This window comes from Camelina sativa, chromosome 19 (assembly GCF_030686135.1).
Source record: "Camelina sativa cultivar CO46 ecotype springtype chromosome 19, ASM3068613v1".
NCBI classification, from domain to species: Eukaryota; Viridiplantae; Streptophyta; class Magnoliopsida; order Brassicales; family Brassicaceae; genus Camelina; species Camelina sativa.
The window spans coordinates 11,998,373-12,262,849 of NC_141898.1; the positions used below are offsets into that span (position 1 = coordinate 11,998,373).

Genomic DNA, 264,477 nt, shown 5'->3' on the forward strand with positions numbered 1-264,477 from the left:
TTTGTTTGGTAAAATTCCTAAATATTTCCTAAAGTATCTCTTTGATTCATTACAATATTTAATGCTAACAATAAAAATGTATCTGCAAATCCCAAATTAATTTTTATGTCAATACATATTTGTCCATTTTATCTGCAAAAAAAAAAATTTATCATATTTCATAACTTATTTTTGAATCATATGTAAACAATTCTAAAATTAAGATATTTATATATAACAAATTAAAACCTATCAATTTGTACAGGTTCAGTTTCATTATAGATTCAGTTTTGAATCGGTTATTTGGTTCGGATATATTTAGTTGGATAAAACACATCTACTCAGAATCTTGCTCATACCTCCGAAATGTTGTCTTGTTCTGTAATCGAGCACTCCCCTCTGCAGATGAAAGACATAACCTAAAGCACAAACCGATCTATATAAGTACCCATAAGACAATGTGTAATCTCTTAACATTATCAGACACAACAAGGACTTCTTGTTTTTGTGCACATTCATGCAAAGAGTCAGGATATAAGGTAAACGTGTTAAGTAATACCATAACAGCACGACTCCTGGAATTTGGGAGCTCTCGAACAAACTTCTCAAATGTAAATGTAAAAACTTTCCAAAAAATATTTTTGAGCAAAAACTGCTGCAAAAATACTAGTATAGATTTAAATTTATATATGTTTAGTTTACTTAGTGCGAACGTGTTATAATTTATAAATGATAACAATTATTGAGATCAACTAGGTTTTACCATGTGGTACACCACAAGTCTATTATTTTATTGATATAATATTGTAATGGTTTAGTGGTGATTATAGTCGATGGTAAATTGCATATATATATATATATATCTATATATTATTAACTGTTGTAGATAGGTTTTGTAGAAACTTTTGATTCATATGTTGAGAATATACATTTTATTATTTGGTTAGTTATGATTTAGGAATAAATGATATGACATATTCTTATTTTGATTCTCAATTGATATTATTGGATTAATCGTGTGCATTTAAAGCTAATAAAAACTTATCAAATAAGTAATCGTTTATTAAACGCAAATTAGATATTTTCTAAGATGAATTGGTTGCTATATTATAGGGATGTGATTACAGAATTTGTGTTATCAATTTTTTTTTGTCAAACTCAGCCCTAAAAATTCTGCATGCAAATTAGATATTTCCTAAAATACAATGGGCATTAATTGACATTACTTTGATGTAAATAAGTACGCTATGGATTAAAAATCGGCCTAAAATATTCGGTAATTTAAGGAGGATCCGGATAATTGAATCGGTTATAATTTTAGTTAAAAATCTGACTCAAAGTTGGCAAAAGGTCAAAAAGTGATGGCACCCTATTGTACTCCAAAAATGTTTTCTAGTTCTATATGTGGATATACTTGTTTGGTTACACATATCCTAAGACAATTTTTAAAATATATATCAGTTTATAAAAATTCAAATCACATCATATGCTGAAAAAAATCTAAAATTTTATTAACTTTATGTACTGAATAGTAATTAAAATAATTAAATATACGATTGAATAAAAATGCAAGGATAATTATATTTTAATCTAACATATTGATTTAAATTAGGTAGATAGTTTTTAGGAAATTAATATTATCAAATAAGGAAATGATTGTGTTTGGTTGTAAGGATTGTAGAGAATTTAGTTGTGACTTGTTTGGATATAAAAATAAGAAAGGATGTCATAAAAATGTACTTCAAAAATGTTAAGATAGATTTTGTAGTAAAATCACATGACATATAATCGTATTTTGAATTTAAAATAAAATAAGTAAAATCAAGCATTTAAATCCCTAAATTGCGAATTGCGATAATGCTTAGCCAACATTTCTTAGCCTATAAATAGATGGTAGTGAATCAAATTAAATCATTCACATACCACATAAATCTAGCATGCATTTTTCAAAACTTAATGATTTCACTGCATTTTGATATCTCTAAAGCTTCCAACCTTCTCGACGCCGGTGGTGTTACTGCTCGCCGGCGTCGGGCTCTCATCGTTCCTACTTCTGCTTGGCTCTGATCTATCTCTCTTAGTGTCCCCTTTTGCAACTTTTTCCCCTTTGTTTTTCTTTGTTTAACCTTTCTCGATCTCTTTTGTCCCCAGCCTCCAAACCAGACCCTGACCATTGTCCGCTCCCGCTGGCTGCTATTCCACCGGAGATGCTCTCTACTCGACAAAAATTTCTACAAAACTCCGGCAGCCGTCACAATCTTAACCCACCTTGGCAGTTGATTAATAAACTAGGATTTTCTCCAGTGGACCTACGCTCTAAAAATGATTCTCTTCACGGCCACTGTCTGGTCCCAATGATCTTTCACGGACTAGAGATGCTTTATGCACCACAAATCTCTCCATCAAATTCGGGTAGACATCTCACTTCGTCCTCAACTTGGCAAGCGGTTGTGACACTAGGATTTTACCCAGTGGACTTAGTCCAACCTAGAATCAAGCCACAACCACCGGCTATTACCGACGCTCTTCCACTCATCGGAGAGGCTCCTTGCTCCGCAAAGATCTCTGCAAATATCGGTCAGCCGTCACACCAAACTTTCTCCTTTAACTCAGATTGTGAAACTAGGGGTTTCCCTAGTGGACCTAGTTTCATGTCCCGGCCCATTCAACCCCAACAAGCCCAAGTCCATAAGCTTATATCAAGATTTTAAACCGACGATTTCTTGGTCCAGGAGCTCTCTGTCTATGCCCTGCCAAAATTATGCTATGTGTCGATCTCCTCTTCTCTATGGCCGAAGACTCTATGGGAGAAAGGTATCATCAAAGCTTTTTTGGTTATTCATAGATGATGAAAGAACCCTTAATTTAGTTGATGTTAGGGACTTGCGAGTTGTGTATTTTAGCCTGCCAAATTATGGTCTACTTATCTCGAATTGGTATAACCAAAGTGGTGATCAGGGTCTTGAACTTGATATGTTTGATGACGGTTACTTCTCAAGCTGCCCTTATGATGATGTCAAGCATCTTTATTCACTCCCTCCCTTCTACCGGATCCCATACCTACAAGATTATAATGCGGTTTATCACAGAGATTCACTCCTTATGCTTCGGGCTTCAAAGCAACCTTTCAACAACTACAACACCTTAGTCACCTGGATCGTGCATCTCACTCCGACGAGAATCAAAGCATCGACTCCCTTCTCAACGTCACCATGTCTTATGAAAATGATCAATCACTCATCCTTCGAAGCTTTCGAAGATGACCTTTCGGTTCACAATAATTTCACATGTGCCCTTTGGGCTTCCAAGCCTTTGGTTCATAGTTCTTTTGGATTTGCAATCGATGAAATTTATAAAGTAAAATGTAAAGTCAAGCTATTTTTTTTTTAAGAAAAGAGCTCGACCATAATACATAGGCCTTGAATGGAGAAAGGATGTAATGCAGAGCAGATCAAGTGGTTCAAGCAGACCAAACAGAATAAAAGTAAATCAAAAATTTGGCAGTTTAAATGCAGATCAAAGGTGAACAGCATCAAAAAAGCTCTAGACCAGATCTGCATGTATTTCTCATGCATTTTCCACAAAAGACAAAAAAATATGAACTGCACACAGTTCATCTGCATTTATTTTTTAAAGCAAAAAATTTCTTGAATAGTAACTTAGTGATAGGAGGACTGCATTAAAGGGTAATCTGCTATTTTTCTGTCCTCCCATTCAAAGCAATAGAGAAGTAAAACCACTATAAATTAATAAGGTCGAGACCATGAAATTTTATTAATTTACAGATGTTTTAATTTATCGATAAATTAATAATTATTAATTTATCGATAAATTAATATTTAATTAATTTATGAAGAAATTTTCTCATTTTCATATAAAAAACTTTCTATTACAAAATAAGATATTTTTGTTATCATTCACATTTTTAAATAATTTTCTTAATTATAATCTTGGTTATCGTAATATGATGAATGTCAATTGTTTAAGAGAGTATTTAAAAAGAGAAATGTTAGACGTTTAGAGTTTAGAAAAATTGTTATTATCCTTCGTGGTAATGATGGAGTCGCAAAAGATATTGTGGTACATTTAAAACTAATTACTAAAGAAGCAATTATCGCATCTATGATTTTTCACAATTTATAGATGCGATTTGATAATACAACAATAAAAAAGTTAGAGATGAACTCCAACAAGAATGCAAATTCAAGAATAGACAAACAACAATAGAGTCATATTTCATTAGTTTTTATTATAAGTATATATATATATATATTAGTTTATATGATGGGAATTTAATCTAAAGTGCCACATTCTCTTAACAACTTTTCAATTCTACCACATTGAAAAACATATTTTCTGTTATACCACAAGGATTATTGAAAAGTCAAAAATACCCTTGAACTTATAAGTAAGAATTTAGAATTAATTATACTGTCTTTTTCTGCCACATCATGCACATAGAATGACAATATATCTGCTACTGACAACATTGACATTTCATATATATTTGATTTTTTTACAACAGAAATAAACATTAATTATTTGTACTATAGAGACAAGTGAGACTCGTAATGGACAAGATTTATGTGATTAAATCATGTCTATTAGCTGGAACTTGTCCATTTGGTAAGCATGTTGACTAGTAGACAAATTATAAAAGAAATATTTCAAATTAAGAGAAGTTGTTGTGGACCAATAAATAATATCTTTTAATCATAAGTTGTCTATAAAATATCAGTATACATTTGTAATATTTTTAATTAACAAAAAGATAAATGTTGACAATTTTTATTATTGTAGACAATATATATATTTTCGTGGACAAGATTCCAAATGGTGGACAACATTATAACGGTGGACAACAAATACGGTGGACCAAAAACATAATGTTGTGGACCAAAATAACATTGAGGACAAAAAAAATAATTCAAAAGATAAGTTTAGACTTGTCCACAATCGAATCTAATAGAATATAAAATCTGAAGACAAATATAATTGAGAAAGTTTTTGTCTCCTTCTCATACTCATCTTCTTCACTTAGAATTTAAAAGCAGAAGCAACACCCAAAAACTTAGGGAAAAGTTTTTCTTTTGAAAAGATTTACACCAACTCATTCACATCAAACTGAGTTTCTTCTTTTTCCAACGTTTTACTTAGTTGATTTGTTAAAATTTAAAACTAGTATTTCTTTTTTTCTTAGATTTTGTTTAATAGAGTGATTATAAACATTAAAAAAAAGACAAAAGAGAAAGAAAGAAACGAGAGAGAGAGAGTAAGAGAGAGAAATAAAATTGAAGAAAAAGAGATATATTTTATATTCTTATTATTTCTGTTTCTAAAAGATACATGTGAGTTTAGTTGGAGGGTATTATGGTTATTTGAAACAAATATGTGGTAGAATGAAAAAGAGTATTAAAATGTGGTAGAAGAGAAAAGAATTGTTTTATAAAGTGGTATTTTTCTTAATTTTCTCTTATATGATTATTAATTTATGATATTGATGGGACCATATTTTAACATAGGATTTCCAAAAAAAATATTATTTTATTATTTTATCGAAATATGTCATTTTTTACACCTGTCCAACTCGAGACCGAAAGAATTTATTAATTTATAGCGAATATTAATTTAAAGAGTATTAAGTTATAAAGGTTTTACTGTATGTGGTATATCTCTTCTTTTTTTCCTCTAAATGTTTTTTTTTCGTTCACTAATAAGATTTGTTTCTCCTTATAAGTTGCAACAATGCCGTGAGGACCAAAGCCAAGTCTTATACATGCCGGTAGACGGTAGGTTTGGTAATGAATTAAAATTTATACATTCATTAGTTTCTGATAGGATGACAAAAGGTTTGGTCAGCATTTTATATATATATATATATATAGTCTATAATTAATCACTCAAATTTGATCAAATGATTTATTAATAGTCATTGAACAAAGGAATTGAAACAATAAACCATATTAAGACTGTCTGTACGATTCGATAATAGCAATAAGTGATTACTAACATATGGAATGATTTAATAAAAGAGAATATAGTACTCTAGCACACGTTTTCTACATTTAATATCACTATGATACACTTCGTGATCACGAGGAAACTTTCTTATAGTAAATTGACATATACACCCTTGACAAACATCGGGAAAACGACCAATTTTCCTCTGAACTATATTACTTTATCGCGTGCATACACGAAACTTTGGTATGTGCATATTTCTCCATTAACTACGACAAAATTTGAATATCTTATATGAACTATATAAATCCGGTTAAAAACCACAAGTCATGAGACGATGTTACTGTGCCGTTAACAATGATGACTAAGATGCCACGTAGAGCTACTGAACGACGTCGTTTTGTTTTCTGAAAAGAAAAAAGTTAAAAATATGAGGTTAAATACTACAAAATCAAGACTTGAACACAAGACCTCTGATGCCCACAAGCGAATCAAAACCAGCTGAACCACTTTAATATTCGTTACTCACTTAGACGAATATACAGATATATATATTCAGGACAGACGCACAAATTAAGAAAAGTAGGGTTTCTGTTCTTGCTTCCTCTTTTCCGATAACATATGACTGATCATGGCTTCTTAATCATTCTTTATGAATTTCAAAAAATTGGGAATTCTTCGGTGGATTAGATCGAATTCGCTTTAAATTGAGATTTCTTCGGTGGATTTCTTCGTTACTCATTCTTTAATAGCTCAACTTGATTTTGTTAAAGGGAAAGGGAAATCAACATAAAGTTGAGATTGAAATTGAATTGGGTGATAAATATCTCAGTTAAAATTAATCTCTGCAGTTAGGGCTGGAGACGCAGCAGAATGAGTGAGTCAAGGAGAAAAGGAAGATCGGAGAAGAAGAAAGAAAATAAGGGTGTATATTTCTTTGTTTTTTAAAGGTTTATATTCATATATTCGTTTGTACCTACAATAAATAATACAGTAGTTCAGTTGGTTAATGACTATCTCTTTGAACTACAGGTACACGGTTCGTTTCCTGGTTTTGTTATTTTTAAATAAAATGTGGTTCATTTTAAAATATGAAAACGACGTCCTTATGTAGCTAGTGGCATTCTAGTCATCATTTGTTAACGGCACAGTAATACCGTCTCACGATTTATGGGTTTTAACCAGATTTGTATAGTTTATGTAGGATATTCAAATTTTGTCGTAGTTAATGGGAGAATAGGCACAGACGAAAGTTTCGTGTATGCACGCGATAAAGTAACATAGTTCAGGGGGAATTGACCGTTTTTCCGACAAACATCTAACCAAACTCTTTACTTTTGTTTCACTATCTCAAATCATAATAACCAGAAAAATCATTGTCAAAAAAAAAAATAACCAGAAAAATCAAAAGGGGCAGAGGTAGGTACCCAAATCATCTTCCACCATACCGCCGTTCTCACCCGCCACCGTATCGCCGTCGTACCGCCATCCGAAATCCGACGCTGCCGTACCATTCAGATCTCTCCACCTTTGTATCTCTTATTTCTAATCACACTCCAAAAACCATCAACATCACGTTCAAGTATTTGTATGATTAGGCATACAACCTGCATCAACATCACGCTCAAGTATTTGTATGCTTCTTTCAATTTTCCTTCTATCTTTCAAGTATTTGAATACCGTCTCCACATATATCCTCGTTGTGATTGTCACTGTATACCGTCTTACTGGTTATGTCAAGTCTATGTCATTGATTCACGTCATTTGGATAGTGGAAGAGGAAGAAGAGTGTAAAATGGGCGTCATGGTCGAACAGGAATTGACTATATATGGTTTTTGAAAGTTATAATAGCAAACACCAAAAAATATGGTTTCGTTAAACACTCTATCTAGCTATGTCTTCCTGTTGTAGCTTTTACGTTGGTTTATTTAAGATTGCAGATAATGCAGCCAAACTCCAAAAGTAAGTTAATTTACGTTGGTTTGTTTTTGTATGCGTCAGTGTTTCCAATGGTTCTTTGGTTTGTTCATCAACTTTGAAGCTCTCGTTTGATTCTTAAAGTTGTGTCTATGTTTGATGCCTTTTTTAAGATATAATTAAAGTTTAGGTTTCATTTTAGTTCTACAGCAAACACTCTATAAAATTACAAATATTGTTTTTTTAATTTTTTTATTTGTACTTTTCTCCCCCGTGATTCTTCTTAAAGTTAATTAGCCTATAGGTAACAAGATAAGTAGATAACCATATGGACTGCACTTTTTGGACAACCAATTTCTTTTTTCCAAAAATGTGTTTAAGCGAATGATAAGATATCATTCCTTAAGCATAGCTAGATAAGATAACGTTCATCGATAAATATACCTCAAGTTGCAACAAACCTGTTCACCGGACGAATAATATGGAAGCCAGTTGTTCACCGGATATAATATGGAAGCTAAATGCATAAATGGTAAACAAAATACTACGTCCATTTGGATATGTTTGCCTAAACTTTGATAGATACATAGACACGAAACAAAGACGGGAAATGGCAAATATAATCGGACTAGGGCACAAGGAGACACCATCTTTATGTTTGATAAGTCTCGGAGACACCATCTCCTTGATTTCATCTCTTTGTTGTCTCATCCCCGACGATGACTTCAAGTGAGAAGATTTGTTTTTTTAGGTATGAAGGAATGGCGAGATAAATGATTCGTATCCAATTAGAGATACAGCATGTGCTTTGAATTTCTTAACAATTACCCACAGGGCTGGTGTAAATATCCCAAAAATTATTATGGTCCTTAATTACATATAAATTTTCTTGAATTTTTTTTTAAATTTTAAAATACACTATTTTTTATGTTAATTTAAAGTGGTTCCACTACAAATGCACACATTACACTCTCCTAACGCCGGCCCTAAATTACCCACAAAGATTGATAAGAGTAATACCATCTACATCCCAGCAACGTTCTTCGGTTGCTCAGGATAATATTTTTTAATTATTTCTTTTTAATATTATTATATATTTAAATAATAAAATTAGAAAAAACAAGTTAACTTATCAGACACATGTGTAAGAATCGATGCTACCTGAGAGAAAGACTGTTTCTCAATTTTTTTGTTTCTTTATTATTATTTTTTAATTTTTAATTGAAAGAACTCCTAAGAGTAACTGCCACTAAAAATGTTCTAAAAATGTAACTATGCAAAATCAAAACTCTTATTATTTGTTTTTAGATCTAATAAGAAAAGAGAACAAAGGATGAAGGTCATAATAGATAATTATGGACATGCTTTTTCGGATAGGCTGGCTATCGTGGATATAACAAACAAAACTTCTTTCTCAGTCTCTCCATAGTTTGAGTTAGATTAGTAAGACTAGTTGTTGCTCAACACAAAGTAATGATGAGGTAAAAGAGTTCACCAAACTAATGGCATCGATCGCCAACTCTATTCAACTTACATCTAATCATTTTCTGAAACTTTGTGACACAATAAACTTTGTCTTATGTTTAGTGACAGATTAGACATAAAATGTTTGGATTTAGTTAATACAAATACAAATTACAGGTGGGGATATACATTGTCCCATACTATAAGTTAATGGATGAGACTTATATGTGGCCCATTTGTATTAATGGGCCTGTAAATTAGGAAACCAACTTACGCGTGGTCTCCTCTCAACGACGACGGACAGTGTTGTCTTCTCCGACGCTTCGTTGATCCTCAAGCAAGTGGAAATTGGAGGAGTCTGCTTTCCGAAGTTGTTCCATTTAGAGCTTCTAGTTTCGTCTTTCAGGTTACAGCTTTTAATTTTGCCAAACCAAAATTTTCAGTAGATTCAGTGTTAGGGTTTGTGAAGAAGAACGATGATATTATAACGTTTTGGAAATACAAACTGGTGTAAGCTTGGTGGTAAAATCAATGTTGGTTTGATGGTTAATGAAAAGTTGGAAACTTTGTGATTCTTCTTTATTGTAGAGTTTTAATTTCTATAATTGCATGCAAAGTGTTTGTTAAAATGTCTGAAAGAAAACTTCAAGTTGATCATTTTGGTAGCTTGTTGTCTGTAGAATGCAAAACCTTCAAATCAGAATGTGATTTGACTATTTCTGATTTTTTTGGAAATGTCACAGTTTCAGGCTGTGAAGAAAAAATGTTCATCAAAGTCAAATTGCCATGGGACGTTTTGGTTCCAGCTGAAGATATGGACACTAGCCTCATGCTCAAGAGAGCTATTGTAGTTCGTCTACTCGATGCCTTTGTTAGCAAGAAGGCAACGAAAAAACTTGGATACTTCATAACGCCCACAATTCTTGAAACAGTCGGCGAGGGTAAGATCAAGGAACAGACTGGTGAAGCTGTGTTTCCCGTGGTTTTCAACGGAATATGCTTTAAGATGTTTAAAGGAGAGGTTCTTCATGGTGTGGTTCACAAGGTGCACAAGCTCGGTGTCTTTCTGAGATCTGGTTCTTATGAAACCATTTACCTATCACACTTGAAAATGTCTGGTTATGAGTTCATTCCAGGAGAGAACTCTATTTTCATGGATGAGAACATGTCCAGGATTGAGATTGGTACCAGAGTTCGTTTCGTCGTGTTGGATACTGAGTGGAGAGAGGCAGAGAGAGACTTCATAGCTTTGGCTAGCATCGATGAAGACAATCTTGGCCCGTTCTAAAAGATTGTAATCTGAGTTTTTTCTCTATAAATATGCTATGTAAAAACGCTTTTCTATGTTATTGATAAATCTTTATTTCAAATCTATTAAACATATTAAATGAAAAAAAAAACAAATCAATGCTTCATAATGTAAGATCAAATTAAGAGCCTCTTTCATGACCTCTTCTTCCATTTCAGGTAGCTAAAGAAGTGTTTCTCTGGAACAGGAACAGACTTCACCAACCATCCAATAGGCCATGATGCAGCTGCAATTGCAATGCAAACTCCCCATTGACCCCAGTTCAACCTCTCAGTATCAGCAAATCGCTTGAGAAACTCAACCATCACCACTTGCAAAACCACAGTCACAACTATAATACCAATGAAGAGCCTGTTCTTGTGTAAACCCTTGAACACGTTCTTCTTCTCCAAGCTCCTCGCGTTAAACTCGTTGAACACCTGACAAAGCACAAAGGTATTGAAGATCAAAGTGTTCTTCACCTTCTCTGTCACATCGAAGATTGATCTTCCTCTAAACTGAAGCACCAAGAGCACAGAGATCTGATATAACGCTTGAGCCAAAAGATTCCTCCACATGATGTTTGTGATCAATGGTGCAACTCTCCCTATAGGTCTCTTCTTCATCAAATCATTTGTTGGTTTCTCTGTAGCTAAAGCCAATGCACCGAGTGTGTCCATGATCAGATTCACCCACAGTAACTGAACCGCCGTCAAAGGAACTTGTCCAGCTGAAACCGCTGCCACGAAGTTGATCACAAGAGCTGCTACATTGACAGTGAGCTGAAACTGAATAAACTTCTGAATATTGTTGTACACGCATCTTCCCCATTTCAAAACCGTTGCAACAGAAGCAAAGTTATCGTCCAAGATCACAATATCAGAGCTCTCTTTCGCAACTTCTGTGCCTTGAATCCCCATAGAAAGTCCGATATCAGCTTCTTTCAACGCCGGTGCATCATTAGTACCGTCTCCAGTAACTGCCACAACATGGCCTAGCTCCTTGAGGCATTTCACCATTAGTAGCTTATCAAAAGGTGAAGATCTCGCCATTACTTTGATTCTTTCCACTTTTGCTAACCTTTCTTCTTGACTGTAGTTTCTAAACTCCTCTCCTTCTACCACTGCTTCACTGTTAACCTCATCTTCAGGTGTCAAGATCCCACACTCTACAGCGATTGCTCTAGCCGTGAAAATGTTATCTCCAGTGATCATTTTGATGTTTACACCAGCGAATTGACAATCCTCTACTGCTTTCTTCACTCCAGGTCTACATGGATCTTTGATTCCAACAATCCCAAGTAAGCTCAACTTCTCTTCTTTCAACTTCTTGACGTCTTCATTGTCTTCTGAATACGCAAAGGCTATGCAACGGAGAGACTTAGCTGCCATAGATTGGATAATCTTCTCGAACTGAATCATATCATCTTCTTTAATCTCTCTCACAACTCCAGAACCATCGTAGAACGTTGAACACATAGCTAGAATCTTCTCAGCAGCTCCTTTCCAATGAACAACATTAACTTCTCCATTCTTCTTCTTCATTAACACACCACTTCTCTTCTTCTCTGAATTGAAAGCTTCCACATGAACAACGTTATGTTCTTCAGTCACTTCCTCCATATCCATCTTCAACTTCTCAACCGCCCAGCTCAGAATCGCTTTCTCCGTTGGACTACCGGAGAACTCATACTCTGTTCCTGATTTAGCCTTAAACACACTCCCTGTAGTATTCATCCCAACTCCTTGATGAAACAGTTCAACCAATTTCTGAGACACAGAAGAAGCTTTTCCTGACTCGAGACCGAACCAGAAATCAGTTACCTTCATTTGGTTAAGCGTCAGAGTACCGGTTTTGTCAGTACAGATAACCGTTGCAGAGCCCATTGTCTCACAAGCAGAGAGCTTCCTCACCATAGCTTGATCTTTCATCATTCTCTTCATCGAATACGCCAATGTTAATGTCACAGCTAATGGTAATCCTTCTGGTATCGCAACCACAATGATTGTAACCGCTGCTGCAACCATCTTAACCACAGCGTTCACTATCTCATCGCTTTTCGTCTGCTTCCCATTATACTCACGGTTTCCACTCTCGTCTTTCGTTGTTCCAGTGAAGTAACGGACTAACAGAACCAAAAGAACCAAGAAAGCTACAAGTAAACCAACTTTACCTATGGAAGAAGTAAGCTTGTCGAGACGAGACTGCAATGGAGTTTGCTCGTTCGTGTCACGAGAGATGTGACTCATCATTTGTCCCCAAGCTGTGTTCATTCCGACAGAAGTAACCGCCATTTTACCAAACCCATCAGCTATTTTAGTCCCGGAGAACAAGAATGTGTTTCCGGTTAAGCTAACCTCGACGTGATCGCTTTCTCCAGTCATGCTGGATTCGTCAACGTGCAACGAGTGTCCTTCAACGAACACACCATCCGCTGGAACTTGATCTCCAATGTTCAAACAAACGATATCTCCAACGACAATGTCAAAGATCGAAATCTCTTGACGACGTCCGTTTCTAACAACATTGATCTTGATGTTGCTACTTACTTTAGAGAGCTTATCGAACTGTCTGTTCTGTCTGAAGTTACTGACCGCAGAGACAGCTACCACCAAGAAAACAGCTACGAATATACTTCCTCCATCGTACCATCCTTCTTTCACTCCGTGCTCTTTGATACCGAACCCGAGAGATAACGTTGCACAACCGAGAAGGATGAGTATCGTGAGGTCCTTGAACGCTTCCACCACGAAATAGAAGAGACTCTTGGATGGTTGTCTCGTGTAAGTATTAGACCCGAACGTCAAACGCCTACGTTCAATCTCATCAGCTTCTTCGTTGATACCGACACGTGTGTTAGTCTTCAGAGCCGAGACTAAACCGTTAGGACCACCAAGAGACTCAATTTTGTCTTGGTTCTTGTTCTTGACGAGATCGTTTAAGGTCTCAGTATCCATCATGAAGTGATCTCCATGATGATCATCTTTTTGATGGTGGTCAAGATCAATGGCGGTGTACGAAAGGGAACGAGGGAACAACAAACCGGGTTTTCGGATAGCGTGTTTGGCGCAGTTGAGGAGAGTTCTCGAACAATAGATCTTGATGAACGCTAATTGCCATTTCTTGTTTGGTTTGCTTAGGGTTTTGGGAAGTTCCAGAAGAACCTCAACGCCTACCACCTTGTTCTTCTTCTTCTCTGCATGATCAGGAACGTTTCTTCTCATTGTTTCTTGGTATTTGCTAAACCGGAATTTACTAAACCGAGAAGAAGAAAAAAAAAGAACCAGGAAATTGTAAAAATCTTTTGTTTTGTGAAGGCGATGATGTTGTAAAGCCAATACGAGAGAATTGCAAAATAAGAGAGCTGATGAAAAAAAAAAATGAAAGTTTCAATTGGTTTTATATTTAGTTCATTAGTCGGTCATTACGTATCATCTACGAAGTTTCGTAGCAATGACAACGAAAGTCATGTTCACCAGAATCTACCGCATTAAAAGCGAAGCAGTTACAATAAAATGGATATTAATACTTTTTAATTGAACGTATCAAATTTTAAATCAAGTTATACACAATAATATAAATGAAAACGAGTGAAAAGATATACAATTGAATACAAACTTCCTCTCCAAAACTTACCTATAAAAAAATCAAGCCACATTAGGTAAAGTATCTAAGTAACCAAAAAAAAAAAAGTAAGTTAATATTTTCTTAGATTTTTTAAATTAATATCCTTACACTAGGGGAATTAGTTTAATTGTTTATGTTTAAAACTTGCATATTTTTTAATGTAATTTATATGATTAAAGAAAGGTGTAAGGAACTCATTAATCTTATATATTTTTTATTTACTCTCTTTGTATTATAAAGGATGATGTTCTAGGATTTTTTTTGTATCACAAATGATGATTTCTTTAGTGTATTTAATGTATTTTTATTCTTAAAATTCAAATAACTAATTAATTTTTTTATTTTTCTAATAAATAATTAAATATATTCATGTACTTTAATGACAAGTGTGAGAAAAGTATGAGTAAATAGGTATTAAAAAGAATATAAAACAAACGTAATTAATAATAATATAATATTTATTATTTTTCTTAATCTTGATAAATTTTTTAAAAATCATTTATTATGATACAGAGGGAGTACTTATTTAGCTTTTTTTTTTTGAGATAAATATATAATCCATAAGAAGAAATACTAAATATCAGTAAACAAGTGTAATTTGAGTAAATTGTGCTGCCAAGGGTTAAAACTCTTTTGGAAAAATATATAGCCTTGTACGAAACGAAATCTTCAAAATTATCTTTTAAAAAGAACAAAAAACCGAACAAAGTCAAGTCTACTAGGAAACATTATGAACAGCAAAATCGAAACCGTTTCGAGTTTTTCTTTTCTTTTTTATAAAAAAGAGATAAAAACATCTGAGTCATTTAGTCATGGACCTGACCTGGAAACGTCACGGCCAACATAGATGACTTGTTTTACAAATAGGATATATGAATAAAGTGTGTATAGTCCGTGTTTATTTAATTTCGGTGTAATAGTATTATATCTATCTAGCATTCGTTATCAATATAAAAGCAAGAAGAGATAGTTGGCCTCGTAGTGGCATATCGACATGCCTACTTTTTTATATACATATAAATGGTATAGTATATTCTTTGTTTAACGATTAAGGAATTGTAATTGATGATATATTTATTTAGTTCTATCAACTTCTCCAAATTAGTTAATCACCATTTGAAAGAGTTTAATACGTGTGGAATCCGAATCTATCACAATTTGTAATAACGGTTGATCCTAATATGAGTCCTAATTGTCATTACACTTCATATGGTGGATAACATTCCATGTAGACTTGTGGCCTAGTAGTGGTATATAACTATATAAGTGTGGCTTGTTCATGTGTTTTTAACATAAACAGATTTGCTGAAAATTTTAGAAAATGTCCTTGATATTTTACTCTTAGACCGCACGTTGTAAAATCTTATTTATCCAAAAGTTACGTTTCGGTTTTATTATCTACAAACAAAATGACGTAGAATTGTTGTAAAGTAGAGTATAACTTCCTAACAAAGTTTATCGTCTGGTGTGGAGAAATTTCATATGCTATGCAAAGACTTTACTTATAGTCTTATATTAGTTAAAAAGATGACTTTTAGAAGATGAAAACAAAAAATTCCATGTCTCAAGTCTAAACCACCATTAATGGATTCCTTGTAGGAACCACTGAGCATTTGTCACCACATTTTCGTATACGATATACTCTCCGGCAAGACAAAAAAAAAAAAAAGGTATGACATCATGAAAGAAAACGTAATCAACAAAGAAGTCGTTAGCAAGTGGAAAAATATGGAGAATAGATTGGTATATTATGGCGGAATAGGGCTATGTTTGATTTACAATTCGATATTTGACCTAATTTGTAACTAATTTGTGGCTTACCTTACCTTATAACACATGTGTTTTGTAACTGATATTTTCTCTAGTTTTTAATCATATGATTTTTGTTTATTGTTATTCTAATTTTAGCATTTCGATGTAGAGGAATGGGAGAAGATTATTTGTATTATTCACATGACCAACATATTTATACAAGAGTTTGTTGTTATCACAAATATATTAATACAATAAGGTGAGATCTTTATAAGATAAAGACTTTACAGATTGAAGCATATCATATCTATACTAATAAGCCCCCGCAAGATGGACGTCGGTGGCAGAGTCCAATCTTGTTACAAAGAGTGTCAAACCGTAGACGAGGCAGAGGCTTAGTTAACGCATCTGCCAGTTGATCTTCAGAACTAATGTGAGCAACCCGCAGTTGCTTGGCGTGTACTTGCTCACGAACAAAATGATAATCAAGAGCCAAATGCTTTATCCGTGAGTGAAACACCGGATTTGCAGAAAGGTAGGTAACACCAATGTTGTCACAAAACAAAACCGGTGTGACAGGGGACTGAATACCAAGTTGAGATATAAGAGAATTAACCCACTTAACCTCAGAAGCAGCCGCAGTAAGAGCCCTATACTCCATGACCAATAAGAATATAATATGACTACTCGATCGGTATAAGTATATCTGATACCATGTATATAATATGAGTTCCATGACTTAGTAAGAGCCCTATACCATGTTCAATCTGTGAATTCTTTATCTTATAAAGATTTCACCTTATCATATTAGTGTGTTTGTGATAACAATAAAATCTTATATAAATATATTGATCATGTGAAGAGAGATCAAAGTTTATTGAGGTTCGGAGATGTTAAAGCAGGGGAGGATTTGCAGAAGTAGAAGAAACTTCGGATGTCATGGTGGCAAGAAGAGAGATTGCAGAGAAAACAAGAGAAAGTAAAAAAAAAAAAATCATGAGATTTTAGTTTTTTTTTTTTTTTTTTGGATCAGTGCTCTAATACCATGTAGAAGAATAGGAGAAGATGATTTGTATTATTCACATAAACAACATATTTATACAAGAGTTTGTTGTTATCACAAACATACTAATACAATAAGGTGAGATCTTTATAAGATAGAAGACTTCACACATTGAAGCATATCATATCTATACTAATATACTATTGTTATAGATGGCACTTTTTACTAAACGAAGAACTAGTATCTAGTTAACCGAAGAAACGATACTAAACAAAATAAATATAGAAATTTCAGACCTGTATAATATATGAATTTTTTTATTTGTTTGGTAAGATCGTCTTAAATATGTCAATTTTTTTTTTGATAATTTCGTAAATATGTTGAAGTTATTAAATTTAGTGGTTTAGACTTTATACTACGAGAAAATAATGTAAGATTTCTTCATATTAAGGATGAAAGTGACATACGTCAAACAAAGAAACAGAGAAACAAAGAATCCGCTAGTCGACAGGTTTTAAACTTTTGATATTTCAGCAACAACATGAACCAAAAAGGGTACGTAAAAGTTTTGAATGATATCAAGTGCAATGTAAATAAAAGTGGACCAACTCTAAAAAGCCAATACGAATAAACAAAGACTTTGGTCAACGTTAAGAATAAAAAATTGACTTGTATATAATTTTATAGTCAATATAACAAACGACAAAAGATTCTTCCACATTGGATAATTTAAAGTACATTGCTTTTTCTTTTTCTAAAAAAAATTATTATTGTAGAGAAGTAGCGTATTACCGAAGAAAAATTGCATGAATTCGACAAAACGAAACTTAGAATAATATAAAATTGAGAGAGAACAGATTGTATACAATTTCGCCTTAGACCAGTACATTTGCTTAAGTGATAAGGTCCTTCTTCCAAGTTCCAAGCTCCAAGCTCATTAACCCTATACGACGTTTTGAAGGTATCGTGCAAACCAAAGACACCTTTCCCCACAATCATTTGAACAAATTGTATATACACACAATTTGGCCTAGACTATTACCATCAAATTTTTGGATATATCATGGTTTTTACTCATAATATAAGTATGTCTTTTGAATCTTTTGATTTGTTTTCTAGGATGTTTTTGATTACTTACAAGTTTTATAGGATTTTGGCACGGATATAACAAAGTGGAGCAATTAAAATCATTTTGAAGCATTGAACCAAAAGAAATCAACTTAGAACCAATCAAGAGTGATGGTGTCGATTGACACCACCCTTGGTTTCCTCGAAATCCTTTAGCTGACACAAAAGATGGCCCAAAGTCGAAGTTTTACAAAGCTATCTGAAGTTTTCCAAAATAGCAAGATTAGTCCCTGACGTGTTTTAGGACATATATATATATATATATATATATATATATATATAGTATTTTTAGGTTTTAGAAACCCTTAAGCTTTATTTTCTGCAACTTTTTGAGGGAAAGATCTAGAGAGCTTTGGAGAGACAAGTCAGAACTCAACCCTATTGAGAGAAGATTTCGAACTCCCTTACTTCTTTATTACTCTTTCTTATGCAATTAATTAAGTTATTGATTTGTACCCACAAAACTGTTCTTTTGGTTTGCGGGTGTTACATTATGTGGACAAGTTTACTCTTAATTTATCTAATTATTAGTAAAACTCAATTAACCAAAGGAAAAAAGCTCTCATACCCAAGTATCGAGGACCTCCATCTAACCATATTTTTTTGGCGCTGGTATAGCCATAGATCATCGGCGTCGAGACCTCACCCTTTCTTTTGGATTCACTTAATCTCTCTCTCGTCTCAAGCTTTTTCATGATCTTTTCTCAACCTTTCATAACTTTTTACCCTTTCAATTATTTTCCAAATTTTCAAGCTTCTTTGTTCAGTCATTCTATAGTGGCAAAAGATGGAAGAGATGTCATGTGACCCTTTTCTAGACCTAACCTCTACTCACAACATTTCTGAAGTAATCTCCACCCCCAAAACCATCTCATGGTCTTAAATCTGTTCTAATTGGAACCACTATTGAAGCTCCACTAAAGAACTTGTGAAGCATGGATAGCCGCTGATGGTTTCTTCAACCCCAACTCTCTGCTCGTCTCTGCGTAGTCGTCACACCATCACCTTTTCCTGTTTAACCGAGGAGACCCTACGGTTTCAGATGTTGGTTCTTTACCCAAATTTGGGCCCATTACACTACAAAAAAACACACCATTTGTGACTCCCAAAATCGTTACAAAACAGTCGCAAAATAGCTGTTTACGATTATTTAATGACTATTTTAGATTGTCGCTAAAAAATGGTGGCAAACTAAGTAAGTCCCAGTATAGTCACAAATTTACGACCATTTTATGACATTATAATATGGTCCCGTATTAGAGACTAAATTGTGACCATAATTATATCACAGATTAGGGACATTTTTGCAACAAAATACAAAAAAAAAAAAAAAACAAAAAAAAACAAAAAAAAAATTCATATATATATTTATATTATTTTGTGACAGTATTTCTTTAAAATATATATATATTGATATTAACAAACAACCCAAACCGGGAATTGAATAAGTGTTACAAAATTGAACCGGCCACAGAATCTCGGTTCAAACGGATGCTAAAATTAACAAAAAAAAACCTAATCACGCAACTGAGCTCTCAGCCGCCGCAATCAGATATACGTCACAAACCAAAATCTTGAATTCTACACATTATGGTTAAAACTGTTACTATAAATAACTAAAAAACACTCATATTTGTAGTATAGAGTAGATATATTAGTAAAAGTTTGTAAAACTTTGTTTTCATAACTTAGGTTTGATAATTTTATAAATTCCTACACATTCTCATAAAAGAACATGTAACACTTTTAGATATGAAGCTTATGCATGTTTTATTTGTGAACAATGATATTTAAGATTTTGACAAAGTTATTATAACTAAGTTCGATCAAATCAAAGCATAAATGTGTAACTAAACATGTAAATAAATCTCAAATGTGAAATTTTGATTTTAAAAAATCGAGAGTGGGTAAATAGTCTCAAAGTAGTAGCTAAATCAGATGTTAGTCGCATATCCTTCAGGTGTTAGTCGTAAAAGAGTCGCACATCTGCAATTAATTTGCGGCTATTTTACATACTAAAACAATAGTTGTACATTGGTCTCAAATTGCGATCATTTTGCGACCAAACAATTTCCGTGGCGAACAAGTCGTAATTTAGTCGCTAAGATGAGACTGTTGTGCGACCACTTTATTTCGTCGTTAATTAGCAACGTTTTTCCTTCCGTTTGTACTGCAGTCGTTTATGCGTCTCAAGGTAGTCACATAAGCGTCACTCTTTTTTGTGACCAAAAAAAGAGTCACAATTCGGAGTCCCAAAATGCATGTTTTCTTGTAGTGTTATCCAGTTATCGTCCCATCTCCATTAGATTTGGCCCAATCACACTCTACCGTTGGTCGAAGTCTGTCGCTCATGTTATCTTCAAAACAAATCTTTCCAATTCATCGATTCTCTGCCTTAGGTGGTCAAAAACTCCACTTGATATGTGAATTGATTCCACGGGACTAGTTCTGGCATTATCATTCGGAAATCCTATCACTATATTCATATCCAGCCAAAATTTGTAAAAGCATAATCTTGCTAACCCCTTTTCGGCTATGTAATAGCTCTTCTCTGTCAAGGTTCAGTTTTCATTTTTCTCTATCAATCTCAATTCCTTTAATGCCTTTTAATTCTGTTTTGGCTGTTTGATTACATGCTAGAAGAGTTGTAAAGCCCGTGAACCGAGTCCTGGGTTTGGAGGTTGGTGTCGACCGACACCAAGGGGGTGTTGACCGACACCAAGGGGGTGCCGCTCGACACCATATTGTTTAAAGGTTGTCGGTTTGGTTTGTTCTCCAGTTTTGTGTGGTTTAGTGGTTTTGAAAAAACCCTTAAGTTCTCTGTAAAAGGGAAGATGCCTCATTCTGTATAGGAGTTCCTGCTCAAACCGTTTCATGCCTTAGAAGAAGAGGAGAGGGTTGTAGGTTCTCTCTGGAAAGGGATGAGAAAGAGGATGGTTTGGGATGGAAGGGAAAAGGAAGGAGGTATTAGCGTGGGAGGGAAGGAGAGATCGAGCAGTGGCTGGAAGGTAGCTTCTCCTTCGTCGTTCAGCAAGGATGCTGGAGGGAGAGACCTTGTGCTTTGGGCATAGGAGAAAGAGAAGGGAGATCCATGAACTATATGTGTGCGGGGATGAAACGACCCAACCCTCTTTTTTGTTTTTAATATAATATTAGTTCTATATTAATCTCATACTCACTAACAACCTAACAACATTCAAATCATACAGCGGACAATACCAACATTCAACCAATAATAATCCAACAAATACTTCAATAGAATAAATAACCAATATCAACCATGTCTACAAATCCTAAACTAATAATTCAAAAGCAAACAACATGAATCAAGTAACCAGCAGCCGTTCTAGACAACATTGTTCCATTCTAGCAACCAAACAACAACATATAACACACAACCGAGCCTCTAGAACATCCTCCTCTTCATCGCCTTGATTCCACAATCATACCAGGCCTTTACATGCACCACAACACATATGAGATGCGTGAGTATTATCATAAAAAAGACATCTACTAGGCTATACACACAAACAAAAAGACATGAACAATCAAATACACAAAGAAACAAGCAAACCAGACAACTCTGAATACACGCGTAGACCGACACCCACCTTGCATAGACCGATGCAACTCCTTATGCGTTGATCGATTCACTCTTTGCATCGACTGATGTAATGTCCATCGTCTCCATCGAATACCTAACTGCATTGACCGATGCACTCATTGCATCGATCGATGTATTCGAGCAACACATTGCTGAACGCGATCTCTTTCGTCTCCTCTCGGTTCTAAGATGCTAAAACCGACTCCAAAGGACACAAAAACTCACAAAAAACACTCACACACAAGTATATAAGCATTCAACCAAAAATAAGAGAAAACAAGCATCTAATCGCTTAGATCAGCCATGGTCACACACTCACCTTTGAGAATGACGAAAACTTATTCTATACTCACGAAAATAGCCTCCTAGCAAGCTCCTAACATTTCCCATGCCCAAATCTTTACTCCACAGGAACAGATCTCGCAAACAATGGCCACAACTCTAAAGAACTCTTACAAAACTTTTCTCTCCTTTTGTAACTTTCTGGAATACGACCAAAAGAGGCCGAACTCGTCGAGCTTCCCATTAAATACCTGACCTTAAGGTTTTTTACCAAACCAAAATACAATAAAACGAGCGTTTAACTTAAGTCATCCCGTACAAGTGAGCCTTGCATCGATAGATGCACAAACTGCATCAATCGATGCACCACCCGAACCGGGATTCCGGTTCACGGGCGTTACATGGGAAGGATCTGATTATTTGGTGGTGGATTAGAAGACTCAAGCAGGCTCTCTCCTAGCTGTTATCCAGGTAAGTTATGTTGTTTTAGTGTTAGATTGATAAGAGAATCGATGGTTGTGGCGGATTAGAGTTTTGCAGCGAGAAAGAGCTTGAAGGGATGCTTGGATCGTGATTTCTGGTTTGGTGTCGTTCGACACCATTGTAATGCTGGCGTCGATCGACTCTCATATATGTATACAACATCAATGACACCAAAACATAAGAAGAAACATATAAATATATTTTCTCATTATTATCATCTAAAAAAACAATCAAAATCCAAACTTAAGAAGAAAAAAGTATTCTCACACTTTGATATCTCTGCCTGATTATCTTAAAAGTCAATTGTACTGAGATTTTGATTTTGATTTCTCTGATCTATCTCCCTCCGTCTACCCGGCGGAAACTATGTCTCAGCCTAGTATGTCATAAGGATTCTAATGGCGATGGTATTAGTGGTAGAGGCAGCATAGAACCATGTGATCAATTCACAACCATGAATTTTATAACAACAATTTAAGTTATGTAAAATTACCAAATAGAATATAAAATGAAAATTTGAGAAAATATTTAAAATTTCACATATTTTTTATACCCACGTAAATTAGGCGAACTTAATCTACTATATATATAAAATATTATTTTATTATTATATATATTATTTTTTGGAAAGCAAATTACATATCCATATATATGTAACCATTATTTTATTATCTTATTATAACCCAACGATCACCAAAGAAATATAACAACTCTAATACATTTTATACTTTAGTCTCTTCAGAGATTTGAACATCACATCCCCGAGGAAACATAAGCATATAGCTTCGAGTTATTGTGATGTCTGCCTTCATTGACCACCTACAAACCAAATAAATGTAAGTAATGAGATTGACATAATTACAAAATATATAAATTTAGAGTCATTAGGAAATAAAAGTAGACCTATATCTACACAAATGGTGGATAAATATAGCCATCAGCAGGTTAGCAAAATAAGCTCCTACACAGAGTCTAGGACCAGCACCAAACGGAATGTAATTCTTCAAGAGTATCGCGTCCACATCTTTTCCCTGTTAATAAAGTTAGATACATGTGAAAAAATTGAATTTGATTAGTGAATTAGGGAGAAAATATTTAATGATGAAGATCATATTTGAATCACCTTCCAACGCCATGGATTAAATACTAAAGGATCCTCATACTTTTCTGGATTAAAATGGACACTTGGATAACCCATGAAGTTCCAACCCGCTGGAATTGTATAATTACCTACTTTGATGTCATGATCAGGTTTCCTAAGTATTACAGGTACTGTGGTTGAGATCCTAAGAGACTCATTAATCACCTGAAACCAAGTACCGTACATGTGTGTGTGTGTGTGTGTGAGCTACTAAAATGTACATAATTTTAAATTGTCTTATCACTTTATACATGATTTTGGAACATAGTTACCATATTGGTGAAAGTCATGGACTTATAGTCTTCCATGTTAGGCTGGCCTGCTTGGCAGTCTTATCTCCAACAATTCTTGCATGCTCTCTTTGAAGCTCTTGCATGACTTCAGAATTTTCGCTTATGAGTTTTATTGTAGCCGCGAGAATTCGTGGTGTTGTTTCATTAGCAATCACAAAGAAAGTATATATGTACTCGATCACATTATCCATACTCATTCTTTCCTTTCCTTCTTTGTTTTCTCCAAATATGATCTTAAAGAATTCCCCGAACTCCTCTCCTGATGCTCTCTTCTTCAACACTTCTTCTTTTAGTAACTTCTTCATCTTTTTTCTTGCCTGCCATGAAACATAAATATCATGGCTTTCATTATAACCATATATATATATATATATATATATATATTATTGGTAGGAGCACTCATTACTTGCCTTCATCATATTATAGATACCCATCCCAGGAATATTGAAAGGAAGCCGAAACCAACCACTTGGAAAATATCTCCAACAAAGTGCGAGTTTTTTTGCCGCCTCTGGTTCCATATTGCCCATAACTTTCTTTCCAAGGCACTCAATTATGATCTGTAACGGTTAATAATTTAAATACTTGTGAGATGATCATGTATCCTATATATCTTATCTACTTTAGCTAATATTGTCAAGAGATAAAGACATCATAAAGTCGATCAATTATTTTTTACCTTGCTTGCTGTTTCCTTAACGTCAAGAGTTCCATTCCTAGCTTCTTCACTCATGTATGTACGAGCCAGGATATCAATATCTTCCAATATCCTCAATTTTAAACCTTGTGAACCCAATAGTTGGAGTGTCAAGTTCCTTGCATGTTTATGGGACTCTGTGCTCTGCAAAAATAAATTGTTATCTTCTCCAAATAGTCGTGCTAAGCTCTTTGTGATACCGGGAATACGATTTGTCTTTGCCATCTCCATATTCAGTTCATTATCTGTTGAGATTATAACTTTGCCTCCAAATAAGCTTGTTCGAAAAAGTGGTCCATGTCTATATTTTTTTACAGAAAAAAATAACAAAGTAACTTAAGTAAGTAAGAAACCATTTCTTAACATGCATGCTAAAATAAAAATAAGCGAACCTGAGGATTCTCTTCTTGAGGAAATTTGAATATTGAAGAGAATCATGAGGTTTCATGAACTCAATAGTTTCTCCAATGATTGGAAAACCCATCGACCCTGGAGGAAGTTTTCCATTACACTTTGGATTGCTCCATTGATAGATCAAATGACATAGCTTCACCACTATGAGTGAAACTATCACAATTCATAGCTTATAAATGACCTCCATATTAATTTCTCTCTTTTTTTTATAACTATTTTGGTTATGTTTGTTTTATGGATAAATGTTGCAAGAAAATGAGAAGAGAACTCGATATTTATATTTGTAGTGGTACCATACCTTTCAAATTTTCTTTTTGATTTTCAAAGTTTCTTTATCTTATTGTTTATTTGAAAGTATTCTCTCAATTAAATTATTTGAGATTATATTCCTTCCCATTTATTCACAAGTGAATGTGACCTCATTTACATTTTCCAATTTTTTCTCATAAAGAAAAGTTCAAAAGGTAAGTTCTTTTAAAAGTCATTGGCTAGCAGAAAGAGAAAATCCTAAACTTTAATTTAGTTTTTAAAACAAGATCAAGAAAAAATAAATGCAAGTAAATAGGATGCTTTAGGTGTATTCGGTTAAAACAAATTTTCTTTTTGAAATTTATACATATATATATATATATATTATTTTTAATGTTCAAATATCATATTTACTTATATTATATTGTTAATTTTAATGAAAAATAATAATTTCTAATATTTTTAAAGAATCAGTGTTCAGTTCTGTTTTTCTATAATAAAAGATGTACATTTTGTAGAATATTCAAAATTAATAATTCTTCTATTCCAGTGACATAGAAAGTATTTAATTACAACTAGGAGATATCCCGTGCTTAAAGCACGGATCAACATTTTTTTTTAAAAACAAATATAATTAGAAAAATTATTGTTATTTTTTTTTAAAAGTTATTTTGTTTGAGATAATATATATTTATAATTGTTCTGTAAATCTATTAGTCTTTTTGAATACTAATTATTTTAGAATTTTATAGTATTTTATTATTGACGTATATTACAGTTTTGTATTGTTTGTTTGTTGTATTTGCATCATTATTTTGTAAAATATAAAGTAAAAATTTTAATATTATAATTGTGAAAAAATAAAAATTATTAATTTATAATCTATATAAATTTAGTTTTACCAACCTGCCAATGTGGAAATTAAAAAACACATTTTTTATAGATTGAGTAATATATCTTAGTTTAAAAAAATTCAAATCACAACATATGCAGAAAAAAAATATGTATTTTATTAATCATAAGTATTATATGAAAAATTCCAAACAATTTGTAAATAAAAGAAAATAAAGATGATAGGGGAATCATAATTTGAAATCGTAACAAAATCTTCGAAATTTAGCTATTCAAAATAATTTTATTTTGTACTTGGCTATAAAATCTTAGTTTTTGAAATTCTGATTGGTTTCTATTTTTTTTATAAACATTTAGTAATTTTTATCCATAATTTATTAGAGAGAGAAAATATACTTTTTTATTTTTCTAGATTTTTTTTATATTTGTTCTGTCAGCGTTTTTGATTTTTTAATTAATTATCTTTATTTAATTAATTAATTAAGCTTAATTCAGTTTTTCTAATGACAATTGAACCTAATCTTTTACACACTATAATATTTGTTTCATATTTGTACTTCCCAATTAATATAGTAGGATTATGTTTGGGCAAAAATAATCAATTCGTTTAAAGACTACGGAAACAAGAAACATATGTTGAATGGTTGTTTTTATTGATCAAAGTCTCGAGCTCAAATACAAGAATTCAAGGCACAGTGAATCAATCTATAAACCCTAGCCGCGTTCTAGAGTTGTGTCGTGTGTCTTGTGTTTTTAGGTCTCTTGCTTTGTCTCTTCCTCCTGTCTCTCGTGGAGGCCGCTCTCCTTATATAGAGACTCTTTTGCCCTAATCCCTTAGGATTTGTCTTGGTCTTGCCGACTCTATCATAGTCGGTCATGGGACTCTTGACCCTTTATTAAAGTCGGTCGTTAGACTCTTGGTCCCTTAACAGATCTAGTCGCGTGACTTTCAGGCCATTGACGAAGTTAGTCGCGTGACTCTCGATCTCGTGACAGAGTCAATCACGAGATTCTCGGTCGCTTGATAGAGTCTGTCACGAGATTCTTGGTTCCTTGACTAATCAAGAAGATTTTCCTTTTATAAGATAAACTATTATTTACGCTGACTATCCAGCAAAATATGCATTGACTAAATAAATTATATTTATTTATTTATGATGATAAAATTATGCCCAACAGATTATAAACGACAATTTCGAAAGTAAAAGAATTGAAATGAAAATCAACGTCAGTTAGATTTCAATTACTCAATTTTTAAAAGAAAATATTAAAATTTTCTCTCTTGACTAATCTCTTAACAAAATTATTTTCTTTAATTAAATTTCAAACAAATCAACTATTTTATTAAACATTCACCTCTCATCTTCATCATTTGTTCATATTTCAAAAATATATGAATCAATGCATAGTTAAAAGTTAAAACCATATATAAATTATAAATTATAAATTATTATATCCCCTGGATAATAAATTATAGATTATTTCATGGGTTATTATTATTCTTGCTAATTTTCTTTAGAAGTCAAGGTTTTTTCTTGTGAGATCATTTCCCGTGGATCCTGTGTAAGGATTAAGAATCCGGGTGCAATTGTTTCAAGAGTACACCTCTAAAGAGCGTTGGTTACCGTTTTCTCTTTAACCATCTATCATTATATCCCCTGATTACCAAGCATATCTTTGTGAAAATCATTATTGTCTGCCACTTTTATGCCGATATCAAGCTGACTACAAACTTTGTGTGAAATTTTTAATCTCCTTGACCGAGACTTTTATGTGAGAGATTATCCACCTATTCTGTTACAGGTCTATATCATCCACTTGCGATTCCTAGCTTTAGCTCCCCCTAGGATCTTGAGTTCGTCCATTGACTAATATGCCACAAGATCCTATGACGACATCCCCGCTACCAAAAGCTATGGTTTTCCTAAGCATAACTCTCACTCCACTCCACGAAACTTTACCAAACAACTTCAAGCACCTAAGCACCATCACCTTTGCTCAAGCCTTTGTCAAATCACTACTTCAAGTAGTTCTTTTTGTGCCGACAAGATTCACGTTTTTGGCTCCTTCATCGATGCCACTTTGACTTTTGACATTGGCCATTTGTTCATCCACTGACTAGTAGTCATTGGAAGAATGTTCGATAAACTTTGATCTCACATATACCAAAAAGCCTTCTAACTTTTGGATCAAAGCTCTCAAAGAGTCTTTTATCTCTTTATCTCTTTAACTATCTATCTTTTGTTAGCTTTGGAGGCTTTTTATTTTTGTGTGTTTTAAACCTTGGGATCTAATTAAGATTCTTTCTATCTTTGTATTTGGTTTCTAATTTGCACTCGTGGACATGTTAGTATTACTTCTCATGAATAAACTATCAAAATAATATTCATGGACAAGTCCACCACCTATTCTAACAGATCAATAATATAAATATGGATTTTCAAAAAAGATGTGAGAATATGGTATTTGAGAAATGTGTTTTTTTTTAAATGGTAGTATTGGTAAAATTCCTTAGATACCATACGTCTAGTTCTTGAAATTAGTCTTAAATTTACGGTTGAAGAGTGTATTTATTTATTTTTCCTTTTGTTGTCCTGCTCATCTGGAAACATGACAATGAAAATTATTAATGTGCCAATTATAAATAGACCCTATCGTTTAACAAACATAGATAAAAGAAAATTATAACTTTTTAGTTTGGATTCTGACATACATATGAAATATACTATGTTATAAATTAAAAAGAAATATTATTATTCCCATAATTTGCCTTTAAAAATCGTTGTAAGTTATGAATGTTTTTGTTTTGGAGTTTGAAAGTGGATAAAAACAAAGTAATTTAATTCTGCAATAAATGATATGTATCAAACAAGAGAGAAACACAATGGGTAGGAAAATTTCAGGAAAGCCTAGAGGGCTAACACGTACTTTGACTGATACGTCGGTGGGTGGTATAGCTGATGCTATATCACGCACGACAACGTCCCCTCTCGACGTTATCAAAATAAGATTTCAAGTAATGACTTTTACTTAACTAGTTGTGAGTCTAAATTAGGCATATCATCCTTTCTATATAGAGAAATTTCCTCAAAACTAAAATTTCTTCCATTTTTTTTTAATACTACAATTTCTTCAAGATCAGTACTAATTGAAATTTCCTAAATTAACTATTTATTTTTATTTATTTTCAAAATATATGTAAAATATAAGTAAAACATAAGCAAAATATTTTATGTATGTGTTTTTATAACAAATAAAATCAACTATACATATTTAGATATATATATATATATATGTAAATTATAATTGATACTAAATATGTTAATATACTATAATTATAGATAGATAAATTATATAAACAACTAAATACATCTCAAGTATCGTGTGGACAACCACTGACCATCTAGTATCTAAACTTTTTAAATGGTTCTTAAAGGATATTTATAAAATATTTAAAATTTTTACACACACATAAAAATAGAATGTAGATATAATTTTTTTTTTAAATGTCATGAACAGTATTTTTCTTTTCAGAAATGTCATATTGTTCAGTTTTGTACTTTTGTTACTATCTACCACAACATCTACGTAGAATGACGAACTATTATTTTCTATGGTACACCATTTGGAATGTTGCCCACATACAATTTTAATTCTTAATAATCAACGATTTATTATTTGTTTTCCTATTTAGTTTTGCATCTTTGATTTATGAAGAGCATTTATAGAAATTTTTAATTTTTAGTGGACAACATTTTCATTGTTGTGTTTCAATCTTTTAGCCAATAATTCACTGATTGAAACTTTGAAGTTCCTTTTCGTTTTTGTTACAACGGGATTCATCGTCTATGTTTAATTTATTTTTCATGGAAAACTTTTTTTTTTTATGGACAAACACATGATTTCATTTATTCAAATCAAATCAAGGTACAAGGTGGAGATTAAAAGATCCCAAAGTTTAAAGAGTTACAAGAGTAGGTATTCCCCAATACCATAAACAAAAAAATAAGAGACTTCAAGGTGAACACCAAGAGAGCTATGGAGCAAAAGACGCGTAGACGTTGTAGAAGGATCCAAAGCCAAAACGCTCGCCAAAACGAGGTACAGTAGAAGTGCGAAGGCAGAGATTCCGGGGACCATGGTTGTAGGGTCCAAGGTAGGACGATGTAGAGCCCAGGTCAGAAGGTATCTTCCATTGGACCAAGGGTAGTCTTCAATCCATATGGTCCGAGAGCTGGAGGAGGTACTGAAGAAGAGTGGCTTGAAGTCGTCGAGTAAGTAACTTGGGGAGCAGGGCGATAGACCATAAGACTTTAAGCCAATACAAACAGATCTTCCAAGGAAAACTAAAACCATATGCCAATGAAATAGGTCAAACTGTAACAATACATGTGGATTCTCTCTCACTTGGGGCCTTGTCCAAGGAGATTAAGAAATCCACACAAAGCATGTAGCCAGTAAGACCAAAGAAATGCAGAATAGGCTTGGTCGACTTAGTTTTGGACTACACGGACATGGTGATCAACAAGTCAATTAAAACCCAATGTGTACTCCACCACGATCTAGTGGTATCGTTGTAACACTTCAGGATCGAATCCACATGGACCAAACAATTACACTATGAAATTATGTAGATTAAATATAGCTAAGACAAAAGAGGAAGTTTTTGAATAAAGTAATTAATCAAAAAACGGAAAGTAAATAAGTTGCTTTAAATCAAAAAGGAAATATTGGGTGCAGGGAATCTATGGGGATATAATTCTCAGACTAAGGTGGTTAGATGGGATGCATTAGACACTGTTCTAGAACTCAAATCACAGTTGTAAAGCAAACCTACTTTCGCAGCGTTAACTATCTATGCAATGAATTCACTAAACCCTAAACCGTCGTTTGGACCTAGCAAACCAAGCAACCAATAAAGGTTCAAGTTTGATCTGTTCACAAGGTGCCTTAACTTCAACTTTCGTTGGCTAAGATCCACCTTGCTCACCTAAGTTCTTTTCCAGCAACTCAACAACACTTTTGGTGCCCCGATGAATTAAACCTATGATCATAAACTAGGTAGCTAATCTAGTTTAGGCTTTAAGAACAACAATAGATGAAGAACAAAATAGATCAACCCCAAATCTAACAACCTATGTTTAGAAAATCATAATTTCCCTTTGAAACCCGAAACTCAATAGATAAACTACTCAGACATGAAGAAACAGAAACAGCAAATCAAAGATGAAGTAAACATAATTGAATTGCAAAAGAAAATAAATAAAAAGGATACAGAAATCTTCTCCAAAGTGTTAGAGAGGATTAGAGATCTTCTCCCAAAGGTTACAAATACTCAAAAGCTGCGTAGAATAAAAATTATCTTTCTAGAGGTCGTGCCTCTTTCTTATATATTAAAATAAAACCCTAAAAGTCGGTTCAGAACGAAAAAGGAAAAGTTGCGTCGGGCTCGGGATCTGTCGATCCGAATGTGGATCAGCCGATCCAGGATGCTTTTTCTGTGTTCGCTCCATCTGCTTGCTAGTCCGATCAGTCTTCACCAAAATGACTCCAGATGCTTGTTTTCATCCCCAAAACACTCAGTTTCCTTCAAAAGCAACCTAGATTCTGTACAAACTCATAAAAGACTCTAAAAGCACACTTTGACTCAATAAAAGACTCAAAACAAACCTAAAAACTATGGTTAAAACCTATAAAATACAGACACATCAATTCTCTCGGACTTGAATCTTTGCTTGTCCTCAAGCAAGAACAGACAAAAACTTAAGATGAGAGAAAATGTTTAGAAGTGGAAACTCAGATATACTTGGGAACCTCTTCTTTGCACTCTTCATCAAATCAAATTAAGAACTACTTTTTGTACTCTGCCCATGATTAGGATCAACACTCCCTACTCTGAACTCCACAGCCTTAGAGAACTTTCAGTCTCCCCATCATTGTCTCTCTACATCAGATTAGTAAAAAGGTGCGGTCTTACCATGGGAGTATCGATCATTGAACTTTTTTGACTCCTTCAACCTCTTATCGCCCAAGACCTCCTTCATATGCTTCCTTTCCTCTCTCTTTTCTCAATTCCAAAGGAATGATTTATCCCTAATTTTCTAGGGTATCATTGTATTTTTTTATCAATCCTTTGCTCTTTTCTTGCGTACAGGTTTCCATGAGATCCGAAGGATGAACGGGTTTACGCACAACCCTCGGTTCACTTCTTTATTACCTATATCCTCTCTCTTCTTCTTCTTTTCGTTTCTCTTTTTTCACAATTTTTAGGAGTACTGAAGGGAAGCGAGAGGGGAATCATACTTTGCAAGGAGATGCATGTCTCGTGAGGCTTGAAGAGAGGACTCCTGTCAAATGTATACCAAGCCCCAAGGTAAGAAGTTAAATCCGGTTAAATCTTATCAAAGCTAGAGACAACTTCTGGTTCAACTTATTGTTCTCCTTGACGAGTGTCTTTTGGGGCTTGTTGAGACTGCTCATGTTCTTTCCAAGCTTCATTCTAGAATCAAAAGTACTAAAGCAATCATAAGAGTGTTAGTTCAAAGCAAAAACTCCTAGAAAATGATCATAGTTTCCCAACACAAATTTTTTGACTCAATAAAAATAAGAAAATGACTCAAAGACTCGAAAAATCAAAAGGAAACAATCAAAGAAAACGACATTAGTAACTTGGAGACATCCCTCCTCCGGACTTACTTCATACCGTCTCGGTGTGAAAGCAAAACAAAGAAAAGAACGAATCCCACAAAGAAAATAAGAAAAAAATGAAAAAAAAAAAGTAAGGACAAGAAACAAAAACCGGTGATTTCGCAGCTGGTGTCGGAGTGGTGTTGGCAAGGGTGGGGATCGATCGGTCTTGGGATGGGATCGACTGATCTGCAACATTATTGAACTTGGAGACACCCACAGCAAACCAACGAGATCGACCGATCTGTAAGGAGGATCGATCGATCTGAAGCTCCTGGAACAAAAAATTTCGCATCTTCTGCGTTTGGAACCTGTTCTTGAAAACACTTAACACCGGACGTGATTTCACCGTAATAAATCCTAAAACAAAACCAAAATTCTAAGACAAATAATAAAAAATGAAAGGGTAAGCCAGCACAAATCCCATGGGTTGCCTCCCATAAGCGCTTATTTAAGGTCTATAGCTTGACCGCTCAACACAAAAATGTTAATCATGAGTATCAAAAGGCTGAGCCAATGGACCTTTGGACCTTCTCTTGTTAATGCAATAAACAATATGTGTCAAGTAACACAAAATTATCCATGGCAAAACGATAAAATCCACATCAAGGAAGTTTACTACAAATGTAGTATGTACTTTGAAATATTCCTTGATGGTTGGATGCTCATGAGGATCAAATGCATTTAATGGGAAAATAAAGTCAATTTCAGGTTCAAACGAGGTTTTCACAAAATAAATAACTTCATCACCATTAATTTCATAAAACACAATATCCTCATTCATATAATCAACCTCAAGGTCATTTGTTTCATGCAAAATTGTATCAATATTAAGAACACACCCTAGGTAAGATTCTTCAAGAAGAGAGCTAGATACATCAGGCATTGAAAACTCAAACTCGAGATCATGAACATTCAAAGCACAATGATATTCAATATCAAAACATATTTCATGATAATCCCTAGCAATTTTTCTGCTCTTAAAATGTCTAGACGTTGAGACTCACATATCAAATCATAGCATTCATCAATGATCAATGGAGTATCCAAACTAGAAGTCACATCTTCAATGCATGGCATGTGAATATCCTCAAAATCATGAATTTCAAGGGTGGAAACGCATGTACCTTCTATTTGGCTTGGTGGTACCCAATATATTACCTTTTCGCAAGCATGAGCTTCCCTAATCTCTGTGAAAGTGGGCTCCCTCCCTTCAAGTACTGCTCGATGTGAGATGAGATTCAACCGGATCATTGCTGCTAAGTTCCTTCTTGTTGTTGTTGGATGCTCCATGGAAAGCTCATCCAACTTGGCTTTTTGATCCGGTGTAAGAACACTCTCATCGAACGGTGGCTCCACATAATGCTCATCTAGAATGTCTTCATCAACTGTGGTCTCCTCCTCCTATGGCCAGTCATCGTAATCCATGGCCCCAAAAACATTTTTCATTTTTTGTTTTCAATCTACAAAAAAGAGAAAATAAAAATAATTAGTAAAAACAGAAAGAAATCTTATACTATACTCAATTCTAAAATCTCAAAGGCAATCGTTTTGGTCCCCGACAACGGCGCCAAATTGATCAACAGGTCAATTAAAACCCAATGTGTACTCCACCACGATCTAGTGATATCATTGTAACACTTCAGGATCGAATCCACAGGGACCAAACAATTACACTATGAAATTATGTAGATTAAATATAGCTAAGACAAAAGAGGAAGTTTGTGAATAAAGTAACAAATCAAAAAAACGGAAAGTAAATAAGTTGCTTTAAATCAAAAAGGAAATATTGGGTGCAGGAAATCTATGGGGATATAATTCTCAGACTAAGGTGGTTAGATGGGATGCATTAGACACCGTTCTAGAACTCAAATCACAGTTGTAAAGCAAACCTACTTTCTCTGCGTTAACTATCTATGCAATGAATTCACTAAACCCTAAACCGTCGTTTGGACCTAGCAAACCAAGCAAGCAATAAAGGTTCAAGTTTGATCTGTTCACAAGGTGCCTCAACTTCAACTTTCGTTGGCTAAGGTCCACCTTGCTCACCTAAGTTCTTTTCCAGCAACTCAACAACACTTTTGGTGCCCCGATGAATTAAACCTATGATCATAAACTAGGTAGCTAATCTAGTTTAGGATTTAAGAACAACAATAGATGAAGAACAAAATAGATCAACACCAAATCTAACAACCTATGTTTAGAAAATCATAATTCCCCTTTGAAACCCGTAACCCAATAGATAAACTACTCAGACATGAAGAAACAGAAACAGCAAATCAAAGATGAAGTAAACATAATTGAATTGCAAAAGAAAAGAAATAAAAAGGGTTCAGAAATCTTCTCCAAAGTGTTAGAGAGGATTAGAGATCTTCTCCCAAAGGTTACAAGTACTCAAAAGCTGCGTAGAATAAAAGTTGTCTTTTTAGAGGTCATGCCTCTTGCTTATATACTAAAATAAAACCCTAAAAGTCGGTTTAGAACGAAAAAGGAAAAGTTGTGTCGGGCTCGGGATCTGTCGATCCGAATGTGGATCAGCCGATCAAGGATGCTTTTTCTGTGTTCGCTCCATCTGCTTGCTAGTCCGGTCAGTCTTCATTAAAATGACTCCAGATGCTTGTTTTCATCCCCAAAACACTCAGTTTCCTCTAAAAGCAACCTAGAACCTGTATAAACTCATAAAAGACTCTAAAAGCACACTTTGACTCAATAAAATACTCAAAACAAACCTAAAAACTATGGTTAAAACCTATAAAATACAGACACATCACTTGGTTTGGTTGAGAGAGGGTGGGTGAAGCTTAGGTTCCAAACTCTTGAAGGTATAAAACATATCCCATACGAGGTTAAAAAGTACATAGGTGGGATCAGGAACCGGGTAAGTGAAACAAGGGCTGAAGAAGCTTCGGTAATCACCGCTCTTAAGCGACATGATCATAATGTCGAATTTCTTCAAGCCTCTCACAACATGAGTATGAATCCTAGATGTTTCACTAGGCAAGGTTCTCGTAGACATAAGAGTTGGGCACAAACAACCTTTCAATGTGAAGCTTATAAACTCATATTCCATAAAGCTAGGTGAAACTAATGGCAGGGTTCTCAACAAAATTTTGTATAACCAGAGCAACCAAGGTATGTTATGAGCTATTTGCAGTCTTCGGACAAAAGCTTTCAGGGAACACCATCTAAATTGGCTAAGGGTAGACAAAGGGTGGTTAAGAGCAGACATGTACTTTAGAGAAAGATAATCTGGATCACCATTTGTCAGGCGGTAACAGGGAGAAGAGTCGGGAGACCACTCTCGGAAGAAAATCGCAACGCTATAAAGCTCATCACTAACCATCACCGTCGTCTCTGTCGCGCAAGACTCGGGTGATGAGAAAGGAGGAAGTTCTTCATGGAAAACTTAATCTTTATATTTGTAGAAAATTCTGAACTAATGTGGATAACTTTCCTGAATTTTGAGGTTTTCGTCGGTGAATTAATTTTTCAACTTGTATCTACCATCACAGAATCTTCATTTCTTAGACAATATTATAGTTATGTGGACAACTAATTTAGACTCGTAGATATTTTAGTTAATTGTATAACTATTGTGGAAAAATTATTAAAATAATATTTGACTTATTTCAATAAATGGTTACAAACTTTTTAATTTTGGAATGTTATTTGTGTATTTTGTTTACATATTAACAATAAATATATAACATTTTTAAATAGTGTGAGAATATGACATTTAGAGAAAAAAAATTCTTTTTAAAGTGTAATATAATTGGTAAAATTCTCTTAAAGCTAAAACTTTTTTTCGAATTTACATGTTTAATGAAATATGTAAGTAATTTTTGATCAAATTTTAGAGTTGGATATGATACATTTAATATAAGCTCAGTGGTCCACTGCGCAACCAAGTCCCCAATTATAGTGGTTGGTTTCAATTTGTCTATAAGCTTATGAAAATTTAAGAAAAACGGTCCTCTAATTCTTTTTATATGGACTTAAAATAACAATGTCAATACATTGAAGAGGATAAAATAAAAATGAAAATTGCAAATAATGTTAGAAAAAAAAAGAGAGTCAATATAAGTATATAATTTCTTGGTCAAAGTTGCATACAAAAGTTTGGACAAAACTTAACATCAAGCTAATATTACAAAGATGCATTTATAAAAGGCGACTTCAATTTCTGAGGTTTATGAATCTATATTATTATTTTCACAGCATTTTTTAGAAGAAGGCTTGAAGTTGGACAATATTTACATCATATGCCATTGTAATTAAAACATTTAATACAAAAAAATTTTTAAAAAAAATAAATAAATTAGGAAATTCGAGTTTGGAAATATATATTTCACTAAATATCTTAACAACATCAATTTCTATTTTCCTTTCTAATTACAAGTTTTAAAATGTTTTAATGAAAAAAGAAACTATAGTATCTTACCTTATTCAATTTTGATTTTCTATAATTGGTTTGGCATTATACATGTTTTCCATTATACATGTTTTCCATTATACATAAATTATTAAACTGTTTAATGTTTTCTATGTTAAAATAGATAGAGCAATTGATGACAAAATGGATAGAAAAAAATATAAAAATAAACTAATAATGTATGATTTTATTATACTAGATATATATATATATATATATATATATATATATATATTTTTTTAACCTCCACAAAATGATATATGTTTTTTTGACTAAAAACATGTGTCATTTATAGAATTATGATGTCAAATACATATATATATATATATATATATATATATTCTGTTGCAAAATTTAAATAGTGAATACATCAAATTTAGTCATATGAGTAATATCAATAATATTATCTGTGTAAATATCAATAAACACTAGAAAAGCAACAATAATTTATGGAAAATTTTATTTATCCACGGGTCCAAAGCTAAACTAGAAATAATCATAAGAATGTGATGGGAATTAGGTTAATATTAGTACACTTATATATTTTTGCGAGTTGGTTTAAAAACACAAGCAAAATATTTTAAAACTTAATTTTACATGAAATGAGTTAAAAACCAACACTAACCCGCTCCATCATACTTAGATACAAAACTAACTATTTTTTTTAATAACTCTTTTTTTCTATCCACGGGTCCAAACCTAAACTAAAAATAATTATAATTATGTGATGGGAATTAGGTTAATATCAGTACACTTATATATTTTTATGGGTTGGTCTAAAAACACAAACAAAATATTTTAAAACTTAATTTTATATGAAAGAAGTTAAAAACCAACACTAACCCGCTCCATCATACTCATAGACAAAACTAACTAATTTCAAATTGGTGAATAAGATTATTTTACTACAAAGTATTATACATATTAACATATGTTTACTTTCACAACAACTAATTTTGATTGATTAAATTCCAAAATAAAAGAATTTTGATTAATTAAATTTCAAATGAAAATAATAATTTTTAAATAGATAAAGAAAATAAAATTACAAATATCTCAATATTATTGTAAAAAAGTTTAAAACATATATTTGATCCAACATAATGTTTTTTTAATAAGTTATATAAAATATACAAAAATACATAATCGTGCGGTGTACCGCGGGTTAAAATCTAGTTTAGTGTGATTATGATTGTACCAACCACCAACTAAGGGTTTTATATTTCCTCTTAAGTGTCTTAATACTTTGATTAAAACTAAAATTAATCTCGAACGGAAAATTATGATTAGCGTCTTACACTTTTTAAAATTGATAGGAAATTCTACATAATACTATGCACTATGTGATAAAAACAAATCTTGATTTTTGTTCTATTTACCATACACAAAATAGCCAAAGAACATATAAGTACCCAATCTGATTAACCTTTCCAATACAATGCTAAAAAAAAACTATATACATTAAAAACTTATTAAGAATCACACTAATCCCAAAATAATCTATTTGTGTCATTGAATATGAAAGCTAGCTTAAAATTAATTTAATTGGAAAAGTGAAATACGATAATCTGACAAGGATTAACAAATTTATAAAAGATAATACAATGTAAAATTGATTTGATTAGGTTTTAACCATTGGTCATCATCATCCTGACAAATTCATCATAATTGACTTGGCCATCACCGTCCAAATCTGCCTCTTTTATCATTTGATCAACCTCTTCATCAGTTAGCTTCTCCCCAAGATTGATCATCACATGCCTCAGCTGTAATCATATACCAAAATTACAGAGATTATATATTATGAGCACTATTTAGTAGTACTATTTACTAATGATGTTTGTCTTTAAGCTAGCATATATCATGGCTAATGCACAAGAAATTTTTTTATATTTATAAAAGTTAAACCATACATACATATAGTATATATGAATGTGAAAAGAATATATAAACATACTGTATTATTTACACTAGGTGATGACATGTGCTCTGCCCAATAAACCAATAGAATCATAAACACAGTTTACTACGACGATGTTATTCACTATTTTAAAATATTTCTTTTGACCTCGTTATCTCCAAAAAGTCATATTGCCAGCTAGCTCGAAGCCTCAAATAATTTAGCTTTCTACGACGCAAGGCAGACACTTCTTAATTAATTAACGTAAACACCTAAGGATCTCTTATAATAAAACTCAAAGCATCGTCTAGACAACTCGTGATCTGATATATTTTCATTGATACAAAAGATTCCAACCTTGATTTAGCTATCTATTCTTTTCCTCCTTTATCTAATCAAATTAACTCATTGCTAATAAGAATTATACGAATATAGAGAATCTAAATTTCGAGTGAGTGTGTATACCACTCAAGTAGAGCAAAACAAATCTATATTTTTCTTAAGAAAATTGGTTCATGTAACAAAACTAGACACACAAAAATTTATTTTGTTAGATACAATACAATCAGTTAACTCATATGTTAGATACATACTACATGCTTCCAATCATTAAATTTAAAACATAGTTAGACCGCACGTACGATAATAGTAATTGGAGTGTTATATAAAACGCCTCCAACTGATTTTGTTCCATTATACTCAATTGATGCATATCTAATTTTATAATACATAGCTAGTCGCAACCAAAAAGAAAAGACATAAATATGCTTAAAAGTTTTGTGCATACTACAACTAAAGAAATTAAAAGATTTGCAAAATCTAAAGGAAAAAGGAGTATATTGTTATAATTAAGAGAAGAAAGAGTAATAATTATATACCTCACTGGCAGAGATGTAACCATTTTGGTCTTTGTCAAACACTTTGAATGCTTCTTTGAGCTCTTCGTCTACATCAGTTTCCTATAACGACAAAAAAAAACAAAAAAAGTCAGTGAAGAACGAAAAACCAGTATAATTAATTGATGTAATCTCCTATAAAGTTATAATTAAACCTGGATTTGGTTGGCCATGAGGTTGAGAAACTCAGAGAATTCGATGGTGCCGTTGCCATCCGAGTCGATCTCAGTGATCATATCTTGAAGCTCTTGTTCGGTAGGGTTCTGATCCAACGAGCGGATGACAGTGGCAAGTTCATCAGCAGTGATGCAACCATCACCATCTTTGTCGAAGAGACAAAAGGCCTCTTTAAACTCCGTTATCTGTTCTTGCGTCAGTTCTTGTTGTTTTTGTTGTTGTTGTGTTTCTTCCATCTTGTAGTAGTCTTCTTGCGTACTAGTCTTCTTCAGAGAGAGAGAACAAAAAGAAGAGAGTAGAGAGAAGGCAAAGAGAGAAGATAGAAGAGAGAAGAGAGAAGAGAGAAGAGCGGAGAGAGCTTTGAAGTGCTTTCAACTCATTCTATTTTCCTTATTTGTAGAAGTCTTTGCTTTAGACTTTCTTGCTTTGGACTCATTCACTTTGTTTTATTTCTTTTTTTCATTAATTTTATTTGCAAATAATTTATTTGGAATTTTTATTCTAGTCACATTACTTTAAATGTTAATTTCCTTCAAAAGATTTTTATACATGATTTTTCATTTATATGAAAAATATCTTAAATGATAGCTTATGCGAAACGAAGAAAGTAGTATATGCATATGGTTGTGACTTGTGAATGATGTAATTTGTAACAATAATTAGCAATTGCATACAATGAAGTAGTGTGTGTAATTTGTAAAATATAAATGGGTGTGGGTTTCGCCAGCTGTAAGAGTAGATGACGAGGAGACAAAGAGCATTGAAATTGGTAGACCAAAGCATTTGAGTTACGGGAAAACGTGTCGATCTCTTTTTTCTTTCTTTCACTATTTTAGGCTTTTAGCACATTATTCATTTACATAAATATTCCTTAATTTTCTTCAGCCCTAACAGATCATTACCGACTCGTTTCACGCCGTGGTACAACTATGTGCGTATAACATGATTGACCGAATTTATTATAATGTGTTATATATTTATTATAATAATAAATGTGTAATTTGATCAAACATCATTTATTTAGAAGCAAAATACTGTAGTACGTTTGGGACTCTATTAGACATATATGTTGCCAACAAAAAAAACTTACCTCGGTCAATCACTTTCTTGTGAATTTCTCTTCAATTTTTTTGGTGGGAAGTGAATTTCTCTTCATTAGTTGCATTATAAATAGTTCAACAGAACCAAAAAAATTCCCAGTTTCTCAACAATTTTGTAAAATCATTTGAGATAAATTATATTTGCATGATGTATTTTATTTATGTTATATGTGTAATGGTTTGAAGGTGTAGATAATGACTAATTTCTAATTAATTTTAAAAGCTGACTCAGCTACGACCAATCAAACACATTTTTGTATAGACTTTGCATAATGACACCGACCTCTTAGTACGTGCTTAAACTTGTTGACTAAGCTGAACTGTGTGACCTTGTCCAAAATCATCATAAGTTATATTTGCATGATGTATTTTATTTATGTTAATATTTCTACATATGAAATAAGCAAACGTGGAAACTTTCTTAACCCCATACAAAAGAGGAAAATAAATATTATTTACTCTCGATAAGGCTTTGTAAGTTTTACACGTAATCAGACTGAATCCAAAATTAAATATGAGAATTTGATTTCTATTAAAAATATATGACTAAAATTCCAACTATACAGGGATGGTTGATTCCCAAGACCTAAATTTCACCATCATCGAACTTCTCCTTCATTGCAACATGTTGACTTGACTTGAATGTTGGTATTCGAAAATATTAAATGGACGAAATGATGCATTTGTTACAAATATACAAATCCAGTTCTAGTCTTGTTGATATGGTCTTGATATAGAAGTTAGTAATTTACTAATTTATATACACAATAGTTTAAACAATCAATCGTATTCGTATCTACATGGTCTTGAATGGGATTTAGTAATGCTAACTTGTATAGAGTGCCTGCGGTACCATTAGGCAATAATCTCACAAGCTTACGTACGTAAGAGTGTTTGGATGCGTTTTGATTTCATAAAGTCAGTACTATGCTAAACTATTTAAAAGTTGCGGTGACCCACTTAATGTTTTTTGCTTTTAGGTTTGTTTTGTCTTTTATATTTGACCTTTTTGTTTTCTGATAAAGTTATATATTTGACGTTTTTGTCCAGCAAAAGATATACGTCGATGTTGAATTGGCGTCGTTTAAAAGGGGGTTGGAAAACAAATTAATGCTGTAAATATGAAACGTACAAAATAGGTCTTATACTAGTGTGTTTTTTGACTGCACAATTACAAGATGTGATGCGAAATGATAGTTAGATTTTAGAGTAGTTTTCATCTGAATTAGGATTGAAATTTTGGGTCCACCTTACGTACTCTCTATACATATCTAACCAAAGAGACTGAAAATGGGCGAAATTTTGCAATATTTATATAATTAGATCGAGTCCGATCATATATACTTATATAGAGTTGATAAGGTCGTCTTCTTTCGTAGTTCCCTTTTTTGCACTAGTATTCGGAGAAGTATAGACAATTTTTTGTTTTGAGATTTCGAAAGCTGGTCTTGGATAGCGTTTAACGATGAAGCCATGAAGGCACCAGTTTCTTTAAAGCTAAGGCAACCGCGCAACTGTATGAATTTTGCGACTTAAAATTGGCGTTTCCTCTTTGGACATTTGTTGGTGTTAATCGTTTTGGCTTTTTTTTTTTTTTATCGTGGTTTTGGGCTTTTTAGTTATAATTTTTAATATTTATATCTCTTTTTTTTCTTACAATGTGATTGCTGTCACAATTCAAAAATTTTATACATCTTCAATTTATTAAATATAGAAAAAGAGCAACTTATATAGGATATTAATTAGTTTAGCATAAACTATATCTTTTGTTATACTGATTAGTTATTAATTTTATAATATTATTGTTAGATAAGATATACCCAAATCTTATATTCATGTATATCTCATATATTTCGGTACATATTTAGTCTTATCTCATTGTACACTATATATACTTGATTAATGAGAATGACTCCGATCAAGGAGATTAACCAAATTACATGGTATCATAGCTTTTCTAAGCTAACGCTATTTCTTTTGCTACTTGATCCTCTTCTCTTTTCTCTTTTCTCCCTTCTTTCTTTGATCCTTTGACCCCCTCTGCATTAACAACCATGTCCTCTGAGATGACAGCAGTCACGGCTCCTCTCTCCTCCAACAAGCCTTACGGAATCGCTCAAATTCGCGGTTACATTCCGATCCAACTCGATCTCACCAAACTTAACTACGATGTTTGGCGTGAATTATTCGAGACTCACTGCACCAGTTTCGGTGTCCTTGGACACCTGGATGGCTCATCTACTCCCTCTCCCGATGAGCAAGAGCAGTGGAAAGAAAGAGATGGACTTGTCAAGATGTGGATCTACGGCACAGTGTCTGAACAACTTCTCGACACAATCCTCAAAGCCAAATCCACCGCCCGTGACATCTGGTGCACTCTTGAGAGTCTTTTTCGTGATAACAAAGAGGCTCAATCCCTTCAATATGACAACGAGCTGCGTACTCTTGAACTTGGTGACATGAACATCACCGACTACACACACCAATTGAAGACTCTCTCTGACCTGTTAGCGAATCTCGATTCCCCTGTCACAGAACGTATGCTGGTGATGCACATGCTTAATGGTATCTCCGACAAGTTTGACAACATCACCAACGTCATCCAACATCAAACTCTGTTTCCCTCCTTCCCTAAGGCTCGCCTCGTAAGCAAACCAAGGTGGTCCTGCAACACAACACCACGTCGTCCTCTCCAAACATCATGTATACTGAACCAACTTCACCACACCAACGACCTCCACAGAACAACAACGGTGGCTACTCTGGTCGCAACCACAACAACAGAAACCGTGGCAGAGGTGGTCGCAACTACCGCGGTCGGGGACGCTACAATCACAACCAGTGGAACAATCATCCCTATTCTCAGCCACCTTCGTCCTACAATGCCCCACCGTGGATGTATCAGCACCCTTACGGCGGTCCCCCTCCATCGTATCACATGCCGCCTCCCTCTTCCTATGGTGGAAAATCTCAATCTCCTAGCAGTGTGCTCGGTCCCTATCCACATCGTCCCCCAAATGAGGCACATTATCACAACATGGCACCGTTTGTCGGCAGTACGCCATCTTATGCACATTCGGCTCTCTCCAATGCTTTCAGCACTATGAGTCTTCAAGATCCGACAGAGACACCTTGGGTGATGGACTCCGGTGCAACAAATCATATTGCAACTCAGCCAAGTATGCTACGTTCCCTTTTTAATAAGAGTATTTCTTCTTCTGTTATGGTTGGAAATGGGTCCTCTGCTCCAGTAACCAATACCGGTAACACCATTTTTAACACAACCTCTTGTCCACTCCATCTTTGACATGTTCTTGTCTGTCCTACAATCATCAAAAACCTGATCTCTGTCCGGAAGTTTACCATTGACAACATGTGTTCTATTGAGTTTGATCCATTTGGTTTTTGTGTCAAGGATCTACGAACACGGAACAGACTACTCCGTTGTAATAGCTCCGGCCCGCTCTACACTCTCACACCATCTTCATCATCATTCTCACAAGCTCTTAGAGTGTCTACTCTCCCAGGATTCATATGGCACTGTCGTCTCGGCCACCCAGGATTATCTACTCTCTCGTCTTTGTTCAATGCTGGTTTTATTTCTTTTCCCAAACACGACTTGACAAAATTGTGTCACGCGTGTCAGCTGGGGAAACATACTCGTTTAACATTTTATAGTTCGAATTCAGTTGTTTCTCAACCCTTTGATGTGGTTCACTCTGACTTATGGACCTCCCCTGTTACGAGTTTTAGCGGCGTTAATTATTATCTCATTTTTCTTGATGCTTATAGCCATTTTGTTTGGGTCTATTCTATACGCAAAAAGAGTGAGGTTTTCAGTAGGTTCCTCCACTTTGCAGCTCGTGTGCGTACGGTTTTTCACCGCGAAATATCATCGCTTCAATGCGATAACGAATGTGAGTTTGACAACAAGTAGTTTCGTGACTACTTTGCTTCCACGGGAACAAGCTACCAGTTCTCCTGTCCCTACACTTCCCAACAGAATGGTAAGGCTAAAAGAATGTTGCACACACTTAATAACCTTGTTCGTACTCTGCTCATTCAAGCCCATATGCCGCTCACCTACTGGGTTGAAGCCCTTCACACGGCGATTCATCTCTTAAACATCTTATCATCAACGGCCATAAACAATGACATCTCGTTCAGGAAGCTGTTCAATCGACAGCCATCTTCTGATCATCTGCGGGTCTTCGGCTCACTCTGCTATCCTAATCTCATGCCTACTACGCCACACAAACTCTCTCCTCGCTCCTCACGTTGTGTGTTCCTTGGATACCCATCTGATCATAGAGGATATCGCTGCCTTGATCTACAATCTAAGAAAATTATATTATCCCACCATGTTGTCTTTGATGAGTCCACTTTCCCATTCGCTACAATCCAGTCCTCGCCGCCAGTGGTGCCGCCTCCATTTCCGTTATTACCATCTCCCCTATCCCAATCCCGTCACCTGTGCACATGGAACAACCGCCTACTGTACCACCGGTATTGCCACAACCTCAACTGTCCCCTACTCCACCTGTCGTTTCCTAGACTGCTGCATCAACCCCTCCTATAGTCTCTACACACTCGATGACAACTCGCAGCAAGAACGGCATTGTCAAACCACAAACACGCCTTTGTCTTCACACCACTTACACCTCTCCCTTACCTAAATCCCACATTGACGCGGCTAAGGACTCTAATTGGAATCCAGCCATGGGAGTAGAATACCATGCTCTTGCTGACACGGGGACGTGGTCATTGGTACCATGGCCTAAGTCTGCTAATATTGTTCGCTCCATGTGGTTGTTCAGGCACAAGTTCGATGCAACAGGGAAGCTTGTCTGCTACAAGGTGCGGCTGGTGGCAAATGGGAAATATCAACAGCAAGGCGTGGACTGTGATGAAACATTCAGTCTGGTGGTTAAACCAGCGAGGATAAGAGCGGTGTTAGACGTTGCTACGAAGAAGAACTGGCCTCTCCATCAATTGGACGTCAATGAGATGGTATATATGCATCAACCTCTGGGTTTTAAAGATCCCTCCAAACCGGATCATGTGTGTCTTCTCCATCGTTCTCTTTACGGATTGAAACAAGCTCTGCGGGAGTGGTACAATCGTTTTGCAACCTATGCCTGTCGTGTTGGTTTTGTTCAGTCTGTCATGGACCCATCTCTGTTTATCTTGTCTTGTGGCCATGAAATCGGGTACTTACTTCTCTATGTTGACGATATTGGACTCACAGCATCCTCCTTTGCGCTTCTCAAATCCATCATTTCCTCACTCCATTCCGAATTTGAAATGATGGATCTTGGTCATCTTCATTATTTCTTTGGGATCCCGGTCACACGTAACGATCAGGGGCTCTTCCTTCACCAACAAAACTATGCCGCCGATATTCTAGACAGAGCAAATATGACCAACTGCAATCCTTGTCGGACCCCGGTTGATACTAAACCGAAGCTTGCTCCTGCTGATGGTCCACCTGTCTCGGATCCGACTCTCTATCGAAGCTTGGCCGTGGCGCTACAATATCTTACCTTTACGCGTCCTGACATTTCCTACGCCGTTCAACAAGTGTGTCTCTACATGCATGATCCACGAGAGGCACATTTCGCTGCTCTTAAGCGCATTCTTCGGTATGTTAAAGGCACCTTGTGTCATGGCATGCAGATTTACAAGTCCTCTCCCACCAATCTTGTCGCTTACTCAGATGCGGACTGGGCGGGCTGTCCATCGACACGTCGGTCGACCTCTGGCTATTGTGTCTTTAATGGTCACAACCTTATCTCTTGGGCATCCAAACGCCAACAGACGACGTCCCGTTCCAGTGCTGAGTCGGAATACCGTGGAGTTGCCAATGTCGTAGCAGAGCTTACTTGGCTTCAGAATCTTTACTTGGAGATGCGTATCCCGTTAAACAAAGCTTCGGTGGTGTTTTGTGATAATGTCAGTGTTGTCTATCTCTCTTCAAATCCGGTCTAGCATCAACGAACGAAATACATTGAGATTAATATACATTTTGTCCAAGAAAAAGTGGCGCTCGGGCATGTCAAAAATTTCCACATACCCTCCATGCATCAATATGCGGACATTTTCACTAAAAAAAAATCTGGAACCATTGTTTCTTGATTTTCGATACAGTCTGAACATTCGGGAGCCTCCTGTTCGGCCTGTGGGGGGAGGGGGTGTTAGATAAGATATATCCAAATCTTAGATTCATGTATATCTCATATATTTCGGTACATATTTAGTCTTATCTCATTGTACACTATATATACTTGATTAATGAGAATGACTCCGATCAAAGAGATTAACCAAATTATAATTATTAAAAGGATATTAATATAAGAAACTTTTAATTTACATAAATCGAAATGAAAAATAAGGAGAATTGTGATAGACAAAACTTTATATATATATATATATATATATAAAAAAAAAGAAAAAAAAAAAAAGAATGGCCGAATATTACAATTCGTGGTCCTTTGTACATTCTACATATTATGTTGACAACCACAAATTAACCTATTAATATATTTTTTGTCCATCTCTTTCAGTGACTGAAATAAAATGATTTGTTATTTAGAAAAAAAAAAAAATAGGGCAGATATTAAGAAAACAGCTCACATAGCTTGGTACGCGGTTTCAGTCCTTTCTCAACCGTCCATGATCTCAATAAGTGGTCGAGACTCAGAGATGACACTACAGATTCAAATCTAATACGTACGGACATTATTGCTTTTGAATTGAAATAAGAAACTAACAATATAGATAAATCTAACGTAGTTTAATCTTTCTTAAAAAAGGTTATTACAGAAACTGACATTGTCAGTACGTAGAACTCTAGCTGACACACCAAGTACGTTTTCACTTCATCAATCCACACGTACTTGTTGATTCACCTCTACTTAACTTAGATATGCCATTTGTACGTATCTTACGTATATATATGCAATTTTTACTTACTTATACAAATTTTCGAGGAAATGATAAATTACACTTAATTAAGATAACCATTTTTTACTTACTTATACTTTTTTTTTTCCTTTTTTTTGGCAAACACCATTTTTACTTATACAGGTAACCATTTTCTCGATAACTTGATGATCATTCTCATCATCAAAATTCAAAAATGATAAATTACACTTAATTGGGCCACTAAAAGGCCCATTCTTAAAACATAAAACATCGAATCGGCGCGTGCTGATAACCGAAATCAAACTTTTAGGAAGGGACAAAAAAAAAAACAATTAAACAAAATTTTCTTCTTTTCTTCTTTTTTCAAAATCGCAACTTTTTATTTCTTTTTCGACCCTTTCGATCATCGGAAAAGCTCTTTTTTTTTTTTTTTTGACGATCTTTGGGTCTCGACTCTTGAGTAAAATTGGTGTTTCTTCTCTGTTGTTCTTAAAGTTTTGATCTTTTTTTGTTTTTTTTTTTTCATTTGGGGGGTTTTGAAATCTAGTGAAATTTTTGATGGAAGTGGGTAGCTCCAATTCATCGGGTCAGCTCTCAGGGCGGGTCGTTGATACAAGAGGCAAACACAGGATTCAAGCTGAACTCAAGAGGCTTGAACAAGAAGCTAGATTCTTAGAGGTATAATAAACCCTTTTTGTTTGTTTCGATTTGCTTGCTTGTGCCTTTTGGCTGATTATTGTCATAATGGATCAATCCTTTGTTTTTGTTTGTGCTTGGCTCTTTTTGGAGGGAATTGTATAAATCTTAGTGGAGTATGGTAAAAGAATTTGAAAGTTAGAAACTTTTTTCTAGTTTTGGGAATTGGGGAGCTGTTAATGGAGTCAATCTGATTTAGGGGGTTTTTGTTCTTGTTTTTGGGATTCAATGAGTGAATAAAGAAAAAAGGTTTGTTATTTTTGATTTTGTAACAGTTGGTATTGTGGGGTTGCGTTTTTGTGAGTTAGTTGTACTTGTGTCTTGATGTAGTTCAGTTTTATATATGCTTAACAAATATTGGATCTCAGATTAAGGGAACTGATCTGATTTAGGTTTTGGTTAAATGAATGGTTAAAGAAAACAACTTTTGGTTAGTTTGATTTTGTAGAAGTTGGTAATGTGGGTTTGCTTTGCTTTCCCTGAGTTGGTAGTGTCATCGATGTAGTTACTTTTGTATAGCACTTTTCAGGTTTGTTGCTTTCCTTTAGTTAGTTAGTAGTGGATCTTTGATTTAGTTACTTTTGTAGAAGACTTCGGAAGCACTTTACAAAATTGGATCTCAGATTACAAAGGCTTTGATTGTCATTTACGGGTTTAAGCAAAATTGTATGCTATTTTGTTCATGTGTTGTGGAGAAAAGTGACTTTGTTTTGTACAATACCTTTAAAGCTTATAGGGTTTATGATAGAGCTCAGCCATAGTGTCATATGCAGTTCAAAAGATAGCGGAAGAAGGACCTTTAGAATTGAGAAATGTTGTGTAGAACTGTCTCCTTTTAAAGAGTTTTTGTGATGCTAAATGTTATTCAAATTAGAGAGCATATCAATATGCTTTTGTTGATAGAGCAAAACAACGAATTAGGAAGGTTCAATCAGGTTATGTAATATCTTGAGCCCTGAGGGTTTAATCTCTTGTCCACGTAGCTGTTTGGACATTTGAAATGAAATAGTTGTTTAAAAAAGTTACAAGGTATAACTTTCTTCCTTCAATTATATTCAGGAAGAGCTGGAGCTGCTTGAGAGGATGGACAATGCATCAGCGTCCTGCAAAGAGTAAGAACTTGTTGCATAACTGATATCCAATTCACTGATAATCATTCCACAACCTTGACTCCTTTATCGAATGGATGCAGGTTCTTAGACAGTGTTGACAGCAAACCTGATCCTCTTCTTCCTGAGTAATTCTACTTCTGTTTTCTGAGAGTTACATGCCCATAACTGTGAGATGATTTGGTCTTATATGTTTCCTTTTGTGACTACTTGCAGAACAACAGGTCCGGTGAATGAGACATGGGATCAATGGTTCGAAGGCCCTAAAGAAACAAAACGATGTGGCTGTTCCATTCTTTGATCTTCCTTTCCCTCTTTTAAAGTTTTGTATCTACTTCTTCTAGAAGAGTGAGTTTGTGTTTTTACATTCCGCGGCAGTGAAATTGATGTAATTGGCCAAAAAATATGATTCATTTGTGCAGATAAAAAATCTATTGATATTGACATGTCTTTAATTTAAAGAGAATACATCTGAAAACACAAAACAAGATTCTCTTTCTTTTCAGAATTGTAATTCTGGGGCACAGCAACCAAAATAGTCGAAGCTTGTTACATGAAGGTCAGAGGGTATACCATATATACACTACTAAAGTCACAAAAAATGAAGTAAAATAAATGAGTAATCCAACTGAGATCATCACACAATCCTTTCTCCAATAAGCTGGACAACTTTGCTTGAATCATGGTTCTTGTCTTCTTGATATTGTGAAGGTTAAGTGCATTCAGTGATTTCAGCTGGAGTCAATCTCATCATTTATCAGTTCATGTTTGTTTTGTAAACACAAGTATGACTGAGCTTTGAAGATCCTTGTGACCGAGTAACCTTGAGAGTTCATCTTCCATGGCTTTGTCTGTGCTATGGGTAACCACAATCACATCATGTGTTCCATGATAGTATGTTACCCATGAAGAAGTCGTGAAAGGGATTCAGAAAAACTAGTTAATGTTGCTATTAAAACAGAAGGAATCATGAATTCAAGATTCAACAAATGTATTCATAAGACATCTTCTTCTCTCTCTCACGCATCCACAAGAAAATCTAGGGTTTCTAAAAAATCTCATCTTTTCAGCGGATTCTCCAAGCTTTCATCATCTCCCCTGAACGGAAGGCTCTGTTTCTTCTCGACGACGACTCCTCCTTACCTGCTACTCGGAGAGATGTGGTCAGAAAATCTCCTTGCGGCGGAAGAGTTGTCAGCTTCAACTTGTACGACCCGACAAAAGAAGAGCATGTGAAGAAGGAGAATCAGATTATGTCCTCGAGTATAATATGATCATCGAGAGGATGGCTAGCTATGATGAACAAACAAGATTATAAACAGTGCGTCTCACCAACATCTTCAACAACAGAGCGTAAAAAATTGCTACTTGAATCTTTCTTTATGCGTTTGTGTGTGCGGTGTGCTTCTCAGGGCTGTGCAACGCAATAGTGAAGGAGGAGAATATGTACAAAAAGGAAGACCTTACGTACCATGTTCTTTCGTATAAAGACCGACAAAATCATGTTCTTTAGGCAAGACAAGGAGAAAGGGACTGGTCCTTACACTGTAACACATCGGCGATCTCTGCATTTTCGTGGGAGAGAAGGAACCATTTTGTCTCTCTCCTATTGACTATCCTGGTCTTAAACCTAACTCCTCTACTTTGCTGGTGTGTTTTTGGTTTCTTTTTTATTTAGACTCAAATCAAAAAGTCATTACGCTCTAGCTTTTAATACATTGGAGCTTGGTTACATGTTTTAATGATCTCTCTTTCTTTCAATACATTAATTGATTATTACAAAAGTTCTGTGTACACGTATGCAAACTAACCGAACCGACATTGTTGCCTCTCCCTAACTATTTTGACCTAACTAGTGAAAGTACTACTGTATAAAAAAGATTTATTCGCCGACGGTTTCCTATTGACAAAATACATCATCAAAAAAAAAAAAAAAAAAAAAAAAAAAAAAAAATGGAGGAGACGTCAAAAATTACGGTGAAGGTTCCTGCGACGATCACGATTGGGAGCGGCGACGGTGTTAGAATCAATTGCCGAGGAGTATCTATTCACATCAGTGGACCCGTTACCTTTATTACGCAAGGCCAAGCTCAAATCCCTCTGGGAGTTGAACCTCAAGGTCCTAGCACCCCTAATCTACCTCAAGTTCCTCGCAGCCCTTCTTAGAGTCCAACATCAGGGTCCTCGCAGCCCTGATCATTTCAATGGTCTTCTAATATCAGAATTGTAATCATATATATAGGATAAAATCTCTAAAAAGTTTAAATCCATATGACTACAAAAACCACCATTATATTGTAGGCATATGGATTTTGTGTTTTTGTGGTGTTAGTTACCTTTACAGTTTTTATTTGTCACCATTGAATAATGATAAGCATAATCTTACCTATTATTTGCTAATTGCTACTACAGAAAACAAATACGAATTATCAAGAGTTTTTGTAGCATGTTCTTATTATAATTCCCATTACTTTGTTAGCGGTTTCATCGTTGTTCAGTTTTGGAGAAAGGGAAACAGCTTAATTGGTTAGTTTAGTAGTAATGTCAATACTGATGTAATTCCTTTTGATAAGCTTAAAGCTTAACAAAAGCTTATCACAGATTACAAAGTCCTAATTGATCACTTAGCTTGTAAGGGTTTACGCAAAATAGTGTCCATGTGATTGTGGAGAAAGGTGACTTTGGTTTGTGTAATACTTCAAAGCTTATGTATAGAGTTTATGAGCTCGGAAGAATGACCTTAGAAATGAGAAAATCTATTGATATCAACATATCTCTTAATTTACAAAGAATACAGTGCCAAAATCCGACACAAAACAAGATTCTTTTCTTTCAGATTTTAATAATTCTGGACACAGTTTCAATGATAGCAACCAAAATAACTGAAGCTTGTTACATAAAAGTCAAAGGATACAGTGTTAAAGAACAGTTGAAGCAGACAAATGAAACGGCGAAGAATCAATTCTCTCTCTGATTCAGTTTCTCATTTCCCTTAACTCGTGGCTTTACCGGTAACTTTCTGGGCAATCCAACCGAGCCCATCATACAACCCTTCTCCAGTAACCGCACAACTTGCTTGAATATGCCAATCATGGTTCTTGATACTGTGAAGGTTAAGTGCATCCGTGATCTCAGCAGGAGTCATGGCATCTTTCAGATCCTGTTTGTTTGCAAAAACAAGTATGACCGAGTTTTGAAGATCCTCGTGACCAAGTATCCTGGCGAGCTCATCTTTCATGAAAGAGATTCGAGCTCTGTCTGTGCTATCGATAACCACAATCACAGCATGTGTTCCACGATAGTATGTTGCCCATGAAGTCCTTAGCCTATCTTGCCCACCAAGATCCCAAACCTAAAAGACAACATATCATAAGTAACATCACAACAAATCATCAAATCTTCAATTTCCCAAAGCTGAAAGTTGAACATATATCCAAGGGTCAAACAGTTAGTTTTTGACATGAAACGATTCAAAACTCTATGCGCCAAAAGAAGTCTGATTTATAAGTCTAGTAACGTTTATAAGCATCATTCAGTTTTGACATACAAGAAGACATGCAAAAAACCCATAAAACAGAGATGGTTTCATCTGTGGTCATGGCTTTGACAATTGCATAAAAACTAAGCCACAAAGAGATAACAAACAGTCCACCTGATACTAACAAACAAACCAGAAACAGCATCTACAAAACTTTGCTATATGAAACCATAAATCACAAGTATCAAACATATGAAAACGTTCCACACTATGAGCTTCTAGACCAAATATGTCAAGACAAATAACACAACAAAAGATTGCAAATTCAAGGAAAAGCCATAAAGATTCAAACCTGAAACAGAACTTAAGAAACATGGATTCGAATATAAAAAGAAAGAGTCCAGTAGTACCTCAAAGCGAATATTCTTGTAGACAAGCTCTTCAACATTGCTACCAACAGTAGGATGAGTAGTGACAACTTCACCCAAGTGAAGTTTATAAAGGGTCGTTGTTTTACCAGCATTATCCAGACCAACAACCACAATCTTATACTCTTTTGCAGGAAACATCATGAACCAAAACCTCGACATGAATGCTCCCATCTCTCTTTCTCTCTCCGATTTATAACAAAAACAAACCCTAAAATCAAGAAAATTTCATCAATTTACGAGTAAGTGAAACCTTATAGATGGTATAGATCATAAAAATCGAATCTTTAAACAAACCCAAGTCAGAATTTTTACAAGCAAGTGGAATTAGAATTCGAAATCAGAGAAGCCCAGATCAAGATTTGGATACAACAAACGATCCCAGATTCGATCAAGCTTTTTACCCAATCCAAAATATACAAATCGGGAAAAAATATTGTGATCAAACCTTAGATTCAGCTTTTAATCTGGCGATGGCGGAGGCAAGAATCGGAGATCAAAAAGTTCAAAAATTTCAATCGGTTGGTTCTTCTTCTTCTTCTTCTACTCTCTTTTTTTTTTTTTTTTAAAGCTTTTGAGGTTCCTTCCTTGAAAGCAGATTTGGGTGGAGAGAAGAAAAGTATGCGGGAAACAATGTCAAAACTGTAAATATATTATCAAACATTTAGAATTAAAAAACTAAAAATAATTTTAAATAAATACGGAATTTTTTTTTTTATTAACCTAACGGCTGCAGCCTCTACCGGTGATGGCACGACGCCAAAGGTGAACATCGTTGGATAAGAAAAAAAAAAAACTCAAGGCCCAACCGTAGGCCTAGGGCCTTGTATACTATAAGCATTTGTTTGGCTATTTAACATAATCACAATCAGCTGAGTTGGTGGTGGCAAGAGTGAAGGACTAAGGTAATAAAGTTGGTGAATCCATCCAACAAGTCTCCTTGTGTCTACTCTTTGGATTTCCACGGTTTTAAAGAAAAAACACCCTCAGTTTCTCAGTCAGAAGAACAGCCTCCTGGCAAATCTGACCAACATCGCCAATCTGCCATGACCAATAATCTCAAAGATTTAGACAGGTCCGACAATGAAACAAAGGCTTTAGACATCAAATTTATATAAAGCAGTTTAAAGACATCATTTTCTAAAAAGTAATCATGATGTAGCGGTTTAGACATTCACTCTCTCGTATGTGGTAGCAGCAATTAACATTGGATCGGCCCTAGCTCAAGATGTTGTAAGTTCCAGTTCCACTTCTCTTCTTGCAGTTTATGAAGTAGTGTTTTGTTATCCTGGTTATGCCTTATATTAGTATATTACTATTTTAAGTTGCTTTATGCCTTATAATATTTGTATGTTTGATTTATGTATCTAAAAGATGTGTTTCACTCTTAGGATTAACATGTGACCATTGTTTTGTTATTCTAAACTGTTCCTAATCAACATACCTAAACAATCAAATAAGGCACATAGATTGTTGTGTGGCATAAGTATAACCTAGGTTAGTCTCCTAAATTCTTATTTTCGTATTTCAGTTCATTCTGATGGTAAAACAATTGGCGGCCACGATAAAGAAATGTATTTAGTAGTTTACAATAAGTATCATTTTATCCTTCAATTGTAGTTTTTTTTTATTGTTTTAATAATGTGTCGCTTTTAACCATCGTCATTTATTAATTTTTTGTGCAAATTTTTTTCCACTAATGAGTAGTGACATGGTATTCCATTACATATTCAATCGAAGAAAAAAAATCAAACCAAATTAGCTAACAATAGTGTTTTCTACCGCTTAAATGATGAAAAAAAAATCTAGCTCTCAAAATTGATATCGTTTTCGACTAAAATGATTATGTACCAAGATATAGATGATTAATAAGTTTCAGAAAGAATTGTGACATTGATTTGGGTCGAATAGTGTTGTTGTGATCTTAGTTATAGAAAGAGAAACCTAACATATATTTGGTCGTTTCTTTCGACAAAAACAAAATTACTAAGTTTTGAATTTGGTTCTTCTTCTTTTTTTTTGGTTTGATTGATTTAGTTGAATTGGGTAAAGAATTATCTATAATGTTATAAGAGAGATGTTATGACTAAAAATAAAAACATGAGATCAAAAATTGAAAACAAAACACTTTTGAAACAATTGAGTACTTTTTTAATATACAATTTGTAACTTTTTCGAAGTATTAAATTATTTTTACACAACAGTTATTTTTTATCACAATAAATAAGAATTTGTAATGGATTTTTAGATAATATAACATTAATTCATGGGTTGTAGATTATAATTAAATTATTTCATGGGTTATTATTCTTGCTAACTAGTTCTTTTGATGAATTACCTTCACCATGGACAATTAGAGCATCCCAATTGATTCTTCCTGTAGAAGCTTCGGTCAGTTCATCATGAGCGTTTGGGCTATGAGCCAGAAGCACATTGTACCCATCTGTGACCAATCTCTTCACTATCAAAGCTATCCGTATGTCATTAGAAATAAGTAGTAAATAGAATATTTGTATGCTCAATACGACATTCATTAGAAATAAGCATTTTTTCATTGATCCAGACATCTACATAGCCCTCATTGGGTCTCTTCTTACGCGTAGGAGGAACAACTACGGATTTATTAATTCCCTTTTCCTTCATTTTTCTCTTAATTAGTTGATTTTGTAAAAGTGCCCCTCCGTACACATCCTAAAATGTCATCTTCGATACCTAGATAGCCAAGACTTCTCAAACCCCTCTCTATATTCTCTCCTATCCCGTATATTTTAAATTTTCAATACTAGTGGAAGGGGATGTTTTCGGATCCCATATAACCTGGAATTGACACAAAAAATGGATATAAGTTTAAAAATAATAGAATATGATTATACTCTCAGATAGGTATACAACATCGACGACACCAAAACATAAGAAGAAACATATAAATATAAATATTCTCATTATTATCATCTAGAAAAACAATCAAAATCCAAACTTAAGAAGAAAAAATATTCTCACACTTTGATATCTCCGCCTGCTTCTCCTAGAAGTCAATTTTACTGAGATTTTAATTTTGATTTCTTTGATCTATCACCCTCCTGTTACCCGGCGGAAACTATGTCTCAGCATAGTATGTCATAAGGATTCTAATGGTGATGGTATTAGGGACAGAGGCAGCATAGAATCATATGATCAATTTACAACCATTAATTTTATAACAACAGTTTAAGTTTTGTAAAATTATCAAATAAATTATAAAATGAAAATTTGAAAAAAATATTTAAAATTTCACATATTTTTTATACCCACGTAAATTACGCGAACTTAATCTACTATATATATAAAATATTATTTTATTATTTTATGTATTTTTTGGAAAGCAAATTACATATCCATATATATATATATATAACCATTATTTTATTATTGTATTATAACCCAACATCACCAACGAAATATAACAACTCTGATACATTTTATACTTTAGTCTCTTTAGAGATTTGAACATCACATCCACGAGGAAACATAAGCATATAGCTCCGAGTTATTGTGATTTCCGCCTTCATTAACCACCTACAAACCAAATAAATGCAAGTAATGAGATTGACATAATTAAAAAAATATATAAATTCAGAGTCATTAGAAAATAAAAGTAGACCTATATCTACACAAATGGTGGATAAATATAGCCATCAGCAGCTTAGCAAAATAAGCTCCTACACAAAGTCTAGGACCAGCACCAAACGGAACGTAATTCTTCGAGAGTATCGCGTCCACTTCTTTTCCCTGTTAATAAAGTTAGATACATGTGAAAAATTGAATTTGATTAGTGAATTAGGGAGAAAATAGTTAATGATAAAGATCATATTTGAATCACCTTCCAACGCCATGGATTAAATACTAAAGGATCCTCGTACTTTTCTGGATTAAAATGGACACTTGGATAGCCCATGAAGTTCCAACCCGCTGGAATTGTATAATCACCTACTTTGATGTCATGATCAGGTTTCCTAAGTATTACAGGTACTGTGGTCAAGATCCTAAGAGACTCATTAATCACCTGAAACCAAGTACCATACATGTGTGTGTGAGAGCTACTAAAATGTACATGATTTTAAATTGTCTTATCACTTTATACATGATTTTGGAACATACTTACCATATTGGTGAAAGTCATGGACTTATAGTCTTCCCATGTTAGGTCGGCCTGCTTGGCAGTCTTATCTCCAACAATTCTTGCATGCTCTCTTTGAAGCTCTTGCATGACTTCAGGATTTTCGCTTATGAGTTTTATTGTAGCCGCGAGAATTCGTGGTGTTGTTTCATTAGCAATCAAAAAGAAAGTATATATGTACTCGATCACATTATCCATACTCATTATTTTCTTTCCTCCTTCGTTTTCTCCAAATATGATCTTAAAGAATTCTCCAAACTCCTCTCCTGATGCTCTCTTCTTCAACACTTCTTCTTTTAGTAACTTCTTCATCGTTTTTCTTGCCTGCCATGAAAAATAAATATTACGGCTTTCATTATAATCATATATATATATATATATTATTGGTAAGAGAAGTGATTACTTGCCTTCATCATATTATAGACACCCATCCCAGGAATATTGAAAGGCAACCGAAACCAACCACTCGGAAAATATCTCCAACAAAGTGCAAGTTTTTTCGACGCCTCTGGTTCCATATTGCCCATAACTTTCTTTGCAAGGCACTCAATTATGATCTGTAACGGTTAATAATTCAAATACTTGTGAGATGATCATGTATCCTATATATCTTATCTACTTTATTTAATATTGTCAAGAGATAAAGACATCATAAATTCGATCAATTATTTTTTACCTTGCTTGCTGTTTCCTTAACGTCAAGAGTTCCATTCCTAGCTTCTTCTCTCATGTATGTACGAGCCAGGATATCGATATCTTCCAATACCCTCAATCTTAAACCTTGTGAACCCAATAGTTGGAGTGTCAAGTTCCTCGCATGTTTATGGGACTCTGTGCTCTGCAAAAATATATTGTTATCTTCTCCAAATAGTCGTGCTAAGCTCTTTGTGATACCGGGAATACGATTTGTCTTTGCCATCTCCATATTCAGTTCATTATCCACTGAGATTATAACTTTGCCTCCAAATAAGCTTGTTCGAAAAAGTGGTCCATGTCTATATTTATTTTTCAGAAAAAATAACAAAGTAACTTAAGTAAGTAAAAAACCATTTCTTAACATGCATGCTAAAATAAAAATAAGCGAACCTGAGGATTCTCTTCTTGAGGAAATTTGAATATTGAAGAGCATCATGAGGCTTCATGAACTCAATAGTTTCTCCAATGATTGGAAAACCCATCGACCCTGGAGGAAGTTTTCCATTACACTTTGGATTGCTCCATTGATAGATCAAATGGCATAGCTTCACCACTATAAGTGAAACTATCACAATCCATAGCTTATAAATGGCCTCCATATTAATTTCTTTCTTTTTTTTTGACTATTTTGGTTATGTTTGTTTTATGGTTGAATGTTGCATGAATATGAGAGAAGAACTCGATATTTATATTTGCAGTGGTACCATACCTTTCAAAGTTTTTTTTGGTTTTCAAAGTTTCTTTATCTTATTGTTTATTTGAAAGTATTCTCTCAATTAAATTATTTGAGATCATATTCCCTCCCATTTATTCACATGTGAACGTGACCTCGTTTACTTTTTGTTATCTAATCATCTATTTCATTTACATTTTCCAAATTTTCTTCATAAATAAAAGTTCAAAAAGTAAGTTCTTTTAAAGGTCATTGGTTAGCCAGAAAAGAGAAAATCCTAAACTTTAATTTAGTTTTTAAAACAAGATCAAGAAAAAATAAATGCAAAAGAATAGAATGCTTTATAGGTGTTTTCGGTTAAAACAAAATTTCTTTTTGAAAATTTATATATATATATATATATAATTTCTAATGTTCAAATATCATATTTACTTATACTATATTATTAATTTAAATGATAAAATAATTTTTAATATTCTTTAAAAAATCAGTCTTTAGTTCTGTTTTTCTATAATAAAATAAGTACATTTTGTAGAATATTCAAAATTAATAATTTTTCTATTCCAATAACATAGAAAGTGTTTAATTACAATTATAAACGAAAATTTTGAAAATAAAAGAATTGAAATGAAAATCAACTTCAGTTAGATTTCAATTACTCAATTTTTAAAAGAAAATATTAATTTTTTCTCTCTCCACTAATCTGTTATCAAAATTATTTTCTTTAATTAAATTTCAAACAAATAAACTATTTTATTAAACATTCACCTCTCATCTTCATTTGTTCATATTTCAAAAAATATTTGAATCAATGCATAGTTAAAACCATATATAAAAATCTTGTATGATCATAAATTATAGATTATTGATCAAAGGTCAATTAATAACATAATGTGTACTCAACCACGATTTAGTGGTATCGTTGTAACACTTTAGGATCAAATCTTCAGAGACCAAGCAATTACACTATGAAATTATGTTGATTAAATATAGCTAAGACAATGGAAAAGTTTGTGAATCTATCCAAAGACGGAAAATAAACAAGTGGTTTTAAGGTAATAGAGAAATATTGGGCGTAGGGAATCTTTAGGGTTTATGATCACGAATTTAGATGATTAGATAGGGATGCATTAGACACAGTTCTAACTCAAATCACGGACGTGGTTTCACCGTAATAAATCTTAAAACAAAACCAAAATCCTAAGACAAAATAAAAATAAATAATAAAGGGTAAACTAGCACAAATCCCATGGGTTGCCTTCCATAAGCACTTGTTTAAAGTCGTTAGCTTGACTATGCTTTCAGGTGTCAATTGATGAGAGGATGAGAACTCATATCAAAACAAGCTCTCAAATTCGTCAGCTTAAGCTCCAGAACCTTTTTGGCCTTTCTCTTTAAACTCTAGAGTGAGGATGGCTTTAATTTTAGAGAAAGGCCGAGATATTTATTTACACTTCACCTTGTACTCAATGGTATCTCTAACCTATTTTCTGGGGTACCAAGGTTACGCGAAGATCTCGTATCACTTTCTCTATCTTCGGCTTGTCTTTCTTCTTAACCTTTTTAGACCTCTTCTCAGAAGAATGAGTGTCCATCCAAGACTTCGTTGACCTCATTCTTATCACCACTCTCTCCCATCACCATGACATCCACCTTCTTCTCATTTTCTACAGTTAGACAATAGTCATGTCTTGTAGCTTCATTTGTAGTGATTACGTTGTAAAAGACTTTATCATCAATGTTAGAGAAGTGGTCTTCTTATTAGGCAAGTCAACAACTGCTCCCACTGTTCCTAGGAAAGGTCTCCCAAGAATCAAAGGCATTTCAGAACCCTTGCTCATTTCCACAACATGAAAATATGTAGCAACCAAGCAACTCCCAACTCGAACATCTAAATTGTTAATGAAGCCTTGTGGAGTCGTGGTGACAGCATTTGCAAACTTGAGAGAGACCTTAGAAGCCTTCATATCATTAATCCCCAACCTCTCTGCAATAGCCTTAGACATTACATTCACATTGGATCCAGTGTCACAAAGGAAATCCTCAAAGTTCACTCCTAAGATGGAGCATGGAACAACAAATTTTCCTGGATCTTCTAACTTGGGTAGTCTTTTCAAAGATGGAGCATGAATGTTCTTTTCTCAAGCCAAATATGCCTTAACCTCCACCAAAACATTTTCTCCAACCACAACATTATTGTAAACCTTTTTAAACAAAGAGATATGCTTCGTGCCTCTATAAAGGGAATGTCAGCGATGAACTCACTCATAACTTCTTTGTACCGATCATACTTCTTTTCATCCAGAGGTTTCTTCTCATGTCTTCTTGGAAAAGGAATTTGTGGCCTATATGGCTTTGGTTCCACAAGAATTGATTCCTTGGTATTCATATTAGGAGCAGATGAGTCGTAAATCCCCATTCTTGCAGTATGGAGCGCTCTTTCAACAAAAGGAGCAGTCAATATGAAATTTTCTAAGACAGACTCTGCAACAACGACGGGATCGACCGATCTATAGGGGGATCGGTTGATCCAACTTCTCTGGGGATCAGACTCGAATTATCAGAATAAAAAAGACTGATCAATCTAGGCACAAAACTGATCGATCCTTGCTCTGCGGAAGCCAAACATGAGTTTATCACAGCACAACTCAGCTCATCTTCAATCCCATCATGGAGTGTTATAACATTGCATGACTCTTTGTTCTTAGAGCTAAAAGAAATAGCAGAGACTCTTGCTTCAATGGAATCAACACGTGAACTCAACCTTTCAAATTTCCCATTCAAATCATTGTACATGCTATCAATCTTGACATTAATCTCAACATAACTTTTCTTATGGCCCTCCAGCAGTGCTTGCATCATCAATTCGAGTTTGTTATCTTGTGGAGCTGCAGATGGAGCTTAGCATCCTTAATATGAGCTATTAAATCCTTGTTCTGAAATACTTGAGTGAAGTTACCTTGTTGATTACATAGAGGATACACTTGATTTTGAGGATTCTCGACATTGGTGCTTCTGTAAAAAAAATTAGGATGATTTCTATAATTTTGATTGAAACCAGGATTCTGATAGTTCCCTTGTCCTCCTACATAGTTCAACTCCTTTATCCCCTTAAAACCAGAATTTACTCCAACTTGCTGATACGCACCCGTCTGCCCGTCGCACATGTTGATAGCTTGTTGATCTCTCTTCAAAAGAAGGTCTACCCTAGCAGTGAGATTTGTAATAATATTTGTATCCACATAGCTAACAACATGCAAAGAACGATCATACTCATGACTATGATTGTTGTTACTCGCTGCAAGGATTTCGATCAAGAGGTTTGCTTCAGCAGCAGCGTTAGTAGAAAAATCTCCTTTGCTGGCAGTATCGAGTGCCATCTGGTACTTCTGGTCAATTCCTCCATAGAAGATGTTCATAAGATTCTCTTGTGAAAATCCATGATGAGGACAGTCTCTCATATGCTACTTGAATCTCTCCCATGCTTCACAAAAAGACTTTGTACCACCTTGTGAGAAAGTAGTGATATTGCTCCTTAACATAGCTGATCGTGACTTAGTGTAGAAGTGGTTCATAAACTGTACTCTACATTGTGCCCAAGTAGTGAGTGATCCTCGGTCCAAGAGATTTAGCCATCTGAAAGACTTATCCCCTAAAGAGAACTGGAACAAAGTCAACATGAGGTAATCATACAGAACTCCATTAGACCTTGTCGTACTAGTCAATCTCTCAAAGGCTTCAATGTGGTCCAGAGGGCTCTCCGATGCTAATCCATTAAACACATGACTCTGAACCAAATTGATGAGACTATGCTTAATCTTGTAGTCTTGTCTCGCGGGAGCAGGAGGTTGAACCGCAGATCGATTCACAAAAAGTCTGATGTGAGCTTCTTCATCCCTCAAAGTAGCACGCCTTGCTGGTGGATTCAACTCAGTCGGATTTTGCTCTTGTGGAACCTGTCCTTGTGGAGCTTGTCTTTGTGGTGCAGGAGGAGGAGGCGGAACAATAACCTCTTGAGGGTTAGGCTGATGACCATCTGGATTCTGTCCGTCCTCCATCTTATCAACTTTAGCTTTCGCCTTTCTGTTTTCTCGTTTAAGTAGGACTAACTCTTCTTTACGTAAATTATGCAAATCAATAGGCTTTTGACTTCTTGTTTGCATAAACCTGAAACACAAGAGAAAGAGCACAAGAACTGATTAGTAAATAAAAATAAAATAAATCTTAGACTAAATTTAAATCTAGAATCTCAAAAGCAATCGTTTTGGTCCCGGCAACGGCGTCAAATTGATCAAAGGTCAATTAATAACCTAATGTGTACTTTAGGATCGAATCCTCAGAGACCAAGCAATTACACTATGAAATTATGTAGATTAAATATAGCTAAGACAAAGGAAAAATTTATGAATCAAGTAACTATCTAAAAACGGAAAGTAAACAAGTGGTTTTAAGGCAATAGAGAAATATTGGGCGCAAAGAATCTTTAGGGTTTATGATCATGAATTTAGATGATTAGATAAGGATGCATTAGACACCGTTCTAACTCAAATCACGGCTGTAAAGTTAACCCACTCTCGCAGTGTTAACTATCTAAGCAATGAATTTACTAAACCCTAAACTCTCGTTTGAATTTATCAAACCAAGCAAGCATTAACAAGTTTGGGTTTGATTAGTTCACAAGGTGCCTTAACTTCAACTCTCGTTGGCTAATGATCACCTTGCTCACATATGTTCTTTTCCAGCAACTCAACAACACTTTTGGTGTCCCCATGAATTAAACCTAAGATCTTAATCTAGGTGATCAATCTAGCTTAAGAATTAAGAACAACAATAGACGAAGAACAATAAGATCAATCCCTAATCTAACAAACCTAGCATCAATTAATCATTAAAACCCTTATGAAATCCTAAACCCAATTGAGAAACTACTCAAACATGGAGAAACAGAAATAACAAATCAATGATGATAAAAGCATAATTGAATTGCAAAAGGATAGAAAATAGGGTTTTGACATCTTCTCCAAAGTGTCAAGAAGGATTAGAGATCTTTTTCCTTCAGCTCGCAATACAAAATAGTCTTAGAAAATCAAGCTTATGTCATCAAAATAAAATCCTAAAAGTCGGTTTAAAACAAAGGGAGATTTACTCACATGTACTCCAAATTAGGTAATATTACCATAATTAACAAATCATTTTTTTTATTACTAGGATATTTCGGGTATTTTCAAAATACCCAGCGTGTCCTTGTTTTATGTTACAGAAAAAAAACGTAATTACAAAAATATCATTGCCACGTCAGACGCCACGTCAGAAATCGCTGACGTGTATTAAATAACTCAACCGTAACGCGTTACAGAGATAATGACGGCTGACTTAGAGCATAACTCAGCCAAGCGTTACGGCTGACTTAATGAAATCGGGTTGAGTTATGCCATAAATCAGCCGCCCTTACGGCTGACTTATAATCTGATGGTTGAGTTGTAAATTTTTTGGCTGAGTTATCACTACGACACGGCTGAATTATCATTCTGAATCTGGCTGAGTTATGAACAACGGTGACTTATGAGATGTGGTTATGTCTGAGTTATGGTTAAGTTTTATAACTCAGCCGCCATGAGCTGACCTATCGTAAAACTCGGCCCCTTTACGGCTGACTTAGTAGCAAAAGATTAATTACTAGAGTATCATTCAGTTACGGCTGACTTATTTAACGATACGGCTGAGTTACAAATTTTCAGTTAAGTTATGACATTAAGCGGCTGAATTTGGCAGCCATTTTTTTGCTTTTTAATTACTGTAATATTATTCATGTTGCGGCTGAGTTATAATTTTGTTTGATGGCTGATTTAATTAGGCTGATTTGCATGTTCGTTTGGTGGCTGACTTGCCACTTCGGACGCATCATCCATATCAGCATTCCATGTCATCATCTTCTCCGGAAATACGAAACGTCGTTCCTTCAACTCTTGTTCTTCAACTGGTTAAAAAGTGTTATTCACCTTGTTCTTCCCCTTCTTTTTCTCCTTGTTCTTCACTTCTTAATTACACTCATTCTTATTAATTTTCCTCAGTCTTCTTCATTTTCTTTCATGTATCTAGTTCCGGTAATTGTTGTTTCCGATAATTGGGTAAAGAAACACAAATATGTATTTAACACCAACGATAGAGGGTGTAGAGTTGTGCAGATAGATGCAGAAACAACACATGACAAGCTTGTGAAGTTTGTTTTTGATAACTACGGATTGAACGCGTTAAGCCATGAGCTCAACCCATGTTCTCGATGTAAACAAGTTGGGCACAATGCGAAAACTTGTCCGATTTAGTATTATTGTAATACATTTGTTTTATTTTGTGCAATAACTCAGGCGTCAAGCATGATAACTCAGCTGTCATATTAATCAACGAGACCTTTCGTTTTCCGCTTTCAAATTATTCCTTGTGATAACTCAGCCACAAAGCATTATAACTCAGTCATCATATGAATCGACGAGACTTTCGTTTTCCGCTTTCAGATTATTCCTTGTGATAACTCAGCCACAAAGCATTATAACTCAGCCGTCATATGAATCGACGAGACATTTCGTTTTTCCGTAGATACTATAACTTAGCCGTCAAGTAATATAAATCAACTATTTGCTTTCAGATTATTTCTTGTGATAACTTAGCCATAAAACATTATCACTCAGTCGTCATACAAATCGACGGGACCTTTCGTTTTCCTGTAAATACTATAACTCAATCGTTAATTTTTTTTTTTGGTTATGACGTGAATTATGGAAGATGACGTGTATTTTAATTTGTTGATGTGTATTTATTATTTTTTTAATTAAAATCGAAAAAATAAATTCAGTGGGTAAATTGTAATTACATCCAGGACACTAAATATCTGAGCAATTTTTAGAAAATGTATTCATATCAGGAATAAACCAACTTTTGGATAACATCTGAATAATTTTTTCTAAAACAAAAAAAGAAAAGTAGTTTCGAGTAAGGGAATGGTTGATCCCGAATGAGGATCAGTTGATCTTGGATGTTTTTTCTGTGTTTGCTTCATCTGCTTTTTAGTCCGATCAGTATTCACCAAATTGGTTCCAGATGCGTGTTTTCATCCCAAAACACTCAATTTTCTTCCAAAGTAACCTATAAACCTGTACAGACTTACAAAATACTAAAAAGACTCTAAAAACACGCTTTAACTCAATCAAATACTCAAAACAAATGTAAAAACTATGGTTAAAATACTATAAAATACATATACATCAATTACTTCATGGATTATATTATTATTCTTGCTAAATTTTTTAAAAAGTCAAGTTTTTCTTATTTATTTTTTTTTTTTTTAATAAAAATCTCAAAATCGAAAATTTGATTAGACACCATCAGGTAGGTAAACAAATAGCCTCGACGACGGCACCAAAACATACGAACAAATATTAATATTCCCAATTTAACCCTTTGCGAATGTCCTATCATATCAGAAAAAGAGGAAAACAATCAAAATCCAAAACACTCTCTCTCTCTCTCTCACACTTCGATATCTCCGCCTTCGTCTCCTCATAGCCAACTGTACTGAGATTTCGATTTCTCCGATCTCACTTCCTCCGGCTACCCGGCGGAAACTATGCCTCAGTCCATCCAATTCTCCACTCCTTCACGAACTCCTCACCTTCTCCATCTCCCTCACTCTCAATTCAACCGTCCTCTCTCATCCATCTCCTTCCGTCGCTTCCCTCTTACTACCATCAAATACACCTCCATCAGAGCTTCCTCTTCGTCACCGTCTCTTTCCCCTGATCTTGATTCATCATCCTCCTCGTCGTCTTCGTCGTCGCAGGTGCTTCTCTCACCTAACGGTACTGGCGCTAATGAGAGATCCGTTGTGGCTACGGCGGTTACGACGGATGCGGCTGGGATTGAGGTTGATACCGTGACGGAAGCTGAGCTTAAGGAGAATGGATTTAGGAGCACGAGGAGGACGAAGCTGATCTGTACGATCGGACCGGCGACTTGTGGATTTGACCAGCTTGAGGCGCTTGCTGTTGGAGGTATGAACGTTGCGCGGCTCAATATGTGTCACGGTACGCGCGATTGGCACCGTGGTGTTATCCGTAGTGTTCGTAAGCTTAACGAGGAGAAAGGCTTTGCTGTTGCTATTATGATGGATACTGAAGGTAGTGAGATTCATATGGGAGATCTTGGTGGTGACGCTTCTGCTAAAGCTGAGGTGTGTTTTAATCTCTTCTCTTCTCTATTTTTGAAGACATTGATGTGTGTAATTTGAGATGTTGAAACTTTTGCAGGATGGTGAGGTTTGGACTTTCACTGTTAGAGCTTTTGATTCTTCTCGCCCTGAACGTACCATTAGTGTTAGCTACGATGGTTTCGCCGAAGGTATATGCAATTATGTTTTATGGAAATGTAGTTTTGCCTTATTAAGCATGAAGTGGAAAGTGATGGAAACTTTAGTTAAATTTTGGTGATTGAGTATGTAATGGAGATCACTTGTGATGTAGATGTAAGGGTTGGTGATGAACTTCTGGTTGATGGTGGGATGGTGAGATTTGAAGTGATTGAGAAGATTGGTCCTGATGTCAAGTGTCTATGTACTGATCCCGGATTGTTGCTTCCTCGAGCTAACTTGACTTTTTGGAGAGATGGAAGTCTTGTACGAGAGCGTAATGCCATGCTTCCAACTATTTCTTCCAAGGTTTGTAATTTTTATCTTCCCATTAAGCTTTGAGATTTGATTCACTTTATTTGGTTAGTTTGGGATGGATGAAAGCAATGTAAACTTTAGGAACCTAGATGAGTCCATGTTAGTAAAACAGAGGATTAAATAAAGTAAGGAACCCACAAAAGAGACAAGTAGCTGTAGCACATTAGCAGTTCTTTATCCATCAAACTGAGTCCATGTGAATCTAAGAGTGTTGATTTTTGATATGCGAGGTCATTGTATACAAAAACTTATTTTTATCTCCAAATTAATGGTGAATGAGGAATTATGTTTTACTTAAAGACGAAAAGATCTAGAATTATCTCTCAGAGGGAAAACATACTCATTTTCACTGATGATGCCTCAATCTTTTATTTTCAGGATTGGTTGGATATTGATTTTGGAATTGCAGAAGGTGTGGATTTCATTGCTGTATCGTTTGTCAAGTCGGCTGAAGTAATTAATCACCTTAAAAGTTATCTTGCTGCTCGTTCCCGTGGAGGGTAAGTAAACATGCTCAATATCAGCACATCACACTACTGTATAAGAAACATATAATATCTACTTTGAGGGGTCAGGCTACCCTAGGATTGGGTTTTGCATCACGTATCACCATCTTTAGTTATTTTTTATAATGATGTTGTATTCATTTATGATGCAGGGAAATTGGAGTGATTGCAAAGATCGAGAGTATCGATTCATTGACCAATTTGGAAGAAATTATTCTAGCATCAGATGGAGCCATGGTTGCAAGAGGAGATCTGGGAGCTCAGATACCTCTCGAACAAGTTCCAGCAGCTCAACAGAGAATCGTCCAAGTCTGCAGAGCGCTTAACAAACCCGTCATTGTCGCTTCACAGCTGCTCGAGTCAATGATTGAGTACCCAACTCCAACCAGAGCAGAAGTAGCCGACGTGTCTGAAGCAGTAAGACAAAGATCAGACGCATTGATGCTCTCTGGAGAATCAGCTATGGGTCAATTCCCAGACAAGGCACTCACTGTTCTAAGGACTGTAAGTCTAAGAATCGAGAGATGGTGGAGGGAAGAAGAACGTCACGAGTCTGTGCCGCTTCAAGCAATAGGCTCAACTTTTTCAGACAAAATCTCAGAAGAGATCTGCAACTCTGCTGCTAAAATGGGTAAATAATTCAGTTCTGTATTTGTCGAAAGCAATCTCGCTGTTTATAGCCTCTCTCTCATTTTACTTTTCCAATTCTTGCAGCTAACAATCTTGGCGTGGACGCTGTTTTCGTCTACACAACAAGCGGACACATGGCATCTTTGGTCTCCCGATGTCGCCCAGACTGCCCTATCTTTGCTTTCACAACAACAACCTCAGTGAGAAGACGCTTAAACCTACAATGGGGACTTATCCCATTCCGTCTCAGCTTCTCAGACGACATGGAAAGCAACTTGAACAAAACATTCTCGTTACTGAAATCAAGAGGTATGATCAAATCTGGTGACCTCGTGATCGCAGTCTCGGACATGTTGCAATCGATCCAGGTTATGAACGTCCCGTAATTTCTCTCTTTTTTACAATTCCGCAGCAAAGAGTGTCTTGTTTCCTACTTTGTTACTGTTTTTTAGACTACTCTTCTTACATTAGAGATTCCATAGGCATCGTCATCTTCGGTTTGTTAACAGTGGACGTGTGCCATGAATGTTAGCTCTGTTTGTAGTGTACTGTTTTTTTATTTTCTTGTGTCGGCTTTCAAGTTTCAATAATATCAGTAATATTTTCCAAATTATCCTAATTTGTATGGAACATTCGGACAAAAATTAAAGTTTATTAATTTAGAAATAAATGTAAACCCAAATAGGATTAGGAGTTGTATAATAAACATAACTAGGTTTTAATCTAATATCAATTATGCTAGGGTCGATCCAATCTAAATAAGTTAATATATAATTTCATTGTTGGTTATACTTCATATTTATACTAAAGAGAAAATTAAGAAAGATTCGATTTCAAGGGATATTTTTTAGAAAACATCATTGTAATTGAATTAATGTAATAAACACCAAGCACAATATCTAATATACCACTAACCAACAAAAGATTAATTATTTATTTTCTGAATAATTGTTACAATTGTTTTAGGAAAGTTTAGGATTTTTGTTCTTGATATGGTTCTTAAAATGATAATTTCGTTTTTTTTTTTTAAAGTAAAAAGAAAAAAACAGAAAGTCAATGTAGAGCTATTGTACAATCTTCCTTAAAATTGTCAATGCAATGAAGTCTTATCAATCCAAGTCTTTAAGCTACATCGAGGTCAAAACCAAAGTTGCTTCCATTCTCCGTAATCACGACGTTTTAGTCCAAGAGTTTCATCAGCTTATATCGGATTTGGCTACATATGAGAAGAATTGTAATGCGGCGAAATCAGACGTGGAACGCACGGTTGAGTTTTTGAACAAAGTCGAAGGTTTGGGGAAGGGTTTACATGGTGCGTTTCTAAATGCGTTGGTGTTTGGCGGTGATATCGTAGCTTTGGTTGAACAACTTGACGTGATTTTACACGATCACGAGTTTCTGAAAGAAGAGTTCAAAGCGTTTTTAATCGATTCCCGTTTATATAAAAAACCATGATTGCTACATTGTGAATCTCGTTATTTCTTTTGTCTCTCTAGTCTTTTTTTTTTTCTACTTTTTTTGTTTTCTTTTTGGATTTACCAAATTTGTTGCTACGTTGTTCATCTCTATATGGTATTGATTTCTTATGTTGGGCTTGTTTGGGCTTTAGTTCCACCACAACGTCCCTAGTATGAGTCTCTTACTTTTTAGCATATTCGAATCATCATCATCATTATTCATCAATGTAGCTTTCTGAGGTGTTATAATTACACGTTGAGGGATTATTTGTTTCCCTCAATCAAAATTTCACTCATAGTTCTTCCTCAAGTAGTCGAGTGGACCAAAACAAAATGATGGTAGGAGTTTCAAAAGAAAACACACTAATTTGTGTTTATATAGCTAAATAGTTTGTAAAAATACTACAACTTTTTTCAAGAATTCACTATTTTTTGTTACATTATATCACATTCCGAGACTGAACCATTAAAACTCACTAAAAGAATGATTAAACTATTTTGCAACATAGACCAATTTCACACACTCTGACACTTATAAGAAACATATCAACCATCATTGAATTATTCGTCAAGTAGATCTCGGAATTAGTCTACTTTAGGAATATTGAACACCCCATAAAACTTAAGCTAGTGTTTTTATTTTAATCTACTAGAGTTAGAGAAGGGTAGTTTTTAATATAGTTTTAATGTTAAATTAATGTAAATCAAATAATATTGGAGGATTTGATCATATCTTTCTTCTCTTCTACTGTTTGCATCACTTAAAATCAATGGTCCCAATGTCTATTATAATAGAAGTAAGTGGACCAACCCAATCGTATACATTTTAAATGTAAAAGACTCATCACAAGTTTTAGATTAATCATGAAACAGTTCAATAATTCAATTATTATATGTAGTCAGAAAACAATAGGGAGACCTTTTAATTAAGTAGTTAATTCTTTACGGGTCCGAATTAATAAAGACATATACAAACAAATATAAAAACAATGTAATAAATTTGATAATAGAGACAACAAACACCAACAATAGGAAAAACAATAAATTAAGAAAATTTTATATCCATGTTATTGGCTGTGAATTCAACCACTAAATTATGAACATCGTATTATTGGAAATGTTATTGTTACATTGCATGAGAAAAGTCTGGCTCTGGTTCAACTATTTGTAGGTGATCTTCTCTAAAAAAAAAAACTAATCAAAATATCGAATCAATTAGTTTTCTATAAGCTGCAGCACTTACAAAAATGATTGCATTATTAGCAAATATGTGTATACGTGCTTTGTTTTGTTCTGGCACAAATCTGAAATTACCAGAAGAAAAAAAATAGGAATATGCTCAAAAGAAACAACAGCAACAAAACTCCAAAAACAAAAAGAGGCAAAAAAAAAAACAAGTAGGGTAATGATGATGTAAAGCAGTATATATATTTGTGTAAAAAGAAAAAAAATATAACCATCATATCAAATATATGACAATATGATCATCACATTCATAAACTACATACACATCTCAGTATCTCACACATATATAGTATATATGACTCTAAGTATGGACAAGACCTTCATTATCAAAACCCTTTATGTCTTCTTCAGTCCTTTTCTGATTTGCTAAATTTAATATTCAGATCTGATCACTGATCTCTAACCCTAAACTCATTTTTTTCTCTTATCCATGTGTGCAAGCAATCATATAATATATATTATTATCATATTGTCTTCAAGGGTCCACACCAACTTTTATTTTTATTTATTCGATTCCCCATTTTATCCGGATTCAGAATTTTATGATATGGTGATCGAACGGACTCCAACGATACCATCGTACCAACGTCTTTGAACATAGATTATCATACCCATACATAATAATAGGAAGTGCCAAAAAGAAAACATCATAATAAGAATGTAGAAACTAATGTACATAATGGAATAGAGATATATTATAAGAGTAGATTGATAACTAAGATAAGGTTAGATTTAAGACTTATGGAATATTGAAATAGAGGTAGGCCAACCAATGGGGATATTATAAGATGATGATGACGTTTCCCGTTTTTTTTTTTTTTGTAGTTCTTCTGTAACAAACTTATTAATTTCTTCTTGTGGTTTTTTTTTTTGTTATACTTATTAGTTTATTCTCCGAAAATTTCGCATTTATTTACTGACACCAAAGATGAGATACGTAGCATTCTTACCATGCCATTCGAAGAGTTAATTATCGTCAGTCAAGTCATGACTATAACTATTTCAAAACTGACCCAAGAAAAATAAAATAATAGTCTCTATGTTGTCATCATGAATCACGAAATACAAAGGTTTACTACATTTTAAACGTCACGTAATTAAAAAAAAAAAAAGAGAGAGTATGATTTGAATGAAAATGAGAAATAGCTAGGGTGTGATTTTAAAATGAACTATTTGTTAGGTTTGAACAAAATCATTGAAACCCAATCTACCCAAACGAAAAAGAGTCATACCTGAAGTCTGCCTAAACCACCAAATTAAATAAAGAGTTCGCCAAACCCGTGAAAAGTGCTTATACATGAACTCGTTATATATTTAGGCTTTCAAAATAATATTAGATGCGATACAAATGTCTATGGTTTTATTAAAATAAAATAAATATATATTTCTTTTGAATCAATGGAGATTGGAGAAAGTCAATCGATTAGATCATTTTATCTTATTTTGTCACAGATAAACGATTATGAATTAGACGTTTCTGTAGATTATATATTTATTTAAATGGTCAAACTCAAAACTCCCATTTAGAGAACACAATTAACAAAAAAAAAAAGTGATAAGTGAATGATGAGTTATGTCATGATCATATGGTACAAAATCTCTTAATCATTTGTAATCAGAAAATAAATAAAAAAACTCTCTACGTAGAAGATTTGTTCACATCATAAAATTTAAAATTACTATCATATTAACTTGTAAATTTTAAGAAATTCCTATATTTTCATGTTATTTGATAATGCATAAATTCTCTTAACATAATTCATTTGACTACTAGATATATCAATTTCATTTGGCCTACGTATAACTTCAACTTTATAAATCTGAAAAAAAAAAAAAAAAAAAAAGAATTCCTATAGTTGGATATTTTATATGCAATTTTAAAAACACAAGTCTGTATAACTTTGTGAAAGTGAATTTAATATATGTGAAGATATAATCACTATATACACAGACTTTTAAAAGTATAACATAAACTACGAGTTAAAAGGCAAGACTCGATGACAATTAATATTTAAAAGTACTATTATTGGTTGATATGTCTACTCCTATATATTGTATTCTTCGATCTCTAACATATATAAGTTACGTTACATCTATGTGTTGCATTCAAAGTAGGCCAAACATGTTTAATACAACATTATTCTCTTAAGTCTACTCATTGATATGATAGATAGTAAGTCTAAGATTAAGTATGTTCATACAAAAACAAAGTATGTTTATTATAAAAATACGTACATACATCAAATAGGTGAACGATAACCGTGTTGAATTGTCTAAACCTTCGCTTTCTCGTGTTACTGTCGTTGCCCAATAAATTAAACAAATTCAGTTTAAAACATTTATGAAAAAAACAAATTTATATATTTCTACATGATAACTATGCAAAATCATCCATCCGTTTACTATATGTTAAAATAAAATTTTCTTACATTCGAAATTTCTTTGAAATCTTTAGAGAGATGGATTACAAAATCATCCATTGAGATGTAATTACATTCATGCCAATTAAATTGTTAATCTGTTAAAATTCCTCATCAGAAATATGAATATATATTGGCAGTTTAACTAGTAGCATATAATATCATTTTATCTGCCCATTTGATTGACCTGATTATAGTCACAACTGAAGACAAATTCATTTGGCTTTTTCTTCACAAAACTTAAGACAAAAAAGATTTTAAAAAAAAAGTCAAACGGTATGTAAAATATTTCAAGTGAATCAATTTTTCTAACATGCATTGTAGACATAATTGTGATTTTGTAAGTGAAACATAATTGAAGGTTTTTTTTTTTTGGGCAAAGAATTGAAGGTTTAAGTTTCGAAAAACAAATACTTGAGGCTTTTAAAAATCTAATCAAAATTAAAGAAAAGTTCTCTATACTATTATTATATATTGAAATCTATAACAGATAATTTTATTACAATAAAACACGGTTTGTGGTCTATGGAGTTTTATTTATTTGACACTGAAATTATGCATTTAAAAAATGAATTTAGCAATAACTCAGAAGTTTTATTTCGTAGTATTCCTTTTAATTAATCCCTTGAAATGTGTATTCTCATTAATTAAAAATATTCAACTTAGTTTTGTCTTAATCAAAATTACAAACCTACATGTTTTAGTTAATATTTAAAATAATTTTGCGCAATTTCTAATAAAATTACCGAATATAACTATATATATATATAGTAATATAGATATGGTTGTTCTCAACAAATATGTATCATTCATTTTGAAGAAAAATATCAGTCATCTTTGCCTGAGGACTGAGGAGTACCATGGAGATGTCGTGACATTTTGGATTCAAACAGTAGGGATACTGAACTACTGATTTAAGAAAAGAAAAACCAAATCCATTTCAGACTAAAACCATATCTTAAATATATACACTAATTTATATATAACATATTATTATTTAATAAAAATCATGGACCACAAATCCACAACTTCTTAACACAAAAAAAAATTCTCTTTAATTTTTGTGGAAAGGAAAAGTGTTGTTACGGTCAACATTATTTCACTTAGAAAAATAGAGTACACTTTCTAATTATCAGATCTTAAAATTGTAACATCTCCGAACCGGAATCCCGGTTTGGGATGTGCATCAATAGATGCTGGAGGAGCATCGGTCGATACTGACTCTTTTTCCTGCGTTTTGTCTTAAGTTAAACGTTGTGTTTTAGGCAAAAGAGAAAGAAAAACCCTTAAGTCGTTCCTTTTGTCTCATTAGACGACTATGACCGTTTTTGAGAGAAAAGAAGGGAGAAAAAGTGTTCTTGGTGATTTCTGGTGTTTGGAGGCGTTTCCTGTAGAGATCTGTACCTGGGATCGTTGTAGGAGCTTCCTAGGAGCGTGTTCTTGATTGTTTAAGGTTCAGAAATTTCTTGGCAAATGTAAGTGCATGACCATGGCTTATCTAAGCTGGAGATTCTCTGATCTGTTTGTTTATGTGTTGTTAGGCTTGTTAGAATGTTGTATGAGGCGTTAGGAAGCTTTCTTGTGGCTTGGGATCGATTCTTGTGTTTGCAGGAACGGAGATCCGGCGAGAAGCTTCGGGGGAAAACGATGCTCGGCATGTGCGTCGGTCAATGCAGTGCGAGGACGGCGCGGCTTGACCTAGGAGCATCGGTCAATGCCATGTGGAGGCGTCGGTTGATGCAACTAGGGTTTCCGCGTATTGTTGAGCATGCGTCGATCGATGCAAGTGGAAGCATCGGTCGATGCAAGTGAACCTTGTGTCGACCGATGCATACCTTGTGTCGGTCGATGCTTGTCCCTGTTGGTGTCGGTCGATGCAGAGCCTGGTTTGTTTGTTGATTGTTATTTGATGGTTAGAGTATCTCTATTGCTTGTGTGTATAGCCCAGTAGATGGGAGGAATGCCTTACTGAGTGTTTATAAAATACTCATGCATTGCAATTTGTGTTTGTGATGCAGGTAAAGGCAAAGTGTGATCGTGAAATCAAGGCAATGAAGAGGAGGATATTCTAGGGACTCGATTGGATGTTGTCTGGCGTTGCTAGGTTGCTAGAGTTGGGTCTTTAGAACTTGCTAGGTTACTGGTTCCTTGTTTCCTGTTGTTTGATATTGGAGTATTGTCATATTTGATTATTGGTTATTAGTTATTGGATTATTGTTTGGATATTGGTATCTGTTATTTCCGCTGTTGGTTGTGCTTGTGGTTAGGTGGCTAGTGGATATGGGACCACTAGTTGTAGTTTATTATTATTATTTATTATTTTTTATTTTTTTAAAAAAACGGAGCATGTCGTTTCAAAAATTAATTAAATCATAAGAATTGATGATAAATGATATATCATGGTTTTTACGGTTTTTAACCATGATATAAGGAGTCTTTTAGAGTCTTTTGATTTGTTTTCGATGATGTTTTTGAGTCTTTACAGGTTTTCTAGGATTTTAGCATGGATGGAGCAAAGTGGAGCAATTTGGATCATTTTGGAGCATTAATCCCGAAGAAACGAACTTTGATTCAAAACAGAGAGGGAGTGTCGAACGACACTGCCTTAGCATCAATCGACACCATGTTTAGCCAACGAGAGAATCAAGTTTTGGAAGTTTCACAAATTCAGCCAAAGTTTTCCATATTTGCAACACAAGTTCCTGACGTGTTTTAGGACATATATATAGTATTTTTAGGTTTTAGAAACCCACAAGTTTTATTCTAGCAAGTTTTATTTTCCTGCAACCTTGTGAGATTTTTGAGAGCTTTGGTGAGAGAGAAAGAACTGCTTGAAGAGAAGAATTCATAAACTCCCTCGTTTACTCTTTTAATTTCAATTGCTTATTATTCAGAATTATGATTTGTTCTTCATTGAATATATTTGAGTAGTTTACTTGTTAGGTTCAGGATTTTTCACAGGGATTTTATGATTTATTAGATCTGTTTATTTAGGATTCATTATCTTTCGAGATCTTCATCTTAGATTGTTCTTCATATTAATTCTTGATTGATCACATAGAATTAATACTTTAGGAAAATAAAATTGATATGAGAATATAATTGATTTTCCTGATAAAACCTTTTGATGAGCAAAATTACTTTCTGCAAAGAGATTTGATTTAGTAATTTTGTGAACAATCTAAACTTGTTTTTAAAACTGATTTTTAACCTTGAATTTTACAAAAAGATTTGGATTTTCTGGTTTTAAATTTAGATAATATTTGCACTGAGAACTGATTTATTTTACAAAAGTGTTTAGAGTTCTAGATCTGATTTTTAATTGCTTGAACCTTAATTAATTTATCTGATTTAATATTTCATAATTTCAAGACATGATAATAGAAAGTCCATTTTATACATCAATAATATTTGAAAATTTTATAGTATTATGAATTGCCTAGTTAGTGAAAACAAACTACAAGGAGTAGTTAAAATAGACTGCTTTATTAATGTGATTAGCAAATGAATAGTATGGAAAAAAATATGGACAAACCCATGAAATTCATCAAAAGGTAGGGCCTTAACTTGGTAATTCCCCAGAGCCTATCAAGCAAAAGAAGAAGAAAAGTACTAATTATGATGATGATATGAGTCTTTAAAACAGCTAATCTCCAAATCAGTTCAAATGTGGCTATGTTTCTCTGCCAATGTTCTTAGCAAGATATACGGTTCATAAATTAGCATTTGCCATTTTCTAGTAAATCCACTTCTGAAGGATGTAATCACATAGTTAGATGAGTTTATAAAATCATAAATTGCTATCATACCATCAAATTATCTACCAAAAATAATAATAATTAGACATCTGAATTGTTATCTTTGTGAAACTAAAATACTTTTTTTTTAATTAACTCAACTTATGAAAATTTAGAGAGAGGGAACTTAATGATGGATTTCAATATAGAATAATTGCGGTTCAGGGCATCTCCAACCCCACTCTATTTTAGAGTCAAAACTCTTTTATAGAGCAACATTTGCACTAACCCTACTCTATATTTTACTTTAAAATAGAGAAAATGATAGGATTGCTCTATATATAGAGCAACTCTATTTTCACCTCTATTTTTTTTACACTAAATCTATTTTTAACTCTAAAATAAAGTAATACATTAGAGGAAAACAATGCTCTATTTTAGAATTGCTCCACTGGAGATGGTCTCATAAAAGAAGCTCTCTAAGGGCATCTCCAACCCACCTCTATATTTGCTTTTTAACTCTATTTTAGAGTAAAATCTACTCCAATCCATCTCTATTTCTATTTCGATAATAGAGATCCCTATTTTTTCCTCTATATATAGAGGAACTCTATTTTTTCCTCTATAATAGAGTTGAACTTTTTTATTTATAAAATGGTCCTTGAACTTTTAACACTTTTATATTTATGATCAAAATAAATAAAATATATATTTAAATAGTTTAATAATAATTTAAATATTTTAATAATAATTTAATTTGTATATTAATAGGATAATTGATTATAAGTTAAATTTGACTAATTTTAATATTTTGGTTTAAAAAATTTAAACGTTTTCGTATAGAAAATTTTTAAAGGTTTTTGTATAGAAAAATATTTTTAAAATTTGAGACTATTATCGCAAAAGAAAATTTATATAAAATCTTACTAAATATAAATAACTTAAATATTTTAGTTTTTATTCATACCATAATATTATTTTTAATACAACAAAGACTAATTATTTAATATTCTGGTAAATTACTTCCGGATCCACCAATATCCCTAAAAATTTGTCCAATCGAACCAAACGACGTAGATGGAGGAGGAGCTTGCTGGTTTTGTTGTTGATCGTTCTGCTTTTGTAAAATTTGCGCTTGTTGAGCCTGAAGATATCACGAACATTTGGATGTACGGAATTCAAGTCACAAAATAAAATTTTGATTTCTTCCTTTAGCTCTTTCAAAGCATAATTTTTACTTTGCATCTCCAAATGTTGTTGTCTTTGTTCACTTATCTTCTTTAATTGCTCCAAAAATTGTTTATTTCCTTCTTCTAAAGTGTTGATAATCGATGTTGTTTGATCACCAATTTTTCTTTTCATTTTGGATTTTTTTACCCCAAGAGGTCGTGGAGAGGAAGATCCAGCAACAATCTCATCATCATCATTCAAATTTAGTGAAGAAGAAGATAAATGTGGAGATGCTTGTGTCGAAGAACCAATGGTAGGATTATCTGATTCTAACGATGTATAGTCAAAACCAGATGGGATAGATAATCGATTAGGACGAACAACACCATCTTGAAACTTTTCAAAGTTCTTAACAATATCCCAAACATGTCCAAATGTCCAAATTGTTTTATTATTTTATATGATGCAATGTATTTCTTTTAATAAATATGATATTTAAATAATATTTATGAATGTTAAAAATTTAAATAATATCATAATTTTATGAAAGTTTCATAAAATAAATGGGTTAGTTTGCAATTTTTATAAGTAAAAGATATTAATAGTAAAATAAAAATAAAAAAGAATCTCTACGGAATATTCTTTTTTAGAGAAAAAAATAAAAATATCTATTGGAGCAAAAAATAGAGAAAACTATTGGAAATGGTCTAAAGCGGAAGCATTCACTCTATAGTGCTTTTCACAAAATAATACTAATAGTATTGGATTATAAAACTACCAAATCCATTAACAAACAAAAAATAGAAAATACATTATGAATTACTAGTGGTTGTATTTTATTGGTAAAGGAGAGATACGTCATCTGGGAAATTTCGATATGGTGGTTGGGTTAAGGCAAGACAAAGTGGTTGATTTTGAACCCAAAGGTTGAGTATACTAATTTAATTGCCTAAAAACCATGATTAATGAATTAAATCTATATTAATAAAAAGTATGAGCATGATTAAGCTCCTAAAGGCATCTACATAGGATTTTAAACAAACTATCAGGATTTGACATATCACTTATTAACATTTTATACAATTTCCAGAATTTTCTATATTAAGAATTATTTTAAACAGCCTATCATGATTTGATATGTCATTCATTAACAATTTTAAAATTTCCAGATTTTTTTAGAAAAAGAAAAATTTTAAATTTATGGAAATAAACGAACTATGCGCAATATCCCATATTGGCTAACAAATTTTTAGACAATGGTTCAAAACCAGTATAAATAAGATTAATATGATTCCAACAACGAATGAGCAGGAAAGCTTGATTTATCAGGCGTTCAAGTTTAAAAGTTTTATTCGGTTTGATCTAGTTTTTTATTTGATCAAATTAAATCTTTAAAAGTTTCAAAAAAATAATATAATATTTAAATTTTTTAAAAGTTTAAATATTATAAATATTGAAACTTTTAAAAGTTTTTAAATATTATACTTTTAAAATTTTAAAAGTTTAAAATATTATAAATATTGAAACTTTTTAAAAGGTTCAAATTTTATATTTTGAAACGTTTTAAAAGTTTAAAATATTAGAAATATTGATGTAAAACATAAATTATCTTATTTATCTACGTTTGTGCTTTTTATTGCTTATGAGTTATAAAACATATTTTTGTGTATGATTTTATAGATGAGTTGATATTCTTTCATTAATTTTTTTTTATCTTATTTTTTATTTTTATGAGAAAATAAATGATTTTGTTCTTGGAGTTTGATGGGTTAACAAGTTGTGTAGTAATCTAAAAAAATAGTTTTTCAGTGGAAAAGTGTGAAGAAGTTGACAAGGAAGAAGAAGAAAAAGAGTATAACGAAGAACCAAACGGTAAAAGTAATGATGACAATTACCACAAAATTTGACAATGAAAATGACAAGAAAGAATATAAAGAATAAAAAAAACATTGAATAAAAAAAACACGAAAACATAGGTGGTAGCGATCAATTAAATATGAAAACGAGTTAAATTCATGATGATAAAATTGTTTCGTTTTTCTCGTGGTCAAAGAAATGGTTTAGGATATGTGAGGTCATCAGTTTGATTCGCCTCGCCTGGACGTCGAGTTAAATTTATGATTTTTTTTATTAATTTTGATTTTATAACACAACTGATTTTTATATTATAAAAAATTGTGTATCTGAAATTTATTTATTTTTCCTTAATACTAATTTAAATTTTCTTATAAGATAATATTTTATTATCGTCATCAATTATTTATAGTTTTCATCAAAATATATCGAATACATCCACGCGTAGCATGGGTTCAAAACGTAGTAAATTATAAAGAAAAAGCCAAAAAGAAGAGGATAAAAAAGGTAAAATGAGAGTGGAAATAATTAGTGTTGTCAGGTCCCAGAGGTGTATTACTGTTTCTCCCTTAGTTAAACTTTAATTTATTTGGGAATCTAAGAAACAATAAAGGTAAGAAACAAAAAACTAGGTGATTTTATTAAGTTTTAAACAAAACATATTTGCACATAAATGCTGGGATTTGAAACCCATTATTATTGTGTCAAAACTTTTGACTCAAAAGTGAAAAAAATTCATGCAAATAAACAACTCATGACTTGTAATTTAATATGCCTAAGAGCTTCTTTAGATTTGAGAATAATAATATGCAGTACAGTCAAATACATTACACGTAATTGAAACCTTATTAGAATATGTAATTACTATATTATAGCGAATGAACCGTGCAGTGGTACTTTAAATGTACCTCTAGAATAAGGGTATAAACTAGTACTATCTTTTAGAGTTGGAGTTGAAGTGTATAAAAGGATATGCTTAAGCAGTAGTATTTGCTTATTTTAGTGTTTGTTTTAGCTAGGTAAGAGTACTTATGGAGTACTGTTGAATCAATATGATGGTAAAGTATGACATCTTAATATCTACTAAAGATGTCAAATAAGATCAATTCATATAATTCATGCCATGTTTTTTTTAGTCATTTACTTCTCCTTTAAAATAGTTTTTTTTGGGTCAAATAATTTCACAAAACTTGATTTATAAAAAACATAATAATTCAAATACTTATTCGTGGTGAAATTTGATTGTCGTTTTTCTTTTTTTTTTTGCATTTCTTGATTATTCTAACCGGGATAATGATTATTGTAAGTAAGTAATGTATGTACTACAAATAATACAATGAAAATTATTTGGAATATCGATGAGTTCCTTACGAATTGAAATACTTCAACACTGAAGTAAAAAGAACCATAAGAGATTATTACTCCTAATTATCACATACCATCCGAACAAACATGCTCGATAGGTTATTTGTAAATTGTAATGGTGTCGTTTCTACTGCCTTAAGATGTGATATCAATCACAAGTTGGTTTTAGGAGATATTTGTCCGCTACTTCGATGCATAATATTGTTTTAAAAAAATCCTAGTTGGATATACATATTATGTTTTTGACCCAAAAAAAAAAAAGGATATACATATTATGTACTAGTGATTAGCAAATACAAAAAATTTAGTTAAACAATATAATTTATTCTGTTGTAAATTTAATATACATCTTATGATGTTATTTGAGGTATTTTTATATAGTATGGTGAAACTAAACAAAATTTGAATTTATTTAAAAAAACCGACATAGTCCACTTAAGTTATATACTACATGTCTATATATATATATTGTCACGCACAGGGGAAAAAGGGGGAATAAAGTGATATAAAAAGGGTCTTGATAACTTGATTGCTGTAGAGGGAAAGTATCATCAGCTTTTCGTTTTGGGGAGAAGAATCCCACACTTTTCTTTTTCTTTGTTTTAAATTAGATTTATACATTGATATAGCTATATAGCATAAATGTATATATAACACACACGCATAAAAATAATTTTTTTATAATATTTTTCATATTTTTCACTTAGACCAGCTTAAATTTTATCAGTTTTCGTATTTAAATTATCAAAAAAGAAAACAAATGAAAAATAGTCGACATTAATCTCATAAAACACTTAGAAAATTATTTACAAAACAATGGATAAGTAATTGAGAATACAACCAAACAAACACATAAGTTTTAAGATTTCATCTCATATTAACTGCGCTTCTAGTAGTGAAGTGTCTCTAGATGAAATGAGGCTAATTATGATAGACCACATACATATGAGTATATGACTAAAGGTAATGCATGTACCACTGAAAACATATTTTTGATAGAATCAAAATGTTAAATTGTGGCATCAGCAAATTGAAAAGAATATTTTTAACACAAAAATAATTGAGTATTTGCTTTATTCAACAGAATAACTACTAGTATTAAACAGGGTTATGCAACAATTCACCAAATACGTATAGAATAAAATTTATGATTTTTTTATTATTATTTTAAAGTTTGAATACGCATGATTTCAAATGTTTGTAGTTGAACATTTTGCAAATGTTAAAATGAGTGAAACGTGTACAATATCAATAAGTTTAATATCTTGACAAAAGAAAAAATATGTTCTAGTACAAACATCATAAAATATTAATTTAGAAAAGATATTAATTTAGATGCATGATACAATTTTTGAAAGAATTGTACAGATGTATTATAATAGGTCTGATTAATTATACAAAGAGGGAAAAAAAATTTAACCAACAGAAAAAATGATGAACAAAAACAAAATGATTAAAAATGATACAAAGTAAATATACAAGATAAAAGTAAGAATAAAGTAAGAATATCATTTTAAATAATATTTTGATGAATAGAAAAATCAAAATGAGATATATCTCATACTGATATAGCATGGGGGTGAACAAACCAAATCCAATACAAACAGTACATGATATAGGTAGGTATAAAAATACGAACCTGAGTAGTCACTATTGGAAACTCATAATGCATATTTGTTTCCATTGTCCTCTAATTTACCAGCAGCTAAGATAATTGCATACATGCGTACAAAGGAAGAGTCATCTTCTTTTTTATAGTACTACTGTAGTATTCTTTAAATTCTCGACTCCACTTTTTTTTTTTTACTCCTTTCATTTTTTTTTTTTTTTCCTTTTGTTTACTTTTACTTTTCTTCTTTATATGAATAGACCAAACGGTCAAATATTTGGGGCCCCTGTCTTTTTGCATGATTTTTAGTAATTTTGAGTTAATTGTTTTGTGATTTTAATGTGGGTTTTTAATAAAGCAAAGCTTAAAGTCTCATAATTACAGCATGGGTATATCTTTTTAAAATACTTTTTATAATTGGACTAGTGTTATCATTTCAACATTCAGATTATTACTATTAACTTTTACTTTTTCTTTTATTTAAAAAAAAAATTCGTCAGCCTTTTTTTCCTCTTTTGTCCTTTAGTGGTCAGTCTAATATATTATTTTCCCCTTATTTTACTGACATTATATTATTATTACCCAAATAAGCTGATCATACCAATAGTGTATTACTAAAAAAAAAAACTAATTTAATTTAGTTTTGTTTTTAACCTAGAGTAATAGATTTACTTAAGACACATGTTGAGTTACTATTGGATTGAAGTCAGTTTCCACTATACCTTTAAATAAATAAATAAAAAAGAGGAATAATCCGTTTTCGGATATACCCGATATTCCACGGTAGTGGAGGACAAAAAAGTAATTTACAGTTATCACAATTACTGACACGTCTCCCGTAAAAAGGATTCACCACTACGCTAAGATGAAAACGACAAAAAAAAAGTAAAAAGGTTAAACGGTAAAAATAAAATATTATCCGACGTGGCATAATAGTGCCTAGTCACCATTTGAGAGAGCCTCTTCAGCTTCGGGATCTCTCTCTCTCTCTGAACTCCTTTATAAGATTAAGCCAACCTCTCTTTTACCCACACCATCCACACACACACACACATAAGAAAAAAAAAATTAACAAAATTCATCACAAAAATACGTTTTCTTCTTATATAATAATTTCTCTCTCTCTCTAAGATTTGTCGCTTACCTTTTGAAATTCTCCGGCGATGAATCTCGCCGGGAAAATGAATATTCCGGTTATGATATCAGTATCTGTTACTAGTAACGCCGTCGTCTCTTACCATCGCCGTCATGTCTTCCGTGAAAAATCCTCGGAGCTGAACTGATCCTTCTCTTTTTTTTTGTTTTTGTTTTTGTTATTATAATTCTTCGCTTCGTTTTTGTTAAGAAGATGATCCGCTGATTTCAGAAGTTTCTCCTTCTGGTTTTTAGCTGAGAGGTTTTGTTAGATTCTTCTTCTTCTTCTTCTTCGTCTCTGGTTTTTGAATCCAGTTTTGGAAGTTTTGTTTTTAAAGTTTCTGTTGAAGAGATCTGAGATAGAGAGTGTATATGAAAATCAAATCTGTGAAAAACTTCATTTGAATTTTGAATTTGACTTGTTGGGGACTCTTGTGAAAAGAAGAAAGTTATAGATCTTCGTCTTTGTTAGAGAGAGAGAGAGCTAAGAGCTATGCCATTTACGATGAAGATCCAACCGATTGATATCGATTCTTCTTCTCCAGCCGTAGTAGTAGTACCTGGCAACAACAAACCGGTCCTCAAATCTCGTCTCAAACGTTTGTTCGATCGGCCCTTCACAAACGTATTGAGAAACACCGCAACAACCACCGAGAAACCATTTCTAGTCACCGGTGTTGAAGTTCAGCAAAACGGAGGAGGAGGAGGAGGAGTGACGGCGGAGTTCGAGCCAAGTTCCGTTTGTTTAGCGAAGATGGTTCAGAACTTCATAGAAGAAAACAACAGCGAGAAACAAGCTAAATGTGGACGTAATCGCTGCAATTGCTTTAACGGCAACAACGATACCTCCTCCGATGATGAATCAGATCTGTTCGGTGGTTCAATCGACGGTTGCGACGCTTCTGATCATCTCAAGGTAAACAACATAATATATCGCTTGTTGTTCCTTGTTCGATTTCTCTTACCTAATTTTGAATTTTAATCGATTCTGAATTCAGAGTTTGATCCCGTGCACAACCGTCGCCGAGAGGAATCTGTTAGCCGACGCGGCGAAGATTGTAGATAAGAACAAATCGGTGAAACGAAAAGACGATATGAAGAGGATCGTCAACGAAGGACTCTTATCTCTTAACTACGATTCTTCAATCTGCAAATCTAAATGGGATAAATCTCCTTCCTTCCCTGCTGGTATGTATTAACATCTTCTTCTTCATCTTCTTTAACAACTTTATGAACATGAAGTTTGTGTGACTGACTGACTAATAATGAATTTTTTCATTTTGTCCAGGTGAATATGAGTACATAGATGTGATAATCGGAGAAGAAAGGTTAATAATCGATGTAGATTTCCGATCAGAGTTCGATATTGCGAGACAGACGAGTGGTTACAAGTCTCTGCTCCAATCTCTACCGTTCATCTTCGTCGGAAAATCTGATCGGTTGAGTCAGATCGTGTTTTTGATATCGGAAGCGGCGAAACAGAGCTTGAAGAAGAAAGGGATGCATTTTCCTCCTTGGAGGAAAGCTGAGTACATGCGATCTAAATGGCTTTCTTCTTATACCCGAGCTGGAGGAAACGCCGATGAGATGCCGGAGACGGATGTTGTTGCGGTGGAGAAGGAGGTGACGGATAGTGTAGAGATTGAGCTGGTTTTTGAGGAGAAATGTTTATCTCCGACTCCGAGAGTGAAGGATATTAATTCTTCTTCCTCCTCTCCAAACGACGGCGGCGATGATGACGTGGCGGTGGAGAGAGAAGTGAAGGCTGTTACCGGATTAGCTTCACTCTTTAAGGAAAAGCCCTGAATAATAATAATAAAACAAATTTTGGGATTTTTTTTTTCTTTCTTTCTTTTTTTCTAATTTTCCTTAATTTTGATGGTAAAAAAAAAAACAAATATTAAAAAAATATATAACATTACCATATTATATATTGGCTTTCTTTTTTTCTCTTTTACCTTTTTCTGTAGTTGTTTTGACCTCTCTTGTTTTTTTTCTTTACAAGGGGTTTTTTACCACTTTGTACTTAGTACCGTCAACGGTGAAAAAAAATAAACAATTTACTTATTTCCCAAAAATAAATTAAAATGTTATCCCTAAAATTTAGTACTTCCGAAACTCAAAAGAAACACCTGAGAAATCGTGCAGTGGAATATAAATATTTTTTTAAAAAATTATTTTTGTGTAATCTTAAGATGATATCGTTTAATATGTGTAAGCAGATAAGGGAACATAAGAGTATGACACGATCTTTTTTATTTTATTTTTAGTTTCTCATCTTTTCATAAAACCTTTGATTAATTAAACGTTAAGCGTAGCGTTACTACCAATTTTGTTTACTACTCATCTGTTTTACTATTAAGGCAGTGAATGGTAACCTTATAAAAAGCGTATTTCAAGATTTGTTTTTAAAAATGGGTCTATGTTACCATTCACGTGATTTCACCTAATATGCGGTATTCTACAAAAAAAAAATAAAACACTGTATGCGTTTTTTGAGGGTGAACAAAATTCACTGAATCGCAGTAAGTTTTTGAAGATAGCTATTATCCAGCGGTATTTACATTTCCGCACTAGACAAAAAATAATTTTATTTTATGTTTTGAATTTTTTTAATTAATAAAAAGAGTAATAATCAACATAGATTCTAAAAGTTCCAACAAATGGTTTTATGCTATATTTAATTAAAACTGTTAGAGAATTTTGTTAGTGTTCTTTTTAAGAAAAAAAAAATAACTAACCCTATTCTTTTATAATTTATGTTATAGGAAAATTAAATTAGATGATAATATTTTTTCGTTGTGCTATATTTTTATGATTAAACAATTGAGCACTTTTTTGATTGAGAAATAGATATGTCAACAAAAATTACTTTAGATCAGTTTGAGTATTTAAAATTTATAAATATATGAAAATATATCTTTATCAACACAACTAATAAAATTTTACAATTATATAGTTTTAAATATACTTATTTTAACATATTTTTATACAATATGTAATCCGCCTTTTCACCAATCAAATATTATTCTATACCGCTTATTTTATAATAATCACACTTGTCCTGCAAATATGTAATTATATTAGTTATTAATAAATAATATTAAATTTGTACCACAAATTATTTTTCACCAATCAAACATTATTTTGTACTGCTTATTTTGGAGTAACCGCACTTATCCTGCAAATACATTTGTCCTATATGTATCGTAGTTAAATCGTATTGCATTATTAAATTTTTTGTTTCCCACTACGAAATCTGCGATTACTATTTCAACCCTAAGTTTTGGTTAAAATGACGACAGCATTGAGAGAAGAGAGAAGCTCGTGGGCTCTCGATACTTGTGTGGAGTGCCAGAGCTGTTCTTGAACAACGTCTCTTATTCTCTCTCTTTTGCTTTGGAATTAACTTCTTTTTTTTTCTAAAGATTTTTTTGCCTTAATTGTTTTAGTTTAATGATTTTTTTTTGTTTCGGTAATCTCATTTTCTTTCTTTATTAGAACAACTTTAGACATTTCCCAAAATCTTGACACGTTAAAACCTGGTCCATTTTTTATTTCATCAAATTGGCTCTCCAACTAACTAATAAAACCATATAGCTTAGGTGATTTTTTTCTTCTTGTTTTTAGTCTGAAAAAAAATAAGTTACGTGGATTTATAAAAGAATAATATGGATAATGAAAATTGACTCTTTATATCTACATTTCATAAAAATAGAATTTTAAAACTAAATAATAAATACTAGTAATTTTAGTTATTTTTAACTCTAATATAATAGGAAAATCTTATAAAAAATTATATATAAAATACTAAACATTTATCTTTTTGTAAATGGAGGAAATGAATATAAAATGTTGAGTAATCAACTTTGATCATCGATATAGGAACTATAAATCAAAATCTACTGAAATTACAAAACACAATTAACCTAATATATATGTGTTCACTTTCAAGTTTTAACTATTACGATGGACCTCGCAACAACGTATGAGAGAGGTTTTTATGTATTTATGTGGTTCCAATGTTATAACTGGATTGATATTTTGTTTCTAAGAGATCAATAAAATTTGGATGAATGATCTTTTGATTTATGTATTTGTCATTTTGCATTTCATTCAATTCAAAGGATAAAAAAAAAAAGATTTTCAGTGGTTCGTGCTTGTTAAACGTGTTAAATATTTGTTCATGCAGTACCCATCGGTGTAGGTATGTATATTTTGCAGGAATAGAGAAATCACAATTGTGACTCTTCTTGAACACAATAAATCAGTTTTTGTTTTTTTCCTTGTTATCAAGCTATAAAATATTTAATCGATAAAAGGGTACCTTTCAATATTAAAAAAGTATTTATTTTTTGGTTGAATTGATGTTACATTGTTTATGTATGATTATTATAGTATATCAGTCTATAACCAATAATCAATATAATAATGAATTATTAAATTAAAAATCAATCAACGTTTTAGTATTAAAGAAATAAATCATACATAATTATAAAATGTTTAAATTTCATTTATGATATAAAAGAATATATTTTTCAACATAAAAAATGTACTAAACTTCTAATTATTTTTATTTCGTTTTTACGCAGTAATTGTTTTGATATTTAAACTGATAAATTTCAATTTTTGTTTGCCAATATTGATGAATCACTGTTTACTTGATCATTATTTATTTGTTTGTGTGGCTAAGGTTAATACGTAGACAGTAGACTTGTTGATACAACAATAAAATTATGTGGTTAACGTTAATTCAAGCCCCATGGGGTTGGTTAACTACACAAGCAATGATCAACAAAACTAAAATTGATCATATGTAGAAGTTTTACTATATTGGATCATCGCTTCTAGATTTTTTTTTTATAGATCTGGTCCTATAGGCAACATAGGATCATGGACTCAGCAGTACTCCTAGTTTATAGATCATTCACTATCATATATAACAATTATGTGGAGGAATATGTGATACTTCTCAAGTTAGGAAAATGATAGTAAGATGATGTACACAAATACGACTTTAGACCCATCTATATATTCCGATTTATAGCCGCAACTAATCTTTGCATGCCCATGAAACACATTATGCTTAAATCATACTGGATGTGATTAAGTTCAATCTAATATCCCTCGAGTCTCTCAATGTCTTCAACGAATCTATTAGTTGATGTTCTCACGAAACCGTTATAGTATTTTTAATTTAGTTTTAATCAAGATTGGTTTTGCAAACCGTGGACCATCTTGAAAACATATAAAAAAAATAGACACAAATATATAAAGTTTGTTTAGATCTCAATATTATCTCTTCATGTACTTGTATACACCGATGTACTTTTTCATCATAAATCAAGGAAATACGCTTCCCTAGTCAAATGAGGTTTTGATGTGGAATACTAATACGTGATGATTTTCCATTTTTCTTTGCTACTTCAATTTAGAATTGTCACTACAAGTACAAAGATACAAATGTAAACATTGTTTTGTTTCTTCCAATCCTAAAGATTACAAGTAAGTGAAGTGACTTAACCATATCCAACAACTCATCATCCATAATTTCTAAAGATTAACCTAGGTCATTTCACGAATTTGATGGAATCAATATATAAGATCCCGCTACATTTGTTGTGGATCTAAAAACAAAAAAAAAATCAAAATAATATTCAACGTTTAATGGATAAAAGCTAGCTAGAATGGTTTAAGCCGGTCGTCATGAACAAATGTTTGGAAACTACCAAAAAAAAAATGAACAAATGTTTGGAAATTTTGATATCCTATTACATACGTTTCATTTTTTCTTTTTGTTAATGGATCCCAAGGACACATGCATGATCTTCGCTTAAAATTTGTACATATATAGAAATTAGTGAACATAGCAAAGAATCTATAACATTAGTGATATTGTTAACTCTACTTTTTTCTTCATCAGGTCAGTTAATTGCCATGTCTTGTCAGAACTTTTTTAAAATAAAAATTGAATGTTTGGAAACAGTTAAAGGTCTTCTTTCTTTTCCTCCATTTCTGTCAAAAGCCTAAACCAAAAATTATTTACATGGACCTAACCTAACTGTGTTCCAAATATAAATGTAAGGTTATATATGTTTTTTCTTTTATAAACACATACATATAATTTTATATGTGAAATGCATCACAATCATTGATGTGGGGGCACAAGTCAATTCATCCATAACTATAGTATTTATTATCATTGTTGTTATTATTTTATATGTCACATATCAAACGTATTTGTATATTTCGAATTATTTGACAATAGGGTAGGGTCGGTTACAACAATTTCACAAACTGTGGGGTCTTATTTCCCTTTTCTTATTACCACCCACCTTTTTTTTCTGGATTTGACATTATTTGCACGGGTAGAAAAAAATTAAATCTTACATTTAAATATCCCTATACTATGTGGGCTATTTACTATCAATATCTCATTATCTTTTTGGTACGTTTCTCTTTGTTACCAATGGGAAAAAGAGAAAGTAATAATAAACCATGGGGTTAGATTTAATGTCTATAGAAAACGACTCTCCACCCACTCATTTATATAGTTTTTGGAGATTATCTAACTTTGTTAATTCTTTTTTTTTTCACATGAGCTTTGGCTAATGAGACAATCAAGGTTTCTGCTGCACTAAAGAGAGAAAAATGGGTTTTATTAATTTTAAAGGTTATTTGCACAACCAACTTGTTACATTGTTGCAAATTATTATTTTTGTTGAAACCCCCACATGAACGTTACAATGATTTGTTTATATTATAAGGGGTTGTCTATGTATAGAGAGAGAGAGGAGAACAGGATAAAGAGGCATCTTTTTATAAGCCAACATTGATCATTATACATTTTAAAAGTGCTTTTCTCCAATATTGAAAATTGAAAACTTTTACATACTCTCTTGTCACTACAAAAAAAACAATATGTTTTCCTACCAAATTTCCTACCAAAATTTTTGTAGGACTATTTTTCTTCGGAATTCCTTCTGCTTTTTGACGAATAAAAAATTGTCGAAGGAAATAAGAAAGAAAATTCCCTACGGAAAAAGAGAAGAGAAATGAGAAGAGTATTTACTTCGAAAATCCGTCGGAAAACAAATTCGAAGGAAAAAGTGAAGGAAACTCGATACAATATTGAAAGTAAAACAGGGGAAAGAATTCGGAAGGAAATTTTGCTCTCATTTTCCTACGAGAATCGCTACGAAGGAAAAGTTGAAAGCAATCGGAAGGAATATAGAGGGATTATAGGCCGAAAGAATATAAAAGAAAATATTCCTTCGAGTTTCCTACCAAACTTATTATTCGAAAGAAGATTCGTATAATAGTTGTTTAGATAAACAAGCCAAAACAAAACCAACTGGGCAATCAATCAATCGGAAAGATTCGAAGTTGTTTTTCTATATAAGACAGCCATTGCCTATCTTAAATTCCAGACAACAAAAACATTTATAGCTCTGGCCTATCTATTATTTCAAAAACTAGATTTTTCTTCTACGATTCAAACTTTTTCTTTAAATATTTACAAAAAAATGAATAATTTTTGCACGTGGTTGGACAAAGAAAGATGTTATCCGAATGGGATGCTTACGAGGGAATATGCAGCTGGACTCACCGAATTTATGAACGTCGCTATGAATCAGGATAGCTGCTTAAGAAGTGGTAAGATGTTATGCCCATGTCCATCTTGTAATAATAATATCTTCATTGACAAATATTTAGTCTGGGGACATATTTATAGTCTTGGAATTATGTCGAGTTACAAAGTTTGGTTTTATCATGGAGAAACTGATGCTTATCACGTGGGTAGTACAAGTGAAAATGTGCCTGAAAGGGTAGAAGAATCTAGATTGGAAGAAGGAGGTGTATGAACGGTTCAAATGGTTCATGATGCACATAGAGAAAATATGCAAGAATATATAGAACCTACAAATATAGTAGAAGAACCAAATTTAGAAGCCAAAAGATTCTACGATATGTTAGATGCATCGAAGAGTCATTTATATGAAGGTTGTAAGGAAGGACATTCTCTTTTATATGCTGCAACTAGGATGATGAATATAAATACGAATTATAATTTGTTAAAGATATTTTACCCTAAGACAACATCTCACCGGCTTCGTATAATGAAATTGAGAAGCTTGTTTCTGGTCTTGGTTTGCCATATCAGATGATCGATGTTTGTATCGACAACTGTATGATTTATTGGCAATCAGACACAGATTATTTAGCTTGTCGATTTTGTGGAAAACCCCGGTTTCAAAATACAAGTGGGAAGTCCCGAGTAGCATTTAAGCGTATGTGGTATTTGCCATTGGCCGATCGGTTGAAAAGGTTATATCAAGCAGAGCGGACAGCTGCAGCTATGAGATGACACCAAGAGCATTCAACTGATGGCGAGATCGCGCATCCCTCAGATGCAGAGGCATGGAAACATTTTCAGAGAATTTATCCAAGTTTTGCAGAAGAAAGTAGGAATGTCTACCTTGGACTATGTACAGATGGTTTCAACCCATTTGGGAAACATGGACGCCAATATTCTTTATGGCCAGTGATTCTCACACCTTACAATTTGCCTCCGTCTTTGTGCATGAAGAGAGAGTTTCTATTTCTGTCTATCCTTGTTCCTGGTCCAGAACACCCAAAGAGATCTCTTGATGTCTTCTTACAACATTTGATTCATGAGCTACAAGTTCTATGGGAGCACGGAGTTCAAGCCTATGATGTATCATGGCAGCAAAATTTTACGATGCGTGCAGTGCTTATGTGGACTATTAGCGATTTTCCAGCTTACGGAATGTTATCTGGATGGACAACGCATGGGCGATTATCATGCCCATACTGTCAGGATAATACAGATGCATTTCAGTTAAAACATGGAAGAAAGACCTGTTGGTTTGATTGTCATAGACGTTTCCTACCACGGTCGAATCCTTATCGCCGTAACAAAAAAGTTTTAAGAAAAAACATGTAGTTTATGATGGTCCCCCACCTGAGTTAGATGGGGAAAATCTATTGATGCAGCTTAGGGATTTTGGCGCAGAGAAGACGACATATTGCGGGGGTAGTGTGCATAATCCAGTAGACGGGTATGGAAAATTTCATAATTGGCACAAACATAGTATCTTCTGGGTGTTTCCTTATTGGAAAAAATCTCTTGTTGAGACACAATCTAGATGTCATGCACATTGAGAAGAATGTGTTCGATAACTTGATGAATACAGTTTTAAATGTCCCGGGGAAGACAAAAGACAATATCGAATCGAGATTAGACTTGCCTTCAATATGCAATCGGCCTCATTTACATGTCTTATCAAGTGGAAGAGGTCCAATCCCTAGATTCATATTAGATGGAGATGCTAAGGATGCATTATTTAGGTGGATTGTCCAAAAGGTTAAGTTCCCTGACGGATACGCTTCCAACTTACGAAACTATGTTGATAACCAAGAAGGTCGATTATCAGGGATGAAAAGTCATGATTGTCATGTGTTTATGCAACGATTACTACCATTTGCATTTGTAAATCTCCTCCCAAAAAACGAACATGAAGCTATTGCAGGTAACCTTTATTGACAGGATGTTTGTATGATTGGTTTTTATAAAACAATAAATAATAATATCTTTCTATGAAATATGCATAATGCAGGTATTAGTGCTTTTTTCAAAGACCTATGTACAAGATCACTAACGCCAGCTGGTATCAGGCAATTAGCTAACAACATACCAGTACTAATATGTAATCTTGAAAATATATTTCCACCCTCTTTTTCGATGTGATGGAGCATCTTCCAATACATCTTCCTAGAGAGGCAGAATTGGGGGGACCTGTGCAGTATAGGTGGATGTACCCATTCGAAAGATTCATGTTTCACTTGAAAAAGAAGGTGAAAAATTTAAGCAAAGTGGGAGGTTCTATTATTTCTCAAAGCATCAACGAAGAAAGATCTAACTTTGCCGCCCATTACTTTCCCCCAATTATTCAAACAAAGAGCCAAAAACCCAGCCGTTACGATGACGGTGGAGAAAAACCACATTACATAACCCAAGTTCCAGATATATTTTCACAAATTAGGCGGTTAAGCGGGAAACCAACTAAGAGGTGGCTTACGGAAGTTGAAGTTAAACACTTGCATACCTACATTTTGTTGAATTGTAAGGAACTATGGCCATATGAGAGGTATAGTTTAGTTATGTAAATTTTTGTATTTAATATTGTTTGATTATAAGTATTTATTTGTTTTTTAAACTTGTATATCCAGGATTTATATGGACCAGTTGCGAACATCTTATCCACATTACGATGAGGAAACACTTGCCACAAAAAAACAGAATGAATTTGTACAATGGATGAAATTCTATGTGAGCATTTTGGAATATTTAGTTTTTTATTTTTTAACAACATGAAAATAATGGACTAATTTTGAAACAGGTGCACACATGCAACAATAGAGGTGAGAGATTACATACCTGGTTAGAAGAGTTGGTAGATGGTCCATTGTCGCTTGCTCAAATTTCACCGACTTACTACACACGTGGATATGCATTCAAAGTGTTCCGAGAGAGAGAGAACAGAACAACGATCAATTCCGGAATTATCACGCAAGCCGGTAATGTAATATATTATGGTGTTCTTCGGGAGATATTGGAGGTTGAGTTCCCAGGAGTTATTAATTTGAAATGCATAGTTTTCATTTGTGATTGGTATGATCCATGTAATGGGAGGGGAGTACGTGTAGATAAATTTGGTGTTACTGCAGTAAGAACATCAAGAGTACTTGATAGATATGACCCTTTCATCCTCGCATCACAAGGCGACCAAGTATGTTACATCCCCTATCTTCGCATTACCAAAAAACAAGATTCATGGGTTACTGTTACGCAAATAAGCCCAAGAGGAAGAGTACACGGAGTTATAGAAAATGGACCTATGCAACAAACATATGTTGGGAGCATCTCTTCTGATGAACTTAATCATGACGATCCAACAACAGGAGAATTAGAAAAAGAGACCACGATCGATGAGATTTTGGATGTTTATGAAGAAGAGGCTGGAGAGTTTGATGAGGAGTATGATTCCGCTTCATCTGAATATTCATCTGAGTCGGACTAATATTATATTCATGTTTTATTTAATCTGATGATTTTAAATTAAAGCAACTTTATAAATTCATAAATCATAAATCATAATATGTAAATATTGTAAATATTTATATTGTAAATATCAAATATGATATTGTAAATATCATAAATCATAAATCATAATATGTAAATATTGTTTTAAGTTTCCAATATTATGTAGAAATTTTATATAAAAGGGGAAAATCAAACAAAACATAAGTTATATATGTGAAGATTTATATAATTTTTATATAAATTACAACATAAAAAAAAAAACAAAATTTGCAAAACATAATTTATGTAATTTACAACATAAAACAAAACATAATTTATAATTTTGTCTTTGGAAATGGACTTGGCCAATCAATTAAGTAAGCTAATTCTGTATTGGGTTTACAAAATTTTGATTTCTCTTAATGGGCTGTACTTACTCGACTTTATGAAGGGGTGAGATGTAAAAACGCTAGAGCCACTTAAGCGTTTTTCACCTTATTAACCTAAGATAACTAAACAGCTCAAGCGGTGTATCGGGGAGGTGATCAAGCGGTTGTTTCTCGCGGATTCTGCTTCGATCGACTAGTCAGTTCAAGCCACACACCAGCGAATTCCACTTGGTCCGTCTCATGTATTCCCACAAAGGACCGAGTCAAAGGATGACCGGCAGTTACTCGTGGTCTCTGCCGGTAGATCCACAGTTTACTGTACGTTTTCTACTTTTTACAAAGTTGAATTTCGTAACTTTTTATTTCCTACCGATTGTGTGGTCGGGTTTGAAACAGAATACAATTGTAATAATTTTCTTAGGCATATTTTTTTTTTATAAAACGGTAAAAGTCTTAGACATTTTGTTGGTGTTTATGTGTGGAGTCCGTTTATGTGTTATGCTAAGTAGAGTTCTATCTCTTATTTATAGCTCAATTATACTAACTAATTCCTATTCTAAACATAGCGAAAGCATAAACATCTAGGATTTATCAGATTCAATTCATTTTGGGAGTCAATTAATCTTACTCACATATATAGATTATGTTCTCTAATTTCAGGAGAATACTCGTCAGAACTACGAACGGTTCATGGCGGAACGGCAACAGCATTTTTATAGCAGTACCCCGAGCTACTCCGTACCCGACCTACCAAGGTTTACGCAAAATCCACGCAATGAACACACCCGTAACGGTAGTGAACCACCAGCTGAGAATCCGGAAGAAGATGTAGCTATTCTTGCCGATGTAAATGATTTGCTATGTGCTCCAGGACGCACAAACATCCCAGTCCTATGTCCAGACCGTGAAGGAATAACTACATGGTAACCCTCACTCACTTGTAGATGATTCAGTTTTTGTTAGATAAAAAAAATTATTAGACTAATTTGTTTAACATCTTTATTGTAGGTTTAGACATGACTCCACTGTTAAGATTACAAAGCAGATCCTTAAGATGCTGAAATCAGATCTCCCTAAGGCTTATCCAACTTATAGGTCGCTCCCACCAGAAATTAAAAACCGATGGTTCAGAGCTTTTGCGGTATATATAGCCTTTCTTTGGTAGATGTTTAAGTATAATATAAGTTGGTTTGTGGTTTCTAATCAATTATGTGGTCATCTACAGCAAGAGTTCAACTGGGATCCAAGCATTACAGAGTATGTTCGCACAAACTACGATGAGCAAGCAAAAACATCTTTTAAAGCTAATGTCCGTGACTGGAAGATAAAATGGATAGAGAAAGGAGCTGACAACTTACCTGATTGGATGAAGGCGAAGAATAATCTATTTGATGGTTACATCAAGATGTGGACAGATGAAAAAACAAAAGAGATGGCAGCCCAAAACTCTATCAATCGGGGAAGTAAACGAGGTGGATTAGGGGTGGCTAAACACAACAACGGTGCAAAAACTTATGAACGCCGTTGGGATGAGATGGTAAGTACTTCTGTTACTGTTTTGCAAGTTTCATTCAATCATCAGTTCAGGTTTTTCTTATTCAATTTAGTTCACACTTAGAATCTGATTAATGCCTTTATTTGTTTCTTATACTAACTATGGTTTCTGTTTTTTGCTAAGACAATTGAATTACGAACGAAGCCTAATATGCTTTATTTCATGGAACAAACACACTTAGACAAGAAGACCCGAACCATTAGTGATATGAAGACCAAACAGTTTCTGGATAAGGCTTCTAGTCAAGTGGAGCTCATCCAATCCCAACGACAAAGTGATGATGATCCTTCGGCTCAGCTAGACCCTCTTACAACAGAAGAGATTAACTCTGTTATGCGTAAAGTAAGTTACTCTTTCTCCTTGTCTTATTAACTGTTTCATTATCTATCAAGTGATTTACAAGTTGTGATGTCTTATAAAATTTCTATCAAGTGAGCTTTTTACAATTCTTGGTTTTAATTGACAGGTTGTTCCAAAGGTTAGAGGTAAATTTTATGGCTTTGGTAACCTTTTTGATGATGGATGCCCATCTTCTTCTTCAGATCCACGACAAATTCCTAAACTACAAGAAGAGATTCAAACATTGAAGGCTCGTGAACAAGAGAAGGACGCTCATATCAAGTTTCTTATGGAATGCAACAAGCTCCTCCTAGGCCGGTTTCCTGATCTACGTCCACCTGAGTACCCGGAGACACCAGCAACCGTGGAAGACGAAGACGAGACACAACCTTGATCAGTTTCATAATCCTATAAAAGTACGTTTTTTTCCTTTTTTTTTTTGGTCAACACATGTAAAAGTACGTTTATTGTATATGGATTGTTTTTTTGAGTAATGAAGTATGTTCTGGGCATTGCATTTGTCTAGTTTAAATTTATAAAAATGAAAATAATTGGAAAAGAGAAAAATTAATAATGGTCGATTACCTGTATCAAACGTTTGATGAAATTGATCTGAATTTTTTCGTAGTTAAATAGAATGAAGTTTTTGAAAGAACCTGAAATGAAGTTTTCGAAGGAATCTTGAAGGATATCTTAGAAGGAACTTTGAGTGAAAATGTGAAGGAAAATAGAATGAAATGTGTAGAAGGAAAAACAGATGCGTAGGAAAATTATAGGAAAATAGTGGAAGAGAAGCCGAAAGAAACGCTTTCCTTCGCATATAACGAAGGAAATTTGACAAAACTGCCCTTCCCCTTTCTTTCTTTTTTCCTACGAATTTTTCTTCTAAAGTATTTTCGTAGGAAACTTGAAAGATAATTCATTCCAAATTCTCACTAATATCTGTTTCCTTCGGACTATTTCCTCTTAATATTTTCGTAGGAAAACGGTCAAAAAACACTGTTTCCTACCAAATCCCTACGTTTTTGCTGGTAAGTAAACGTATTGTTTTCTTGTAGTGTGTCCGTTTTTTTTTCTTCTCCCATCTCTCTTTTTATCTTTTGGAATTTACATGTCTTCTTTTAACACATTTTGTCAAATTATACCTTTTTTTCTAGGCCTGCGACTTCGGTTTATTCAGGTAATTCGGGTCGGTTTTTTCAGTTATCGGGTTATTCGGAAATTGAAAACTCTACCGAAACTAACCGATTAATCAATAGGGTCGGTTCGGTTCGGACATAGTTTATTCGGTTCGGAGGGTCGATTATTTCGGTTAATAACCGAATGTCAATAAAACACTGTATAAGACCAAACACAACTCAACACATCAGAAAATACAAACTGTTTCATTACATTTAACATCTCATGTGCTTATGATAGCATACAGTTCTTGCTTACAAAAGACAACAAGTACAAGTGTTCATCAGTCAATCCTACTTCTCTTATACATAAAGAGACTATGGGAGACAATTTACAAAAAAAGAACACTTACAAAAGTCTCCATGAAGGTCTAATACTTAGGTCACAAAGATATTAGGAGACATTTGTTCAAAAAATAAGTCACTTGCCAAAGTTAATACCGAGAATGAGAATTGACAATATACCAACGATCCTCTCCTATTACCAGATGGATTTGGTCTATTGTCATTTTCTACTAACTCGATTCTAAAAAATAGTTAATAGTTATCAGTTTTTTTTGCAAAAAGATATAGAGTGTGAGAGACAACCTTTTAAGATCATTAGTTGGTTCTAGTCTCCTTTGTTCATCTCTACATCACGGAACTGCAGCTGCATGAGTCGCATTTTGTGTAGCTGCACAAGGAAAATGATTATCAATTAGTCAATTTGCTTGAACGTAATGAAAAATGTAAGAATTATGAGAAAATGATTACCTAAGGACTCATGAAACTGCAATTCATCAAACATCTGAACTAAGCTGGCTAATTTCTCAGCTTGAATGGCGTTCCTTAGCCACTGTTGAGTGCAAACCAACGATTCAACCATGAAAGGTGACATAGAACTGCGATATGGGTCCAAGATGCGACCACTGGTGCTAAATGCGGATTCAGAAGCAACCGACGACACTTGAACAACAAGGATATCTCTAGCTAGCTCGGATAAGACTGGAAATTTAGAACTGTTGCGCCCCCACCAAGATAAAACATCAAAGTCCAATCCCAAAGCAGATGGAGTCCTTGGCACCGGTTTCTCCAACAAGTAAATATCTAACTCACTGCTACATTCTTCATTTGTAATTTCAGCCACCATCTCAGAGTATAGTGTATCCATCCTCTCATAACCATCCTCATCTGACAAATCAAACAAATCATTTGCGGATACTACAAGATCAGTTCCGACTCCAGCAGTAGTTGGTACTCCAGGTTCACTTAAGCTCAACTTCATCACATACTCTGCATACAGCTTCTTCATGACACCCTTGATTGATGATCTTAGATGAGTACTTTCAACACTGTTTTTCCATATAGCTTGTCAAAGCAAAGCCCAACAAACTGCATCTTGTTCCTGGGATCAAACACACTTGCGATGATCACAAGAGGATTCATGTTCAAGAGACCATCCTAATATTTTTCAAACTTACTCCTCATCATCATCGCTTCTGTCTTTAGTAGCACATCACCGTTTGTGCTTAGATTGATCAGATTCCTCTCAATAGTCACAATCTCGTTATAGCAAAAAGTAGAGGTCACTGATTTGGTGGCTGAGAAAGACAAAGTGCAGTTGAAAAATATCTTCAAGAACTTAACTAACCTCTGCAGTTGATCCCAATCAGCAAAAGTAGGAGGACCAACACGCTTCTGTCCATTCAACTCAGCTTCATCACCAGTAGCCTCTCCATTTTCTTCAGTCTCCACGAAATAGTCGTTATACAACTTATCTTCGGTCAACATCTTCTCAAAAGCAACCCGAAACTTGATTGCAGCTGTCAGCATTAGATAGGTGGAATTCCATCTAGTAGCAACATCAAGACACAAACTACCTCTACCTACATTCCCTGTATCGACCCTCAACAGAAACGACTTCAGTCTATCACCAGATGATCTCACATACTTAATCGCATTTCTGATTGAAACTATACTCCTTTTACCATCCCTCACTATCAAGTTGAGGATATGCGCACAACACCGCATATGAAGATACTCACCATTGCTTACTAAAGCATCAGGTCCTCTCATGATCAAAGCGTCTGTGAAAACCCTTAGAGCCTTGTCATTCCCCTTAGCGTTATCGACTGTTACTGTGAAGACCTTCTCGATTCCCCATTCTTCTAGACAGGCAACCAAGTGCTCAGCAATTGTATCACCTTTGTGATATGTGACTGGCTTGAAACTAATGATCCTCTTCTGCAACTTCCAATCTCTGTCAATCCAGTGAGCTGTTACCACCATATAGCTACAAGAAGTCGTTGGAGCTACCCAAATATCAGTTGGCATCGAAACTCTCTGCTTCTTACTAAACAGCTCCTTCAAAGCTTCTTTGTGTCGAAGAAACATAGTGTATATATCTGATGTCGCTGTCTTCCTGCAATGGACAATATACATTGGAAGCATGTTGCTGCACAATCTCCTAAATCCCTCAGACTCCACAAATGCAAACGGCAGCTCATTAAGGACGATCATCTCATTCACAGACCTTCTGAACAAACCTTGATCATACTTGATTGCTGTCATTACACCACTGCTATCACCAGCCAACACATTCTAACTACCACTCTCTTGATGCATCTTGAACAACTTACACCTACTAATATGATTCTTCATTGCACTTGTTCTATGAATCACTGTGTCACATCCTATCTCTTGACCACAGTACCAACAGTTCGTAATGGCATCATCATGTGCTTGCTGAACAAAATGCTCCCAAACCGGAGAACTATGAGCTGGCTTTCTCCTCGGCTGAGTTCGTCTTCTCTTCTCTCCAACTGCAGAAGCTGGCGGACCATCATCAATCTCTTCATGTAGGACGGGGTCGCTATTGTCTTCACCAGAATTATGAGACATCTATTAAGTTACAACAAAGGAAAAAGATCAATCCAAGAACAACACTATCATAACAAATACTAACTATCAAACATCAAGAGATTACATATAACAAAACTATCATAAGTCTCGAACATCAAAGCAAAAGAAAGAACCAAACCTAGATATCCCTATCATAAAAACTAATAACTATCGAACATCAAAAGAAACATATCAATCCAATAACAACACTAACTTAACAAGTTATATCAATCGAACATCAAAGAAAAAGAATCAAACCAAGAGAACACTATCCTAACAAGTAATAAGTCTCGAACATCAAAGCAAAAGAACCAAACCTAGATATCCCTATCATAACAAATACTAACTATCGAACATCAAGAGATTACATATCAATCGAACATCAAAGATAAATAACCAAACCAAGACAACACTATCTCAACAAGTAATAACTATCGAACATCAAAGCAAAAGAACCAAACCAAGATAACCCTATCATAACAACTAATAACCCTAGATCTATACAACGAATATAAATCGATTTATCTGTCGCCAATCAAAGACACACAACGAATGAAAGACACACAACAAATCAAACACACACAACAAATCAAAGACACACGACGAATCAAAGACACAACAGATCAAGTAGTTTAACTGTTTATGGCTTAAAGAGAACAAAAATTTCGCCTTATTTTGGTTTGTTTTAAACGAGAACAACTTACAAAAGATTAAGATAGAATAACTTACACTGGATTGATTGAGAACACGGTTGATCGTGACAAGAACACACAAGATCGAACAGAAAATCGAAGTTCTTCTCTCAGTCGCCGCAAAGACAGAGAGTTTAGATAGATTAGGTTAGATTAGTAACTAATGAAATAAACCGGATTATTAGCTTAAATAGCTAGGGTTTAATTTCGGGTTTCCGTCGGTTATGCCTCTCCGAACCGAACCGATTACATAACCGAAATTCTTTTATAACCATTCCGATCAGAATCCGAAATCAAATAAAACCGAACCGAATTGTCCGAATCTCGGTTCGGTTCGGTTCGGTTCGGACAATTCGGTTCGGGTCGGATTGCCAGGCCTATTTTTTCTTTCTTCAAGCTTATTAGGTTGATATAGATGGCTAGGAAGAGTTAAGGTGTTGTGAGAATATGTTAAGATCCATCATAATGCCTTAATATATTAGGTTTACTAGATATATAAATTACGTGTAGGTGAATAGTAGATATTTATTTTGTTTGTTGTAAACGAATATTAGATTTATAAGAAAGAAAAAAAAGAAGAGAAAAGCAAAGAGACACGGAGGAGATGTGAAGAGAGACTTATCCACTTTGACATAAGACTTGGAATATTAGGTGACAACATGTGATTCCTCTCCTCACTCTCATCCATTTTTTTTTATTAAGATAAAAGAACTACTCAATTTCATTCATGACCCTGATTTGGTCGCACTTGCATTATAACGTTTCTTGGTTCTATATTTCCCTGATATCTATTATTACAAGATGATGTCCCATAATAAATTTTTTTTTCTAAAGATACCAATAGAACTAATTTTTTTTTACCAATGGTGTTATAATCCAGAGTTTGTTTCAATTTGGGTTTGAGTTTTTTTGGATCTTAAGATTTTTGGTTTATAGGTAACCAGTATTAAAAGTGAAACATAATCTAATACGGATGATTTGATACGATTTTTTTTTCCGTTCGCATTTGAATTTTAAATATCCTTAACTTTTAAATAACTTTAGATCTTAGATAATTTGAAGTAAGTTAAAACTTTGCATTCTTTTTTCCTTTTAATATAAAATAACGACTCTAATTAGACCATTATAATATAGTAAATATTTTGGATATATTATACAGTTAGGTTTTATTTATATTAGACTGGGTTTTCTGAACTGAACACTCTGAAGTTTTATTTTATATTAGAGGAATATAATTTTATATTAGATTGTGAAATTAAAAATTTGGGTTCTATTGATTTTAAATAATAAATTTATGCTTCTTGTTTGCATATTGTTTATTTAAGTTGCATTGATATCTTATAATTATTATTTGTATATAAATTATAAATATCTCTGTTTATTTGTAGATAGTTAAGTTTTGTATGCATTGATAGTGAGATATCAATTTTATTAATAATTTCTAATTATTGCATGTTGACAAAAAAAAATTAAGAACTCAAAATTTATAAATATTTGTGTAAAAGAAAAAACTTTAAAACACAACATCGATCAAAATGCGAATAATTATATCCATCAGCCACAACAAGTATGTAAAAATTTATACCTCTAGACATAGATATACTAACCCACACAATAAACAAGTTTCTCTTAGGCAATATTTAAGTGAAGAAATCAAGCTATTCATCAAACTACTAGAGAATTTTGTATCTTCAAAACTCAATAGCTTGAATTCTAGATCAACTATCATAATAGTCATTAAAGTCCTTACAAAATAAAATAATATATGATCACTATTTTGAAAACAATATAAAGTGGGTTGGGTACAAACTAAGTAAAAGAACTTCACCCCCTTGTCGGGTTTATGGATAACTATGGACAACTTATGAATATATATTTATTACACCTTTCTGAACTATTATCTGTTAAGATCATAATGATTTACATAAATCCAAAAGCCAAAGCTATTAAAAACATATACAAACAATGTAGCATTGCTTGAGGATGCAACAAATACGATTAAAAATATCATCATATGATCAAATCTGAATTCTCAGTCTTGTAATTGATTCTCTCTTATTTTCTAGATCTTTAAACTAAAACTTAACTAATTAGTCAGATCCAAAAAAATATCAGACAGCTTGCAAACTACATAACTAGTATGAACAATATAACAAATTGAAACGAAAAAGTAAAATTGAAGGTAGGTTTTGTTTCCAAAGAGAAGCTTCATTAACTTCTCTAATCTATTGAACTGTGTTATCTGATTCTAGAAGCAAAAGCACTGACAGCTAGAGGGAGAGTGATGACACTCCTTAATGGTTACTCAGAGGTTATTCATTAGAAACCTATTTACAGAAAACTGAATAAAAAAATATCGTATGATACTATTTAATACACACATTGATTGTTTGTTTAGAAATATAGGATAATAAAAGCTACAAGAAAAAATGAAGTCAGGATTCTCTACTACTAGGTATCAATAAAAATATCTCCTAGTAGTTGTAGCCTAGGTGCACTTTTAATTTGGTTCATCATATTCATTTATGAATAAAATGAAAAATAACTTCCTTTTTTTATGCTTACCTATAAAAATAGGTTTATATATAATTTCCCCAACTTGTACAAAGAGAGGCATAGAACCACAGTCCAATTCGAAGCAATTTAAAGTCCACTCTACTATTGTTCATTTACGAAATTGAATATACATAAATGGCTGTCATCAGAGGCTATCCATTAGAAACCATATACATAAATTGAAATGTCAAACTCGATATTAATACACACATTTAACTTGTTGAGAAATATAGGACAATAAAAGCTAGAAAAAGAAAAATGAAGTAGTTGTAGGTGTACTTTAATTGTAGTTCATATCAATTTTTCAAAACAACTATGTTCTTTCTTCACTTTATAGTTTCTCTAACATGTACCAATGTGAGCACAAGCCCAACTCGAAGCCCAATCAAAAAGGAAGAAACAACAAATATAATAAACTCAAACTTTACGAGCCAAGGTTCTTTGTTTAGTGGCGTGTTGAACCACTTTCTCCTCAACGTGTAATCCTTTCCTGCGTCGTACGGCGTTGATGAGCTTCCTCGCAGTGTTCGGGAGCACGCTTGCTCCGTCACCAAACTCCTCGATCTCTTCTTCGGTTTTGGGAACAAAGAATGGGTCTTCCTCGAGCATTTCCCAATGGCTAAGAACCATCAGAGCACTCGCACCACCAGACGTTCCTTTCCTCAGCTCGTCCGCGAAACCAAAGCTTTCCGAAACGGGCACGTACGCATGGACTGTGAACAGAGACGACCCTTCTTGCATTTCTTCCTTGAGCACTTTAGCTCGTCTTCTGCTCAGAACAGCGTACATTGGACCAAGATACTCAGGTGCAGTGTTCAGTTCGCAGAAGTACATTGCTTCAACAATCCTTGGATTTTTCTGAAGCACGGCGGCTCTACAGGCGTCTTTGACAGCTGTCATGACTTGTCCTGTGAAAATGCCAAAGTGTTCGGGTTTATCTGTTTCAAAATCTTCCGCGGGGGCGAGATGAGACTCAACGGTGAAAGCTAATCCCCACATTGGTTCATCGCATAGAGGTCCTGATGCTGTTGCTAGCTGAAAACCTGAGACAATGCTGCTCTCGAGAGTCAGAGCTTCGCTGTACAGTGCTGTTTCAGATGCCTCTGAAGGTACCTCAGTAGAATCTTCTGTGAAGCCAAGTCTTTGAGAGACATGAGGAGAGCCTCTAACAAGCATTGATCCATCCTCGGCGATTCTTTTACCATCTGGAGCAAACAATATGTTTGGACCTTTTTCTCGTGGACCAAGCGCCCAAATCCTCTTGAGGAGTTTTGACCATTCGGTTTTACACTTTTCGCGATCCTTTTCGGTTTCAGAACTTGATGAAACGCCAGCTTCAGTTAACTGTTTCTTCAATTCTTCGATGGGATCCACATTCTCTCGGAGACTTGGATTTTGAGATTGTAGTATCTTAACGCTATGACTGCCTTTACCTCCAATTATGTCACCAAGCAATTCAGTGTTCTCATCCAGCAGCTTAGTTAGAGCGTGTGGTAGTTTCATGACGTGTACTCTGATAATGCATCTGCCATTTGGAGTTCTCTTCTCAATGTAATCAGAAGTATTCAAGCTTAGAGATCTCAAACTTTCCAAAAGATTAGATCCATCACCTTCAATGGTCTCCCTGTATGAAACGAGAGGCGGGGAGACTTCAAGGTTCACTTTGGCAAATCTCTCTTTCAAATCTTTGACACATCTCTCTAAATGAACCTCTCCAGCAGCAGCAAGAACGTGCTCTCCTCTAGCAGACACCGTGATCTCCACAAATGGATCTGCTCGGTTCAGAAGTCTTAGACCTTTCATCAGAGCACTCATATCTGCAGGATCCGATGGTTCAATCGCCACTCTAAGAGTAGGAGAAACCTGAAACTCCATGCTGGCTAAAGGCCAGCAGTTTCTAGTCGATGAAAGTGTTGCGCTTTTTGATATATATGGTCCAAGACCTCTTATAGCCACTACATTTCCGGCTTTCACCTCGGTTACTGGTGTTAAACCTTGCCCCATCATTAGATATAGGGAATGCAGTTCTGCTTCCTGAATGTACTTGTGAGACGATTCGCCTTTGAGGGGATCATATAGAGCGGTAATTACAAAGACTCTTTGCCCGGCTCGAAGAACCCCGCTAAAGATCCTAGCAAATGCAAGGAAGCACTCATCCGACTCGCTTTTACTGTCCTCATCATTTAAACCATTCATCCTCTCCCTGTGATTTCCATCTTGAGGAATCATTTTCATGGGAATAGCAAACATTTTCGACACAAACACAACACACGGGCTGTCATGGCTAGAATCACAAGCCTCAATTGATTTTCTAACAAGCTCTGCTTCTGCAAGGACACTTGAATCAACATCGTCACCACGGATAATGTTCCTTTCTGGAACCAAGCGCGGGATTCTGTATCCCTGTGCTGCGATGGGGTCTGGCAGATGTTTCACAGCCATAGACAAGACTGCATCAGACAAAGGAAGCCAACGGCTCATCACTGACTGAAGAACGTTTTTAGGATCCTTGTTCTGAAGTTCGCGTGGTGGAATAGACAAATTGAAAGATTTAATAACTTTCTCAAGAACAGCTCTATCCCCACCGGGATCTAGTGCAGCCTCGTAAACTTGCCACAAAGGCTCAAGCACAAACTGCACAAACATTGGTTTTGCCTTGCTTCCTGCACTCAAAGACTTCTTCCCTACAATCATCTTAGTTTTAGGAACATAATAACGAGGACCCCACAATGATTTCTGCAACGCAGTCGCACTAGCTCCAAGCTTAGAGGCATAGAAACTGGCAAACTCAGCGATCCCAAAACCCCACCCATCCAAAGCACACACAAACACCACATTCCCCTTCTGAGGCTGAAAAGTAACTTCTTCATCATCCTCCAACAACTCAAGACTCTCAGCAGAAAGCTCACCAGAAGGACTAGCAAGTATAGAGTCAACATCAGACAAATACTTCTCTGACTTATAAGCACTCACAATCCCATTAACCTCATGAACAATCCTAATCAAACGTGTATACGCTTCCATGGGACTCAACCTCAACTCACAAATCAACCTATCAATCTTATTAAGCACCAAGCAAGGTGTCAGTTTCTCAATCCAAGCTTGACGCAACACAGCATGAGTCTGAATATGAACACCTTCAACAGCATCAACCAAAACCAAAGCCCCGTCACTCAACCTAGCAGCTGTTGAGACTTCACTACAAAAATCCATATGCCCAGGGGAATCAATCAGGTTCAACGAATAGTCTTTATATCGTAGAGAAATCGAAGAGCTCTTCATCGTAATTGCACGCCTTTGTTCTTCATCAAGATAGTCCATGAACCTAAGCTTACCGGCTAGTCTCGGATGAAGTACACCGCCACCAGATGAAGCAATCAGGTGGTCAGCTAGGGTCGTCTTACCGTGGTCTACATGTGCTAATATACATATGTTCCTAACTTTTCTACCGTCAGACTCATCCATCTCTTCGATTTACACACAACACACAGCTACCTGCAAGATAATAATTATCAAGAAGCAGATTCAATACCTGTATCGAGAGACCGAATTCGAAAAATCCGATTGCGAATCGAATACAATGAGTTGTGAACTTCTCAAAGAGAGGATCAAAACGAGAGAGAAAAATTCCAAAACACGGCCAGAAGATTTCAAAGTTCAAATCAAAAAATTTGGGAGCGCAAATTGAAATCTAAAAATCACCTTAAATTGTTGGCGGAGCTCAGACGTTTCAAGAGAGTGGTGTTTAGCTTGCTTTGACGGCGAAACAACGGCGGCGCAGGGTTTGGCGATTCCTCTGCAAGTTTGTCTGTATAAAACCATCCACGTGAAGACGTGAACGTTTTTAATTTCAATTAAACCGGATCCTTTTCTAACAATCTTGTAAATTACATCGTCTGACTCTAACCGGAATAAACCGTACTAAACCGAACTAACACGTTTTAAATTTCGATTATACCGGAACCTTCTGACTGAAAGAGAGGGATTAAATGCTCTTTTTAATATTTTATTGTCTGGAAATCTTAAACCGGACTAAAAACTCCGGGTCAAAATTTCCGAACCCTAAATTTCCCAATTAGAGAGAGAGAGAGAGAGAGAGAGAGAGAAGATGCAGAAACGGGAGCTTGGGAAATCCGGCGGTAACTCCGGTGGATCTTCGGGTCCACCGGCGAAGAGAGGCCGTCCGTTTGGTAGTACAAGTGCTAACTCAGCTGCTGCTGCTGCTGCAGCTGCGGCGGCCGAAGCGATGTCTCCGTCAGCTCTACTCGGTCCTTCTCTTCTTGTTCACAATTCTATCATGGGTAAGCTTCGCAATCAGTGTATCTTCGTTGTTTTGTTCTCGTGAGATTAGTTACCGTCCTTGTGAATAGATTACATTGATTTGAAAATTAAGTTGAGATTGATGAGCTCTTCTTTGTACTGCCGAATCTGATCTCGGTTGTGACTCTCTCAGTCTGTGGTTATCTCTGGCACCACTAGCTTAAAGCTCATTACTTTCCATATTTTGGATATTTGCGTTACCATTTATTTACTAGAGAATTATGGTTTTGTTTGTTTCTTATTGGTTGTTTTGCTGGGATCATTGGAATTTGTAGAACAGAACAACAGAAGAATAGTCCTTGCGCTACAGAGTGGTTTGAAGAGTGAGGTGACATGGGCTTTGAATACGCTTACATTGCTCTCCTTCAAAGAGAAGGAAGATATTCGTAGAGATGTCATGCCTCTAGCAAAGATACCTGGCTTGCTTGATGCCCTTCTCTTAATTGTGAGTTGATTCAATTGTTTCTGTATTTTAGGTTTGATGTTTAGTGTTAGGATTATGTTTTTTTTTTCTCTCTGTTCTTTGAACCAACGTATGCTAATAATTTGGCAGATAGATGACTGGCGTGATATAGCTCTTCCAAAGGACCTAACAAGAGGAACTAGGGTCAGATCTTTAGGTACACATACTTCAGTTACGGGATTTGGCAATGAGTATGATGCTCTAGCCACTATTCAACCCCCTGGGTGAGCCACTTTCGATACTCCTTTCTCAATATAATTTTGAAATATCTTTGCTTTTATTTTAGAACCTAAGCGCGGTTTATAATATGGCCTAGCAGATCCGGCATTGGTTCTTCAGCTGCTGAGGCATTAGGGAAAAAGAGCACTGGAAAACATCAGTCATCTCAGTGGTGGATGGAAGAGGATGGTTTATTTAATCTAGACGATGAAGGGAGATCAGAGAAACAAATGTGTGCCATTGCTGCTTCAAACGTTATCCGCAACTTCTCCTTTATGCCTGATAATGAAGTTCTAATGGCTCAGCATCGCCATTGCTTAGAAACTGTTTTCCAGTGCATACAAGATCACATGACCGGTAAGGAGGAATACGAATCCGAACCTTCTTTTTTTTTTGCTTCTTTTACTAGTTAATTCCTCACAGTTGCCTCTGTTTCTTGGATTGAATTGGCATCAATGCATTGTCTCTCTTTAGTCTTTCCTTTTTATGTTCTTAATACTTGATTGGGAAGTATGGTCTTAGCGACTCTTATGTTTACAGAGGACGAAGAGCTGGTCACAAACTCGCTCGAGACAATTGTAAACCTAGCGCATCTAATGGATCTGCGAATCTTCAGCTCGCTTAAACAGTCATTCATCAACATAAAGTGAGAATTTGTATCTCCCTGTATACTTTTAACACAATGCATAATAACTTGTTTCAAACTCCAACTTAATGTGAGTCAATCATTACTTGTGCAAATAGTGAAAAGAAAGCTGTTCAAGCTGTGGTCGGAATTCTTGATTCCTCTGTCAAAGCTTGGAATTGTGCTGCGGCCGAATTGCTAGGGCGTTTGATAATCAATCCGGACAATGAACCTTTCATTAGTCCCCTAATCCCACAGGTTTGATACCTTCTTTCTTGTAATCATCATCTTATGGTTTCTGCTTACTTGCTCATTTTAAGTAGAGAATAAACCCAACAATGAACCCAATCCCTTGCAGATACACAAGCGACTGGTCGATCTTTTGAGCATACAAGCCGTTGATGCACAAGCCGCAGCTGTTGGAGCACTCTACAATCTCGTGGAGGTTAACATGGATTGCAGATTAAAGCTCGCTAGTGAGAGATGGTATATAATCCCCCTCTCTTATCATATCAAATTACATTTAAACTGTTTTAGATCCCAACAATGACACACCATTATGGTCGTTTCCAGGGCGGTTGATAGATTACTGAAAGTGATAAAGACTCCGCATCCGGTTCCAGAAGTGTGCAGAAAAGCTGCAATGATACTGGAGAACCTTGTCTCTGAGCCTCAGAACAGAGGATTGCTACTCGCGTACGAGAATGCTTTCGCTGAGCTGCTTTTTCAAGAAGGTAAGTATTCTGATTCATTTGCTAGGATTTTGTATGAACTCACAGCCAGATCTAATAGCAGAGTGGCTTCGGCTAGAGGAATCTGGGGAATGTAAAAGTCTCTCTAGATTTAGTGGGTTTTGATTAAAAATTAACTATGTTGTAATCTAGTACTAGTTGTAAGACATTATTCATTTGCTATGTATTAGAAAAGCACAGTATTGTTGAACTAAGCAGATGGATTCTTCTCATTATTGCTCTCGTACATGTGATATGATCTTTTTTACTAAAAACAAACTGAGATATTTTATTTTGCGTTTCTTCTATTCAACTTGAAATAAAATAACCGAAATAATCACGTTTTGACATTAGAATAGTGTACTGTTTTATCATATTCATAAGTATATGATAAAATAACAAGAATTAAGTCACACATGTGAAGTTTTTTGTCCTAATAATTTTTCATTCTAAAGCAATATGCGTCTTTTCTTGTAATGGAGGAGACGTTTTCGCTTGTTTTATGTGTACATTTTTACTTGGATTTGGTTTCGTAAAACGTCATTATATTTTGGACGACAATAACCACCTACTTAACCCATAAATTGTGACCAACTACGTCTACAATGCAAATCAAGTTATTGCAATCTATGTATTCATTATCTTAGTACTTAATACTCAAAAAGCAGTGATAAATTCACTCTAGACACATGGTTGGATGTAAATTATCAAAACAATAAGAAGAATTTATTTGGTTAAAGTTGATTTTGTGACATAAAACTAGCTAGTAGTATAAACTATGAATGTGATGTTAGAACTTAGAAACGATAAGAGATGGTGGAACTTTACTTGATCATTGGTTTGATAAGGTACACTCTTTAACTGATCAAATTCATTCATGCTATTGTGATATTATTAACTTCGACCGCATTATTGAAACTTTTTTTTTAGTATATAATTAAAATTTTTCTTCATGTTGTATTATATATATCCATTATAATGTGAGTAAAGTGGAAGTTTTAATGGAGGGATATTTTATTTGATTTTTATTTAAGAAAACAACATTTGGTGGTTAGGAGAGAAACCAAATCAAATTCTCTAATTGTAGTGCTACTTGGAAGAGGGTCCCCAAACTTAAGAGGGTCCCCAAACTTTGCTTAACCGAAATACGCCTCTTCATTGGTCCAAGTGTGGGAGCCTCTACTGATGTAACGCGTCGATATAAATAATTGCATTAGTTCCCTTCAAATTATAATAACATCTAACTAATACTAATATACATTTATACTCTGTCAATAAATAATATGTGGGTGTAAAGACACCAGTATATGTGGTCCATTGATGCTCTCCTTTTGGCTCCAATAGTCGCACTTGTCGACCACCAAGTGGACCTTGCCGCTTCTGTAGATTTTTGATTTGTGCGGTTGTGTAATAAACCAAACAGAGAAATTTGAAGCAAGTCTCATTCCATAATTAGTCGTATAATTGCTGAGACAGTGATATACACGTGTCCTGTTTTACTCTTATGTTTTATCATTGGCTAAACACTAGTCCCATTGTAAATTAGTACTTAGCGTCTACACTATCTAAAGGAGATTAGTCTGATGACAAAAGATTCTTATATATGTCGTTCTTCACAATCAAAATAACGTATAAGATCACTCATCGCTGGTCCAACAAACGATAACAAGTTTTTAATACGATGACATGCGTGTCAATGTCAATCGGAAGAGTTGTTTAGCAATTGTGTAGGTCAGAAATTTAAGCTTGAAAAAAACAATTCATATTGTATCTTGAATCTTTCCAACAAATGCCAAAAATCTTAAAAATATTAATATGACTATATACATCATTACGGTTTTTGGTTTTGAGTTTGAGTATGTTTCGCGTAAAAGAAAGTGGAAAGAAAAGGTTAAGAAAAAAAAAAAAAAAGGGACTAATAGACTCACTTTTATATAGAATTGAATTCAGAAAACCTAATGTATTATTATGAAATGAGGTTTATTATTTAATGAGAGTTTTACCTCGATAAAAAAAAAGAGTGTGTGTGCAGAAGTCCTTAAAAATACGTTTTGTAAAACAGATGAAGTATTAACGTTCAGCCATTTTTTTTTTTGGACAACTGTTGTTATATTCGATTGATAGTTTTGGTGAAACAGTTACAAAAACCTACAAAGGATTAAACCTGGATCATTTTCTTCCTCTACACCTTATACTAACTACGAGCCATCACCCATTACAAAGGGAGGCCTTTACAAAAAATGATGCTACCTACATCAAAAAATCAAGATCAAACAGGGGGAATAAATCTTTCTTCCCTAAATAAATGCTGCAGCCAAGATGGAGGACCCGTAGCCACATACGAGTTTAGTCTGCCATCCATTGTTACACTTTGAGCGATAAGCATAGCACCTCTATTTGAAATTGAGTTTTCCAAAAAAAATTTCCAGTCTTTGATATGATACAACCCAGCTTTTACCTCTCCTGCTTGAAATCGGAAAGAAGGCCACGCATCCGTCCTATTAATAATGTTGAACAAGAGGTTATCTTGAAGAGCGAAGACCACCCTTTCCACCCTATGGGAACTCATACTCTCAATGGCCCGGAGAAGACAAGTGAGATTAGCTTCTTCGCGATCCTTTATCCTCGAGAAAGCTCGTCTACTATGTAGAACAACCATCCCTGTGTGATCTCTCAAGACCCACGAACCCCCGACTAAATTGTTTCGTTTAGACCACGAAGCGCCTATATTGCATTTGTACCAAGTAAAAGGAGGGGGTAACCAAGAGTTAAATTCTTGAGTGATACCCCTTGAACTAGTTTCCTTACCAACACCCGAAACCACGTCAGTTAGAGGAATATCCTGTTCATCAACTTTTTGAGCCTCTACCAACTCAAAACAGTCGTCCTTAGCTTTTTGCACTGTGTCCAAAGGAGAGGAGCACAAGCCATCAAAAGCAACATTGTTTCGGTTCTTCCACAGCCTCCATAATACCCACGGGAAAGATTTTCTTATATCCTCTGGCCACAGCCTGTTTCCCTGATTCTCTAAGAGATAGTGGATATTTGAGAAGATCGAACCATTATGGAAACCAAATTCTGGTGATGGGACTCCTGCTAATGCCCAGATTTGTCTCGCCATTGGACAAACAAAAAGAACATGGTTGATGGATTCTCCCTCGTTCCCACAAATCTGACATACATCATCAACTTTCATGCCTCTACTGTTTATAGCATCAGCAACCGGAAGAGCCCCAAATAAGATTTTCCAGAGAAAGATTTTAAGTTTTGGATCAGTTGGAACGTTCCGCACCTAGGATTTTAGCGGATTCGTTGATGGTAACTGATTTGCTTGTAGTCTAAGAGGGATGTTGTTGGACTGCGAAGCCAGCCAGTAGGCTGACTTTACCGAAAAATCACCGCTCTTGTTGAATTTCCAAGTAAAGAAATCATCGCTGTCAACCACCGGTTTGATCTTTATTATTCTCTGAATATCACCTGGGAGGAAATGATAAAGCAGCTTCTGAGGATCTCATTTCCTTCTTCTCCTGTCAATGAGGTCCGAAACTCGTAGGTTTGGATTGAAGAAATTATTTCGTCTCCACGGAGGTCTCATCTCCCCATCTTCAATCCAATTATCCATCCATACTCTGGTAGAGTTGCCATTACCCACCTTCTTTGATAATTCGGTGATCAGAAGATCTCGACCATGTAAGATGCTCCTCCAAGCAAAAGAAGGACGAGGGCCAAGCTTTGTAGACAAAAAATCTGACTTTGGATAATACTTACTCTTCATCAATTGAGCAAAAAGACTAAGAGGATACTGAAGTAATCTCCAAGCTTGTTTTGCTAAAAGAGCCTGATTAAAGGTTGGGATATCCCTAAACCCCATACCACCAAGGCTTTTAGGTAGACACAATTTTTTCCAGCTCTGCCAATGTATCTTGTTTGCATGCTCTTGGTTGTTCCACCAGAAATCGGCCATTATACTTGCGAGATTGGAAAAAGTCGTCTTTGGGAGCTTGAAGCATGACATCAGATGAACTGGCATTGCTAGAGCTACTGATTTGATTAGGACTTCTTTCCCTCCTTGAGACAGGGACTTAGCATACCACAAGTGCATTTTCGCTTTAACTCTGTCTTTTATGTAACTTAGTAATATCACCTTTGAACCAGTAAAACGTTCAGCCATTTATTTAAATAACTACAAATGTTATGTTTTGTCAAATATCAAATGATAAGTTTTTTAATGGGTGTACTTTTATAACTTTCATTTAAAAAATATAACATTACACTATGAAGTATATCTGTATATCTACGTTTGGGAATACAACCGAGGTGACCCATACATGGTTTCAATGCAATAATCAGTTATCAGCTTTTTTTTTTTTTTTTTTTCTCGTCTAAAGATTTTCGTTATAAAATACGTTTGTGAACTAAAATGAAGGTAAACAAAAATATCTCTAGAAACTAAAGTCCAAAAGAGGGAAACTACATCCAAAAAAAGGAAACTTATACAGAAAAAAACAAATTACAGAACCTGAAGGAACCACAAATGGAATAGTCCCAATTAAGCCCAAACAAGAGAACCACGGAGAAGGCGAGTTGAAGTAGAACGAATCGGAGAACCTGACAGAGAATTTGACAAAGGAAGATGAACGCACTAGCTCAGGGAAGACGCCCAAACCAACCTTCTAGCAAAAACGGAGGAAACTCAAACAAGTGGGTAAGCTGAACCATCCACAATTTGCAATAAGAGGAACCCGATTGAATACTCAGCCAAGGAAGGGCAATTAGAAACGAACCACAAACAAAATCCAAGACAGATTACCGTAGCAGAACAAGTCAACCAGGCTAACAGCCAAATCAAAGAAGAGAGGCCACAAAAGAGTTGATTCCAGATTGCACGAAAAAGCCAACCCGTAGATTAAGGACCTCTAAATCCAAAGATCTAGCCTAACCCAACGATTAGACCGTCTTAAACAAAGAAAGACATAAGCGAGCAAACAAAATAAAAACCAAAGCCAAATCACTCAACACAACCAAAAGTGGCGGAACCCAAAAACAATAAGAACGTTGTCGAAAAACCAAAGAGATCTTCAAAGCAAAGTCAGGGATACCAGAAGCTAACTAAATACAAGCCTCAGCCGAGATAACACCACCGCAAAGCCAATAAAATCCAAGAAAAAGCTCTTTAGATCCACCTCGAAAGCAACCGGAACATGCGACAAGTCACCATTGACTCCCAATCAAACGAGAACAGAGCCGATGAACTAAAAAGTTGAGACATTAAAACCAGACCGGGAACCTGAAACCTCCACGACCAGATCGGAAATACGAGAAGGAGCCACCGGGGAATAGATCCACTTCCGAACATCAACAATCAACCACCAATCCTCCGAGATAGTCACCACGCCGAAAAGAACTTACCATCACCGAGAGTAAAGGAAAAAGGTTGGAGACGACAAAGCTGAGGTTTGACAAAACTAGGAAGACAAACTAAAACTAGAAGAAACTGGAACCGACGATAGTGCTGTGGAAGCCACCCATCGCCGGCCATCGGAGAGAAGCTATTGGTTGACGGCTAGGGCGAACGCTTCCTCAAGAGAGAGAAAAAAGGGTTTTGTTTCCGTAAATGATAGATATCTACTTTATTTTGAATGAGTTATCAACTCATTAAGAATAATCTTTTTTTTTTGATAATCTATAGAAACTGGGTTTGGTCCCTTCGTATATATCATATTGCACTTATATTGTTGTTCCACCTAGAAACTAGAAAACCAAAGACCAAACTGCCATGTTAACGATATGATTCATAGTCTTCTTTTTTTTTCTTTTAAAAGTTTCCATTATAAAATACGATTGTGAACTACGAGGGTGGAATACGTTATTGAAACACCAAGCTGGAGGAAAACAAAGATATCCCCAGAAACTAAAGCCCAAAAGAGAAAAATTATACCTAAAAAAAAGGGAAATTTATACAGAAAAACAAACTACGAAACCTGAAAGAACCACAAATGGAATAGTCTAAATTAAGCCCAAACTAAAAAACCACAGAGAAGACAAGTTGAAGTAGAATGAATCAGGAACCTAGAGAGAATTTGACTAAGGAAGATGAGATATGATTCACAGTCTATAACATTCTATTTTGACGATACTCGTTCTAATACAATTGCATATATGGTGATATTTACATAATATAAGAGAACTACTCTTATTGGTGGTGAAGCATCCATCCCCCCCACACACAACATCATGAAAGACAACATCTCTATGACAAATGATATATCATGGTTTTTGTGGTTTTTAACCATGATATAAGGAGTCTTTTAGAGTCTTTTGATTTGTTTTCTAGGATGTTTTTGAGTCTTTACAGGTTTTCTTGGATTTTGGCATGGATGGAGCAAAGTAGAGCAATTTGGATCATTTTGGAGCATTTTGGAGCATAAATCTTGAAGAATCAATTTGGACTCGGATCAAAGAAATGGCATCGATCGACACCCTCTTTAGCCGATGAAGAATCACAAATTTGGAAATTTTACAAAGTTGCCCAAAGTTTTCCATATTTGCAACACAAGTCCCTGACGTGTTTTAGGACATATAAATAATATTTTTAGGTTTTATAAACCCTTAAGTTTTATTCTAGCAAATTTTATTTTTTTCTGGAACCCTGTGAGATTTTGAGAGCTTTGGAGAGAGAGATCTGTTTTGAGAGAAGAATTCTTGAACTCCCTTTTACTCTTTTAATTTCAATTGCTTATTATTCAGAATTATGTCTTGTTCTTCATTAAATATGTATGAGTAGTTTGATTGTTAGGTTTAGGGTTTTTCACAGGGATTTTATGGTTTATTAGATCTGTTTATTTAGGATTCATTATCTTTCTAGATCTTCATCATAGGTTGTTCTTAATGCTAGATCTTTGATTAATCATCTGGATTTAGATCTTAGGATTATTAATTGATATGAGAATATAATTGATTTTCTTGATAAAACCTTTTGATGAGCAAAATTACTTCTTGCAAAGAGATTTGATTTAATAATTTTGTGAACAATCTAAACCTGTTTTCAAAGCTGATTTTTAACCTAGAATTTTACGAAGAGATTTGGATTTTCTGGTTTTAAATTTAGATAATATTTGCAGTGAGAACTGATTTATTTTACAAAAGAGTTTAGAGTTCTAGATCTGTTCTTAATTGCTTGAATCCTAATTATTTATTGATTTAATAATTTGTAATCTCCTGAGAAATTTCCTAGGCCTAGCTTTTTGATCTTCTGAATTTACAAAACTTTTATTTAATATTTTGCATTGCTTTTCTTAATTTAAATCAACTTGTTTAGCTTAATTATAAAACTCTATAATCCATTGTGTAGAGTCTTTGTGGAATTCGACACATAAATACTGCAGTGACCTCTTAATTTAAGAGAGTAGCTCTAGGGATTAATTTGATCATATCGTAGCTTTCAAATTAAACTTTGATACATCGATTTCAAATTTATGTTTTTTCTTTTGAAAATAAATAAACAATAAAGTTGGTGGCTCCTACAGATAAATAATTAACAGAAAAATTATAGTTTCAGATCTTAATTATGCTTATGTGAAACTCTGAATACCAGAAAATTGTTGAATACCAGAGAAATACTTAACATACAAATATTGGTTTCACTCATTTTTTCCATGGTTTAAGGAACTAAAATTTCCATATGGGAATCTTGAGCTCCCATGCTCATCAACATTACCAAAAATGGAAATTACCAAAAATCTAAGCATCGGCCAAAATGGCATAGCCACTTGCCTAAGCATTATTGGCATAAAGAATATTTTGTGGATATATATTTCTCTTTTGTTTGTTTGTTTTTTGGTTTATTATCTACTGGCTATTGTAAAGAGTTTGCAAAATTTGTCGATTAATCATGCAATCGGCTTAACTTAACCCTGTAAGTAAGTTTTGATCTCACTCTCTATGGTACGTAACTTACTCCAAAAGACCTCCTTGATGTATACGAATCTAAAACACTTAATTATAGGAATTTTTACGAAAGACAACAAATTCGAAAACTATATCTAGTATTTTTACTGCACGTCACCTCCTAATAATAATATACAAATCTTTGTTCTATCTACTTTTCTTGTTTCAACATTTACAGATCCACAGATCTAGAACTCTCATAAAGAATCGGCCACTTCACAAAATAATTCGAATTAGACAACTTTTTTTTTTTCATCTCAATATTAAAAAGATTTGTTGAAAAATATTGGACTCAGCTTTTTGACCAAGTATTTTTTTGTGTATATAATATATTATTTCAAACACATGGCAAACATATAGGTAGAGCTAATATATAATTTACGGTATACAATATTACTATATCACTAAAATCTATAATTGGTGGTTCCTTGTTATTTTCGAATATTTTTATTTTATCATTGTGTCGTTTTCATTTGAGGGTCAAAATCATGTCGTCGTCCACTCGATGATGGATCTAGGAAATTTCTTATTTATATTTGTATTCTGTTTTTACCACATTCTTAACATGAAAAAGGATTATTTAAAAAAAAATATTATAGCCACTGTTGAAAAAATTAGACTTAGATGTACTATTAAGTTCCTTTTATCATATATAGACCATATAAGTAATCATTTATAAGCAAGAGCGTCATCACGACAATTTAAAGAAAACATATGGACGAAAAGTCGAAAACCATTACAAAAAATGTCAGAATGGTAATAAAGTTTTGCCTAACTTGTCCTGTGAAATGATAGTAAAAATGAACAAGTTTTGCCTAACTTGTCCTGTGAAATGATGATAAATAAAAATTCATTGCTTAATCACCATTTTATATATGTCCAAATGTACCAATTCATTCATGCCTTACGTTTCAACTTCTCAACCTATCTGATTGAAGATAGAACACCTCACACCACATAGTCACATACACACCCAAGAGCTCGACACACAATCATAATTTTAAATAACACGAACAAAAATATAGAGCTTTATTAGTATTTAAATTGCAAGTTATCCTATGTCTCACGCAACTCGACATATAATTTCATGGCAACATCATGTTATCACGTCTCTTTGAAAGTTTAATGGTCGTATCGTATCTCAAACTTTTCCATTTTGTCCTAATAAGCTATCTAAATGAATTTTAAGTCTACTTAAGACAACTCCTAACTCCTAACATTATAGTGAAACATAATATATGAGACGTTATAAAAAAAAGTTTCTACAATATACATATATTATAATGTGTAACTATAGTATTTGAATAATTTAGTTTCCTACAAATTTTGGTTTATTCTTTTTTTTTGCAACATGGTCTGACCTGCTCACTGCTCAGTATTTAAATATGAACTGCAGAAGATATTTTGATACAACATAGTCATATACTAATTCCACTACACTCAATAGTCCAAATATATAGCAATAATTTTCTTAAGATACGTATCAAAAATGGTTTAATATAATGATATCATCGTTTCATGCATATGCGTAAAATTTTTCCATGTTAATAATATGGAGGCGACTGATACATTTGGTGGGAGTTCTAGTGTGTGACGAATATGCCATTGTTGACTAAACAAAGTCTAAATCTCAGAAGAATAAAGTATTTCAAGAATTGGATCTTTTGTTGTTAATAAGCTCTCTTAACTTTAACATCAAAGCCAAAAAACGTCAATTTTGGTATTATTTATTTTGCTCACCAGACCATGTTCGGGTGTGGCCCAAGTCTTTGCTGAGTTGGTGAATCAGAACCGTCCATCTGTTCGTCGACAGCCGCCAAACCATCTTGACGGCTTGTTTAGTTGGGGTCTAGAGGAGCCACCAATGATCACTGATCACTTGGGTAAATGACTTATTTGCCATTTAGTTCAATTAAATCTAGTAATTTATTACTGACTGTGATTAAGGCACAGTTAAGTGATAGGGTAATCTCTTAAACTTTTCTGGTGGAAATTTTATTTTGATGGGAAATAAAAAAAGGGAATTTAGCAAGAAGAAATAATATTAAACACGTATGGAGTATGGACCGTTGAAATTGGGAAGACGAATTATTTAAGGAATACAATCCAACACCAAGTGTCTAATAAATACAACAATGATGAACACCAAAGATTTTATTTATATTCTCAATTTTGAATTCTAATTATTCCAACTTTTTGATGATTAGCTTTTCTGCACTTGGGAGTGGAATATACACATTGTGATATCGACAGTAAGATATTTGAGTAAAATAGTCTTATTAGGGTTTTATATTTGAAGATTTTGTTTTATTTTTTGGACGGTAAAAAATGGCTTATGTATGTGCGTTAAATTGTTTCAAATTATCTTCTCGAATTTGTTTTTGTTATGACTTTATATTTTATATGGGTAACAAATCTCTTAGACTTTGTGTTGTATCGTTATGCATTTGTAGTTTATATATAAGTTAATAACCAACACATACACACTATCGAATCATATAAGTTTCCGAAATCAAGATTGTAATTTTGTTATCTAGATCCAAAACTTATACTCTTAATAATCATAGTTTTTGGAGCATTGTTATATAGATTTATACTTTTCAGTTTAATGATGAAAAAGGAAAATACTATATAATTTGAAACAATAATTGAGGATCAACTAATATTTGTCATCTAGTCGCATAATCATAAAGTCTTGATTCACACCGAAGATAGTTTAGAATTGAATCATGAACACGTGAATTCTTCATTATTTTTTATGGAGTAACATTTTGCAACGTTTTGATAAGGTTTTTTTTTTCGTCAAACGGTAAAAAGAAAACTTAATTCTTAGTAAGTTGATAAATTTATATTAGCATCTCTTCGGTAAAATATTGGAGAAGTCTTTGAAAGAAAGATGTGCAAAATATATACATTTTGGCTTTAATATCCAGATATCCTTTCTGAAAAATATAAATATATAGACATGTAAGCTATGTGATGATTTTGCTAAATTATTTTTTGGTAAACCAATTTTGGTAATTTAAAAAAAAAATTTCGACCCCAACAATATTTGTTAAAAGAGTAAATATGGTTTTACTAAATATGTTTTAAAGACTGGAACTTACAACTATTACAAATTCAATTTTAAAATGTCAAAAAATTTATAAATCAAACCATAATTGTTTAATATGCTGGATTTTATGATATAGTTGACCATAAAACAAGACTACTTGACAAAATAATTCTTGTAAAAGATACACATTTAAAGTTAAGGTTCAAAATTAGACTCTTTGAACCAAATTTTCATACAACAAACACATGATTCATTTGTTTATGATTTTTTGAAAAGCAAATATACTAAACTTTATATGGCATGAGCATTTTTCATTATAACACTATTATATTTAGTTCTTTACATTTATTAAGACCAGCTATCATTGAGAAAGAAAAAAAAATACACTATTATTATAATACACAAAAAACAATAATGTATAGTGTATTTTATTAGTGTATATATATAGACAAAAAAAAACAAAAAGAGAGATACAATAAATATTTTTTTGCAAAATTTTCTCAACAAAGTAAATAGAAAAAAATTCTACTTTTTTAGTGCACATCAGAACTAATTTCTCCAAAGATAGTTTCGGTAAAATACAATTAAATCTGAAACCGATGGAAAGGAAGATGTTCTAAAGACTTGGTTGTTTGTTCTATGTTGTTGTTAAGTTGCTAGAATGGAATGTAGTGGTCTAGAACAATTGTTTAGGTTGTTGATTCATTGTTCTATGTCTTGGTTATGTTATTTGGTATCAATGGTTAGATATTATTGAATTATTATTCATTTGGTTATTTAATTCATTGTTTTAATGTTTGGTTATTTCTTTTGGTTTGAATATGGTTAAGTGTTTAGTTAGTATGAGATCACTAGATTAATATTAATAAAAAATAAACAGGTCGGACCGTTTCAACTACTTCACAATTCACAAAATAATTCTTGTAAATGATACACGTTTAAAGTTTATGTTAAAAAATAGACTACTTGAACAAATTTGCCTAATTTCTTTATGTTCATTTGCTTATGATTTTTGAAAAACAAATATACTAAACTTAATATTGCATAACCATTTTTCATTATAATAGTATTATATTTAGTTGTTTACATTTAAGACCAGCTATGATTGAGAAAAAACAATATATTATTAGTTTAATAGACAAAAAAACAATAATGTATAATGTATTTTTTTTAAGTGTATATATATAGACAAAAAAATAATAAAAACAAAAAGAGAGATATAATAAATATTTTTTACAAAATTTTCTCAACAAAGTTAATAGAAAATATTTTTTTTACTTCTTTAGTGTTCTCCAAGGGTATTTTCGGTAAAAATGCAATTAAATCTCATTTCCCTATAAAACGCAAAGAGAAGCTCACCAAATAATTCGTCCCTGAAACCTCTCTTTTAGAAAAACTCAGGCACCAACGCCACCGCCACTCTCTTCTTCCGCCGCAATGGAACCAGTTCCTAAGCCGCAAAACCAGTCATCTCCGGCGAAATTTCTCCTCGGAAAATACGAACTCGGTCGAAGACTCGGTAGCGGAAGTTTCGCGAAAGTCCACTTAGCTCGTACGATCGGTTCCGACGAGCTCGTCGCCATTAAAATCATAGAGAAGAAGAAAACAATCGAATCCGGCATGGAACCGAGAATAATCAGAGAGATCGATGCGATGCGTCGTCTCCGTCATCACCCAAACATACTCAAGATCCATGAAGTTATGGCGACCAAATCTAAGATCTATCTCGTAATGGAACTCGCTTCCGGCGGTGAGCTATTCTCCAAAGTCCTCCGCCGTGGTCGTCTCCCCGAATCAACCGCGCGTCGTTACTTCCAACAGCTCGCATCCGCGCTCAGATTCTCTCACCAAGACGGCGTCGCTCACCGCGACGTGAAACCCCAGAATCTACTCTTAGACGAGCAAGGTAACCTCAAGGTCTCTGACTTCGGTTTATCCGCTTTACCGGAACATCTCCAAAACGGATTGCTACACACGGCGTGTGGTACTCCGGCTTACACAGCTCCGGAGGTTATCTCGCGGCGAGGTTACGACGGAGCGAAAGCTGATGCGTGGTCTTGTGGTGTGATTTTGTTTGTGCTTTTAGTTGGTGATGTGCCTTTCGACGATTCGAATATCGCGGCGATGTACCGGAAGATTCATCGGAGAGATTATAAGTTTCCGAGCTGGATCTCGAAACAAGCTAAATCGATTATTTATCAGATGTTGGATCCGAATCCAGTAACGAGGATGAGTATTGAAACGGTTATGAAGACGAGTTGGTTCAAGAAGTCTCTGGAAACTTCTGAGTTTCATCGTAATGTGTTTGATACGGATAATGAGACGAAATCGAGTGTTGGTTCGGTTACAGCTTTCGATTTAATCTCGTTGTCTTCGGGATTAGATCTTTCCGGATTGTTTGAGATTAAGAAGAAGAAAGAGAGGAGATTCACGGCGAAGGTTTCGGCCGTTGAAGTGGAGGAGAAGGCGAAGGTGATTGGGGAGAAGTTAGGATATGTAGTGAAGAAGAAGATGAAGAAAGAAGGAGAAGCGAAAGTAGTTGGATTAGGGAGAGGGAGAACAGCGATTGTGGTGGAAGCTGTGGAGTTAGCCGTTGATGTTGTTGTTGTTGAAGTGAAAGTTGTTGAAGGTGAAGAAGATGATTCACGGTGGTCTGATTTGATTACAGAGCTTGAAGATTTAGTTCTTTCATGGCACAATGACATCATGTAAATATAGATTTGTGACGTGTGGATTGTTTATTAGCCTTTTTTGTTTTTTTTCTTCTCTGTTCAATTTTGTATAATCTCATGAAGATATCAAATCTCCCGCTTCATAGTCTTTTCAAAGGTTTATATATATATATATATATATAGAGAGAGAGAGAGAGAGAGAGAGACGACAAATACACTCAAGAGATGTGAGTGTTGAGATCCATAATCTGCTCTTGATCTCTTGATTTCATTTTCATGCTCATGTGGTTAGAAATTTTTGCAGGTTCTGTTTCGAGAATGGCCTTAATGTCCTCTTACTCTTTGGTGGTCTGATTATGATCAAAACACTGATCATAACCGCAATGAGTCCTCACATTACAAGAAAGCATAAGCAGGAATCGGTTTTCTTCTTTCTCAGGGAGGGGTATTCGCATTTGTTGTGATCACTTTAGCCAACAGGTGTGTTTCTAACTGCCAATATTATTTCTCAAACATCTCCAAACATTTCATTAATAAAATCTTCATTTTACTTAGTAATTAGGAGGGACTATATTTTTAAAAGTAAAATAAAAATGTTATTTTTTGATAGATTAACTATATATATGACTAATGTTTTGTAAATTTTAAATATATATCCCCTTATATCTATATATTATATAGGTTTACCGGTTTAAAAATTTAGGTTTATCGGTTTAAATTGTTAAATTCAGAATATAACATGTGGTATACCGTAGTACTGTTTGTTTATTTTACATAATAGTAATTTAATAAACTTAATTAGATATAACTAATATTCAAACGTCGATGGTGTTAACAAAACAATGAACTGATGATTTACTAACAGTTAATAAAATAATTTTTAATTTATATTAATACCTAAATCCATTCCGCTAGATATCCAAACACTATTTTTTTTCTTTGTTTAAGTACAACATGCACGTTTTTCAAAATCCAAATAATGAAAATGCAAGAAAAATATAGTACCAAAAATCTTGCTAATCAAGTATACATTATCTTCAAAATGTCTTAATTTTAGAATTGTTTACATATGATTCAGAAATAAGTTATGAAATATGATAATTCTTTTTAATTTTTCTTTTTTTTTTTGCAGATAAAATAGACAAATATGTATTGATGACGTCAATTTGACGTAAAGATTAATTTGGGATTTGCACATACATTTTTATTGTTAGCATTAAATATTGTAATGAATTAAGGAGATATTTTAGCAAATATTTAGAAATTTTACAAAACAAATATTTGATGAGATATTGTAATTAGTCGTTGATTGATTAAGGAGATATTTTAGGAATTTTGTTATGCATAAAATCTTGGTTTTAAATTTCATTTTATAAATTAAAATTAAAAATATTTATTACCAATGGCAAATAAGTGTGAACTTTATGATTTATTTCGTAAATGTCTCCAAAAATGTATATATAGATAGATATTACCAACTCGTTTCTATTTCTAAAGATTTGGTTGGTGTCCACAAAAACAAACTATTCATAATCTTCCTGCTTTAATTCCAAGGAAGACTTGCCAAGTCAAGCCCTTAGCAGAGAATGTTCTAATATAAAAAGAAGTGAGTAAGCAAGAGATGTCTATCACATACCAATTTAACAAACACAAATAGTATCATGATTCAAAGACAGTCTTATTGCTTTGGTATCATTATTACCATCTATTTCTTCTTTTGCCTTCCTCCCTTACAAAACACTATTGCTTCTCCCACACGGTCCTTGTGCTGCCGCGACCAAAGAGATGCTCTTTTGAAGCTTCAAAAGGAGTTCCCGATCTATTCCGACGCCAGCTATCATGTAACAACAACTTCATGGAACAAGAGCATTGACTGTTGTTTTTGGGAGGGTGTCACGTGTGATGCTATTTTGGGAGAGGTGATATCACTTAAACTTGTTTCCTATATTGGCAACACCTCTTTGAAAACTAGCAGTGGTCTTTTTAAACTTCAACATCTCCGTTCTCTAGATCTTTCAGATTGCAATCTCCAAGGGGAGATTCCTTCTTTGATTGGAAATCTTTCTCATCTCACACATCTTTCTCTTTCCCGTAACCAATTAGTAGGTGAAGTTCCTATTTCAATTGGAAATCTTTCTCATCTCACATATCTTGAACTTTTTAACAATAAATTAGTAGGTGAAGTTCCGACTTCAATCGGTAACCTAAACCAACTAGAAACCATGAATCTAGGTTCAAATGATCTCAGAGGTAACATTCCTACTTCATTTACCAACTTAACCAAGCTTTCTGATTTGAGACTTGATAGAAATCAATTCACTGGTGGGGATATAGTATTAGCCAATTTAACCAGTTTGAACTATGTAGTCCTCTTCTCAAACTACTTCAAATCCTCACTTTCCTCTACGAACCTAAGTGGACTCCACAACTTGAAGCATTTCGATGGGAGTGACAACTCATTTATGGGACCTTTTCCCTCATCCTTGCTCATGGTTTCTTCGTTAGAATATATTGGTTTAAGCCAAAACAAGTTCGAAGGACCTATTGATTTCAGAAACTCGTCTTCATTGTCCAAGCTGAAAAGGTTAGATGTTAGCCAAAACGATTTTAATGGGCTAATCCCCGAATCTTTATCAAAATTAGTTAATCTCCATGATTTAGATCTTAGCCACAACAATTTCGGAGGACATTTCCCTAGAGTTATATCTAAATTAGTCCATCTTGATCGTTTAGATCTAAGCCACAACAATTTCGTAGGACAAGTCCCTAGATCAATATCTAAATTAGTAAGCCTCAGCTCCCTTGATTTTTCCTACAACAAGTTGGAAGGTCACGTACCTCATTTTATATGGAGATCGTCGGAGTCGGTTTCACAGCTTTACGTGGACCTTTCTCATAATTCTTTCGCTAGCTTCGGAGAATCAGTGGAAAAAATTACGGACGGAGCATCATTAAATTGGTTGCATCTTGCTTCAAATTCACTCCAAGGACCAATTCCCCAATGGATATGCAAGTTACAATCTTTAGGAACCTTGGATTTGTCGAACAACAATTTAACTGGTTCCATACCTCAGTGTTTGAAGAATTCCACTTACCTTCAAGAGTTAAATCTGCAAAACAACAGTTTAAGTGGAGTTTTACCCGATTTCAACGGTTCTGTCTTACGATCACTTGATGTCAGCCGCAACAATTTGGTTGGGAACCTTCCAAAATCATTGATCAACTGTAACTCTTTGGAATTTCTGAATGTGAAGAGAAACAAGATCAACGGCACGTTTCCATTTTGGTTAGGCTCTCTGGAATCATTATATGTTCTTGTGCTCCGATCAAACGCCTTACATGGTCCAGTCTACGATCCATCTGCCTACTTAGGGTTTCCAAGTCTTCGGATCATAGACATATCTAATAACAACTTTGTTGGATCATTGCCACAAGACTACTTTGCCAATTGGACTGAAATGTCATTAGTGTGGGCTGGTTATGGCGACTCAGACATGGACTATATAGGCTATGATAACGGTTTTAATTCGATCGATTTGGTGTATAAAGGAATTGACACAGGTTTTGCTAGGATCGATCAAGGCTTCAAGCTCATTGATTTTTCTGGTAACCGGTTCTCTGGACATATCCCTGGATCCATTGGCTTATTGAGCGAATTGCGTCTTCTCAACTTGTCAGGCAACGGATTCACAGGAAACATCCCACCAACCTTGGAAAATATTACAAAGCTCGAGACATTAGACCTATCTCGAAATAACTTGTCTGGTGAGATTCCTCAAGGTCTTGGGAAACGCTCGTTTCTGTCCAACATCAACTTCTCCTACAATCATCTTGAAGGGTTGTTGCCACAAAGCACACAGTTTGGAAGTCAAAATTGTTCTTCGTTCGTGGGTAATCCTGGACTCCATGGCTTCGATGAATCTTGTGGAGAAAGCTATCATGTTCCTTCTCCTACTACTTCTCAGCCACTCGAGGAACCTTTGTCGGAACCAGAAGAGCCAGTGCTGAAATGGATAGCAGCCGCGATAGCTTTTGCACCTGGTGTGTTTTGTGGATTAGTGATCGGGCATATCTTCACTTCATACAAATATGAATGGTTCATAGCTCGTTAAGCTCAACAGTTTTGTCAAGTTTGTACTCCGATTTGTACTTCCCCTGGTTTGTATTATGTAATTTTTAATTTCTTGGTTTTCTTGTAAACATTGTCAATGCTATACATTCTGTAATGTTCTCACCGTTTTGTGTAATATGGCCCATGTTTATATGGTTGCCTACGTATCTTTGCGGTATAAATCTTTGACAAAGTGTCTTGAAAAACATATTTAAAACTATATCTCATACCCCTCTATTTATCTCTAATTTGAGTCTTACAAAACTTTATACTTTTAATTGATTCAATGCATATATATATAATATGTAATATGGTCTAGTATCATGTGGGAATTAGAAGACACAAAACAGAGACTCTGTTTCTCAAATCTTTCTAGAAACAGAGTAGATAAATACAAAAATTCTTCCGCCTGATGAAGAAGATTTGGGAAAAAAAAATATCATTTACATGCCAGAAAGTTCTTATTCACAGGAGACAAGAAGGTAAACCTTGATGAGTGGCTTTGCTCTTTCTTCACCTCAATTTCTCATGGCATTATACAAGTTTGTGTCTTATTTTCTCTATCATTTACTTTGGCAGCTTCTTGTTACCGTGAGCCATTGTAAAGAAAGCCATCATGTTCTTGTTAGTGATTTTCTTTTTTTTTTAGGTTTTTTTTTTTTTTTTTTTCTCTGTTCAATTTTGTATAATCTCATGAAGAAATCAAATCTCCCGCTTCATAGACTTTTCAACGTTTTATATATATATAGAGAGAGAGAGACAGCTAAAGATCTAACAGATCATATGATTAGTATTCAGGACCTCTGGCTTCAGATGAATCTCCCATCCAGATGTCCCGGAAACATGAACCGGAATGGTTTAATTTGATACCAACACCGCTACTGGAACATGTGACTGGTGTTCAGGACTTCTGGCTTCAGACATGATCTCTGAACCGGTGGGTGATCTCCTGACTACTGCTTGGAGGTTCAGATCGTTGGCTATCTTCTGCTTCATTTATTCAAGAGGGAAGACAACTATATTTGGTTCAAAGCACAAAGATGATTCCTGTTCAGTCCAATGCTCTCTTTCAATAAGGTACAACAATAGAAGAGAGTGAGCTTAATAAACTAGGGAACCAAAACAAATCGCGATCGAAACCAGTAATAGAACCTAAAACACCATATTCCATATACAGTAAAACCTCTATAAATTAATAATGTTGGGACTAAGACATTTTATTAATTTATAGTGATAATAATTTATCTATAAATTAATAATGTTGGGACTAAGACATTTTATTAATTTATAGTGATATTAATTTATCTATAAATTAATAATTATTATTTTATAGTGTAAATTAATAATTATTAATTTATAGATATATTTTTAATTGTTTATTTTTAAAAAAATTATGAATTGGAACAACTATAGCAAAATTAGATTAAACTTTCGGATGTTATAAATTTTATGGTTTAGGAATTGAACTTGTAATATTTAGAAAGCACTATTTACAATAAATTACAAATATTATAGACAAATTGACTTATACACATGAGACAGATAAATTCAAATCTATGAATAATAATATCAATTCTCCTATTTTAATAATCTGTCAAATTATCAAATTGTAAATGATGCATATCTAAAAATTAAAACTTTAAATTTAATTATTTGTATGACATGTTATAAAATATTTTAGAGATATCATTATAGGTTGAAAATACAACATTACAATTGTTCTATAGAATTGAGCTTTAGGAGAAACATACACTATTATATCAGTATATATATATATATATATATATATAAATTTACATAATTATTAATTTATGATATTATTAGGACCATATTTTATAAGGAGATTTCGAAAAAATTATTATCTTATTATCTTACCGAATATTGTTATTAATTTATAGTGTTTATTAATTTATAGAGTATTAATTTATAGAGATTTTAATCTATAGAGGTTTTACTGTATGTAGAATAAACACCACACAATAGCAAAACAGAACACACGTCATATCAAGATAGTTAAACACCAAAAAAATCGAGAACACGATCAAAGCCAAGCCTTGTGAGGTCAGACAGCAGCAGCAATAACCTTCACGACATAATGGTCGTCAAATGTTGTAAGCAAACGATCAACCCACTCAACTTTGCCCCAAATTTCAAAACTATTGAGCCTTTGAAGTGCAACCTCTGCACAAAAAAATGTCGTCTCACAGCCGCGATGCCAAGGAACAATAAAGTCGTCCCACATAACCACTAACTTTCCACCATAATCTGCCAATCTAACCTGACTACGGCCATAATTAGGGATCTTGGGTAGTCCTACCAAACCCTTCAAATTTCTCCACTGTCTTCCCTGAGAGTCATACCATCTGAGGTCTCCGTTAACAGCAGCGTACAAAACATTCTCTATCACGCAATAAGAATCTGAAAGCATAGGTCCACATATATCATGTGGTCTAATGTGAAGAAACAGAGATTCCAAAGTTTTCTATTCTGTCCCTTATGACTTGATTTACAAAAACATATATACTCGAGAGAGCAGATCCATACGAATCATATCTATACATACAAGGAAAGCTATATTAACTTTGCTGATCTTACGGGATTGACATATTGACCAAACAGCTTCACGGCCAAGTCACCTATAACCATGACGAAACCAACTGCAATTAGAGTAAACCGATAGCTAACCTGAAACCAATCTCCAACACTCCCCCTCAAGTTGGAGCATACAAGTTTCGTATGCCTAACTTGATCCGAAACGATGCGAAGCTGTCTCGACCAAGGGGTTTTGTAAAGATATCCGCAAGCTGAAATTCAGTGCCAACGTGACGAAGAACAAGATTACGACGAACAAGCTCATCACGAACAAAATGGCAGTCAATCTCTATATGTTTAGTGCGTTCATGGAATACGGGATTTGTTGCGATGTGTATGGCCGGTTTACTGTCACAACACACCACCATTGGCTGATCATGTCGAACTCCCAGAGTAAGCAACAACTGTTTGAGCCATAAAAGTTCTGATGTAAGAAATGACATTGCCCGATACTCCGCTTCTGCAGAGGACTTGCTCACGGTTTCTTGCTTTCGAGTTTTCCATGAAATTGGTGAATCACCAAGCTGAACTATATAACCAGTAACAGACCTTCGAGATATGGGACAAGTCGCATAGTCAGAGTCACACCACCCAGTGATCTGAAAATCACCTGTTCGACGCAGCAAAATACCTTGGCCGGGATCAGACTTTAAATAACGAACGATTCGAAGCGCAGCCTCCCAATGATCTTCACGTGGCTGTTGCATAAACCTGGCCAGCATATGAACAGAGAATGCGAGGTCTGGCCGTGTTACTGCCAAGTAGATCAAACGCCCAATCAACCGTCGATACTGTTGGGGCTGAGGAAGAAGAGGTGATTCAGACAACATGAGCTCATGAGTTTGTTCTAGTGGAAAAGTCGCTGGTTTTGCTCCCATCATACCAGTTTCAGAGATGATATCTAACGCATATTTGCGCTGACATATGTATATGCCTGCCGAGTTCCTTGCAACCTCTATCCCCAAAAAATATTTTAGAGGTCCCAAATCCTTCATGTGAAAACATGATGCCAAATAATCTTTAAAATCTTGGTTTGCCTTTGGTGAACTCCCCGAAATTATCAGGTCATCAACATAAATCAGTATATTGATCCGAACAGCTCCCCTGGTCAAAGTGAACAAAGAATAGTCGGACAAGGATTGTTTAAATCCATAATTCTTCAATGATGTTGTCAACTTCTCAAACCAGCATCGTGGAGCCTGTTTTAAACCATACAAGGCTTTGCGTAGACGACATACCTTGTTGGGATGAGAAGCAGCAAAGCCAGGGGGTAGCTTCATGTAGACTTCTTCGCGAAGATCTCCATGTAAAAATGCATTGTGGACATCCATCTGATGGATTTCCCAGTTTCGTTTTGATGCAACGTCGAGAAACATTCGCACCGTTCCCATCTTAGCCACAGGGGCAAAGGTTTCACCATAGTCTTCACCCTCTTTTTGTTTGTTGCCAAGTGCAACAAGTCGTGCCTTATACCTCTCAACGGATCCATCAGAGTGATATTTAACTTTGTAGACCCATTGACAGCCGATTGCTCGTTTTCCTGGAGGTAAATCTTCTATCGTCCATGTACCATTTTCCTCTTGAGCATCAATTTCGGTTGTCATTGCGTTATTCCAACGGTCATCAGCAACAGCCTCTTTATACGATCTTGGTTCAACGGCTTTTGCAACCGCAGCCATATACGCAACATGAGATTTAGAAAAACGCTTTTTAGAATCCTGTTTCGAAATTGGGTACCGTACCTTTGAGCACCGGCGAGGTTTCTGCTTCCGTCGTAGCCGCAGGAGAGTCATTGGAAGATGAAGACGTGGTCTCAAATTCACGTGGACCTTGACTTTCTTCATTTGGGCCTGAATAATGTAACGGGCCTTGAGGGACATTAAGATGTTCTTCTTGTAATGGGCCACTAGAAATTGAAGCCCACAACTTTGGTGTATCTTCTTCATCAACGTGAGAGACCTCCATTGTCGAGCTTGGAGAAAATGGAAATTCAGATTCGGAGAAGACCACATCTCGTGAGACAAAAAATTCTTGTGATTCTAAATCAAACAATCTCCAACCTTTTTGACCATTTGGATAACCAACGAACAAACACCGTCGACTTCGTGACTCGAATTTGTCGCCGTGACGTTTTTGATTGTGAGCATAACACAAGCTCCCAAAAACTTTTAAATGTCCATACTGAGGAGGCTTCTTATGAAGACGTTCATACGGAGTTTTGTTGTTCAAAATAGAGCTGGGAGTTCGATTAATCAAGTAAGCCGCTGTTAAAACACATTCGCCCCAAAACTTTAAAGGCAGTTGCGCTTGAAACCGTAAAGCCCTCGCAATATTGAGAATGTGTCTGTGTTTTCTTTCAACCCTGCCATTCTGCTCAGGCGTAGAAACACACGAACGTTCATGAAGAATACCGTGTTCTTGGAAAAACTTTGTTAAACACATGAACTCTGAACCGTTATCACTGCGTATTGTTTGAACTTGCACCCCAAATTGACGCTCTGTTAAAGCTAAGAAATTTTTTAAATGACCAGAAGCCTCACGTTTTTCAGCCAACAAATACAACCAAACTCCTCTAGAATAATCATCTACTATTGTCAGAAAATATTTGGCCCCAGAATGAGAAGTTGTGCGGTAAGGTCCCCATAAATCACAGTGGATTAACTCAAAAATACGAGATGTCTTATTCATACTCAATGGAAATGAAGTTCGAGTTTGCTTTGCGCGGAGACATATATCACACGCTTGATTTAAACTTGAAGAAGAAACAGAAACAGAAATTGCAGGAAGTAAACCGACTACTCTCGCAGAAGGTTGACCCATCCTTTTATGCCACAGCTCATACTCCTTCTCCTCTTTCGTAGTGACTGATGCTGCGATCTCCATACTACGAAAGTAAAAAGTTCCTCCTGCTCTAATACCCGTCCCAATCACAGTCTTCAAAGTGCGGTCCTGAACCACAAGAAAGTGATCAGTCATTTGCAAAACACAACGGTTTTCATCCATCAATTGTCCAATTGAAAGCAAATCAGATTGAAACTCCTCAACATAGAAGACTGAATTCATAACCAAATATGAACTAAGTCTAACTGTCCCTTCTTTCACAGAAACCCTTTCTCTACCATCAGCCAGAATAATTAAAACCGGAGGCATATCTCTTACATTTGTAAGAATATCAAACTTTCCTGTCAAATGATGAGAGGCGCCTGTATCCATAATCCAAGAGGGAACGTTGGACTTACCGGTTAACTTTTCGGTGGGCTCGTCCTTGCCAGCATTGAGGACTCTTTTGATGGTACGCCATTGATCCTCAGTTAAAGTGAGACCCTCACGATCACGATCAGTCACCACATGGTTGGCGTGTTCTGTTACGTCAAGGTTCGGAACACAAACACGGTTAGCATATGCTGCAGACCCGCGTCCTCGACCTCCATTGGAGCTTGCTCCACCACGGCCACGTCCTGGTACAGAACGACTGCGAGGAGTGCCATTCGGGTTCGTGGCAGGAGTGCCATTCGGGTTCGTGGGAAAATTCCCATTCAGGTTCGTCTGAGTCTGTCCGTCCGTCATTGTCGTGAAAAAAAAACGATAAGAAAAACCTTTAATTTCACAAAAATGATTCAAGCTCTGATACCATGAAGAAACAGAGATTCCAAAGTTTTCTATTCTGTCCCTTATGACTTGATTTACAAAAACATATATACTCGAGAGAGCAGATCCATACGAATCATATCTATACATACAAGGAAAGCTATATTAACTTTGCTGATCTTACGGGATTGACATATTGACCAAACAGCTTCACGGCCAAGTCACCTATAACCATGACGAAACCAACTGCAATTAGAGTAAACCGATAGCTAACCTGAAACCAATCTCCAACATAATGTCCCATCTACCTTCCTTGGGATCGTAAGCAACCGCCTAATTTCCAAGAATGGCCACGTTGAACTTTCCGTCAATACAAGCGGTATTGGATATATAGTTGTAGTTTGGATCGATGCTACAAAGGATGTGCTCATGACTCCAAACTTGTGTTTTTATGTCTAACACCTCGACCAAGTTCTTAAAGGAGTCGGAGCTACTGTCATCCTTGTACTGTCCTGCTGCGTATATCTTTCCATCAAGGACGCCAGCACAGACAGTTAATAGCTCCACAGGTAAGCTTGGAGCCTCGCGCCAAGTGTGAGACATGCAATCAAGAATTGAGACGCTCGAGGAGGACGCTTTGAACCTGCCGGGTTGGATTGCGCCAATGTTATAGATATCAGAACCAACGGACACGAGACTTGAAAACTGTACGTAAGGAGAATTGGGAATTGGGATTCTAGCCAAAGCATAACCACTCCTCTCCTCTTTATTGGTTTGATCAGATTTCCGGCAGAGGGTGAACCAGGTAGGGCCTTCAAGCATATCGAAGCACACATAGAGACAACTCTCGGTGAGGCCTAACTGTGACCTGACCTTGTAAAGCTCTGGTGAAGCTAGGAGAGATCGGAAGCTCTTGGAGACGAGTGAGAGAGTAGGATGGTACAATCTTGGGACGCGTGCGACGATGTGCAATAGCAAATCATAGGGAAGTGACGGATTAAGAAGGCTCGATTGCGGCGTCGACGACAACATCTGCTTCTGCTTCTGCTTCTTGTGCGTCGCGTAGTCCTCTTCCTCTTATTTTCCGGCGTTGACATTGACGGAATTAACGATTACTAAATCGTCGTTGATCGATTTCTCCAACTCACAGAGGATTTAGGGTTTTGGCGGGGGATATACATACACATTAGGTTAAAAACTTGTTCGGCTTTGTGGCCTTGTGGGCAAGACTTTTTTTTTCATCATTCATTTTCTTTTTCGTTTTATTTATTTATTTAGCAACTTACTAACGAAAAAAAAAAAAGAAGTAATTAATTTACTAATATATTTATCAGTTGAACACTAACTTTACAAATAATTTTCAGTAGAACAAAAAAAATCATCAACAAACGATTACACGTTTAAAGATCTTTCTCAAAACAATTTAATCAAATCAGTTTTGACGTATTTGGTTGAAACTTACCGGTTTTTAATTTTTATAGTGCATGGTGTAAGACCGCCGCATTAACTATTGAAATTTTCATCTTTTCTACTTTGACACACAAAAAAAAAAGCATTTCGTCTTTTTTTAGATTGGAGTTTTCATCATTCTTCTCCCTTCTTCTATTGTGTAACATTTATTTCCTACGGGCTCAACACATTTTCAACATCCTCTAATATTATCCAAAACCTCTTACAATACAGTTGGAATACATCTTTACGTAACTTAGACGTTTCCTCCAACACTTGGTTGGCTCTAAGAAATATCTTCACAAAAAGTCAAAAACAAAGGGACGACTTGGTTCACTTGATTAATTCCAAAGCCGTTTCGCACGGCATACATACATGTTTGTTTCTACTGTTCTATTTACTTTTTTTGTTTGTTTGTATGTTTATAGCCATCGCTTTTGTATCTGTAAAGCTTTTGTTGGTGTCCACAAAGAACAGAATACTCACCATTTTTCCTTCTATAATCCATTTATCTTTGAAATAATCTAAAGGAAGACTTGCCAAGTCAAGCTCATTACAGAGTATGTTCTTATATAAAGAGAAGTGCCTTAGCAATGTATGTACATCACTTACCATTCAACATACAAATTATCTTGTTTCCACAAGAAAAGGTCATGAGTCTGTCTTGTTGCTTTCTTGGTATTATTATTACCATCTATTTCTTCTTTTTCCTTCTTCCCTTACCAAACACCTTTGCTTCTCCCACACGGTCCTTGTGCTGCTGTGACCAAAGAGATGCTCTTTTGGAGGTACAAAGGGAGTTCCCGATCCATTCCATGGACGACCAGCCTGTAACAACAATTTCGTGGAACAAGAGCGTTGAATGCTGTTCTTGGGATGGTGTAACGTGTGATGACTTGGGAAAGGTGATATCACTAGAACTCATTTCCCGTAGTACTGCCACCAACACCTCTTTGAAATCTAGCAGTGGCATTTTTAAACTTCGATATCTTCGTCACCTACTGCCTTCAGATTGTTGTATCCAAGGGAGATTCCTTCTTCAATTGAAAATCTTTCCCATCTCACACATCTTGATCTCTATCGTAATCAATTAGTAGGTGAAGTTCCATCTTCAGTAGGTAATGTAACGTCCCGACCACCACCTCTTAGTGGTCCCCATGTCCAATCCCAGTCCATAGGCCCACTTTCCTTAATGGGCCTCACGTCCTCTCACTAGGCCCGTGAGCCCATCCATATCCAACAGCCGGTTTGCTACGTCCGAGAGACTTTAAAGACTTGTTACCGTCCCTACAAATCACCACATGATCTTTCCCTGTGTTTTGTTCACTCGCACAGTTCTGACAGTCACTTCCCGGAAGGTCACCCATCCTGAGACTACTCCAGCATAAGCACGCTTAACTGTGGAGTTCTCTCAGGACCCTTGACCGAAAAGATAAGTGCACTTTGGTGATATAGGTGGCCAAATCAATTCTTTTAAACCTCTCCGCAAGTCTCTGAAACCGGGGTGTCACAATTCACCCCTACTAACAGATCGCAACGTCCTCGTTGCGCACCAAGACCGTCACCCCCGACGGTGTGAGCCCACTCGACTCCACACTCATCTAGGTTCGGCTCTGATACCACTTGTAACGCCCCGACCGCCACCTCTTAGTGGTCCCCATGTCCAATCCCAGTCCATAGGCCCACTTTCCTTAATGGGCCTCACGTCCTCTCACTAGGCCCGTGAGCCCATCCATATTCGACGGCCGGTTTGCTACGTCCGGGAGGCTTTAAAGACTTGTTACCGTCCCTACAAATCACCAAATGATCTTTCTCTGTGTTTTGTCCTCACTCGCACAGTTCCGACAGTCACTTTCCGGAAGGTCACCCATCCTGAGACTACTCCAGCATAAGCACGCTTAACTGTGGAGTTTTCTCAGGACCCTTGACCGAAAATATAAGTGCACTTTGGTGATATAGGTGGCCAAATAAATTCTTTTAAACCTCTCCGCAAGTCTCTGAAACCGGGGTGTCACAGGTAACCTAAACCAACTAGAATCCATTGTTCTTAGGGAAAATCATCTGAGAGGTAATATTCCAACTTCATTTGCCAACTTAACAAAGCTTTCTCAATTGCACCTCGATGGTAATCAATTCACTGGTGGGGAGATAATATTAGCCAATTTAACCAGCTTGTCTATCATAGACATTTCCTTCAACCAATTCCAATACGTGATTTTCGCTTATATAAGTGAACTCCACGACTTAGAGCAATTTAAGGCACAAGACAACTCTTTTGTCGGACCTTTTCCCTCATCCTTGCTCATGATTCCTTCCTTAGTCTCTATTGATTTAAAGCCAAAACCAATTTCAGGGACCTATTGATTTTGGGAATACCTCTTCATCATCTACGCTTACAGGTTTAGATCTTAGCTACAACAACTTCGGAGGATGAGTCCCTAGATCTCTATCTAAATTAGTCAATCTCAAAGGTTTAGTTCTTAAACACAACAATTTTCGAGGAAGACTCCCTAAATCTATATCAAAGCTAGTCAACCTCACTTACCTTGATCTTTCCTACAATAAGTTAGATGGTCCAGTACCTCCATTATCTTGTTTACGAAGATCATCTCATTTTAGTCAAGTTAGGCTTTCTCATAATTTTTATTCTGGTACACTGTTTGTCAGAATCCGGCGTTGACTAGATATGTTTGGTGTTGACCAGCAAAACTTTTTTTTTTTAGTATTAGAAACAAAAGTATTAAAATTGTTTTGTTGAATCATTTATGGTTAAAAAAACATATCTATATCCAATATAAAGATATATTATATATGTTTAATGCATTCAATCTTATAATAGTTAGTTTTTTTTTTTAAAGTTCAAAACTTAAATAAAACTGAAAATAATTCATTAACAGTTTTTAAGATATTGAAACTTAAACTAAAACCGGAAAATTCATGTTAATAATAAATAAAATATGGACAGTATTTACTTAATATTGCAATTCTTTGGTAAATCAACATATATCTTTCTGAATACTAATTACTTTAGAATATTATAACATTTTAATTTGTTTGATGTATATTACACAGTTTTATATTGTTTGTTTGCTGTCTTTGCATCATTATTTTGTGAAATATTTTAAAATAATTATAATATTGTAATTGTGAAAAATTTAAATTTATTAATTTATCAACCACATAAATTTAATTTTACTAATCCACCGATGTGGAACATTAAAATACACATTGTTTTCTTCATAGATTGAGTAATATATCTTCATTTCCAAAAATTCAAATCACAACATATGCCGCACAAATTATAAGGTTAGTTTCAAATTTGTAATTTTCAATTAATATAGTAGGATATGTGGTAAAATAAAAGTTTTAATATCTGAAAAATATATTAATGATTTTTAATTTATTTAAAATTAAGTTTTTCAATTAAAAAAACTATTATAAGATTGATTGCATTAACAAATGTAAAATATATCTTTATAATAAATATAGATATTTTGTTAATTAATAAAACGCCATAAATTATTCTATAAAACATTTTTATTTTTTTTGTTTCTAATACTATAATAAAAAAAATAAAAAACATTTATTGGTCAACATCAGTCAACGCTGGTCAAACATGGTCAACGCCGGATTCTGACAAACAGTGTACCGAAATAAAATGATCGTGATGTTGAGCACATGTCATCATATAGTTGGTATATGTGACCATGCAATACATTTACTTGGTGTAGTTGATAATACATTTTTAAAGTTGGGATGTATAGCCATGTATTAAGCTATACTTCGTGTAGCTGAACAACTTTTTTTCCATTAGTTTAAATTAAATCGAATAGTCTAGAAAATAATATTTTATCAATTTAATGGTATAGTGATATAGATAATAATGTGAAACATAAAATATGTGAATTTGATTTTTATAAACACAAAAGACATCAAACTTTCTACACAACCTTAAAAATTCTTTTTCCAAGTTCAAATATTTCACGGGTGAAACATATTTTACAGAAAATAAACGCAAATTTGAAAAAACAAAAAAAAATGTTACTTAAATATTTTGTTTTATACAAACTAATATTGAATCTTAAATAATTATTTTATTCGTAATATTATATTTAAATCGATTTACTCCGCACTATGTGCGGGTTTGTACCTAGTACATAATTAAAAGGAAATAAAAATTATTAGGGGCTTTTGGTCTTTTTATTTAAATATTGAGTCATTCTAGTTTTGGTATATGTTTGGGTGTTAATTAATCTAGCTATTACACCTCATATTTGATATTTGTGTCAAACTATGTAATTTTCAGTAAATTTAAATGTCTTGAAGAATTGAAGAAATAAAGATAAATAGTTGAATATGAATTCAGCTTTCGGTGTTCTCCCTTTCTCCAAAATGACTCTTGAGTTTTATTTTCATCATTCTTTTTAGCCACAAAAATGAGACATTTATTTTGATTTTTCTTGTAATTATATTGGATTCAAAATGGGATGGACTTGATAGATAACATCATAGATGAATTTTTGACTGTTCTTGATATCCAAATTAACTTCTTAATTTAGTGGGCTAATAAGTTCAACTTTGAATGATGAAGACGCTACTTTACCATTGATTCAATTTGATTGTGTTATGCCTCTTCTTAGATTATCTTACTGTTTCCAATAATCACATCACAAAATTAACTTTCACAAGATTACAAGACTTACAAATCTTCACGAATAAACTGTAAACCCATTTCTCACGGCATCTCATTGCCTCTTATGGAGTCTTGGACTGGCAAGTTTGTGCCTTATATATTCTATCATTTACTTTGACAGCTTCCTTTATTTTTCTTTTTGTCTACGGTGAAATATTATCGGCTACAATGTTATTTTTTCATAGAAGACTTGCTAATAAAGAAGATAAACGTTGACGAGTGACTTTGTCGTGTCTTCTTCACATGACCCATTTCTCACGGCGTTACTTTGAAATTTAATAGAAGTGGTTGTGGACTCGTCGAACCACTGACACAGAAAGGATTTACAGTTCTTTGCTCTAACCAGCTGAGCTACTTGTGAACCACTTTGTTCTCAACCGCTCAACCGTCTGCTCCTCTCGTGCGTGTAGGAATAATCAAAAGAGGAGACAACATGCCTATTATTAAGGTAGAAAGCAAGAAACCCATCCAGCTAGGAGGAAAGCACATCAAAATCCAGAGACACACTTTCTATAGCATTAACAAACCGAACCCGGACTCAAATGCTCACCTGTAGGCATCATTAATGATGTTATAGATGAGTTGACGACATTGACCACAAATATTCAAAACATTGATGCCTATGAATTGAAATCATATTACTCAAATAACGTTTTTATTCAAATCATTAATGATGTAAAAAGTTTTTATTTTATATTTTATTCAAAAAAAAAAGAAAGAAAAGAAATCAATTAGGGGAATTGCATTCTATAACCCAAAAAAAAATTATAATTAACTGAATAACTATACTAACCATGAATAGATGATATAGTGCATATTTTATATAATAATTACAACATTAACCCTATATTATTATCCTCCACCACCACCTCTTGCCACCATCTCTGGCTACCACCGCCGGCCACACCTCCGGCCACCTTCCAGCCACCTTCTGGCCACACCTCCGGCCACCTTCCGGCCACCTTCCGGCCATCACCGCCGGTCGGCCATCTCTGGCCACACCTCCGACCACCTTCCGGCCACTACCTCCGGCGGTCACCATCTCCGGCCACCTTCCTCCACCACCTCTAGCCAGCCTCCACCACCACTTCCACCAAAGTGACAACACCTCCATTGGTAATTTTCATTACCCCTTGTGTCATTCACTTAATATTTTGAATTAGTATGCTATATCCTTAAATATATTTTCAATTTCGGCTACCTACCTAATTCACCCATCATATTACTCCCTTTTTGTTTATAAGTTTTATCAAAAACAAACATTCTATTAATTTTCCTACTTTAGTTTAAAGGAAGACTAGCCAAGTCAAGCCCTTCACAGTGAATGTTTTGATATAAAGTAAGCAAGAGATGTCTATCACATACCAATTTAACAAACAAACTGTCTTTGTTTACAGAAAAATAAAAAAATTATGATTCGAAGCCAATCTTATTGCTTTCTTTGTATTATTATGACCATCTACTTCTTAATTTTCCTTCACCCCTTACTAAACACCTTTGCTTCGCCCACACAGTCCTTGTGCCGCAGCGACCAACGAGATGCTCTTTTGGAGCTAAGAAAAGAGTTCCCAAAGTATTACGGGGACTACGGTCTAACATTTCCGTGGAACAAGAGCGTTGACTGCTGTTCTTGGGATGGTGTCATGTGCGATGCTATATTGGGAGAGGTGATATCATTAAAACTCTGTTCGTCTCTTATTTCTGTCAACACCTCTTTGAAATCTAGCAGTGGTCTTTTCAAACTCCATCACCTTACTTTCTTGGACCTTTCACAGTGTCGTCTCCACGGGAAGATTCCTTCTTCAATTGGAAATCTTTCTCATCTCACATCTCTTGATCTTTCTCAGAACCAATTAGTAGGTGAAGTTCCGGACTCAATCGGTAACCTAAACAACCTAGATTACGTTAATCTTGGAGAAAATTATCTTAGAGGTAATATTCTTACTTTATTTGGCAACTTTACGGAGCTTTATGAATTAAACCTCCGTGAAAATCAATTCACTGGTGGGATTAGCGTATTAGCCAATTTAACCTTCTTGTCCGAAATAGACATCTCCCTTAATCACTTCAAATCCTCGTTTCCCTCTTATGACCGCCACTTCCACCTGTGTAAATTTTCGGGATATGGAAACTCCTTCTCCGGACCGTTTCCAACATCCTTGTTCATGCAACCTTTCTTAGACGAGATTGATTTAAGCGGAAACCAATTCGAGGGATCAATTGATTTTGAGAATACGTCGTCCTCGACTATGCTTAGAGTGTTACATTTCGGCTACAACAATTTGGATGGACTAATCCCAGAATCTATATCGAAATTAGTCAATCTCGAAGGTCTAGTTCTTAGCCACAACAATTTCCGAGGAGAAATCCCTAGATCAATATCAAAATTAGGCAATCTCTTTTCTTTAGATCTTAGCCACAACAATTTAGGAGGGCAAGTCCCTAAATCTATATCAAAGTTAGGCAATCTCTTCTCTTTAGATCTGAGCCATAACAATTTCGGAGGACGAGTCCCTAGATCTATGTCAAAATTAGTCAACCTCACTTTGATTGATCTTTCCCACAATAAATTGGAAGGTCAAGTACCTCAGTTTTTTTGGAGATTTCTGGCTTTTCGGTCAATAAAGCTTTCTCATAACTCGTTCACTAGCTTCGAGAATCCAGTGGAAGTTATCAATAGAGCATCAATGGAAGAGTTGGATTTTGGTTCAAATTCACTCCAAGGACTAATTCCCCAATGGATTTGCAACTTCACAGATTTATATTTATTAGATTTGTCCAACAACCATTTCACTGGCTCCATTCCTCAATGTTTGAAGAATTTTCATCTCAGTGGGTTAAATCTGAGAAACAACAGTCTAAGTGGATTTCTTCCAGAGTTATGCATGGATAGCGTTAATTTAAGATCACTTGATGTCAGCTACAACAATTTGGTGGGGAAACTTCCAAAATCTTTAATCCATTGCGAGTTGATGGAGTTTCTTAATGTGCAAGAAAACAAGATCAAGGACACGTTTCCATTTTGGTTGGGATCTCTGCAATACTTAACGGTTCTTGTGCTCCGATCAAATGCATTCTATGGTCCTGTCTATAACTCCTCTGCCTATTTAGGGTTTCCAAGTATGAGGATCATTGACATATCCGATAACAACTTCGTTGGATCGTTACCACAAGACTATTTTGCCAATTGGACTGAAATGTCAAAAGTTTTTGAGAGTAATGAAGACATACCAGAGATGAACTACATGAGCTTTAATGCTTCCACCATGTATGATTCCATTGATTTGGTGTACAAAGGAGTAGACACAGATTTTGTTCGGATCTTTAAAGCCCTGAGAGTCATTGATTTTTCTGGAAACCAATTTTGCGGATATATCCCTAGACCCATTGGTCTATTGAGCGAATTACGTCTTCTCAACTTGTCCGGCAATGGATTCACAGGCAACATCCCACCAACCTTGGAAAATATTACAAAGCTCGAGACATTGGACCTATCGCGGAATAACTTGTCAGGTGAAATTCCTCAAGGTCTCGGGAAGCTCTCGTTTCTGTCCGTAATCAACTTCTCCTACAATCATCTTGAAGGACTGGTGCCACAGAGTACACAGTTTGGAAGTCAAAATTGTTCTTCATTTGTGGGTAATTCGGGACTATATGGCCTCGAGAATATTTGTGGAGTAAGCCATCAAACCGATGATGAATCCTCGTCTGAACCAGAAGAACCAGTGCTTAATTGGATAGCAGCCATGATAGCAGTTGGACCTGGTGTGTTTTGTGGATTAGTGATTGGACATATCTTCACTTCATACAAACACGAGTGGTTTATAGCTCGTTAAACCTATCTCTCTCGCAGTTTTCGTCAAGTTTGTACTCCCGTTTGTAATTCATTAGGTTTTTATTCTCTTGTAATTTGTTCGTTTCGTGGTTTTCTTTTAAACAAATGTCAATGTTATAAGCTGTAATGTTCTCACCATTTTGTGTAATATGATCCATGTTTGTATATGTATCTTTGTTATAAATATTTAACAAAGTGTCTTGAAAATCATATTTAAAATTTATGTCTCATAGCTATCTATTTATATATAATTTAAGTCTAAAAACACTTTGTTTTTAAGTACGTTCAAGAGAAATATTTACATCATCTGTAATATGATATAGGAGGAATAAAACAGAGACTCTGTTTCACAATTCTTTTTTTTTTGAATAAACAAATAATGATCATTTTGAAGAATACGTACAGTTTCTCAAATCTTTTTTAAAACAGAGTAAATAAATCCAAAAATTCATCCGCCTAGTGAAGAAGATTTGGGGAAAAAAGAAATCATTTACATGCAAGATTAAATCTTCAAGAGTAAAAAATGCAAATATTCCACTATCTTTAGCAAATATCACAAATACTCCAATATGTTGCTTTATCACTTGTCATAATAAAAAAATGCAAATATCACTTGTCAAAGGATGCATATCTTATATATAATAAGAGAAGGATTTTCTCAACTTCTCCTAAGAACATGACATCTAGCTTATTATATAACTGACACATATCTTTCCATTATTCTTATTCTTAAAGGCTATTATCTTTATGTTTTAATATTAGGCCTAACCAAACAAAACCAAATACAGGCCCACCAAATAAATCGACAGCTCTTACAAACAAACCTGTACTCACCTTCTCATCTTCTCCACCATCGTTCCCAGCAACTATCACCTCCGATGTACCTTCTGTATCGAGCTTTTGTTGTTTTTTCTCGGTGTATACGCCACTGGTCTCCATCCTTCGCTGCAAGCTCTTTGGTCAGCTTCCCCGTGAAGATCTCTTAGATTCCATCGTAGTCATATTTATTGGATAATTAAATTCGGTCTCATATCTGGTTCCCTTTCATTGAACAGTAACTCACCATCATTTATGTTCTCTTCCCTCTGGGTTTTTCCAAAAATCTCCTGGGTCAAGATCCCAAACACCTATTTCAAGTTTTGAATTGTATGTGACATTAATCATGTCCAAAATCGTTTTCAAATTGTTTGGATTCAAATTTAAAAATTCAAAAAAGGGGTTAAGATCCGCACCACCAATTAGAATCAGATGAACCATTACTATGATTACGTTATTTGTATTACTTATTACAATCTTTAACGTAATTAAAGAATTCCATTGAAGTATATCCTTCATTTTCCTCTTTACGTTTTCCACCCAATTATAACGTAATCAAAATAATACCAAACACCTATGATTTCATGGTCATTAACAATTCATTCCAATCCCTGATTACTCTCCCTCAACCATTGCATTAAGTTTTATTTTTAAATAACAACCTTTGACGACACTCACCTTCTCTCTCTCACACCATGGGTAAAACAAAAACACTAGCTCCCTACTGTACCATTGATTCAATCTCCAACGAAACGTACAACACTAGTATCTAGGATTGTTGTTCGGGTCATTCATATTTGGGAAGTTCGAAACTTTGGAAGAAACAATATCTTACTAAGTCTTGAATGTCACCTTCTAGATGAAAATGTATATTATCTCTATTATTTTTGTTTAAATATTATGATTTTTCTGTTTTTATTTATTTTTATTATGAGAAACTCTTCCAGAACCTACCAATGCACATAGTCTTATAGCTTAATGAAGCTAGCAGAACTGTATTATATAGAAGCCATAGAATGGAATCAATGGATATTAAAGGCTCAGCTAAAGTCTTCTCAAGATACAAGAAGGTAGATTCTTAAAACAAATGATTAACTAAATTTTAATCTGAATTCTCACTAAAATCTACTCCATCCAGCTCTTATTAATCCAATTTCTATAGAAAAAATGTTGCACAAAAAAACAAATTTTAGGTTTCTATATATTTTTAATAAGTAATTAATGACAAAATTGTAAACTTCAAAAAAAAAAACTGAATATTATTGGTTAAAATTTGTAGAAAGTTGATAATCACAAAAAGGCACAATTTTTAATATATTTTCTTAATATGTGTGAAAATCCTAAAATATGGATTAATCAGGAATAGAGGGAGTATTGTCTAATATATTTAATACAGTCCCACATAATTTTTTAAACTAATGTATTGTTTAAAATTTTCAATGATAAATGGAAAGAATGCCATATTTTTTATGATTTGTGCCAACATTTTCATTTTGTTGGATGAAAGGGATTTTGTTTCATATTACAATATTAGCCAGGCTAAATTGTGGAGAATCACTATCCATGAAGATGGAGGCATATCAAAAGGCACTTCAAACGTTTGGACCGAGCCAAATAAAAGTTAATTGTACGAGGTAAAGTGAATCCTTAAAAAGTGAGCAATGGCAAAAATAGTAGATCAATACTCCATATTTTAAATTTATAATAGTCAAATGTTTATTTAGGAAATCATTTATGAAACAAAAATAATTAAAGAATGATGGAGAGATAATGTTTATTATGATAATGTTTAGTATGTTTATTATTTGGAGTTTAGGATTTAAAACAGTGGCGGAGCTAGGATTTTGACTTATGAGGGTCAAAATGTAAAAAAAGAAAATTTATAGGGGTCAATATTGATATTGCACAAGGTCAATTTGAAAATTTTAAGAAAAAATTAGTTGATTTTGAAATTTCATCAGGGTCAATTGACAAAGGTGCTTGGTCATTGGCTCCGCCCACTTTAAAAAAAATAGTTATTTTGTATATAGATAAGGGTATTATTGAAAATATATTACAAGAGAGGGTATTTCTTTTAAAATTATTTTTTGTTAAGTATTACTTTTAGATGATGAAAGTAAAATTTAATATATAGAACAACATAAAATTATCTATCAAATTAATTATATTATCTAAGGTCTTACAATTTTCTTTTAGACTACTTATCAGTTATTTTTTCCAAAATAACAAAAATGTACATAAATATAATTTATCTTAATTACTTAACAAACAGACGAAATTAAACTGATTTTGTGGTAAACTAAACAATGGTCCTATTACTATAGTAACATATTGTTTAAATATTTTCAATAATACTGTAGTAAGCACAAATATTAGTAATGTGTACTTTCACTTTTCTCTCTATCTTAAAATGACTCTTCTATGAAGCATCATATAACAAATATATATTAAAATATTATAGTTAAAATTTAATATTATGAAAATTAATTTTTAATACATATATTAACAATTACATTTACCACGCATCGCGTGGGCTACTTTCTAGTATATATATATGAAACAAATAACTACATATTTCAAACAAAAAAGTTGCCTGATACCCGGGTCTTAACCCAAAAAAACTCTAATACTGTATGTTGCTTTAAACCCAAAAATATATGAATTGAGATGAATTTAACAAGTTTGTTACAGCGGTATCGGAAAATGCATCAATTGAGATGAATTTAACCAGAGTGATACAATGAAACTTATGTCAATGTGGGAATTATTATTATATAGATGTTGAAACAAATAATGACATATTTCAAACAAAAAGGCTTTCTGCGGCTACGAATCTTATGTTAAGCTATGAATTTTCAAACAAATAATTACATATTTCAAGGTTTAATGCTGCCATGGATCTTATTTATTAAGCTATGAAAAAAAAGAGGCAAATAATTATATGCATATATTCTATATCTATACATAAATAGAAAAAAGAGACTTACAATTTTTTTTAATGTTTTAGATGATCTATGGTTGAACACGAAACTGTAAATAGACACCATTAATAGTAAGTAATATATTTAAAAAAAACTAAGCTAATCTTTTTTTTGAAAGACTAAGCTAATCAATATATTGGCATTAGTACTTTAAGATTTATGTCGAACAACAGTGGTTATATTTTTTTGATGGATTTTATTGTTTGGGTGTCTTAAACAATAACTAATAATTTGGTAATTCCAATATTCGAAAATTTGATTTCATTGGTTCTGTGTTTTCTTGAGAAATCGATTATATAAATAGAACCCAACCGAAGGAGAAGAAGAAGAAAACAAGAACCTAAACCCAAAAATGGATATTGAAGAAATGGTAATGGAAGTCTTGGCGCGATTACCACTGAAGAGCATCGCAAGATTCAGATCAACGAGCAGAACATGGAAACTTCTAATCGATTCAGACGTCTTCAGAGATTACTTCATCTCTCGCAACTCATCTTCTTCAATCTCGTGGTCAATAATTCAGATGCAACCTCACAAGCTGACACTTGAAATCATTGGCCACCATGGATGCAAAACATGGGGACTTACTCGTTCTCCAGGATCTTTGGTGAGTTTCTTCGTCGAGAGAGCAATCAAGAAGCTACAAGTCGTGGCTTGCACAGATGGATTGGTCTTGCTTTACGTACAAGCTACCGATGGAACTCCTATGTATTACGTTGGAAACCCATTGTTTCAAGAATGGTTTCGAATCCCTCTCCCTCCTTTCCTCTCTTCGCAAGATCTTGAGAGATTACGGACCTACGAGCGTTACAACGACAGTGGATTGGTTACGAAGATGCAGAGTGGTATCGTTTTGCGTTACAAAGTTGTGTGGTTGATGATCACTCGCTATGCTGCTGAAGTCGATTTTACGATTTACTCATCTGATACAGGAACGTGGGAAACTCGAAACGTGACGTGTAATGATTCTACAGTCTGGTATGGTACGCACAAGTCAATTGCTTTGAATGGGATTCTTCACTGGATTCACGACACGATCAGTTCTTTTATAGCCTACGATTTCTATGGTGGTCATGATGATGATAGATTGTGTAGTATCGTAGATTTCCCAGATACTGGAGAAGTTGAGGAGTTATAACGTTTTAGGAGAACCATCACGACCTCGGAAGGGTGTATTGTCTATTTCAACGAGTTCAGTGAGAATGGAAACCAAACATTACGTGTTTGGAGGCTGGTCAAGTACATTAGTTGCATTAATGGTTCTGAGGATCAGTGGCGGCTCTTTTGGGAAGTCAGCTTGGCGTCTTTGATCGAGTTAGGTATCGATTATTTTCCGGTGGTGATGCATCCTTTGAACTCTGAGATCATCTACTTGTGGAGCAGGAGCAACAATATGCTGATCTTGTTTAACTTGAGGACACATGCGTTTAGGCTTCAGAAGGAAACTGCAGACAATAGTAACAAGTGTATGGATGATTGCATCTTGAGTTTTAACGGGTGCAGTGAGTATATGGAGATGCACAATATCACAGCAATACCAATTTATGGTCCTAACCATCTCCTCTTTTCCCAGTTTGTTCTCCCTCGTTGGATGCAACGTCTTCCTCGTCCCCAGCCTAATTAGTGTCTTCTCTTAATACTCTACTCTAATGATCTTCTTTCGTCAGTAACTCTTTTTAAACTCTTTGCTTGTAAAGAAGAGGAAACTGTAGTTGTTGGTTTTATTGAGCTTATTCTGTTATCAAGTTTGCATATTCTCATTTGTATAAGTCAGAGAAAACAAAAAATGAGAGTAGTCAAAAAACATAAATGCCCACCCATACATCTCTCCACCAAAATTTACTTATTTCTTTCTTCACAACAATAATCAAGAAATCCCAAATAATGCTAATAGATCAGTGAGAATCTTGTGACTTGTGGCTATATTTCAGAAACAGAAAATATAATTCTATTTTTTTCATGTATAGATTGTGACTTGTGTGAACTTAAGCTTATGTTTTGCTTTCTCTTTTTACTTTTTTTGGGTTTTTTCTGTTCAATTTTGTATAACCTCATGAAGAAATCAAATCTCCCGCTTCATAGTCCTTATAAAGGTTTTTTTATATACAATAGAGATACAGCTAAAAGTCTACCAAAACTAGTCAACACTAAAGGTCGTCGTCGCAATCTTCAATCCTAACAAGAGATGAGAGTGTTGAGATCCATAGTTCTAATCCTCGCTTGATCTCTTTTTTCCTAGTTTCTTCGATCTTACGAACAGCTTTCTTTGACATCCCAAGTTTTATCAGAATGGTTCCAAGTGATTTGAACGTTGAGTCATCAGGTTGACTTCCAGATGAAACCATCTCTTTAAAAGTCTCAACAGCTTCTTTGAATCTTCCGTCTAAAGCAAATAAACCGAGAACACTATTATAACTCAACGGATCAGTGAGAATCTTCATCTCTCTCATCTGTTTTGCTATCTGAGACGCTTCTTCAAACCTACCATTCTTCTTATACATACACAACATCATCGCAAAGGTAAACTCGTTTGCTTCTCTTCTCTGTTTCATGCTTTCGAATATCGCTTCAGCTTTTCTCACCATCGATCTTTCGCTGTACAGGTTGATCATACAGTTCGATGTATATACATCCGGATACTGTGTCTTGTTACACGAATGAAGAAGCTCTCTGTATATTGCTTCAGCTTCATCTAAGTACCCAACTTTAGTGTAGAGTTTGATCAGAGAGTTGAATATAACAGAGTTTCCCGGGATCCCAGCTTCTTTCATCGCTTCTACATAGCTCAAAGCTTGCTGAACGTTTCCAGTATCCGCAAAAGCATTGATCAAGACTCCATATACAACAACATCGGGTTCGATATTGTACTCAACCATCTCTTTATACACTTCCTCTGCCATATTGAGCTGACCCAGTTTCACAAAGCTAGATATCACAGCGCAGTAAGGTATGCAATCACTCACATATCCTGTCTCTCTCATTTTCTCCAGGTAGCATCTGGCTTTATGAGGCATGTCGGCGCTCGCAAGGATCTGGACGAGAGTATTATATGTACACTTATCTGGTGTGACCCCATAACTCATCATGCTCTCAAATAACTCACAAGCCTTTTCACAGCTTTTACTAATTCCATACGCTTTGATCATTACGTTGTACTCAAGAACTGTTCTCTTATTCACTTCTTGGCAACAGATAAATACTCTCTCAGCTTCTGATAAATATCCACGCTCACCATAGGCATCAATATTAGCTGAATAGCCTTCAGAACTCATTTTACCCGCAACATGAAACCTTTTGAACCATGACCATGATTTCTCAACCATCTCTGCTTCTATATACATTCTAGTGAGAGCAGATTGTGTATACTCATCAATCTCAACATTATTATCATCCATCTCAGCTATAAGCCCTTCAGCATCCTCAACCATATGTCTAATCGAGAATGCATAGAGGAGGGTGCGGTAACTTACAGGATCCGGTTTAAGTCCAGCGTCTTTCATTTCCTTGAAGTATGTCCCTGCCCTTTCTATATCGTTGTTCTTCGTATGAAGTGAAATCAGAATGTTATATGTTCTTGTATCAGGTGCGCAATGAAGCTTCATTGTTTTCATCAAGGAAGTGACGTCACCAAGCTGACCGTGATTGCCATAAATATGAATCATGGTATTAAAAGTCACTGTGGTTGGAACAATCCCTTCTTCTAGCATCCTTTTGAACGTCTCTGAAGCTTCTTTGATCTGACCGGACTTACCATACGTATCAATCATCGTGTTGTAGGTATAAGAGCTCAAGCAAACATGTGAATCCACATTCACACTCAACATCCCAAACGACCTGTCACAAGACCATTTCTTGAAAAACTCCTCTGCTTTCTGAAACTCTCTTGCCTTTTTATACATCTGAAGAACAATCCCAGTTGTCACTTCGTCAGGCTGCATCCCAATCTTGCTCATCTTCCCTAGCCAACAAAGCGCATGTACTTTAAGCCCGCCTTTGCTATAAACATCAATGAGAGTCCCATACGTTGAATTAATCGGCTTGATACCTTTCCTAATCATTTCATCCCATAAACTCTGCACATACCTCCATTTACAAGCTTTCCCAAGAATCCGAAGCATTATATTATAATGAATCACATTCAATTCATAACAACCTTTACTCTTAAACCACTCAAAAATCTCCACCGCTCTCTCCCACCGTATCTGCTCCTTTAATATAATCGTCCTCTCCTTGTTACTAAGCCTCTCTGCCCACGGACTCAACGCATCTTCAACATCCTCAATACAATCCAAAGCCTCTAAAATAGCGGGAATACATCCTCCGTAACTGAGACGTTTCGTCGAACACTTGGTGTGCACTTTACCAACCAAACGGTTCCCACCAAATCCGCCGTCTTTACCTCTCTTCTCAACAAACCCATCACTAATTCTAGATTTCCCTACGCGACCGCTACCTGGGTTTACGAAAAGTATGTTTCTTCCGGAGATAACTTCATGGGCAACAGTACCACATCCTCGGTCGCCATTTCTGGATCCTTTGTCACTCTCGTGGGTTACTGGTACGTAATTTTGCTTCACTTTCTTGACGGATGGGAATTTATCGAGAGGAGAGATGGGTAAGGTTTTTGTAGAACAGAGAACATGTAAGCTACTTCCATCGAGACGAAGATTCAACAACATTTTTGAGCTGCAACGAGCATTAGTTTTAGTTCCCCAGAGAGAAAAGGAAAAGGATCTGAAGGCCAATTGAGACGACGGTGGTATCAACTTCTCCGGCGAACGTGATTCTCTGTAAAATTCCGACGAGTTTTTTTCTTTTCTTTTTGGGAGTTGCAAATGGATATAATTACGCGCGCTCACGTTCTTTGTCCGATTGAAAAGAGAGGACATTTAAGGGGTTCAAATTATAATTTCGTAATAGTTTAAGCACCTAAAGGAAATAAAAGCTGTAACCTCTTGGAAGTTTTTTTATTTATGCAAAAATAAAAAACTCTTACTATATTAATTTTCCAAAATATTCCCAACCTTTTATGATATGCGCATAATGAACCATGAAAACGATATTATTTTAACCTCTAAACTTCGTAAACACAAATATGAGTCAGGCTCTACCAACTTCTTGCATAGAAATTAATTCTTTTTTTTTTAGTTACTTAGGCTCACATAATGAACATCTAATCGTGGTTTACACGATTTTTAGCCGATTTATGCGTTTATAACATAAAATATGAATAATAATTAATTTAAATCTATTTTCTACTAGTTGTTGAAATTTTTTAAATATATTTTACTTAAAATTAGTTTAACATATGGTAATATGCTTCGTAGAAATTATGATATATGAAACAAATATTATTAAAATAATGTTTATTTTCCAAATATGAGATGATAAGGGATTTTTGTCCTAATTACATTTTTATTTATGTTTAATTATTTTAAACTAAGTAATATACAGATCGCATAAAATGCATATATTTTTTTTTTGATTTGAAAATTATACATCTTTTATGATGGAATGTGGTGCATTTAATTAAAATATGATATTATTGTGATGTAATATAAATTTAAATTTTATTGCAAGATGGAATACATTATTTTTTTTTGTAGAAGAGGGGGAGACAATTAAGAAAAAGAAAAAATCGAAGTACAATCAGACGGTCCGTGAACGAGTACAACCAACAACATCATCGAGCATAACTCCTTGAACACAATCAGGCCTAACATCAAAAGAATGAAAGCCTAAAGGAAGAGAAAATCATAGTTTGTTAATTCGTTAGCAAAACGATTAGCCTCCATAAATACGGACTAACCAGTTCTTTGAAATAAAGTCATAGCACAAACGCACTAGAAAAGACAAGGATGAAAATCATTAATCCCTGACGTCAAAAAAACCACCACCAACTTAAAATCCACCTCAAGCTCTACCAGCTTACAGCCCTTCTCCCATGCCATAATCAAACCATAGTAAACTCCCCAAAGCTCTGCAAGTAGTGCTGAGCATAACCTGATGTTTAAAGCAAAGCCAATAATCCATGTTCCATCACCATTACTCAATACGCCCCCAGCTGGTGCTAACCCTGGATTACCATGCGATGCCCCATCTGTGTTGAGTGTTATCCAGCCAACCCGCGGAGGACACCATGATATCAAACGTTATTCACTTACCAGTCCAACCCGCTCACCACCCAAAGCCAAGTATGCAGTGTAACACTCCTCCACCAATTTTTTTAGGAAGCGAACTCTATCTCTGAACTTGCCTAAACCACCAAAAACATCTCCACACATGAACTCCTCCGCCAAGTTCTTTAGCAAGTTGGAATACATGAACTCTAGATACAGTTTTTTTTTATAAAAAAATACTAAATATAATCTAAAATCAGTATGCATAATACTACAACAAAATTCAACATATATTTTCTATACCTACATATTTACGCGGACCTAATCTAATGTATATATTTTGGCCAAACGAAGAAGACAACAACATGAAAGAATATCTGACCCTAATAAAACTTTTTATACATACGAATGAGTGAAACAACAAACCAAACCTTAACGAGATTGATTAGGGTTCCAGATCATGAGTACAAATTTTAACAAGAGAGAGAAAGAAGAAAAGGGGAGCTAGCGGGCGAATCTGACTTATACATACTTGTATTGCATTTCTGTGCCCTACCGGTATATATGTCTTACTATTTCCAAGCTCAAATTTTTATCCCCATTTTTAATGGTACTTAACATAAAATTGTATATTGCACAATCTCTATTAAAAACTATTTTGTTCCTTGTTAAATATAACTATATTTTAAAATAGGCCACTTAATTGTGGAAAATAAAGAAAAGTTTTTGCATAAAATTATGTGGAATTAAATTATATAAAGTTACTAGGTACAGACCCGCACATACGTGCGTGATTGATTTCAAAAACTATGTTTACTATAAGGTTTGTAATATATTATGTACACGTAGCGTTACATATATAGATATAATTATTTGTTAAATCATTTACAGTTCAAAATTATATTAGTTTGGTTTCATTCAGTTTGTGATTTTTGAAATAATAAAAGTTTCAGCATAAAATTAAGATTCACAAAACAACATACACAAATTTAACGTTTACCGAATTAGTGATAAATCAGAATTGTATAAAACTTGTAAATTATGAAATGGATAAAAACCATAAAAAAGATTAAAACTTCTCGAAACTAAATTCTTAAGCAGGTCAAACCCGTCCCAGTAGCCATACTCCTTAAGAGGTATAATATTTTTTTATCTATAAAACCTGTCCCTCAAAATCTTTAAGAAATAATATTAAAATATAGATAAGATTTTATATTTTTTTAATATGTTAATTTTGAAATTAAGGAATCTTTAATATACATTAGTCTTATATATCAGAAATTTTCTATATGGAAAATTGAAAATTAGGATTTGCATAAGTTTAAATATTTTATAGTTTAAAATAAATTTAAGATGTCGTCAATTTTTTTTAAAAGATTTTCCAATATCTATTATTCAAAATTAATTTCAAATTTTTTTTGGTCAAAAATTTTAAACAATAAGAAATAATATTATTTATATTTTTGAAAATATGATTTAAATATATATTTTTCACATCTCATGTTATAATTTTTTATTATATTATAATACAGTAAAACCTCTATAAATTAATACTCTATAAATTAATAATCACTATAAATTAATAAATTTTGCTGGTCCCAAGTCGGGCCAGTGTAAAAATTAACAATATTCGATAAGATAATAAGATAATATTTTTTTTTGAAATCTCAATTTAAAATATGGTCCCAATAATATCATAAATTAATAATCATGTAAATTTATATATATATATATATATACTGATATAATAGTGTATGTTTTTCCTAAAACTCATTTCTATAGAACATTTGTAATGTTGTATTTTCAAACTATAATGATATCTCTAAAATATTTTATAACATGTCATACAAATAATTAAATTTTAAAGTTTTAATTTTTAGATATGCATTATTTACAATTTTATAATTAGACAGATTATTAAAATATGATAATTAATATTATTATTATTCATAAATTTGAATTTATGTATGTCATGTGTATAAGTCAATTTGTTTATAGTATTTGTAATTTATTGTCAATAATGCTTTATAAATATTACAGGTTCAATTCCTAAACCATAAAATTTATAACATCCGAAAGTTTAATCTTATTTTGCTATAATTGTTCCAATTCATAATTTAAAAAAAAATAAACAATTAAAAATATATCTATAAATTAATAATTATTAATTTACAGTGTAAATTAATAATTATTAATTTATAGATAAATTAATATCACTATAAATTAATAAAATGTCTTGGTCCCAACATTATTAATTTATAGAGGTTTTACTGTACATAGGTTTTGAAAATAATTTCGAAAACATGTAAGGGATAATATTTATTAATATTTAAATAATATTTACCAAATTTTGAATTTATAAAAACAAAATATTATGTATATAAATAAATTAAATAACAATGATACTTTATGTAATATTATAAATATTAAGGGCAAATAATAAAGTGGGTATCAAGCTCTCTAGCGACGACACGTCAGCTCTTTTAATATATAGGGGATTAGAATAATAAGCTAAGAGCAAATGATGGAAACGGAAAATATATATATATATATATATTATTGATTCTATTTCAATATTCTAGACAGAAACATACATTTATTTAATAGTTTATAACCATGTAAACTTTGGCTTCAACTGGTAACCAAAATTTAAGAAAAGAATGAGGAAGAATATGATATTCCTCCTCATTCCTCAAAATTTTTACCATTTACAAAGAATAGTATTTACTCATTATTCCTCTACATTCCTCATAAAATAAGGAACACTAGACCAAAAATGTTCCTCTCCAAAATTGATGAGGAACAAATGGAACAAAAAAAGAATAAATATTAAAATTCGTTTTTTTATTTTAAAATAAATAAAAATTATGTTTATTAATAATATTTTAATTTTATAATACCATAATATTCATATTTTTCACAGTATATTGGCAGAAAAATATATTTGATACAAAATTTCATGTTAAATTAATTTGAAAGCTTTATTTGGAAATTGTATGAATAGTAAAATAAATTTAAATGAATATTTTAAATTAAATATTTTGTAGGTTAATATTAACTATTAGTATTTAAAATGATGTATCTAAATTTAATTCACAAATTTTATTTTAAAATCAAATGTAAAATTTATTTTACATACATTAAAAGTAGTATTAGTATTTTTATTGATTTATTTATTTAATATTTAATATATTTTTAAAAATATTGTTATTATTTGGTTACCAGTCATTATTTTGCTACTTCTCTGCATATTTTCCCTTCATTCTTCAAAAATTGTTTATTCTGTTCTTCATTGTTCTTTTTATTCATTTTCCTTTTGTTCCTCTAATGGTTACCAGTAGAAGCCTTTGAGTTAATGCATAACAAGTATTAGTTTTAACAAAAAAAAAAAAAGTTGTGCTTACAAGCCTATGACTATGTCCACGCTTGTATAAATTTTATTTTTGATACCTTTTGGATTTTTTTGGATTATTCAAATCTATCTTCTCTAATTTACAGGTCTCGTATTAAAATAGAAGAGGCCGAAGAGAAAAAAGATATACTCTTGTGTGACACCAGAAAAAAGATGTACTCTTGTGTTACACCAAAAAAAAAAAGATATACTCTTGTGGTGTTTTGTTCTTGTTTTAGATAAAAAGAACGCAAGACAGATCTATGGCAAGCCAACTTTGATTTGGATCTCAGCTATAGATCTTTCGTACACTAATATTATTGATTTAATATTTTATGCAGATACCAATACACTTAATTAATAGGGTTTGTTCGTTTAGTTGAGGCATGTATCAGCGTCAACCAAACGAACAAACCCATAATATCATTTTATATAGAGCCGTAATAGTTAGCTAAGAGGCATAGGTATAAGATCATTTACACAACAACATTCGTGTCAACAACAAGTGCCGTAATCAGAACCTGATCTTTTACAAAAACTATCGCAGGGTGTTAAACCTTTCGGGGAATTACACAAAGTAAACCCGAAGCATTTGTTTTTGCTAAGCTTTGTTCCATAACCTACATATACAACACACTAACAATAATTCATGGGTAACCCAATTAACGAAAAATAGTGAAATCATCATATCATGTACATAACTACAAAATGATCCGGTATACAGTGCCACTCCTGACCTAAAGCCCGTAAAGCAATGACTTTAGGCGTCAGATTATATTAATGATTTAAAGGGCATCAATTTTAAAAAACTTGTGGTGTTACAGTGGTTGAATATGCCTTTATTCTCCTTCAGTGTTAAGAGTTTGAATCTTTGTGTAGCAGTTTTTGTAACTTTTTTTCTAAACTAATGTTTGTTAATGGGAAAAAAAAAATTTTTTTGCTTTAGGCAGCAAAATTGGTTGGGCCGGCACTGCGGTATAAAAAAACAGTAAACACTTATCCGAACTCCCGACAGATGCAGGAAGACAATGGACGAAAGATATGACGAAAAAAATAATAAAACAAAATGCTACTAAATTTTTTGTAGTGATGGCCATTTTAACGATATTATGCCAAACTTTTTCTCCTAATGAGTGTTTCTTCTTTTACCAAGACTGATTATTGTTATATATATATAGATATATATGAGAGAGAGATTACGAACACACAAATATGGTAAGTGTTTTTATTTCCTGATCAAAGATGAAAAACTATACAATCTTTTTAGCATAAAATGACGTGGAAGAATATTAGAAAGTTATTAGAATACACTAAGAATAAATGATAGGAACGGAAAAGAGATATGATGCCATATATAAAAGATATTGTTTGCCTCAATTTATTTGATTTTTTATTTTAATCTTCTAGACAAACCGTACATTTATTAACATTTTATGACCATTTAAACTATGTATACTATTTGTTTTTATTTGTTAAAATTAATATTTTTTATGCATCAAATCATTATTTCTATATATTTGTGCTTTTAACTGAAAAAAAGTCTTCAAAATCCAAAAAAAAAAAAGAATTCTTAGAAAGCCTTGAGGTACGTAACGTATAGGACTTCTTTGGTGCAGAAAACGAACCAGCAGCAGTTAAGTAGGAGGAACACTTGTGCTTGCAAGTTGCAAGCCTATGACTACGTTATAATTTAAGGTTTGTATATTCTTTTTGCTTTCTTTCAAAAAGTTTTGGTATGGTTGTTAATTTATCTTTACTAATTTACAGGTCTCGTATTAAAGTAGAATAGGCAGAAGAGAAAAAAAAATCACTCTTGTGGTGTTCTCCAATAAAAATGCCATAACTAAATTTTGCTATTTTACAAAAATCATCGCAGGATTTTAAACTTAACAAATCACAAAGATGGAGGCATATGTTTTTCTTAAGCTCTAGTCCGTAACCTACATATAAAGTACACTAAGAATAATTAATCAATAATTCAATTAACAACATATAGTGAGATCGTCATCATCATATTCATAATTACAAAATGATCAGGTATAAATAATAGTAAACAATTACCCGGACTTCTGGCACAGGTGTAGGAAGACAGTGGACAAAAAGATATGAGGAGGAGGATAGTAAAACAAAATGCTACTAAGGTTTTTGTAGTGATGGTCATTCTAATGATATTCTCCCAAACTTTTTATAATAACGAGTGTTTTTTTTATTACCAAGACTGATTATTATTGTAATCTATAATATTAATTGGGGAGCATACTTAAAAAAAAAAAAAAAAAAACAATATCATATATCCATGTTGCCAATCAGACCTAATTGTCTGCATAATATTAGAAAAAATCAAAATTCCGATTAACCAAAAACCAAAAGTTCAAATCTTAAAAGTATAGTATATAATTCCGAAATTATCTCCATATAACCTCCCAAATCTCAATAATAACCATATCTAACAACATATTTAATATAACAAAAAAATAATCTTCCTAAAATAAAGCTAACTATCTTCACTAATATCTACCTAATTAAAATCGCAATAGATATTTCTAAATTTATGCCGGTAAATTAATTAGGTTGTTCAATATGGAAAAATATAATACGTTATTTACGGAAATATTACTAATTCATGGATTAAAACTAATCTTATTAAGATCGTCCAAAATTTTAGCATATTCCACAAATTTTGGGTTTAAACTTTATCCTGAAAATATATTATTTAAGATTTCATCATATATTGAATCCTAAAATAACAACCAACTCTCGCCTATAAATACAATAGTCGAAATCAATACTCAAAATATACTCAAAGCTTTCACTACATATCTAAAAGATTTTAACTGCTTTCACCAAAATGGCCAGCTATTTGGTTTTACAATCCTTGCTAAAATTTTTAGTGCTAATGTAATGTTGAAGATGATTGTTGTTAAAAGGTAAACAATTCATATTGCGTAGTTATCAGATTCCTTTATCGGTTATTGACAATTCAAATCATTGAATATTGATGATTTTTCTTATTTTCAGATTCCTTTATCGGTTATTCACAATTCAAATCATTGAACAATTCAATTCAACCTGAATGTCAAGAGCAAGCAGCTGGACTATTGGTGTTACTTAAAACGTTTTATAATTTCACATTAATTGTTTAGAACAGTGTAAGCATTTAAAATGGGTTTTGGAGCTTTGTGTTGTTTGCTGTTTTTTATTTTTTTACAGTTTTATTCTTGCATTTTAAAACTGTAACTAACCTTTCACATATTAAATTTTGAAGAGATTATATAACAGATACGATTGACACCACCTTCTTCTAATTTTTATCTCCATTTGGGTAATACTGACCTTTTTTTTTTACCTGAAACAAAAGAGGCTGATTTGCTTTTAATCGTTTTACTGGTACAATTGAATTTATAAAGTATTTGATCAAGTACTCATCTTTTTGTTTCTTTCCTTTCTCGAAAAGTCGTAAATGTTATGATGTCTAGAGTAAATAATCCTGTATAAAAGCAAACTTCACTATATTCAAACAAGTACATGATTAAGACTGAACCTAAAAAATGAAAAGCTTAAAATGACATAGAGCTGCTATTGTTCTTACTATATAAACTTCTAGATAAAGGGTATATAAATTAATCGCATTTTCTTAAGACCATAAGAAAAACACATAACAAATCTATAAATATGGTAACTAAAATAACCTTATTGCCGATGGTAATAGTGATTGAAGGACCTTTTCTTCTTTCCATAATAATGAGTTGTCAATAAGACCTTATTGGGAATTATATAGAACACAAATAGTGATCTTATTATACCCGGGATTGAAGTCGCAACAAATGAAGGTAAATTTACAATGGACTTCTTTAGTTTTGGCCATCAATGCTTGGGGTTAAACTAAATTAGTCAAATTTATATTATTAATACAAAATTTAAATATCATAGATCTTCTCATCATTTTTAATAAAAAGTAAATTTAATTAAAAATTACTAATTTTATATAATTTACATCTGCAAAAATTGCATCTACAGTAATACGGTATAATACTTTCTATACTTGATTTTTTTTTTGCACATAAGTATTTAGGATTAAGGTCTAAACTGTTAAAGAATATTATAATCCACGGGTTCAGTGGACGGGTTAAGCATAGAAACTTTTTTATTTGTAAAAAAATTATTATATATTAAGAAATATGAGTATTGCTAAAATATGTTTAAAAGATTAGAAAATTTAATAATTAAAAACTTAAATATGAGTTTTGTTGTTTTATATCTGGTTTGATAATCCACGAGTTTTACAGAAATCTAGCTTATCACTAACTCGGTTTACACGTAATCCCCCGCTTCATGTCGATCTAAAGCGATTATTATTTCAAACATTCAAAAATTTGATGAATGCAAACTAAAGATATGTGTGAGTCTAAATCTCTTACCTATTTTTTTTTTATATTTGTTGAACTAAAATTTATAATCTTAAATAAATATTAAAACCAAAGTTCTAAGATAACAAAACATGATATACATGGGACGGGACTAGAGGTGTCAAACGGGCTGGCCCGTGTTCATTTGGGCCGTCCGCAACGGGCAATTTCTATTTTCTGGACCGCAGCGGGTTGGCCCGCTAAGCCCGCAAACATTAAAGTTATGTCCAAGCCCGCCTCGCTAAGCCCAACGGGTTAGCGGGTTGGCCCGCAGACCTAAATAATATATTAAAAAATAAAATAAAATTAATAAAAAATATATTAAAATAAAGTAAAAGTAATAAATAATAATGTAAAAAATAATTTTAAATAAAATTAATGTTTATATTAATTTTTTACTGATGTATTAAGTTTTTTACATTAAATTATTTGTGTTACCACATATTTTTAAAAGATATATATTTAAAATTATATAAAAATAATTATGTATCTATATTAAATATTTATTTTTATTTAATATTTGAAGACCGCTGGCCGACACGCCAACCCACGGGTATAATCCGCTAAAGCCCGCAATCCGTTTGGGCCAGACCCGCAAAGCCCGCTTTTTAACGGGCTTAATATTTAGTGTCCATACCCGCCCGCTGAGATACTATTTGGGCTAGGCCCGCGGGCATGGAGTCCGCTTGAGACCTCTAGGACGGGACGGTTCTCTGATCCAAAATAGCTATACCATATTTTTCTTACTATTGTTTTTTCATATAGTGATTTTCTTACTTATAACAGTTGCAAATCCGATCATTTCTTTTGTCCAAACCAAATTAAAAATAAATTAAATACTAAACTGGTACAAATTCTGGTTTTGAATCTAATAACATTTCCAAAATGTCTTCGAAAAAAAACTACACTTATGTATTGTAAACATAATAATAATTTTAGTTTTTAAAATTAATTCCGCACGTACATGCGGGTCCAAATCTAGTATAGATTAAGATCACAAAATATGGTATTTGTCTTTTTTTTTTGGTCAAAGATGCAAAAAAATCTTACAATTTTGAAAAATTTATTTCCCTATAAATCTAATATATTAAATGAATAGTCGAAAGGGCTCACAACCAATCTCACAAAAATTGACGTCGTTTACCCTTAATGAAATTGCCCTTAAAAAAATTTCGGACTAGCTTTTCTTCTCTATTTAGGTTGCTGAAACGCACCACATTTATCCTCAAACTTAAGATTACTAATTTGCCATTAATGAACTGGACCTTTATACCCTTTTGATTAATTAAAAATTTTAAAAGATTAATTTTCTTAATTATCTAATCTATATAATCGTCAAAACGTGAGTTTTAAAAATTATAAAACCCTAAAACCCTGAAATAATGGGCTTAATAGAAAACCCAACGAAAATATACCGACCTATTCGAAACCCTAAAATTATAGGTTGTTAATTAATATAAATAGGTACAACCCTAACCATTCTCCATAATTCGAAATCTTCAAAAAAGAAAAAAACCCTAAATTACTATCATGTTCTCGAAATTATATTTGTATTATAATCTTGATGATCTTTAATATGGTTTTTTCGTATTCGTGTTCGTGTTCTAATTATTCATATTCTATTTCTGTAGTATTTGTTTGGAACGCAAGTTCAAGCATTACCAAAACTTTGTGTATGATTTTTTTACTTCTTATATTATGTTGTATATTTTACTTGATTTATTTCAAGTTTTGTAAAACAAATTATACTAATTCTTATGTTTCAGGTGAGTTAGTAGATGGCCGTGATCTTAGTTCTATGTGCCCGCACATGAAAATTAGGTATTTTTTTTGAATACCTAAACTTATTTCCTTTATACCTTGATGATGGTAAATTAAAAGGCTCATGTTATAGTTGCAGGAAAAATTCTGAAGATGCTAATATTAATGAGAGGTGTTTGGTAATTTTAATAGTAAACTATTTTATCATCGTTATTGAAATTTATTCATGTGTTTCTGGCTCTAATAAATAAATATAAATCAATAGGTAGAGGTGGCGAAGTCTATCGAACATTTTTCTTTGATTTCTACTTCGTCATCGTTGCTAAGAGGTATGTTGCTAAATTTAAAATTCTTTTGTTAATATTATAAATATTTTCTATGATTTAAATTAAAACATTATTTAGATGAATCTATCAATGATCGTATGGTGAAAATCAGGTATTGTTTAAATTTTTATAAGAAAGATTATTAATATTATATATTTGATTCAGAAAATCATACTAATATTTGTAGTTACTGATTATTGTTGCAGAAAGGCTATGATTGGTGCTAATAATATCCCAACATCTATGGTATAATCTTAAATAAATGATTTTGTTATTGTTTAAAATTTTCTACTCTTATTTTCTCGGATATAACATAATTTATTTTGATTAATTAATCAACAGATGAAAGATGCAATGTCAGCAATACGTCTTACGGCTATTGCTCAGTAGTGGTTTATGTTAAAAAAAGCAGTCTTAACCCTAATTCTTTGATGAAATAATGTTCTAACGTTTGTTACTAATTGCTTAGTTTGGTATTAACACGGTAAAAATTTGTGTTTAAAAGTCACCCTGATACTAATTATTTTAGAAAAACGTGATACTAGCGTTTATTCGTAATTCTTGAACTCTAACCCTATTTTTTTGTTATTATCTGCTGAGAAGGTATTGATAGCAAAGAATATAATTCGTTTCCTTTCCATTTAAGATACACGGTAGTTACCTAAAATATATTCTTATTAAAATTTATTATATCTAGTATATGAAATTTTATTATTTTTAAAATAGTCTGCATATGGAAGAAGAAATGATAGGTGTCGTAGCAAATATTCTGGATTGAAGAGAGTAGAGGAACATAATTTAGATAATAGTATGATAAATGTTCTGAGATCTTATAATTGCTGTTTTTTGGATATTGTTTTAGATGAATGAATATTTTATGAAATAAGAATATTTCTATAAAGATTTTTTTAAAAAATTTAAAATTAACGGTACTTTATAATGTCGATCTATAAATAAATGAGATGAGACGTGTTAACAATGAGAAATGTGAGTACTGAAATGCAATTATTAACAATACAATCGACCAGGAACCAAAGTTCTTGATCATAATTATGTAAATTTCAATATGTCGTGAGATTATATATTTTAAATTCCGAAATTGTATATATGAATGAGAGAAGAAAACAAGATAATTACCCGTATTAATTTTATGAAAATATTTTATATATATAACGTTTTCAGGCTATATTTTTTAAAATGTGATAAATAATATTTTCAATATTTTGTAGATTATTTTTAAGTTAATGTAAGATTGTTAATTTAAAATAATATTTACAATTTTTATGATGAAATATAAAAATTTATTAATTTTACATTATGTAAAGTAGGGTGGATAAACTTAAGAAGTAATCCATATTCAAAACAGTATAGAATACGGTGTAATATCACAATTAATGTAAAAATAGAAAATGTAAAATACACATTAAAAACCGTAATGATAAACATTAAGAAGTTTACTATTATCTGTAAAATAAAGGGAAGTGTAAAGATATTTATGTCTGGAGATCTTTACAAATTATTTAAATGATTTGTTAAACATATATTCATAAATATCACTTACACAAAATGTAAATTAAATATATTAAATTACATATATATATATATATATATATACGTCTATTCGACTCTTTTGACTTTCAACCTAAATCAAAGAAGAAAACAAAAAAACAAAAAAACAAAAAAACAAAAAACTATGGTTAGGTATAGCCTTTTCGATGATATTTCACGTTGGAATTCTTCAAAATATGAATGGAAAATTCGTGTGAAGGTATTGTGTCTGTGGAAAGAGAAAGGTCCAAGTTTGAAGATGGTTTTATCTGATATTAAGGTATGTAGTTTATTCTAATCATAAGCTCATTATATATTTCAAAAATAAAGCTTATATGCTTATACCTGAAAGTTATAAATTACAAGCTTTGAGTATATTGTTTTTACATATAAAATTATATTATGTGACAATTATTAATTCTATGTTTTATTAGGGTGTAAAGGTCTAATGTTCCTTTCGTGGAGATGTTTAGGATCGTTTTGTCTCAAAGTTCAACGTTGTTGATTGGCCTGATTTTGAAGACTTTAAGGTTGTTGATCAGTATGGTTCATGTTTAGCTACCACAAATTGTTACAAAATTGTTATTTTGTATAATACCAAGATCAAAGAGAATTCAATTGTTGGAGGGGAAGATTTCTATAATTTTGTCGATTTCAAACTCATTAATGATGGTATCCAATGTGAAGATTACTTAGTGGGTGAAGAATTATTTTCGTTATTTTAATATTAAATTCAATTATTATTAGTAAATCTTTGTATCTGAACTAATTTAGATTTTATACAGACGTCATCGGTGAGGTTGTCAATGTTGGGGAATTCAGCTGTAATTTCAGGAAATTAAAACAAAAAAAGGAAATCAAGGGGTTAGAAAATCATGAGAAACATGTGGACGTAACACAAAGTGACAATATTTGTATGTTGTTTAAGTATTTTACTTGATTTGGTTTAGATAAAAAGAAAAACACTTTTTATCATGATCACTCAGAATCAGATTGCACAGTCTTTGAAGAATCTGATGATGACAGTGATGTTGGAGATCATGACGATGATGATTATATACAAGAAGGAAACGATGAGGAAGATGATGTTTGTTATGATACAATGGATGAAGAAGAGGATGATACTGAAGAAGAAACTGATGATAAGGGCGAATACCAATCGGATAATAGTGATACTGATGATCATAATGAGGATAAATATGTCCAAGATTTAGAGGAGGATGAGATGCAAAGTACTGAAGAAAATCTTGAAATAAATAATAGAGCAGAGGATTACTCAATTAACCACAAAATCTCTTTTGATCTTTATGATTTCAGGTAAATTATAATACTCATATATATATATATTTTATACATAATTATGATTTTGAATTATATTTTTAATTATTGCAATTTTAGTGGAACCCTAATAAGGTGTGAATTATTCGAAACATCGGTACAAAATTCTACGATACTTATAAATCTTTCCGGGGTGATCGCTTAATTTGTGTTATTCGTTGGGGTGTTATTGAAGTTTTCCAAAGTAAACATTCAATTTGATGATATTTATTGCTCAGTTTTGTTGATCAGTTATTAAAAGAATTAATTCAGTTATAATTTTGCAGGAAAAAGAAGTATATCTTCTACAGTTTGTATGCAAATAAAATTCAATCCGCAAATTCCAGAGGTGGTGAAAATGATGGAATTGTAAGATTATCATCTCTGTTCATTCTATATATTATATTAGATGAAAACATTATAGAATTTCGTTTATATACTTTTTTCATATATTAATTAACTAATTTATAGGAGACCAAGGAAGAGGACTCACAAATAGAAGACTGACTTGCTCATTTTGTTTGGCTTATTAGGGATTTTAGGGGGGTTTTCATTATTTTCTATTTTAATAATAGATGGATTATAATTTTTTGTTTTAATATAAATGAAAGTTTAAATTTATTTACAGATATCGATTTATTATTTCCTTTTAACAATATTTTGATACAAATATATATTATACATATTTTGATAAAAATATCTACGTATAAAATACTTACAAAAAAATGAAAAGATAAAGACTTTGAAGTTTCCAATAAAGTCTCAACAAAAATCGTAACAAAGATACGATAGCCCAATGCATGATAAAAAAAAGATGTCAGCATGCAAGTTGAAAAATGTAAAAAATAGTCATGCAATTTGAAATTTAGAGTTTCGAACGTCCAGTTAAATTTTTTTAAATAAAGTATTTATAAAAAACAAAAACATTGTTCATTCTTATCGAACATAGACTCATGCAGCTTTCCCTGTGTAGACCACGGGTTTTTATACAATCCACACAAATCTAGAACTCTGATTCTTATAATCTTTATCTTCTTTGGTCTATAAATATATGAACTACAAATAAATTATTGTAGTATTTGAAACTTCTCTATGAAACATCTCCTTGCTTCTAAATACACAAAAAAAAAAGAACCCAAACAGGATGGTGCTGTACTTAAAGATATGAATCCTACATTACGTAACCCGAAAGTTGCTGTGAAAATTCTTAGAGAATGTCCACCTCATTTTATTCAAGGACAGCCTTATTATTAAAGTTTGATTTTGGTAGACGAGAGGGTAATTCTTCTTCCTCTTTTCATTTAACCGTAATTATTTTAAATTTCAAATGAGAAGTACAAGAAAAATAAATAAATAAAAATGATAATTTGTTCTTCTATTATAGGGAAATAGGATTGATATCAAGATAGATGCAGATCGTTATGTAGAAAGTTATTATGGAAACATCAAAGAAAGAGACTGATATGAGATTTCTGAATTTTTAGTGATTGAAGGTCAGCAATCATCCTGAAACTCAAACAATCCGTTTGAGATCTTGATCCAGGATAACACAAAAATGATACCAATATATCCGCGAAGCACTGACAATTTTTCCTTCTATTTGATGCATTGAAAATGCGTAATTCTACGCCTGAGGAGAAGAATTGTTGTGTAGGTAAGTTTTTTTATTTAAGTAATCTTAAGATGATGAATTTGTTTTGATTTGTTTTTTTTTGTTGGAATTATTTTTATGTTAGATGTCATAGGAATGGTGTTAAATGTAAACGAGCCACGGGCGATTAATTTCCTTGAACATCAAAATGGCTATATTTCAGAGAATCAAGTGGTGACTTTCACTATCCTTGAATACAAGTAAGAGAATATTCAAAACTTTCGATAATATTTTAAATACAATATAATAATATTTAACATAATTCTTGATTAACTAATTCAGAAATAATTTATTTTTTAAAGTGGCCTAGAGATTGAATGTGTTGTTGTTGGTTCGGTTTGTAATGCATTTCTTGATAAATGGAGAAAAATAGTTTTCTCCCCTACCTATGCTAATCAACCAGTAATGTGTACTCTTCTGTTTTGGAGGATCTCTGTTTACGAAGGTACTGTTTAGTAATCATCTTATATACCACTTAAAACTATCATTTTCTAACTTAAAAATTACATTGATAAGTATGCAATGTCTGATGTCTGAATTACGATGTTCAAAGGTCAAACTTGAAGATGAAATGGCAGGAATCAATACGGGAGATATAATGTAATGTCCTTAATTTAAATAAATTTAGAGTAAACACTATTATTCGTGAAATTAAAACCTGAAACGTTTTCTTTACAGGCGATGGCTAGACGTCGAGTCCAGTGATGAAGACTAAATAGATTAACACTACAAGAAAAGTGAACATTTATAGCACGGGATTTTCGCTATAATATGTTATTAATAGCGTTTTAGTAACTGCTGTGTCATCCAGAGCTGTGGTAGAGGTCACCCCTACAATAGCACATTTCTAATGCAATGATATATATAGATAACATAACGTTTTCTGTATGCTGTTAATTATTATACTATAGCAATATATTTTTGGGTAATGTTTTTTTTGGTAGCTCTTACTATGTGCTACGAAAGATCTCCGTATAATGGCAAAGATTTTATGCTGTGATATATCTTATCATGTAGTGCTATAATATATGTTGATACGATGGCTTATGGATTTTGCCATACTTAATTTATTAATAGCTACGAATATGCTGTAATATAGTTTTTGAGAGCTAATGTTTAGCGCTATAATATATGAAGATAACATTTTTTTTTGCTGTTATATGTATTTTAATATAGCTATCTATTATTACAATTTGCATAATATAATTAATAAAATAGAAATCCTTCACTACACAAGTCTGAATCCAAAATACCATATAACATAAGTCTGAAACCATAAAACATCTCTGAATCCAAAAGAAGCAACATAAGTCTGAATCCAAAAGAAGCAACATAAGTCTGAAACCAATATAGCATAAAACATAAGTCTGAATCCAAAACACATAGTTCTTTAACATATTCTTAAACTAAACAAAAGTAGCTAGTAAGACTAGCTGGACCAAAGTTGCTTCACTCCCTGCAAAGAAAATTTCTTTCATCATTAGTTTTGTAATAACATCTGCATAACATGTATACTCAACTCACAATCATCAATTTCTAACACTTATCTCAGTTTCTACCAGTCAATAGACAACCAATTTATCAGTTGGCCAAGCGATAGGTGAACCAAGTGCATCTCTCATAGACTCGATCTCATATGATGTCTTCCAGACTGCTGCATCATCTACCTTCACTTTTTCAATCCAAACACTAGCAGCATTAGGACCCAATGTAACAGAGTGGACCTTATGCTCCGGGTCAGTTTTATGAACACGTCCCTCAGCAACAATCCGCTTCTTTCCGCTAATATCCATCAGCTTACACTTCTGATTTTCCTTCATACCTCCACCTATGTTTTTCCTCTGACATGTTTACAATATAAACCATTTAACAAAGAGAGAATACTAACTATAATAAATTCATAACATGTGTTGTTATTTACCAGAGATCTCCGAAGAGGGGACTGTGAAGTTAGTTCAATTTCAGTTGCAGGAGATTTTGAACCTTTTGTTAGAGACTTCTCTCCTGATTTAGGATCTGCTGCAGATGATTTCTCCTTTGATGTTGCTGCAAATTTTTGACCTGATGATGTAGACTTCGTCTTTGTTGCTGCAGATTTTTGACATGTTGCTGTAGTTGTATCAATATGGGACTTCTCACCTGTTTCTGTAGATTTTAGAACTGCTGATGCTGATTTTTTTCCTGATTGATCAATTGATGCAGATTTATGAACTGGAGCTTTCTGACATGCTCCATCTGTGTTGGTGTTTTCAAATACAACTTTGCAATAAGGCCATGCAACAAAAGACAGTAAACAATCCTCAAGGTATGTCACTTCCATTGTAGCCCTCCATATAAATGTCTCGGACTGATGCACCTCATCAACAAATACTTTAACAGCCTTTGGTCCGATTGGAAGTCCATTCACCAATGCCTTTGGATCTTTTGATAGCCAACGTCCTTCAGCAACAACTACATCATCATTCGACAAGTCGAGTAGTTTGCATTTGTTCAATGAATCTTTCCTTGTACCCTGTCAAACATTGTGACAATAATCTAAGTATGTTAACTGATACTAATCAAGTCATGACAAAGTAAAAAAACCTTTACCAGTGTTGCAATATCATCTTGCTGCAGCTCCTGTTCTAGATTAACACACTTTTTGGCAGGCCAGGCAATCATATGCCCAACAGCGTTCTCAATTGTGAAAATTTGATGAGCAGGTCTCCAAAGGGATGCTTCTGGTATAGTAGCAGTCTCAACAAGTACTTTAAGATCGTAAAGGCCTAATGGACTGTTATTCACCATATCCTTTGGATCAGAAGAAATAATGCGTCCCTCAGCAACGTTTGCATAATCACCAGCCCAATCAATCAAGACACACTTAGGTTTTGATCTTTTGTTCACACTCTACAAAATAGTTAGTAGAATAAAAACATGTCATATTCTAAGTAATTATAAAGAAATATGTATACTTACTTATAAATTACAATACTTACTCTTGCTGCTGAGTTTTCACCAGTCTCAGTTTCTTGTCTCTATAACATATACAAAAAGTTATTAATTCGAACATATAATAATATAGCAGTTAACCAAACAAAAAGAAAGCCTCTAGCTAACCTGGTTCTTTAGTTTGTCAATCTCATCTCGTACCTCATGGACTGTTTGCTGGAGATGTATTTGATTCTCTTGCATTTCAGTAAAAATCTTATGCTTCATTTGGAAACAAGATAGTTTGGTTTTGTTCATGTTTCTACCCATTGCCTTCATTCGACCAAGATTATCAGGACCTAAAAGTTGGGTAAGAGCATCTCATGGTCCATATGCTGTACTTGATGGACTACCAACAGACTTCATAAGTTCAGCTGCCTTTTTCTGCAAATCATAATTTATATATATTTATATGCTAATATGTAACAGCAATCATAATAAAATAAAAACTACAACTGATTTAAAAATAAATTAATTTACAGATTTAAAAACAACTCACAATCTTTTCAGCAGCATTAGTATTCACTGGTGTCCCATCCTTTTTGGTACGCGACTTCACCCACACATCTAACCTTGTCACTTCAGATGGGTCTGAACTATTTTGTTTCTATACCAAAAAACTGTCTTTATCAGTTGAAAGAAAATTAAAACTTATGAGAAGTAGCAACATAATTTTAGTATGTTTACCAACTCTTCAGTTAGTCTAGCAATTCCTTTGCGACTTGTAGTGTGAGGAATTTGTTTCTGCCTTCTTGCCTTGTAGCTATAGCTCACCACCTAACAAATTAAATGATTGTTAATATTGATATACTATCTCAGAAAAAACTTAACTGAAATTTAATACCTTAAATGCAGCACTTGTTTTGAGCTTGGCAAATTTACACCAATCAGCTGGTTCCACATTCTTAGGCCGCAGCTTCATCCTTTCATGGTGATTCTCAGCTTCCCTAATAGCCTTAACCAATATTGATTTCGATGACCTCCATATACAATTCATCTGATGAAGCGCTGCAGTCTTTTGGTACTCCTCATCTAATTCAATCCTGGCCTACAATCAAATAAAGGACAAAAGTATATTAAATTTATAAACTGAAATCCAGACATTATAACTTAATTAAATATCAATGTAAATAACCTATCACCTGGACAGATTTCCAGAGAATTGTCTTCAAATCTTCAGGGACTTTTGGCCAACAGGGAATTATGAACGGAACGTGTTCTCGTATCAATTCACCCATGTATGAGGCCATCTTAATTGATCCTTTACCGATTGGATCCCCCATGAGATTGTAGTCTACTCGTATCCTATCATTTGGATTCTTGGCGATGTCTTTCATCCTTGTTGGTCCTCGCTTTTCTTACGCTTAGGTTGAACTTCTTCGGATAATTGAACCTCACCTTCAAGCTGTTCATCATCATTCAATCCTTTCTCAGCATTTGGATCATCTACCATCTGCTCATCTTCTATATGATGTTGGTCCGCTAAATGTTCTTCAGGTGGTGGGTTAATAGTACACACGTATTCTGCTTCATCATTGTCTTCCTGAGTTTTCTTATTCTTCTTTGTTGCTCTACCCTTCTTGTTAGTTCCCATGTTAATTCACCTGAAAAGACTTAAGACAATGTGTCAATAACAACCAAACAACTAAAAACAAACAATGAACAATCAGACATATATCAGACAAGCAAGAAAAACAAGAACTAAAATACACAATCTGCAAATAACCTGAATAAGAACAATGATCACCAAGGTAATGCAAATAGAATTCAAACCAAACAGATTTATAAGAAAAAGAAAAAACCAACCTTTAGAAATATATAAAGTTATCATATATATAATTAGAATTTTCATAGCTAAACATAGCTTAAAAGAAAACACAAACCAATTAGTTTCAAACATATATCCCTTCACAATCCCTACTGGCTGTCTCAGCTTCATCTAAATTAACTTCCATATCAACAGTTGATGGCAATGGCCCAATGTCTACAACTCCATCATCAAACTCATTACTGATGTATCTTCTTCAAGGACCTCTCATAACAACATACCAACTTGATGTCTCGTCTTCCCTTGAGTAGAACACTTGCTTTGCTTGCGAAGCTAAAATATATGGATCTCTTAAGAATGAGATCTGACTATGATTCAGGTTAACTAGTGTGAAACCATCATCTACCTTCACTCCATTGCCCATTACTGCCCATTGACACCGGAATAGAGGAACGTAAAAAACATTATAATCCAGCAGTATAATATCTGTTAATCTGCCGTAGTATGAGACCATAACAACTACTTGTGAGGTGTCTTTCGCACTAGACCTACATACTGCTGTAGCCTCATACAAGATCCCACTATTCTGACTTTTCCTATCAACTGAACTAGTGTGAAACCGTTGCCCATTAACAATATATCCTGTATACGACCGAGTAGAACTACGTGGACCATAAGCCAACCATTTAAGTGTTTCTTCATGTATATCTGAATCAAGCGAGATCTACCAAAAAAATAAAAAACAAATCAGACACATACAGTCAAAAACATAATATAAATGCAGAAAATTAAGATAAATTATAACTTGCCTTTTTTTTTAGCCAATCCACAAACTTTTCTGTATGCATCTTCCATAAATGTGATGCATCAGATCTACATCTCCCATTTGAGTCTTGAAGGTACTGAAGGTGCTCACTTGTACAAGTTTAATAATAAGAATTAATAATCATACATATTTTAGAAAAAAGAAAAGGTATGACAAGTGAAATAGAAAAACAGAAACTTACTCGACATAAGGATCAACAATAGCCACGTTTTGTATAACAACAAGGTGGGCAATTTTCGTCTCCATTTCAGTAAGAGTAATTGAAGTGCTTACAGATATTGGGCGACCCTCTAGTATAGAACTATTCTCATATTCAGTGTTTCTATCTAGTTTTTCCTCTACATTTGTAGTCTTCTTCAAAAATTCACTACAAAAGTGAATGCATTCTTCAACGAGATATGACTCGGCCATACACCCCTCAGGTTTTGCCGGGTTTCTTACAAAATCTTTAAGAACCATCATATACCTGAAAAGTGTAAAAGTAGATTAGCAACAAGACATTGATTATCCCAAGACAGCTCAATACAAGAAAAGATAAACAATTACCAAAAGAAAGACAAGTTACACCTTTCAAATGGGTACATCCATCTAAAATGGACTGGTCCACCTAGTCGTGCTTCTCTTCCTAGATGTACTGTCAAATGCACCATTATATCAAAGAAACTTGGAGGAAAAAAATCTTTCAAACATGCAGAGCATTCCAACGATCTCAGCTTCCATTACCAAAAGCTGCTCTCTATCAATTACTCGCTGACACAACTGGTTGTAGAATTTGCATAAGGTTACAATTGCTATCCTAGGACCTTTTGGTAACAAACCTCTAAGTGCAATAGGAAGTAGCTGTTTCATTAAGACATGATAATCGTGTGATTTCAGACCGGTGATCTTACAGTCATCTAATGATACACCTTTCGATATGTCTGAACAGTAGCCATCTGGTCCTTTGAAGTCAAAAATTCGCCTACAAAAGACTTTCTTCTCTGTCTTCGACAATGACCTAGGAGCTGCTGGAAGGTATGTTATTTTTCCTTTTGTTTTAGGATGCAAATCCTTTCTAATACCCAGATATTCCAGATCCTTACGTGCCTGAAGACCATCTTTTGATTTCCCACAATGTAGCAAAGTAGATACAATACTTGCAGCCACATTTCTCTCCACATGCATTACGTCTAAGTTATGCCATACCGGAAGATTCTAACCAACACATACAAGAACAAAACGAAAATTAAAAAAAGTTTAATTGATAAAATATGAAACTGAAATAATCATGATAGTAAATTATTAGCATACCTCCCAATAAGGTAGATTGAAAAAAATAGATCTTTTCTTCCATCTAGATAACTCATCCTCGTCTACTTCTATTTCCTCATCTTCATCCTCAGATAAATCAGTGGATAATATCCTCACTATCAAACATCATTCCAATACAATCTGTACTTTTCCTCTTACGGACAGATTTTTTCAGATTTCCAAAGTCATTCTAGAAATTTTTCAGGTTTTGAGAAATTTTCTGGCCACTTAATATCCTTCCCTTTCTCCCATGTTCAGCTTTACCATCAAACCACGACTTCTTTCCTCTGAAACTATGTGTTGGTGGCAAACCCTTTCTATGACTCATGTAGACATGTTTTCGGCTGAACTTTAACCACATGCTGTTTGTATTTTTCCCACATAAAGGACAGCCCATTTGACCCTTTACTTTGCATCCTGCAAGATTCCCATAGGCTGGGAAATCACTAATTGTCCAAAGCAACATTGCCTTAAGAGTAAAAGTAGATTTGCTGAAGGCATCATCTATCAACTCTCCATTGTTTCAGAGATGAATTAGATCCTCTATAAGAGGTTATAAGTATACATCAATGCTATTACCAGGTTGTTGTGGTCCAGGAATCAATAGCGTAAGCATGATGTTCTCATTCTTCATACACAAATCCGGTGGCAAATTGTAGTTTACTAGCAAAACAGGCCAACAACTATACTTGGTGTTCTTCATATTATATGGATTAAATCCATCTATGGAAAGTCCAAGCCGCATGTTTCTTTCTTCAGCTGCAAAAGAAGGATACTTGTCGTTCATATGATTCCAAGTAACTGAATCTACAGGGTGTCGAAGTTTTCCATCACTGCTCTTGTTAGTGAAATGCCATCTTAAATCCTTGGCTGTTTTCTCTGATCTGAACATTCTCTTCAGCCTTGGTATAATCGGAAAGTATCTTAATACTTTCTGTGGAACACCTTTGTTTACTTCACCAGGTTGCATGTTAGTCTTCCACCTAGAAGTCTTGCATTTAGGACACTTATCAAGCGTCTTGTACTTTTTTCTGAATAGAGAACAATCATTGACGCATGCATGAATCTTCTGGTAACCAATGTCAAATGATTTCAGAAATTTCTTCATCTCGTACAGTGATGTGTGTAGCACATTATCCTTTGGTAACATCTTCAACAATGTTTCTAGCAGGTCATTGAAGCTCTTATCAGACCAACCGTTCTGTGACTTGATTCTGAATAGTGTTACTATAGCCGAGAGCTTACTTGGATACAAGGGTGTTTCAGCATCTGCAAGTTTTGCAAGAAAATCATATTTTTTCTTCTCTTCAACCTCTCCACTATCACCTAAGTCAACCATATTACCAAACTCGTCAACCATAAACTCATCAGCTGCTTCATATAACCTAAAAATCTCATCATTCCACTTGTTGAATCTGCTGTCACTGCCACCTTCAACCGCTGAATTCAATTCTTCATGATGATACCATACAGATTGTAGCTTATATGCCTCATCCATTCCCCTTATAACAAGGTGATCAACTACAACACTTTTTGAGTGACGATCTATATTACGGCAGTCAATGCAAGGACATATAATCAAATCAACGTCTCCCAAAGATGCAGCCACATCTCTTACAAAATTTGAAGCCCCTCTTACAAGGACTCTAGACTACACAATAAATTATAGAGTTTGTAATTAAGCTAAATAAATTAATTTGAATTAAAATAAACAATGCAAAATAATAAATAAAATCTGTGAAAATTCAATGGATCAAAAAGCTAGGCCTAGGGAATTTCTCAGGAAATTATGAAATATTAAATCAATCAATAAATTAGGATTCAAGCAATTAAGAACAGATCTAAAACTCTAACCACTTTTGAAAAATAAATCAGTTCTCACTGCAAATATTATCTAGATTTAAAACTAGAAAATCCAAATCTCTTTGCAAAATTCTAGTTAATAAATCAGCCTTAAAAACAGGTTTAAATTGTTCACAAAATTATTATATCAAATCTCTTTGCAAGAAATAATTTTGCTCATCAAAAGGTTTTATCAGAAAAATTAATTATATTCTCATATCAATTTATTTTCCTAGGTTATTAATTCTAGGTAGCGAATCAAGGATTAATAATGAAAAACCAACCTATGATGAAGATCTAGCAAGATAATGAATCCTAAATAAACAGATCTAATAAATCATAAAATCCCTGTGAGAAACCCTGAACCTAACAAGCAAACTACTCAGACATATTCAATGAAGAACAAAACATCTTTTCTGAATAATAAGCAATTAAAATTAAAAGAGTAAAAAGGAGTTCAAGAATTCTTCTCTCAAAGCAGATCTCTCTCTCTCCAAAGCTCTCAAAATCTCACAGGGTTGCAGGAAAAATAAAACTCTCTAGAAAAAGACTTCCTGGTTTACAAAACCTAAAAACTATATATATATGTCCTAAAACACGTCAGGGACTTATGTTATAAATATGGAAAACTTTGGGGCAGAATTGTAAAACTTCCAAAACTAGATTCTTATTGCGGCTAGACATGGTGTCGATCGATACTAAGGCAGTGTCGATCGACACTCCCTCTCTATTCTGACTCCAAGTTCGTTTCTTCGGGATTAATGTTCCAAAATGATCCAAATTGCTCCATTTTGCTCCATCCGTGCCAAAATCCTAGATAACCTGTAAAGACTCAAAAACATCCTAGAAAACAAATCAAAAGACTCTAAAAGACTTCTTATATCATGGTTAAAAACTACCAAAACCATGATATATCAACTCCCCCAGACTTAGCATTTGCTTGCCCTCAAGCAAAACATAAGCTTAGACCTGTGAAAGAGGTTTGAAAACAGGGAACTCACTCAACTGCATGATGATTCTTATTCACACTCTTCATTTTACTTGACTTAAGAACTTACTTCTTATACTTAACTATGATAAGCATCAACATTCCTTACTCAAATCCCACAATCCTCTGGAGTCTCTAGTCTCACCATTGTCATCTCATTACATAAATTAAAGCAAGTACAGGTGAGTTCTTACCTTGGTGTATCGAATCAGTGGCATATGGACTCTCTTCAGGCCAAGACATTCTTCATACATCTCCTTTCCTCTCCCTTTTCTCACTTCAAAGGAGTTGATTCTCCCAATTTTTTTTTTTTTTTTTCAATCAAAGGTGTAAGTGAATATCAGGGTCATTGGTAATTTACCTACCCCTCACTTCCAAGCTTTGTGTGATCATTTGACTCAAGAGTAGAATAATGAGGTCACAGGTAATTTACCTACCTCTCTAAACTGATCAAAATCATCTCATCTTTTATTCTTTTTTTTTTCTTTTAAAGCACTGAAGGGAAGAGAGAGGGGAGACATACTTTGAAAAATTGCACTGTCTTGTATTGCCCGAAGAAGAAGTCTAGTCCACTGATTTCCAACCCCAAAGTAAGAGATTAAGTCCAGTTAAAATCCTGATAAAATTTGAGACAACGTTGGTTTAACCAGATATCCATTGCATAATGGCTTTCAGGATTGTTGATAAGGCTCATAGTCTTTCTAAGCTTCAGTTCTGAGATTAAGAATAAACAAATAATCATTAGAGTTTTAGCCAAATAAGAGAAATCATTAATCAAGATCATAATTCCCAAAGACAAAAAGAAAAAATTTGAAAAATTTGACTCAAACTTTATGGTTTTGACTGACACAACTGAAACTTAAAAACAAAAACGTAGTTAGTATATAACCTCACCCAGACTTAAACAACACTGTCCCCAGTGTTATCAAGTAAGAGGAAAGCAAAAAGAAACAAAAACGTATTGAAAATTGTAATGAAAAGATGAACTGATTCTCGGGTTACCCATTGCAAACATTGGTATCGACCGATGCTATGAAGGTGTCGATCGACACCCTCTGCGGACAGAAACATGATCGAAAAATCCTTTTGCAGTTGCAACTCGATTGTGTTGGTAAGTCAATCCTTGCCTGATTATTCTGTTAAGAAGCACTCAAACACAAGTCAAAAGCAACCTGATAGATAGATAGTTAATAATTTCATACAAAATTCAAACAAAAACTGACTCAATAAAAAAAGAAAAATGACTCAAAAGAAAAAGAAAAACCTATAAGTGGGTTGTCTCCCACTTAGCGCTTGTTTTCAGTCATTAGCTTGACTGTGTCGAACCTCAGGCATCCGGTGGATCAGGACGTGGCATTGAATGCTTCTAAGAGAATGTCCTCTTCATCCAAGGTGGTGTATAAGCTTCAGGTGCATGAGGTCTGCCAAGGATGTGAGGAACAGGACCAGGGCGGGATTTAGGGATGGGTTTGCTTCTCTTATGTCCTGCAAAATTATCAATAGAAGAAACAAGCGCTCTACGATAATCTCGTGGCTTGGTTAACTACAAAGCAGTTTTTTTATCTTTGAAGGTCTTATTGATGATAAGAGGAGGTTTGGGTAAAGAAGATGCATACCTTGGCCTTACCTGAGGACTGTGGAATGTGGAGTGGGGGACTTTCTGTTTAGGAACAGCTTTCTGACTTGAAGCATCAGTTTTGGACAAGCTTTGTCTCGGTCGTGGAGGGGTGTCGATCGACACAGTGGTAGTGTCGATCGACACTGAGCCTGTTGCTCGTGTAGCAGAAACTTTTTCAAGAGAAAAAGTCTGTCCATCAATAGTAGGAGCTCTCCTCAGCTTATCCATCTCAAAATTCATACTCAAACCATCCACATTCAGTGCTATGTGTCCCTTCTTCACATCAATGATGGCACCAACTGTAGCCAAGAAAGATCTTCCTAAGATGAGAGGATCTTTAGGCTCTGTATCATACTTTAGTACCACAAAGTCAGTAGGAATCATGAAGTTTCCAACCTTAATTTGAATATCCTCTAAAACACCTTTAGGAATTCGTCGGGATCGATCAGCCAAGATAAGAGAAATCTGAGTTGGCTTGAATTCTGTCATCCCAAGTCTCACAGCAACAGAATGTGGCATCAGGTTGATACTAGAACCAAGATCACAAAGTAAATGAGTGCAATCAAGTACAAAGCTCCCAGGATCTGGTAATTTCTCTGCAGTCCTACTTTGGATCATTGCACTCACTTTCTCAGAGACAACTACCTCTTTCTTCTTCTCTTTCTTCCTCTGTGGAGGCTGGGTCAGCAGAATTGCACTGACATCTTTTGTAAGTAGTGCTCCTTCCTCAGGGCTCAAACCATTGGATACCATTCTCTTCACATACCGCTTAAGTGGTGGTGAAAGCTTAACTGCATCAATCAAAGACATCTCTATCATCATCTTGTCCATCATTGCCTTGCATCTAGCTTCCTCCATCTCCTGTTTGGACCTTCTTGGCTTAGGAAAAGGAATCTTCGGTTGGTACACCCTTTCAACAGTTGCTGGAACCTGAGATTTTGTGTTTTCCGATTCTGTCTGAGAAGGGTGTCGACCGACACCCAGGTGGTGTCGATCGACACCATCATCTGAATCCGAGAATTTGGTCGATTTTTCTCCCTGTTCTGCAGAAACAACTACACCAGCATCTTCATCTCTCACTGATATGGCATTGCAAGCATGCTTGGGGTTTGATTCAGTTCTTCCAGGAAGAAAACCCTCTTGCCTTTTAACGGATCCAGCTATTTGTGCAACCTGACTTTCCAACTTCTTGACATGAATGTTCAAAGCTTCAAACGTCCCATTAAGATCAGTGTAGACATTGTCAAGCTTCCTATTGAAAGTCAATGTCATTTGCTCCTGACCTTGCAAAAGCTGCTCAAGCATAGCTTCCATCTTACTATTTTCAGCTGTTTTTGGAGGAGGAGATTGATATGAATTGTTTCCATAAGTCCTTGTGTATCCATTGTTTTGTTGCTGCTTTTGATATTCAGGTTTGGGTGTGAAACCAGAAGAGTTGCCCTGAAAGTTACTGCGCTGGCTGTTTCCACTGTAGGGTCTGCTACCTTGCTGATTTCCAAACCACTGTCCATGATTCCCATAGACATAGTTCACATCCTCTTCCTCATGATTTCCTTGATCAGGTTCTGGCTCATATGTCTCAACTTCAGCAGCAAAGTGAACTGACTTCTTACCCACAAGAAGATTATGAACTGAATCAAGCTTGGCATTAACAGAAGCAAGCTAGTTTGCATCAAACCCTCCATGCAATCTCTTCCTTTCAGCATCAGCTTGCTTAGTACTATTGCTGGAAGCCAAATTCTCAATCAAAGCTTCAGCATCTTCTGGAAATCTTGTTTTGAAATTCCCATGACTTGCAGCATCTAAAGCTAGTTGATACTCCCAGTCACACCCTCTGAAGAAGATACTTAGCAGCTGCACCCTAGAGAAACCATGGTGTGGACAGTCCCTTTGATAAGCCTTGAATCTCACCCAAGCTGCTTTGAAAGCTTCATCTGGTCTTTGCTTGAAAGAGGACAGCTTGACTCTCAATTCATCAGACATAGCATCATCATAGAAGTAGTTGAGGAAGGCCACCTTGACATCATGCCAATTTGTCAATGATCCAGCTGGCAACTGTTTCAACCATTGGGATGCTTCTCCTGCAAGTGAGTAAGGGAAGAGCTTGCAGAAAATGTAATCCTCAGTCATTCCATTAGCCTTGATACTGGTCACAAGATCCTCAAAATGCTCAATGTGGTCCAAAGGCTTCTTATTGGGCAGGTTAGAGAAAGGTCTCTGCCCAACTAGTTGAAAGTAGACAGGTTTCAACTCAAAATCATTCCTCTGGAATGGAGGAGGAACAATAGCAGATGATGTCGATCAGCCCAGTTGAAGTCAGCAGTGGTCCTTATCAAGTCCCGGTTTTGATACTGTCTTCGAACTGGGTTCTGGATGTGGTTGGCAGCTCCACGTACGTCTGCGGGAAGGGGGTGTCGATCAATACCCTGTTGGTGTCGATCGACACCATCGGCTTGTTCGTCTCCGAAAATAAATTCAGCAATAACATTCCCTTCTGCATCAAGCTTTTGGCCCTGCTCATTGCGCAAGTGGCCCTCTTGATCCCTCAAAACACCAGCCTCATCACGCATCAAAATGACTGTGTTAACCATCTTCAACGATTTGGCTGCTTTTCGGTTTTCACGCTCAAGTTTTCCCAACTCTTGGTTTGAAAGCTTCACAGTAGGACCAGTTCTGTTGCTCCTTGTGTTAGGCTTATTAGGCATATACCTGAAACACCAAAGAGAAGAAAAACAAAAATCTGTAAGTAGAAAATAAAAACAAAAATTTAGACGAAATTAAAAACTCAAATCTAATGGTAGATCAAAGAGTCCCCGGCAACGGCGCCAAAATTTGATATGCTCAAATTAAACCCTAGAGCTACTCTCTCAAATGAAGAGGTCACTGTAATACTTAGGGGTCGAATTCCACAAGGACTCTAGACTACACAATAAATTATAGAGTTTTGTAATTAAGCTAAATAAATTAATTTGAATTAAAATAAACAATGCAAAAAAATAAATAAAATCTGTGAAAATTCAATGGATCAAGAAGCTAGGCCTAGGGAATTTCTCCGGAAATTATGAAATATTAAATCAATCAATAAATTAGGATTCAAGCAATTAAGAACAGATCTAAAACTCTAAACACTTTTGTAAAATAAATCAGTTCTCACTGCAAATATTATATAGATTTAAAACCAGAAAATCCAAATCTCTTTGCAAAATTCTAGGTAATAAATCAGCTTTAAAAACAGGTTTAGATTGTTCACAAAATTATTAAATCAAATCTCTTTGCAAGAAATAATTTTGCTCATCAAAAAGTTTTATCAGGAAAATTAATTATATTCTCATATTAATTTATTTTCCTAGGTTATTAATTCTAGATGGCCAATCAAGGATTAATAATGAAAAACAACCTATGATGAAGATCTAGCATGATAATGAATCCTAAATAAAAAGATCTAATAAATCATAAAATCCCTGTGAAAAACCCTGAACCTAACAAGCAAACTACTCAGACATATTCAATGAAGAACAAAACATCTTTTCTGAATAATAAGCAATTAAAATTAAAAGAGTAAAAAAGAGTTCAAGAATTCTTCTCTCAAAGCAGATCTCTCTCTCCAAAGCTCTCATAATCTCACAGGGTTGCAGGAAAAATAAAACTCTCTAGAAAAAGACTTCCTGGTTTACAAAACCTAAAAACTATATATATATATATGTCCTAAAACACGTCAGGGACTTATGTTGTAAATATAGAAAACTTTGGGGCAGATTTGTAAAACTTCCAAAACTTGATTCTTCTTGCGGGTAAACATGGTGTCGATCGATGTTAAGGCAGTGTCGATCGACACTCCCTCTCTGTTCTGACTCCAAGTTCGTTTCTTCGGGATTAATGCTCCAAAATGATCCAAATTGCTCCATTTTGCTCCATCCGTGCCAAAATCCTAGATAACCTGTAAAGACTCAAAAACATCCTAGAAAACAAATCAAAGGACTCTAAAAGACTTCTTATATCATGGTTAAAAACCACAAAAACCATGATATATCAATCAGCTCTTCATTTAAGAATGAAGAGAGAAAAAAAAAATCCACAAACACCTTTTGAAAACTTTAACATCTATATATATAATTACATTTAATACCTCGAAAGATGCACCCAATCTTTGTCCAGCATTATATGTTCTAAGCTTAATTCAAACCTTTAGTATCCTTAATATCTTTAGTATCCTTAATATCATATCATAACAGAGTTAATGAAAAAATCTTATAACAAAATAACTCCAGTATAAAACTAAATCGCATATATCAATATAGACAACAATTCAAAAAGATATACCAGATCAGTACACTATGTCAAATACATATGAGGCATTTTTAAAAACAATCACACCAAATAAAACAGAAACCAAAAAAACACTACACCAATAGTTATTTTCAGCAACACTTTATACAAAAGACCATTAAGACACAAACTATCATAAATAAACCACAATAACAAGACAAACACATTCACAGTAATGTTATAAATGAATCAGAAATCAAACACACAACATAACAAGGGTAAGACATTGTACCAACCTGTAGTATGATTTCAGCAAAATAGTATAGTTGCTTCAGCTATCCAATATTGAAATCAGCAAGACTTGCAAAAAAAACAGAATATTTGAATTACTATATGATGAATAAATTAGGTTGGTTCTGCATTGCATTGTATCAAACAGGTCTAAGAATGAAATCATGAATGTAAATTATAACCTAGCAACTTAAATGATACACAAGCCTATGAATTAAATCTGTGATGCAGAGAAGACATTCCACAATGGATAAACATGAGTAAAATTAGCAGCTTGGCAGGCATACTTCCAAACACACTCTCAATCTACCAATGGATACTGTGAGACTAGTTGGTTTGTACCTAGCATGTGCTATATTTTAAACTTTCAATCAGAAGGGTGTGGAAGTTCAACATTCAACAAAAAAGACAGAAGATGGTGGAGAAACAATCACGGTAAACAAATAATCATCAAAACATGTTCTTAAATTAGATACACAATCTATATGTAAAAATGGTGGAGAAGCTTTATTTGGATAGACTAACTAAAACTCAGATCTTAAACTAATGTTCTTCAATCGGATGCATAACCTAAAAATTTTGTTCTTTTATTTGAAATTAATTTTCACATACTACGCTTAAACAAAATCGCAAAGCCTTTCACATACTACGCTTAAACAAAATCGCAAAGCCCTTATAATGAAAAAATCAACAGTACACAGATTGAGAAAATGTCTTGCATGTCCAAAACAACTGTGAATTTATCCAATTTCTTGACGGAATCGAAACAAATAAACATATTTGAGCTTCAATCGAAACATATGGATGCAAAGAAAAGAGGAAAACTATGAAATCACATAGAATCGTTTTTTACAATCAAAGGAAAAGAACCCATAGTAAAATAAAGAAAGAAAGAGTAAGAGGAAGCAAGACATGCCTTCGATTCAAGCTCAAATCTGAGATATGCGAAATTAGGGTCGGCGGCTAAAAGCTTGGTTGTCGCCGGTACTTTCAAGGGTGTTTCCGGCGAGTTCAATTCGTGCCTGGTGAAGCAATTTGAGGGTCTAAGAGAGCGATTTGAGGGTCTGAGAGAGCGATTTGTGGGTTTGATTTGGTAGGTCTCACGAAAGCTTCGAGAGAGTTGAGACTTAGGTTTTGTCGTGAAAGTGACTTTCCTTTTGGGAAGAAAGAGTAAAGTGTAAAGTTTGTGAAATATTGGTTAAGTGTTTGGCGGACTAAGTGACTTTAGTTTCCCGCTTAGTAAATTTTTTTTCACAGCGTTTTTAAAATGCTATGCTATAATAACACAATTACTAACTCATCTACGATAGCATTGCAGTAAATCATGCTATAATGTAATGCTATCAATGCAAGTATTTCTTGCAGTGTAAGCATATGGTTGGAGGAGCTAGCTATACTTCCACAAATCGAATTGTTCTATTATGTTCACTTTACTTTTAATGTTTATGACTTTTCGAAAATAATTTGTTGTAACTTTGGACGTGGGAATTGTGTTCTGTTATGTCAGAAATAATTTAGAATTATATTCACTAAATTTTACATAGTCTTTTAGTCTAATATGATTATTTTACTATTAATATATATCTTTTTATATATATTTAAAGTAAGAGTTTTTTTTCATTATAGTTTACCTAAAATCTATACAAAGACGAATAAATTTTAGTTTTGGTTTAATTTTTTAGGCCTGGCCTCATGAGACGCCAATATGAAAGCCTTCGCGACTTTATAAACAAATATTTAAGCATTTTATATCTATACGCCTCTTCAATGTTGTGACCTTTTGGTTTCCCCTCTCAACAAAGTAAAAAAAGAAAGAAAGAAAAAAAATTTGTATCTTTGAGGTAAGATCTCAATCTATGTATTTAAACTTTCGTTTATTACCTTATTGGCTTGAAAGATTATAGTTTTCAATATTATAGATTCAGGTTTTGCGATGGAAGGTGAAAGTTCGAGGAAACGCAAAGAGCTCATGTCAGATTTCGAATGGGAAGATGGAGCAATCGAGAAGGTTAAACAAGCGTTTCAAAAAATGAGAGATGTGGTTCTGAAGGAAACGAATAAACGTTTCACTGCGATCCGTGATATGGTGAAAGATTATATGAAAAAGAAGGAAGAATTTATCGGCCTCATGTGTCAACTTGAAAAGATCGATGCTCAACTCTCGCAAATGAATGATATCTTGGAGGTCCATATCGACTTGGTTGCAGAGCGTAACATGTTAGAAGAAGTTAGGGCTGTAATTGAGAAAAATGTAAAAGAATGTGTTGTTCCTAATATTGATTGGGATAAACTTTGTGTTACTTTTAGTGGTTAACAATATTAAGAATTTCAGCATTATCGTTTCAAATCTTCGAATAGAGTTTCTATTATCTGTCAAAATTATTTTATTATTCTATAATCCTAAAATTTGTAAAAACGATAACATAAATTATAGATATTGACATGTCTGCGAAATAGAAATTTTAAAATATTTAAGTTTTCCAATAAAAATCTAAAATCAACATAAATTAGTATTGGACTTAAATATTATCCAGAAATAGTCATGGTGATATAGTTATTTTCTAAAAAATATTTAATTTTATCCAATGAAATATTTACAAAATATTTAACACTTTTAAAAATCGTAATTTTCTAAAAAAGAAGTGGGAAATCTAATAATATATTTGGTGATTACTGATAAATGTACAAATACCATTTAATTTTATCCAATGATAAATTAATTGAAGTTTTGACAATATCGTAAAATGTAAATATTCCAAAAAAATATTTGTATTATGTATATATATATATATATATATTTGTTTCAAACTTTTAAAGTCAAAATTGTACATTTCGTTTTCTCCTTAGATTTTTTTTCTTTTGAAATCATGGCTAACCTTCTATCCACTGCTATTAAAAAAAATCGGGAAGAGATACTATTTTTACGATATGGACGATCTAAACCCCTTCGCTCATGAGTGGAAAATTAACGTCAAAATTCTGAGGAAGTTTGAGTGCCGTCATCCACTTTTCAAATCAACATACTTGATTGTAGTTGATGATAATGTATATTTACAGTATACATCGCGTTTTGATAAAATTCTATAATTTTATGTTACTTATATATTTCTTTAATGTAGGGTAAAAATATTCAAGTGATATCTTTATAAACGATTTGGAAGAAGGTGAATGGATAATGTTATCAAGTTTCTCACTAACCATAGTTGATGGGATTTTAAAGATAATTGATCATCGTTTTATGATACATTTGGGAGACACGACATGGTTTAGAAAAATTCATCCTTTGACTTCAATGCAGTTTTTTTCTTTTGTATCATTTATTGATATCAAAAGTGGAAATTTAGAACCTATTTGTTTTGTAGGTGAGATGAAAGAAAAAACTAATAATATAAATTTAATTTATAAATGATAATTTATCTTTTAATGGAACTTTTATGAGCAGATATTATCGGAAGATTTGTAAATCGTTTTGAAGAAGGTCCACCATACAAAGAATGGAATGAGTTGTTTGCTGTTTTGGAAAATATTGAGTAAATCATTCTATCGAGTTTGTGAACATCATTCTCATTAATGTCTTTAATTCTAAAAGAAGTTTAATTGTAGGGGTGATCGATTGACATGTCATTTACCAAAAGACTACGCGAATGACTTCTTTTATAGCTGGATTCATTGTGTTTGTGATATCACGTGTGTTACGCTTTGCCAAAATTAGAGCAATAAAGGTTCATATTAATTATTTTATAAAATTATTATTCCTTGGTTTATAAAATATTAAATATGTTAATAAATTATACATTGTTTATGTAGATACATGGATGGCAACAACAGTGCACAATTGTACAATGGTCATTATCAATCCTAAATGTCCTCAAGTCATGCAGATGTTTGATTCCTTTGCCGAAATAGAGAACTGATTTTAAAAATTTAAAAGTGTTATTTCATATAATTTAAATCGCTATGATATTGATCTTGGATTTTATTTTGATATATTTATATTTAAATATATTATAAATTTGGTGATTATCATACATGAATTTTATTTTGAAATAATTCTCAGAGATAATAGTATTAATAGATTAATTGACATTAAGATTGTTTGATATTAAAATAAATAATTTGAAACTATACTAAATGACTAATCATAAGATTTATTATAGCATGATTTAATCATCGACTTCTATTATAGTATATAGATATACCAACTAACTAAATAGGGCAATTACAAAGTGGTTATAAAGATAATATAAATTTAAAAAATAAAATTGAATCTTTTTTTAAAAAAAGGTTTTCAATCAAAATCAGAAAAAAAAACATAAACTATACTTAAATTATTTAATTATCCCGAAATGTTTATGGTGATACCATAATTTTGAATGTAATTATCTACAAAAATATTGAATACTTATATAAAACGGAATTTATTAAAAGATCAGAAATATATAATATATTTGGTACTTAATGATAATTGTACAATTACCATTTAAGTTTTGCCGATGATAAATATTTGAATTTTGACAATATCTTAAAATGTAAATATTCCAAAAACATATTTTCTGTATTATGTATATATAAATACGATTAAAAGTCAGAATCGTAAGATTCGTTTTAGTCTAGGTCTTTCAAACAAAAATATGGCTAACCTTTTATCCAATGCTATAAAAAATAAGATCAGGAAGAGAGACTATTTTTCCGATGTGAACGACCTAAACCCCTTCGTTCATGAGTGGAAAATCAATGTAAAAATACTGAGGAAGTTTGAGTGTCGTCATCCTCTTTACTTGATTGTAGTTGATAAGAAGGTATAATTTTAATTATATAGTGTTTATTTAAATTTATTTTAATCTTTATGTACTTATGTATAACGCTTACGTAGGGTACGAAAATTCATGTACTGATGGGTACTCCTTATAGTGACATCTTTATAAACGATTTGGAAGAAGGTGAATGGATAATGTTATCAAGTTTCACATTAAGCAATGTTGATGGCGTTTTTAGGCCAACTGACCATCGCTTTAGAATACATTGGAGAGATGTGACATGGTTTAAGAAAATTCCTCCTTTGTCTTCAAATCAATTTTTCTTTTGTATCATTCAATGATACTAAAGTGGATATTTAGATTCTGCTTATTGTGTAGGTAAGGGTAACAATTTATCATTATATTATAAGTTAAGTTTGAAGTGGTTGATTACTTTAACTATTGAAAAATATTTGCAGATCTTATCGGAAGAGTGTTTAGTGTTGGAATAGCTTTGAACAAGGTCCACCATACAAAGAATGGAATGAGTTGTTTGTTGTTCTAGAAAATATTGAGTAAGTTTTTCTAATTTTATAAGCTTTACGTTTTTAATTCCCATAAATTTAAAAAATTCTCAAATAAGTAAAATTGTAGGGGTGATCGTTTCTCATGTCGTTTACCAAAGGACTATGCGAACACCTTCTATGATCATCGGATACATCGTGACCGTGATATCATATGTGTGTTACGTTTTGGCAAGCTTGAGAGTAATAAAGGTTCGAAATATTTCTTGCTGATACTATTTGAATGACTTTGTTTAAAAAAAATAAGTTAATTAATTATTAAAACTTTATTAATGTAGATAAATGGATGACAACCACGGTGCACAATTGTACGAATGTCATTATCAATCCTCCATGTCCTCAAGTCACACAGATGTTAGATGCTTTTGCTGATATGAAATTTTGATTTTTTAATTTAAAAGTATATGGTTTTTTAAAATTTTAGATTAATATATGATACTTAGAACGTTATGATATTGAGTTTGGGTTTTAATTTGATATAATATTATTTCATTTATTATATACTACAGAAATCAAAGTCTTTTATTATGTTAGTTCCCCTTTGTATTCAAAACAGTTTTTCCGTTTGTATAATTCGATGATATCTCCATATTCATAAATCTTTCAATTTTTTGATCAATAGGTGTGAGTGGTAACGTCTCTTGGAGTCATAACTTTCAATGTAACCATTAGCACCCTATAAATTCCTAATCTCGAATTGTAAATCTAAGAACTAAAACATTAACTTATTAACTTCTGCATTTAACTCTCTTCCAAAACTTTTCTCTATTCCATAATTATTTTGTTTTCTTTAGAAAGAAATGACGGTAACTAATAAATCAAACTTTTTTTTCTAATGATTAATTGATATGGACAATACTGATTTAAATTATTTCTTCTCCAAAATACAGTGGTGCACTTAGACTCCTATATTCATCTTGCTGTTGAGAAGCATCGAAATCCTTATTGAGTACTGTGTTCAGTTCCGATTTTTGAATTTAAGTAATTTAATGGTTTTATTGATAAACACATTTGGTTAATGTTTTATTTTAAAAGATATTGAGTTATATTAAATTTAAATATCGTTATTTCAAATTATTTAAAAAATGATGTTGATTGCAAATGACGACATGTAGAGATTTGCGAAATGATTATATATAAAGTCCATTATTATAATTTACAAAAAAATGTTTATTTCAAATGTCAACATATGGTAATTTACAAGTGCTTGATGATTTTCATAAAAATTATAGAAGTATAAATATGTAAAATTTAATTTTTAATTTAGTAAACATATTTAGAATATTCATATATGATATGTTTACATTCCTCATCATTATCGTCTTAACAAAAAAAGGTAAATAATTACTCTAAAAATCAAGTCGGTTGTATAACATCTCTATATATATTGATACGCTAATGTGTTAAAAATTCATATGCACAACTCAATATGACTTCTAAAAAGATGAATGTTCTTCCCTTTGTTTAGTTAGGCGATCTCAACCCAGCGCTAGACCATTACAAAATTAGAGTCCGTATCATAAGACTTTGGAAGTCATTCAAGTCTCTACAGATGGTCTTCGTTGACAGTGATGTAAGATTTAATAAAATATTTAAACGTAATATTTAATTGATATCTCTATCATATTTCTAGAAAATCTCGATAATAGCTTTTTAACTTCTAATCGTTATATATAGGGTACAATGATACATGCATCTATTGAAGATGGATTGGTCAGCAGATTTCAGAACCAATTTGCTGTCGGCGAGTCTAAGATAGTTGATACATTAATCTTAGTAGATTATGATAGTAGTTATAAGACAAGTTAAAACAACCCTTTTTTATAATAAATATAATATATTATTAAGCATCCCATACTACTCAATTAAACTAACCCGAACCACAACTCCTCATTAAACGAATAATAACCAATATGCACAGCGGAAACATACCAACAATACAAAACCAAAACATCATCAATACAATAACATTCCTAAACATTCTATCCATCAACCTAGCATAACGCTAACCAAAATTCCAACATAAACAATATATCCAACAACACACAAACGAGACCCTAGATCATCCTCTTCCTCATGGCAATGATTCCACGTCACATACCTGCACACCACAAACAACAATTGAGAAGCATAAGTATTATCACAAATACTTAGTGAGGCAATACTCCCATCTACTGGGCTATACACACAAGCAACTGAGATTCCAATATTTAACAAACAACAAACAAACAAAACAAACCAGGGAACCACGCAACAGACAGGTTGGTGTCGACCGACACCAGAGAGGTGTCGATCGACACTGGCCACAACATGGTGTCGACCGACACCCACGTGGTGTCGATCGACACCGACTCCGCAGACACGTTCTACTCGAAGCCGATTATCGAATCTCCGTTTCCAATCATCACCAATTCGTCCCAAACTCACCCAAAAGCTTTAGAAACCTAAAAGAACCATAACACAACCACCACAAGCAAGAACAACACCACAAAACACAACAAATCAAGCAAACAAAGGATTCTCAGACTTAGATAATCCATGGTCATGCACTCACCTCTTTTGCAGGAAGATTTGGTTGAGAAACAGTGCAAACAACACCTTAGGAAGCTTCTCCTTCGTTCCCAGCAGCAATCCTCCCTTCCACAGCAACAGATCTCACCAAACACCTCCAAGAAAAAGTCAAAATATCTAAAGAACACAAACTCTCTCTTTTCTCTCTTTTCTTTTGCCAACGGCGACAAAACATCCAAAACCCTCGACCTGGGTCGCCTCTTCCCTTATATACTCGGTTTAGACAAACCAATTAACCCAAACAAACCCAAAACCGCGAATTAAAACAATTTGGTCGAACTAGAAAAGCTGGTGTCGATCGACACCCATCCCCAAATCCCAATATTTGGTTCGCGGATGTTACACAAGTTCTTTGGGATTTAAAATTGTCTTTTATAGAACCACTATAGTGAAACCATGTGATGAATTCCCAGTTCGTGTTCCAGAAAAAAAAAATTTCAGAAATTTTCTTCTATCTTGGCTAGAAAATTAGACAAGAATGTATTGTTTGGTGAGTTGTTAACTTCATTTTCAAAATTTTATTTTAAGAAAAAAATATATTAATTCATATGTAGTTTTTTGTAGATGTTATCGGTCAGATCGTTAATGTCGGAAATCTTGATAGCGTCAAAACAAAAGGGAAGGATAATGTCAAATTGAGTTTCGATTTGCAAGATTTAACGTATGATTCCTTAATAAATATTCTTTATAATTAAAATTATTTTCGAATATAATATCTCAATATATATTCTTAATATAGTGGAACCGGGTTGAATTGCACGGTGTGGGGTGATCTTGCAAAGGACTTTGATACACAGATAAAAGAATATCAAGATACTGTTGTCGTTTGTGTAATACGATTTGCATGCTTGAAGGAGTGGAGAGGTAATTACCGACTTTCTGAAAAATCTTAGAACTTATGATTGTCAAATCTGATGTTGCCAAATAAATCCAAATTTCAGGAAACTATAGTATTTCCAATGCGTTCAACTCTACCGACATTATGATAAATCCAGTTATGCCTGAAGTAGACGCGTTTCGAAATAAGTAAGTATATATGTATATATATATACATATATATATCACTTCTATAATATTCGGCGAGACATGCTATATTCGTTTAAATGTTATTATTATTATCATAATCTTATAGGTTGCCCACTGATGCTGTTGATTTAGTACAACTTGATGATGAACCAAGCCCTCAAAAAACAAAGGTGACATTATATGAGGAGTTTTTTTATTATGAACGAAAAGAGTACTATGGACCAAATCGTTTATGCACTTTGAGGTAATTTTTCTAAAGATAAAATTGATATCATGTAACTTAAATTGTTTTTGAAAACTCTTTAAGGAAACAAACGTTTGATTTACTCTTAACAGGCGCGAACATGTGTGACAATCGCGACTATTTATTATGTTCAAGTGTTGCCTAAATGGTATTATATTGCCCGTAAAGTTTGTAATAAGAAAGTGCAGCCGTATCCACTAGAATCTCAGTCTGGAAACGATTTACTTTATAGTTGTGGAGTTTGTGATGTTGATGTTACGGATGTTGATTACAAGTAAGTTTCACTTAGATTGTTGAAATGTTTCTTAAGATTTATGATTTGGAACTATATATATATTTTAAGTTATGCCTAACTATTTGAAAGGTATAAACTCATACTTCATGTTGGATACGGAAATTCACAAAAGATTAAACTGCTCTTCTTTGACGGTCTTGCTCAACTATTTATTGGAAAAAAAGCTGAAGAACTGGCTTTGGAAAAATCTAAAGTAAGTATAGTAACATTTGAACTCCTTTAGTTTAAAAATATATAAACAAATATTGAATCAAGTGTTCACCTATGGCCAGGAGGATATTGCAGTTATTCCTGAATCTCTTTCGTTCTTAATAGGGAAGACTATGCTATTTAAAATTTCGATTACAATCGATAATTCAAAGAGCGACAAGTCTGCTTATGTTGTCGAAAAGTTTTGGGAAAAAGATGACATGGTTGTGCAATTTGGCAAGGTACTAAAGAAAAAAAAATAAAAACCCATAATACCATTATGAATTCTATATCTTTTTAATCTCAATGTATATAATTTAAATGTAGGAACTCTATGGAAGGCATGAACTTTCAAATAATTCTTCAGATACAAACGATCATAAGTTGCATATCGCACCAGCTGAAACGAGTTTGTCTTTATGTAAGAGAGATCATACAGAAAGCAATGTTGTGTCGAACGGGGGTTATGGAAAATGATCAAAACTGAACCCTGAGATTGAACAATTTCCATCACTTCAAAACATGTTATCGTTTTGGTATTGGTTTTAATTAATTTTAGTCTTTTACTAGGATTATGTTTTTTTACAGAAAGTTTAAATTATTTCAGACAATTTCAATCACTTCAAAACATGTAATCGTTTTGATATTGATTTTAATTTATTTTAGTGATTTATTGGTATTATGTTAGAAATAAACAAAGATTTATATATATAACTTGACATAAGTAAATAAACATAACATATAATCGTTTGGGAAATATTGATAGTTATTCCTATAACCCAAAAGTAAAACTATTTTAAAATAAATTAAAGTACCAAAAGAACGATAATACGTTAAAAATAAATGATAAAATTTAATAGTCTGAATATTCAATACGAAAATTTAGGAAAATCAAACATTAAAGATTATGTTAACAAATATTTTTATATTTAAAACTTAATGGTAAATTTGAATATTGTGAATATTCAATACGAAATTTGAGGAAATATAATATTTTCAAATGAGAAAACTTATCTTCTACATGTTATATATATGTATAACTCTTATTATTGTACCATGTCAACTGAAAAAAAAAACTAAACCAATTCGTGAGTTCTTGCTGCTTGACGTAAGAGGTAATGCAAAATTCAAGCTTTTTACAATATTTTGTATCATTGTTATTTCACACTCACATGTTTTAAATGTATATGTGAAGAATCATAATGAAACGTCCATCTGAACTTCGTCGATCTACCAAGAAAGGTTCAAGTCCTAATGAATATGCAGTTCGTTCGCAGCTTCAACCAGAACAATTAATTTTCTATTTTGAGGATAGCATTTCGGAAGCACTAAACAAAAAATCTAGAAAAACCAAGAAAGAATCAAGATCTTCTGAAGAGAACTCATTGGCGCATCTTAACGGTCAAAGTTTCATTGTTGACAGTGAAGATAGTATATTGAAATCAACGAACAAGAAATCTAAATTTGATACTTGGATAGAATACAATATGATGTCTATCAACGAGTCAATTAACACATATGATAAGGGTGCTTCTGGATCTATCTGGTGTGAGAAGAACAAAATATGGATGCAAAGATCTAACACGACAAAGGACTGACTTTCGAAGATCGTTTTAGAATTTAAATTTTAATATTTAATAATAATATCTTTTTAATTATATAATTATGATCATGATATTCTTATAATTTGTTTTGTTTTTTTTAAGGGATATTATCACTTTCATTAGTTTCTCGAGTGTTCGTTTTGATAACACAATGAAATTACCTTTTTAATAATGATTACGATAGGATGATCCAACCAAAAGTACATTAATAACATAATGCTACTAATAAATAGTTAAATTATAAGTTGATATAATTTATATGTAACAATAATTATGATATATTAATCAGACCAATACTATATAAATAAATTTATGGTTAAATTATAATCTGATATTGATATGAAAGATTATAGAAATATAAGAAAATAAGATATTGATGAAGTTCAAGAAAGTAAATCTCAAACAGTTATATTAGAGATCCGCATACGTAATTAGAAAGATAAATAACATATGTTTAAAAAATATTTTTAAAAAGTTAAGAGGATATATAGAAACATATGTTAATATTCGTATATATCAATAATTAGTACATTTTTAGTCTAGAGAATATATACGTACCATCTTCGTATACAAACATACCTAACAGCGATATTCACAAAATGACTAAGAAAATAAAGGTATCAACTAAAAGGATCGTAATTACTCGATTATATGAATTCTTGATCGTAGTTTGGTTTATATTTTGCAGATCGCTATACTTGACGTCTTATAATGAGACCTTCGAAGATTCCATATCGGAGGAAGAATGTATCGACACATGCCATCTCTAGAAAACGTAACGACATTTTTAATTCTTTACATAAAGAGATATGTTATATTCAAAGCTAAGAGATCCTACGCAACGACATTGAAATACATGTGTTAGTTCTATGATAAATCTACCTGCTTTTACGAATGCATTGAATATTCATGAAACGACCCTACCCGTTTTTTTCTAAATAAATAATAAATAATAATAATAAATAAATAAACTACAACTAGTGGTCCCATATCCACTAGCCACCTAACCACAATCACAATCAACAGCGGAAATAACCAACATCAATATCCAATAAATATCCAATAAATAAATAATAATCAAAAATAACAATACTCCAATATCAAACAACAGAAAACAGGGAACCAGCAACCTAGCAAGTTCTAAAGACCCAACTCTAGCAACCTAACAATGCCAGACAACATCCAATCGAGTCCCTAGAACATCTTCCTCTTCATTGCCTTGATTCCATGATCACACTTTGCCTTTACCTGCATTACAAACACAAATTCCAATACATGAGTATTTTAAAAACACTCAATAAGGCAATCCTCCCATCTACTGGGCTATACACACAAGCAATAGAGTCATTTCCAACCATCAAACAACAGTCAACAAACAACAAATAACAAACCAGGACTCCGCATCGACCGACAACAAAATGCATCGACCGACAACACATGGGGATGCATCGACCGACACAAGGGCTGCATCGACCGATACAAGTTACACATGCATCGACCGACACCCAACTGCATCGACCGATGCATGCTCGGCATAACACGAAAACCCTAGGTTTTACGCGTCGTCCTCGCACTTGCATCGACCGACGCAAGATATGCATCGACTGATGCAATGCCAAGCATCGTGTTTTCCCCGAAGCTTCTCGCTGGATCTTCGTTCCTACAACCACAAAACTCGATCCCAAGCCACAAGAAAGCTTCCTAACGTCCCAATTATCAATCTAACAAGTCTAACATCACACAACAAGCAAATTAGAGAGTTATCTAGCTTAGATAAGCCTTGGTCCTGCACTTACCTTTGCCAAGACGAATCTGAACCTCAAACAAGCAAGAAAACACTTCTAGGAAGCTCCTACAATGATCCCAACTACAGATCTCTACAGGAACAGCCTCAAATCTCCAGAAATCACCAAGAACACTCACAAAACTCTTTCTCTCTTTCTATTTCTCGAAAACGGCCAAAACACGTCGAAAGAGACAAAAGTTCGACATAAGGGTTTCCTTCCCCCTCTGCCCAAAACGCAGCATTTAACTTAAGTGAAAACGCAGAAAACTGAACCTGCATCGACCGATGCACAACCTGTCTCGACCGATGCAATCCCTAAACCAGGATTTCGGTTCGCGGGTGTTACAATTCAGCAGCATGAATCAAATAAGACGGCAAGGTTGATAAGAATGCAAATATTGAAGTCTAAAAGGGGAAAAAAAAAAGAAAAAATGTTATATGTTCGGAAAGGAATTTTTAATAAATATATGAATATATAAATGCTAAGTAACTAATTCAATCGTTACCTATGCAGAAAATTTGCTGCTTCCCGGACTACACGAAGATTTCGCATGTTACGTCGCAACTGATTCGGATACGAAAGATGAAAGTGATTCTGATAGCTCTACTGATGGGATTTCATTCAAGATTAATGATAACTATGCAACATTTGACATGTTTCTTGGGTTTCCTCCCATAAAAGCTAAATTACTAAATAATGGTATTACTCGGTACATATCTGATTGGTTATATGATAGATTTGTAAATGTGTATTTAACTAATACATATTTAAAATATTAACAAAAATTTTCTATAGGTTATTATGATGATGGAGATCCTTATTTTTTATGTGATAATTATGGAGCATATATGTGGTATGGAGAACGGGTGAATAAATGGACTAAAAAGGCAAAGCCGGATTTTTCATTATGTTGCCATCGTGGCAAAGTAATACTTCCTACGTTGAAGACTGCACCTAAAACGTTATTATCTTTGTTTTATAATCACAATGACAGGGGTAAAAACTTCTGTGATAACATACGAGCATACAACATGATGTTTTCGTTCACATCGTTAGGTGGGAAAATTAACCATTCCATAAATAATGGTAGAGGTCCATATCTAATTTAGATGTGCGGAGAAAACTATCATCGTATTGGTGATATTTTACCAGAACCTGGAAAGGAACCAATATTTTTGCAATTATATATACATGGCGTATATAACGAAGTAGCTGATCGAATTTCTGCATTTAGGTAATTATTAAAATTGTTAAATACGTATATAAATATTTGTCATATCTTAAATATATGTTAAATATCTTTACTATTTGTTATATTCTACTAATCACGATTATTATAAATTTATGTTTTTTGGTGTTGATATAGAACATCTGGATCTTCGGGGGATTTAAGACATGAGATTGTTGAGCTCTTAAAAAAGATGCTTGATAGTCATAACCCTCATGTTAAGGCGTTAAGATCGGCACATGAAAGATTTAATATCGAGGACGGTAGCGAAGGTTTGCGATTAATGTTATCTTCAGAAAGAACGACTGATGCAAGAACTCATAATCTTCCTACCAGCAAAGAGGTTGTTGCTCTAATACCCGGAGATTTTACGGCTGGTGTGAATAAACGTGACATTGTTATAGAAAGTCGTTCGGGTAATTTAGAGAGGATAAGTGAGCTTCATCCCGCGTACTTGCCTTTACAATACCCATTGTTGTTCCCTTATCACTAGTAAAAAAAACATGTATACCCACCAAAGAATTCGTGGCTGAGCCTAATTATTCGTGGCTATAAGTTTTAAAAGTCACGAATAGTCACAAAAAAAAATTGTAGATATAGCCTCGTAACTAAATTATTGTCGTGATTTTTCATGGCTATGAAGTCACGAATTTGTTACTCATGATCCGTGGCTAATCTTAGCTACGAAACTATCACCATTACTTCGTGGCTACAGTAGCTACGAAGCAACCACAATTAATTTGTCACTAAGCCTAGCCACTAATTTTATGAACATTCGTGACGAAGTTAGTAGCTCCAAAACTACAAAAATAATCATCTAGTTTCGTGGCTGATTGTTTGCAAAAAAAGAATTTTAATTTCTAAAAAAAAACCTGCAACGAAAAGCTAAATTCACAAAACATGAAATCAAATAGCAATATTTTAACATAATCATAAGTAATCTTATCTTACATATTACCAAAAGAGCTTACTAAATAAATGTTCGTCTTGTCTTACATATTACCAAAAAGACTTACAAAATAAAAGTCTAAATGTTCGAAAGTTTAACATAAAAGCTATAAAAATCATAGCCTGTAATTTAAAGACCTAATGATGCACATCGGACATCTAAGTTGTCTTGGTTTGAACCTGGAGTAGGTGCAGCAGTTGTAGAATCTGGATCAGGAGCAGCAGCAGAAGTTGTAGTAGGAGCAGCAGCAACAGAGGGTTATCTAACTCCAAGAGACTACATGACCAGAATAAGAGCTTGTCGTGATGCAACCAGCTCGTCCATAACCATAACATTGGTGTTGAGTCACTTGAAGTTAGTCTCCAAAACAGAGATCAGCACTTCCGTGAAAATTCCATCTTTGCGTCATCAGTGTGTCCTCCGCACAAGATCAGTGAAGGCTGGTGCTTCATCCAAACCAGACTCAAACATCTATAAAAACAAAGAGGAAACATTAGTACATATATTAAAGTAAATAATTACATACGAGAAGTATAACATTTACCATCTCATGCTCAATCTGCAAAAAACGTCGAGGACATACACATGCTTGTGAACCCCTATGCCATCATGATTAGATAAGTGGCTTCCAGCATTCTTTCTCTTCTTCTTTGCTGGTTCTGTTTCCTAATACTCCATTAGAGTGTCCTAATCAGCCTTGCCAATGTACATGGGTCTCTGATTTGCCCTCTTCTTTTTGCTGATGCACTTGTGTGTGACTCCTGGTGGCATCCATATACATTGCAGATCTTGCAATTAGAAGCACAAATAAATAAATAAAATCCACAAAGTTGAGTAAAATTTAAAAATATAACAAAGCCAAGTTAAGAATCGACATCTACAAAACCTAACCCACATAAACATGTTCACATTGAAATGAGTAAAAGCTCAGAAACTATTACACAATTAATCACACACAATTAAAGCAAATACATAAGTAAAGTTAGAATAAAAAAATCGAACACTTATTCATGTTTAAAATTCAAAATCAATAATATCTAAACATCATTTGTGTTGAAAACGTGATAAACTCAAAACAAAAACAACAATATGAACAAATCAAATCCTAGAAAACCCTAAACAGAAACGAAAACAAAAGATCTAAGCAGCCTTACAGAAAGAGAGAAATAGATCAAGGAGACAACGAGGGAAAGAGACATAACTGGTAATTAGGGAACACTTCTCCAATCGGAAGAAAAAAAAGAAGAAGAAAAAGAAAGAGAAGAGACACCGTCAATTACCTGCTGGACCTGACTCGGAGGACCGTGGGCGACGACGGCCAGAGAGAGTCATTGTCGTTCGTCAAGGAAGAGATCGGTCGGAGCTGGTTTTAGATTAGGGACAGCAGCTTCAAGGTAGAACAAGAAGAGGCGTTAGGGTTTTTAATTTTAGCTTCTCTTTTCTAAGTGTGGTGGTGATATAAACGAAGAAGGAGAAATAGTAGTATATTGGTGACAGTTTGTCCTGTTGGAAGGTTGCTAAAGGGTGGGGACCAAGGTTCGAGAAACGCCTGGCGCACCAATAACCTACTGGTGGATGTGGATATCCAGAGTGATGGGTTAGGATCGATGCCCTGCAGGGCCAGCTTGGGGTCTGTTGGGACGACTAGCGGGGGGCTAGCAGGGTCCATGGACGGTCTGTTGGGGCAGCTAGCGGGGGCTAGTGGGATCCACAGGACGGGTTGTTACATGCAACAAGATTTATCCCCAAGCCAAGAGCTCACATATGCTGAATTTCCATCAAAATTTGTGTGGAATAGGAGAGAAAGACTTTGGAAGCCAAGGTCAAAGAAACGGAAAGGTTTTGCAATAGGCAGGATTACGTATGTACCGCCTTCTATAGGACAAGCCTATTACTTGCAAGTTTTGCTTAATAAAATTCCAGGACCAACAAGCTTTGACTATTTGAAAACAGTCAACGGTTTTCTTTATAAGGATTTTCAAGAAGCTTGCTATGCATTGGGATTACTGGATGACGATAAAGAATATATTGCGGCTATAAATGAAGCAGGTGAATGGTGTTTTGGGGAATTTTTAAGGAATTTATTTGCAATCCTACTGCATACAAAGAGTTTAACTGTTCCTCTTGAAGTATGGAATAAAACAAAGGACATATTGTGTGAGGGTATTTTATTTAAAGAAAGGAGAAGCACGAACGATCCAGGTACATCAAAATGTTATTTTGTTAATTAAATATATTTCATTTTCCGCAAGACAAGATTATAAATAAGTGTTTAACTTTTTTGTGGTAGGTCTAATGTTGACACGGGGTCAGATAGAAAATATATGTTTAACTGAAATAGAACTTATGTTGCCATCGAATGGGACGTCTCTTACGGCCTTTGAGAAAATACGTAAACCAGATGATAGTATCATGAACACAGGTGTAAATAGGCTTATCGCAGATGAGAGAATATATAAGCCTCATAAACAACAGGAATTGTATGATAAGTTGTTACCTATGCTAACTGATGAGCAGATAAGTGTTTATGAAGAAATCATTAACTATATAAATCATGACAAAGGTGGTATGTTTTTTGTCCATGGTTTTGGTGGAACTGGGAAAACTTTCATGTGGACTATTCTTGGTGCTGATATAAGGTCTAAAGGTAATATTTTTCTGAATGTTGCTTCAAGTGGTATAGCTGCTTTGCTTTTGGAAGGTGGTAGAACGGCTCATTCAAGATTTGGTATTCCAATCAATCTTAATGAATATTCTGTGTGTACGATCGATGCTGAATCTGATCTTGCTGACTTAATTAGAGAAGCAAAGCTCATAATATGGGACAAGGCTCCAATGATGAACAAGCTTTGCTACGAAACTTTGGATAGGAGTTTGCGAGATATCATGAGGTGTGACCAGATTTTTGGAGGTAAAGTTGTTGTGTTAGGAGGTGATTTTAGACAGATACTACCTTTTATTACGGAAGGAGGAAGAGTAGCGACAGTTTTAGCATCTATCAACTCATCTGTTCTTTGGAATAGTTGTAAAGTTCTTAAACTTACTGAAAATTTGAGACTTCGCAAGGCACGTAATAGTATGGATGCGAGTGCTCTCGCTACTTTCTCAAAGTGGCTTCTTGATATCGGGGATGGCAAAATCAACGAGTCAAATAGTGGGGATGTGGAGATAGAAATTCCGAATGATTTATTAATTAATACAAGTGGAAATCCTATTGAAGCACTAGTTAGAGAAATCTACGGGGAACATTTTGCAAGCAGGACTGATCCAAATTTCTTTAGTGAAAGAACTATTCTAAGTCCAAGAAATGACGATGTTGATAAGATAAATCAGTTTATGCTTACCAAGCTCCCAGATATGCAAATTAAATAGAATATGGAATATCGATATGGAAGTAAAAGTTTTTTAAAAAAGAATACTAATATTAAAAACATATCTAAAATTCCAATATTTTCTTATTTACAGGTGAGGAGAGACAATATCTTAGCTCTGATAGTATTGAAACGTCGGATACAAGTGGACATGATAATATGGTCTACACTCATAAATTCCTAAACAGTATACAAGTTTCTGGATTGCCAAGCCATATTTTGACGTTGAGAATAGGAGCACATGTCATGTTACTAAGGAATATAGATCTTAAGGGAGGTTTGTGTAACGGTACGAGGCTAATTATTACTCAGATGGCCAATCATGTAATCGAAGCAAGAATCGTGACAGGCAAAAAGGTTGGTGTTAAAGTACTTATCCCTAGGATGTATGTTAGTCCACATGATGCAAAGTTTCCCTTTCGTATGAGGCGACGACAGTTTCCTGTTACCGTGGCGTTTGCAATTACTATAAACAAGAGCCAAGGTCAGACGCTAGAACATGTTGGATTGTTTCTACCAAAACCGGTTTTCACACATGTACAGTTTTATGTTGCCTTTTCTCGAGTCACAACCATAAAAGGATTGAAAGTGTTAATTACAGATAAAGATGGAAAATACCAGAATAAAACACTTAATGTTGTTTTCAAAGAGGTATTTGATACTGTTTAATTATGGTTTATAATTGGAAAATTGTTTTGGATATTTTAAGAAATTTTTAAGATCTTTATAATTCAATATTTGTCATCATTCTCATTATATTTTGCTGTAACATATTTCAAATGATAAGATTGCTATGTAATTAAGATATAGATTTTCATATTCAAGAAAACCATTTTTGTTATTAGTATCAACAATGTTGTTTGAAAATATACAATTGTTAGATGTATCATAAAGTGTATATATTAACTATCAATTATTAAACACATTTAAATTCTAATAGCGCATATTATCTATTAACTACTAATTTTGTCATTGATCTGTTATTATATTTATATTAATAATATATAATAGTCAAATTAAAGGTGAGACACTAAAACGTTAAAGACGCAACGTTTAATCGTGGGTGAACGGTATACCATTCACCCTCGTATAGAATTTGGACTTTCAGAATCATCAATCCAACCCTCAGGGAGAGGAATACTCATCATCCTTTTCAGATAAAGTTTACGGATGATTCAACCATGACCCTGCTCAAATCAATAAATTCTAAAAATTACTTCTGATTTGAAGATTTGGATGATATATATCTTGGAAAAATCCATCATCCCATCTCTTTCGGTACATTTTTCTTAAAATATTTGTAATTAATTTAAATTAAACACCGTGAATATGGTTATTTGCTATCTTTGTGTTGTGAAATCTTGAGACTTTTTAGGAATTTTGGAACTTTGTGTATTGGTCCATCCCATAGAAAAATACAAATTGAACTTTTTATCAAAATAGTTATATGTGAATGTTCAAAAGATTTGGAAACATTCATTGTAAAGACAATTTCTGTCTTTTTGCCAAAAATAGATATTTGCGGATGTGTAGTAGCTGTGGAGGACAAAAGAAATCATGAAAGTGGAAATGGTGATAGTGAAGTTGTTTTGACGCTATTAAATGGCATGTAAAAGACATTTATTCCATCTTTACTGATTTTAAAATTTATAAGTTTGGCTTTATTATAGAATGTAACAAGTATCTTCATCTGTAGGAATGAAACTCTAAAGTGTCGTGCAATAAACAACTATGCTAGCCTTTTCATGTCTTCATGGGAGTCATCTGGATGCCATCTCACATATCAAACTGAACCGGTGTTTTGTGTACTGCGTTTCTAGAGGGTTGGAGAGTATGAAGGTATGTACTATTAATAACACTTGCTAGATTGAACAAATGCTAAACACTAGGTTGTATACTCATTTACCAAACTTTTATAACACTTTAAACATCCCTAGGTAAACCGTGTATTGTAAACACATTGGCCTCCTCCAAGATCTTTATAAATCCGGAGTTTGAAGGACTTGAGCATCACAAGGCTATGTAAGTTTTGAATGTTCATTAATATCAAGTAGTGTATCATGCTACGGTTTAACTTACGTATGTGTTTTCTATATTTTTAGCTTGGAATTTGCTGTACTTTATTACATAAACATATAATGGAGCATGAAGGAGAAACTTTAAGGGCTTAAACTGAATGCACATTAGTTTAAGAATTTTTTTTTGTATATGCAAACTTTATAATTATTTTGAATGTTTGTATGACCTAGTACTAGAAACCCTTTTATGGGCTTCTTTCCTAAATTATCTCAATCGCCTAAACGAAATTACAAATTATTTTGACCCAAATCATTATTCAACCTAATTAAAATTAATCATGACAAATGTATTGGGCTCATTAAATACTTGAAATTTGCAAATGGGCTTTAAAATTTTATTGAAAATTTTATATATGTAGAAAACTATAATAAACATCTTATTGACTACTCTTATTCATTTGTCCATTTTAAAGAGTGAAATTAAAAAATTTAAATACAATTAAATAAAAATTTTGAACATTTTTAAAAATAATAAAATTCTAATTTAAAAATTTAGGGAATTGATTTCAATTTTTTTTCTATTCAGTTCCTGCCAGCACAAGCGTGCGGGTAACTCTTCTAGTTATATTGTATATATAATTAAAATTAAGTTGATGAAGGTTTAATGTGGAAGCATCCTTGGTCCATTGGTTGACTAAGCATTAATTTAATTAACCCTTAGTCAACCAATGGACCAAGGAGGCTTCCACATTAAACGTTCGTCAACTTAATTATAATTATATATACAATATAATTTATAGGGAAATAAATTTTTAAAAATTGTAGGAGTTTTCAATGTCATTACTGTAGAAAACGAATCAGCAGTAGTTGAAAGGAACAGTTGCGCTTGCAAGCCTATGACTATGTCAAGATTTGTATCTGTTTTTTTTTCTTTTTGCTTCCTTTTGAATTATTTTGGATTTGGTACGCTTGTAGTTCAGAAGAGAAAAATATATATACTCTCGTAGTGTTCTGTTTTTGTTTTAGATCTACAAAGAACGTGTAAGACATATCTTGTAAGTTCTTGAAAATCTATGGCAAACTTTGATATTGTACTCAACTACGAGTATAGTTTATTAAAATTATTTAAAACAGATACCAATACATTTGATAATATAGTTCATCTTCTACAGAACCGTACTAGTTAGCTAGTCTAGGAGGTAGACTTATAACATCAATACAACAACATCTGCGGTCAATACAAATGCCGTAACTATAGCCTATTATTTTACAATAAGCATTGCAGTCCGTTGAACCAGTCGGGAAATAGCATATAGTATACTTGTCGAAGCATCTTTTTCTCTCTTCCTGTATTCCAATGCCTACATATACAACAAATAATTAATCAGTAACAATAATTAATCAATAACCCAATTAACAAAAAATAGTGAAATCATCATCATCATGTTCATAATTACAAAATTATTAGGTATAAATAACAGTAAACAATTACTCGGATTTCCCGCAGGTGTAGGAAAACAGTGGACTAAAGATATCATGAGGAGAATAATATAACAAAATGCTACCAAAGTTCTTTCAGTGATGGCCATTTTAATGATTTTCTCTTAAACTTTTTCTTCTAGTGAGTGTTTCTTCTTTACCAAGACTGATTATTATTAAATATATAGATTAAGAACACACACAAATGGTAAGTGAATTTTTTCCTGGTCAAAGATGCAAAATCATACAATCTTTTTATTTTAATTCCTTTTTTTTTTTTGTCATCTGTTAATATTTATATAACTGAACCCGAAAATCAACTTTTACAAGCACGAGAATCCCATTCTCGAGTTCAAGTGCCAAATACAGATACATATATATTACTCCTACCTGCCTATTTGAAATCAGGCCTACACCAAAAAAACTCTTAACAAAAGGGTTACCCGAAAGCAGGATCAGAGGATTTAAATTCTCTCTTCTGCGAATAAGCTATTCAACCAGCTTGGATGTCCATCTGCTACATAAGATTGAATCCGACATTCTGCAATGACACTTTTTACAATGAGACTAGCTCCTCTGTTTGCTTGTGATCCTTCTATAACCAGCCTCCAATCTTGATAACATCCCAAAACCCTCCGCAATTCCATTGCTTGATATTTGTAGGAGGGCCAAGCATTCGGTTTAAGGACTGTTCCAACTAAGACAGGGTCTTCGATTGCAAAAATGATATGGTCCAAATTATGGCTCCTTATGCTTTCGATAGCCCATACCACACACGTAAGGTTTGCCTCTTCCATTGTGAAAATGGCGCAGAAAGCTCTTCTGCTATGAAACAGAACCTTACCTTGCTCATCTCTTAGTACCCAGGATCCCCCCAATAACGAATTCCTTTTTGACCATGAAACTCCAACATTACATTTTAACCAGCCATGGTTCGGAGGGAGCCACTTCCGTTCTAAGACAGCACCATCTGTAGCTGAGTTTGATTGAATATTTATGGTAGGAGTTCCTTTCTGCACTTCCTTCTGGATAGTTTGAGTAAGAAACCATTCCTCAGAATCTTGTCTGATCTTTTGGTTTGTTTCTAACAAAGAGAAACTTTTTCCTTCAAAGAAAAACTGATTCTTGTTCTTCCATATTCTCCAAATTATCCATGGGAATCTTCTCCTTAGCTCCCGAGGCCATTTTAGATTGTCTTTGTTTATGAGAAAGTGATGGAGAATACAGAAAACTGATCCATCTTGAAACCCATTCTCCGGTATAGGGTAGTCTGATAGAGCCCAGATTTGTCTTGAAATCGAACAAGTAAACAGGGCGTGTTCTATAGATTCTCCCTCCAAACCACAAGATTGACATCTTGTATCTACCTTCATTCCTCTATGGGATAACAAATCAGCAACCGGTAATGCTCCGCTTAGCAGTTTCCACAGAAAAACTTTTATTTTTGGATCAGTTTTAAGTTTCCAAACCTGCTGCTTCAGAGGATTTGTGGACAGTTGGGCCGATGCTTCATGTATTAATGACTTGGTATTTGTCTCCATTGCAAGCCAATAGGCGGATTTGACTGAAAAGTTTCCACTTTTGTTATGTTTCCAGACCCAGAAGTCCTCAATACCAACAACTGGCTTTTTTTTCCTGATTCTTAAAACATCATCCGGGAAGAAATGCTCCTGTAATTTATCAATATCCCAATCTCGTCGAGCAATATCTATTAGATCTTTTACTCTCAGGTTTGGATTGATGAAATCATTTTTTATCCAAGGAGCTCTAATTCCTTCTTCCTCATCCTCCACCCATCTATCTATCCACACACTGATCGAATCCCCATTCCCAATTCTTTTCTTCAGACCTTTGATGAGAAGCTCTCTGCCATGGAGTATACTTCTCCATCCAAATGAGGGTCTCTGTCCCAAACAAGCCTCAAGGAAATTGCAGTCTGGATAATATCTGCTCTTCATGACTTGCGAGAATAGACAGTCGGGATATTGTAACAGTCTCCAAGCTTGTTTGGCTAAGAGAGCTTGATTGAACATTTCTATATCCCTAAACCCTAAGCCTCCATGCTCTTTTGGTAAACACATTCGATCCCAGCTTACCCAGTGGATTTTCCTGTTGTGCTCGAAAGAGCTCCACCAGTATTGGGCCATTGCACTGGAGATGTTGGAGCAAGTTGATTTAGGAAGCTTGAAGCAAGATATGGCAAAGACAGGCATGGACAAAGCAACAGATTTCAACAGGATCTCTTTACCTCCTTGAGACAGATTACGAAGATACCAACCGGATAATTTTGATTTTAATCTGTCCTTAATATACCCGAGCATCTCCACTTTAGATCCACTGAAGCATTCAGGAAGCCCTAAGTAAGTACCTGCGCCCCCTTCATTTTGTATTCCAAGGACTAATCTAGACTCTTCTTTGAGATTCTCCGAGACTTTGGATCCAAAGGTGATAGAAGATTTATTCTGGTTGATCACCTGTCCTGTAGCCTTTCCGTAAATGCTGAGGATGTCCTGCAACACTTTTCCTTGATCTTTAGTGGCTTTACAAACAAACAGACTATCGTCTGCGAAAAGAAGATGGTTAATACTCGGACCATTCATTTTAAATTGCATTCCTTGAATCTGACCTCTTCCTTGTGCCCCATTTAGGAGATGAGAAAGACCTTCAGTGCATAAGTCAAAAAGAAAAGGGGATAGTGGATCCCCTTGCCTAAGTCCTCTATGCGGCGTTACCATACCGAAAGGATGGTCATTGATTAAAACCGAGTAGGTCACAGTGGTGACACAAAATATGACCATATTAACCCATCTTTCAGTAAACCCCAAAGCAACCAATAAGGACTTTAGATAGCTCCATTCCACCCGGTCGAATGCCTTGGACATATCTGACTTGACCACCATATACTCCTCTGAGATAGTAGGGTGTACCTTGAGATTATGGACCATTTCATGAGCCACCAATATGTTGTCTGAGATTAACCTCTCTGAAACGAATGCAGATTGAGTATTGGACACCAAGCTTGGTAAAAAAGGTTTCAGTCTTCTTACCATGATCTTGGAAATTATCTTGTACAATACTGAGCAGAGGCTTATTGGTCGCAGGTTTGACATTTCTGTTGGATGAGGAATCTTCGGGATGAGACATATATGAGTGTAATTCCATTCAACTAGAAAGGTTCCTTCTTCAAAAAATCCCCTGACTTCTGAAGAAACCTGCGGTCCCACAATTCCCCAATAGTGCTGAAAGAAGAGACCGGATATACCATCTGCACCAGGTGCTTTAGATGGATTTATTGAGAAGGCAGCATACTTGATCTCCTCATCAGTGACCGTATCTATCAAGATCTTGTTCATCTCAGGGGTGACCTTTGGTTGAAAATCCTGAAACCAATCTTCAAAACTGGAAGGGTTGGAAGACTTGAAAAGAGATTGGAAATATGCACAGGCCACTTCTCCTTTTGCTGCCTCTGATTTTTGTGCATTGCCATTTATGTCCATTAGCTTCTCTATTCTCTTCTTTGATCTGTTACCTTTAACAGAGGCATGGAAGAATTTCGTATTCCGGTCTCCACATCTCATCCAATTGTCTCTACTTCGCAGATTCCAGTATCTCTCTTCGTCCCTGTAAGCTCTAGCCAGTTCTTTTTTAAGGAAGAGAACCTCCTGCAAAGCTGGATAAGTCTTGGATTGTTCATGCTCAAGAGATGCTTCCAGTTGATTTATTCTGTCGTTTGCATTTGAAGGATTCTTTTTTTTCCATGAGCTGAGGGCTTTCCTGCAGTTTCTTAATCTGTCAGCTGACCTAGGTTCCCTACTGTGACTTGAATGATTCCAAGCAGTGAATATGGCTTCTTCGACATCAGGCTTGTCCAGAAATCTTTTATCAAACCTAAATTGTCCTCTATATGCTTCTTGGGAGGACATTAGATTTGTCAGAACTGGTCTATGGTCTGAACCTCTAAAATCCAGAAATGCCTGATTTGATGCTGGAAAAAGCTTGAACCACTCTTTGTTTCCAAAAGCTCTATCAAGTCGACTCTGAATCCACAAATCGTATCTCCTTCCAGCCCATGTGAATCTGTTACCTTGACTATATAGCTCCTCCATATCGCAGACATTTAACATATCCGAGAAGGGTTTAAAACAAGATTCACATCTTCTAGGTCCACCCAGCTTCTCTGAGTTGTTAAGAATATCGTTAAAGTCTCCCATCATGCCCCAACTTTCCCTTCTACTGACTCCAATTCTACTGATTCTTTCCCAAACTTCTTTTCTTTTTTTAAAATCTGGATCCCCATAAACGCAAGAGACAAAGAAGATAGAGTATCCAAACTGTACTTTGAGATCTATCAGATTCTTATCCGCATATATAATCTCTAATTGAACCGTACTTTTCCAAAAAACTGCTAAACCTCCACAAGTTCCCACCGGTTCCACTGTGTACACCCTACTATACCCCAGCCACTCTTGCAAATCAACCAAAATATCTCTATTATGCATAGTTTCCATTAAGAACATCATCTCCGGGAAGTGTTTTTTACGCAACTCCCTGAGACGAGGAATTGCCAAGTCTTGAGACCGTCCCAATCCTTGGCAATTCCAGCTCAGTATGCTCATTGGACGGTAGGCAATCCCCCCATTGGGATCACCTCTTTGGGATGTGGCTTTTGAACTTTTGCAGCGCCTGATCCCACTTCCTCTGCTTTCCTTTTGCTTTTCTTTTTCACCACTATACCGGAGCTTAATATTAGAGCTGTACCTTCTGGGGTTGGACTGCGAGCTTTTTGATTCCTAATGAACTTTGAAGGTCTTTTCCTCTTTGACTTTTCCTTGTTAGAGTTAAACCCGGAAGGACCAGCCTCAGAGGAGGCAGTCCTGAAAACCGTTGATTTACTCTGGAAAAATCTTGAGTCTTCCATGCAAACTCTTTGTTCCTTTTTATTTTAATTCCCTTGTATATATAATTAATTAAAATTAAATTTAATGATGATTTAATGTGGAAGTAAATCCTTTAGAAGATTCATCCACCAGATCATCTATGTAGATGTAAACAGGCAAATCAAAACGTTTTGGGTTCTAATTCTCTTTTTAATGTAAAACCTACTATCTAGTCACCTTGTACCAGCCTTGTAGAATCCTTGCACATACTTGCAAAATCCTGCACAGTTCTGCAACGCCTACAAAAGTCTTTTAGAAATTTTAAGTTATCTTGAAAAACAAACTCCACCTTGGTAAATAAAATCTCACTGACTGCAACTTTGACTCTTGGTATTCTCTGTATTTTTATTTATTGTAAACCTACCTAGATTTTAGTTATTTCAAATCTCTAACAATCTGATCCATTCCTGAGACCTAACCATTCACCCAACACCTCTCTAATCTGACCACTTCAACACAAATTTTCTAGTTCATCTTCATACTCATCTGAATTTTCGACATAATTTGTTGACCCTACAACCCTCTTACATAAAGATTCACTTCTGAAGGCGTCCCTTAGTAAATATGTGATTATCTTCAACCAATTTCTAACTTTCTAATACCAGCACACAGACTTTCAACAACTAGTCCAAACAAGATACCATCTTGACATTCTAATACCAGTCCAAAAAAGATACCATCTTGTGTTCTTCCTGCGTTTAGATTCCTTAAACTGAAATAGTTTTGAGTATATAGAAGCTTCAAAACAGAACATCACATGAACTTTGTGACCACAGCGGAAACTAAATTCCTATTTCATAAGTTTGAGCCTTTGGATGATGTTTGATTCCCTTTTCACATCCATCTGCTAATCACCTTAACACATGTATACATGAACCTGAATCAGACACTGTAGATAACACTCCACCTTAAACCAACCCCATAACCGATTTAACCTTCGAGTCTTCTACAACAGTCTCTAGATCCTCCTTGTATGCTTACAGCGTCATGTCTGAGTCTTTAAAATCCTCACACTGGCTCTGATACCACTTATTGAGCATCACATATCTCGATTTCACCTTGTTGTTAACCGCAGACCAAAGCTCTGCTCCTAATCCTTTCTTACTTCACAGATCAACTTGCATAACATAAACATAACACAGAGATTTAACAAGTTCTCCTCTACGGGAGGGTATATCTCGTGTGAGAAGCATCTCCCACAAACATCCACTATCAATCACTCAAGGTTTACATAGCATTTAATATACAAAGATTAAAGAACAACTACAAAGAAACGTGAAGAAGAAAACATAGAGTATCTAGCTTTTTTTCTTCCTCTCTTTCTTTGCGTGACACCCCGGTTTTAGAGACATGCAAAGAGGTTTAAAAGAATTGGTTTGTCCACATATATCACCAAAGTGCACTTATCTTTTCGATCAAAGGTCTTGAGAGAACTCCAATATTAAGCGTGTTTGAGCTGGAGTAGTTTCACGATATGTGACTTTCTGGAAACTGATTGTCAGAACTGTGCGAGTGAAGACAAAACACAGGAAAGAGCAGGTGGTGATTTCTAGGGACGATAAACAAAAATTTAAAGTCTCTCGTACGTAGCAAACTAGCTGTCGGATATGAATGGGCCCACGGGCTGGGAGTAGACGTGGGACCCAGTAAGCAAGGAGGACCCATGGGCCGAAAATGGACATGAGGCCCATTAAGCAATGTGACGGTAGGGCGTTACAAATGGTATCAGAGCCAAACCTGACGAGTGTAGAGTCGAGAAGGCTCATACTGTCAGGGGTGACAGATTTGGTGTGCAACGAGGATGTTGCAATTTGTTAGTGGGGGTATATTCTTACACCCCGGTTTCAGGGACATGTGAAGAGGTTTAAAAGAATTGGTTTGACCACCTATGTCACCAAAGTGCACTTATCTTTTCGATCAAAGGTATTGAGAGAACTACAGAGTTATATGTGATTGAGCTGGAGTATTTTCATGAGAGATGACCTTTCAAGACGTGATTGTTAGAACTGTGCGAGTTAGGAAAAAACACAAGGAAAGATCATGTGGTGATTTGTAGAGATGGTAAAAAAGTATTTAAATCCTCCCAGACGTAGCAAACAGACCGTTAGATATTGGTGGGTCCATGGGTGAGAGTGAACGTGGGGTCCACTAAGCGAGGTTGGCCCATGGATCGGGAGTGGATATGGGGCTCACTACGCAAGGTGTCGGTCGGGGTGTTACATTGTGTCTCTGGTTCAGCTCTACCCTCCATGTATAATCCTGAAATACCTCATAACCCCAAAGAGGCAGCTTCACATTTTTCTCTCATCAGAGTGTCCTTCAGACACCTTAAACCTAGACTAGGTTATGTCGGGCTCTCAGCCCTTCAGCCCTAGTCGAGCTTTTGCTTCTTTCAATATGGTTTTGCCCACAACTGCATGCTCCATATCCGACGTATTGCGAATGCTCTCTACACTGCTCTGTGTGCCTCTACATTTACCCTGCACAGCGTCCTACAGTTGCCACCAACATATAACCAGCTTCTTTTGTGCGTGCATTACATCATTCAACATGGCCTTCTTCAACCCTAGCTTCCCTTATATAATAAAACCATAGAGTTTATGTCAGTTTATATAACGCCCCGACTGCCACCTTTTAGTGGGCCCCATGTCCAATCCCAGTCCATGGGCCCACCTTCTTTAATGGGCATCATGTCCTCTCACTAGGCCCGTGAGCCTATCCATATCCGATGGCCGGTTTGCTATGTCAGGGAGGTTTTAAAGACTTGTTACCTTCCCTACAAATCACCACATGATCTTTTCCTGTGTTTTGTCCTCACTCACACAGTTTCGACAGTCACTTCCCGCAAGGTCACCCATCCTAAGACTACTCCAGCATAAGCACGCTTAACTGTGGAGTTTTCTCTGGACCATTGCCCAAAAATAAAAGTGCACTTTGGTGGCCAAATCAATTTTTTAAAACCTCTCCGCAAGTCTCTGAACCCGGGGTGTTACAATTCACCCCCACTAACAGATCGCAACGTCCTCGTTGCGCAACAAGACCGTCACCCCCGACGGTGTGAGCCCACTCGACTCCACACGCGTCTGGGTTCAGCTCTGATACCACTTGTAACTCCCCGACCGCCACCTCTTAGTGGGCTCCATGTCCAATCCCATTCTATGGGCCCACTTTCCTTAATGGGCCTCATGACCTCTCACTAGGCCCATGAGCCCATCCATATCCGACGGTCGGTTTGCTATGTCTGGGAGGCTTTAAAGACTTGTTACCGTCCCTACAAATCATGACAGTCACTTCCCGGAAGGTCACCCATCCTAAGACTACTCCATCATAAGCACGCTTAACTATGGAGTTCTCTCAGGACCCTTGACCGAAAAGATAAGTGCATTTTTGACATAGGTGGCCAAATCAATTCTTTTAAACCTTTCTGCAAGTCTCTGAAACCGGGGTGTCACAATTCATCCCTACTAACAGATCACAACGTCCTCGTTGCGCAACAAGACTGTCACCCCCGACGGTGTGAGCCCACTCGACTCCACACTCGTCTGGGTTCGGCTCTGATACCACTTGTAACGCCCCGACCGCCACCTCTTAGTGGGCCCTATTTCCAATCCCAGTCCATGGCCCCACTTTCTTTAATGGGTCTCACGTCCTCTCACTAGGCCCGTGAGCCCATCCACATCCGACGGCCGGTTTACTACGTCTGGGAGGTTTTAAAGACTTGTTACCTTTCCTACAAATCACCAAATGATCTTTCCTTATGTTTTGTCCTCACTCACACAGTTCCGACAGTCACTTCCCGGAAGGTCACCCATCGTAAGACTACTCCAGCATAAGCAAGCTTAACTGTGGAGTTATCTCAGGACCGTTGACCGAAAAGATAAGTGTCGTTTGGTGGCCAAATCAATTCTTTTAAACCTCTGTGCAAGTCTCTAAAACCGGGATGTCACAGTTTACCTTGCAAACTACATAACTCAAATAATTTATGATCGGATACATACATCAATATAGGTCTAGTTCATAATTCAGACCAAATAAGGCTATATGAAGTAAACAAATACATCAAACACCAACAAATGGTTAGAAACATAATCATTCCACGGATAACGAAAACGAAAAAAAAAAATCAAAAACAACACAAGCATGTGTGAAAATTGAAAAGGCTATTCTCAAGAAATGCCCTGAGAAACAATTGTCCTCACCACACTTCACTACCTTAGTTTACATTAAATTAAAGTTACCGGAACATGTCAAGATTAACAACAAACATCGTAGGCTGTCTTTTTCCAGCATATGCTTCTCCTCAGTCCTCTTCCTAATCTCCTTAACCTTTCCAGCTTCTAGTCTTCCACAATCATCACCTAAGCATATACTTACTCAGCAACTTAAGCTACATGAATCTCATCAGAATTCCAACCCTTTCAAACTTCTATTATACACAGCCTTATCATCTCTTCTACTTTACCACCATTGTCCCTTAACATCAAGTGTACTACCATTCATGGACATATACAGATCCATGAACTTTCTGAAGATACTAAACTCCTTCTCTAGCTGATACAAACTGCATCTCTCAAACTGAGTAGGAGATTCTACATTTTCAAGATTTCGAACTACAAGAAGCTCCAATCCTGATTGAGATGGAACAAAAGCTGACACACCATTCATCTCAGTCAGAAACAGAGACCAATGAAACTTCACAAGCTCTCAACTCCCCTTAAAAATATGAGACGATAACACAAACTTTCTCCTTTTGTTAGGAAACTCAAAGTAATTAATCTATCCCCATAATAAACTAATATTAATCGATCTAACCTAAGAAAAATTCATATAGTAGTGGTTTTCTTCTTCTATCTCATATTATTTAGATTTTACAATTTTATGTGCAAATTCAACTTACAGTATTTAGCTTTGGTAATCATTAATATTCTGCAGTATTTCTTACTATTACTATCGGTTGAATTGTTTATATTAGGTATAAATTTATGTTTTCAATATAGAAAACAACAAAATTGTGTAAGATAGTTTCTTAAATCTCGTGTTTTTATCTAATACATCTAATAAATTGAAACTGAGGGAGTAATTTACCAAACCATCAAATCATCTCATGCACAAATAAGAATACCAAAAGAAAAATATCAGAGAATACCAAAAAAATCTCATGCACAAATAAAGTAAACATGAATTAGAGTTTTCTTAAGATAATAATAACCTTTTGGTCACACAAATGTGTATAAGTTTCAGAAATTTAAAATATGATGTTGTTGATCAAGAACAGAAAACTTTATGGAACATTGCTATTAGTGTTAAAAAAAAATTGCTATTTAATTAATTAAAACATCTATATTGTGTATATGTGTCCGTATTATACATAAAAGCTCATGTATCTTTACATCAAACTCCATTAAATCTAAAAACAAAAACAAAAAGAACATCACTGGAGAGTGGAGATGAATCTCTCATCGGACAAACCCCTGAAGTTTCGTTTTTGCGGTCAACTTTAGTCAAACTCCGATCAGAATCAAACCAAAAAGGGTTTTTTCATTCACAGATCCTAGTCATCTCCTTTGTAACAAAAGCTTCTCATCTTCTCTGGATCATAAGGAAGCGTCTAGAGTAGGAGCATCGGTTCCTTTCATGATTCTGAGTCTTTTACAAGAAGAAGAGAACATATCCCATGGAACATCACCGACCAACATCCAATCTCCATCTTTGTCCTCGTATGTTGGTACAAATCCAGATCCTTTGTATCCTTCTCTCTCAGAGTATTCACCAACGGTGAACTTGAACATGTTCTCTAACGCCTTGAGAAGCTCGGGGTAGTTTTTGTATGTCTTGAGATCGATCTTGCGGAGGTATGGAGCTCCGTCCATACTCACTTTAACATAACTCACACTGTTGTTCTTACGGTAAGATCTCACCGGTGGCCATCCAACTATTTGAGTTCTGTAAATTGAGGAAAGAAAGATGAGTAAAACTATTCAAGAGCCAATAAATTTGGAAGAAATCGATTTGGAAAACTCAGATCTCTCTACTTACTTCGTAGGAGGTGTAGATTCTTCTTCATCACGGGTTTCCTCAAGTTGACGCTTGTTGTTGCTTTTAACGCAAGAAACCTCTTGTTCTTCTTTGATTTCCTCTGTTCTTCCTGGTAATCCAAGGCATAGCTCCGTGTCTTTAAGGTTAAGCTCGTTGACTTTCTTCTCGTACGCCATTTCTTTTGGATCGATATCAATCTTTGTGTTTTCCTTGTGTGTGTTGTTGTATTTCTTTGTTGTTCTTCTTCTTCCTTGTTCTTGTTCTTGTTCTTGTTGGTGAGTTTGGTTGATGAGTTTAGAGGAAAAGGGGAGAGAGATATATATAAAGGAGCATCGAAGTTAGGGTTAAAGGAAGAGAGAGAAGTGTTGTCGGGAGGAAGAAAGGCAAGAAAGAGGCAAGGGGACAGAAGTGGGACAACGAAGGCTAAGGCCGCCCATGTGGACACGACTCTTTTGTTTAATTATAATTTCCACGCTCCTCATTTCCCTCCGCCAACTTTGTTTACGTTACATCTTAGCCGTCCAAGTCTCTTCTCTTTCTTTTGATCAAAGGATGTATAAAAATAATCATAACCAAGAATGACTTATTAAAATGAACGAAATGATGAAAATTCTATCGGCCGACCCGGAATAAAAGCAAGAAGAGAAAACATAAAATAAAACAGAAACAGGTGTATTATTATAAAATTTTATATACTGTTTATTAAAGGGGTTTTTTCTTTTTTTTGTTTTCTTTTTTGAAAGTGTATAGTGCCTGTTATAAAGAAAATATCAAGTGCTAATGATTGTTACTCCATTTGTTGTATAATAAGTATTGTATTAATATATATATATGTTATCTTAAGTCTGATGTGAATTTGATTTTTATTTTTTTAGTTTGCTTCTATTATATTTTTGAATAGTAAAATGTATTGTTAACTTGAAAGATTAATAGTTCTTTTCTAATGTTTAAAAGGACACTTAAATTAAAGAAGAGAGTAATTTTTATTGAAACGTGATACCAAAATGGAATTTATATAGAAAATCCAAGTACTCTTCTGAGTCAAGAACATTGTTGAATGTGCATAAGTTGAAATTTATCAAGTTTGTACGTATATTTACTTTGATTATTAAAGAAATATCAGTTTTATGTTTTAAAACTCAGTAATACCCAATAATATACGTTACATATTATTTGTGTTCCGAAACCATATTTTTGCATGTTATTTTATATATTATGAGTTGGAAAATGTTTATAATTTTTGTGTGTGTATTTTAATTCTAGTAAAGGAGAATATAATAGGAGAGGAAGACCCATGTGGATAAGGGTCAAATGTGTTGGTAATTGATAGAGGAATGGTAAAGCCATGTGCTTTTCTTATGTATATGTCTCTTTTAATTATCCATCACTTAATTATTTCCTACAAAAATGGGTTGTGGGATGAGGGTTCCACGTGCTGTGTATTCATTGAATCATAGAACTTAAAAGAATGAACCAAAGTGGTGATTTAAATCATCCCCATAGATTACGCTTAACTAAGTTCATTAAACTTCTAAATCCGCATGCGTTTTGATGTTAACGTTAGGCTTTATTCAATGGATTTACCAATTTTAGAAAATTTGTTTTCTCTCCTTTTAAGATAAAGATTCCTTTATATGTTCTTGACCCTTCGATCACCAAAAGATTAGATAAGTAAAGAAAGATATGCAAGATACGTAGCCTCTCGTCTTATATACTATAATTTTAGTGTTTCTGATTGTCAGAGTTTCATGTATTATTCTTCAGTTATAACGAACTCATGCAATGTATTTTCTCACAAATTTGGAGATGCACGAATGAATACCTTTTTTTCTGTGAATTGCACGAATGATTACTTTAAGTTAACCATTTTAACAGATTTCTAAAATCAGTTAACGTGGTGGCCGGAAACAAACTTCTTGAGAATAGTTTTTTCATGTTTGTGTGTTATGCATGCTTTTAGTCTAAGTCTGAGAAGTTATTTTTAAAGAGATAACTACGAGATCTTTGTGATGCTTATATACATGATTACTAAAGCTTGTTGTTGGTTAAACTCAACATTTTTCTTGCAAAACCGATTTAAGAAAGTACAAGAGTATTCAGACTGCTAAGTATTTATAGACTTAATACATGTATATATATTGAAGATATGTGTATATATATATATATATATATTATGTGTTTTCTTGTTACTAATAAAAGTTAAAAATTTTGGCAAAGAGGATTTGTTTATGGGAAGAAAGTCAATTGACAATCGAAGGAAAGGAATTAATTTGAAAATGAAGAATATTAAAATTATGAAATTTTGAATTTAGTATGTGTGACATGACTATAGTCTTTAGTATGTTTGACATGACTATAGTTTCGTACGTATCAAAACATCAAATTAATTTCAAATTTTCTAAAGACAAAAAAATAACATTTTATAAGGATGATAGAAATAATAATAAAATGTTACCTTTGAGAGAAAATGAGTAAGTTAAATTATAATTAATCTGAGAAGAGGAATGATGTTGAAACACACAACTTGTCTAGTGATGTATACACAAGCTAGACTCCAAAGAGTCGTGTCTTTTACAAATCACATTCGTGTGTATAGCTCAAAAAAGTTGGCTCTTTAAATTATTAAAGTTTTTGTTCCCTTTTCGACTCATCACTATCTTGTTCTTATCCCCACCTTCTCTCTTTTTTGTTTGTTTTTGTTTTTTTTCATATATATGATTTTCATTAACTATTAATGTAATATTTACTTTTAAGTACTTATCTTAGCCTTTGTTTCAATCATCAGGTCTTCAAATCAACTGTCTAGGAGATAAAATGTTGTTTTCAAAGTTAATTTATCTCAAACAAAAAGAGTGAATCCAAAACTCCCTTTCTCTGATCCAGAATTCGAATATAAACGCTAGGATTTGAAATATTGACATGACTCGTATTAGATTCATGAAATCACGATTACTAAGAAATCTCCACACAAGAATCTGATTTTGATTCTTATTACACATTTCGTGGGGGCTTAAACGATTCAAACAAGAGAAACCCTAGTTAGCTGGATATGTCTCACTGTCTTTTCGTTGAAGCATTAATCATAACATAAGCTGTTCCAAAGGCAACGTAGGGACCGGGCCAATACACTCGGACAGCAACATCAAACCAACTTCGAAGTATTGTCGAGAAAGAATTATTTCCTTTTGAAAAAAATAGGAAACTTGTGGACAGCGTATAAGTGATCGTGGCACGAAATATAGCCGATCATGAATCTTGTGTTGGTTATCCTCTCAGTCAATTAATTCGATCTTGATATATATCTTTCTGGGGTTTTTTGTTTCTTGATGAAGGTGCATTGATTACTATTCATGAGAGAGACACTGTGTTTCTGATCGGTTCCGGTTCTGAAATCAGTTAAAATAATGGTGCCATAAATTAGTAAAAGTCGTTTATTGTTTAAATACTCTGTTATAGGATTATGGGAATCTTGTTAGTGTCTCTTTACACAGACATTATAAATGATGTTGTTGTTGGAGAGGATAATTCTTAAAGAAAATAAAATCTAATGGTTCCCTAGGAGATCTTTCTTTTAGATTCAACTGATAAGATATTTATATACTACAAGTATATAGTTTTAACTTTTAACATTGTTAAATTAAGGGTATATTTGAAAAATCAACAGACAGGTCTAAAATATTCATCTAAATTTAATTTCGATTTTTTTGTAGTATGAAAAGAAAATGAAGAGCGTGGAAAGTGAACTGAAGATGGAGCAAGGAAACGAAGGAGAGTGGGGACTTGGAAGTGGTTGGGCAAACAAGAAACCTGCAAGTGGTCTGATTCATTTATGATATTGTTGAAAATGCACACGCTTGCATCTCCTTCCTGTAATGTTCTCTCTTCTTTGTTTTGTGGCTCATATTACTAAAAAGTTCGTTGGATATTGTACGCTGAAATCCTAGCTGATCTCAAGAATATGTAGAAATTAGAGTGATTTTGTTAATTATTTATAGTGTCTCGTGGTAGAAAAGAGAGTCGACAAATTAAAGTGAAGGAAATCAATCTATGGTTTAGATCAAACGTATGATTCATAGTATCTTACCCGACTAATCCCGGGAACGTGAAAACGCTCTTCGGTAAAGAGTTTTCCGCAAATATACCACGGATAAAGCATTCGTACCAAATTTCAAGTGGCCTATATTTAGAGTTGGCAAGATGTTTGCGATTGATTATGAAAAACCTAATCAAACCTTAAGTTAGAGAACCAATTAAGATAATAATCCAAATAAAGAGTTAGGAATTAGTTTGCAAAATTTCCAAGTATTTGTGCCAAGTCTTAGATATAAATTTTTTGTTGAATGAATCATGACATTAACGTGAAATATTATCCAAATAGCATAAATGCGTAGATGTAAAATAGGTGTGTGATGTGCATGCCATACATATGTATCAAGTACACGCTCGTGTGACTCCCGACAAAACCTGGAATGTAGCAAATGTATATGGCCCAAACATCTAATATACGTGACGAGTAAGGCCAAAAGCCAACGCAGAGGAAAGAAAGCAAAATCAGACCAATTCATGTAACCCATACCGTACCTTAAACACATATGCACGTGTGATATTTTGACCTTTTTTAGGAAAATACATTGTATCCTCGCAAAGTCGCAATAATGAAGTCTTGCCAAAATGTCATCAACGTTTATCTTTTTATATATATGTCGAAAAATATGTTTGTAATATGTTATCATCTATGTCGAAAAATATCAAATTTTACAGATATAATTTGAAGTTTAGAAAACGCGTTTTTCTAATCAGAAAAAGAAGACAGGTATATAAAAGTCTAAAGTGTACAGCATAGACCATTAAAATGGTACTAAGACTACACGGTCCACACACGTTATTATACTCATTGCTCTGCATTGTTCCTACTTGGCCATAGCAAAGAAAGCGACCACAAAAAGCTTCGTTTGTATGGTAAAATATAATTTAACATGGTAATGTTACCAATGCCACTCAAAAATATAAAGCAAACCATAAAACTCGAAAAGTATAGAGGTTCACGGTGATTAGCGTTAGTTTCTTTCAAATATTGAAGCCACAAAATGCAATAAATATTTAATCAACGAAAGGGCATTAATATGTCCACCGTGCAAAGAATCCAAAGCCAACAGTTTTTTTTTCTGTTTTGTTTTATGAAGTTATGACCCTGCCTTTCTGGCATTGACCGCTAGAAGCTGAACTTACCTCAACTTATGAGGTGGACACCTTTGTGCATATTGAAACTGGGCTCAAGTTAACGTTGTTTTTATTCTCTTGTATGTATTAATAAAATTGGGCTTACATTAGCTTCAAGCGGTCCTGGGGTGTCAATAGTAGATACATAGAGTTATGAACAGGGTGTGTGATGTGATATGACCCGAATTATATAACACCGCAAAATACGTACAATGTCCTTAAATCCACCGCAGGGGATTGAAAGATTGCAATTTGCAACATTACGTTTTTGAGATCCAAAGTAATCTAGATAATGGTTTGGGTTTTTTTTTATTTTATTTTTAAGCTAAAAAAACATTAAAAATGCGAGAATTGAAGTGTAACTAGTAAATAAAGTAATAGACAGAAAAAAAATTAAGCAATAGACAAAATAGTTTATTTACAAAATTAAGCAATAGACAGAATAGTTTATTTACAAACCTCAGTGGGTTTAGAGAAATCGTTTGAGGAGTCCCTAAATTTCAAATGAAAATCTGAAAACTCTCCCATATAAAATATTTTCTATTTTGATTTATTTTTAAATCGAAAACAAACACGATTACAACATACCCTAGTTAAAACTCAGAAATTACCAAAAATACCTAGGTTTTTTCCCCACCCACAAACCCAATCGGACTCCACTATTTTTTTAATTCCAAACGACTCATTCGAAACAACGGTTGTCTCTCACTCTTCGTGAAAAACTAGGAAAACTAGGGGATACTAATCGAGAGATCCTTTGCTCTCTTTAAGCGTTGTGTTGTTCGATCGATTGTGGTCACTCATCGATTGTTAGCAGGATGGTGAAAACGAGGTGGACTAAGAAGAGAAAAATTGCCGAGGAAGAACAAGATTCAGGGACGGCGGAGATTTCTCAGCAGGCGGATCTCCCTGCGGTTGGTGATGGAGATGGTGAGGACGAAGTCGAAAGGAGTGATAAAGTGGCTGAGGGAGTTTACTCAGAGACTGCGGGAGAAGATGAGAAGGGAGTCGAAGAGGATGTCGGAAGTGACGAAGAAGAAGATGAGAGCGAGCCAGATCTCGATGGCGAAGAAGAAGTAGATTCAGACGCATCCTGGGAGAGATCGATTCGGGCGACTCCACCGAGGAAATGGTACGTAGTACCGATTGATTGACCATGTAGAAGTAGGGAAAACATGTTTTTCTGGGTTTGTAATACTAGGATAACATAGTATAATTGTTTGGGTTTGGAAAACTAGTATATCTAAGTATAATTATATGTATTGGGAAAACTTGGTTTTTCTTGGTAGAATTATTAGTTTGGTATAACTTGGTAATACTTGAGACTACTGTTTGTTGTAGGATGCTGATGATGATGAACCGATGGCACTACAACCTTTAAGAATGTACTTCCCACCGGCGGAGTATAACAAGAAGATTAAGTTAGGTACGAAGTGTTATATAAAGGAACTTTTGACAACATTTAATAAATTGAAGCATCCGCTCACTACGTTTGAGAGGAATTGGTTTGAGAACCATCCACAGTTCAAACACATTTGGCACTTGCCAAGGGACAAAAATCACAAGGTTATGGGCATGTGGATGCTCCTTCTCCGAACGACATGCATTGCAAAGAAAAGGGAAGTTTGGTTTGTTGTTAATGGCGTGCCCATCCATTATGGTATCAAGAAACACGCCTTGTTATCAGGATTCAATTGCCGCAACTATCCAATTGACTATAACAAAGTTGGAAGTAAGACCTTTGTGAACAATCATTTCAAGAATAAGAAGGTTACTCGTGAAGAAGTGAGGGAAAAGCTCAAGGAGATGGTACCTATAGAACGGTCTCGAGATAGGTTGAAGATGTCTGTCCTATACTTTTTATCCAGCATTGTTAGAGCACCGACAAAGATAGGAGAACAAGCAACATAAATTGATGATTTTTTGCAAAACGCGGTTAATGATCTTAATTTGTGTAAGACGTTTCCTTGGGGGAGATGTTCCTTTGACTACATGCTGGAATCGATAGCTCACACGATGAATCATTTTGATGGGACAGTCACAAAAGGTGTATTATGGCAGGTTGCAGGTTTATGTATTCCCATGGAGGTAAGTAAAATGTATTTAGTATTGGATGTTGCGTGTTGTTCTTATAATTGAAGCTAAGTATAACTATATGTTTGTTATGTAGCTTTTAGCATTTGAGGCAATTCAACATTTGAGGAATCAATTTGTAGAAGATAATCCAGGAGCAGACGTTACATGTCCTAGGATGTGCAGGAGAAAGTTCAAGAAATGCGAACTGAGAGAGTTTCCTCTTGAGAGAAAAAATGATGAACTTGGTACAATTAAGGTTAGTTTTTATAGTTTATTATTAACATCCTATTTATCTTTTGCATATGAATGAGTTTCCGGTAATAGGTTTTAATCTTTATATGTTTGCAGAACATAGATAGTATCCTAATACCTGAAGATGATAATGTGAAGTCTCTTATGGCTGGAATCACTAAAGAAGAAGATGTCGATGATGCACATGATGTTGTTGTCAACAGTTGGATGCAATGTTATTTACGAGGATATCATGTCTGGTTTGAAAACATGTTCAATGAAGATGTTCAGTCCCGAGCAGGAGTTGGAGGAGTAGGAGGGAAACCTGAGAACGTGAACGAGGAAATAACCTTGATTGAAGGACCGGTATACCTTAGTGTATCTGATTTGGTGGATCTCCTAAACTCCTTTAAAAATGAGATGGGAGAGAAGATGAAAGGAATTTTGGATAGGCTTAATGGGTGGAAAGAAAAAGTCGCAACATTGGGAGAAAGAGTTGCATCATTGGAAGAGAAATCGAAGGTAAGAATTGGTGTTTTTTTTATAATACTAGAGTATAACAGTTAGTTGGTAATACTTGTTAACACTAGATTATTCGATTGCAGACGCGTGAAGACACCGGAGACCATTCAAACCTTGCACTAAAAGATACGACTGGTCATGTAGACCCACTGCCGAAGCGAATGACAAGGTCATCAAGAAATCAAGGGTGAAGACTAATCTTCGTGTTTCGTATGGTTTTTGTAAACCTTGGATGTTGTGTTGTTTTATGTTGTGTTGATTTTATGTTGAAATACTTGGTAAAACTTAGTAAAACTATGTTCTGTTGATTTATGCTGAAATACTTGGTAAAAATTAGTAAAACTATGTTGTGTTGATTTTATGTTGAAATACTTGGTAAAACTTAGTAAAACTATGTTGTGTTAATTTATTTTGAAGTACTTGGTAAAACTTGGTAAAACTATGTTGTGTTGATTTTATTTTGAAATACTTGGTAAAACTTGGTATTAATATCTTAAATTATTTTTGTCTTTGAGCAACTTGGTAAAACTTAGTACAACTATGTTGTTTTACTTGATAAAACATGATAGAACATAGAGAATTCTTAAGGGAAGTCTTACAACACATAGATAAGTAGTACAGAGTAGATAAATTTTTGGGGATTTTTGAATTTTTAGGGATTTTTGAATTTTTGGAGATTTTTGAATTTTTAAGGTATTTTTGATTTTTTCGGAAAGTATTGGAGAGGGAAATTGAAATATTTTGGGGAGGGAAATCAAAATTTTGTGAAATTTTTAGTTGTACCCCCACGTGCGCATAGTATACCCATGTGCGTCATTTCCCCCCCCCCCCCCCCCACGTACGCCGTTATTTCAATCAACGTAGTTATACCAGAGATTTTAGTTGTACCAAAATTCAACATAGTTGTACCAAAATTCAACATAGTTGTACTTTTGATGTTTTACCATTTATTTAGTATTACGTATCATTAATAGTATTTTATGCAGTCATATTTGTAAAACATTAATTTTTGTAACGTTGTCATCCTACAATGGATATTATTAAAGAAGTGATGACAAAATTATAAGGAACATATTGTTTAGTTTGGTTGATAACAACCTACTTTAATATAGTTTGTAATTTATTTTTGTTAAACTTTTTTAGCATATGTTTATGATGTTTTCAAACCGTTGTTTTACGTCGACTCAATGTTTTTTCAATTTTCATTAAAAAATAATTCTTATTTTCAATCAACATAGTTTTCCCAGTTATATCTGTTTTACCAGTTGTACTTGTTTTACCGGTTGTACCTGTTTTACCAGAGTATATAACAGAAGAAAATATAGTATTACCAAGTTGTACCAGAGTATAACAGAACCAAAATATAGTGTTACCAAGTTGCAACAAAACCAAAATATAGTATTACATCTTATCAGACAATACTACCACTACCATTCCCAAATATCAACTATTGGAGTCTTTGTCTCGGCCTCCTCTTATTTTGTGTCCTTGGCCGCTTTTCCCCAACCGATGGATTCATTTTAACTTTCTTTCTTCCCTGCTTGTTTTTCCGAGGCGGAGGTATGATTTTTTTTGTTTTTGGTCTCATCTAGGACATCCCATTGCGACCTGTCTAGCACTAAATATATTGTCCTATAATACGCCATTACCCACAGCTCTGTCCAATAATATTTTGAACACAACTCATGTAATTGGATCTCATGAGTTCTATCATCATGCCTTAAGAATTCAATAAAACTGGCTACAGCGTGTAAGCAAGGATACCTTTCAATATCGAACACCTTGCAACTGCAACTTTTCTGAAGCAAGTTCACGAAATAAGGCTTTCCATCACAATCGATGACATTGTATTCAAGTTCGAAACTGTTTAGCTCTGTCACAATCAATTTCTCAGCAACGGGCCATAATTTGTGGAGTATGTTCTCCACTAAAGGCACCAATTTTTTTTCAATTGTTCTAGCCATAGAATCCTTCCGATGGTCATTAAACCATCTAGAAAACGTCACTATGATTGTATCAAGCAGAGGTATTAGGGAGTACTTTTTTGCATCCTTGAATACATTGTTCATAGATTCCACACAACTGCTTGTATCTAAGTTGTATCTTTCTCCAGGAAAATAACACCTTGACCATTTTTCGTTCACAGTACTCTCCTCAAGATAAGCCGCAGCAGAAAGATATCGCGTGTTAAACGCAATATATGCACTGTTGAAATTAGCCACTATGTACTGCCTACTCAACTCCATGAGTCTCCATGCGACTACGTCTTTGTTGACATTTGAGACATGACTTTTGACATTTTGAGACAAATGCCAAATACAATATCCATGACGAGCCTGGGGATACACATTAGCTATGTCACCGATAAGTCTTGCATTTCTATCACTAATAAATACCAATTCGAAAGTGTCTGGTATAACAGTTTTCAGCATCTCCAAAAACCAAGTCCAACTTTCATCTTTCTCACCATCGAGTATACCAAACGCTATGGGATAGTGGTGACGATTAGGATCTGGAGCCGAGGCAAAAATAAGTACACCACCATATCCGTTCTTGAGCCAACTTGCATCCACAATTATCACTTTTCTCATTACTTGAAACCCTTCAATGCTAGCTCCTAAAGCTATGAATAGATTCTTGAATCTTTCCTTCTCATCCAATTCCACACATGTTATTGTGCCCTCATTCACCTTCTCTAAAATGTGCAAATAGCAATACAACATCTTGTAGCTATCTTCAGAGCTACCACGCAAATCGGTAATAGCTTGATTTTTTCCTCTCAACGCTGTCGAGTATGATATATTCACACCTAATTTGGTCTTCACAAGATCCATGATCATTTTAGAAGTTGGAGTTTCCGTTTTTCCAGGAAAATGATCATGCAAAAGAGGTGCGACTAATTTTGGTGTTCCATGCCTTTTCACGATGTTGTTGGTTCTACTTTGACTTGCCCTAGAGCATGTATGCATCTTGGTGTACCTTCTAATCAAGAAAATATCTGTATTTCTAACCTTTGCGGCTCGTAAACCCCATTTGCACAGATCTTTAGTGCATTTAAGCACTAAACGTACAGGATCAGACTTCTTAATAACAAAACCAAAACTGAGAACAAATGCGCCTTTATTCACCACATCTTGCAATGTCTTCTTATTAGGAAATTCTTGACGGAGACTCAAACCCAAACCGTCTTCCCATGGCTCTACATACTGACTAGCTTCTACAACAGGTGGAGGCTCTACATATTCATCACCCATATCCGATCTAACTATACCGTTATCCATACCTTCATCACAAGATACGATTCCATCGGGTTTACTTTTACTACCATCAACCTCCTTTATCGACACTTGCACGGGCTCTTCTAGATTAGTGATGACCTCCACATACAATATACATCTACGACTCTCTTTATTAATGGACGATAGATAAACTTGCATATCCTCATCGTCAGTAATAGTCCATGGATCCCCACTTCCCACCAGCAGTGCATTGTAAGTCAACCGAATTGTAGCTTCACTTTCACCTAATGCAAGCTTCTTGAATATCCTAGCTTCTACCATCGACAAAGTTATCTTCTCAACCGATGTCTTCATCATTAAACTATACATGAGACCTTGACATTTAAAATGTATGCTGACGCTCATTGTATCCTGCCAAAACAGTACAAAACTTTGTTCAATATTACCAAGTTCTACTAGTTATTACCAGTTTTACTAGTTGTACTACGTTGAATAGTAATACTAGTTTTACCAAGTTTTACTTTCTAACTCGTTATACTATATAAAACAGTGATACACAGTTTTACCAAGTTCTACTATCGCCACACAGAAACAAATTAAATCGTTGAGAGTTCTCTAATTTGCAATTCACTAAGATTCCACAAATGAAATCTATTTCTTGCTAATTCAAACTACTAATCGAACTAAAAACAATGAAATAACACCCAATGTACATACCCAATAATGGAATCAAGCTCAATGCATATTCTGGAATTCAAGATCTTTTCTTCTCATCAATTTACTAATCTGCAATTCACTACGAATCCACAAATGAAGAGAAAAACTTACTTGAAGGCGACTTCAATGCAGATTCTGGAAGGCACGACACCGATGGAGAGGGGGAGCTTGACTCTCGCTCTACGGCCATGGAGAGAGATCGAGCTCGAGTTCGTTTTTGTCTTTTTTTAATTTTTATTTTTCAAATTTAATTATTAAAAATCAAAAATAGAAAATAAGAAGGAAGGGTAATTTTGTCCGTTCACATTATTTTAAATGAATAAGGGATATGTAGATTTAATAGGGAGATAAGAGATTTTTCAAACAGCAGAGTGGACTCCTCAAACGATTTCTCGTGGTTCTAACATGAATCAAGATTCGAGAGTAGTTTGGTTCATATCTTGAATCTTTCTGTCTTGGTCAAAATCCTTGTTGAATGCTCGTAGATTAAATTAAGTAGATTATGTTATGACAACAACACTAATATAAATCATTAGATCTAAATCATTTCTATTTGATAGGTCTGCTTACAGATTGTCACTTTCTACCGACATTAGGAATTGTATTACACAATTATTACATTAACAGTACGAGTAGCTAGCTACACTCCCAACATTACAATTATAATTACTAAAATAAATATTTCCATTTACATATAACTATTATATACATATATATATATATATATATATATATATCAAGATTCATAATTTCTAAATTACCCATCTATACATTTATGTGAGCACAATCATTAGTAGTATACAAATGTAAGAAATAACCAATGAGATTCAAAAAATAAATTTGTGTTTTTCATTTATACCTTTATAAAATAGTTAATGTACTATGTGGATGACTTAAAAAAGAGAGACATTTTCTGCTCTTTTAAGATATCAGAAAGATTAAAAGATGTCAACATCAGATCCAAACTATATAACCTTGACGATGTCAATGCGTATTTACACTAACACTAGGAGTAGCTTCACTCTCAAGAATACATTTCTTTAATCAGGCAATTCAGTCTATGTTTAACCATTTACTTATAATTGAGAGGCTTTATTAAAACTAAAAAATGATATTAATAACTAATAACCGTATATAGACATATAACTATTCATTATTTCTACTGTTATATATAATAATTACAATATTATATTTCTACATTTTTGGTTCTTACACATGCTCTAATTAAAGACGTTAATTAGATCAAATTTTAGAAAGATGACATAGCGGCTGAATTAACTAGGACATTGCGATATTTTAAAACTTCGTTTATGAGATTCAAAAAATCTTTACGTTCGAGTTGGCATTTCACATGGATCATGTAAATACACAAAGGTCGATCATATGATCTCGAAAATTGAAAATTATATATGTGCACTCGATGACAAGAAAGCATGAAGGGGACATTGCTTTTTAGTCAAAAGCTATTTGACAAAAGATCGAGGCGATTTACTATAGAATATTGTTTCTACCGAGATTGATCGTATTATATCAAAAAAAAATTAAGGAACCAGATATTATATCGAGTTGCTCACTGTATAAACAAGATAACAACCATTTGCATTCGCATCCTTAAAGAGTGCACATAACCGCTTATAAACTCTAAGAATCGAAGGTAGGTATTGTACATGTACATCTAATACTTATAAGCTCATAATAAAGAAATAAATCTAAGTAATCATATTCATTATTTCTCAGCTGATGATGAATATAAGAGGTGTTACAAACTTGAAACTAACTGAACTTATCGTAGCATTATTTCTTACATGATGATGATTTTTATTTACATAGGAGATAAAAGAGAAAACATGTACTAGAAAATTGAGGATTGGGTTGGTGGAGTGGTATAAAGAAATGGTTAAATGGGTGAGGGATGTTGACAAGGCAAAGACAAGAGCCTGATTTGATGGGGTTTGGTATGTTTCTTTCGACGTGACTTGTCTCTCCCTCTTCATCACTCACTCTCATTTCCTAAGAGATTAAAGGACTCTTAAGAGATTGAAGGAATCTCCAAGTCCAAGTGTTGAAGTATATATTCAGTCGCGAATTTCAAATATTTCAACTAGGTTTGTGCATTTGACCACAGTTTATATCTTAACGAATTGTACAAGTGTTACTACCGTGGTTTAAGCGGATTTTAACTTGTAAATATTTTTGTAAGAGTTATAAATGATTAGAAAAACTAGGCTTCATTTGGGAGATAGGGTCAGGAAAGATCGGAGAAAGATCAAAAGTGGGTAGCTAGTTTAAATAATTAGGTAAAATTAGTTTTGAATATGATTATTTTAGATAATATCAGATACATTTGAGCATTTTTTATATAATTTTGGTAATTTTCAGATGTTTAATTATATATAAATGTAATACTGATATTCGTTGTACTCATATCAAAACCATTTTCCGTACAATATAGGAAACTGAACAAAACAAACATCTACTATATTGTAGGGTCTGCTTAAAGACTAGGTACTTTGAATGTGTATTTTAGATTTTTTTTGTCCATCAATATTACTTTGAATATATATTATTTTTCATCTTTTTTTTCAGTCATCAGTGAATCAACAATGTCCGATCCATAACCAATTCTTATAAGGCGGGGTGACGCGATTTAGTGGAGTTAAACTCTGATGGGATAAATCGCAAAAATGGTGCTATAACCATTTGATTAAAGATACTTCCGAATATTTTTCATCTTTTTTACTGGAAAATTCAACTCCTCACTTTTGTTATTTTACAGTATTGTATTATCAGTTTTGTATACTGAGTAATTATGCTTCCAAAATTCAGGCCACATTAACACAAGTTTTATAGTTCCAAAAAACTACAATAAATCATTGATTTTTTTTTTTTTTTTTGACTAAAGATGATATCTCGACTGGAAAAAATGTTTTAGACGAATCCAAAAGGTCATAGGATCTAATAATCGTAGCCGATGAGGATAAATTATTAAAAACTTATCTGAACCTAAGGAGATTGATAAATCTCGGCTAAAGCAATAGACAAAAGCAATAGGTATATATTACTTATTTATTAGTTTAGTAATTCTTAATTAAAAATTAATAATGCTTTTCTAATATTTATTTTAAAAAGACAAAGTATAAAATAAATAAAATCGTGAAAATAATTATTAGGAAAAAGAAAATAGTTTCAGCTTATACTGTTGGATATTTATTACTGACTAGACTTAATATAACCGGTCAATTACTGGAAAACAATGGGCATACTTAAGATTAAAAGATACTATTACCTGTCTAATCCATGTGCCATTCATATTTTATGAACTGTGATCGGCCCATTTGTGTTTCAAGTGTTTATATTCTTTTGGTATCTAATGATTAACTAACAAACAATTAGACAAAATTGACTCCTATATTACTATATTTACAAACTCAAACAATTTAATCATCTATCAGTATGCAAATAAATACTTTCACTAATCCATGCATGTTTTCTGTCGAATTAAGGTTCGTTCATGTGGCTTTACATGATTGGAAGTTTAGGGAATAAATTTTCTTAAATTATGTATATCTAATTAATATGGAATATTTATGATCAATTGATAATTTCATGAGTATCACGGATATTGAGGAATATGTTCATCACTTCAGAGTAAGATGGTCAAAAAAATATATTATTATCAGTGTAATTATTTACGATAACTCGTACAGTATTATTGTAACTATTTTACAGAATGTTGACTTCGAAATTTTGGGATATTTCTATAATTAAAATGGTTTTTTTTTCAGACATGCATGTACTGAATGTACATATGCCTTTTTATATGGTCAAACAGTTTCTGAAATATACAGGTTTACTAGTTCCCTAAGTCGGGTTTCATGCTGACATTTATAATAAATGAACTAACTCTGTAATTCTCTTCTGAAACTTTTTTAATTTTTTAAATCCATAATGTCCAAACTATTTCAAGTAGCTAAAAAACTATACATATGTAATGGTAGAGTGTTTGACAAAAAAAAATGTAATGGTAGAGTACATTGCTCTGAGATTCTTCATGGAGTTCTGGTTAAGTTTTCTATGAGTGATACAATTAGCCAAAAGTCAGATCTAGTGAAGTGCATAATACTTTTTGCTTTGTTTGATTGATTATATAAATGGGAATCGATGGTAAGTCCAAATATGGGATATTCGAAAGAAACCAACAAATTTTACGTAAAAAAAAATAAAGTTGTGGTGGTGCAATATTTAAGAGCGTTTTGGTGCCATGTTCGGTTGGCCAGTTTGATATTGATATGGTTTGTATTTTTTTTAGTTAATTAGTTTAGATTTCAAATCACAACACTTGATTACAAGAATGCATAACACTCTAAATCACTATATAGCTAAAACACATGTCAATCTTGCCGGTTGAACCGGATAAAAAATCAGTGGTAGACTTACAATCCATAAGATTACGGCCACTCGTGAAAGAAGATTACTAATATACGACTTTGGCGAGTTACATTCACGTAAAGATGTTTCGTCTAATTAATTTCATGGTGGTTAGAAGAATTCCCAATGTTATCATTCACCCAAAAAAAGGCGTTTTTTCATAACTATTATCTTTTTCCTGAAAAACTATTTTCCTATAAAATATTATTTATTAATTAAAAGTTTAATACTATGAACGTTACAATTATCTCTTCCACTTTCAAAATCTAAGTTTCTATCATATATGTTTATGCTCACGTGTAACTCTAAATGCTGTAAGATAGATTTTCACGAGCTTCTCCCAACTCCCAAAGAACTATCCTCAGTTCTCGTCAGCCATGATGCAAATGGCCCTTGAATTCATTTTTTTTTTTTGTGTTGCGAAGAAGAAGATTGAAGTTACTCTTCACTCAGTGTCCTCACTTAGAACATGAACCTAGACCAACAAATAGATTCTCCGTTTATATACCACAAATGTCTACTCTTTTATTATGAGTCTGTTATTATTATTATTTTTTGTTTTCCATTTGTTTAGTTGTAGCCTGTATTATCTATTCATTACGTTTAACTAAGACACATTTTATAACCAAGATGGTACAGAAAAAACGGGAGACCGTATGCAATTAAATTAATATATATGACTGGTATTGCTCGACAAACTAATTATAATGTTGACCAATTTGATTAACGGAATTTCACCGCCCAATTCCACTTGCTTTGTATGCGATGAACAGTTGACCAAAGGAGACAATGTGTACCAAAGAGGCTATTAACAAATCTCACAAAGGAGTAATTAATACAATTCATACATAGACACGTTGAGAGAACTTATTATTTCTTCTTTTACAAACAATAGGAATTCGTTTCATACTTTATATAGTAGCTAGCTAGTAGTATTATAAACTACCTAGCTACAGTTATATGTGCTCAAGCTAGCTAGCTTTCTATTTTCTCTGCTAGTATTGGGGATAGGAGGATGTTTTTGAAGACTAACGTGGACTGATACTACAAATGCTGCACAGAATGATATATAGTATTGTAGTTTCGTGTATTTTCAAAGTGAAAATGCTGAACACACTTGAGCAAATCACTATTTTCTATTTAATGCTATTAAGTCATTAAGAAAAATATGTAACTAAGTCAGTGACCCCATATTGGATTCGTCGAATAGTTGATACGAAAAGGCACATCTCTTCCTGCAAAGTAGTAAGTCTTATATGTGCCATATTTCTGTTATCCTACATCCTACTAAAATCTATACACAATAGATCCTGATCAATATGTGACCTTCCTCGTAATTAAAACATAATTTCCCAAAAAAAAAAAAGAGAAAAACATTTCCCGGTCACTAATCAAAAACTTTCTAGCTGGATGGTTAACTAAACAAAATTATCTTAACTTAAATTTGTAGTAACAGAGAATAAGTGATTAACTAATATCTAATCAAGCCCACGTGTCATAAACCCCACATATGAAAAAAAAAAGAGCAAAGGACATGCACATGCAATTACACGAATACATACACCCCACCACCATCCTCTCTCCCTTATATTATTATTGCCCCTTCCCTCTCCTTTCTTCTTCCCCTCTTACCTCTTCAGAGAGAGAAACAATACATTTCTAATCCACTACAAGTAATTAATATGATCGGACAACTTATGAACCTCAGGGCGACGGAGCTCTGTCTCGGCCTCCCCGGTGGCGCTGAAGCCGTTGAGAGTCCTGCCAAATCGGCGGTGGGAAGCAAGAGAGGCTTCTCCGAGACCGTTGATCTCATGCTCAATCTTCAATCTAACAAAGAAGGCTCCGTTGATCTAAACAACGTCGCCGCATCTACCAAGGAGAAGACTCTCCTTAAAGACCCTGCCAAGCCTCCTGCTAAGTAAGTTACATATATACATGTTTATTTATATATTTATTTTTTCCTGGAATACGTATCAACAATTTGATCCACACATGTATAAAACATATAGTTATATGTCCTCCAAAATTACAAATATTGTGAGGGGACTATAAACATGCGAACAAAATACAAATTCTTGAATGTTAAATATTACATATATACTTTCCATATGCATAATCCTTTTTTGTTTGGGGTTAAAACTTAAAATATATGTAAAACTTTGATATAAATTTGTTTTCTAACAATATTATACCAAGAAAATAATATAATAATAATTAAAGTGTGGTTGATGCTTAAACACCAATATATACATGCGTACAAGCAAACATGAATAATACATGTTATAATCAAGCCAATATGGTCCATAATGCATGGTAACTAATAATAATAACATCGGTTGATTTACACATTTATAAATAATGCTGTTGTCTGTAGAGCACAAGTGGTGGGTTGGCCACCTGTGAGGAACTACAGGAAGAACATAATGACGCAGCAGAAGGCCAGCGGCACGGAAGAGGCCAGCAGTGAGAAGGCCGGCAGCGGCAGTGGAGGAGCGGCTGGAGCCGGCTTGGTGAAGGTGTCCATGGACGGTGCTCCATATCTCAGGAAAGTTGACCTCAAGATGTACAAAAGCTACCAGGATCTCTCTGATGCCTTGGCCAAAATGTTCAGCTCCTTCACTATGGGTACGTGTTAGACATTTCCTATCGAAAAGTATGGAAAAACTAAATTGGTATATAACAAATATATTATTTACTATATCTATTCATATATACAAACTCATGACGCTGACCAAGATAGAACGACACATTCGCATCTTATACATATGAACAAGATGTAATCAATCTAAATGTGTAGACTTAACTATGTAGTATATACGAATAATGACATTATAAGCACATAAATTTATATGATTTTTGAATGTCTTGAATAATTTCAAGGAAACTATGGAGCACAAGGAATGATAGATTTCATGAACGAGAGCAAGCTTATGAATCTCCTCAATAGTTCTGAGTATGTCCCAAGCTACGAGGACAAAGATGGTGATTGGATGCTCGTCGGCGATGTCCCATGGGAGTGAGTCAAACTTAATCACTAACGTTTCATATTTTTTAACTTATAACTTGACTCATTAACCACATTTCCGAAATTGGTAGAGACACAGCCAAAGATACTCAACATCCATGTTTGATAAATAAGTACAACCATGCATTGGTTGGCAAGAGACAAGAGGATCTTTCAAATTATACAATAGTATCAATAAGTTTAGAGCTCATTCGTAGCTGGCACAACAACTTCTTCTCACCACTTATTTCTTAAAACCTTATAGAATAAGCTTTTAATGTTAACGACTCCTATACTAATGTTCTAACCGTAAACTTGAATATCTATTTCAGAATGTTTGTCGAGTCTTGCAAACGTTTGCGCATTATGAAGGGATCTGAAGCAATTGGACTTGGTACACCCCTAACTCTTTAATTTTTATTTCATTTTTTTCCTTTCTGTTTAAATAAATGTTAATTATGTTATCTTGGCTTTGTTATAGCTCCGAGAGCAATGGAGAAGTACTGTAAGAACAGATCTTAAAGTCAAAAAAAAAAAAGAAAAAAAAAAGGAACTATCAATGATCAACAATATGACGGGTTCTTGATTTTATATGTATTTTTTATATGATTTTATGTGGTTTTCTCCTATATATATGTGTGTTGTAATTTTAAATACTTGATGGGTATATAGGGCTATAGTATTATTTTACCAGTAAGATGTGGACAAATTTGTAATGTGACCAAAAGAGAGGAAACTTCAAAATCTCTGTGTTTGTGTCATATTTATTGCCCAACATGTGTCTGTCGGTTTGATGATCAATCACAACTTGATATATATGCATATATAAATTATGTGTATGTATACATGTACATGTGTTTTGATCCCTACTATGCTTCTTGTCGTTTCTTGTGTGAGTTATTATAGTTTTTTTTCGCAAAATGAATAATTACTTGTTATGTTTCTATATACTACTTACTTACAATGACACCTTAGCTTTTATTTCGTTCTTTCTAAAAATAAAACTTTATTATCAATATGTTAAATCTGCTGTGATTCATCATAATATTTGTGACAAATTTGCAAAGAATTGTTGATGTGAAAGCTATATTGGAGATGATTTGTGTGTGTGTGTGTGTAGCAATTATTGAATTTATAGTTTGCAATGTTAACTAACCGTACGTGTAAAATGACTGTCTGGTATTGGAGGTAGTCGCAAAAAAATGTAACGGGAGATATGTGGATACATTGATCTTTCAAGCCTACTAATTACAATATTGTATTAAACAAGTCACATACTCGTATTACTTTTTCTGGGTTTAAATGTTACACATATTCGTAGTATAGCTAAACTTTTTGTTAACATGAGAAGTGTTTAGTTGGTTTTAAGAATCCGACACTTACTCGAAGTCTTTAATCAATCAACATATCCACGAACAAAAAGTAGAAATTGAAGTTGGTTTGTTGTCATTTCGTCATAAATTGAAGTCCTAATTTTTTCGGACATGTGGTCCGTAATCTGTCATATTATAAACTAAATGATGATTATACATGTGTGGCAGATTTACAAGATTAATTAAGCCATCTCTCCAAAAACATGTTGTTTTCTTAATTTCAATCTATGTAAAAGATATTCATTAATTATAATTAGAGCCGGCGGAAGACCCACGCAGATGAAGCATCTGCTTGCGACCGTAAATATATAGGCATATAATCGGTAGGCATATAATCGGCCTTTTTTCATCAAATGTCTCTTTATCCTAGTGGTAATAGTAGGGCAATGCAGTCATCCTCATCCTGAGTTCGAGCAGCAGCTCTTTCATTCCTTTAATTCATCATTTTTTCCTTAAAAAAATTTAAAAACAGGTACAAAAAAATCATTGGGCTTGTGGCCCTATATATCTCTGCGCCGGCTCTGATTATAACAACTTTTTGTATAATTAATTTATTATACACTCCCACAAGAGGACATAAACTTTTAGTCCAACAGTTTTAATATTCGAATATTTCGTTCATATTTATAATTTGTTGGCTTACGAGTTATTATGGTTCTTATTTTTGGTTGATAAATTATTCATATTATAGACTACTTTAATAATCTCATCTAAATTATGTAAGTCGTTGATGCTTCCAATTAGTTCCAAATAGTATAATTTGACCTCTTTTGCGCTCTAATTTTGTGGGAGGAATTTATAAATTCAGGGCCCATGAGAGGGGTAGGGAACAAGAGCATGTGGATGTTCATGGGTCTTTTAATTCATATGGCCATTATGTTATTGTAATTTGTACCCTATTTTCCCAATCACGAGAAGAAAGTTTCATCCTATTTTATAATTTGTCTCAATGTTTGTGTCATATTCAAAATTTAATTATACTCGCATAAATATAGATATAATATATGCCCGATCATTTTATCGGAAAAAAATAACCAAACCAAGGTCAAACGTGCAATATGATAATGACTTTGTACCCAAAAAAAACTAAAGCAATGCGCAATCTTATGGGTCCTAATTAAGTAATTTTTAAACACCAACAATATTTGACTATATAATTCTTCTTATGTATAGTAACTATACTACGTCCTCCTATCATAAATTTTGATTTGAATTATAAGCTTAGAGCCATATATTAATTCAGCTAGGCCAGGTCCATTGAAAATTCAGGCATGTTATTACAAATGAAGTCGACTAATGAGTTTAAGGGTAAAATTTATTGGTAGTACCAAGCTCGATCACATAAATCTATTTTAAATTTTAGCTATATTTTATAAACAAAATAATGAGTGCCATGGGATCACTAAATACAAAATTCATGAGTTTTGATGATTGCAATACCCAAACTTTTTCTTGGATCTGATGCAACGATGGAACTTTAATTTCTTTTAAAATTAGCCAAGTGACGAAAAATTGCTAAAGCGTCTAGGGCCATGCATGCATGCGTTTGCAAATTCTAGGTTAAAAACTCAAATCTAATAAATTGAATAAAGAACTATACGACTATCTTATTAATTTAATATCCAAAACAATGTTGAATGCAAATGTATAATATAGAAAACAAATTAAGATCCAAACAACACAAACAATAAATATTCAAATTACATGGAGATATACGTGTTAAGTTATGAAAAAGCATTTAGGAAACTACAATAGCATGCCCATTTGTTTACTTAATTAAAACCACATATGCGAAATATTTCTACAAGACTAAAACAAAGGGGTGAGAAATTTAAACGATGATTTTGGGACTCTTTACTTGCATGCATTTCTCCATGACTTTAAAGTTGTTGAGTTCAAGATAAGCAGCATAGTAACAATCACATTAGATGTTCTCTTAAAATACTTAAGAGTTTAGAGTGGCCATGTTGTAATTCAAAATTTTGTACATTACACTTTACACATTGCAAACTTGTACAAAAAGCCTCATGAGCCCATTTTATGGAAAGGCCTATATTGGTATCTTTCAGAGAGGATGGTTCAATACTTTCCGTGAAGACCCAAAGTCATGGTCGAAGACCCAAAGTCATGGTCTTTCTAGTATTTTTACTCCTACGAAAATAAAACTAATGCTGATAAAAAAAAAAAAAAACATCAAAATATTAAAATAAGAACAAACATAGCTGAAAATGTTTTTTTTTTGAAAATCTACAAGGAATCAAAATATTAATACGTTATACTCCATCTGTCTCTAACTGTCTCTAATAGATTGATATACAGTGTTTTAACATTTTCATACATATTAAGAAAAGTTAAAGTGTTTATTTCTAAACTAATTTATAATTGTTTTTTGGTAGAAAGAGAAAATATAAACCACTAAATAATATGCCACTTGGAAAAAAGTATAAAGTAGAAAAGTTATTTTAGTTTTTTAATGTACAAAATTAATCTTTTTAGGAACACAATTTGTTTCCAAAAGATCAATTTATTAGAGACAAAGAGAGTACAATAGCTTAGATTTTAGACATGCATGACATCTAATTAGACACTTCACAAAAAAGATTTAGAAATATTTTCACGTATTTTTTCTTTATATACCAATTAATGTGAATTTGGACAAGGCTAATGTAAATTTTATGAATATCTAATCTATAACTTCATAAAGGAGATTTTTATTATTTAAAAAAACTTCATAAAGGAGATTTATAGATATTTTCTAAGAGATATTGTTCTTCTAATATAGTAATATACATTCATAAACTGATAAACACTAAAATTAGCAGTTGACAAAAAAACACACACACACACACACACTAAAATTAGCTTAGAACACTTAATTTTTTCAGACTTTCTAAATCTATTCGTTGTCAATTGTGTAACAACAGAATTTGTGAACGTTATCTCTAACTCACCAATAATATATGGAATAACATTTACATAAATAACATCATTTAAGAATATATACAAAATTTTATGGTATATCTAGCATAATACACAAATTTGGTGTGACGCAAGATGAAATTCAATGTATATACTGATATACATAGATTTTTTAGAAAGTTGAGAAATTTTGACAGGTATTTTATTTGCAAATATTTTTGCAATATTAAACAAAAATATACATAGAAAATTATTGAATATTTACTATTTAGAGATTTTAAGTCAGAGATACACATTTAATTCAATTTTAATTTAAGTTTTAAAATGTTCAATTTTAATATGGTGAATACGTAATTGCTAATGTAAACAAAGGTGCGGTTTCCTTACGAAAATAGTTATTGAAAAATATTAGGACTATAAGTTAATTATTAAATAGAAATTAAAGAGCTTGAAAAATAAAATATACAAAAATATATGAACAAATTTATAACTCTGTATTTGAATAAATTTGCAGTAAACTTTATAAATAAAATTTTAAACCCAATGCATCACTCAAATTACCATGCATATATATATATATATATATATATATATTGATTTTAAGCTTTTCATGTTGAGCTCTAATTATATCAAACCAAAACGTCATGAAATATTTTTAATTATTATTATATTACATCATAAACAGTGGTCTTTTAGCCACAAGACAAATTGGTGAACTTTCTCTCTAACTGTCAAATAAAATATGGGGTAATTTTTAAAGCTAGCATCATTTAAAAATATATATAATTTAACTATATTATCTGTCATAGTAATACACAAGATTAGTATGGTCCAAAAAAATATATATATATATACATATCACTAATTAGAAAAATTCAGAACTTTAACATGTACAATTACATGCGTATATTATTCTCTATTTTGAACAAAACATGCATAAAAATTTACAAAATGCAGAGAATTTAGGTCAAAGATACGCATTTAATTAAAATTAGTAAAAGTGGTAAGAAATCTAAATTATCATTTGGCTAATACGTAATTGCTGACGTAGAAAAATGCAATTTCCTTAAAAATTAGCAATGTTATATATTAGAATATAAGTTGACAAAAATAAGAAAATTTAAAAGTAGAGAGCTTGAAAAATAAATAAATATAATTTAAAAATATTAGCTGGCTTAATACAGAAGATTAGTGTGGTCCAAAAAAAATTAAATGTGTATTTATAAAAAATTTTGGAAAGATTCGGAACTTTTGACACGTAATATACATGCGGATATATTTCTCTATATTGAACAAACATGCACAGAAAATTACAAAATTTCGAGATACACATTTAATTTAGTTTTAGTAAAAGTGGTAAAAAATCCAAATTTTCATTTGGTGAATACGTAATTGGTGACGTAGAAATAATTTATGTAATTTCTTTACAAATTATAGTAAAGCTAAAATATTAGGATATAAGTTAGCAAAAAGAAAAATAGAGAGCTTGAAATGTAAATTATTTTATGAACAAATTTATAGCTCTATACTTTGCTTTACAATAAGCTTTTGAAGTATATATAATATTAAACCTAATGCATCACTCAAAATAACCATTGCCAAAAGATTTTTTTTTTTTTTTTTGAGCCACTTAAGATTATCTTGTTTTTTTCACTTTGAGCTCTCTTTTTATATACATTCACAAAACAAACCCTATCGAAAAAATATAAAACTCGAAACCTCTCTTTCTTACACAATCTTTTTTCCTCTGACAGACAAAAATCCAAAAAAAAAAATCAACAATCATCCAATTTCAGCTGTAAAGTTTTGTTTTTTCTTCATAGAAAATGCACCATGCTGCTGCGTTACGTGAACGATATATATAGCTAATCTATTACAAATCTCATCGGAGATTTGTGCGAATTTTTTTTTGGATTGGAGAAGAAGATGCCAACAGTACGAGTGAAGAAGACGGACGTTGCTCGATGCTTCACATGTCCTCTCTGCACCAAACGCTTCGTTGTTGCCACCACCATCATCGAGTGCCTCCACACCTGTCAGTATAGATGACTCTTCGATTTTATTTTTAATTTTCTTGAGTTTTGTGTGATTTTATGGGTTATCTCGTCCTGGATTTGATTTGGTTATGTCATATGTAGGTTAGAAATATTTTCAGATTGTTTCTGAAACTTCGATACCAATTTTTAAGTTCATCTTTAATTTGGTGAGTAGTGTTAGCTTCCGTACTATGTTGTATTTTAACATGTAGCTGTGTAAATTTTAGGATTAAGCTAAGTACTGTTTTGCAGATGAGGGTTTACTTATACAAGTGGATGGTTCAGTTTCAGTTTATGTCTTTGTGATTTCAAGTTAGTTTGTCTATAGTTTTGTTGTATTTTGGTTTGAGTGTAGATAACTTTGATTCTTTTTGTACATTAGTATATTCTTTGGCTTGTTATGGTTTCATATATATCTGAGGCTTTAAGTAAGATGTAATTGGGACTTATACAATTTGTGGCAACAGTTTGCTGGGACTGCATACATGACAAGTTTACAACACAGAAACTGAGAGCTTGTCCAGTCTGCAATGTTGATCTTGGTGGTTTGCCTCTCGAGAAACTCAGGTATAGTCTCTTTTTTCCATATTCTCCATATCATATACATGTTTTAATTTTTAAGATGTGTCTTTGGTGTTCTGGTCTTATTCTGGCTTGCTTACTTCTTAGAATCTGCATATATCGATAACAGGTGTATAACAATTATGTGATTTGAGCTATCTTTGTGAGTGCAGGAAGGATTACGGGTGGATAGAATTGAGGCAAAAAGTCTTCCCACTAAAGACAAAAGGTGTAAAGGCAGAACCTAAAACTGTAGGAACCTCTTTGAAATCATCCAAGAAGAAGAAAAAACCTCTAACTTCACCCCTGGAGTCTTCATCTAGGGTACCATTCTCACCTGCTGCTCCATTGGAACCCAATGTGGTTGTGGAGGAGAATCACAGAAATATAGTGCTAGGTCTTATTTGTCCGAGCCTGGAGAAACCGATAATCACGTTTAAGAAACGTGGAAGGAAAGCTTCAGTTCCTAAGAAGAATGATTCTGGAATGGTATCTGAACAGCCTAATGTTAAGAAGCTCCAGCCATTTGATCTCAACAACGAACCAGATAACGGACTGGTCAGTATATAATCTTTGTATAGTTCTTTTTTTTATCGTTGTTTGCAACTAATGTTTACTGTCTGAATTGATTCATTTACAGGACGAAGCTGAAGCATCAAGATCTCAAGATTGCATACCGAACATCAACGATGCTGTCGTGCCACTAAACATGAACGATGCTGCTTCTGTGATTGTTGAACTAGCGAATGGTGTTGACCCTATTCACAACAACTGTGTTGTGAATAGAGAAACAAAGGAAGTACCAGTCCAAGAGAATCATCAAAACACTATCCTTATCAGAGATACAGAGGAGGTATCTGGTCAGAAACTGATGAACAATTCTAGAGGTAAACAAGGATGTGGTCGCTCCAGGTCAAGGAAGGAAAAGGGTAAGCAACCGGTGGGAAATGGTTATGGGTCGAGACTGAGACCCCGAAAGGATGGGAGGACGGTTCCTCCAGCAGCTGTTAGTACACCAGAAGTTGCCATTCCCGTGGAAGGGGAAAAGGAAGTTGAAAGACGTGACAATCCAGTTTTCAAGCCAGTTTGGTTTAAACTAGTGGCTTCAACGACTCAGTAAAGCTTTTCTTTTTTTCATATCTTTAACCTATATATGATATATTCTGATTATATTTGAAGCATTTTACGACTCTTTTGATTTGTTCGTTTTACAGCAACAATGAAATGCTACTTCCAGATATCAAATCTCCCTACATACGTGTAAAGTAAGTACGAAGTTTCTACTATAATCTCATTTCGTTTTCTGTGTATGTGTGTGTAGGTTGAATGTGTGGTATATATTGATTCTTTGATTTGTTTTTATATTCACAGAAATGGAAACATGACTGTCTCAAATGTCAAGAAGTATCTAATGGTTAAGATTGGTGGTGTCTTTGAAAACGAAGACGAGGTAACTAATATTTTCTCTATCTTTCTCTCTCTCCTCTCTTATCTAATGCTTAATATTCTGACCTCTTTTTGTAGGTGGAGATATGGCTAGGGCATGAGCCACTGTCTTCTTCACTGACACTACAGAACGTGATTGATTGGTGGGTTCAAACAACTCCATTGCCTAAGCGTCAAAGCGCAATGGTTGGAGACTCAGCTGATGATTTCGTCATGGTTCTCCATTACAGTTTCAAATCTGAGTGCTCTGCCTCTGGTTCTGGATCTGGGTCTGGCTCTGAATAATTCTTCTCAGAACATCAAATTTTTTATCCTTCTTTGTTAAAACTCATTTCTTGCTGTGCAAGAAAGCATGAATAAGTTCCTTTTAAAAGACTTGCTAAGTTTAGCATCCTTCTTTATATAATCATTGCTGAGACCTAAATATGGAAACCCTTTGTTTATTTGATTTGACAATCCCTTTGTTTATTTGATTTTGCTTGCTTGTGTTGTAACTTTTGAGGATTTAAAACGGTATCGTTTCGTACTATATATAGAGTGGCTCATTTTAGCTAGTTTAAGTTATATTGTGATAAGATGCGCTGGATTTATACTTTGTTTGGTTTAGTTATGGTTAAAGGTAGATCTGTATCCAAACAAGGCTCTAGACTCTAGTTATCTCTCCACTCTTCTTTTGCCCGCCATGGATAATAAAAACACAGAGCCAGAGCTTCGTGGCGGCTAAAGCTGACATTTTTATTGCATATTTCAATCTTTTATGGATTGGATTGGATTGGATTAACCCATCAATGGCGATGAAACCATGTCTCCATTTTTGCCCAACTACTGTCACGAAGAAGTTTGTCTACTCGTTTCAAAGCTCCTTAGGCTTCCGTTTTTTAAGGTACAGTTCATCAATTTCACTTGGGTCTTGTAAAGGTGTTGCCTTTATTTCAAGAAATGATCAAACTCCATCGAGGAGATTTAGCTTAAGTAGGGGTGGTGGTAATGGTGTGTGGTTGGAGAATTGGAATAGGGTTCAGAAACGTAATCAACCTAAACCTCCTAAAGTAGTTGTTAATTATCGTAAAGAAGGGAACTTTTCTGGGTTAGGTGATAATAGTAGTAGAGATGGTGATGGTAGTACAATGGAGAAGATTGTGGAGAAATTGAAAAAGTATGGTTATATGGAAAATGATAAGGAGGTTCAGATTCAGGAGATTGAACAAGAGAGAAGGATTGAGAAAGGATCAGTGGAGGATATATTCTTTGTGGAAGAAGGGAAGTTACCGAATGTTAGAGGTGGATTCACTGAGGAATCGTTACTTGGTAGAGATAGTGGAGAAGTTGGGTTTCCTTGGGAGAAGATAAGTGCAAAGGAGAAGAAGGAGTTGGAAGCAGAGTGGACTGCGAAGAAGGAGAATAGATACTCTTTGGCGGAAATGACACTTCCGGAATCAGAGTTAAGGAGGTTGAGGAATTTGACGTTTCGAACAGCGAGCAAGATGAGGATTCGTGGTGCAGGTGTGACTCAGGTGGCAGTGGATGCAATTAAGGTGAAGTGGAAAAGCGCTGAGATTGTGAGATTGAAGATTGAAGGAGCAAGTGCGCTTAACATGAGAAAGATGCATGAGATATTAGAGGTTTGCTTCTTCTCATCCCCCCAATAACTGTATTTGGTTGCATAAGGCTTGCTTTAACTCCAATGTTCAATATGATAGCATAAGCACAAGCTTTTGTCAAATTCCTTTTCCTTTATCTTGTTAAAATGTACTTTTATTTCCCTCTCTATGACAGAAAAAAACTGGTGGTTTAGTGATTTGGAGGTCAGGGACTTCCATCTCTTTGTACAGAGGTGTCAGTTATGAGCTTCCATCAGGAAAATGGAACAAGCAAAGAAGAGACGAGACGCAACCTTCTTCCTTACCTGAAACTACAACTATGGTGGATAATAGTGATGAAAAAGTTCATGTTCCTAAATTAGAGAAGGAGACAACTAGTGTGGAAAAGAAAGACCAGACATCTCAACGAGAAGTGGAATATGAAGATGAAATTGATGAACTGTTAGATGGTCTTGGTCCTAGGTTCATGGACTGGCCGGGAGACAATCCATTACCTGTAGATGCTGATTTGCTTCCAGGTGCCATTCCTGGTTATGAACCGCCTTTCAGGATACTTCCTTATGGAGTAAGATCATCTCTGGGACCAAAGGAGGCAACAGCTTTGAGAAGACTTGCCAGATCTATTCCTCCCCACTTTGCTTTAGGTATGAGATTTCTAATTTTTTAAAACTCTTTTGGAGTCTGATAGAGTCTTTGAAGAGTAGAAGTTTCTTTTGATTTTCAGGTAGAAGTAGGCAACTCCAAGGCTTGGCGACAGCAATGGTCAGGTTATGGGAAAAGAGTATGCTAGCAAAGATTGCTATTAAACGTGGTGTGCAATCGACTACCAGTGAGAGAATGGCTGAAGATCTCAAGGTAATAAAGACTCTTAGCTGATTAATGTTGTTGGTTATTTTGTTTTGGCTTCCTGATTGGAGAGAAAATTATATCATCTTCACTTTCTGGAAAATTGAGAATGAGAGCTTAAAAGTATTTTTTGATCCTGTCATGATATAGAATATTTATCTATGATAATTCTTCAACTCTTCATTTTAAGCATCTCTTGTTCTGTGTATACATTTCTGCTCTATTTGTCATTTATCTGGATTTGTAGCTGAATATTTGATAAGTAACTGCAGAAATTGACAGGAGGTATAATGCTATCTAGGAACAAAGACTTCTTGGTTTTCTACAGAGGAAAGAACTTTTTGTCACGAGAAGTAGCTGACGCACTGGTGGAGCAGGAGAGATTTGCAAGGACTTTGCAAGACGAAGAAGAACAGGCACGTTTAAGAGGTTCATCGGCTCTGATTGTCCCAAGTAATGAACCTGCTAATAAACTTTTTTCTGCTGGTACTCTTGGTGAAACTCTTGATGCGACTGGTAAGTGGGGGAAGAATCTAGATGATGACGATCATTCAGACGAAGTGAAACAAGAGGTTGAGATATTGAGGCATGAAAATCTTGTCAGGAAGCTTGAGAGGAAACTTGATTTTGTGAGTTCTTGACTTGTCTCTTGTTTCTTTGATCCTACCTGTGAGTTAGAAGATTCACATATCATGTGTTAGAAAGTTGTTCTCTAAGTTAAATTGGATTGCCTCTTCTGCTTTAGGCTGAGAGAAAGCTGTTGAAAGCTGAACGTGGTTTGGCTAAGGTGGAAGCGTGTCTTAAGCCTGCAGAGCAAAGAGAAGACCCAGAAAGCATAACTGATGAAGAGAGATTTATGTTCCGCAAGCTTGGTTTAAAAATGAAAGCTTTCTTACTTCTAGGTAAATATCAATAACAGATGAGTGTAGTCGAGTCTATTCTACATATGTTCGAATGTTCGAACACGTAAAAGAGGCCTGAAAATGTTGCTTTAGGTAGGCGAGGTGTGTTTGATGGTACGGTGGAGAACATGCACTTGCACTGGAAATACAGAGAGCTTGTCAAAATTATTGTGAAGGCTAAAACTTTTGACGGTGTAAAGAAAGTGGCATTAGCACTTGAAGCCGAGAGTGGTGGTATCCTGGTTTCTATTGACAAGGTCACCAAAGGATATGCCATTGTCGTGTACAGAGGGAAAGACTATAAGCGTCCTACCATGTTGAGGCCGAAAAATCTTTTGACAAAGAGGAAGGCTTTAGCGCGTTCTATTGAGATCCAAAGACGCGAGGTTTGCTGATATAAAAAAAATCATCATTTGCTTTCTTGTTTGGGAACTCATTAGCTGATTCGTTTTCTGTTTGCATTCAACAGGGTCTTCTAAAGCACATTTCTACGATGCAGGCGAAAGCAGAACAGCTGAGAGCTGAAATTGTAATGGATCTAACTCATTTTACATTGGCTTTTGTCTAATTATGCTGTGTATCATGCATTCAGTGACCAACCACAGAATGAAGTTTGTTCAGCAATGGTAAACTAACTCGAGAACCTGCAATCATTCTATCAGGAACAAATGGAGAAGGTAACAGAAAAAGGAGATGAAGAGTTATACAACAAGCTTGATATGGCTTATGCTTCTAGTGACGAGGAGACAGACGTAAATACCTAGAATCACTGTTTATTTTTATGGTTTTCAGTCATCATAGAATCTGTGTTTAAGGTCTCACATGGCTTGGTGCTACTCTGTAGGAAGAAGAAGATGATGATGACGATGCATTTTTAAAGACATATGCAGAAGGAGAAGATGGTGAGAATGTAGCAGAAGGGGAACTATCTGAAACTGTTGATAAAGATTGGGATTCAAATGAATCAGAAACCGAATTTGGTAATGATGCTGTACTTGACGCAGAGGATCTTCATACAAAATCAAAGATCTACCGAGCAACAAAGGTCGTCTGCAGCATCAGAGCTAACTGAAGATAAGCGTAAGAACAATGGAATGAGCGCTGCAATTTTAGCTTTAAGCTTTTAGGAGCTGTGGCATTATGATTAGTAAAATTGTAAAATAGATCTCAAGTGATTCATCATATGTATACAGTATACACCTCCATGAAATGAAAGCTAGATTTTGTCTTTTACTAAAACAGGCCAATAAGCTTCAGAGTCTTAAACTGTATTACAAGACACATTGGACCAAATTTTAGCACTTAATTCAAAACTACTCTGCATGGTTCACCTCTAAGACCACTATGCTCTTCTCAATGAAGTTACAAGACAACACAATCCATATTGCGTTTCTAAGAATTGGTCTAAGAATTCTCCAGAAACATATAAGATTATGACTCTCTCAGGCAAAAGATCTCACCTACGAGCTAGTCTCTGTCCAGCACCAACCATTAACGCCTTGCCTATAGCACTAGAATGAAGCCCACAAGCTAAAGCCACTCCTCCTACAACGATCCATTTCCAATCTACACCGAACTGATCCTTTTGTTTCCTCGCATTCTCCAAGGCTCCCCCTCTCTCTTCTTCATCTGCTCCAGATGTTTCCACCAAAACTATGTTCAGTTTTGTGGTGATACTGGCCATTTGCGCACTCCGTGAGAGAGACGTCCCTGTTTTTCGAGCAGTTTGGTAAGCCCTTAAGCCGGAGTTTAGCTTCTTTACAGCTCCCCACATGCCATGACGGACTCCTAACTTTGCTACATCTTTTGGGATTCCCATGTCTTCGTAGTGGACAAGAGAGACTTCACAAGCTGATAATTGTCCATCCCCTTCCCTGGATTCAACTGCATTTTTTCATAACTTGCTTAGAATCCGACATGACACAATATGGTAAAGGAAATTAAGCAACTTAAGTAGACATACCTGATTTGATAACCCAACTTGAGAAATAAAGCTGGACTCGCCTCGGCTTATCACGCTTTGGTAGAGCTTGATACGGTACTCCCTACAAACATTCAATACCAAAACAGTTTATCAGACGAGCTTTCTGCTATTCCATACTACTATAGAGATGTTTTGATCCACGAGGAAGCAAAAGCAAGATCATACCTTTGTCACAGCATAGTATTTTTTTCCAGATTCCCATATTCTCCTGCCAATGATGTATTCCCGGTCACTACAGAAAAATGGGAACTGCAGACAAAAAGGAAATAGTAATGGCTTATATACAATACAAGTTCATGAAGGATAGTGAACAGAAAGAGAAACCAAAATACTTTTTTTATCCAACGAACAATAGTAGTTCCTGTCTTAGGATCTTCCTCCAAAGTTTTAAAGTAAGCAAGCATAGGATCCCATTTAGGTCGAAACTCATCATCCCAGAAGAAATCCCTGACAATGTCTGGCGTTGCATCCTCAAACACAGTTCGACTACGATAAACAACAGGACCTCCCTGACAAACAACATAACAGCCTTTCAGGAACTAAATCATTGATGTCAATATGTCATAAAAACAAGTACCAGATAAAAGTTGTTATTAATATATTTTTCCAACTGCTGTCTCAAAAACAAGTACCAGATGAAAGTTGTTATAAGCTTAATGCCCAATCATACCCATACAAAAACCTCAAAGTACATAACCTTTTCGATGGAACCAATGCAACTGGATTCTGACTCTAATTTAGATTCAAATCATACTAACTAGATTCTGGTTACAAAATCTTACCAAAACTGTCCAGTACTTCTAAGATGTTACCAAGAAACAGATATAAAAGAGCAAAGAGTTTAATAAAACTTAGATTACCTCAGGCTCATGACGCCAAGCTTGGTAACTCATATTAGGAGTAGACTTATCCATCATAGATAGCCACTCAAAATTAGCATTTCCAGCTTCAAGCAGTTGCAACAAATGCTCTAGATCCTTCACTGTCACAACAACATCTTCCTCCTTCTCTGTAACTTTATCATTTGCTCTGTGCATATGAACAATAAAAATCACTAATAAGTAACAGAGCCAAAACATATATTGATTCTTTCGTCAGACTAACCGTGAAAATGCTTCTTCTTCATCGACCGGTTTAGACATCGAACCATTAATAACCGCCGGTTTCTTGGAACTCGAACCGAGTCTTAACCAAAGAGTACGGAAAACGGAAAAAACAGAGAGAGCTGTGAAAGCAAGCCAAAGACGACGAGCACCAAACCCAGGAGGCGGAGCAGTACATAGAAACCGAAGCTTAGAACGGAACCCTAAATAAACCAATCCAGTCCACCTTGGACGCCAAGACCAACCAATCAAAAGCCCGATCGTAACAGCTACCCAAATCGTAACTGCACATACCACAACGTCGACTAATGTAGGTTTATTGAACAAATCCATGAAAAAACTAGTAACGAATCTGGCACTAAGATATATATTTTCAGATTGGGCTCTGTTGTTTCACCGGAGAATCTAACGACATTGAAAAAGGAAGCGATCCAAAAAAAAAAAGAGAGAATCAAAGAAGATAAGAGTTTTCTTAGTAGTGAATTTATTAAATTATTGAAAAGAAATAAAATTAATTAAGTTTGGTATATTTGCTGTACCGAAAAGACTTTGGCGCGGTGTTATTATGATAGGAACAAAACAAGCACAATGGTGATGACGTGGTTTTGATCGTTAAATCAAAAAAATCTCACGCTTTTAGCCGCATTTGTTGTTTGTTGTGGATAAGAAGATTACATAATTCACTTGACCAACAAAAATTAGGCACGTGACATTTTCCTAAAAAAATATATATATTTTTTTTCTATTTTTTAATACATAAATTGTTGTTTTTACTTTTTATCAACCATTGTGTGTTCAAGAAAGCAGTCTAGGCGGCTGTCTAGGCGCCATTTAGGCGCTAGGCGCTCAGCAAACTCCTAGACAACCATTTAGACCGCATAAAATTACATAATATTGTTTTAATATATATTTTTTATTTTTAATTATATATATTTAAATTTTTAAGTTTTATATTCATATACATATTTATAAATGTTCATATGTAACTAATCTAAATTAAAGAAATGTATTTTTACTAATTTTAGTTTATAATTTATTTATTCTAACATATATTTTATATAATTTTACATATAATATCATATATATAATGTGTTTTAATGTAAACGCCTAAACCGCCTAAAAACGCCTGAACCCCGACTAGTCGTTTTAGGCGCTAGGCGTTGGGTCACCGCCCACATACCGCCTAACGCTTTCTTGAACACTGGTCACGTACTATTAGCCAAATTCCTACAATCGTAGGAAGCATGACTCGATCTCTAATGTGATGGTGCCTTCTACAAATGGACTTACATGTTGCCACTGCACTAAGGTCATTTTACTTTTTTTTTTTTTAGAATAAACTAAATTTACCGAAAATCTCTCTCAACAACAACCCTAAACTTTCACCTAATATCTCTCTCAACAACAACCCTAAACTTTTGTAACATCCGCGAAACAAATTGGGGTTTTGGGGAGGGGATGACGATCGACACCATCAATTTTGGTTCGACTGGGTTGTTTTAATTCGTCGTTTTGGTTCGGTCTGGTTCAATTCAAGTCTCAAACCGACGTATTTTAGTGGAAGGTCGACGAAAAGGGTTTTGAGAAGTTGTTTTGTCGCCGTTCCACAGTTTTTAGAAAGGAAAAGAGAGAGAAGAGTGTTCTTGAGGGTTGGAGGCTTTTGGGAGAGATTCTAAGCTGTTTGGTGAGATCTGTTTCCTGTGGAGTGGAGATCTCGTGCTAGGAACAAAGGGGGAGGCTTCTAAGGGTTGGATTCGTCGTTGTTGGGTCAGAATCTTCCTGCAAAGAGGTGAGTGCATGACCATGGCTGATCTAAGCCTGAGATTTCCTTTGTCTTGCTTGTTTGTTGTTGTTTGCGGTGTTTTGTGGCTTGTTATGGGGCCTCTACGGGTTCATATGGCTTTGGTTTTGAATATTGGATGGATTGGAGGTGACAGGAATCATGATTCGACTCTCGGCTTTGAGCGGATCGCGGTTGCAGAGTAGTGTCGATCGACACCAAGGTTCAACATCGATCGTCACTGTGGGGTAGTGTCGGTCTACACCTTTGCCAGTGTCGGTCGACACCTCCTTTCCAGTGAAGACGATACTCGTTCCCTGGTTTTTTTGCCTTGTTTGTTGTTTGTGTTTGACATTGGTATCTCAATTGCTTGTGTGTATAGCCCAGTAGATGGGAGGATTGCCTCACTGAGTGTTTATTAAATACTCATGCATCTCAATTTGTGTTTGCGATGCAGGTAAAAGCAAAGTGTGTTCATGGAATCAAGGCGATGAGGAGGAGGATGATCTAGGGTCTCGTTTGTGTGATGTTGGTTATGTATGGTTATGTTGTTGGAACCTTGGTTAGAGTTATGTTAGATTGTTGGATAGAATGGTTAGGAATGATATTGTATTAATGATATATTGGTTTGATATTACTTGTATGTTTCCCCTGTGTAAAATGGTTATTGATGGTATAATGATGAGTTGTGGTTTGGGTTGGTTTAATTAAGTAGTATGAGATGCTTAATTATATATTGTATTTATTATTAAAAAAAACGGGACGGGTTGTTTCAACTTTCTCAACACAAACAAAAAAGCACTGAAACTATTTCTTCTTATTTTCTCTACTTCTCCTCCTCGCCCACCGCCTTCTTCTACTTCTGCTTCTCTTGATCCACCTCGTCGAGTATGTCCCAGTGTTTTTTGATCAAAATGGGTTCGTTTACACCATTGAACAGTTGGATGGAGTTATGGCCAGGTCTTGCAAAATCGCAGAGAAGACCCATGCTTGCTTCTGGTCAATGGGACATAATGCTAGATTTGTTTGCAGATGATCGATCATACAGCTGCTTTTCTGCTTTTTTGTATCCATGACATCATATTAGCGACTAGCGAGGCAAAGGCGTGTGAGATTCAAACGGCTATGGGATATCTAAAACCGAGGAAACCATAACCGACATACTCAGAAAAAAACATTTCAATGTCACAGAATAATGTCGGAAGGTTTTTACACAAATTAAAAAACAATAATTATTAACTTTAAATACATTATTGTTTTTCACTAAAGTATTCTATAATTATAGACTAATAATAATTCAAATATTCAAATTTTCTTAATGACTATTTCTTGAAGTTTACAAAAACTTAATAATAATTAATCAAAAATTGTAGAAAATCAATTTTTGTGGAACATGGAAAAATCTAAACTTATCAATCTTTGAAAGAGTATGTAATAAGTTTCTAAAATTTCTCACCCATTACTTTCATAATTTACTCTTTTTTCTAACTGTTGTGTTTACTCATCAATAAAACTAACCAAACTTAAGTCGTGACTCCGAGTTTTATTGATGACTTAATTTTGGTTAGTTCTATTCAAAATTAAGTAATAACAGTTGCTAACATTATAATTTTATTCAAAATTAAGTCATTTGATTGATTTACTCATTCAAGAGTAAGTAAAAAGATCACCGATAAATACTCGCAAAAAATATGAAATTCATAATCAATGGCACTTTATATATAATATCTAGTGAAAAAGTTTTCATAATTTGTTTGTTTGAGTTTTATGATGACATTCCTAATTTACTTCTCACACAAAATTAGAATATTGATGGTTAAAAAACTTTTGTGGTCTCATTTGTGATTCAGTATTGTTGTTTGTTTAGATTTGTGTAATATTTCAAGGCACAAATATTGATTATATGTATTGGTATTATATGTAAGCTCATTTTGTTATAAATCAGTATTGTAGTTTAAATAATAAATTATCCAAGAATAAGCTTGCAGTTTTTTTTTTCAATACATGTATAATTTGTTAAACAAAACTATTTAGATATATGTTTAAGATAATTTATTGATTGATGACTTTAATGTTATTAAAACTCAACTGTTAATTCTACAATCTTGGTTATAGACAAATAATATCCAAAAATAATAATAATAAATTGAAATTTATTGTACATATTTTGTAAAGTGACTTCTATGAGTTGAGTTGCAAAAATGACATTAATCATTTTGAAGAAATTGATAGTGATCTCAATTATCATAAGAATAAAGATATTAATAAAAGAAATTATTATGAATGTGGAACTGATATATGTTCAAAGATTTTTAAATGTTTTTCATTACTATCTATAATGCTATATTATGAAGTTAAATATAGTAGAAGAAGATAAGAGAATTTTTAAATATTTTTGATTACCCTTATGTTTGGCAATCAATAAATCATTCTCTCATCCTCTTCCATCATATCTCAAATCTTAAAATCTTAAATATTTTCTTAATTTTTTTATTGTTGTTATATGGGAATGGATTCGTCGTTGTTGGGTCAGAATCTTCCTGCAAAGAGGTGAGTGCATGACCATGGCTGATCTAAGCCTGAGATTTCCTTTGTCTTGCTTGTTTGTTGTTGTTTGCGGTGTTTTGTGGCTTGTTATGGTTGCTATAGGGCCTCTACGGGTTCATATGGCTTTGGTTTTGAGTATTGGATGGATTGGAGGTGACAGGAATCATGATTCGACTCTCGGCTTTGAGCGGATCGCGGTTGCAGAGTAGTGTCGATCGACACCAAGGTTCAACATCGATCGTCACTGTGGGGTAGTGTCGGTCTACACCTTTGCCAGTGTCGGTCGACACCTCCTTTCCAGTGAAGACGATACTCGTTCCCTGGTTTTTTTGCCTTGTTTGTTGTTTGTGTTTGACATTGGTATCTCAATTGCTTGTGTGTATAGCCCAGTAGATGGGAGGATTGCCTCACTGAGTGTTTATTAAATACTCATGCATCTCAATTTGTGTTTGCGATGCAGGTAAAAGCAAAGTGTGTTCATGGAATCAAGGCGATGAGGAGGAGGATGATCTAGGGTCTCGTTTGTGTGATGTTGGTTATGTATGGTTATGTTGTTGGAACCTTGGTTAGAGTTATGTTAGATTGTTGGATAGAATGGTTAGGAATGATATTGTATTAATGATATATTGGTTTGATATTACTTGTATGTTTCCCCTGTGTAAAATGGTTATTGATGGTATAATGATGAGTTGTGGTTTGGGTTGGTTTAATTAAGTAGTATGAGATGCTTAATTATATATTGTATTTATTATTAAAAAAAACGGGACGGGTTGTTTCAACTTTCTCAACACAAACAAAAAAGCACTGAAACTATTTCTTCTTATTTTCTCTACTTCTCCTCCTCGCCCACCGCCTTCTTCTACTTCTGCTTCTCTTGATCCACCTCGTCGAGTATGTCCCAGTGTTTTTTGATCAAAATGGGTTCGTTTACACCATTGAACAGTTGGATGGAGTTATGGCCAGGTCTTGCAAAATCGCAGAGAAGACCCATGCTTGCTTCTGGTCAATGGGACATAATGCTAGATTTGTTTGCAGATGATCGATCATACAGCTGCTTTTCTGCTTTTTTGTATCCATGACATCATATTAGCGACTAGCGAGGCAAAGGCGTGTGAGATTCAAACGGCTATGGGATATCTAAAACCGAGGAAACCATAACCGACATACTCAGAAAAAAACATTTCAATGTCACAGAATAATGTCGGAAGGTTTTTACACAAATTAAAAAACAATAATTATTAACTTTAAATACATTATTGTTTTTCACTAAAGTATTCTATAATTATAGACTAATAATAATTCAAATATTCAAATTTTCTTAATGACTATTTCTTGAAGTTTACAAAAACTTAATAATAATTAATCAAAAATTGTAGAAAATCAATTTTTGTGGAACATGGAAAAATCTAAACTTATCAATCTTTGAAAGAGTATGTAATAAGTTTCTAAAATTTCTCACCCATTACTTTCATAATTTACTCTTTTTTCTAACTGTTGTGTTTACTCATCAATAAAACTAACCAAACTTAAGTCGTGACTCCGAGTTTTATTGATGACTTAATTTTGGTTAGTTCTATTCAAAATTAAGTAATAACAGTTGCTAACATTATAATTTTATTCAAAATTAAGTCATTTGATTGATTTACTCATTCAAGAGTAAGTAAAAAGATCACCGATAAATACTCGCAAAAAATATGAAATTCATAATCAATGGCACTTTATATATAATATCTAGTGAAAAAGTTTTCATAATTTGTTTGTTTGAGTTTTATGATGACATTCCTAATTTACTTCTCACACAAAATTAGAATATTGATGGTTAAAAAACTTTTGTGGTCTCATTTGTGATTCAGTATTGTTGTTTGTTTAGATTTGTGTAATATTTCAAGGCACAAATATTGATTATATGTATTGGTATTATATGTAAGCTCATTTTGTTATAAATCAGTATTGTAGTTTAAATAATAAATTATCCAAGAATAAGCTTGCAGTTTTTTTTTTCAATACATGTATAATTTGTTAAACAAAACTATTTAGATATATGTTTAAGATAATTTATTGATTGATGACTTTAATGTTATTAAAACTCAACTGTTAATTCTACAATCTTGGTTATAGACAAATAATATCCAAAAATAATAATAATAAATTGAAATTTATTGTACATATTTTGTAAAGTGACTTCTATGAGTTGAGTTGCAAAAATGACATTAATCATTTTGAAGAAATTGATAGTGATCTCAATTATCATAAGAATAAAGATATTAATAAAAGAAATTATTATGAATGTGGAACTGATATATGTTCAAAGATTTTTAAATGTTTTTCATTACTATCTATAATGCTATATTATGAAGTTAAATATAGTAGAAGAAGATAAGAGAATTTTTAAATATTTTTGATTACCCTTATGTTTGGCAATCAATAAATCATTCTCTCATCCTCTTCCATCATATCTCAAATCTTAAAATCTTAAATATTTTCTTAATTTTTTTATTGTTGTTATATGGGAATGGATTCGTCGTTGTTGGGTCAGAATCTTCCTGCAAAGAGGTGAGTGCATGACCATGGCTGATCTAAGCCTGAGATTTCCTTTGTCTTGCTTGTTTGTTGTTGTTTGCGGTGTTTTGTGGCTTGTTATGGTTGCTATAGGGCCTCTACGGGTTCATATGGCTTTGGTTTTGAGTATTGGATGGATTGGAGGTGACAGGAATCATGATTCGACTCTCGGCTTTGAGCGGATCGCGGTTGCAGAGTAGTGTCGATCGACACCAAGGTTCAACATCGATCGTCACTGTGGGGTAGTGTCGGTCTACACCTTTGCCAGTGTCGGTCGACACCTCCTTTCCAGTGAAGACGATACTCGTTCCCTGGTTTTTTTGCCTTGTTTGTTGTTTGTGTTTGACATTGGTATCTCAATTGCTTGTGTGTATAGCCCAGTAGATGGGAGGATTGCCTCACTGAGTGTTTATTAAATACTCATGCATCTCAATTTGTGTTTGCGATGCAGGTAAAAGCAAAGTGTGTTCATGGAATCAAGGCGATGAGGAGGAGGATGATCTAGGGTCTCGTTTGTGTGATGTTGGTTATGTATGGTTATGTTGTTGGAACCTTGGTTAGAGTTATGTTAGATTGTTGGATAGAATGGTTAGGAATGATATTGTATTAATGATATATTGGTTTGATATTACTTGTATGTTTCCCCTGTGTAAAATGGTTATTGATGGTATAATGATGAGTTGTGGTTTGGGTTGGTTTAATTAAGTAGTATGAGATGCTTAATTATATATTGTATTTATTATTAAAAAAAACGGGACGGGTTGTTTCAACTTTCTCAACACAAACAAAAAAGCACTGAAACTATTTCTTCTTATTTTCTCTACTTCTCCTCCTCGCCCACCGCCTTCTTCTACTTCTGCTTCTCTTGATCCACCTCGTCGAGTATGTCCCAGTGTTTTTTGATCAAAATGGGTTCGTTTACACCATTGAACAGTTGGATGGAGTTATGGCCAGGTCTTGCAAAATCGCAGAGAAGACCCATGCTTGCTTCTGGTCAATGGGACATAATGCTAGATTTGTTTGCAGATGATCGATCATACAGCTGCTTTTCTGCTTTTTTGTATCCATGACATCATATTAGCGACTAGCGAGGCAAAGGCGTGTGAGATTCAAACGGCTATGGGATATCTAAAACCGAGGAAACCATAACCGACATACTCAGAAAAAAACATTTCAATGTCACAGAATAATGTCGGAAGGTTTTTACACAAATTAAAAAACAATAATTATTAACTTTAAATACATTATTGTTTTTCACTAAAGTATTCTATAATTATAGACTAATAATAATTCAAATATTCAAATTTTCTTAATGACTATTTCTTGAAGTTTACAAAAACTTAATAATAATTAATCAAAAATTGTAGAAAATCAATTTTTGTGGAACATGGAAAAATCTAAACTTATCAATCTTTGAAAGAGTATGTAATAAGTTTCTAAAATTTCTCACCCATTACTTTCATAATTTACTCTTTTTTCTAACTGTTGTGTTTACTCATCAATAAAACTAACCAAACTTAAGTCGTGACTCCGAGTTTTATTGATGACTTAATTTTGGTTAGTTCTATTCAAAATTAAGTAATAACAGTTGCTAACATTATAATTTTATTCAAAATTAAGTCATTTGATTGATTTACTCATTCAAGAGTAAGTAAAAAGATCACCGATAAATACTCGCAAAAAATATGAAATTCATAATCAATGGCACTTTATATATAATATCTAGTGAAAAAGTTTTCATAATTTGTTTGTTTGAGTTTTATGATGACATTCCTAATTTACTTCTCACACAAAATTAGAATATTGATGGTTAAAAAACTTTTGTGGTCTCATTTGTGATTCAGTATTGTTGTTTGTTTAGATTTGTGTAATATTTCAAGGCACAAATATTGATTATATGTATTGGTATTATATGTAAGCTCATTTTGTTATAAATCAGTATTGTAGTTTAAATAATAAATTATCCAAGAATAAGCTTGCAGTTTTTTTTTTCAATACATGTATAATTTGTTAAACAAAACTATTTAGATATATGTTTAAGATAATTTATTGATTGATGACTTTAATGTTATTAAAACTCAACTGTTAATTCTACAATCTTGGTTATAGACAAATAATATCCAAAAATAATAATAATAAATTGAAATTTATTGTACATATTTTGTAAAGTGACTTCTATGAGTTGAGTTGCAAAAATGACATTAATCATTTTGAAGAAATTGATAGTGATCTCAATTATCATAAGAATAAAGATATTAATAAAAGAAATTATTATGAATGTGGAACTGATATATGTTCAAAGATTTTTAAATGTTTTTCATTACTATCTATAATGCTATATTATGAAGTTAAATATAGTAGAAGAAGATAAGAGAATTTTTAAATATTTTTGATTACCCTTATGTTTGGCAATCAATAAATCATTCTCTCATCCTCTTCCATCATATCTCAAATCTTAAAATCTTAAATATTTTCTTAATTTTTTTATTGTTGTTATATGAGTTGAAAAATCAATGAAAACATTATTTTAAGAATTTGATTTTAAATTTTATTTTATAGATTATGTTATATATCTTACATTGCTTTCAAATTTTATTTATTTCTAATGCTCAAATCCTAAATATTTCTCTCATCCTAAATGTAAAAAAAAATATAAAAAAATCTCATCCTCTTCCACCATATTTCAAATCTTAATTTTGTTTATGTTGTTATATGAGTAGAAAAAATCAATTGAAAACATCATAGTAAGATTTTTATTCTAATTATATGTTAGAGAGTATGATATATATTCTACATTGCTTTCAAATTTTATTTTATTTCTAATGCATTACTAGTTATACTTATTTCTTAATTAATTTCATATTTTTAGTTTAAGTATACATATGTTGTTAACTTCCTTTTCATGGGTGAAGATAATCAAGACAAAAATAGGATGTAAAAAATTAAAAAGAAATTAAGATCCATGGGTGAAGGTAGGACATCAAACTCAGACAAACCAAACAATTATCTACCATGACCGGAATATTTTCGTTTCTAACAAATATAAAATACACAGTAAATAAATCATTAAAAAGTATGGATTTTGATGTATGACTCCTACTTTTTTATATGTGTTAGGTCTTGAATGACACTTGATTTTGCATCATTTTTAGTTCTAGATTATGCAAAATCCAATTTTCACACGCCATTCATAATTATGAAAAAATAGATTTCCCAGAATTTAGAAAAACTAAATTTTGAAGGATTTTAGCAATTCCTTCGTAAAATCTAAAAACCACATTTTGTGGGTGACCTTATTATTATTATTTTTAAAAAAGTATATATTTATTTTAATTTACTTAAATTCCAAAACAAACTAAAACCTTTTTTTTGCACAATAAACAAGCTAAAACCTTTTTTTTGTACCATAGTTCAGCCCACGAGAGAAATTGGTACCACTACTTGGGATGAGCATATGCCAAACATCATAGATAAGTCTTCAAACTCCGATTCAGGACCTTCGTCTGACCATCGGTTTGTGGGTAAAAGGCAGTACTATACTTGAGTTTAGTGCGAGAAAGCTTGAAGCAATCTTTCCAGAAGGCGCTTAAGAAAGTACTACCTATGTCTGAGACGATGGAAGCTGGGTACCCGTGAAGCTTAACAACCTCTTTAACAAACAGTTTAGCTACATCGGCTGCTTCAAATGGGTGTTTCAAACCCAGAAAATGATTGTACTTACTCAATCTATCTACAATCTCCAAAATAATATTCTTATCATGTGAAGTTGGCAAGCCCTCTATAATATCCATTGTGATATCCTCCCAAACCATATGTGGAACTGGT

At 33.9% G+C, this 264,477-nt stretch overlaps 22 protein-coding genes, 4 long non-coding RNA genes, 2 other non-coding genes and 11 pseudogenes across 40 annotated transcripts; 20 read left to right on the top strand and 19 right to left on the bottom strand.

Moving 5' to 3' along the window:
- Nucleotides 1–9,587: 9,587 nt before the first annotated feature.
- On the top strand, nt 9,588–10,726 carry LOC104766189 (DNA-directed RNA polymerase IV subunit 7 pseudogene; annotated as a pseudogene). 2 transcript variants are annotated; one of them, XR_015591374.1, is made up of 2 exons: nt 9,588–9,728; nt 10,066–10,726. The product of XR_015591374.1 is annotated as a DNA-directed RNA polymerase IV subunit 7 pseudogene, transcript variant X1 (transcript). The 2 variants fall into 2 exon arrangements; XR_015591375.1 differs by having other exon boundaries at nt 9,611–9,728; nt 10,072–10,726.
- On the bottom strand, nt 10,660–14,303 carry LOC104766188 (putative calcium-transporting ATPase 13, plasma membrane-type pseudogene; annotated as a pseudogene). Its single transcript, XR_015591373.1, has one exon. The product of XR_015591373.1 is annotated as a putative calcium-transporting ATPase 13, plasma membrane-type pseudogene (transcript).
- Nucleotides 14,304–23,145: 8,842 nt separating this feature from the next.
- Nucleotides 23,146–25,265, bottom strand: LOC104767765 (cytochrome P450 708A2-like; annotated as a pseudogene). The gene is made up of 7 exons (XR_015591540.1): nt 25,013–25,265; nt 24,603–24,921; nt 24,334–24,483; nt 23,903–24,240; nt 23,613–23,795; nt 23,393–23,520; nt 23,146–23,308 (listed from the first exon to the last, which is right to left on the bottom strand). The product of XR_015591540.1 is annotated as a cytochrome P450 708A2-like (transcript).
- A 13,379-nt stretch (nt 25,266–38,644) lies between these two features.
- On the bottom strand, nt 38,645–40,901 carry LOC104766190 (calmodulin-like protein 11). The gene is made up of 3 exons (XM_010490025.3): nt 40,206–40,901; nt 40,033–40,113; nt 38,645–39,020 (listed from the first exon to the last, which is right to left on the bottom strand). The coding sequence occupies exons 1-3, from the start codon at nt 40,461–40,463 to the stop codon at nt 38,883–38,885; spliced, it is 477 nt and encodes a 158-aa protein (XP_010488327.1). The 5' UTR covers nt 40,464–40,901; the 3' UTR covers nt 38,645–38,882.
- Nucleotides 40,902–48,533: 7,632 nt separating this feature from the next.
- Nucleotides 48,534–50,541, top strand: LOC104766191 (guanine nucleotide-binding protein subunit gamma 2). The gene is made up of 4 exons (XM_010490026.2): nt 48,534–48,929; nt 50,007–50,059; nt 50,140–50,184; nt 50,273–50,541. Exons 1-4 carry the CDS (start codon nt 48,810–48,812, stop codon nt 50,355–50,357), a joined length of 303 nt encoding a protein of 100 aa, XP_010488328.1. The 5' UTR covers nt 48,534–48,809; the 3' UTR covers nt 50,358–50,541.
- A 2,320-nt stretch (nt 50,542–52,861) lies between these two features.
- On the bottom strand, nt 52,862–54,628 carry LOC104766192 (uncharacterized). The gene is made up of 3 exons (XM_010490027.3): nt 54,411–54,628; nt 53,945–54,173; nt 52,862–53,408 (listed from the first exon to the last, which is right to left on the bottom strand). Exons 2-3 carry the CDS (start codon nt 54,134–54,136, stop codon nt 53,049–53,051), a joined length of 552 nt encoding a protein of 183 aa, XP_010488329.1. The 5' UTR covers nt 54,137–54,173; nt 54,411–54,628; the 3' UTR covers nt 52,862–53,048.
- Nucleotides 54,629–57,341: 2,713 nt separating this feature from the next.
- LOC104766193 (cytochrome P450 708A2-like) lies at nt 57,342–59,456 on the bottom strand (annotated as a pseudogene). The gene is made up of 7 exons (XR_015590650.1): nt 59,205–59,456; nt 58,795–59,113; nt 58,526–58,675; nt 58,104–58,442; nt 57,822–58,004; nt 57,603–57,730; nt 57,342–57,517 (listed from the first exon to the last, which is right to left on the bottom strand). The product of XR_015590650.1 is annotated as a cytochrome P450 708A2-like (transcript).
- Nucleotides 59,457–61,199: 1,743 nt separating this feature from the next.
- LOC104767766 (uncharacterized) lies at nt 61,200–61,906 on the bottom strand. The gene is made up of 2 exons (XM_010491747.1): nt 61,692–61,906; nt 61,200–61,596 (listed from the first exon to the last, which is right to left on the bottom strand). Exons 1-2 carry the CDS (start codon nt 61,904–61,906, stop codon nt 61,200–61,202), a joined length of 612 nt encoding a protein of 203 aa, XP_010490049.1.
- A 1,016-nt stretch (nt 61,907–62,922) lies between these two features.
- On the top strand, nt 62,923–63,029 carry LOC147920459 (small nucleolar RNA R71). Its single transcript, XR_015591929.1, has one exon. It is a non-coding gene; the product is annotated as a small nucleolar RNA R71 (small nucleolar RNA).
- Nucleotides 63,030–66,872: 3,843 nt separating this feature from the next.
- On the top strand, nt 66,873–69,949 carry LOC104766194 (plastidial pyruvate kinase 1, chloroplastic). Its single transcript, XM_010490028.3, has 6 exons — nt 66,873–67,711; nt 67,788–67,878; nt 68,001–68,194; nt 68,582–68,703; nt 68,862–69,340; nt 69,424–69,949. The coding sequence occupies exons 1-6, from the start codon at nt 67,109–67,111 to the stop codon at nt 69,723–69,725; spliced, it is 1,791 nt and encodes a 596-aa protein (XP_010488330.1). The 5' UTR covers nt 66,873–67,108; the 3' UTR covers nt 69,726–69,949.
- A 488-nt stretch (nt 69,950–70,437) lies between these two features.
- On the top strand, nt 70,438–70,794 carry LOC104766195 (uncharacterized). Its single transcript, XM_010490029.3, has one exon. It carries the CDS (start codon nt 70,438–70,440, stop codon nt 70,792–70,794), a length of 357 nt encoding a protein of 118 aa, XP_010488331.2.
- Nucleotides 70,795–79,201: 8,407 nt separating this feature from the next.
- Nucleotides 79,202–79,812, bottom strand: LOC147920460 (uncharacterized; annotated as a pseudogene).
- A 5,375-nt stretch (nt 79,813–85,187) lies between these two features.
- On the top strand, nt 85,188–87,412 carry LOC104766196 (uncharacterized). The gene is made up of 3 exons (XM_010490030.3): nt 85,188–86,246; nt 86,329–86,518; nt 86,619–87,412. Exons 1-3 carry the CDS (start codon nt 85,824–85,826, stop codon nt 87,134–87,136), a joined length of 1,131 nt encoding a protein of 376 aa, XP_010488332.1. The 5' UTR covers nt 85,188–85,823; the 3' UTR covers nt 87,137–87,412.
- Nucleotides 87,413–93,379: 5,967 nt separating this feature from the next.
- On the top strand, nt 93,380–96,639 carry LOC104712847 (uncharacterized). The gene is given in 7 exon segments (XM_087500391.1): nt 93,380–94,290; nt 94,293–94,471; nt 94,473–94,884; nt 94,972–95,085; nt 95,088–95,502; nt 95,585–95,684; nt 95,755–96,639. Coding segments are annotated over 7 exon segments (2,697 nt in total). The 5' UTR covers nt 93,380–93,494; the 3' UTR covers nt 96,436–96,639.
- Nucleotides 96,640–96,884: 245 nt separating this feature from the next.
- Nucleotides 96,885–99,232, top strand: LOC104766198 (uncharacterized). Of its 3 annotated transcripts, none has more exons than XM_010490031.3 (6): nt 96,885–97,144; nt 97,487–97,749; nt 97,835–97,967; nt 98,052–98,363; nt 98,505–98,723; nt 98,848–99,232. In XM_010490031.3, the coding sequence occupies exons 1-6, from the start codon at nt 97,067–97,069 to the stop codon at nt 99,112–99,114; spliced, it is 1,272 nt and encodes a 423-aa protein (XP_010488333.1). In that variant the 5' UTR covers nt 96,885–97,066; the 3' UTR covers nt 99,115–99,232. The 3 variants fall into 3 exon arrangements, 2 of the variants coding, with proteins under 2 accessions (XP_010488333.1, XP_010488335.1); XR_015590415.1 differs by having other exon boundaries at nt 96,919–97,144; nt 98,563–98,723; XM_010490033.3 differs by having other exon boundaries at nt 96,929–97,144; nt 98,924–99,037.
- Nucleotides 98,742–99,492, bottom strand: LOC147920461 (uncharacterized). Its single transcript, XR_015590416.1, has 2 exons — nt 99,306–99,492; nt 98,742–99,058 (listed from the first exon to the last, which is right to left on the bottom strand). It is a non-coding gene; the product is annotated as an uncharacterized LOC147920461 (long non-coding RNA).
- A 6,810-nt stretch (nt 99,493–106,302) lies between these two features.
- Nucleotides 106,303–110,148, bottom strand: LOC104767769 (uncharacterized). Its single transcript, XM_087502620.1, has 2 exons — nt 109,729–110,148; nt 106,303–109,521 (listed from the first exon to the last, which is right to left on the bottom strand). Exon 2 carries the CDS (start codon nt 109,489–109,491, stop codon nt 106,444–106,446), a length of 3,048 nt encoding a protein of 1,015 aa, XP_087358746.1. The 5' UTR covers nt 109,492–109,521; nt 109,729–110,148; the 3' UTR covers nt 106,303–106,443.
- LOC109124541 (armadillo repeat-containing protein LFR) lies at nt 110,034–112,620 on the top strand. Its single transcript, XM_010490034.3, has 8 exons — nt 110,034–110,327; nt 110,622–110,791; nt 110,900–111,033; nt 111,129–111,385; nt 111,569–111,674; nt 111,773–111,911; nt 112,012–112,139; nt 112,227–112,620. Exons 1-8 carry the CDS (start codon nt 110,135–110,137, stop codon nt 112,480–112,482), a joined length of 1,383 nt encoding a protein of 460 aa, XP_010488336.1. The 5' UTR covers nt 110,034–110,134; the 3' UTR covers nt 112,483–112,620.
- An 11,969-nt stretch (nt 112,621–124,589) lies between these two features.
- LOC104766200 (CBL-interacting serine/threonine-protein kinase 7) lies at nt 124,590–127,421 on the top strand. Of its 2 annotated transcripts, XM_087502623.1 has the most exons (3): nt 124,742–126,094; nt 126,363–126,538; nt 127,191–127,421. In XM_087502623.1, exons 1-2 carry the CDS (start codon nt 124,824–124,826, stop codon nt 126,520–126,522), a joined length of 1,431 nt encoding a protein of 476 aa, XP_087358749.1. In that variant the 5' UTR covers nt 124,742–124,823; the 3' UTR covers nt 126,523–126,538; nt 127,191–127,421. The 2 variants fall into 2 exon arrangements, with proteins under 2 accessions (XP_010488338.1, XP_087358749.1); XM_010490036.3 differs by lacking the exons at nt 126,363–126,538; nt 127,191–127,421 and having other exon boundaries at nt 124,590–126,206.
- Nucleotides 127,422–127,565: 144 nt separating this feature from the next.
- On the top strand, nt 127,566–130,377 carry LOC147920462 (receptor-like protein 37). Of its 2 annotated transcripts, XM_087502622.1 has the most exons (2): nt 127,589–129,828; nt 129,980–130,209. In XM_087502622.1, exons 1-2 carry the CDS (start codon nt 127,720–127,722, stop codon nt 130,064–130,066), a joined length of 2,196 nt encoding a protein of 731 aa, XP_087358748.1. In that variant the 5' UTR covers nt 127,589–127,719; the 3' UTR covers nt 130,067–130,209. The 2 variants fall into 2 exon arrangements, with proteins under 2 accessions (XP_087358747.1, XP_087358748.1); XM_087502621.1 differs by having other exon boundaries at nt 127,566–130,377.
- A 1,821-nt stretch (nt 130,378–132,198) lies between these two features.
- Nucleotides 132,199–143,605, bottom strand: LOC104767771 (F-box/kelch-repeat protein At5g51250-like; annotated as a pseudogene).
- On the bottom strand, nt 135,577–136,636 carry LOC147920463 (uncharacterized). Its single transcript, XR_015591376.1, has 3 exons — nt 136,534–136,636; nt 136,001–136,313; nt 135,577–135,710 (listed from the first exon to the last, which is right to left on the bottom strand). It is a non-coding gene; the product is annotated as an uncharacterized LOC147920463 (long non-coding RNA).
- On the top strand, nt 142,331–146,545 carry LOC104766204 (receptor-like protein 36). Of its 3 annotated transcripts, XM_087502624.1 has the most exons (3): nt 143,304–143,607; nt 144,006–144,158; nt 144,267–146,545. In XM_087502624.1, the coding sequence occupies exons 2-3, from the start codon at nt 144,135–144,137 to the stop codon at nt 146,325–146,327; spliced, it is 2,085 nt and encodes a 694-aa protein (XP_087358750.1). In that variant the 5' UTR covers nt 143,304–143,607; nt 144,006–144,134; the 3' UTR covers nt 146,328–146,545. The 3 variants fall into 3 exon arrangements, with proteins under 3 accessions (XP_010488342.2, XP_087358750.1, XP_010488341.2); XM_010490040.2 differs by having other exon boundaries at nt 142,331–143,607; nt 144,006–146,545; XM_010490039.2 differs by lacking the exon at nt 143,304–143,607 and having other exon boundaries at nt 143,767–144,158.
- Nucleotides 146,546–150,475: 3,930 nt separating this feature from the next.
- Nucleotides 150,476–151,747, top strand: LOC104766205 (putative F-box protein At3g23950 pseudogene; annotated as a pseudogene).
- A 430-nt stretch (nt 151,748–152,177) lies between these two features.
- On the bottom strand, nt 152,178–154,979 carry LOC104766207 (pentatricopeptide repeat-containing protein At3g23020 pseudogene; annotated as a pseudogene). The gene has a single exon (XR_015591377.1). The product of XR_015591377.1 is annotated as a pentatricopeptide repeat-containing protein At3g23020 pseudogene (transcript).
- A 17,115-nt stretch (nt 154,980–172,094) lies between these two features.
- LOC147920464 (uncharacterized) lies at nt 172,095–173,980 on the bottom strand. Its single transcript, XM_087502933.1, has 5 exons — nt 173,742–173,980; nt 173,621–173,659; nt 173,232–173,531; nt 172,564–173,154; nt 172,095–172,483 (listed from the first exon to the last, which is right to left on the bottom strand). The coding sequence occupies exons 1-5, from the start codon at nt 173,889–173,891 to the stop codon at nt 172,205–172,207; spliced, it is 1,359 nt and encodes a 452-aa protein (XP_087359059.1). The 5' UTR covers nt 173,892–173,980; the 3' UTR covers nt 172,095–172,204.
- On the bottom strand, nt 173,934–174,910 carry LOC147920465 (uncharacterized). Its single transcript, XM_087502934.1, has 5 exons — nt 174,755–174,910; nt 174,457–174,660; nt 174,300–174,389; nt 174,112–174,219; nt 173,934–173,996 (listed from the first exon to the last, which is right to left on the bottom strand). The coding sequence occupies exons 1-5, from the start codon at nt 174,893–174,895 to the stop codon at nt 173,934–173,936; spliced, it is 606 nt and encodes a 201-aa protein (XP_087359060.1). The 5' UTR covers nt 174,896–174,910.
- A 594-nt stretch (nt 174,911–175,504) lies between these two features.
- On the bottom strand, nt 175,505–179,198 carry LOC104767772 (uncharacterized; annotated as a pseudogene).
- A 4,613-nt stretch (nt 179,199–183,811) lies between these two features.
- On the top strand, nt 183,812–183,918 carry LOC147920466 (small nucleolar RNA R71). The gene has a single exon (XR_015591952.1). It is a non-coding gene; the product is annotated as a small nucleolar RNA R71 (small nucleolar RNA).
- Nucleotides 183,919–204,549: 20,631 nt separating this feature from the next.
- LOC147920467 (uncharacterized) lies at nt 204,550–205,086 on the top strand. Its single transcript, XM_087501084.1, has one exon. The coding sequence runs from the start codon at nt 204,550–204,552 to the stop codon at nt 205,084–205,086; it is 537 nt and encodes a 178-aa protein (XP_087357210.1).
- A 3,106-nt stretch (nt 205,087–208,192) lies between these two features.
- On the bottom strand, nt 208,193–208,744 carry LOC147920468 (uncharacterized). The gene is made up of 2 exons (XR_015591387.1): nt 208,596–208,744; nt 208,193–208,464 (listed from the first exon to the last, which is right to left on the bottom strand). It is a non-coding gene; the product is annotated as an uncharacterized LOC147920468 (long non-coding RNA).
- A 10,072-nt stretch (nt 208,745–218,816) lies between these two features.
- On the bottom strand, nt 218,817–219,990 carry LOC104746778 (auxin-responsive protein IAA2). Its single transcript, XM_010468298.3, has 2 exons — nt 219,556–219,990; nt 218,817–219,462 (listed from the first exon to the last, which is right to left on the bottom strand). Exons 1-2 carry the CDS (start codon nt 219,729–219,731, stop codon nt 219,114–219,116), a joined length of 525 nt encoding a protein of 174 aa, XP_010466600.2. The 5' UTR covers nt 219,732–219,990; the 3' UTR covers nt 218,817–219,113.
- A 2,890-nt stretch (nt 219,991–222,880) lies between these two features.
- Nucleotides 222,881–223,543, top strand: LOC147920469 (uncharacterized). The gene is made up of 2 exons (XR_015590545.1): nt 222,881–222,962; nt 223,266–223,543. It is a non-coding gene; the product is annotated as an uncharacterized LOC147920469 (long non-coding RNA).
- A 2,588-nt stretch (nt 223,544–226,131) lies between these two features.
- On the top strand, nt 226,132–227,795 carry LOC147920470 (uncharacterized protein At3g43530-like; annotated as a pseudogene).
- Nucleotides 227,796–229,051: 1,256 nt separating this feature from the next.
- On the bottom strand, nt 229,052–231,197 carry LOC104767775 (uncharacterized; annotated as a pseudogene).
- Nucleotides 231,198–237,472: 6,275 nt separating this feature from the next.
- LOC104766210 (auxin-responsive protein IAA7) lies at nt 237,473–239,756 on the top strand. Its single transcript, XM_087500435.1, has 5 exons — nt 237,473–237,909; nt 238,366–238,616; nt 238,872–239,007; nt 239,328–239,389; nt 239,477–239,756. The coding sequence occupies exons 1-5, from the start codon at nt 237,671–237,673 to the stop codon at nt 239,515–239,517; spliced, it is 729 nt and encodes a 242-aa protein (XP_087356561.1). The 5' UTR covers nt 237,473–237,670; the 3' UTR covers nt 239,518–239,756.
- A 5,086-nt stretch (nt 239,757–244,842) lies between these two features.
- On the top strand, nt 244,843–247,824 carry LOC104767776 (putative E3 ubiquitin protein ligase DRIPH). Its single transcript, XM_010491757.2, has 7 exons — nt 244,843–245,322; nt 245,791–245,890; nt 246,058–246,442; nt 246,525–247,000; nt 247,099–247,149; nt 247,256–247,334; nt 247,409–247,824. The coding sequence occupies exons 1-7, from the start codon at nt 245,214–245,216 to the stop codon at nt 247,613–247,615; spliced, it is 1,407 nt and encodes a 468-aa protein (XP_010490059.1). The 5' UTR covers nt 244,843–245,213; the 3' UTR covers nt 247,616–247,824.
- A 121-nt stretch (nt 247,825–247,945) lies between these two features.
- Nucleotides 247,946–251,918, top strand: LOC104766212 (CRM-domain containing factor CFM3A, chloroplastic/mitochondrial-like). Its single transcript, XM_087500436.1, is given in 10 exon segments — nt 247,946–248,952; nt 249,107–249,575; nt 249,656–249,786; nt 250,050–250,406; nt 250,523–250,679; nt 250,773–251,065; nt 251,149–251,208; nt 251,342–251,431; nt 251,524–251,698; nt 251,701–251,918. Coding segments are annotated over 10 exon segments (2,613 nt in total). The 5' UTR covers nt 247,946–248,118; the 3' UTR covers nt 251,748–251,918.
- LOC104766211 (uncharacterized) lies at nt 251,885–254,380 on the bottom strand. The gene is made up of 6 exons (XM_087500437.1): nt 253,768–254,380; nt 253,524–253,692; nt 252,996–253,172; nt 252,829–252,912; nt 252,643–252,724; nt 251,885–252,563 (listed from the first exon to the last, which is right to left on the bottom strand). Exons 1-6 carry the CDS (start codon nt 254,097–254,099, stop codon nt 252,136–252,138), a joined length of 1,272 nt encoding a protein of 423 aa, XP_087356563.1. The 5' UTR covers nt 254,100–254,380; the 3' UTR covers nt 251,885–252,135.
- Nucleotides 254,381–264,477: the final 10,097 nt, after the last annotated feature.

Bases quoted from the DNA above. Each gene is read 5' to 3' on its own strand.
- LOC104766190 (XM_010490025.3), bottom strand. From the start codon at position 40,463: ATGGAAGAAACACAACAACAACAAAAACAACAAGAACTGACGCAAGAA. The intron at 40,114-40,205 runs GTTTAATTATAA...TTGTCGTTATAG, and splicing joins TCATGGCCAACCAAATCCAG to GAAACTGATGTAGACGAAGA. The intron at 39,021-40,032 runs GTATATAATTAT...ATATGATTACAG, and splicing joins GTTACATCTCTGCCAGTGAG to CTGAGGCATGTGATGATCAA.
- LOC104766191 (XM_010490026.2), top strand. From the start codon at position 48,810: ATGGAAGTGGGTAGCTCCAATTCATCGGGTCAGCTCTCAGGGCGGGTC. The intron at 48,930-50,006 runs GTATAATAAACC...AATTATATTCAG, and splicing joins AAGAAGCTAGATTCTTAGAG to GAAGAGCTGGAGCTGCTTGA. The intron at 50,185-50,272 runs GTAATTCTACTT...GACTACTTGCAG, and splicing joins CCTGATCCTCTTCTTCCTGA to AACAACAGGTCCGGTGAATG.
- LOC104766192 (XM_010490027.3), bottom strand. From the start codon at position 54,136: ATGGGAGCATTCATGTCGAGGTTTTGGTTCATGATGTTTCCTGCAAAA. The intron at 53,409-53,944 runs GTACTACTGGAC...GTTGTCTTTTAG, and splicing joins ACAAGAATATTCGCTTTGAG to GTTTGGGATCTTGGTGGGCA.
- LOC104767766 (XM_010491747.1), bottom strand. From the start codon at position 61,906: ATGGGGATTTACGACTCATCTGCTCCTAATATGAATACCAAGGAATCA. The intron at 61,597-61,691 runs GTTTACAATAAT...ATCTTTGAAAAG, and splicing joins ATATCTCTTTGTTTAAAAAG to ACTACCCAAGTTAGAAGATC.
- LOC104766194 (XM_010490028.3), top strand. From the start codon at position 67,109: ATGCCTCAGTCCATCCAATTCTCCACTCCTTCACGAACTCCTCACCTT. The intron at 68,195-68,581 runs GTTTGTAATTTT...TTTTATTTTCAG, and splicing joins TTCCAACTATTTCTTCCAAG to GATTGGTTGGATATTGATTT. The intron at 68,704-68,861 runs GTAAGTAAACAT...TTTATGATGCAG, and splicing joins GCTGCTCGTTCCCGTGGAGG to GGAAATTGGAGTGATTGCAA.
- LOC104766195 (XM_010490029.3), top strand. From the start codon at position 70,438: ATGAAGTCTTATCAATCCAAGTCTTTAAGCTACATCGAGGTCAAAACC.
- LOC104766196 (XM_010490030.3), top strand. From the start codon at position 85,824: ATGCCATTTACGATGAAGATCCAACCGATTGATATCGATTCTTCTTCT. The intron at 86,247-86,328 runs GTAAACAACATA...TTCTGAATTCAG, and splicing joins ACGCTTCTGATCATCTCAAG to AGTTTGATCCCGTGCACAAC. The intron at 86,519-86,618 runs GTATGTATTAAC...CATTTTGTCCAG, and splicing joins ATCTCCTTCCTTCCCTGCTG to GTGAATATGAGTACATAGAT.
- LOC104766198 (XM_010490031.3), top strand. From the start codon at position 97,067: ATGTATTCCCACAAAGGACCGAGTCAAAGGATGACCGGCAGTTACTCG. The intron at 97,968-98,051 runs GTATATATAGCC...GGTCATCTACAG, and splicing joins GATGGTTCAGAGCTTTTGCG to CAAGAGTTCAACTGGGATCC. The intron at 98,364-98,504 runs GTAAGTACTTCT...TTTTTTGCTAAG, and splicing joins AACGCCGTTGGGATGAGATG to ACAATTGAATTACGAACGAA.
- LOC104767769 (XM_087502620.1), bottom strand. From the start codon at position 109,491: ATGGATGAGTCTGACGGTAGAAAAGTTAGGAACATATGTATATTAGCA.
- LOC109124541 (XM_010490034.3), top strand. From the start codon at position 110,135: ATGCAGAAACGGGAGCTTGGGAAATCCGGCGGTAACTCCGGTGGATCT. The intron at 111,675-111,772 runs GTGAGAATTTGT...TTGTGCAAATAG, and splicing joins CAGTCATTCATCAACATAAA to TGAAAAGAAAGCTGTTCAAG. The intron at 112,140-112,226 runs GTATATAATCCC...GGTCGTTTCCAG, and splicing joins AAGCTCGCTAGTGAGAGATG to GGCGGTTGATAGATTACTGA.
- LOC104766200 (XM_087502623.1), top strand. From the start codon at position 124,824: ATGGAACCAGTTCCTAAGCCGCAAAACCAGTCATCTCCGGCGAAATTT. The intron at 126,095-126,362 runs GTAAATATAGAT...AAATTTTTGCAG, and splicing joins TCATGGCACAATGACATCAT to GTTCTGTTTCGAGAATGGCC.
- LOC147920462 (XM_087502621.1), top strand. From the start codon at position 127,720: ATGATTCAAAGACAGTCTTATTGCTTTGGTATCATTATTACCATCTAT.
- LOC104766204 (XM_010490039.2), top strand. From the start codon at position 143,904: ATGATTCGAAGCCAATCTTATTGCTTTCTTTGTATTATTATGACCATC. The intron at 144,159-144,266 runs GTGATATCATTA...GACCTTTCACAG, and splicing joins GCGATGCTATATTGGGAGAG to TGTCGTCTCCACGGGAAGAT.
- LOC147920464 (XM_087502933.1), bottom strand. From the start codon at position 173,891: ATGAAGGCAATGGGTAGAAACATGAACAAAACCAAACTATCTTGTTTC. The intron at 173,660-173,741 runs GTTAGCTAGAGG...TATATGTTATAG, and splicing joins TTGACAAACTAAAGAACCAG to AGACAAGAAACTGAGACTGG. The intron at 173,155-173,231 runs GTAAAGGTTTTT...AATGTTTGACAG, and splicing joins AAGATGATATTGCAACACTG to GGTACAAGGAAAGATTCATT.
- LOC147920465 (XM_087502934.1), bottom strand. From the start codon at position 174,895: ATGGGGGATCCAATCGGTAAAGGATCAATTAAGATGGCCTCATACATG. The intron at 174,661-174,754 runs GTGATAGGTTAT...ATTTGATTGTAG, and splicing joins TTCTCTGGAAATCTGTCCAG to GCCAGGATTGAATTAGATGA. The intron at 174,220-174,299 runs GTAAACATACTA...TTTTTGGTATAG, and splicing joins CTAGACTAACTGAAGAGTTG to AAACAAAATAGTTCAGACCC.
- LOC147920467 (XM_087501084.1), top strand. From the start codon at position 204,550: ATGATGAACAAGCTTTGCTACGAAACTTTGGATAGGAGTTTGCGAGAT.
- LOC104746778 (XM_010468298.3), bottom strand. From the start codon at position 219,731: ATGGCGTACGAGAAGAAAGTCAACGAGCTTAACCTTAAAGACACGGAG. The intron at 219,463-219,555 runs GTAAGTAGAGAG...CTCAATTTACAG, and splicing joins GAATCTACACCTCCTACGAA to AACTCAAATAGTTGGATGGC.
- LOC104766210 (XM_087500435.1), top strand. From the start codon at position 237,671: ATGATCGGACAACTTATGAACCTCAGGGCGACGGAGCTCTGTCTCGGC. The intron at 237,910-238,365 runs GTAAGTTACATA...TGTTGTCTGTAG, and splicing joins CCTGCCAAGCCTCCTGCTAA to AGCACAAGTGGTGGGTTGGC. The intron at 238,617-238,871 runs GTACGTGTTAGA...AATAATTTCAAG, and splicing joins GTTCAGCTCCTTCACTATGG to GAAACTATGGAGCACAAGGA.
- LOC104767776 (XM_010491757.2), top strand. From the start codon at position 245,214: ATGCCAACAGTACGAGTGAAGAAGACGGACGTTGCTCGATGCTTCACA. The intron at 245,323-245,790 runs GTCAGTATAGAT...TTGTGGCAACAG, and splicing joins CATCGAGTGCCTCCACACCT to TTTGCTGGGACTGCATACAT. The intron at 247,150-247,255 runs GTAAGTACGAAG...TTATATTCACAG, and splicing joins TCTCCCTACATACGTGTAAA to AAATGGAAACATGACTGTCT.
- LOC104766211 (XM_087500437.1), bottom strand. From the start codon at position 254,099: ATGGATTTGTTCAATAAACCTACATTAGTCGACGTTGTGGTATGTGCA. The intron at 252,913-252,995 runs GTATTTTGGTTT...TTTTGTCTGCAG, and splicing joins TTGTTCGTTGGATAAAAAAA to TTCCCATTTTTCTGTAGTGA. The intron at 252,564-252,642 runs GTATGTCTACTT...GAAAAAATGCAG, and splicing joins AAGTTGGGTTATCAAATCAG to TTGAATCCAGGGAAGGGGAT.